The sequence below is a fragment of the Ambystoma mexicanum genome, chromosome 1p (genome assembly GCF_040938575.1).
Source record: "Ambystoma mexicanum isolate Mex_15411 chromosome 1p, UKY_AmexF1_1, whole genome shotgun sequence".
Lineage (NCBI taxonomy): Eukaryota > Metazoa > Chordata > Amphibia > Caudata > Ambystomatidae > Ambystoma > Ambystoma mexicanum.
This window is the reverse complement of record NC_090921.1, coordinates 224,909,092-225,152,884: the sequence shown is the minus strand read 5'-3', so window position 1 is coordinate 225,152,884 and position 243,793 is coordinate 224,909,092. Positions and strand designations below refer to the sequence as shown.

General features: G+C 46.2%; 1 protein-coding gene across 1 annotated transcript; it reads right to left on the bottom strand.

Annotated features, from left to right (window-relative positions):
• Nucleotides 1-1,709: 1,709 nt before the first annotated feature.
• GPC2 (glypican 2) lies at nucleotides 1,710-239,726 on the bottom strand. Its single transcript, XM_069646425.1, has 10 exons — nucleotides 239,437-239,726; nucleotides 164,527-164,685; nucleotides 163,462-163,772; nucleotides 139,811-139,891; nucleotides 74,602-74,767; nucleotides 55,762-55,892; nucleotides 47,241-47,381; nucleotides 13,767-13,903; nucleotides 11,299-11,477; nucleotides 1,710-3,369 (listed from the first exon to the last, which is right to left on the bottom strand). The coding sequence occupies exons 1-10, from the start codon at nucleotides 239,588-239,590 to the stop codon at nucleotides 3,149-3,151; spliced, it is 1,680 nt and encodes a 559-aa protein (XP_069502526.1). The 5' UTR covers nucleotides 239,591-239,726; the 3' UTR covers nucleotides 1,710-3,148.
• Between the last annotated feature and the right edge of the window lie 4,067 nt (nucleotides 239,727-243,793).

Below are 243,793 nucleotides of genomic sequence, written 5' to 3'. Positions count from 1 at the left end.
ATTGTATTCACTCTTCCCATATGCTTCTCCACTCTTTTGACTGCTAACTCTCTGTTCTCTCCTCCTTTCCCTTCTTCCTTTTTCTATCTCCTCCCCTTACTTTCTTCAATGCACTTACTCTATCAGAATTGTCCCCGGACCTAGTATGATAGCAACCTCGTCTGTAGCCTCCTCCCTCCCCTTACTGTTTTTTTCCTCCCCACCACCCCTCCAACACTATCTGAAATGTCGTCAGGCCTAATATGATAGTTGCTTGTTTTGTTCCTCCCCTACCTTTCTGCACCCCTCTCCCTCACCTCTTGTTTTTTTTCCGGCTCTACCAGAAATGTCGTCAGGCCTAGTACGGTAGTCGCCTGTCTGTTTCCATTTCCTTCCCACTCTCCCCCTCCCTTCCTTATTTATGTCTTAGCTCTTGCACTATCTGAAATGTCGTCAGGCCGAGTACGATAGTTAATTTCACATCCTTACTGTTCATGGCTTGTAAGAATGTCATTGTTTTTTCCCTTGTTCCCTCCCTTGCCTTGAAGCGCTTTGAAACACATTGTGTATAGGCGCTATATAAATAAACTATCAAATCATATATCATATCATACTAAGGTACTGTGCCAACCCGATTGAGAGAACTTACCTCTCGCAGTGAAAGTTTGTGAAACTTTCCTAACTAGCAGGCCTAATCAGCTTGTGACTCAACATATGATTCTTTTTCGTACAAACTACTTCTGAGAACATTCGCAAATACTTTACCGTTTACTACATGAACTGCTCTTTCCTATCCAAGACACTAACCCATTGACTTTGGCCTAGGCCTATTGAACTGAATTGAGTCCTCTAGTGAACTGAAACTATTTGCACTACCTAAGAAAGTATTTGTGATCTATTCTATTAACTTGTGCCTTTTTACTCCCATTCAAAGTAACTGAAATGCCATTTTGCTCCTATTTCAGAGGAGCCTAATTTCCTCAGAAACGTATTGGTTTGGTATTGAAGTATATTTGTGTATAATATTAAGTTGCCTCCTTCTAGTGGATGTTTTCTGACTGTGTAATAAATTAATAAGTGTTTTACCAAGAAACCTTGAGTATAAGTGTCTACATGAACCACTGTGATTGTAAGACCTCTATGCAACCTCTTTTACTGCTCTCATTTCCTGGCTGCTCAGTTCGCTACCACAAACTGTGTAGTACAGACTTATACCAAAGGTTGATTTTGCTTACACCTGTAGTCCTAATTGTATGTGGTGGTCCCAGAGGGTACTGCATGCAATTATGCCTAACACCATGCATTTTAGATCTGCCCATTGCTGGCACGCACAATTTTCACATAACAATACAAAGCCATTCTTGAACTTCGGTACCAGATAGCAAGATTATTCACAACATGCACATTTACAATCATTTGTGGATGCAACAAAAAAAAAGTAAAGATCCCATCCTGGAGATTACCCTTCAAATGATGTAGGATGAGAGGAAAGTGCACCCAGTTCTTTGTACAAGCACAAATCAAGTAGGCACCATACTGACCATCTTACCATAAACCTGATCTGCAAATGGCTTCATATTCTTAATTAGTCGCTCATGTTTAGAGATCAAAACTGTATTGGACTGATTCTGAATTGCTAATGTAACCTTCATTTGTAACTCAGGGAAAACTTAAAAGTGCCTTCCATTGTTAATGAAACTATGAAATAGAAAAAGGCACCAGGGAACAGGTTATAAAATCAATAAATTAAAACTTTATTGTGTATTAAAAAACACAGATGCACACTGACCCACGGCCAGCTTTCCATTATCAAATTAAAAAAGTACCTATAGAGAAAGAGACATTACATTGTGCTACTTAGAGAGAGAGATCGAGAGAGAGCGAGAGAGACAAGAGAGAGTCAGACACAGTGACAGACAGACACACAGAGAAGGGATGCAGTACCATTTAGAGCAAGGGAGAAGTAGACAGATGGAGGATGTGGTCGCAGAACAAAACAGTGAGGTGATAGACACATAGGACCTACAGCCGCTTGGAGTGCAGAAGAGAGAAATACTGACAAGGATAAAAACACATGCGGAGACACTGAGCAGGAGAAATAAAATCAGAGGGCAGCAGTGGAGTAAAGATGGCGAGGGAATCTCCTGAGAGTCTCTCCCAGGGCCAGTCCCTATTTAAATGGCAATAATAGAGTGGTCGCTGTGGCGCAATCCTCAAAGGTCCATCTTGCTTGGTTGGCTCTTGTTTACAAATGAGGATGTTGGGTGAGCACTTGATGGAGCATTTGATGGACAGTGTGGCTGTGGGCTCCTGGTCTCTCTGTCAGCAGAGACCTGGCCTTCAATTTTCCAAAAATCTCTCATGGACTCTCACTCTCTTAAACCCCCTTATCCCTCCTGGAAGACATAATATACAATAACATTAGAAACCTCCCCTCCCGCCCCTGGAATAAGATAGTAAGCCAAGCCAAGCTGGGCACTGCCCCGGCTCAGCAGATGTGAGAAACCATTTCCAGCCCCTTCCTTCCCCATCCCCTAAGGAACAGGCCTTTCATAGCAGTAAACCCCTTGTTCCCCCCTTATTGTGGACAAACCCCAATATAAACCCAGAATACTGAGAAATAATGCCTTCCACTCTTGTAAAGCAGAAAGGTCGAAGTGCACCGGGCACTTGTTAACCATGTCAAACTACCCCTCTGCCCCACTCAATTTATGAAACCCCCGCCCCCCCAACCCAGCAAATTATCTTGATCTTAAAGGGCAAACCACAACCACCTTCCACAGAGTGATGGTGGAGCACAGGGTGCAATTTGTAGGCCAACGAGGGTGCATGACATCAGGGTAACTGGCACCCAGTTCACCCTCTGATGGCCGTGGAGACTTGTAAATACAAGATATTGCTAAACCCTTGAATATCTCCAGCGTAGTGTTACACCAATACTATTAATGGCAGTCCAGGATACAAAAAAAGGGGATCATGTGTATTGTTAGTAACTGGAGAACCCTTCCGATGCAGAAGAAAGGACAATGAGACCAAGTCTATCTGGTTAGGATTCCTGCCTGAGACTGATCCTTCTGGTCGGCACAGGGTCAAATGGTTCCTGATCTGCCTGTGAGGTTTATTTGCACGCAGCTGCTCCACTGGGAAAGAAGAGAGGGCCTGCTAGGAGCTATCGCCAGCACCAGGTGAGCAAGAAGAGGCCCATAACCACAACTGTGAGGGATGCTCTGCCACTGTGGCCATTACTGCGATCATTTTGCCGACTGCCCTTGCCAGGCCGTTCTTTCCGAGTGGTGCGGCCTTCATCAGGTCGTCCTCCAGGGTTGGTCCCCACTGGCCGGTCCTCGCTGTAGCGCTCACCACCACCAGATCCACCGCTACCATCGTCATCTGAAAACAAACACATCCGTGATCAATCACTGAGCTACAATCATGGAGCTCATAACAGTACAGCCAACTACTAAAATGTTTTCTGCATTACAGAACGAGAAGCTGTAACTAGTTCTGACTAGTTAAGAAGAACTAGTTAACTACATAAATTAAAGATCTAGTCAACAAAGAAACCTAAGTTGAAGCAGTTAAGGTACTCTGGGCACTGCTGCAGTTGTACCTGTTGTGAGTGTGGCTGTTTGTGCTGTAAAAGCTTTGTGAGTAATGGAGGTTTGCCCTGCTGCATATGATGTGGGCCAGGGGGATCTTTGCTCTATTGCTGATTCTGCTGCACACAGTTTGGGTGTGTGAGAGAAACATGTGTTGCTGTGGCTTGTGCAGTGCTAGTTGCTTTTGATATAGTTGGCCATTCTATTCTTCTCTCCTCTCTTGCCTTCTCTGTTTTTCAAGACTCTGTTCTCAACTGGTTTCACTCTTATCTTTCAGGTCATACTTTCTCAGTCTCCTAGGCTCATCATCCTTCCCCTATCCTGCCGCTCTCACACGGTGTCCTCCATGGTTCTAACCGTGGTCCCCTTCTTCTCACACTCTATAGCTCTTCCCTTGGGTCTCTTATTTCCTCCTTTCGGTTTTCTTACCGTCTACATGCTGACAATTCTCAAGTCTTTCTATCTTCTCGCTATACTCACCATAATCCCTCTAAAACAGAGGTTCTCTTCCTTCCCGCTAATACTATTATTCCACTTCTGTCCCCTCTCTCAATCTCGCTTCCCCCCTCCACTCTGCACATCACTTCTACTTCACTTAACTTGGGTGTTGTCTTTGATACTTTACTTTCCTTCTCTTCTGATATTTCTGTTATATCACGTTCCTCCTGCTACCAACTGTACCACATCCGGAAAGCCTGTCGGTTCCTTACCTTTACTGCCTCTAAGCTCTTCTCTTGTTTCCTTCAACTTTTCTAATGTTCTCCTTTCCTTTTTGGTCTTCCTTCTACTCATCTTACTCCTCTTCGCTGTTCTGCTCATGTCTTAAATTTGCTATCGCACCATGAGCCCATCTCTTCTAATCTACGCTCTCTATAATAGCTTACTTTTGATTCTTGTCTACACTTTAACTCACTCTGGCCCTCATTACGACCCTGGCGGAATTCGGAAAACGATGGCGGAAATGCAATACCGCCATCGAATAGCGCTCGGTGCGACTATGACCCGTCACCGCAAAGTACGATGCCATTAGCGACACCGTAGTGAACGCCAACGCTAACTGCACCAAGCACGCGCGCGCGCGCCATGCCAAACCGTAAACACCACCATGGCGCAACGGTACGCCAATTCCGACCCCAGCGGACATGTACCTAACGCCATCAAGCATGGCGGAATGCACCATTCCGCCATGGTGAGAAGTACGGCATCGCGAATCAACCGTAAACGGCCCCACTGACTGCCCGTACACCGCTCCCTGCCCACAAAGTACAACTCCCCGTAGGTGCAACGAAGCCACAATGCAACCAGTGAAATGCACAGTCACCCATGCATGCCAACGAACAAATGGACCTCAAGAGGGGCCAATGGGAGCTGCAGGGCACAGATGGCACGAATACAGAAGCCATCCCAATGGACATGACCACAGTCCCCCACCAAGAAACGCACGCAAACTCAGGCACCTGTGACCAGCAATATTCAGAAAATCACAACATTCCACCAGTCCACCTGGCTGACCGGCATCTGTCACACAAAACCCAATCCCCCGCCCCTGAGCATGACAACATTCAAACTGTCATATTGGCAGCCCCCATCCCTGACCTCACGGGCTTCGTAGGCAAACGCGCCCAGTACAGGACCACGCAACAAAACTCCGAAGCTGGAACCCAATGCAGATCCCCTCACAATACATCGCTCCCCAAATAGGAATATGCCACATCACTTGCAAAGAAGAACGCTACACGGCCCATATCAGAATAGAATTTTAATGCACATCAATATCACCAAGCCCATACAGCCATCAGGCCATGAACTCCAAAACACATTTCACCATTGTGGGCTGCATCCGCAAGAAATGACCAGCCACTACTCGTGTGACGCCCTGTTCCCTCATGGTACACAGAGCCACATACACGTACGAAAAGGCAACATGGAAGCGCACAGAACCGCAGGGCCGTCCCAATGGGGAGGCACTAGTCCAGCTGAAAGGCCGAAATGTTGCTCCGAGCCACCAGTACTGCGTAAGGGCATGTGGCCCATTGGCGATCGTCCCATAAGATCGTAATGCTGCTCCACTGATTAACACGAAGCAGCAGGTGTCGGGACTAAAATCCATCTGCAGGAGTGGCATACAGATGGCAGTGGCAAAAGGGGAGGAGATACCTGTCAACCAAAAGAAAAGAAACAGAATAGAATGGCCATCAGAACTACATTCGAACAACTCACTTCAATGATCACACTAGATCCACAGCCATATGCATGCAAGCCCACTCCAAAGGATCATCACCACCCCAAAACCACTTGCGAATCATAACTACCTATATCGAGGTGAAAACACCATCACAAACGAGTGTACCTGTGCATGCGCCTGTGAAAACAGAATCCTTCAGATGGGATTGGTAACGTGCATGGACACAAGTGTCTGAAGGCGCGTCGAGACAGGGAGGGCTCAACAAGGCCAGATAGACGATGGTCCCACTATGGCAGCCCTGCATCACATAGCGCAGGGGGGGCGGACAGATCCCAAGAAGCCCTGTACATGGCAAACACTGTATCAAATCACCTGCCCATGCATCCATTCATCATTCCCTCATCCCGTAATGAAAACGCCTGAATATTTACTCACATAACATTAGAAATATCCATTGAGTCTGTGCGTTATGCAGCCTGCAAAATCCACAGTGCCCCAGCACGTAATTCCAGTCTAGTGAAGTAACATGTATTTGGGAACGTCCTGCCTTATCGTCCACTACGCAATTGCGCATCCCATACTATTCATATCAATCATAGCATTCTCGCCATGGCCCCTGTCCCAAGGACATTGAACAATAGAACGTTATATTTGCAGTCAGACCTGTGGGCATCTCCTCGCCGCTAGCTGAAAACCGAAAGCGCCGCCCTTCGAATTCCTCATTTGCAACATCACGTCGAAGAGGCATCTGTGGCCGTTTGAAAACACTAATTAATCCATCGAGTGCGGCAGTGTGTGAAAATGGCAACTGCCTTCACCCACGAATGGGACGCCCCGCCCGTCGTTGCAACTCGGTACAGTGATGAATGAGGGCCCACCGTTACTCGAGTACTACGTTCCACTGACCCTTCACAACTCTGTTCGCGACTGCACAGATGGTACGTGAAACAATGGGACCACAACAGAATGAACATATCAACCAATGTCACACGGCCATCGGGTACAAATACAAGATTGCAATAGCAAGATGCCATTCCACGAATTGCAGCGTTGTGCGCGGGACGTGCTCGGCCAAAGGGGAGAGCAGTTTGCACAGGTGGAATGAATCACCACAGGTGGAGGCCATTCAGCCTGGAAACACATAAATTTCACGCCCAGTCTCCTCCCACAACCACTCCGAAATGCTACCGGCAGGACTCGCGATGTTGGCCCTGGGGGACTTGATAGCACTGCAAGTACTCCAACTCCAAGAAGAAGACGAACACCAACTACAACCGGCCGCACGGAGGAGACGCAGGAGGAGGAGGAGGCCAAGGCAGGGCCAGCAAGGGCCGCCAGCACAGCCACTACCACCACGCAGGCAGCCCGCAATCCCACGCCTCCGAGCACATCCGTTCAACCTCACTGATGAACAGATCCACACCCTCTACCGTTTGGACCGGGACACCATAACCGCCATTGTGGACATGACACAGGCTGACCTTGTCAGCATGATAGATAGCCCAACCGCCATCCCACCCCTACTGAAGGTGGTGTCTGTACTCCACTTCCTGGCCACAGGCACCTACCAGCACACAGTCGGACAGTTGCATGGCATATCACAGCCACTGTTCTCACGGACACTATTGCAAGTGCTCGATGCCCTCCTGAAGCACGCAGACGACTACATCTCTCTACCACGCTCGGAGCAGGAAATTACCAACACAAAAGTGGGATTCCATGCACTTGGCGGCATACCGGGTTGCATTGGTGCCATCGACTGCACCCATGTGGAATTGGTCGTCCCACATGCCATGGAGGCCCAGTACCGCAACCGAAAACAATTTCATTCCCTGAATGTACAAATGGTGTGTGACTCCAACAGGATCATTACACATTGTTGTGGCCGATTCCCTGGATCAACCCATGATTCTATGGTCTTGAGGAACTCTACAATACCACGCTACATGGAGCGACACGCAGGGAACAGATCCTGGCTACTCGGTGAGTCTCATTACATGCATGATAATGTGGGGTATGTGATTCGGCAATGACCTGGCAGGAAGGGGGCGGGGGTGTGCGTACGTAGCAATGGCATTCCACATCATACGTTTCTCGTCCACATACAGGTGATGCCGGGTATCCACTGAAGAGATGGCTCCTCACACCAGTCCGCAACCCACGGGACCAGCATGAGGAGGACTACAACCATGCCCACTCACGTACCCGTGTAGTCATTGAACAGGCATTCGGCCTACTGAAGACCCGTTTCCGGTGCCTCAGCAGGTCTGGCGGGGCACTCCTGTACCGCCATGAGAAGGTTGCAAAGATGGTGATGGCATGTGTCATGCTCCACAACATGTGCGTACGTAGAAATGTGCCCATGCCCCCTGACGCAGAACTGCAAGCACCTGATGATGGTCATGATGAGGGTGGGGATGTGGCAGCACCTCAAGGAGTCTGCGAGGCACCGGAGGGCCGTGACATTCGTCAGCATCTCATTGATGCATGCTTCTAGCACTCACGCCTGGTGGCTGATACATGGACACGGGATGCGTGGCACTGTGTGTGTCTGGTACATGCACAATATGGACTGTACGCCTATAATGGCCTAGTACACAAAGATCAATGTCCACACATCTCATTGGTTGATCGTGCACTTTTTATGGCATATGTGATATCATGTTGTACACCCTATCGACCCGCCACCCAAGTGAGCCCAACACACCCCCTCCACCCTCCCACCTCCCCCCCGAACACCAGTGTCCAAAGATGCTCATCGTCAGTGGGCAGTCGCTATTGCAAGCCCCCTCTGCGGGTATCAGGGGCACCCCTGCCTGTGGAGCGCAGGTTCCTCCCAGATCTACGTTGGGGGCTGCCCTGGACGGAACTTGCAACGGATGATGTCTCTGCCTGCTCACGTCCATGCATGTCCCTAAGGGTTTGCAAAAGCTCAGTGAGCACACGGCGCACTGCGGCAAGTTCGGCACATACGTCTTTGGACGTCGCATGCAGTTCCCCCCTCAGGCTCTCGGTGCTTCTCTCCATTTGGACTCTCAGGCTCTCGGTGCTACTCTCCATTTGGACTCTCAGGCACTCGGTGCTACTCTCCATTTGTGCCCTTAGTGTCTCTGTACTTCTCTCCATTTCTGCCCTAAGTGTCTCAGTTGATGTTTCTATGTCTGCCTTAGTGCCCCCACATTCATCGGCATGGTCCTTGAGGAGCGTGGCCAGTTGCTGCTGTTGCACGATTAACTGGTCGAGGGACTGTTGCCTCTGCTGGGCCATGGCCATTTGCGGGGGTGTCACAGAGGGGCTGTTGTCCTCATGTTGCCTTGCCACAGGGCTTGTGGGGGATGGCCAGTCGTCGTCTTGTGGGTGCCCCTGCGTGGTATCCTCATGGTGTACGGGATGGAACAGACAGGGGGATTGGGACAGGTCATGGATGGATCTGACTTCGACATCCCCGTCTTCTGTGTCGGAGCATGCTGCCATCAATGGGGTGTCACCTATGGTGCTGCTGCCACCGGAGGCAGTGCCTTCTGTGGCATCCGTTGGGGGGACCTGTGGTGGTGGTGTTGTGGCCATGCTGGCTGCTGGGGTGCCTTTTGATGTTCCCTCCTGTGTGCTGCCACTTGATTTGTGCTGCTGCCGTGTCTTGATGCGTGCAGCTGAGGTGGAGGGTCTTTGGCCGTCGGTCTTGGCCCTCTTTGCAGGTGTGCTGGTAGGGGTGTCCTGGAGCTCGTCGTTTGGATCGGACCCTGTGGTGGAGTAAAGGAGGGCGAGGGTTATTGGTGGGTCTGTGGGAATTGGAATGGCAATGTATCACATGCATTGGGGTGGTACCTGAGGGTGATTTGGGTCGGGGCCTTGGAGGTGCTTCCATTTGTGTGTGGAGTGAGGGTGCAGTTGTTTGGCAGCCTGCAGTTAGGGTGTGCCTGCTGCACGTGTAGTGCGTGTTTTAGGGGTTTTTAATTATTTATGTATTTATTGTGGGTTTTACCGTGCGCTATCAGGCCAATGTGTGTGGACGTTCTCCTGGACATGTGTTTCTGTTGCACTATGGGGACACATGGTGCTTCGAATGGATGGACTTTGTGGATTTAGCATTGTTTCATTAGGCCCACCTACCTGAATCTTCGGATGTCTGCACTCCTTTCTCCATCCCTCCGACTCCCTCTATGCTCTCCATTCCGATGGTGGAGGCACAGATTTCTTCCCAGGGGGTCAGCTTGATTGGTGATTCCGACCCTCCCCCAGTGGCTGTGGCAATGTTGCGGTTGGCAGAGAGTATGCTGCGGACGCGTATCCGCAGGTCGTCCCACCGCTTCCTGCATTGCTGTGGGGTGCGGGGTGCGGTCCCCACCGCACTTACCCGCTGTGCCACCAGAGCCCATATGGCCTTCTTGTTTGCGAGTGCCGTCCTGGTCATTTGCGTGGAGAAGACGACGGCAGCATTCTCCTGGAGGGTCTCTGTTAGCACGGTGAGTTCCTCACGGGAGAAGTGGACCTGCCGCTTGCGGTCGCACGCTTTCTTCGCTACTTTTCCCATTTTTCTTGGTTTCGCTAGGGTGGATGACGGGTTGGGTTGTGTCTCAGGGTGGTGATTTTAGTGGTTGTGTGGTTTTAGTGGTTTTATAGGTGTACGGCGGGTTGTTTCCCGTTCCAGGCCCGTGTTTTAACTTCCGTTTCCGTATATTTCCGGTCACCGTACTTTACGGTAGGCGCACACTGCGGTGTCCGCTGTGATGGGTGGCGGTATTGCACCTAGGGCGCCGTACGGCGGCGGTGTGGGCCGTTTTGGGGTCATTTCCGCCATCGCGGACTTTGCACTTCCGCCATGCCGTGGTGCTCGTGCCCGATGGGTCGGAATGGGCCGCACTTTGCTCCTTCTTGCAATGGCGGAAACGCTATTTACGCTGTGGCGGTCCGGTCAGTCACTTTCCGCCAGCGTCGTAATGAGGGCCTCTGTATCGTCTTTAAATACCTCTATGGCCTGGCCCATTCTTATCTATCTTCTCTGAGCTTCTCCTATTCCCCAACATGTTCCTAACTGCCCCATCCCCCCGCACCTCTCATTTTCGCTCGTTTAGTTTGCTTGCTCCGGAGCATTGCAACACCCTCCCTCTTACCTTGTGCTCTACTTCTTCTCATCCCATCTTTTAAACCCGATATAACGCCTAACATCTCTCTGCTTGATCTTTTAGCGTGACTGTTAATTTTCACCCCATTGTACTGTTTATGTTTTGTGAAACGCTTAAGCGTTAAGCACTGAAGAAATAAAATAGAAATACAAAAGTACACATTGCGTGTGATCAGAATGTGCACTGCTTTTGCTGGTATGGGTACCTATTATCTGTGTGCAAATGGTGCTTGCACGATTGATGGCCGAGCTGTACATAGCGAGCAGTCTGGGAAGAGCGGTGTGTTGTGTGTAGCTCATCATTTGGCAGCATGTGTGGTATCTTGATTAATGCCCTCAGTTTGGCATCTGATGCTTAGCCAGCAGGCTTCAGTGCATCACTCACAGGGTACATGGCTGTAGCATATACTCACAAGCTCCGTCCTGGAAGTCTACGTCGTTGCCACTGAACGCACTACGTAGGCGATTAGTAGTGACACGAAGCTGCATGATCTGCTGGCGTGTGCGCAGGTCCAGCTGCTCGATGTTTACCTCCACCTCAGGGTTATTGATCTGGCTCACCAGTCCATCCCCAGTCACATCTGGCAAGTACCTGAGAGAAGAAGAGGCAAGTAGAGGGGAACACAAATTCAACGTAGGACATTGAGTAAATAACCTCTAAGCTAACAGGCCGAGCCTTTCACAGTTCAGTACAAAGGTGAAAAGTGGATGTGTGTGTGACAGCGGGACCGTGGAAGTATTGGGTAGACCCTTGAAATCAGGTGATACCCGCTCCACCATCTTGACACCCAACTCAAAATCTGGGGATTCTGCCAACAGCAGACAAACAAAACAGCCTGAAGATTATTTAAAGGGCAGGATCTACAAAAGATGAACATACAAGCGACAGTTCACACCTTCCCAAGGTAAACTGGGCAACTATGTCCTTACAACAGGGACACTGCAATGTTGGCAAATAAAGGAAACACACAGACATCTACTCTGACCCTGCAGGCATTAAGCCAAGGAGATACAATATCCAGAGCTCTTGCTTTTAACCCCATCCCCTTCGTACCCTAAAAACCTTGCAGATACATCGTTATGGGATGGCAATTGGGGCTCATGCCCAGGGCCCCCACCAAGGGCTGAGGGGTCCAAATGGCTGCTTGATTTAAATAAGGCAGTGCCCATTTTTAACATGCTCCAAACCTGCTGCCTGGACGTTATTCACAAGTATATTCTGTGCCGATCAATTACAGCTGTAAAGCTTTCTTTGTTCACTGTGGTACACAGAGGGGGGCAGATTCTCAAATCTTGTTTGGCGCATGTTATGAAATGTGCTAGCGCACCTCATCACAGTACTCTGCTGCCTTCTGTGAGAAGGTTGGCATTCTCACACACTGTTAGCACTGTTTAACTATTGCCCGATCTTTCTTTTTATGTAGACCATTTTGGTGAAGTCGTCATAGACATTAGAGAGGTGACCATATATCCAGTCCTCTGCCGAGAATATTTTCAGGTGTGCTTGATTTGGCACAAGAAATGGGTTGCAATGTTCTACAATTTCAAAGGTACTTCTGCACACCATGAATAGAAGTCAACAAGTCTGTGCTGTGGGTGTATTTAAACTTTAAAATACAAAAACCAGATGAAATCTTTTAAGCTCACATCAATTAATATTCTGGTAATAATTTACATTCTCTGTTTGCCTTTCATGTTTTTACATAACGTCAAGGTGGGTTATTGTGTGATTTGTGTACTTTCCAAGTCAGTTCTACAAAACAGGGTAATATTTTAGTTCACAAAAATGAAACATTCACCAATATAATTGCAGCTGGCTGCATAGTAACATCTGAGAAACGACGTGTCACATGCAGAACGGGCTCAAATCCTAGATTCCCCTCTTACGAGCATGTGAGATCCCGGGCAACCATTTCATTCTTTAGCTGCCTAATCTGTCAAAATTGCCATTCTCTAGACATTTCAAAATTGTCAGCCCCTAAGCGTGATTTAGTTCTGCGGGTATGTTTTTAAAATAAAGAGGCACCCATGGCATAACAAGCTGTAGTGTTGGGTCATGTATAATAATAGTGGCCTTGATACATTGCACACCACAAAGTGATTTGTTTCTTCAGTGGCTAATATACCTCTTGAAAAGAATAGTTCTCTTCTACTCCGTCTATGTTATCATACATGCATCTTTCAGGTAGCTTCTAATGTATCCCCACTATCGATTCTATTCAATGGTCAGAGTACCTCTCCCATTGCTTCCAATCTATCCCCATACGTCAGCACTTTTACATGTGGTGCGAGTGCTAATATAAGCCCTCTGTCTATGCTTAGTTATCTGTACCTTCTTTCGGCGACTACTGATCTGTGTCCTGCATCTAAGACTACACCCTCATTGTGGCTGCTATTTATAAAATGTGTCCTGTACCCTTGTCATGGACTGCTAATGTTGCCCTTGAAATATTGCTTGTGTATTATTCAGATTCCAGCAAAGCCGAAATAAGGTAAGGGGACTGGAAGCGAGTAGCCATGCATATTTTGATTGCTGTGAGGCAGCATAACAAGCTGTTATTGGACTGAGGGCAGGGGCATGACCAACGTTTCTAGATCCCTTCATTTCTTTGGTTCGGGGGGAGGGGCCCAAAGGTGCCTGTGCCCTGGGTCCCAAAATTCCTTAAAATTTCCGTGTTCCATTCATCTCAACTCACCAACATACCTAAAAGGTCCATTCTAGTCTTGATCGGCCCTACACATGATTGGCTTGTTTTGCCTATCCTTGCATCTTAGTTCTCCCAGGCAAGTAAACCACCTTCTGCTGCTGAGCTCTGTCTTGCCGCTCTACCAGAACCCACAGTTCAGAAGTGCCCTGGGCGTCTTGCGCCTTTGCCTTTACCTGCCCCGAGCCTGGCCATTCCAGCACTTGTCCTCATTGGTCACGTCAGCCGCGACCTTGTCGTCACTGCAGAGGGTGTGCGGTAGCGTGACCCAGAAACGCTTCATGAGCTTCAGCTTCTCCTTGACATCTGTGATCTGAGAGAGAGAGAGAGAGAGAGAGAGAGAGAGAGAGAGAGAGAGAGGGGTTTCAAACATGAAAATTCTGGGAGTCTGGCGAAAAGGAGGCAGACAAGTGGAGGGAGAGAAAGCTAGTAACACAACTACTTCACATATGAGGAACCTCACAGTACAAGAATGGAAGGAGTACCCAGAAAAAAAAGGAGTTAACTGGGGCATTTTTGTAAATGCTAGCGCACTTGTGCATTTGCCCTGCTGCAAGAAAAGGTTATCATTATACATTATTTGGTGCTTGATATGTGTGTGGCACCAATGTCTCTGTACAGAGAGTAGACTGTGGGGCTGGGAGGACAACATCTACGTTACTGCAGAATTCTAGGCATAGTGACCTTGCCGCTGAGGTAATGGGGCTGCATTTCTGCTACATGAATAAAAAAAACAGGAAGAATGGTGGCAATGCATTGCTTGACACTCATTTGAAAGGCAAATACAAGATGAAAGATGTTTACACAAATACACAAAAGGGCAAAAAAGGAAGCAGGTTGAACCGTCCCAAATAAACAGTTGAGTTCTTTTTATAGACTTCTGTATTTGAGGAGGAGGTTTAGGCAACTCAATAGGTTCCTTTACTTGAGCAAAGCAGCAGAATATCTGAAAGTAAAAGGTGTTCTGGCAAAGACACCAAATCTTGGGAACCAACAGCAGGGTGGTACAAGGGGCCGGGGACTGCTCCAAGCTGGTGTCTAGTCAAATGGTCGACAGTCAAAAGGTCGACACAATTTGGTCGACAGGACAAATGATCGATTTTGTTTTTTAGTTATATATTTTTTTTTAGGTTTTCGTTTAGGGAAAAAAAGTGGTTTTAAGCAAAAAAAGGGGGTTGGGGGTGTGCCCCCCAAAAAAAAAAAGTGAAAAAGAAAAAAAAAATAATTCGATCATTTGACCTGTCGACCTTTTGGTGTCGACCATTTGTCCTGTCGACCATTTAGATTCAATCATTTGTCTTACAACCCTCCAAGCTAGTGGATGCTGGACCCATAGCAAGTATATTATGGATCACCAGACTACCGCAGCAGGGCCCCTGTACTAAAACTGGGGCCCACTTACAGTAGGCATACACAAATGGCCACCATTTAAAGCGGGCCAGGTCCATACCACTTGAGGTTACCTCTAATCCTAACAGTGAAGCACCTAGAAAGCCCTTCCAATTCCCTAGCCAGAGCTAATCACACAGCGTAGGAAGGTATACATTTCCCTACATACAGGCAAGTGTGGAAATACATATCTTCATTCAGCGCCTCTGCGGAAGGAAACATTTGAAAGTATGAGTCAGACTAGCGGGTGGGGCGTATACAAAGTTGCACTTGAAACATGAACAGAATGAAAGGATATGTACATATATTATCTGCATGAGGAACAGAACAAACCAACATTGTTCTTCCTCTCTCCTTACCATTTCCAAGTGAATCAGTACAGACAGAGCTAGTTCAGATGGTGGCAGACCTTGATATAAGCTCAGGCCAACCCTTTTAGACCACCTGACCACAAGCACATGGCAAATCATAGACCAGCCCACACTTCACAGGTTCAATCCATGCCACTCACCACCACCCAAAGGGAGAAAAAAACAGACTATAAAAGACAGATTGCAAAGTCAAAGAGGGATAGGTGTTTGAGAAGGAACTGGAGAAAGGTGGAGGAAGGGTCCTTTCGACCCCCCTGTACATTCTGTATGGAATGAATCGTATGCTCATCCAATCGCGGGAGACGTCCCCACGTTCTGCCCTCTGAAGACAGAGAGCGGGAGCCATTGGAGGACACATAGAGACTTCATTTTATACTTCCCCAAACTCCATCGGTTTACTAGGCTGCACAATGATTTCCAAAAGCCATCTCTCCCACTGTCCAGTGCCTCACACAGCCAGCCCAGCTACCCCCAACACCTCCTCCTCTGTCTGCATCCCACAAGCTCTTTTCTCGCGGAAGCCCAGGCACGAATTGTTGCCAGATACAGTATTCTTTCTCTTCCTCTGAGCTCACTGCCCTGTGTGTGACCGGAGCAGAACCGCCGCCTGTGCCCATCCGTCTCCACAAACCTGTCTATGCCCTCTCGACCCCCACCTCAAGAAGTCACAGTCCCCCAACCTCTCTTGATGCAGATACACATCTGACCCTCATTTTATGAACAGGCCATCCACCCATCCCAGGTCTAATCCCCCACCGTTGTATTTCACTAGTAAACCTAACACATGTCGGCTTCTATCATGGGGCATCAAACAGAGCAAAACGTACAAGGTGGGCACCTGGGCCCAGCCATCAGAGTTTAACGGTCCTTAAGGTTCAAAGAGCAAAATCAATCAGATATCGAACAAAATGAACTCCACAGCATCCCCATGACTGTCCACGTTTTCCCATTGTTATTTGTTGCATGCCTTCAGTTCCTGTTTTGCTAAGATAGATTAGTTAGATATGTTTCATCGTGCGTGTCTGACCTTCACCCCACGGATATGAGCCCAGCTGACCCACGTGCTGCTCAACGAACACCCAAGCCTCGAGCCAGTCCGGTCCAACTGTCCCTTATGTATCCATACTGGTACTGGACATTGAGCCTATGACATTCAAGTATTATGTACCTATATCAAATTGCCAGCAGTGACGCGTTTTCACTCTTATAATGTGCTGCTCATGTAATGTTTAGCAGAGCGCTCTCAGAGCAGCAGAGTTCTCTGCGTGCATCTTATATCTGTTATAAAACTTTGTTCAACTTGCAATCTATCTCTTGGTCTCATTCCCTACTGGGGTGTGTCCATTTATTTCTAGTTTAGGATATATGTTTGGGGATGAGCCCATCACTGGCAAGTGAGATCTCTATTTAGAGGAGAGCTCGGAGGAGAGTGCTGAACATTGGAGGGAGGAGGTTACATTGGTGGAGAATTGTTATTGTCTAGAGTGAGGGGCATTGAGGATGTTGGAGGGAGAGGGCTGAGGTTCGATGGAGAAGGGTTACCATCTGGAAAGAGGGATTTATTGAGGTGATTAGGGAAAGAGTTATTTCGAGAGGAGGGGTTGAGGAGGTGAAGGAGAAAACCATTTCCATTTGGGAGCAGGATGGTATAAAGCAAAAAGAGGGAGGCAGAGTTATAAGACCTGATGAGGAGGGAAGAGAGCAGGCCTCCTTACAGCCTGAGAGACCAGCGAGTGTCTTGCCGACCAGGTCAGTCAAGGGCAGTCTTCAGAGGTGGGATAAAGTAAGAGATGGTTCAATCTCACTGTGGGATATGAAGCCTATAGCTGGGGTAGCAAGGAGGGAGTGTTATGGGGACCAGGGCCCTAGCACTGGGAAGTGGTCAACTGATAGCAACCTCCCAGAGCCCATCCCGGCAAGCCCTTTGCAGAGTGGAACAGTGAGGAGGAAGACCCATCTATGTGATGTGTTGTTCCTGGAGGCCCGCCTACCGTAGACTCCCTGGAAGTGGGTTTGGGAGGCCCAGAAACATACAGCATGCACACAGAGACCAGGGTATTCCACTGGACATAGGAGGAGGGCCAGGATGAGCCAAAACCAGGAACCTTGTAAGAGAACTTTATTTTACCCATGATCCACTATTGAAGAATCCTTCTTCTGTTTCAGTTGTGAAAATCAACTTTATCTTCCTGAGAACTACATCCGAATGTCAGCCTTTTTGTGCTTCCCACTCACACTGCTTGAGACAGTGTGAATTGAAATAAAGAGAAATTAAAGGGATAGGAAACGTAGGCCCAATAGGCCTTTGAGCACTGAAAGGGAACCACAGTGATACCATACATTAAAATCTTGGTTTATGGACAATACAACTTATACAAAGTAACCTTTACTAACCTCCAGGATTACTCAAACAAGGGTTAGATTGGGTTATTAGTTATTGTTATGAATGTGCTATGCGTCTACAAGTGACCATTAGAATGCAATTTCTATGAGTTGTTTTGTGGTCAAGTCAAATTAAGTACCTCTCACCAGGAGCTCAGTTGGGTTCTGGGGACCACAGATGCATACTCAACGTTTTATGGTCTATCTGAACAATAGGGGACTTCTAAGAGTCCCTCCTGGTACCACAGCCATGCTCGTTTCTTGCTGTCAGAAATAGATGGTATGCAACCAACCTAGGCATCATATAGTTCGAGAGAATGAGTGACTTTCAGAGTTGCAGGATTGGTAAAAAACTTCCATAGAAGTCAATGGGCCTTCCACGGTATTGGGAATAATTCAGTTAAGACTGCTTTACCCTACCGGTGCGGATTCTGCAGCAAAAAATCCCAGAGAGGACCAGAGGAAAACTCAATGAAGAGATCCAGAGGTTGGAGGATAAACCATAAGCCCCAAAGGAAGATGCAACATAACAGCATAGCAGGAAGGCCCTCAATGTAAGCCAATGGAAAATGTGACTGAAACTTGCTTCACGAGAATCTCAACCATAGACTGGAAGGGTCTCTGCGGCTGGGTATCTTCAATAATCAACCACCCCAGGACTCAGAGGAAGGTACTCACAATGGCAGTTTTGACAAAAGCAGATCCAGCACGGCGAAACCAGTAAGAAAAGGCATCTTTCCTAGGTGCAGTTTACAGGATCCGATACCCAGGGCTTTGAATGATGAGCCAATGACTATCCACACAGCCATGTAAAGGAACAAATGGGCTTCCAGCCAGAAGGAAACAACCCAGTGTTGAAGAGAAGGTAACCACTGAAGTTGACTTTTGGCAGTTCAGTGGACAAAGAGTGATGGCAGCTCAGCAGAAAAAAATCCCACGACAGGGATAATGGCTGGTGGCACCAATAAACGTGCCAAGCAGCAGAATAAGTTGGGTATTGTTGGCTCAGCACCCTTCCAGGCGACGGCAGCAATACATAGACAAGCAGAAGACACTGGCGGTAAACGATGGAAAGCAACAGTAAATGGCCCAGAAAATGGTTCCAGCATGAAAGGCTTGACGCAGTAAATGGGAGGAAGTAGCCGAAAAATTCAGTAAGTACAAACTGGCCATCTAGAAGCAAAAAAAGGCAAACTAGGATACGCCCAAACTGCTATAATCAGCTAGTATGGGTTAACAAAACAGTAAAAATTGTGGGTGCCAAGCTAAAACTCCTTCAGCAAGAGGCAAAACAAATCAGTAAGAGAGGGAAGCAGGAACTAGTCCGGGCCTTAAATACCACTAATCACTAGAGTGGGCCGGGGCAAAGGATCAGATAACCAACCATACTGTTTGGTCAGTAGGACTGCCACTCAGCGTAGATCACCCTCCCCGGAAGGAGAGCCCAGGGACCTACACTGGCCTAAACCCATTTAAACCAATATGGAGGCTCCCCTTCATGTGGGCTCAAATGGAGTCAGAACGGTCAGGACAGCAAATGTGTGCCTCCCTTGTGGTTTCCCTGAACAAAGGGAGCCTCAAAATACAAAATGGAAGGATGAAAATAAATACATTGGTAGTACAATAGTTACAAAAAAGATACATTTTTTTTATTTTTTATTTTTTATTGGTTATATTACAAACCTTTAAAAAGAAAGAAGCAAGAAGAAAGGAAAGAAGACAAAACCAAGCTATGCATTCTACATTCATCACAAATCGATACCAGTCCTCCTCCCATCATCTGGTTCCCATAACTTGTGCTAGATGCGGATCTCAGGATCTCACAACGAGCGGGACCACCGGGCTATCGTGTAAACGTTCCTTTATAGCACGAAGGAAGGAAATCAAAGCATATAACAACGCTCTGTTTGCTCCATCAAACATAGCTTTCCACCAGTCATCACGAGTGAGGCACTGAGAGTTCATTATTAGTGGGTTGAAAATGTTAATTCTCTCAGACTCAAACTCGGAGCACGTTATGATAAGGTGTTTAAGTGATTCCTTTGTGTTAGAACAGAATCGACACACAAGGTCCGAGTCCGAAGATTGGGACCAGTAGCAAAGACGTTCTTTAGTTGGCATAGCGTTCAGCCTAAACTGAAGGTAGGCGGCCCGGGCCCACTGGTCCGGGAAGCAAGCTAGATATGGAGTTACGTTTCCGTAAGCTCTTGCTTCGGCCGGTACTTCACGCATCGATTTAGATTTAGCTCTTTTGTCGCAAGTCTGGATCCAGTCATTTCGCCAAAGTTTCAGTTTTGCGGCATCTGGATTTTCGAGCAGCAATTGCATCGAAATGTCATAGAAACTGAGTACATCATAACATGTCTTATTCCATTGGAATGCAATTGTGGGTGCTTTGGCGAACTGTAGGCTGTGAAGAATCTTCATTTGAGGCAAAACGGTGTTAAGGTTTACTTTCCTGAAGATGCTTAGAAGATTCCAAGCGACCCTCGCTTGCATCGATATATAGCCAAGTTCATATCTAATGCAAACAGTGGAGGTGCCTTTGGGTAGGTGGAGAACCCTGGTCCAGAAGATGTTTTCTAGGGAATTCCACATTTCAAACCCACATCCAAAGGCATTTTCGCCAGCATAAATTAGAGAAGGTACCACCTTCTGCTGAAAGAAGGTTAACGTCGGTCTTAAGGTAAATTTCCCACATTTTTTGTTGATTATGGCTGCTTGGCACGCCAATTGACGGCATTTGTTCTTCACGGAGTCCACCCAGGGAGCGTCATTTCTGCTGGCACTTAGTTGCATTCCTAAGTATCTGGTGTTAAGAAAGCGTCCGATGGGTTCTTTGTTCACGTACCAGTTGAATTTTTGCCGGTTTAAATTGGAACCTTGCATTCTTTCAAGGACCATTATTTCGCATTTCCCTCTATTGATAACTAACCCATTATCTGTTAGGTATTTTTCCACGGCATTTAATTTGCGCTGTAAACCTATGGGGGTTGAGTCTATCAAAATGATATCATCTGCATAGACTAAATAGTCCACATGGGAGCCATGGAGTTTTGGCGGGAACGTGTGTAGGCCACTAAATACGTCCTTGATGTCGGATATGAACAAATTAAATATGGTTGCTGCAAGCGGGCAGCCTTGTTTGACACCTCGGGAGGTGTTGATGGGTACAGATAGATTGCCTTTTTGATCTAGGCGGACTCTGATGGTCGTGTTCGTATGGAGTTCATGAATAGCGGCCAGCAGACTTGCAGGGCAATTCCATTTGGTCAGTTTAGTCCAGAGTAGATCTCTGTTAATACTGTCGAACGCCTGAGACAAGTCTACCAAGGCGAGATAGATCTTGGCATTGGAGCGCAAGGCTTCCATTTTCAGTAGGTTTAGTATTAATAGGTTAATGCCGCAGCCCAAGCCTTTGACAAATCCCGTTTGTCTAGGGTCCATCTGATTGCATTTTGTTGACCACTCAGTCAGTTTTTGTTGAAGGAGAGTGGCATACACCTTGCCCAGTACGTCAAGAAGTGCAATGGGTCTGTAGTTCTTAGGATTCCAACGATCGCCTTTTTTAAAGATAGGTATGATCACTGCTGATTTCCAAGACAGAGGGGTCTTGCGGTTGTTGACGATTCTTTTGAACAGTAGCTCACAAAAGGTAGTCCATAGTTCTGGTTGGAGCTTGAGCGTAAAGTTTGTTAAGCCATCAGGACCGGGGGCTCTAGAGTTGTGTAAATTCCTAATGACTCTCAATATTTCCTCATAATCAAAGGTCAAGTCCCAAAGTGGCAGCGCTGGTGGGCTCCAATCAGCGACCTCATTATTGTTATAAAAGAGGTTGGTATAAAAAGATACCCACTCAGACTCAGAGACCAGGTTTGCCTGGAGAGCATGTTGAGGAGCAAAGTTGTCCTTTATCAGTCTCCAATAATCAGCAGCGTTAGAGCTCTTCATTTTTGATAGCATCAACTCCGCATCATTCTGTAGCATAATAGATTTATGGGACTTAAGCCAGTTCTTATAGCTTTGTTTGAAATTTTTTATAAGTCCATTTGCAGCACTAGATGTTTGTTTGTGGGTCGATCTTATCTGCCAACGTAGGAGACGTTTCCGTTGTTGCACTTCAAGATCAAATTTATGTTTTGGAAAAAAAAGACTATTGGCCATGTGATTTTTGCGTTCTTGATATTGTGTTAGGAGGTGGCTGTATTCCGTGAGTTCGGAAATCTGGAGACCTTTCAAGATATTACCTGTCTCAGTGTGGTCTAGTTTTAGGCGAATCCTACCGACTCCTGTTCGAGTTGGAAAGGCCCAGCGATCTTGAGGTCTTATGTCAGTTGCCGCAAATGACAGTACCACCATCTCGTGATCGCTGTGTTGCATTGATCGGACGGACAGTCTGGATGTTTTCGTATGAATCCCACTGGAGACAATGATATAATCCAAGGTTGAATTTAGGTCGCCTCTTCTCCACGTGGGGGCAGCAGGAATATCGCCTACCGTTTGACCATTCAATATCATCAAGTCGCGTAGTTCCATTTCCAGAGACCATTGAGTTGCCAATTGAGATTCTAAATTGTTGACAGTCTTCTTGTGACCTGGTGTGTCCTGATGGTCAAGACAATCGATATTAAGGTCTCCACAGACTATTAAGTTAATTAGGGGGCAGGCTTCAATCTGCTCGTCCAACGCCTTGGTGACTTCATCTATGAAGTTTGTAGTTCCACTGGCCGCGTGGTTCCAGTACAGATTAAAGATGCAGATGTTAGTTGTCGCATCAGCAGCCATGCTGCCCACCCCGACCGTGGTCACTTGAATAAATGGAGAAATAACAATTGAGTTTAGGATCCGAAGACCTGAATTAATCCTAACGGCTACCAGAAGGCCTGACATTGGTCTTCCTCTAGTCTGTTTGAAGGCTGGAATATAGGCAATTTCAAATCCTTCCAGAATGGGTTTTTCACGTAGCCATGTCTCCTGTAGGCAAATAAGGTCCAAGTCATCGGCCCAGGTGGTATTAAACAGATGAGTGAAGCCCCTTGTGTTCCATGATCCCAGAGTAAGGGTTTTGTTGCTGGAAGGGTGTTTGAGGACCTGGCGTTAGCGAGGCGTGATATTATTTAAAGATTCAGCGATCCACGCCCATTCCTTCTCTTGACCCCTCGGCAGCATATCAGACCCTTGCAAAACTTCAGTATGATGTGTTTGACTGGCACCTGAGATTGTAATCTTGATGTTTTTTAAGCTAGATGTCTCGTTCACGGACTTGCTGGTATTCTGTGCCGGAGGGAAGGATGTTAAGTGCGGAACTTCAGTGACCCTCTCACAAGAGCGATCAGATGGGTTATTGTGGTCTCTTCCGACCTCCAGCAAGATCGCAGCTTTATTCAGAGCTTCTTCTGGAATCCGTGTAGGGGCTAGGGAAATGTCAAAGCCCAGCGACATTAAAACTGGTCCGGCTTGGAGCAGTGTATCAGCTATCAATTTGGACTGGACATGTAGAATAACTGCATCATTTTTGCTTTCTTCAAGAAATTCTACAATTTTTAGATCACCAGATTCTATTGCTCGCAGGCTCGGTACTAGATGACAAAGCCATAACACATTATGGCGATTCATTATCAAGTCATCAGCAGAGTCGATACGTTCTAGAAGTACTTGGTGGTAAGTAGGCTCATTCTTCCAATATTTGTTCTTGAGGGATTCGTTTGTTGTTTGCTTACTCAATGATAAGTTTCTTTGCGACCCCCCAGTAGCCTTGGGTTGCAGCAGCTTAGGCAGGATACCCCTAGAATTAGAGCCAGATGAGTCATTTTTAGCAGCTACCGAGGATGACAGGTTGACACAGGGAGCAGAGGGAACTAGTGACTCAGGATCTTCCATCTTGGATTGGCCAGTGTTGCGTGGGTCACACGTTTTACGGCGTTTCTCCTCTAAAGTCATGAAGGGTTGCGACCAGGTGTCCGTGTCGTCTATGGGAGTTGTGGATTGACCAATTTTTTCACCTAGGGATACAATTCTGGAGGACTTCGAGGCTGGCGCTTGTGGATGAGTGAGATTATGTCCAGATGGATTTACTCCAGTGTCAGGCTGGTTAGTCATGTGAGGACAAGCAGCACTCAAAAGACCGGTTGAATTGCCAGGCTGCTTGTGTACATTGAGGGGGCTCGCCGGTAGAGTGTCAAACTCAGCAGCCTTCTCCACGTCCTCAGCAAAATCCTCTTCGTATACAGACATGTTTAGCAGGTCCTCAGATGTGCCACATAAATTGATTGTAGGATCTGCGATCAGGTCCAGATTGTTAGATGCAGCATTTAACGGAGGGTCTGATTCACCCTTTGTTTCTTTTGAGATTGTTTTATTAACAATTACATTCACCGTTTTTATGTTACGCAAAAATTTCCTGGAATGATTTCCTCGGTTCCTTTTTTTTGTTAGTATGTTTTTTGATTTTTTGGCTTCGTTGCCTCCACAGTTTCCAGTTTTTGGACCTGTAATGGGGCCGTTCGTGGGGTGCTTAAAGATGTCATAGACTTCAACAGCGGCGTCATTTCCGTGATTTTGTGCAATATTGGACCCCTCTTTAGTAGAATCAGGAGCAAGATTTTGATTGGAGGAGGCAGCCAATTGAAAGTCCAGAGGAGGCAAGGTCGCTGCGGCTTGAATTTCCACAATAATGGCCTGAGCATTGGTCAATTGAGGAGGAATTGGATCAATGGCAGAGGGAGCAAACTCGTCCGTTTGCGAATCTACAAAGCATGGAGCCGGCAGCGACAAATATAGATCCTGACCGGCTTCTTGCGGCGCTTTTTCATAACAGGCCAGCTTATTTAAACTTCGCTTTGATTCAATAGCAGTGGCCTCTGCTATTTGGGCACATGTGGCTAGTGGGATCCGAGCAGATGAACAGGCTACAGGTTTGTCTGGAGTCTGGGAGCACGGTAATCGTTTATCTTCAGGAATTCCAATATGGCCATGCTTATCGATTTTTTGTTGAAAAAGATGTAGAGCCTGTTTTGCCACTTCAGCCAATAATTTTCTATCCAAAAAAGCGTTTTTGTTACTGTCTATTAGTGCACCTAACGCCAATTCAGCCTGTTTGTCAGTGTGCAGAGAAGTATTTTTTAAGGTCGTCTGAGAGATCTCCAGTTCAGCGATCTTTGTATTCATGCCAGAGATTAAGGCTGTTAGGTCTTTCAAGTTGTCATTAATGTGTTCGTACATTTTCAAATATGGAGCCAAAGCAAGAGTAGTAGATGACATAATAATCGTCTGAATTTCTTGTATGGTTGGTAAGGGGCGATCGTTTCCAGAGCTGACCGTTGGGAGGCCTGTGGATCGCCTTTTATTCAACGGAAGGCGTCTGATTTTTGGAAAAGGACGCTCCATAAATGATGAGTCCGATAAAGATGAATCTGACGTAGCATCGGAATGGGAACCCATGATTGAAGAGCAATTTTGCGAAATAGGGGAGTCAGCTCTTTTTGCTGAAACAAGTTTCTTCTGTGAGCACTTGATGTTCGGAGAGAGGCTCGAGCGTCTGTGTTTTCTTTGATTCACCTTGGTCATAGATACGCTCTGCGGAGGACTTTTATCCCACAGTACAGGAGGGGGCGCCTCGACTACAGAGATCGTGGATGTCCTGACATGGGCTGTAGCACCCGGCGTAAAGTTTTTTAATGCCGAGTTGTTCAATCTGTTTTTATTCAAATGTTTGAGGTCCATTAACAGCTTATTCACAACTTCCAAGGAATTTCTTCGATTGGTAGAGTCTTTTCCATGCTGGGCCGGCAACCTCTCCCGCTCAGCGGTTGTAAAAGAGCCACGGGAGAATGATTCCGGCTCCAGATTTTGCTCTGGTTTGTCCGCTTCGTTGAATGTAAAAGCTGTGTCAGGGAGATAAACATCAGGCATTGTGTTCTGTGGCGTCATAGGTGACGGTAACAGCTTTTCATGTGCACTGTAAAATCTTGTACGCGGAGAACTGCTGCTTATTTCTTTTGGCATTAGAGCGCAAACTGCATCGCATGCACCTGGGCTCTTTGGAAGAGCCTGGTCGTCCGATGTTACGCCAGTAGACTTGCGAGGAGGCATTAGCACAGTGCCACAGACCTGTTGCGTTGTACTACTGTTATGAGGAGCAGCAAAGGATGGAAGTACAGCAGAGCCACATGTTGGGGCCGAGGTGATCATCACTTTCGGAGAAGTCTGAACTTCATATTGTTTATCACATTTATCAGATGGCTCATCATATTTACATTGACACGGGGAGTGGGATGGGGCGTCATGGAGGGTGTCCATTTGAAAAGGACTAGGCTGCACAATAGTAGTGTCAGTAATATGCTGTCTTGTCGAAGACTCGACTACTGACTCAGGACACACACTCTCACTGGGCCCTCTCGAGTGGCCAGCATAAACCGGAGAGTCTGAATTTAGTTGCAAGATAGAAGACACACATGCACTTACTGTGGTTTCCTTGTTGTAATGTCGCTCCGCTTCATTCGTCAACTGTATGCCTTCAGCAGCATCAGGCGGTGGAACAGGTATGCGAGACGGTTCCGAGGAGTCCGCCGAGAGCCATGAGCGTTCGGAGTCGTTACAGGCAGACTCACGCGCACGCTTCCTTTGAGCTCGAGTCTTTATGGCAGCACTCGTAGATTTACCTATCGCCGAGGGCATTGTAGCGTTGGTGCGCATTGTATCCTCGGCTGCAAGATGGTATGTGCGGGGAGCAGGGGAGGCCACAGGGAGAAAGAAGAGGGATTCAACCGGATTCCGTTGACTTTCGTGAGGCGGCCCCGGCGCGCCAAACAGCCGCACAACAGCCAGTAGACTTTACTCCACCGGACTTAACGCCGCAAGGGTAGACTGGCCCGATTTTGTGGGCAGGGAATGTCACGTGAGCAGTCACGTGACTTGCACTGAGCTCCGCCCCCTCCTGGGAGCGAGTGTTTGCTGTGCGCGAGTTCAAGGGAACTCCCAGCGCTAAATTCCGAGGCACAAAGTAAAGCGTTCGTTTTCCAACTGGAGATACTTCTCTATGCTGGAGAAGTCTGCGCCTTGCTGCTGGACTGGCCCGATTTTGTGGGCAGGGAATGTCACGTGAGCAGTCACGTGACTTGCACTGAGCTCCGCCCCCTCCTGGGAGCGAGTGTTTGCTGTGCGCGAGTTCAAGGGAACTCCCAGCGCTAATTTCCGAGGCACAAAGTAAAGCGTTCGTTTTCCAACTGGAGATACTTCTCTATGCTGGAGAAGTCTGCGCCTTGCTGCTGGACTGGCCCGATTTTGTGGGCAGGGAATGTCACGTGAGCAGTCACGTGACTTGCACTGAGCTCCGCCCCCTCCTGGGAGCGAGTGTTTGCTGTGCGCGAGTTCAAGGGAACTCTATGCTGGAGAAGTCTGACAAGATACATTAGGAAACTAATGTGGAAAAATGGCCTGCACAACTGGTGAAGCCAAAACTAAAGTACGGCTGCCACCAACCTACACCCTAAATCTAATGTAGGATGATATAATCACCTTAGGACAAAAATAGGGCGCCAGAAAGACACGTGGTACTGGACGCCTCAGAGGCGACCTAGCACTATATTCCTTTAGTACGGTAAAAAAGTTTCCAATGGCTGGGTAACTTCAGGAGAAACCACACTGGCCATCAAAAAGAAGTCAGTTAACCAGAACAATAAAGCAAAAAAAGTGAAAACTCATTGGGGTCTGTTAGGTAAGATTTTCATATTTATGATAAATCTTCCTCACTTGTGTCAACCCCAGAACATTTTGCTTGAACTTGGTAATTATTTTACCTTGTTCCTAGGTGAGTGGGAATCTTTTTCCCCTCTCACCTAGTATTTTACTCTTTTTATGGGTGACCTTTTTATGTCTCTTCATAGTCTGTGATTGGAGTTACAGTTTCCTCTAACTGTGGACTGATTGTAAAGTACAATGGCACACACAGCATTTTAAATGCAGTGACTTCCTTTTTAATTCTCTTATTATTTCTTGGATAAACTACTGTTCCCAAGAAGCAAAGTGGGATTCCCATCCCTTTTACATTGATTTTAGTGAGCCAGCACACCCCACCTTATGTGGAGTGCTGGGGAACACAATTCATCCCATTTCTTACTTACCTGGTAACATTTATGTTACAATTGCGAGTTTACTTGAATGGCTGGTGGCAGTGAAACTACTTGTATGACTTTAGTCATTATTACTTGCAGGCTGGCAAATCAGCCATGGTAATGCACAGGAGGGCCACATTTCTGCTAGAATGGTGGGCTTCTTCTTTTTTCTCCATTTGTTGTTTGCTTGTTGTTTCCTATGTCTTCTTCTGCCATTCCAGGTGGGAATGACCTAGGTTGAAGGTTTGTCTTCGGCCTGAATCCTTAGTATTCCCTACAGATGCTCCAGAGTGCATGAGATGGTAGGACGCGAGAGAGGAGTCCAAAACTCAGCAGTCCTTTGTCTTTGACCTTGCCTGAAAGGAACCAGTTCCCACTGGGGGGCTGGCTGTCCTGATTGGACAGCCATACTGCCCTTTTCTGTAAACTGCAGGGATAGTTTGCAGATGTTTTGCTGTAGCTCCTGATAAATACACTGACCATGAAAGCTGCTGAATCCAAAGAGGAAGATGAGGAAAAGACATCTGTAACGATTTCCAGCGACCAGCGAGCCTGCTGTACAACCAGAGCCTGAGGCAACCCCTCTTCCCAATCGACCGGGGGGAACCGAATGCGACGACTCCTTCCCAGAAGCGGGTAAGGTCCACTAGTCTCAAGAAGACCTGCACAACGAGCCATCCCTTGATGTGCTGTGACCTCCCTGGACTGCAAACCACCAATACCAGGGGACATTGAGCCTGAGTGCAGTGCATGGTCTTCTGAAGTCCGAATCCCGCTGAATCTTTGGTGGAATCCTGCTGGTCATCCAGAGACACAATTCGAATCCCTGAAGTCCCCTCACCAGAGTGCAGGGCCGAGAGAGTGAATAGAATCCAACCAGCAATATTCGTTCTTCATCTGGCTCCTGTAAAAAGGTGCGAAATCCACACAGCCATGAGAATCTGAAAAGAATTCTTTACAGGAAGCCTTCTCTGGTGACTGCTGCTGCATGTTCCCATCCAGTGTCCGTTTCCCAAACCAAGATTGTAGGGACTGGGTCCGGTGCTGCTGCCTCCCAAAGAGATCCACCCAGAACCTCTTCTTTTCTCCTAAGGTACTGTGTTTTTAATAAATGTATTGGTCATTTTTTAGGCGCTTGTACAATTAGAAAAACTGTTTCAAAGCACCCACAGGAGGGAGCCCGTTGAGAAAAGTGATCGCCCACCAGCTCTCTTTTCAGCAAACCACTTCACACGCAGGTAGGTGGTGCCATTGGAACGCAGTGGTCGAGAAGGGGAGTATTTAGTCAGGAAGCATTGAAGATAGAGTGGTCCCCGGTCCCAGAAAGCCTTGTGGGTGATACAGAGGGATTTGAATTTAATCTGTGCTGAGACCGGGGGCCAGTGAAGGCTTTGTAGGGCAGGAGAGATGCAGTCCCTGGGCTTGAGGCCAAGGATAAGTCTTTCTGCCCTATTCTGGGTTTGCTGGAGGGGTCGCAGGGTGGATGTAGGAAGATTAAGGAGGAGGCTATTGCAATAGTCTATCTTGCCTGGAGAGGACCAGAGAACATTGAGTCTCTGGAGGAAGTTAAGGAAAGGCAGAGTTCCTTTTTGAAGGAAGAGTTGCAACTGGGACTTCTTGTCAATGTTCTGAATATGGGGCATGAATAAGAAGGAGGTATCAAAAATGACTCAGAGATTCCTGGCCACAGAGAGGGGAGGGCGGGGCCCATAGAGGAAGGCCAGAGTGAGGGGAAGAAATAGGGTGCAGGGGACCCAATAGTGAGAATCTCAGTTTTGCTGCTATTCAGGCAGGGGTAATTTGCAATGCACCAAGCCCGGGTGGCAGAGAGGCAGTCAAGTTGCAAGGGCATCAGTAGGACATTTTAAGAAGAGTTGGGTGTTGTCAGCGTAGCACTGATATTTGGGGGAGAAGGAGGAAATGAAGCGTGCCAGAAGGGAAGGGTAAATTTTAAAGAGCCAGGGCGAGAGACTGGAGCCATTAGGGAACGCCACAGGTGCAGGAGGTAGTAGGGGAGAAGAAATGGCCCAGGATGGTGTTGGAGGAACGGTCAGTGAGGAAGGAGGTGAGCCAGTCCAGTGCCCGATCCGAGATACCAAGGGTATTATGGAGCCTTTTTAGGAGGATGGAATGGTTCACTGTGTCAAAAGCTGAAGAGAGATCAAGGAGGATAAGGACAGCAGGGGAGTTGGAGTCAAGGGATGCAAGCAGTTCTTCATGGGTGTTTCAGAAGAGCAGTTTCTGTGTCTCAGGATGCTCGGAATCCAGACTGGTGGTCGCGTAGACCGCCAACAAGTTCGATATGAGAGTTGAGTTAAGGAAGGACCAACTTCTTGAGCAATTTCCCCAGGAAGGGGGTGATGGAAATGGGTCAGTAGTTGGCTGTGCAGCAATGGTCTGCAAAGGATTTTTTAAGGAGGTGGCGCACAAGGGAGTGCTTGAGGGAGGATGGAAAAGAGCCAGTAGCAAAGGAGTGGTTGCAGAGATCAGCAAGAATGAGGGGCAGGAGAGGAGATGTTTACCTTGATGGTTCTGGAAGAACATGGGGCAACCTATTTGGAAGAGACCTTCATGGAGTTGACAACTCTGGTGACTTCTTCAGGGGAGACAGGATGAAGGTGGGTGGTAAGGGGGACAGAAGGGAGAGGGTTGAGTTGGAAGAGTGCGTGACAAGGCTGTTCAGTATGTCATAGGTTTTGGAAATGAAGTGAGAGGCAAGTGAATTACATAGGGCCTGGGAAGGAATAGGGGCAGAAAGTACTGCGGATGGTTTTGCAAGTTCCCTGCAGATTTTGTAGAGTTCAGCCGTGTTGTTGGAGGCAGTGGACACTTGTCCATGAATGTGGGCTCTTTTTTTGGCACGGATGGAGAGTTTATAGTGTCTCTGGCTCAGGCGGCAGGCCAGTTTGTCAGAGGGTGCACCTGAGGTATGCCACTTACTTTCTGCAACCCTGCACATATGTTTTTGGTTTGCAGGTTTGGCGTCGTACCAGGTGTTCCGCTTGGGGCAGGATTCAGGTGTATCCTCATGACTGTGGCAAGAATGTCAAAGGTGTTGGTAATGGACAGATAGAGGTTGTTCAGGGCAGAATCAGTGGTAGGGTCTGTGTTGGGTGGGCGTTGGGGAATGAAAGCGGAATAGAAGGCTGATACTCGTCTCATCGGACGAATGTTCGTGAACGAGGTTGGCAGAGCTTTATGAAGAGTTTATATGGACTCAGATGAGTAGAGAGGAGAGAGTGGTCAGATCAGGGGGCAGGGGTGGTCAAGGGAGAAAAGACAGTGAGGTTGGAATGGATTATGGCATCTAGTGTGTGTTCAGAAGAATGGGCAGGGCCAGAGGTAAGAAATGAGAGGGATACAGAGAAACAGAGGTCAGTGAAGAGGGTGATTGCTGTGCAAGGGGAATCTAGGTGAAAGTTGAAGTCACCTAATAGTAGCAGGTTGGAGGTGGTAGAGAGTAGAGAGGGACAGAAATCCGCCCACTCAGAGAGGAAGAGAGAAGAAGTGCCCGGGTGCCGGTAGATGATAGCAATGGTCAAGGTGATGGAAGGAGAGATGACCAATAGGTTGTATACTAATTGACCTTTTCACAATTGACCTCGGGAGAATTGACCTCAGAGAATTGACCTAATTTAGAAGGTCAATTAGGACATAAATGCGGGGGAAACCCATCCCTTTTACATTGATTTTAGTGAGCCAGCACACCCCACCTTATGTGGAGTGCTGGGGAACACAATTCATCCCATTTCTTACTTACCTGGTAACATTTATGTTACAATTGCGAGTTTACTTGAATGGCTGGTGGCAGTGAAACTACTTGTATGACTTTAGTCATTATTACTCGCAGGCTGGCAAATCAGCCATGGTAATGCACAGGAGGGCCACATTTCTGCTAGAATGGTGGGCTTCTTCTTTTTTCTCCATTTGTTGTTTGCTTGTTGTTTCCTATGTCTTCTTCTGCCATTCCAGGTGGGAATGACCTAGGTTGAAGGTTTGTCTTCGGCCTGAATCCTTAGTATTCCCTACAGATGCTCCAGAGTGCATGAGATGGTGGGACGCGAGAGAGGAGTCCAAAACTCAGCAGTCCTTTGTCTTTGACCTTGCCTGAAAGGAACCAGTTCCCACTGGGGGGCTGGCTGTCCTGATTGGACAGCCATACTGCCCTTTTCTGTAAACTGCAGGGATAGTTTGCAGATGTTTTGCTGTAGCTCCTGATAAATACACTGACCATGAAAGCTGCTGAATCCAAAGAGGAAGATGAGGAAAAGACATCTGTAACGATTTTCAGCGACCAGCGAGCCTGCTGTACAACCAGAGCCTGATGCAACCCCTCTTCCCAATCGACCGGGGGGAACCGAATGCGACGACTCCTTCCCAGAGGCGGGTAAGGTCCACTAGTCTCAAGAAGACCTGCACAACGAGCCATCCTTGATGTGCTGTGACCTCCCTGGACTGCAAACCACCAATACCAGGGGACATTGAGCCTGAGTGCAGTGCATGGTCTTCTGAAGTCCGAATCCCGCTGAATCTTTGGTGGAATCCTGCTGGTCATCCAGAGACACAATTCGAATCCCTGAAGTCCCCTCACCAGAGTGCAGGGCCGAGAGAGTGAATAGAATCCAACCAGCAATATTCGTTCTTCATCTGGCTCCTGTAAAAAGGTGCGAAATCCACACAGCCATGAGAATCTGAAAAGAATTCTTTACTGGAAGTCTTCTCTGGTGACTGCTGCTGCATGTTCCCATCCAGTGTCCGTTTCTCCAGACCAAGATTGTAGGGACTGGGTCCGGTGCTGCTGCCTCCCAAAGAGATCCACCCAGAACCTCTTCTTTTCTCCTAAGGTACTGTGTTTTTAATAAATGTATTGGTCATTTTTTAGGCGCTTGTACAATTAGAAAAACTGTTTCAAAGCACCCACAGGAGGGAGCCCGTTGAGAAAAGTGATCGCCCACCAGCTCTCTTTTCAGCAAACCACTTCACACGCAGGTAGGTGGTGCCATTGGAACGCAGTGGTCGAGAAGGGGAGTATTTAGTCAGGAAGCATTGAAGATAGAGTGGTCCCTGGTCCCAGAAAGCCTTGTGGGTGATACAGAGGGATTTGAATTTAATCTGTGCTGAGACCGGGGGCCAGTGAAGGCTTTGTAGGGCAGGAGAGATGCAGTCCCTGGGCTTGAGGCCAAGGATAAGTCTTTCTGCCCTATTCTGGGTTTGCTGGAGGGGTCGCAGGGTGGATGTAGGAAGATTAAGGAGGAGGCTATTGCAATAGTCTATCTTGCCTGGAGAGGACCAGAGAACATTGAGTCTCTGGAGGAAGTTAAGGAAAGGCAGAGTTCCTTTTTGAAGGAAGAGTTGCAACTGGGACTTCTTGTCAATGTTCTGAATATGGGGCATGAATAAGAAGGAGGTATCAAAAATGACTCAGAGATTCCTGGCCACAGAGAGGGGAGGGCGGGGCCCATAGAGGAAGGCCAGAGTGAGGGGAAGAAATAGGGTGCAGGGGACCCAATAGTGAGAATCTCAGTTTTGCTGCTATTCAGGCAGGGGTAATTTGCAATGCACCAAGCCCGGGTGGCAGAGAGGCAGTCAAGTTGCAAGGGCATCAGTAGGACATTTTAAGAAGAGTTGGGTGTTGTCAGCGTAGCACTGATATTTGGGGGAGAAGGAGGAAATGAAGCGTGCCAGAAGGGAAGGGTAAATTTTAAAGAGCCAGGGCGAGAGACTGGAGCCATTAGGGGACGCCACAGGTGCAGGAGGAAGTAGGGGAGAAGAAATGGCCCAGGATGGTGTTGGAGGAACGGTCAGTGAGGAAGGAGGTGAGCCAGTCCAGTGCCCGATCCGAGATACCAAGGGTATTATGGAGCCTTTTTAGGAGGATGGAATGGTTCACTGTGTCAAAAGCTGAAGAGAGATCAAGGAGGATAAGGACAGCAGGGGAGTTGGAGTCAAGGGATGCAAGCAGTTCTTCATGGGTGTTTCAGAAGAGCAGTTTCTGTGTCTCAGGATGCTCGGAATCCAGACTGGTGGTCGCGTAGACCGCCAACAAGTTCGATATGAGAGTTGAGTTAAGGAAGGACCAACTTCTTGAGCAATTTCCCCAGGAAGGGGGTGATGGAAATGGGTCAGTAGTTGGCTGTGCAGCAATGGTCTGCAAAGGATTTTTTAAGGAGGTGGCGCACAAGGGAGTGCTTGAGGGAGGATGGAAAAGAGCCAGTAGCAAAGGAGTGGTTGCAGAGATCAGCAAGAATGAGGGGCAGGAGAGGAGATGTTGACCTTGATGGTTCTGGAAGAACATGGGGCAACCTATTTGGAAGAGACCTTCATGGAGTTGACAACTCTGGTGACTTCTTCAGGGGAGACAGGATGAAGGTGGGTGGTAAGGGGGACAGAAGGGAGAGGGTTGAGTTGGAAGAGTGCGTGACAAGGCTGTTCAGTATGTCATAGGTTTTGGAAATGAAGTGAGAGGCAAGTGAATTACATAGGGCCTGGGAAGGAATAGGGGCAGAAAGTACTGTGGATGGTTTTGCAAGTTCCCTGCAGATTTTGTAGAGTTCAGCCGTGTTGTTGGAGGCAGTGGACACTTGTCCATGAATGTGGGCTCTTTTTTTGGCACGGATGGAGAGTTTATAGTGTCTCTGGCTCAGGCGGCAGGCCAGTTTGTCAGAGGGTGCACCTGAGGTATGCCACTTACTTTCTGCAACCCTGCACATATGTTTTTGGTTTGCAGGTTTGGCGTCGTACCAGGTGTTCCGCTTGGGGCAGGATTCAGGTGTATCCTCATGACTGTGGCAAGAATGTCAAAGGTGTTGGTAATGGACAGATAGAGGTTGTTCAGGGCAGAATCAGTGGTAGGGTCTGTGTTGGGTGGGCGTTGGGGAATGAAAGCGGAATAGAAGGCTGATACTCGTCTCATCGGACGAATGTTCGTGAACGAGGTTGGCAGAGCTTTATGAAGAGTTTATATGGACTCAGATGAGTAGAGAGGAGAGAGTGGTCAGATCAGGGGGCAGGGGTGGTCAAGGGAGAAAAGACAGTGAGGTTGGAATGGATTATGGCATCTAGTATGTGTTCAGAAGAATGGGCAGGGCCAGAGGTAAGAAATGAGAGGGATACAGAGAAACAGAGGTCAGTGAAGAGGGTGATTGCTGTGCAAGGGGAATCTAGGTGAAAGTTGAAGTCACTTAATAGTAGCAGGTTGGAGGTGGTAGAGAGTAGAGAGGGACAGAAATCCGCCCACTCAGAGAGGAAGAGAGAAGAAGTGCCCGGGTGCCGGTAGATGGTAGCAATGGTCAAGGTGATGGAAGGAGAGATGACCAATAGGTTGTATACTAATTGACCTTTTCACAATTGACCTCGGGAGAATTGACCTCAGAGAATTGACCTAATTTAGAAGGTCAATTAGGACATAAATGCGGGGGAAACCCATCCCTTTTACATTGATTTTAGTGAGCCAGCACACCCCACCTTATGTGGAGTGCTGGGGAACACAATTCATCCCATTTCTTACTTACCTGGTAACATTTATGTTACAATTGCGAGTTTACTTGAATGGCTGGTGGCAGTGAAACTACTTGTATGACTTTAGTCATTATTACTCGCAGGCTGGCAAATCAGCCATGGTAATGCACAGGAGGGCCACATTTCTGCTAGAATGGTGGGCTTCTTCTTTTTTCTCCATTTGTTGTTTGCTTGTTGTTTCCTATGTCTTCTTCTGCCATTCCAGGTGGGAATGACCTAGGTTGAAGGTTTGTCTTCGGCCTGAATCCTTAGTATTCCCTACAGATGCTCCAGAGTGCATGAGATGGTAGGACGCGAGAGAGGAGTCCAAAACTCAGCAGTCCTTTGTCTTTGACCTTGCCTGAAAGGAACCAGTTCCCACTGGGGGGCTGGCTGTCCTGATTGGACAGCCATACTGCCCTTTTCTGTAAACTGCAGGGATAGTTTGCAGATGTTTTGCTGTAGCTCCTGATAAATACACTGACCATGAAAGCTGCTGAATCCAAAGAGGAAGATGAGGAAAAGACATCTGTAACGATTTCCAGCCACCAGCGAGCCTGCTGTACAACCAGAGCCTGATGCAACCCCTCTTCCCAATCGACCGGGGGGAACCGAATGCGACGACTCCTTCCCAGAGGCGGGTAAGGTCCACTAGTCTCAAGAAGACCTGCACAACGAGCCATCCCTTGATGTGCTGTGACCTCCCTGGACTGCAAACCACCAATACCAGGGGACATTGAGCCTGAGTGCAGTGCATGGTCTTCTGAAGTCCGAATCCCGCTGAATCTTTGGTGGAATCCTGCTGGTCATCCAGAGACACAATTCAAATCCCTGAAGTCCCCTCACCAGAGTGCAGGGCCGAGAGAGTGAATAGAATCCAACCAGCAATATTCGTTCTTCATCTGGCTCCTGTAAAAAGGTGCGAAATCCACACAGCCATGAGAATCTGAAAAGAATTCTTTACTGGAAGCCTTCTCTGGTGACTGCTGCTGCATGTTCCCATCCAGTGTCCGTTTCTCCAGACCAAGATTGTAGGGACTGGGTCCGGTGCTGCTGCCTCCCAAAGAGATCCACCCAGAACCTCTTCTTTTCTCCTAAGGTACTGTGTTTTTAATAAATGTATTGGTCATTTTTTAGGCGCTTGTACAATTAGAAAAACTGTTTCAAAGCACCCACAGGAGGGAGCCCGTTGAGAAAAGTGATCGCCCACCAGCTCTCTTTTCAGCAAACCACTTCACACGCAGGTAGGTGGTGCCATTGGAACGCAGTGGTCGAGAAGGGGAGTATTTAGTCAGGAAGCATTGAAGATAGAGTGGTCCCCGGTCCCAGAAAGCCTTGTGGGTGATACAGAGGGATTTGAATTTAATCTGTGCTGAGACCGGGGGCCAGTGAAGGCTTTGTAGGGCAGGAGAGATGCAGTCCCTGGGCTTGAGGCCAAGGATAAGTCTTTCTGCCCTATTCTGGGTTTGCTGGAGGGGTCGCAGGGTGGATGTAGGAAGATTAAGGAGGAGGCTATTGCAATAGTCTATCTTGCCTGGAGAGGACCAGAGAACATTGAGTCTCTGGAGGAAGTTAAGGAAAGGCAGAGTTCCTTTTTGAAGGAAGAGTTGCAACTGGGACTTCTTGTCAATGTTCTGAATATGGGGCATGAATAAGAAGGAGGTATCAAAAATGACTCAGAGATTCCTGGCCACAGAGAGGGGAGGGCGGGGCCCATAGAGGAAGGCCAGAGTGAGGGGAAGAAATAGGGTGCAGGGGACCCAATAGTGAGAATCTCAGTTTTGCTGCTATTCAGGCAGGGGTAATTTGCAATGCACCAAGCCCGGGTGGCAGAGAGGCAGTCAAGTTGCAAGGGCATCAGTAGGACATTTTAAGAAGAGTTGGGTGTTGTCAGCGTAGCACTGATATTTGGGGGAGAAGGAGGAAATGAAGCGTGCCAGAAGGGAAGGGTAAATTTTAAAGAGCCAGGGCGAGAGACTGGAGCCATTAGGGGACGCCACAGGTGCAGGAGGAAGTAGGGGAGAAGAAATGGCCCAGGATGGTGTTGGAGGAACGGTCAGTGAGGAAGGAGGTGAGCCAGTCCAGTGCCCGATCCGAGATACCAAGGGTATTATGGAGCCTTTTTAGGAGGATGGAATGGTTCACTGTGTCAAAAGCTGAAGAGAGATCAAGGAGGATAAGGACAGCAGGGGAGTTGGAGTCAAGGGATGCAAGCAGTTCTTCATGGGTGTTTCAGAAGAGCAGTTTCTGTGTCTCAGGATGCTCGGAATCCAGACTGGTGGTCGCGTAGACCGCCAACAAGTTCGATATGAGAGTTGAGTTAAGGAAGGACCAAATTCTTGAGCAATTTCCCCAGGAAGGGGGTGATGGAAATGGGTCAGTAGTTGGCTGTGCAGCAATGGTCTGCAAAGGATTTTTTAAGGAGGTGGCGCACAAGGGAGTGCTTGAGGGAGGATGGAAAAGAGCCAGTAGCAAAGGAGTGGTTGCAGAGATCAGCAAGAATGAGGGGCAGGAGAGGAGATGTTGACCTTGATGGTTCTGGAAGAACATGGGGCAACCTATTTGGAAGAGACCTTCATGGAGTTGACAACTCTGGTGACTTCTTCAGGGGAGACAGGATGAAGGTGGGTGGTAAGGTGGACAGAAGGGAGAGGGTTGAGTTGGAAGAGTGCGTGACAAGGCTGTTCAGTATGTCATAGGTTTTGGAAATGAAGTGAGAGGCAAGTGAATTACATAGGGCCTGGGAAGGAATAGGGGCAGAAAGTACTGCGGATGGTTTTGCAAGTTCCCTGCAGATTTTGTAGAGTTCAGCCGTGTTGTTGGAGGCAGTGGACACTTGTCCATGAATGTGGGCTCTTTTTTTGGCACGGATGGAGAGTTTATAGTGTCTCTGGCTCAGGCGGCAGGCCAGTTTGTCAGAGGGTGCACCTGAGGTATGCCACTTACTTTCTGCAACCCTGCACATATGTTTTTGGTTTGCAGGTTTGGCGTCGTACCAGGTGTTCCGCTTGGGGCAGGATTCAGGTGTATCCTCATGACTGTGGCAAGAATGTCAAAGGTGTTGGTAATGGACAGATAGAGGTTGTTCAGGGCAGAAATCAGTGGTAGGGTCTGTGTTGGGTGGGCGTTGGGGAATGAAAGCGGAATAGAAGGCTGATACTCGTCTCATCGGACGAATGTTCGTGAACGAGGTTGGCAGAGCTTTATGAAGAGTTTATATGGACTCAGATGAGTAGAGAGGAGAGAGTGGTCAGATCAGGGGGCAGGGGTGGTCAAGGGAGAAGAGACAGTGAGGTTGGAATGGATTATGGCATCTAGTGTGTGTTCAGAAGAATGGGCAGGGCCAGAGGTAAGAAATGAGAGGGATACAGAGAAACAGAGGTCAGTGAAGAGGGTGATTGCTGTGCAAGGGGAATCTAGGTGAAAGTTGAAGTCACCTAATAGTAGCAGGTTGGAGGTGGTAGAGAGTAGAGAGGGACAGAAATCCGCCCACTCAGAGAGGAAGAGAGAAGAAGTGCCCGGGTGCCGGTAGATGGTAGCAATGGTCAAGGTGATGGAAGGAGAGATGACCAATAGGTTGTATACTAATTGACCTTTTCACAATTGACCTCGGGAGAATTGACCTCAGAGAATTGACCTAATTTAGAAGGTCAATTAGGACATAAATGCGGGGGAAACCCCTGCAACTCCCCACCGAATCCAAAAACCCCTGCAATCCCCCAGCCAATCCCCTTATATTATTTATAACCCAAAACCAACACAATACATATATAAAATAACTAAAATAATATAAAGGTCAAGTGCGCAGAAGGTCAATTAGGACCACTATAATTAGGTCCATTATGCAAAAGGTCAATTGTAAAAGGTCAATTTGCATAATACCGACCAATGTGTATACTAGGCTCTCAAAGGATGAATAAGGCTGAGTGGGTAGGATGGAAGAAGAAATCCACTCAGGGAAGATTAGGGCAACTCCTCTGTCAGCATGGTGGGGTCGAGGCTTTGAGGTGATCTTAAACCCTTCGGGTAGGAGTGAGTCGAAGGTGGTAAATGAGCTGGCATTGAACCAGGTTTCAGTAAGTGCAAGTATGTCCACGTCTGTGTCTTCAAGGAGAAGGCAGATGTCAGCAGAGTGTTTGAGTGGAGATGCTCGCTGCCTTAGGGGAAGAGTAAGGTGAGAGAGTGGCAGTGAGGTGAGAGTTCCATAGATCAGGAGATGGGACTGAAAAGAGGATGTCAGTGAAGATTTCTCTTGAGGGAGCACTGACATAGGTGTCTGCGACTGGGATGCCAGGGTTGGCAGCAAGGTCTTTTTTATGCTTTTACCGTCCAGATTTTGTGAGAGAGGGAGGAAACGTGATGGTCAAGCAGTTGCAGAAGATTGGGGAGATGGAGAGTGCCATCTCAGATCGAGAGGAAGAAGAGAGAGGACAGACCGGGGGGAGCAAGGGAGGATGTTCCAATGCACAGTTCTGAACCAGAACACAGTTGGCTGAGTGGGTGTTTTAGAGTACAGAAAATACAGTGCCGGATGAAGGTACTCCTAAAACCAATTTTTACACTAAACAGACTATACAATGCTGGGTGAAGGCACACCTAAATTCGATTTTTACACTAAACAGACTATAAAATGGTGGGTGAAGCACCCCTTAATTCGATTTTTACACTAAACAGACAATGCAATGCTTGTGGAAAGCACACCTAAATTCGATTGTTACACTAAACATAACAGAAACAATGCTGGACGACACAGAAATTGGGGTCAGTGGAAATGTAACTCACAGAGTGAGATCAAGTCTCACCGTGGTGAATGGGGGGACTGAAAGTGAATGAATGGAGATGCAGAGGGAGTGAGTCAAGTGGAGATGAAACAGCCACCAAGCAACAGTCAGTACTCACGTGCTGGCAAGAAGGGGGATGTCACAGTCCAGGCCTGCATGGATGGATTATCCAATATGATAGAGCATAGTAGGCTGTTCATGTAAGAGAGTGGGACGGAGGCACAGCTAGGGACTGACAGGAGCAGACAGGGCCTTAGATGTAGGCCTTTGCAGAGGGGGCCGGCTAAAACCTGCCGGTTCCCCATGGCCCAAGTAGAATGCTCGAAGGCAAATAGCGTGCCGGGAGGGGGTGTAGAGTTTACTCAGAGGAGCCTGCTGAGTAAAAAGACATTGCGGTGGCCATCTTTGAAATGCCTTGTGGTGCCATAAGGACAAGGACACACAGCATACAGTGCCCAATAAACCGCAGTGCAGCCTGCCCCCAGAACGCTGGGAGGCAGTGATTAGGCTTGGGTAATGCTTACCTTAGGTCTTGTGTGAATTCTGTGAGGCTGAGTGGGTGATTCGTGTGGTTGGAAGTTTGTCCTTACCATTCACCCAGGCCTAATGCTAGTACGCATATAGGGAGCCTTCTGTGAAGTCCCTAAACACTTTACGCTAACTCTGAAACTAATACTTACTTGTTACAGAAGATATCCTCTGGAACTCTGACTTTGCTATAACTGAACCCTAGCATGAACTGCCTACAGCTGGCTCCTAGAACACTATGGTCCCTTTTCTGACTCTGAGATCACTCATGCTTAAAATGGGAAGGACGACAAAAGATAAGGCTTCTGTCTTGAAAAGTATAATAAGTTTAAAAGTACTTGCTTGTAAATGAGTTAGGGCCTCATCACGAGTCTGCCGGTAACCCTTAAATGCGGCAGTAGCGCTATTACTGCCGCATTTAAGGGTCCGCCAGTTCATGGCCTTGGCAGATTTACCCCCAGCTCTAACCGGGGGGCAATCTGCAGCAAATTTGTTGATTTCCGGCGCTATTACTGCCAGCGGGAAATCCGTCAGCGGTAATAGCGCAAATTTTCCCCAATGGGTAATGAGGAATTCCCAAATTGTCCCAATGGGGAATGGGCACTAACCGTTCCGCCAAACCAGTGATCCGGCGCTAATAGCGCCGGGGGGTTTGATGGTAGGGCTAATTGCACCAGCGGTAATAGCGCGGCGTTACCGCCCAACTCGTGATGAGGCCCTTAGTTTTGTAACTGTATCTGTGGAAGAGAATAAGATACAAAGTGTTTCAAAAGTTATTCCTTACCTTTAAGTTGCTGGTTTCTACGTATACATGTTGTTTTACTTACTTTGAATAGTATGCTGCTGTTCTTAAAAGTAATAGTGCTTATATTGTTTTATTATTCATAAATGAATGAGTGTAACAGCTTACCAATAGAGATCACCTACCTTGAATAACTGTGTTCTTCTGAAAGTCTAGTATTGGGTTTTGTTTTCTCTGATCTCCTTAGTGCATTTCTAAATCAGTCTTGGAAGTTAATATGTGTCATGGAGTTGCTTCTAGCCCCTCTGAAAAGTATATAGCGCCTTACCTTGTACTGCTGATTGCCTTTCTAAAAAGTCTGCTAGAGTCCTTATTTAACTTAGAATTGTATAATACACTTCTTAAAAGTATCATTGGTCCAACTATCTATTCCTGGATTATGGATTAGTAATAGTGTAAAGGATATGCACCACTAGGTTATACTGACCTTGAATAGCTGCTGCTCTTCTAAAACTGTAATACTGGGTTATGCTTTCCCTGGACTGCTCCAGGGCTCTTCTAAAACTGAGAGACTGTATACCTAAATGTTACTGTGCTAATTGTTGGTGCAAGCCACTACTAGTTAAACAGTGGAACTGCCATTACTGTTGTTTTTTCTGTAACAATTGTGGGTGCAAGCCACTACTATTTAAGCAGTCACCTGAAAAAGTGATGCTTATGTTTTTATAATTGAGTTTATGTAATATGTTATAGTACTTACTCCCCCAAGATTTATCTTGGCCTACTTGCATTTAAATAAATAATTCACTTTTACAATACATCATATTTCAGTGTTTCTTTAGACTATATGTATACTACAATTTCTTTGCACCAAGTTACAGCCATCTCTCCCAAGAAAAGCCTAGCTGCACTGTCTACGCTACCAAATGTCCTCAGGTGGTGCAGCCTTATACTAAGAGTGTAGATTTGTACCGCCTCAGATATGGTTTTATGAAGCCCTTAATTGGACTTTCGAAAAACTGTCCCAACAGGGCCCCGAAATATAGTCCTAGAATCCCCAAAATTTTGAATTCTATCTTAACACTGGGTCTCTCCAGGATGACCAGAAGGAACTCACAGCAGCAAAACCAAAGAGGGGATGGCTGAAAGGTTTTTAATAAATCTTAATCTCTGGCATTGCTCAGGGCAACCCTCCAGACCATCGTTCTTCGCCTGCCAAGCCTTTACAGAAAGCTCTTCTTTCTCCTAATCCTGTGGGGACAAATGAATCACAAAACCTGCTCGAAGGCCCCGGCTCCCTGGAGTTCCTGACCGTGCCAGAAGTGGACTGTGTCAAACCATCCAGAGAATTGTCCTTCAAGGACTTCAGGCACGCTCATATTAAAGCTCTACATTTTATTTCCTGGTTTTTAATTGTTTTACTTAAAAAACCTAACCGGTTTCGCATAACAGGCTACTTGACTTCATGATGGACCTTCTCAGCGTTTGCATTTCCCATCTTTTATAGCTTTATAATGGGATTGTAATATTTTGTTTCGTGAGACATTTCCTGGCTCCTCTTCGCAGGTCCTCCTTACCAAGTCAAGAGACCTTGCAGCTCAAAAGACTTGCGTAGGCGCAAAGCACCTTAGCAAAGCCTGTTTGAGCCTGTTGGAGCATGTGAACAGGTGTGACCGATTACCATATAGCAAGGGTATAGAAGCCCTGGCTTTATTGATTTTTATACAATTAATGAAATGATACGGGTAGTTGCATCTCTAGAAGGTTAATCTGTCAATCAGAAACCCCTTACATAAGCTCCATGCCAAAAGCAAAGTATGTACTTGTGCCATGCTGCATCAGTATCCTGACCTGCAGTGCCTGCTCTACCAGTGGCACACAGCAGGTTCAGAGGTCAACGTTTGACAACTGCAGTAACAGCCAAATCTCGTCAGTGCAGGGGCTGCATTTAAGAAATGCACCCCTGAACCAAAATACTATCATTATCAGTTTACTATCCTGGTGGTGGATGAATCTTTAAAAATATGGATGGTGTTTCTCGTTATCACTGTCACAACCATCTGATTTCACACGTGTCAGCCCTGTGAGCCCAGCTCAGCAGTGAAAGGAATATGTGTATTTTCCTAAGGCTTATTCCAGCCACTGCTGTTTTGCCAGGACTTTCTGATCAGCCAAACTACCCCTTTAAGGGTGAGCCAAGAAAAATACCAAAGTCAAGGTACGTATCCATTTTCAGTAGCTTGTAGGTGTTCAAAAGTTTGCGAACGTTTTGTCTGTATAGAACAATGAGACAAATCCCATAGGCAAGCCACGATGATGCGTTAAAGCTAGGCAAGTACCAGTTCTAACAGGTGCGGCCAAAGAAGTAACCAACCCCATGCAAAACCAGAGAAGACCCCCCTGGAAGGGCTCCAGTTCCAGGTTTACGACCCAGTTAGAAGTTGAAGTATGGAAGCAACGCAGGATTAAGGCCCATAGAAGTCAATGGAGATTTGTATCGAATTATTGGTGGTGTTCTGTGTGGAATCATTGTGGCCCTAGGCCACCTTCACAATCTCCTGAGACTAAGCCTTGCCACTATGCAACCTACCTTGATTGGGTTTGGCTAAAATCTCAGTATCTCTCTGTTCACCATAATAGGTGGGGCCTCACAAAACCCTCCTCCAAAGCTGATTTCGGAAATCAATCTTAACAGCCTTCAAAAAGCAAATAAAGCTCTTAATGCAGAATATTATGTGGAAAATGTGTCTGGCTGAGCGATTACTGCACAAAGAACCCAAGGAATGTACTGCCAAATCTTTACTAATTTACAGGCACTCTAATGCTGCGTCTGGTAACTCGGAGCCAAGCAGAAAATTGCTCAGATACATTTGCAGCTAAGAAGCCTACAAACACAAAAGGCAGATGTATTGAGCCCTTTCATTCACTTTCATGTGACAACAGCAGATTGTGCCAACAAGTTCCCTGGAATTTTAAATGGTTCATCTTTAAGTTGTATACTTGAGATCAAAAGCTTTTGAAATGACAATTTCAGAGTGAGAATTGTCTCAGTAATAAGTAAACTATTTGTAACAAAGGCTTTTAGATTATTTAAAAAGTAACAGTTTAAAAGAAAGCCTACCTGAGGATGTTTTGTATGGAGGTAACATATTTAAAGCTTGTACCGCCCTTAGCTACCACCAAGTTATAAACCTCTGTAAGTTTAAATGCTTGAACGGAGTCCTAAGTAACTGCTTTAGTGTCCTCCCTAAATGTCCTCCATCAAAATACTGACCAGGAGTCCTGTGAAAGGGCAGTTCCAAATTTGGCAATTACTGACCGAATCAGCAGGAAAACAGCCAAAAATGAAGATGGCAATGAACCATGATGAGAAGCCATTTTGAGTATTCAGTACCCAAGAGGAAATAGCGTCATATCCTCATAAATGAGCACAAATAAACGGAGCGCAGAGAATGCCCTCTTTTCATTAGCACTCTTTGCTGAAATGCTCGGTTCACCTTATTCTCAAAGGTGACCTGAGCATTTCGAAGATGCACTCATTCGGATGGCAGAGAATTGGGCTACTCCTTTATTTGGCACATGTGACGAGAGTTTTTTTGTGGCAAAAAATATTTGATTATCTGTCCAATGATCTTTATAAATCACTGGTGCACGGTCGTTCACTGTAATGAAAGGTAAGAATGGGTTCACTGCTGTTGCACATCAAACCGGTAACAAAGATCACTTAAGGAAAAAGAGAAAAAGACACAATGGCCATCATTACGAGTTTACCAGAAATACTGTTACCAGCAGTGCCGGCTGTTAGGGAGAATTATCAGTTATATGCTTAATCCTCTGTCCCAGTGAGACCTCCAGCACGTTTTCTTTCTATTCTGAATGAGGAGAGCCTTTTTCCCATCATACATTCTTATTAGCTCTGACTTTTGGGAACTCTGCTATTTTTGAATTACCTTATTCTATGGAGTCTTGCTTTCCTCCAAATCTCTTTAAAGGCATCTGTGTTACACTATTGCAGCACACAGCCCCCTATGTGCAGTGTTGCTGGGATCCCTTTGGTTTGTCCTGTGATATCTTTAACTATAATTAATAACTACGGTTCTTAGGGATAGAGGGATACTGGCTCCAATGTGTCTGCAAGGCAGGAAGTGGGGGAGGAATTAACATTCCCCTGTCCTTTGTCTGCCAAAGAGCCTGACTGGAAACAGTTCCAAATGAGGGGCTGGCTGCCCTGATTGGACAATCTAAAATGTTCCCTGCTAAAACTATGTTTTGAGCATCTTGTACTCTTAAAAATGACAGGATCAAGTCCTGCAAGGTGGTGTTTTCATATTGAAGTCACGACCCCAAACCTTCACTCTTGCGCCATAGTATTTCTACACAGAATGTTCATGAGTTGCTAGCACCAGAAATACACAGTTTCATTGCAGCTGGCACCACAATCTTTTATTACTGTGGCTGACAAGGTCTATTTTTCTGGGCTGGAAAGTTGTCTACTCTTACACTACCACTGGTTTGCTGTCTGAAGCTAGTTTTATTCCAGCTGAATGAGAAGCATGTTTGAATTACTTGGGATTCAATAAATGCACCATAGAACCTTTGGGGCTTTCTTCTTTCATATGGTAATTGCTTCCATAAGTCAATGATTTGTGAGTCAAAACCACTGATGTGGATTTCCTTTCAGGAGTCCAACTATTCCTTTTCCTCCGGATCTGATACAGCCTTCCTCTATTTAGTAACATATAAAATGGGAGTATTTTCCATTAGTCTCCATTAGCCTACAATCCAGTCAATAAACCAATCATCTTCTTATAACCAGATATTCTGTTGTCTTCCACAAGAGGCCCCAATTATTTGATGGATCGTCTTCTGTTCAATGCTACGGACAGCAATGATGCTTCACACTGAATGACTCATAGTGGGATTCAAGGGAGTGCTATTGTAATGAAGGTATCATGTTACATATAGTTGCCCGATCAGTGTTATCTTTAGTCATTCCGTCTGAACTAGCATGGGGATACCAAGAACAGAATAAGAAAATGGCAGTACTGGGTGGTCATTACAATACTTGACCCAAGCACTAGATGGCAGTATAATGCATGCAACAGGTGAATCAATAATAGTTTTCTATTTTCTCCTTGAAAGAATTAGGTCTACAAAATGGCCAGTCATTGCACTCAGATGTGCGGTCATTGAAACTAATTTTCCAGATGGACAGCCCAATATAATGTTTGCTGCTTTAGCATGGCTTGGGCCTCCTAGAAGGGGTAACAGTATGCAGTGAATTAATCAGTATTTTCTCTAAGGTGGAGATTTGCAGGTCTGCCACTTCAACTTCTGTTTAGACCTTGGAGTGGATGCCAGATATGGAGAGTTCTTCAAATTATATAACCGAGGAATACTTCTTCAGTCAAACAACCAAAGTATAATTGGTGTTAACCCTTTGTATGATAAACACAGTTCAACGCTTTGGGATTAGCTGTCTGTTCTTCCAACAAAAAAACCTTCTAATCATTTCACACAACCTTGCAGCAGGGATACCTTAGCGTGCTGCAAAACATAATGGGAAAATAACTAGTCTAACAGCAAACATACCCAAACAATATTCAGCTCTTGCCCCCTTCCTGAACATGATTAAGTGCATCCTTTTCTATTCAGATATGCAATGTGTTTACTACATTTACAACCCTGCATTCCGTCTTTTATAACAACAAAGCTAATGTCTTAAAAACTAATATGAGTAGCCCCATCTATGCACTCTCTAACCTGGGTATCATATGTTCTCCTCCTAGCAATCAAAGCTGGTCCCACATTTGGTGCCTTAAGACCCAAAGCTCAATGTCTAGCATACCAGCCTGTCCAGGTTGGTTCCGGCTGCCGTGGTGGGCTTCTCTTCAGGTGAATAGGTCCGGAACCTGCGTTTTGTCTCATCCTTGGGAGCCCGCTTGGTTCGACCTGGCACTGGACGTGGGTTTCCACAACCCTGGAATACCTAGAAGAGGGAAGAAAACAATTGTAATCAGTGAACGTTGAATAAAACATATAAAATGATAATAATGTTGAAATAAGAACAATACAGAAAGTAAACGTCAGTTTCAGTGGTTACTTTTGTGGCAGTAGTCCACACGCTGTTCTAAAAGACTCCTCCAAAGCATAAGAGAATTGAAGCCTAAGCACACACAAAGCTCCATCCCATACAGGTGCAAGCACAATTTACAGATCCTAGCCTCCGTGACTGAGACCCACTCTGCCTATGAATGCAGATTGACGATTGAGTTGTCTGTAGGAAGGATGCCATGGATTGCTAGTAATTACAGCAGTAATTCCAATGATAAACCTGGTCTTACTGATACATCGTGCCTCCCTCTACAGAGTAGATCACAAATCACCACAAAGTCATGTTAGGGAAGATGACAGCAAATCTTTAGCCAAGCCTTTTCTTGGACACATCTGGCTAAAATGAGCACCAGAGATGGAGACTGTGAATAGTACTTATAGAAATCATGTAGTGGAGCTGAGGTTGAAGCCCTGCAGAGGTTGTCGAGAGGCATTTTTTGTTGGAATGCTACTGATGCTCCCTTTGCACTTACAGCATGCACAAAAATATATAACAGAGGAGTGAGTTTCTGAATGCTGCATGCTTACGAAATACATGCAGCTTTCTATCAGCTGAAGAAGTTTACTTCTCTGGGGACTCATTTGAGGGTCGGAAAAGCTTAGTTCTGTCAGTGTACAACTTCAGAGCCTTTTGTGACAGTATTTCCCATTGAAGGAGACTAGGAATCTGTGGCGTGGCAGGAGCAGCCACATGCTCCGTGATGTGACTGCCAAATCGGGACATGGAGGATCCCCAGAGCTAACTAGCCCAGTCCTCTCTCGGGTGCCTTATCAGTAAAGCAGCAGCTGCTAAATTTGTTTGTTTGCTTGTTTGTTTATTTATTTGATATAGCGTGCAAAACCCAGAGGTAACAGGGCACAACAGAGAACAGAGGAGTTAGTATACATAAAGACTTGGTTACAGTGTAGGAAACAGTTGAATGGTGAGCAGAGCATTACATTACTCACAGGGTCTGTTAAGTAGGCATATGAGAATGCATTACTTACCGTAAAAGCATTTCTGATGGTTGTATCTGCTTAGATTCACATGCTGTGCATAGGTCCGACATCCAGTGGTCACTGCGGAGTATTGCATTTTGTTTTTCGTAGTCGAAAAGGGACGTCGACAAGGCGTGTCTGAAACACTATCCCTATAGTGACGTGCGTTGTACCCACAATCCCTCACGCGTCGAGGTCCCTCTGTTTGTATTTTTCTGCCCTGAGGGAGCCTTCTAGACGTGAGTGAGTACAGAAAAGAGAGAGATATAAAGGAAGTCTATGTTCCTTCCATCCGAGCGGGGAGGAAGGGTGGGCGCATGTGAATCTAAGCAGATACAACCATCAGAAATGCTTTTACGGTAAGTAATGCATTCTCTTCTGATGTTTGTTAATCTGCTTAGAATCACATGCTGTGCATAGACTAGCGAGCAGGACCCGGAGTTGGCGGTGGGTTATGAGAAGGAACAGTAGAGAAAAGATGTCTTAATACTGCCTGTCCCACCTGGGAGTCAGATCTAGAGTGTGCATCTAGAGAGTAGTGTTTTGTAAAGGTGTGCACAGAACTCCAGGTAGCCGCTTTGCAGATGGACTCAAGGGGAACATTTGCAATGAATGCTATGGACGCCCCCGTGCCTCGAGTAGAATGTGCTCTTGGCCTAAAGGGCAGTTCTCACTTAGCAAGAGTATAGCAGAGAGTGATGCATTGAACAATCCATCTAGAAATAGTGGACTTTGATACTGCATCCCCTTCTCTTCCTGCTGCCACCGAGACGAAGAACTGATTAGTCTTCCTCAGTGGTCTGGTTCTTTCCATGTAGAACATGACCGCTCTGCGGACATCTAGTGTGTGCAGAGTCCTTTCCCCCAAGTTGGAAGGATTTTGAAAGAACGCTGGTAGTTCTATAGACTGGTTTACGTGGAATTTTGAGATAAATTTCGGAGCAAACCTTGGGTGAGTGCGTAGAACCACCTTATCTCTGTGAACTGTAACAAAGGGGTCTAGAACAGAAAGAGCCTGTAGTTCACTTACTCTCCTGATGGAGGTGATAGCTATTAGAAAAGCAGTCTTAAGAGTGAGGTCTTTAAGAGATGCTTTGTGCATGGGTTCAAATGGTGAGCCCATGAGTCTGGTAAGTACCACGTTAAGGTCCCATCCGTGAGCTGGGTCAGCTATCGGGGGGTGTATTCTCTTTACTCCCTCCATGAAGGCCTTTATAACAGGGATCTTCCACCACGACACTTTGAGTTGGGAAGTGGTGTATGCAGAAAGTGCTGCTAGGTGGACTTTAATGGAATTGAACACTAGACCTGAATCCAATAAATGGGTCAGGTATAGAACAATATGTGTGGGAGAGCAGTCAATCGGGTTGATGCTCTTTCCTCTGCACCAGATGACAAATCTCTTCCACTTGCTAGAATAGCAGTGGCGAGTGTTAGGTTTTCTGGCTTCCCTGAGGATGTCCATGCATCTCTGCGGGAGCTGTAGATGTCCAAATTCTATGATCTCAGGAGCCAGGCGGCTAAGTTCATGTTCTGGGGGCATGGATGCAGAGTCCTGCCCTTGTCTTGTGACAGCATGTTGTACGGGCAGGGGAGTTTCAATGGGGGAGATAGAGACATCTCCATCAAGTGAGCGAACCATGGCTGTCGGGCCCACATTGGGGCCACCAGTATCATGGTTACTTGTTCCTGGTGCATCTTGTGCACCACCTTGTTGAGAAGGGGAGTCGGGGGAAAAGCGTAAACAAATTTCCCTGACCATTGAATCGACAGACCGTTCCCCTTGGATTGGTTTTGGGGGTACCTGGAGGCGTAACTTTGGCATTGTGAGTTCTCCAGGGTTGCGAACAGGTCTATTTCTGGGAATCCCCATTGCGTGAAGACGTCGAAGACGATGTCTTCGTGCAGTCGCCATTCGTACTCTTCGGGCAGGGGGAAATCTCTGCTGAGTTTGTCTGCCAGCAGATTGAGTTCCCCTGGTACATGTTGTGACAGTAGGAACATATTCTGTTTGAGAGCCCACTTCCATATATTTTGGGCCAGTTTGGATAGTCCTGGAGAGTGGGTTCCCCCCTGCTTGTTGATGTAATACATGGCTGTGGTGCTGTCTGTAAGGACCATCACTGTCCTGCCTTGTAGGTGTTCCTGGAAGGCTTTTAGCGCCTTGAACACCGCTAGTAGCTCCAGAAGATTGATGTGTTTGGATGCTACGTTCGGAGTCCACACTCCGTGAGCAGTCTGATGGGATAGGTGCGCCCCCCATCCTGTGAGGGATGCGTCTGTGGTTAGAGTGGCTTCCGCCGCGGGTGTGGCAAAAGGTTTCCCTTTCTCCAGGTTTTCTTTTGTCCACCACCGTAGCGAGAGAACTAAGGCCTGCGAGACCACCACTAGATCGTCCCATAGTCCGCTGGCCTGACACCACTGGCTGTTGAGCCACTCTTGCATTGGGCGCATGCGCAGGCGCGCGTGAGGTACCAAATAAATACACAACGCCATCACGCAAAGCATTGCTTTGCGTACCATCACCTCTCGATCGGTCACATATTGAGGGATCTGAAACAGCATGTTTTGGACCCTCTCTTTGGAGGGGAAGACGAGGCCGTCCTTTGTTTGAATTAGAGCCCCTAGGAATTGTTTGATTTGGCTGGGGTCTAGGCTGGACTTCTTTTCGTTGATGGAGAAGCCCAACTGGAACAAAAGGTCTACAGTCTTTTGGGTATTGGAGAAGCATGTTTCGTAAGAATCCCCTGTTATGAGCCAGTCGTCGAGGTAAGGGTAAACTGGGATGGACAACCTGCGCAGGTGGGCCGCTGCCACTGCCAGCACCTTTGTGAATACCCTTGGTGCTGATGCTATGCCGAAGGGTAGCACTCTGAACTGGTAGTGTTTAAACTTGTTCGCTGGGCGCAGATCTAATACAGGGCGCATGGTTAGATCCTTTTTGGGTACAAGGAAGTACACTGAATAAATACCTTCCGTTACCTGAGATAGAGGTACGACCTCTATGGCTCCTTTTTCCAGCAGTTGTTGTACTTCTTGGAGACGGATGGCAAGATGTTCCGGTGTCATGCCACGTCCCCTCGCGGGTTTGTATGTTGGGGAACTGTTGAATTCGATGCAGTATCCGTGGGCTACGGTGGAAAGTACCCAGCGGTCTGACGTTATACCCTCCCATGCTGGAAGAAAGGATGTTATCCAACCCCCGACCGGTGTTGCATGGGAGGGGACGCGAATCTTCGCGTCACTTAGTGTTGTTGGGGGCTTGGGAGCCTCTGGGGGTGGACCCCCGGCCTCTTCCTTTGCCCCGACGCTGGCCTCTTTGGCTGTACTGCCCACTATTGGTCTGGAAATTGGTGGCAGGGTACTGTTGCTGCTGGTTTTGTTGTTGGCGTTGGCCACGAAAAAAGCGTTTGTTGCCATAGCCGCGCCTGGTAGAGGGCTTAGAGATTTGGTCAAGAGTTTTGATAGTATCGAACTCTTTTTTAGCCATCTCCAGAGCCTCATCCACCGCTTTCCCGAAGAGGTTTGAGTCTTCAACAGGTTTATTTATTAAAGACGCCTGTGTCACCGGTTTGAACCCTGAGTTGTGCAGCCATACGTGGCGTTTTAGGAGTATTCCTTGAACCAGGGAACGTCCCGCTGTTTCTGCAGCATCCAGAGAGTTTTTTATACTCTGGTTGACCTGGGTTCCTTCGCCAATAGTTGTAAGCAGGCGTGTACGTAAAGGTTCCGGCGCTTCTTCGGCGTCTTTGCGCAGTTTGGCCCACTGCGCGTCCACATAGCTAGCGAGCAAAGAATTGTTGTTCGCAATTCTTGCCGAAAAGGCAGCCGAGGATGTAACTCTTTTTGCAAGGGCATATAACCGCTTGCCCTCCTTGTCAGGTGGTGCCTCACTGGTGGAAAGTGGTACCCCTGCCCTCTTTCTTGTATTGGTTACTACCAGGGAATCCGGAATGGAATGTCCCCTGATGTACAGCGGGTCTGAGGGTGAAGGAGTGAAAAGTTTTTCAATTCTAGGATTGACCCCTCTGATTAATGCGGGTGTGGACAGCGAAGGGGTGATTCTTCTCTTCACCGAAGCGAGGAGGGGAATGGTCTGACTGACCGGGGGTTTCTCCTTAATTACTCTTTCCACAAAGTCTAATTCAGGAGAGAGCTCCCCAGTGTCCAGTTCAAAATGTGCTGCTGCTCTGCGCAACAGGGCATTAAATGTGGGCTGATCGTCAATGGGAGACGTGTTTCTAATAGGTGAATTGTCTGGAGGATTTAGGTTCAGGACATCAGTGTCGGAATATATTGAAGGGGATTGCCAGGGGTGAGAAGGTCCTTCTTCTGGATTTTCTCCGAAGCCTTCTCCTACCAAGTCTGGGCTGTCTTCCAGAACTTCCTCCTGGTTCCGTCCCTCTTCCTCATCCATAAAATCATCCTCTTCCTCACAATAATGTTCTTCCCCAGTGAGGTCATACACACTATGGAAGTCTGAGGCTGTGTCCTGTTGGGGATTGACTAGTCTCGGAATTTTGGCCCTGGGGTCCTCCTGAGGCCCTTCTCTTATTCTCTTGGGAGTGGGAGGGTTCTGGGTATTCATAAACCTCTCCATTCTTTCCATGCAGAGATGGAGCCTTTCCATGGTTTCATGGGGTACCCCTGAGCGGTCTAGCGGGGGAAAAATAGTGTCTTGTAGCTGAAAACGGCTCGACCTCTCCCACAACGTCGAGGAAAGTGTCCCGTCGCCCTCCGAAAAGCCTTCAGGTGTGTTGGGAATCCCCTCGACTGAAGGAGATAGTCCCTGCCTTTCTTCAGGCTTTTTCGGCGTGTCTTTCGACCTCTGCGTAGCGCTCGACGTGTCTTTCGGCGTACGCTTGTGGGCGTCGGCTACCACGATCCTCGCCAAGCTCTCAGCGACTCGTTTGTCAGCGGAGGGCTGTGGTTTCGACGTTATGGGTGTCGATCGCTCTACGGCGGCATGCGCTTTCTGCTGATGCGCGCCGGCCGATGATTTGGGGGCAGCGCCCTTATTTGCCGAAAGTCCAGTCGCTGGTCGCGGTTGCGGTTGCGGTTGCGAGAGGGGCTTCGAACCCGAACGGTCCGAGGAGGCCGCCGGTGGAACCTGCGTCTCCTTGGGCGCTGATGCTCTCTTCGCCTTCGACGAAGAAGAGCCATGGGTTGTGTGCTTATGTGTGGTCTTGTGTGCGTCAATGTCGCCGGGGTGTTCATCCCCATAAGCAGGGCGTGAGCCGAGCCCGTCGGGGCCGGGGACAGACGACGAAGCGCGTGTGCGCTCTCTAGGGGGGTTTTCGACTTCCGTAGCGGAGGTCGTGGTATCACGTTCCTCGTCACTGTCGGAGGTAGCAACGGTGGGTGCAGCGTCGGCCTTCGACATAGCGTAGGCCGCCCACCTCTTGACCCTACGGTCTTTTAGAGTCTTAGGCTTAAGAAGCTGACAAGCCGTGCGACCCTCCTCTTTGTGATCGAGGGGCAAGCAGCGGTTAGACCGTGAATGCTTGTCCTTCCAAGTAAACTTGCCCTTGCAAAGTGGGCAAAACCTAAAGGGTGTCCTCTCCATAGCCGAGGCAATAAATCGTGATAACCATCCCAAGGGAAAGGAAGGGGAAAAGGAAAGGCATTCTCAGAAAAGAACCAGAGATGTCCCACGACCCCCACTCTCCCTACTGTATATGGCCTGCGAGGCCAGGCCACGTGTTCGGCAACGCCGAAGGATCTCCTCCGCTCGTCCCCTCCGTCGAAGATCTTGCTCGGCGGAGACAGCTTCACAACAGCGTCGAGGGGGGGGATCGATAAGTTCTATATTAATATAGGAAAACGACCAAAGGTCGAGGAGATGAAATCTGCAATGTCTCTCGAGGAGCTCCGCGTAAAGGCGACCAGTAGCTGGGCGGAAAAAAACAATCTGAGGGACCTCGACGCGTGAGGGATTGTGGGTACAACGCACGTCACTATAGGGATAGTGTTTCAGACACGCCTTGTCGACGTCCCTTTTCGACTACGAAAAACAAAATGCAATACTCTGCAGTGACCACTGGATGTCGGACCTATGCACAGCATGTGATTCTAAGCAGATTAACAAACATCAGAAATACAAATATACATACAGTATTGTACATTTAGCAGGTCAGTTTATATACATATATACAGTGAGGTAGGCTAGGTGCAGGGGCATTGTTCAGTTATGGTAAGAACCCTCTGCTCTTCCGAGTGAAAAGATGGGAAAAGGAAATGAGTTCCTACTAGTCAGTTGAGTTCAGAGGCAAGCCTTAGCCTATCATGGAAAAAGTCCTAAAAGAAACAGCACCAGGAAAGTTTGAAAACATCTAAGGCAAGCAGTAACTGGACATCGAGTTTGGGCTCAGTTTGAAAATCCATCCTCCGCAAACAGTGTAATTCTGGTCAGAAATTGCAGCATAAAAAGCTAAGCAGAGCTGAATGGACAGGTGTGTTGTAATCTTGGACACACAACGCCGGATAATCAGTAAACTTACATGCCAGACACACAAGGAGGTAATATGTCCATTATACCACTTTCTAATAGGGAAACAGTCCATCCAACCAAAACACTCAATGAAACAAGTGCTCTTAGCGTACACCTATAAGAAGAGGAAGAAGCATATCAACTTTGAGGGTGTTAGGGTAATCTTTCAGAGGGAGCGTTCTAGTGGGGAAAGGTGGGGGTAAGAGTTAGATTAGGCCAGCTGTTAAGAAAGTCACAGAACTGAAGGAGGCTAAAAGAAGTGATCGACACTGTAGACCAGGCCAGGCTGACATTCAATGCAAGACTACAGAAAACGCTAGGAGCAAAGAACAGAACACACAGAAGTAGCCTGCTGGAGGCTCTATCCCAAATACTGGTGGTAGCAGCAAAGCCACAAGACCAAATAATGATGGTGGCAACTTCACAGAAGCTCAACTTTTGTAGTCATGAGTACAACTGCAGCCATGCAACTGATAAATGTCAACATTTGTTTTTTACTTTATTACTATTAACCTTTTGAGTGACTGCTGTCAAACCCCCCACTCGAGAGTGTGGCAACAACTACAAAAAATTAAATCTGTAGGATTTTAGGAATGACAGCCCTCTCGGAAAGTTCATCAAGAATGACAAAGTGGCACATCTTGAACTCAGGAATGCTTCCACCTATTTATGTTTACAGAACTCATTCATCTAGTGTAGGTCTGTGTCAAATCCCTTACTCAGCATGATGAGTCACCAGCCTTTTTGAGAACATCACGAGAAGGTAGTGTGTGCATCAGTAACTCACCTTGGTGGAGGTCTGCATGGTGTTTTCCTGCATGTACATGATCCCTTCTGAGATCTTCACCCCGATCGAGTCAGCAGCCAACTCGAAGTTGAATGGGCCCTCCAGCCTCTCTGCCACCTGGATTAGGGCATCTGCAGTTAAAGGAAATACATGTATTCATTAAACTCTACAGCTTGAGACTGGCAGAACAAGTCTTTACAAGTTTCTCTTCTTTATTGGTCATGAAGCCCTCTGCCTAGATAATCATGCAGGGGCAGTGTACATGAAGGTAGCAGACATTCTGTCCACAGTGGCACCCTATTATTGAGGGTCTACACCTTAGCCTGCAGGTAAATCCTCCGATCCCCATAGTAATATATATGGAGGATTAACACTTTGGGCCTCATTACGAGTTTGGCAGTATTCCGGCAGTAAATCCGCCGCAATACCGACAAACAGAATTACCGTTACCACCACTTGGTCCCATGGGATTACCACGGAATTACATGTGGTGGAAAGGCAAACATGGTCTCCATATATGGGGACTTTATGGGAGTTTTGGCAGAATTATCACATGCGGAATTAAAACAAATAGGCTTACCTACCATTGTAACCAACCCTCTTCGGACTATTTCAATAGTTACAAAATTGTGATTTTCTTCTAGGACACCACATGTATTGTACATTATTTTTTGTGTGTAACAAAAAAGCCATTTTCCATTTAAAGTAAAGGAATGTGGCTGGATAATGCAATTAATTGGTTTTATTTTCAATCAGAAAAAGTTACTTAACTGTAAGAAGAATATTGCAGCTTATATACGGAGTGATCATAGATATCTTTCTCTGAATAACCAAAACCAAAGGTGAAACAAAAGCAACGTAATTATGACCTCAATTTACCTGCATTGGCCTTACAGCTTGTGCTTTCCAAAGGTGACTCTTCTTGAGTTGCTGAGATTTCTCTTTTGAACACTGACTGTTTAAGAATATATTTCTAAGAAGAAGAGCATTATAACTCGCTCCCTAAAGGCCTCCTACTGAACCTATTGGCTTTGGCAGTGCGTGTTGCCTTACAGGTTTTAAATGTTGAACACTTTAATTCTGGGATAATAGACTGCTTGCATCCCTTTGTGAGAATCCAACTGTTCTTATAACCTATCGGTCTGTTCTGATCCAACATTTCCTTCCTTGAAAACTTAATATTGCAAAGGTGATACTATAAAAATGCTATACTGACCTCCAATTACGTCACATCTGGGTGCTGGAACATGTGCAACATATGAATTAATTACGCACCTGCTTTATTGTTCATTTTCTGAATTGAATCCAACTTGAGATTGATGTTACAGTTAATTACTGCTTTTCAAAGAATGCTTTAAATATCTTTGTGTATAAATAAATAATGTATTATCTAACTTAAAGTGTGTAAGTGTTTAATTGGATATTTGTATTTACTGATTTTATTGTACAGCTCTATAGCTAACTGTACCCTCCTTAAGATAAGCCTGGTTACTCAGTCACACTATCAACTTGTTTAGAACAGGCCTATATTAAAAGGTGGGTTACCTAATACCAAGAGATAAGTATTGTGTAGTCTGACACCAGTTGGACTGCACTAATTCTTACCTAACAATTTTATATTGGCCTTTACAGGAAAGAAAGCCTTTCGGGGAGTTCCTCTAGACGAGGAGATATGTCTATATGGAGTGACTGTTTATTATCATGGTTATCTAAATTTAGGCAGGAAAACTATTAAGGATACCTGACACATTTTTGTTCAGGCCAGAAATTCCTATGGATGAGGAGGATAAACAAGTTATTTTAAAAAAAAACTAGAATAAGCAGTGGTAAGAGAAGAAAGGGTGATGCTTCATGGGACAGAAGATGAGGGAAGTGGATGGAGAACGGTGATAGCCCACAATGAAGGATATAGATTGACAGACTTAACAGATGAAGAACTGTTTAAGGATGATTATTCAGATGATGAGTTAGTATTATTTATATGTCTCACTTATTGGACTAAAGTTGAGAACATAGAGGTACCACAGAGAATTTCGTTGGTAAAAAAGAAATCGCCATTTTTTCAGGAAGACTTGTAAAAAGTGCTAAGTATTTAGTGGCCCACAAATCCATATGACGGCCTGCTGAAAGGAGTGGGAGAAGTGAAAATTGGGCTTAAACCAGGAGCTATTTTCCACTTGTAAAACAGGATCCAATGTCCATAGAAGAGGATGAGGGGATATTCAAAACTATATCCGCCCTAATGAAACAAAGCATTCTAGTACCATCAGATTCTCCATGCAATACGGCTGTATAGCCTGTCAAAAATCCACGGGTGGTTTGTGGAGATTCCTACAGGATCTGCGCCGCCTAAACAATACTGTCAAAGCTGCTGAGTCTCCTTTGGTTCCAAACCCTGCGACTATATTGTGCAATATTCCATCAAAAGCTAGGCATTTTACTTTTGTCGATTTGAAAAATGCATTTTTCACAATATCCCTAGATGAAGACTCACGAGATTTGACTTTGTTCTCATATAGACCGATTTGCCTGAAACATACACATTTGCCCCAGGGGTACTGCCAGTCCCCTTCGATTTTTAATAGAGTACTTCAGATGGACTTGGGAAATGTTCACCTTGAAAGCGCCATAATTCAATATGTGGATGACATTTTAGTGTGCAGTGAGACAGAAGAAAAATGTAGAAAAGACTATGTCAAATTTATGACGATATTCACAGAGAAAGGATATAAAGTAGACAAAGAAAAATTACAATATTGTCAAGAAGTATTATACATAGGAAAGTTAATCTCGCATGAAGCAAGAAAAGTGACACCTGAAGAGCAGAAGCCATTATGAGAACTGTACAGCCAAATACGGTGAGACAAATGCAGCAATTTTTAGGTCTCTGCAATTTTTGCAGGCCCTGGGTCTTTGACTACAGTACATATATTCAACCAAATTTAAAGCACTTAATGAAGCACAGGTGGTTAAACCTAAACGTTTGTGGACAGAAGACATGACTAAAGGATTTAATGAATTAAAAAACGCAATTAGTACAGCTCCTGTATTATGGATTTCAAATTATAGTGAAGAATTGTACTTATTTTCCCATTCAAATGGAGAATTCATAATAGAAGTTCTTGCACAGAAAAAGACATTAGGACATTGTCACAAACCATTATCTTATTACAGTGGAATTTATGAGAAACCAGAAGGTGTCTCCCCCACTAGTCCCCGGGGATCTCTCATCCAGATGGCCAGGACACAGCTATCACTTTTGGATATAGTTGCTGGGGGTGGAACAGTGCGGGCGGATCATCTAGGTGAGGGGTTTTCGCGAAGTGGGACGCCAGATGTTGAGACACGGCATCCCCTTCCCTATAACACCTTTACCACATGCTACCACTACCAGGTAGGGCATTTAGGAATTCTACCTGTCCCCCTTTTTACAGTATACCGAGCGTGTCCCAATACAATGGTCATGCGAGGTCAGGCAATTACTGACCATCACGCACACCTGACTTCCATTAAGCTTCCCCACATGGATAAAAGGCAGAGCACGAGAGCACACTCTGAGCGAGGCAAAGCACAGGAGGACATAGCAGTTTCGTGATGGCAGCTGAACGAGAGAAGAAAGATGGCTAATCAGAAGTGGATTGCAAGGAGGGAAGGTCCCTTGACCGTGTCAACAATGAAGCGTTACTTACCAGAGACCTCGAGAATAGAGAGCGTAAAACCAGGAAACCAGGCTGAAGAATCCTGCATTGTGTGTTGGGGATACCCGGTACCCTCCGGCATCAATAATCAAGGTGGGGAGAATCACCAGCCACAGTGGTACCGTCCTTGGCTCCAAGAATAAAGCAGCGTCCGTGAAATCAACACAGCCAGTGAGTTGGGGGGACCGATACAACACTGGTCTGTGTTGAAGCGAAGGTTGCAAGCAGCAACATTGTTTGACAAGCACTAGAACGAACATTGTTAAAATGCGTGTGATAAGAGACGCTAGTAAAGTTGAACCGCTGGTGAGGGATTGAACTTTGAAAGCAAGATACAATACCTTTGACAGAGTGGTCCAACACTGCGTGGGTGCTCAATCGAAGGTCTCTGTAAGGTATCCAGCTAAGAAGTGGCAAAAGTGAAAGTGAGAAAAAGGTTATATCAAGAAGAGAATGAGTAATTGTGAATCAAAGTGGTCCTGTGACGGGTCAAGCTAAATCCTACGCACAGTCGAAAGTCTTGTCTTCGATTTTGATGATGTAGAGAAAGTTTGGAAAAATACATACATTCTGAGTCCGGTGCAGGGAGATCAATTGCAGGTTTTGTGTTAAAGTGGGTCTGAGCCCGGCGGAGGGGAACCAGGGGTGAACAGTAAATCACCTGAAAAGTTGTATATGCGAAATTCTAAGAAGAAAGGAACTTTAATGTTTGTTGTGTTGCATCAGGCCCTCTGAAATAAGAGTCTTTGAATGGCTAAGAGAGTTTGACACAGAAGGTTCTGATGTTGAGGTTTTGAACTGCATCCTTTTGCTAGTGAAGCCATAGAGTGTGGTAAACTTGATTGTGCCGCCTTGTCCCGTGCTGAAAACGTGGGGAAGGGAAGCCAACTGCTTGAATATCATGACATATCATTTCTTGAACAACTTTTCTGTTGCATAACGTTGTTTCCCACACTATTTGTATTTAGAAGTAAGCATGGCAATAGGTTTATTATTAAAGGCCCTTTTATTTTGACAGACTTGACTAGGACTGCATTATTATTTTTGATAGTCGTAGCTTGCTCCCATCTTTAGATTTAGGATAAGATAGGTGTTTTTCAAACCCAATTGAAGTTCAATAAACACCCTTGAACTGTGAAAACTTGTGTCTGTCTTACTGTTTGATACCATGCCTTCCTTACAGATTTTAGATCCAGTTATGAAGGGACACTATCCCTGCAAACAATCTTTGGCAGTTGCTGCATTTGCCATAGAAAAGGCTTCGAGTATAACTATGAGGTGTTCCGTAACTCTATTTGCAGAGCATGCATTATTTGCAATTTTGGAAAAACCCCAAAGCACATTCCCTACTCAAAGAGCCTCAGGGGTATGAGGTAATTATATCAAACCCTGCAATAACAATTGTTAGGTGTAGCAGAGTGAATCCAGTAATGTCTATAGCTGAACCAGTGAAGAGATGACGATGGGCATACTGTTACATACACTGAATGATATTGCCCATGTCAGAGAGATCGCACTAGGAAGGGGGTAAGTGGCTTTCATTGATGGTTCATCTGGAATCAATCAAAAAATGGGTATGAGACATACAGGATTAGCAGTAGTGAAGTTGTCCTGAGAGAGTACATTTGAAGTATTGATAAGAAGAAGATTACTCTCAACCAAACCAGCACAGGCTGCAGAATTAGCAGCGCTTATTGATGCACTACGAAGTTTTGAGGGTGAGGAATTTACAGTGTATTCTGACTCCACCTATGTAATATCAACCGTACACGCAGGCCTGTCACGTTGGAAAAGGAGGGCATTCCTCCATGCAGATGGCACTCCAAGGCAACATGTGGGGCTATTAGTCAAGATCATTGAAGCCTTAAGCTTTCCAGCAACCATAGCATTCAAAAAGAACAGATTTAATATCTCGTGGGAAGAAAGCCACAGACTTAGAGGCCAACGTGCTGCATATTATTCAAGCACATTTGAAAATGGAATGAAAGATACAAAGAAAGCGGCAGGGCAATGCATGTTGGTTAAAGAAGGGTTTAATATCACTTCCATTGTACAGTTAATTGAGGTACAAGGACTAGCATTGCAAGAAGAACAGGAGCTATGGAAAAAGCAGGGGTGTTTCTTATCCCGCACTGAGGCAAATTGGAGGCAGGACAGTACAGGAAAGCCAGTCATGCCTCTAGCATTGTTGAGAGTAGCATTGGAGCAGCTCCATTACCTAGCGCATGTGATTCGAGAGAGCCTAGCTGCTACAATAGCAGAAGACTGGTTTGTACCGAACCTAAGTCAACATGTGGCACAGTTCATTATATAATGTATTGTGTGCCAGAAATGTACGGCAGGACACACCCTGCTGATGGTGAAAGGAGTAATCCCTAGAACTAATGACCCCTTCCAACATCAGCATTTAGATTATGTAGATATGTTGCAAACATATAATGGTTATCGATGCATGTTAGTTGTAGTATGGATCGAAGCAGGTCGTGCACACACACAAGTATTTCCAAGATGGGGGGGTGTGTGAAGTTTTGTGTTCTGACAATGGGCTGCCCTTTGTGAATGAACTCTTTGAAAATATAGTCTCACTCTTAGGCATTAAGCATACGTTTGCTTTGGCGTATCCCCCGCAAGCCAATGGGATATGCGAGAAATTAAAAAGGCCTTCTGAAGGAGAGAATACCAAATCTTAAAATGACATTTAAAAAAGGGGTGGCTCAATTGCCTACCGCTTGCATTGTACGCATTACACAATCAAGCTGGTTCAGACCACCATTTAGCACCCCATGAGTTGGTTACTGGACACTGTATGAGAACTCCTCCCACCCCACAACAAGGGCAAATATGGATGCCCACAGTGTAGCGAGGCATTAGGGGGCGAGATGCATGTTTATTTGAAAACAATGACTCAAAGTATTGCTTTTATTTCTCAACAGAACAAAAATCCACAGGAGGGGTCAAAAGTGAACAAAGCAAACAATTTGACTATTAGTTTGGAAGACTTATTAAAACCTCCAGTACTTTACCCAGTACTTTACCCAGGGGACCAGGTGCTAGTGACAAAAATGTGTGCGTACTTGGAATACCCCTCGATTCAATGGACCTTATGATGTGTAGGAAGTATGCCCTACAGCAGACAAACTCAAGGGCCTATGGGCTTGGATCCATCTGCATGATATCAAGCCCTATAAGGATGAAGCATTGACCTCTCCTGCACCTACTCCCAGTGAAGCAAGTGTCCCCAGTGAAGCAAGAGAAGAGTGCCAATGAATGACAACACAATCTATAACCAAGAACACAGATAAAGAAGGTGAAACATTTTTAGATTAGGGTTATTTTATGAACTGACTAATTTACAGTGATCTTGGAACATTTTCCCTAGATAAGCCTCAAGAGACAATCATACAAGAGTTTGAGCTTTGAAAGAAAAAGAAGAAAACATATCTGATCTTCCTTTATGATACCCATCATAACATTGGTATATACATTCTTAGTTATTTATGTATCTTTTTTCCTACATTTCTCAAACATATAGAGCTTTGATTCAAAGAGGAGTAGACATTGATGCATTCCTGGAGAACCCTAAAAACAGAGGGATTATTTGGACAGTGATAATTGAAACACTACTGCAATTTCTGATATAGATTTGATTAAAAAAGGAGGTAATATATTTGCATATTCATACAATGGAGAGGCTTCAACATTTTAGAGATTCATTACCATCTGAAAAATCAATAGGGTTTCATGCGATATTTTTGTTATATCAGCTATTATTATGATTTGTGTTTTTCTCATTATTATGGCATTGCAAAGTGTTGCAGAAAATGGCACTAACATGGAGGCTATTAATGACACTACCGTAGAGCGTGTTAACAGCACTGCTATGAAGTGTATTAATGAAACACTTATTATTGTCCCCACTATAAGCAAGGATAGTGTGTTATACAATATAGCTATAAGAATATTTTGATTTAAAAGAAATACTGAAGAAAACCATGAAAGTATAAATACATACCTTGAAAATTCAGTTCATTTAAAGAATAACCTATGGTAACAGAACATGAAAGAGGTAGTGAAAGAACGTAAGACGAAAGTTGTTATGTTTGTTCCTTAATACCGTATGCCATGAATGCGGCCAAGACCTTTATTGCGAGAGAAATGTCTTCACCTGATGCAAAATGCTTCAGTCATCTAGCAGCATGCACAACTAGAGGAACAATTGAAGCACAAGGTGTTATCTTACGATGGCGAACAAAAGTGGCATTCCCATATGAAGATACCTATGTGAAAACAAGAAGGATGGAAAATGGATTAGGGTGGACAAGCAAGAAGCTCATGTATCCATCCCAGATAGGAGAATGAATAAAGGTTGTCCAGATAAAGAAGTTGAATTGCTCACACATCACTGAAAAACCAGGAGAGCCAGGATGTGGAGAAAGACCACAGTTAGTGATATATGGACGTGTTTTCACTAGTACTAGATGGGAAGAAGGGCTATTGGGCTGGCCTGCCCTGCAAATCCACTGAAGAGAGAATCAGAAGTGCAGATAGTGAGTGAGAAATGTCTAGAATCATGGGCCAGGTATTCAAATAGACTCACATGGGTCAACAATGAAGCAGGACCAGTTTCTATAATACCACTGAGAAATGCAACAATATGCTTCAGGAATGATGGCCTGATCCTGGATGGGAAAAAATGTAAGGATGTCGACGCATAATTGAAGTTCAAAGAATGAATGAATGCAGGAACTGCAGTGTTAATGTATCAATATTGGGCCTGTGGATCCAGAGACTACATGCGGTTGCCTAAGAATTGGGGAGGAATATGATCTATGGTAATGCTACATGTACCAGCATTGGTGATTCCTAAAGTGACCTCTATATTGATGAATTTCCAAAAATGGATGAACATTTAAGGAAGAAGAAATCACCCAAACTCTGCTGACTGAAGAGAAGCAATTATTTTTTGGCAAAACCGATGGAGTCTTATGACAAAAACCAGATGAGCATAAATTGTTCAGCAAGATGGCAATGATAATGACAGCTATATTCTTGCCAGGACATCAAGCAGCAGTAAACACCAAGTGGATGCAGATTACCAGAAGGGAGGTGCTGCAGACAATAAATGCAACAATAAAAGGATTCAATGCAATCAGAGAAGAATTCATCGCCATCAGGTTGATGACTCTCCAGAATCGGTTTGTCCTGGACTTAAACACAGCAATGGCAGGAGGCGTGAGCGCCAAGGTCGGGCTTTCTTGCTGTACGTTTATACCATCTCATGATGGAGAAAATGGAACTCTGACAGAAGTAATAACCATGCGGTCAACTTTGCACACAAAGATGGTGGAGGAAGTAGATGAAATTTAAGATGATGATTGTTTTACATCTTTGTTCTTATGGATTCCATATTGGCTGAAAAATGCTTTCAAGATGCTTTAAGCAATACTAGTGTTGGTATTGCTAGGATTTTGCCTCATATGAATCATTGTCGGACAATGTAAGAAGACAGCCAAGAAAGCTATTGGAATGAAGATAATGATTGACATCGATACTATAACTGGTGAACAAATGCCAAGTGAAGACAGTATTTGTGAGAACATAACGACAAGTACCCTTGCACCTCCAGGAACTAAGTTCTACTAGCCTAAAGATCGGAAGAAATATGTGGGACAGTGGATATTCTGTGCACCAGCAGAAGATTGTCGTCTGATGACCTGGAGTGTGGATGAACATATAATAAATGCTGGTAATCTGAGGGGGATGACAAAGATATGGATGCTGAAGAAAAGAAAAAATGATGAAATTATAGAAGACGAAGCAGGAATTGCAGAAGAGGAGGCAAATGTGTTTGGTATAGAACTTGACCAGAGGTGGGAAAGTAGAGGAGCAGGTGGACACCTTCTACCTCGTCTCCGCCCCCTTAGCACCATCCCATTGGAATGACAGATGAAGAGCCACAATTGGGAACCACTCCATGAATCCTTGCAACATTCCTGTACCACGTTGAGTATATGCGAGACAATGTGCACTCAGGAAACCATTTAGAGTGTACCCACAAGCTGACATAGTAGAGGAATGCTATCAAGAAGGATGCCCTTCGCTGAGCTGTCGAGAAACGGCCATGACCAGAATGAACGTATGTTAAAACCAAGTCTGGTGACAGCAAAGGAATGTTATAAAGGAGATATAAGAAGATATAAGAACCTAGGCTAAAACGATATGAAAATACTTAAGGATGATGAAGTAACCAAAGCACTAAGAGAAACCCAATGATGCAGTAATCATGAACAAAAAGAAGAATGAAGTGACTTACTGGTCAATGACTGTAAATACACCGTAACACAAGGTAGAAAGAACATATAGAAGTTTGATTATGAGAGGTATATATTCAACGTTTAGGACGCCGATTAGAAGAAGATGGACGACGACTTATGTCAATCAACCCAGCTACCTCAAAATACGAGTTTAGGATCATGAAGTGAAAAGACGATAAAGAGGTTGTTTTTCCCTTGCAAAATACAGTAGTACATTATCCTGGCACCAAGGATGCTATTTCTAGAGATGAAGGCAAAGTACGAAGGGAGTCCAACGAGCAGACCATATTTTTCAAGATTAGGAGGAACAAGAACATTCACAGATGCCAAGTATTGGACAATTAAAAGTGTAATAAAGGTTATATGGGCTACAGTTATTAAGTCTCTAAGGGCCAAGATGAGCAACTGTACTCAGTATAATTGAATCAAATAGTGCTAAATACACTGTAGAAATTGACACGTTTGTGGTATCTTAACACGTGGCGAGGAGCTTGCAAACAATGGCTATTCATTGGGTTTGAAACTAAGATAATGGTGTCCCTACACTCCTTTGAATGTTCGGAGACAGTGCAGAATGGCAAGGTCAATCTTCAAACAAAGGACACTGGCATGAGGCCAAACGATGAGACAGGGTAGACTAATTGGGAAACAAGGGGAGAGCTGACATATCTCAAAGCACGTAGGTTTCTTTTCTATGTACATGCTGCTAGTGAGCCAAATGACCACGGTGATATTTGGGTTGCCAAACAATCAGAAAAACCTGCCATGCTCTTTTACATACAATGTTGCAAAGTATTGTTCTGCTGCCATATTTTCTGTTGTAATCAGTATGACTATGTTAAGTTTAGTTTCTTTATTTGTACCGCACACCAAACCCTCAGGTAACTGGCCACTTAAGCTTATGCAGAGGTTGCAGAATTGTCAAACAGGAAAAATAACAGTACAGAAACAGAACAGCGATAAGTGCAGGTTGACCGTGGTTACATGGTGGTCGCGTGTGGAGAACAATGCAGCAAACACAATCAGCGATAGGTGAGGAGCTATAATTAATCCGAGTCAGAAGCTGAACCTTCATGGAGCTTCTTGAAGAGCCCGCTCTTTACTTTCGCTCTGAAGGGCCAGAATGCGGGTTCGGTCCTGAGGCTAAGAGGAAGTGCATTCCACAGTTTAGCCTCTAGTACTGGGAAGCTCGTTCCCCCTGCTCTTTTTAATAGGAATCTTGGAAAGGCTAAGCAATGGGAGTAGATGGCTCTGGTGGGTAGAAGAAGATCAGCGCGTGTCCTATAGACAAGGGACCGCCAATTAGAAACTAATAGTCATGCATTCTACCTGTAGACATGTTCCCCTAATCCAATCCCACCCCTCGATAGGTTTTTGTAATATGCCGCATAGAATGACGTCATAGATGATGCATTTAGCATTATATAAACTAAGTATAATCAGGAAGAGTTGGTATCCTGCATGAATCAATTTGATGAATGACGATTAACCCTGCTTTCCTTCATTGAGATAAAAGCAGTATTTTACCATCTTCTTTGAGTCTGTCTGGTTCTTTGGTCTGAGACATTTTATTCGTAATTCCATCTACCACAAAGACGCATCAAGGTGCTAGAGCACAAACTGCTGCCACTTTAGTGCTCTATCAGAGTCATTTTGGGTCATATTGCCCAATAGCCAATAGACATGTCTCCCTTAGCGCCACCCCTGGAGGCCATCTTCAGATTTGGCAAGCTCATGCGAACGTGGCAATATGAGCCAAGAATAGCCATACGTGGGTTAGGTAGGAGCATTGCATGTGACTCTCTGAAAGATACCAATGCTGGAGAACAGGAGTTACAGGTTAGTAACTTATTCCTTCTTTAGCATTGGATCTTTCACAGATTCACATGCTGTTTGAATAGATTATAAAGGAGAACATGCAAAACCACAAGGGCAGAGGTAAAGCTTGCCTGAAGGAAACACTAACCTCAAACACCCACATGGCTCATCCAAACGGTTGGCCAGCACTGCTTGGGTGTCCTTGGACTCCTCTGTGGAATCCTGCTGACACAGTAGAACCTTATGAATGTATGCACCAATCTCCAAGTAGAAGCCCAGCAAATATCCATCAGGGGAACACCGGAGAAAAATGCTGTCATAGCGGCAACAGCACTCATAGAGAGAGCGCTAAGCCTGCTAGGAAGAGGCCTGTAATTCAGGCGATGGCACAGTGAAATTGAGGACTTGGAAAGGATGTTGCCCATGCCAGAAGGGAAAAAAGTCACAAATAGCTGAGAAGACATGCAGAAAGTCTCCGTACCAGTAACATAACATTTCAGGGCTTGCATCACATCCAAGAAATGGAAGTGGCATTCCGCTGCAGAGGAAGGGGAACCAAAAAAGGCAGGCAACATCACAGGTTCGCTATGGTGGAAAGAAGACGGAACCTTGGGCATGAAAGTCGGTTCATGCAAAGAACCCCCTTGGATTTACGAAAACCTTAATAGGGAGGCTTGCACGAGAGAGTTTGGATTTCCCCCACACGTCTAGCAGAGGTGATGGCAACCATAAGGACAGTCTTCCAGGACAAGAATGTTAGAGAAAACATGTGCATAGGCTCAAAAGGGGGCCCATAGGTTTGGTGAGAACCATGTTCAATTCCTAAGTTAGAGCAGGCACTCAAACAGGTGGGAAGAAGTGTAACAGGCCGTTGAGGAATCCCTTAGTGAGTCTGTGAAACCACAGAGAAAGCGCCCAATGTGTTAGGACAGTTTTTCTGAAGTCCAACTAAGGGCTTAGGAAAACCATTCAACTTTGACAGTACAAGACTGGACTCTTAGTATAAGGCTGCACCACCTGAGTTCAGGGTAATGTAGACAGAGCAGGCAGGCTTATTTTAGGAGCGAGAGCAGGCTTTAGGAAGTGTTAGGTAAGAATTGATGCAGTCACACTGTGTGAGACTACACAACACTTATCTGCTTGGTACTAGGTAAGCAACCTTTTGGTATAGGTTTGTACTACAGAAGTTGGTAGTGTGACTGAGCAGCCAGGCCTATGTCAAGAGGGGTAAATGGGAGCTGTAGAGCTGGAGAAATGAAAGCCGTAAATACAAGTAGCCAAGTAAAATTTACACTCAAGGTTTTTGTTATAAATAGTTATTTAATTAACACCAATTTTTAAAAAAGCGTTCTTTAAAAAGGCAATTAATTTAACTATGTAAATATATATACTTTATCCACTAACTTCTTTTGATTCTGAAAAGTAATTTTAATCTTTGGATATGCTTCTTGCACAATTCCTACACCCTGAGGTGACTTCAATTATAAGGATAGTAATGGCATTTATATATTACACTAGTTACACTTTACAGATTCTGAGTTTTCACAAATTAAAGGTTTAAGGAAGGAAACTGTTAAACAGGTTCTCAGTAAATGTGAGGACAACTAAATCTTCCAATGAAATCTAGACAAGCCTTTGCCAGCAATAACAGTCTATTACCACCTATGAAGGACAAACAATGTTAAAGTCAATGGACTAGAAGAGCCTTCAGGGAGCCGGGACAGCCAAAGTCAATAGGAACACATTATATGGAGTTGAAGCACTTCTTAGATCAGAAACAGTCTTGCACAAAGTTAGAGGTTTGTAGAAAATCACTTGTAGGGTCACAAGCTGTTAAGCCTGTGAAAAGAAGGCTGGAATCAAGTTTAAAGGTAAGCCACTGCAATTCCCAACTGAGAAAAGCACAGCTAAAAGTCAATGAGGTAAGTACCCCAAGCCTAAACAGTACCTCCGGTCTGAAGAAGAGTGGCCAGCTGGATTCTGTCTTGCTACAGCGGTGTAGACCCCGTGTTCCTTAGCCTCATTCATGGGGACAAGAGGGAGGACGTCTGGAGGGCTCCTGCAGCGGTACTTGGGAGGTCGTCGGTGTTAGGGAGAATTCTCATTTCTGTGCTAATTCCCTTCAACTTTAGAGACCCCCAGCTCTTTTGCTGGACTTTAGGACTTTTTTAATTTTAACCCTGGAGTGAGTGAGACATTTATCCGCACTCTCTCATGTGTTTTGACCTGATTTTGATTATGTGTTTGCAGTGTTTCCGAAGTCTGGCAAACTCTATAGGCATCTACTTTTTGTACGCTGACACACAGCACCTTGAGTGCAGTGTCACATAGAAATCCTTTAGATTTCTCATAAAGTTTAAATACCTTTTCTTGTGTGAACTATTGTTCCCAAGAATAGTAAAGTGAAATTGACTTTACTTACCTTTTCTCTTTGTAGGTCCAGCACACCCCATTTTATGTGGAGTGATGTGGGGTTACCTCGTAGCCCCTTAGCCTTCATTTCATGTAACATTTTGTATGTTACCCTCACTACTTTAAATGGCTCTGGTACTGCCACCCCAGGACCAGAGGCGAGTGGTCCGACAGGATCCTCGCTTTGTATTCTATTTGGATGGTCTCTACCACCACATCTGGTGTGGCAAAAAAATAATCAAGTCTTGTATGCAGTTGTTGCGGGGCTGAGTAATGCGAATACTGCTCCCCATTAGGATGTGTCAGCCTTCAAATATCTGCCAGCCCGAAGTCGTCGAGCAGCGTCTGCAATGCCCTGGCTGCTGGGGTGGGCCTATCAATCTTATCATCAGATCTGTCTACCCTGGGGTTCAGCACACAATCAAAATCCCCTCCCCAAATAACCGCCCCACCCACACATGCACCCAGGTTGGTACACAGAGTCCTAAAATATGCCGCGGTGTTTTGATTGGGGGCATACGTATTTACAATGCACACCTCTTTATTCTCCACCAGTGCCTTCAATATAACCATCCTCCCCTCTGTATCCACCACCTCTTGTGTAAATTGGAGCGGAACGTGCGGTGCCACCCAGACCAACACTCCCCTAGCGTAGGCAGAATACAGAGAACCCACTACAACACCTCTCCACTTCTTCCCCACCAGTTCCAACTTTTCCCGAGTCAGATGCGTCTCCTGCAACAGTGCAATATCAATCTTCTGTCGTTTCAAATACATCATGACCTTGTTCCTCTTTAAGTAACAATTGAGTCCCCTGACATTCCACGTTACGATCTTAAGATCCCCCATAGCTCATAAGTATCCTCCCCCCTTCCGTGCAGCCAATCCCACCTACCCATGCGATACAGATACAGCCCTCTAGCTTTTTCTTGTAGCCTCATGTACAAACTCGAACTCCCCATAACTATGTACACCCCAAACTCCCCACTTCCCTCCCCACCCTCTACCCATCCCTTCCCCAACACCACACTCCCCAACTGCAGCCCAGCTCCATCCATGGAATTTAGGCACCCCCACATCTAGCCTTGCAAGCACCGACCAATGCCCAGAGCTCATTAGGGTGAAGTCGCCCTAATGGCCACTTAACTAAGGTTACTAAGTGGGTGAAAGAGATCCGCTCTGCAAGGCTCCCCTAAAAACAGCAATAGTCACAGGGCTCATAATATATTGTTTAACAGCCTGACCTTCTCTGCCTAAGGCCGTTCAAATTACTATAATCAAGTCCCAGAGACCTATTCCGCGCCATCTTGTAGCGCCCTCTTCGTGCACTACTTATCTCCTCCATCTCCTCTTCCCCACCGAACGTCAGGCTCCTGGGGGCATCCCATGGCGTCGAGCCATCCCATGGCGTCCTCCGGAGTCTCAAAAAACAAAGTCATGTGTTTGTGAAAAACTTTCAATTTCGCCGGGTACAGCAGCATGTATTTATGGCCCGCCTCTCTCAATCTCCGCTTTACCGTCCCAAAGTTTATACAGCTGCGCTGCACAGTCAGGGTATAGTCCGGGTAGGCCGTTATGTTTGCCGCTCCTCGTGTAATCGTTCCACCCTTGCGGAAGTGTTCTAGTATCCTCTCCCGGTCCCGGTAATTAAGGATTTTGGCAATTACTGGCCTAGGTGGGTTTCCCGGCGGCGGCTTCCTTGTAAGAGCTATATGCGCACGTTCCACCACGAATCCCTGAGATAAGGCACCTCCGGGTATCTCCTGCAACAGCATAGATTCGATGAACTCTGTGGAATCGTGGCCCACGATGTGAATGTTATTCCGTCGGGCGCGTCCTTCCGCCTTCTCCGCCCTGTTCTCCAAGTTGCCCACTCTCTGCACTAGGGCATGCAATTCAGCCTTATGGGAGGCACAATCCGCGGTGTTCGGGCTCACCTCTTTCTCGAGGGTCTCAGTGCGCTCTGCCAGAGACCTGACGTCCTGTCGAAGTAAGTTCACCTCTTCCTGCACCTCACCGACCTTAAGGTCCAATGCCGTTTTCAGCTCAGTAACGGCAAGTTCAAGTTTAGCCTCCCAGGCCACCTTCAGATCCGCAATCGCAGCCAGGACCTCTTGGTTAGTGCCCGTCACAGGCATGCCGCCTGCAGGCGACTTATCCTTGCTCGTGGAACTTTCCGGACCATGGGACGTCTTGGCGAAGTCGTCCAATGTGGGCTGCTTCGCCTTCGGTCTCACGGTTCTATTAGACATGATACTGCAGCCATACAGGCCGATTCGCGTTAGTATCTCAACATAGGGGACCTGCGTTCCGCGCAAGTTACAAATGCGCACACAGTCCGCTCCTATCGCCCCAACCACCATGCGGCCTGCTCCTTCCTTTGTTCCGGTCGTTGGTCACAACCTTGTTCTATTCCTTCTTGAATAGATTTGAGTCCACCCCACAGTTAAATAAGTTAAATAAATAAAACCCTGTTTTTAGGGTTTGGTTTTACGATCTGGACCTAATCTTGGGTTTTCAGGTTGTTGCTAGTAGCTTTCATACAGTTGTGTTTTTCCTAATTTTTTGTGTTAACAATATCTATCTAAGGGCAATACCCTGTCAACTATTAGAAACTGCCCCTTTGTTTGCTAACCGGTCGTTGATCGGCCATTTTGTTTCGTCTTCCGTCTCTGGCGCTCCTTATGTTTTTCGCACAAAACTCCACCACCATTCCTCCCACGCCTTCCAAAAGTTCACCAAGCGCAGTCAGACCGTTCGCACACCAGCATGTGTGTTTTCAGCAGTCATAGGCATGTTGTTATGCACTATTTCGCCAGGATCATTTCAGGATCTCGGGAGCTCCTCCAGATCGCGGCCTTCTACATGGCCCTCGTAGCCACGCCCCTTGTGTACATATGTATTATGTATGATACTGTTATTTAGAGTGTAGCAAGAAACTGGATACTGAACATGATGGTAATTACTGTGTGTAATATTGTCTATGGGTCTACTCTTTAACTTGCACCTGGAGGTCTATATGTATTGTGTCTGACACCAGTTATGGGGCTTACATTTTAGGTTAAAGATTGAGTGAGGCATTAACTGGACAATTACAGGTTTGTATCCGCACTATGCTCTGCTATGTGTTATGTGTAACCTGTGTACTTATTTTTCCTCTCATAAATAGCTTTGTGTGACCTTATAAAGTGGATATTTTTCAGTATAGCAGTGTGGTGTATTCCTTTCTGATATCTATCTGGATTAACTGGAGCTCCCTGTTAGCCTTCTTCCTTCTTGAATGTAAGCTTTGCTGCTGTGCTGCACTAACCTTTGGAGAAGCTGGTATTTTATTATTGGTGTCAGATGATTACACAGTCCTCACCAAGGTTTCAGCAAAAATCTCCCGAACGGTCTTTAAGAACCAATGTGACACTGACAATGTGCTTGTAGTTATAGTGACAATGTATGTATGTGTTACGTAAAGGTCGCCACCACAAAGTCTTGTGGACCCCACCAGAAGAGATCCAGGCCCAGGTCAGATGATCACAGGACTGGGAATGGCTGAAGAGTGGAACACCAACCCACTAACCCCAAAGAGGAGGACCATCAGCAGGACAGGATTCTGAGGACAGGAGGAAAGCAACCGAGGTTGATGAATGCAGATGAGAATGCCCAGGAATCACAGTTGCAGAAGTCCTTTTCTGTGTCAGATTTGTGTCTGGCTAGACACCAGTTCTGAGCTCTGATTCGGTATTCAGAGCCTTATTATGGCAGGAGACTAGGATAGGCAAAATGTTGGAGCATCTCCTTCAGTCAACCCACAGCGAAGAAGGCGCAATAGTGAGGAAGCACTGTGATAACCCTCTAAGGCAAATCACAAGCAGTGACAGGAAAATAACAGGCAATGGCAGGAAAACAACAGAAAAATCAGAGACAGTGAGGATCAATGACTCGGGACAGGCAGCTTGATGGAGAGACGCTGCAATGCTTACTCGGGCTCTCCCTCAAACGAGTAAGACATTTGGCAGAGCAGCAGCCAAGCCACTCCAGTTTCAGCCAAGCAGCAATGACTTCCCACTTCTGTCAGGTGAGTATCATGACAACAAGAAGCTTCGGAGAAGCCCAGCCAGCTGCAGGCATGGAGGCTTCAGCGAAGATCCTCAGTAGGGAGAGCACTCTGTGATAAAACAAAAAGGTTCCACTCACAGAGGCTGAAAGACTGCAAAAGGGAGCCAAAGGATGCAGGGGATGGGCATGGCCAAGCAAGAGACCCTTTGCACATGCGCATGGACTTCTTTTTCAATTTCAATGTCAAGCAAAGAAGTTAATCCTCTCTGCACTGAGATCCCCCGCAGTATGGGGAAGGAGGAGTTGGACATGGGAAAATAAGATCAACATTTCAAAAACATTCTTCAAATCATAGATGCAGAATTGTCTAAACTTGGGCGCACTTTTGGACAAATATCTTTATTTCTACAAATTATAAAATCAAGCGCTAAAGGTTTTTTCAATGCTAGTTAAATCCATTGATCGCCAGCAGGTGGTTGTGAAGCTTCTAGGCTCGAGCACTCATCCTATATCATGGCCTCTTAGCATCAATGTCGCAGAGCACTCACCAATAAAGTTGTTCCATTCGATGTCCAGGTCAGCCAGGTTGGCTAGGCAGCCCTTCATGACATTCAGGCAGAAACCATTGCAGGGCTTGAGGCTGGGCATCCCCCGGCACAGGGGGCAATAAGTCATCCTCATGACTGCAAGCAAGCACTCAGCCGTGGGGTTAATCTGTAGATGGAACGAGCAGGAACAATCAGGACAATGAGTGTGCAGCATGATGCATCATCATGATCAATTACTCAAGAGAATGGAGGATAGAGTATTGCACCCACTACCATCAAGGAACACACTCCAGGACACAGAGAAAAGTGGAAGATGTGAAAGGACATTCCCTGCTCCGTCCCACACCCCAAGCCCGACAATAACACAGATACAGCAACAAAATAAAATCAAGATGACACACAAAATAGAGGCATGCATGCTAGTTCCATAGAATGGTACTATTTTTGGACACCTCTATTCTTTTTTCTTTTTCACTTTTTTTCATACTCAAATATGTACACCATATATATTTCTTTACTTCACTAAATTATTAATTTTCCGCTTTGGTTTTTTAGTTAAACAGGAGGGGGTGTTGCACGGCAAGAGACGGGGAAAATGTGAATTGAAGGAGACCCCTAGCCTAACCCAGTTAACTGGGAAAACCCGGATAAACAAAGTGGACTAGAAGAAGAAACACAGCCAATTTAGAGACTGCACTTAGAGACTGGTCTCCAGTATTAAGTGCGGCTTTAAAGATTTGTTAAATTTAATCATAACAACAGCGAAGAAAAGTTGAGTCTGTTGTCACAGATGGCTTTAATAATTCCACAAACACTGTTAAACACAGTGGGCCTCATTCTGGGTTTGGAGCTAACCATGGAGTAATTAGCTCCATGGTTGCCTCCGAAACCGTCCCAAATCCGGCATGGTGAATGGAGTAATTACCGGTCCATTCCAGGGTTGGAGGGACCGGTAATTCCCCATTCACCTTTTGCCCTTCCCCATTCCCATTTCTGCCCCATAGGGCTCAATGGGAATGGGGAAGGAGGTAATTACGACACCGTAAATTACGGTACCGTAATTACCTCCGAAGTACCTTTGCAGGTCCCTACTTAACTCCTGCTAAAAGCAGGAGGTAAGGAAGGACCCGCAAAGGGACCTCGGAATACGGAGGTAAGGGATTACCAGCATCGGCACCCTTACCGGTGCCAGTAATTCCTTACCTCCAACCTCGGAATGACCCCCAGTTTAAGTGTTTTTATTGAATTTTTCAAATGTATTTATTTATATTTATTTGTAACTTGCATGAACACGAGCCCGTGGGTATAGTAGTGCAAACATGACATACTCAACAAAAAACAGAAATCAGAGATACAGCATCAGATCCGGAATTAGGCCAGGTGTCAGTATAACAAAGTTGTTTTTAAGCAGTGTTTAAATTTAAGGAGGGACTGACACAGTCTCAGGTCTGGGGGAAGTGAATTCAAGCTCTTGGGGGCAGCATAGCTGAAAGAGCCCCGAGCCATGATATCCAGTTTAGCCCTAGGGACTTGCAAGAGGCCGACATTATTGGACCGCAGCGTCCTACGTGCCGGCAACCATGAGAGACGGATGGAAAGATATCCTGGGCTAGCGCCATAGCAGCACTTATGTGTGATGCAGAGGAGGTTGAAAGAAATTCTGCTAGCCATAGACAGCCAGTGCAATGCTCCCCTCGCTTCTGAAATGTGAGCCTGCTGACGTAGGCCTTCCACAACTCGAACAGTGTTGTTTTGAATAATCTGCAGGCGTATGATGTCTCCCTTATTTACGCCTGGTAGCAGACTAGAGGCATAATCCAGTTTGGCTCGAACAATTGCCTTGGCTATGGTAGCACAGTTTTTTCACAACCGGAACAGCCACAACTGCGCAAGTAGTTTTAAATCGTAGGAAGCAGACGAGACCAGGCTTTCATACTTAGTTCCTGGTCAATCAACATGCCCAATGTCTTTACTTTAGGGAGTGTGGTGATAAGACAGCCGGCAAACTCACGGTAGTCAGGACTCAGTTTCCTTGGCCGTGCCACTGTTCCCACTGTCAAATACCTGATCACTGGGTCTTTGTACTTGCAATATTTTGACAGAGGTGCCGGGTTGACGTGTTTCTAGGTTTGGTTCTCATAGGTGATGCAGTGGGAGAGACAGGTCACCTTCCAATCTCAGGAGATGATAATCAGAGGTGGTTGGGTACCCTCTTGCCACACCATGGGCTCGCCTTCCGATATTTCCGTAGCGTGAAGACAGTGCAAGCAATGTACCAGAAGGTAATCGTGGCACTGACAGGTATCCAAAGGAGCCAAGTAAGGACACCAGATGGCTGAGGGTCAGGGCCAAACCAGAGAGATAATATAGGGTGAGGAAGAAAGGAGGAGGTGAGCAAGGCAAGAGAAGAACCAAGGGTAAGGCCGCCAGTAGGTAAGAGGCAAGGAGCGGGCACAGGAGACCAGAGGTAAGGCACAAGGCAGGCACAAGGAACGGGGCGCAAATAATGACCAGGAAACAAGAAAAGAGTAGGTCCTGGATGGAACATTGAGACGCGCAGAGGGAAGGGCGCGACTGGCTTTTATTGCCCGATCGTGTTATGGTTGCCAAGGTGCCCGGGATGCTTCATGCGTGCATGGCATTCTACGCGCTGTATGCTGTGTCCTGCGTCTGCCCGTCCTTCAGCGCTGAGAGAAATCCATCCATTTCAGAAGGACCGCCTCTGTGACCGACAGCCGAAACCGCAGCTGTTTGTATATATGTATATTTGTTTATTATGTATTATGCATATATTATGTATTTATTATGTATGTGTGTATATGGGATACATTACTCACCGGAATCGTATTTCTGATGCTTGTATCTACTTAGATTCACATGCCTTGCATAGGGCGACATCTAGAGGAAGTTGCAGATTATTGCACTTGGCGTTTTCGAATTTCAAAAAAGGGGAAAGGGAGTGACTGTAATACTATCCCCAGTCTGATGTACCCTGTACCCAAGATCCCTCATGTGTCGAGGTCCCTCAGATTATTAGTTTCTGACAAGAGGGAGTGTAAGTAGTTTTTGAAGCCGACCAGCATGATGACTTGAGCCCCAGGGTAAAGCATAGTGCTAGATTTGCCTAGGTGAGGCACAACCACAATGGGAAGAGGAGGTAATGAAAGAACAAGGAAATCACACATATAAAAAGCCAACAGAAACGAGACAGAGTGAAAGGTGTTTGGGTGAGTTCAGGAGGTGTGGTGCTGGAATGGAGCCTATTAGGCAAGATTGTGTGCAATACCCTTTGGGAGACTGCAGCAACCTTGTCCTCCTGGCAATAGGTAACCCAACCTTTGGTATAAGTCTGTACTACACAGGTTGGTAGTGTGGCTGAGCAGCCAGGCTTACCTCAAGAGGGTCAATGTGAGCAGTCAGGTTTTTACACAGAGCCGTACAGTGACAAGTAGTCATATACATTCTTACACTCAAGGTTTCTTGATTAAACAATTATTAATTTATTTAACAGTCAGTTATACAAGCCTTCCTCAGAAGGGAGCAAAACATGTCAAATATACTTCAAAACACACTCTTAGATTCTCTAATCAGATGATACCCTTTGGGGATGGCACACAGACACTTCCTACCCCCTCAGGTGACTTAAATAGTTAGGACACTGTGGACATTGATTTATAACTGGTACATTTAGAGCAATACTGAGTTTGGTGCAAAGGTAAGATAGGGGAATAAAACAAAGGTTAACATATAATTCATAAACTGGTAAATACTTTTTTAACCCTCCAATGCAAAGTAAATTAACCTTTTCCTGGGGGAAACGTAAAGACACAAAGTCAGAGGTAAGAAGCGTCTCTCAGGGAGCCAGGACAGACAATGTTAGTTGAGCGAAGTCTATGGGAGCTGAAGATCTTCTTTGCAGGTAAGTAAAAGTCTTGCACAATTTTTTACCAAAAAGTTTGTAGAAATAAAATCACATGAAGGGCCACAAGCTGGGAGGCTTGTGAGGGGCAATGCAGCAAGCAACTCTGCAAGGTTAACCAAGACAAGTCTCAACTGAGAACAAGTAAGGCTACACCACAAGAGGTAAGTCCTCTTAAACTTTACAGTACCTTTGGTTAGAAGAAATGGTTCCAGCTGGCTTCTGTTACTGTGTAACTCTGCAGATCCTGTTGTCCCTGGGCCTCAGTCATGGGGACAAGAGGGAGGACGTCTGCGGACTCCTGCACTACAACTTGAAGGTCAGCGGCAGCAATGGGCGAACTTCGATTCAGCAGCACTTCGCGGTTTCAGCTCCTTGCGTCTATAGCAAATAGCACCACCGCGGTCTTATGGATACCACTCTGGACTTTCCTCGAATCTGGGGTCCAGCACTCTGTTGAGGTGGCTCAAGCTTGGTCAGTCCTGCTTCAAGGGAATCCGGGGGAACTTCCTGAAACACGGGTACAACTTACAAGCGATGCACTCGGTTTGGTGTTCCACTCCCTGGCACTTCAGTCCCTGCAGCAGCAATGGAAGTACAGCCAGCTACGAAAGGATGTCCAAACAAGTCCACTTTGGGGTTGATTGGTCCCACCAACCCAAGGGGAGAAGTCGTCCTTGCAGGGCTTTTCTAGACGAAACGAATTTGGAGCTTCAGCACAGCAGCAGGGCTTAACCGGGCAAACTAATGGTCCAGGAGTTGCAGCAGGCGTCTCTTCCAAGTTCTTCTTCGGATTCCTTCATCCAGTGGTCGACTCTGCCTTCCAAGCCAAAAAGCCTCACCTTTTATGCAGGTTTCTCCCATTAATTCCAGCCTAGCTGTCAATCAAACAGCAGGGTGGCTGTCCTCCAAGGACAGCTAGCTGGCCAATCACCTATGGGTGCATACCTGTAACCATGGGGATTAAGCACAGGGAGTTTTGGGCACCTCCCTCACTTCCTGTCCCTGCCAGACACACTGGAGCCAGATGCGGGCTTCACCAGTGAATCCCGCCAAAGACAAACAAAGGGACCAAACCTGGACTGGCGCGCACAGTAAATCTCAAGAAGGACCTTTCCAACAAGAAATGGCTAAAAAAGAAGACCTGGGCCATTTTGAAAAAATGGGCTGCCATGGGTGTCTTACTACAGCTGTAATTAGCCCGTGTGTCCTGTGAATACACCATTGTGTGGATATTCAGGATCCTCACTTCCACTGTAGCTGTTGCGTGAGTATAGTGCTTACCTCCTTTGATTCAGTCCCTAAAAAACAATTTGAGTGCCCCCAGGCCCTAGATCCCCCTGCCGCGCTCTCCGCTCCCTCCGCGCAGCCGCTTCCTGGTTCCCCTTCCTCCCGCCTCCCGCACCGCCCCCACCCGCCCTGATTGGCCCATGTGTCTGTGTCCTGTGAATACACCGTTGTGTAGATATTCAGGATCCCCACTTCCACTGTAGCTGTTGCGTGAGTATAGTGCTTACCTGCTTTGATTCAGTCCCTAAAAAACAATTTGAGTGCCCCCAGGCCCCAGATCGCCCTGCAGCGCTCCCAGCTCCCTCCCCGCACCCGCTTCCTGGTTCCCATTCCTCCCGCCTCCCTTTGTTTCAGTCCCTAAAAACCAATTTGAGTGCCCCCAGGCCCTAGATCCCCTTGCCGCAGTCCCCGCTCCCTCCCTCCCCGCACCCGCTTCCTGGTTCCCCTTCCTTCCGCCTCCCTTTGATTCAGTCCCTAAAAACCAATTTGAGTGCCCCCAGGCCCTAGGTCCCCTTGCCGCAGTCCCCGCTCCCTCCCTGCACCCGCTTCCTGGTTCCCCTTCCTTCCGCCTCCCTTCGATTCAGTCCGTAAAAACCAATTTGAGTGCCCCCAGGCCCTAGGTCCCCTTGCAGCGCTCCCTGCTCCCTCACCGCACCCGCTTCCTGGTTTCCCTTCCTCCCGCCTCCCTTTCATTCAGTCCCTAAAAACCAATTTGAGTGCCCACAGGCCCTAAATCCCCTTGCCGCACTCCCTGCTCCCTCCCCGCACCCGCTTCCTGGTTCCCCTTCCTCCCGCCTCCTGCACCGCCCCCACCCGCCATGATTGGCCCGTGTGTCCGTGTCCTGTGAATACACCGTCGTGTAGATATTCAGGATCTCCACTTCCACTGCAGTTGTTGCGTGAGTATAGTGCTTACCTCCTTTGATTCAGTCCCTAAAAACCAATTTGAGTGCCCCCAAGCCCTGGATCCCCTTGCTGCGCTCCCTCCGCGCACCCGCTTCCTAGTTCCCCTTCCTCCCGCACCGCCCCCACCCGCCCTGATTGGCCTGTGTGTCCGTGTCCTGTGAATACACTGTCGTGTAGATATTCAGGATCCTCACTTCCACTGCAGCTGTTGCGTGAGTATAGTGCTTACCTCCTTTGATTCAGTCCCTAAAAAACAATTTGAGTGCCCCCAGGCCCTAGATCCCCTTGCCACGCTCCCCGCTCCCTCCGCGCACCCGCTTCCTGGTTCCCCTTCCTCCCGCACCGCCCCCACCCGGCCTGATTGGCCCGTGTGTCCGTGTCCTGTGAATACACCGTTGTGTAGATATTCAGGATCCCCACTTCCACTGTAGCTGTTGCGTGAGTATAGTGCTTACCTCCTTTGATGCAGTCCCTAAAAACCAATTTGAGTGCCCCCAGGCCCCAGATCCCCTTGCAGCGCTCCCCGCTCCCTTCCCTCACCCGCTTCCTGGTTCCCCTTCCTCCGCCTCCCTTTGATTCAGTCCCTAAAGACCAATTTGAGTGCCCCCAGGCCCCAGATCCCCTTGCAGCGCTCCCCGCTCCCTCCCCGCACCCGCTTCCTGGTTCCCCTTCCTCCCGCCTCCCTTTGATTCAGTCCCTAAAAACCCATTTGAGTGCCCCCAGGCCCTGGATCCCCTTGCCGCGGTCCCCGCTCCCTCCCTGGACCCGCTTCCTGGTTCCCCTTCCTTCCGCCTCCCTTTGATTCAGTCCCTAAAAACCAATTTGAGTGCCCCCAGGCCCTAGATCCCCTTGCCGCGCTCCCTCCCCGCACCCACTTCCTGGTTCCCCTTCCTCCCGCCTCCTTTTGATTCAGTCCCTAAAAACCAATTTGAGTGCCCACAGCCCCTAAATCCCCTTGCCGCGCTCCCCGCTCCCTCCCTGCACCCGCTTCTTGGTTCCCCTTCCTCCCGCCTCCCTTTGATTCAGTCCCTAAAAACCAATTTGAGTGCCCCCAGGCCCTAGATCCCCTTGCTGCGGTCACTGCTCCCGCCTCGCACCCGCTTCCTGGTTCCCCTTCCTTCTGCCCCCCTTTGATTCAGTCCCTAAAAACCAATTTGAGTGCCCCCAGGCCCTAGATCCCCTTGCAGCGCTCCCTGTTCCCTCCATGCACCCGCTTCCTGGTTTCCCTTCCTCCCGCCTCCCTTTGATTTAGTCCCTAAAAACCAATTTGAGTGCCCACAGGCCCTAAATCCCCTTGCCGCGCTCCCTGCTCCCTCCCCGCACCCGCTTCCTGGTTCCCCTTCCTCCCGCCTCCCGCACCGCCCCCACCTGCCCTGATTGGCCCGTGTGTCCGTGTCCTGTGAATACACCGTCATGTAGATATTCAGGATCTCCACTTCCACTGCAGCTGTAGCGTGAGTATAGTGCTTACCTCCTTTGATCCTTTGATTCAGGAGAAGCAAGAAGCCAACAATAAGTAAGTGTGGCAAGGGCGGGGACAGAAGCAATTATTTCACGCCATACTACCCTACCAGTCAACCGTAGAAGCCAAACTATTGTAAAAATCTTCATACTGTGGTGGCATTGCACTTAAAAAGCCCGCCTAATAGCATTGCTGTGATAGTGTTGCATCGAGAAAGTGTGCCTAAACAGCATATCTGTGGTATAGCTGCATCTAGAAAGGGGGAATTTACCGTTGATTTTAGAAGTGTGCCTAATAACGTGCCTTGTTTGAATTGAGAAGCGTCCCTAAGATCCTTGCTGTGCAAAATTGATTTTAATTGCCTAATATCCTCTCTGTGTGCAAAGTTGAACTTAGAAGTGTGCCTAATATCCTCTCTGTACAAAGTTGAATTTAGAAGTGTGCCTAATATCCTCTCTGTGCAAAGTTGAATTTTGAAGTGTGCCTAATATCCTCTCTGTGCAAAGTTGAATTTAGAAGTGTGCCTAATAGCGTGCCCTGGTTGACTTTAGAAGTGTGCCCAATAGCGTGCCCTGGTTGAATGTAGAAGTGTGCCTAATATCCTCTCTGTGCAAAGCTGAATTTAGAAGTGTGCCTAATATCCTCCTGTGCAAAGTTGAATTTAGAAGTGTGCCTAATAGCGTGCCCTGGTTGAATTTAGAAGTGTTCCTAATATCCTCTCTGCGCAAAGTTGACCTTAGAAGTATGACTAATATCCTCTCTGTGCAAAATTTAATTTAGAAGTGTGCCTAATAGCGTGCCTTGGTTGAATTGAGAAGTGTGCCTATTAGCGGGCCTTGATTGAATTTAGAAGCGTCCCTAAGATCCTTACTGTGCAAAATTTAACTTAATTGCCTAATATCATCCCTGTGCAAAGTTGAATTTGGTTGCCTAAGATCCTCTCTGTGCAAAGTTGAATTTATAAGTCTGCCTAATAGCATGCCCTGGTTGAATTGAGAAGTGTGCCTAATATCCGCTCTATGCAAAGTTGATTTTAGAAGTGCGTCTATTAGCGTTACTTGATTGAATTTAGAAGTGTGCCTAATAGCGTGCCCTGGTTGAAATTAGAAGTGTGCCTAATATCATCGCTGTGCAAAGCTGAATTTAGAAGTGTGCCTAATATCCTCTCTGTGCAAAGTTGAATTTAGAAGTGTACCTAATCGCGTGCCTTGCCTGAATTTAGTAATGTGCCTAATAACGTGCTTTGCTTGAATTTAGAAGTGTGCCTAATATCCTATCTGTGCAAAGTTGAATTTAAAAGTGTTCTAATAACGTGCCCTGGTTGACTTTAGAAGTGTGCCTATTAGCGCGCCTTGGTTGAATTTAGAAGTGTGCCTAATAACGTGCCTTGCTTGAATTTAGAAGTGTGCCTAATATCCTATCTGAGCAAAAATTGAATTTAGAAGTGTGCCTAATAACGTGCCCTGGTTGACTTTAAAAGGGTGCCTATTAGCATGCCTTGATGGAATTTAGGAGTGTCCCTAAGATCCTTACTGTGCAAAATTGAATTTAACTGCCTAATATCATCCCTGTACAAAGTTGAATTTGGTTGCCTAATATCCTCTCTGTGCAAAGTTGAATTTGGTTGCCTAATATCCTCTCTGGGCAAAGTTGAGTTTAGAAGTGTGCCTAATAACGTGCCCTGGTTGACTTTAGAAGTGTGCCTATCAGCGTACCTTGGTTGAATTTGGAAGCGTCCCTAAGATCCTCTCTGTGCAAAGTTGAATTTAGAAGTGTGCCTAATATCCTCTCTATGCAAAGTTGAATTTAGAAGTGCACCTTTTACCGTGCCTTGGTTGAATTTAGAAGTGTGCCTAATAGCGTGCCCTGGTTGAATTTAGAAGTGTGTCTAATATCCTCTCTGTGCAAAGTTGAATTTAGAAGTGTGCCAAATATCCTCTCTGCGCAAAGTTGAATTTAGAAGTGTGCCTAATATCCTCTCTATGCAAAGTTGAATTTAGAAGTATGCCTAATATCCTCTCTATGCAAAGTTGAATTTAGAAGTGCACCTATTAGCGTGCCCTGGTTGAATTTATAGTGTGCCTAAATGTCCTCTCTGTGCAAAGTTGAATTTACAAGTATGCCTAATATCTTCCTGTGCAAAGTTGAATTTAGAAGTGTGCCTAACAGCATGCCCTGGTTGAATTTAGAAGTGTGCCTAATAGCGTGCCCTGGTTGAATTTAGAAGTGTGCCTAATAGTGTGCCCTGGTTGACTTTAGAAGTGCGCCTAATAGCGTGCCCTGGTTGAATTTAGAAGTGCGCCTAATAGCGTGCCCATGTTGAATTTAGAAGTGTGCCTAATAGCGTGCCCTGGTTGAATTTAGAAGTGTGCCTAATATCCTCCTGTGCAAAGTTGAATTTAGAAGTGTGCCTAATAGCGTGCCCTGGTTGAATTTAGAAGTGTGCCTAATATCCTCTCTGCGCAAAGTTGACCTTAGAGGTATGCCTAATATCCTCTCTGTGCAAAATTGAATTTAGAAGTGTGCCTAATAGCGTGCCTTTGTTGAATTGAGAAGTGTGCCTATTAGCGGGCCTCGATTGAATTTAGAAACGTCCCTAAGATCCTTACTGTGCAAAATTGAACTTAATTGCCTAATATCATCCCTGTGCAAAGTTGAATTTGGTTGCCTAATATCCTCTCTGTGCAAAGTTGAATTTATAAGTGTGCCTAATAGCATGCCCTGGTTGAATTTAGAAGTGTGCCTAATAGTGTGCCCTGGTTGACTTTAGAAGTGCGCCTAAAAGCGTGCCCTGGTTGAATTTAGAAGTGCGCCTAATAGCGGGCCCTTGTTGAATTTAGAAGTGTGCCTAATAGCGTGCGCTGGTTGAATGTAGAAGTGCGCTTAATATCCTCTCTGTGCAAAGTTGAATTTAGAAGTGTGCCTAATATCCTCCTGTGCAAAGGTGAATTTAGAAGTGTGCCTAATAGCGTGCCCTGGTTGAATTTAGAAGTGTGCCTAATATCCTCTGTGCGCAAAGTTGACCTTAGAAGTATGCCTAATATCCTCTCTGTGCAAAATTGAATTTAGAAGTGTGCCTAATAGCGTGCCTTGGTTGAATTGAGAAGTGTGCCTATTAGCGGGCCTTGATTGAATTTAGAAGCGTCCCTAAGATCCTTACTGTGCAAAATTGAACTTAATTGCCTAATATCATGCCTGTGCAAACTTGAATTTGGTTGCCTAATATCCTCTCTGTGCAAAGTTGAATTTATAAGTGTGCCTAATATCGTGCCCTGGTTGAATTTAGAAGTGTGCCTAATATCCTCTCTATGCAAAGTTGATTTTAGAAGTGCGCCTATTAGCGTGCCTTGATTGAATTTAGAAGTGTGCCTAATAGCGTGCCCTGGTTGAAATTAGAAGTGTGCCTAATATCATCGCTGTGCAAAGCTGAATTTAGAAGTGTGCCTAATAACGTGCCTTGCCTGAATTTAGTAATGTGCCTAATAACATGCATTGCTTGAATTTAGAAGTGTGCCTAATATCTTATCCGTGCAAAGTCGAATTTAGAAGTGTGCCTAATAACGTGCCCTGGTTGACTTTAGAAGTGTGCCTATCAGCGCGCCTTGGTTGAATTTAGAAGTGTGACTAATAACGTGCCTTGCTTGAATTTAGAAGTGTGCTTAATATCCTATCTGAGCAAAAATTGAATTTAGAAGTGTGCCTAATAACGTGTCCTGGTTGACTTTAGAAGTGTGCCTATTAGCATGCCTTGATTGAATTTAGAAGCATCCCTAAGATCCTCGCTGTGCAAAATTGAATTTAACTGCCTAATATCATCCCTGTACAAAGTTGAATTTGGTTACCTAATATCCTCTCTGTGTAAAGTTGAATTTGGTTGCCTAATATCCTCTCTGGGCAAAGTTGAGTTTAGAAGTGTGCCTAATAACGTGCCCTGGTTGACTTTAGAAGTGTGCCTATCAGCGTGCCTTGATTGAATTTAGAAGCGTCCCTAAGATCCTCTTTGTGCAAAGTTGAATTTAGAAGTGTGCCTAATATCCTCTCTATGCAAAGTGAATTTAGAAGTGCACCTTTTAGAGTGCCTGGGTTGAATTTAGAAGTGTGCCTAATAGAGTGCCCTGGTTGAATTTAGAAGTGTGTCTAATATCCTCTCTGTGCAAAGTTGAATTTAGAAGTGTGCCTAATATCCTCTCTGTGCAAAGTTGAATTTAGAGGTGTGCCTAATATCCTCTCTGTGCAAAGTTGAATTTAGAAGTATGCCTAATATCCTCTCTATGCAAAGTTGAATTTAGAAGTGCACCTATTAGCGTGCCCTGGTTGAATTTAGAAGTGTGCTTAAATGTCCTCTCGGTGCAAAGTTGAATTTACAAGTATGCCTAATATCCTCCTGTGCAAAGTTGAATTTAGAAGTGTTCCTAATATCCTCTCTGCGCAAAGTTGACCTTAGAAGTATGACTAATATCCTCTCTGTGCAAAATTTAATTTAGAAGTGTGCCTAATAGCGTGCCTTGGTTGAATTGAGAAGTGTGCCTATTAGCGGGCCTTGATTGAATTTAGAAGCGTCCCTAAGATCCTTACTGTGCAAAATTTAACTTAATTGCCTAATATCATCCCTGTGCAAAGTTGAATTTGGTTGCCTAAGATCCTCTCTGTGCAAAGTTGAATTTATAAGTCTGCCTAATAGCATGCCCTGGTTGAATTGAGAAGTGTGCCTAATATCCGCTCTATGCAAAGTTGATTTTAGAAGTGCGTCTATTAGCGTTACTTGATTGAATTTAGAAGTGTGCCTAATAGCGTGCCCTGGTTGAAATTAGAAGTGTGCCTAATATCATCGCTGTGCAAAGCTGAATTTAGAAGTGTGCCTAATATCCTCTCTGTGCAAAGTTGAATTTAGAAGTGTACCTAATCGCGTGCCTTGCCTGAATTTAGTAATGTGCCTAATAACGTGCTTTGCTTGAATTTAGAAGTGTGCCTAATATCCTATCTGTGCAAAGTTGAATTTAAAAGTGTTCTAATAACGTGCCCTGGTTGACTTTAGAAGTGTGCCTATTAGCGCGCCTTGGTTGAATTTAGAAGTGTGCCTAATAACGTGCCTTGCTTGAATTTAGAAGTGTGCCTAATATCCTATCTGAGCAAAAATTGAATTTAGAAGTGTGCCTAATAACGTGCCCTGGTTGACTTTAAAAGGGTGCCTATTAGCATGCCTTGATGGAATTTAGGAGTGTCCCTAAGATCCTTACTGTGCAAAATTGAATTTAACTGCCTAATATCATCCCTGTACAAAGTTGAATTTGGTTGCCTAATATCCTCTCTGTGCAAAGTTGAATTTGGTTGCCTAATATCCTCTCTGGGCAAAGTTGAGTTTAGAAGTGTGCCTAATAACGTGCCCTGGTTGACTTTAGAAGTGTGCCTATCAGCGTACCTTGGTTGAATTTGGAAGCGTCCCTAAGATCCTCTCTGTGCAAAGTTGAATTTAGAAGTGTGCCTAATATCCTCTCTATGCAAAGTTGAATTTAGAAGTGCACCTTTTACCGTGCCTTGGTTGAATTTAGAAGTGTGCCTAATAGCGTGCCCTGGTTGAATTTAGAAGTGTGTCTAATATCCTCTCTGTGCAAAGTTGAATTTAGAAGTGTGCCAAATATCCTCTCTGCGCAAAGTTGAATTTAGAAGTGTGCCTAATATCCTCTCTATGCAAAGTTGAATTTAGAAGTATGCCTAATATCCTCTCTATGCAAAGTTGAATTTAGAAGTGCACCTATTAGCGTGCCCTGGTTGAATTTATAGTGTGCCTAAATGTCCTCTCTGTGCAAAGTTGAATTTACAAGTATGCCTAATATCTTCCTGTGCAAAGTTGAATTTAGAAGTGTGCCTAACAGCATGCCCTGGTTGAATTTAGAAGTGTGCCTAATAGCGTGCCCTGGTTGAATTTAGAAGTGTGCCTAATAGTGTGCCCTGGTTGACTTTAGAAGTGCGCCTAATAGCGTGCCCTGGTTGAATTTAGAAGTGCGCCTAATAGCGTGCCCATGTTGAATTTAGAAGTGTGCCTAATAGCGTGCCCTGGTTGAATTTAGAAGTGTGCCTAATATCCTCCTGTGCAAAGTTGAATTTAGAAGTGTGCCTAATAGCGTGCCCTGGTTGAATTTAGAAGTGTGCCTAATATCCTCTCTGCGCAAAGTTGACCTTAGAGGTATGCCTAATATCCTCTCTGTGCAAAATTGAATTTAGAAGTGTGCCTAATAGCGTGCCTTTGTTGAATTGAGAAGTGTGCCTATTAGCGGGCCTCGATTGAATTTAGAAACGTCCCTAAGATCCTTACTGTGCAAAATTGAACTTAATTGCCTAATATCATCCCTGTGCAAAGTTGAATTTGGTTGCCTAATATCCTCTCTGTGCAAAGTTGAATTTATAAGTGTGCCTAATAGCATGCCCTGGTTGAATTTAGAAGTGTGCCTAATAGTGTGCCCTGGTTGACTTTAGAAGTGCGCCTAAAAGCGTGCCCTGGTTGAATTTAGAAGTGCGCCTAATAGCGGGCCCTTGTTGAATTTAGAAGTGTGCCTAATAGCGTGCGCTGGTTGAATGTAGAAGTGCGCTTAATATCCTCTCTGTGCAAAGTTGAATTTAGAAGTGTGCCTAATATCCTCCTGTGCAAAGGTGAATTTAGAAGTGTGCCTAATAGCGTGCCCTGGTTGAATTTAGAAGTGTGCCTAATATCCTCTGTGCGCAAAGTTGACCTTAGAAGTATGCCTAATATCCTCTCTGTGCAAAATTGAATTTAGAAGTGTGCCTAATAGCGTGCCTTGGTTGAATTGAGAAGTGTGCCTATTAGCGGGCCTTGATTGAATTTAGAAGCGTCCCTAAGATCCTTACTGTGCAAAATTGAACTTAATTGCCTAATATCATGCCTGTGCAAACTTGAATTTGGTTGCCTAATATCCTCTCTGTGCAAAGTTGAATTTATAAGTGTGCCTAATATCGTGCCCTGGTTGAATTTAGAAGTGTGCCTAATATCCTCTCTATGCAAAGTTGATTTTAGAAGTGCGCCTATTAGCGTGCCTTGATTGAATTTAGAAGTGTGCCTAATAGCGTGCCCTGGTTGAAATTAGAAGTGTGCCTAATATCATCGCTGTGCAAAGCTGAATTTAGAAGTGTGCCTAATAACGTGCCTTGCCTGAATTTAGTAATGTGCCTAATAACATGCATTGCTTGAATTTAGAAGTGTGCCTAATATCTTATCCGTGCAAAGTCGAATTTAGAAGTGTGCCTAATAACGTGCCCTGGTTGACTTTAGAAGTGTGCCTATCAGCGCGCCTTGGTTGAATTTAGAAGTGTGACTAATAACGTGCCTTGCTTGAATTTAGAAGTGTGCCTAATATCCTATCTGAGCAAAAATTGAATTTAGAAGTGTGCCTAATAACGTGTCCTGGTTGACTTTAGAAGTGTGCCTATTAGCATGCCTTGATTGAATTTAGAAGCATCCCTAAGATCCTCGCTGTGCAAAATTGAATTTAACTGCCTAATATCATCCCTGTACAAAGTTGAATTTGGTTACCTAATATCCTCTCTGTGTAAAGTTGAATTTGGTTGCCTAATATCCTCTCTGGGCAAAGTTGAGTTTAGAAGTGTGCCTAATAACGTGCCCTGGTTGACTTTAGAAGTGTGCCTATCAGCGTGCCTTGATTGAATTTAGAAGCGTCCCTAAGATCCTCTTTGTGCAAAGTTGAATTTAGAAGTGTGCCTAATATCCTCTCTATGCAAAGTGAATTTAGAAGTGCACCTTTTAGAGTGCCTGGGTTGAATTTAGAAGTGTGCCTAATAGCGTGCCCTGGTTGAATTTAGAAGTGTGTCTAATATCCTCTCTGTGCAAAGTTGAATTTAGAAGTGTGCCTAATATCCTCTCTGTGCAAAGTTGAATTTAGAGGTGTGCCTAATATCCTCTCTGTGCAAAGTTGAATTTAGAAGTATGCCTAATATCCTCTCTATGCAAAGTTGAATTTAGAAGTGCACCTATTAGCGTGCCCTGGTTGAATTTAGAAGTGTGCTTAAATTTCCTCTCGGTGCAAAGTTGAATTTACAAGTATGCCTAATATCCTCCTGTGCAAAGTTGAATTTAGAAGTGTGCCTAACAGCATGCCCTGGTTGAAATTAGAAGTGTGCCTAATAGTGTGCCCTGGTTGAATTTAGAAGTGCACCTAATAGCGTGCCCTGGTTGAATTTAGAAGTGCGCCTAAAAGCGTGCCCTGGTTGAATTTAGAAGTGCGCCTAATAGCGTGCCCTTGTTGAAATTAGAAGTGTGCCTAATAGTGTGCGCTGGTTGAATGTAGAAGTGCGCTTAATATCCTCTCTGTGCAAAGTTGAATTTAGAAGTGTGCCTAATATCCTCCTGTGCAAAGGTGAATTTAGAAGTGTGCCTAATAGCGTGCCCTGGTTGAATTTAGAAGTGTGCCTAATATCCTCTGTGCGCAAAGTTGACCTTAGAAGTATGCCTAATATCCTCTCTGTGCAAAATTGAATTTAGAAGTGTGCCTAATAGCGTGCCTTGGTTGAATTGAGAAGTGTGCCTATTAGCGGGCCTTGATTGAATTTAGAAGCGTCCCTAAGATCCTTACTGTGCAAAATTGAACTTAATTGCCTAATATCATGCCTGTGCAAACTTGAATTTGGTTGCCTAATATCCTCTCTGTGCAAAGTTGAATTTATAAGTGTGCCTAATAGCGTGCCCTGGTTGAATTTAGAAGTGTGCCTAATATCCTCTCTATGCAAAGTTGATTTTAGAAGTGCGCCTATTAGCGTGCCTTGATTGAATTTAGAAGTGTGCCTAATAGCGTGCCCTGGTTGAAATTAGAAGTGTGCCTAATATCATCGCTGTGCAAAGCTGAATTTAGAAGTGTGCCTTATAACGTGCCTGGCCTGAATTTAGTAATGTGCCTAATAACGTTCATTGCTTGAATTTAGAAGTGTGCCTAATATCTTATCCGTGCAAAGTCGAATTTAGAAGTGTGCCTAATAACGTGCCCTGGTTGACTTTAGAAGTGTGCCTATCAGCGCGCCTTGGTTGAATTTAGAAGTGTGACTAATAACGTGCCTTGCTTGAATTTAGAAGTGTGCCTAATATCCTATCTGAGCAAAAATTGAATTTAGAAGTGTGCCTAATAACGTGTCCTGGTTGACTTTAGAAGTGTGCCTATTAGCATGCCTTGATTGAATTTAGAAGCATCCCTAAGATCCTCGCTGTGCAAAATTGAATTTAACTGCCTAATATCATCCCTGTACAAAGTTGAATTTGGTTACCTAATATCCTCTCTGTGTAAAGTTGAATTTGGTTGCCTAATATCCTCTCTGGGCAAAGTTGAGTTTAGAAGTGTGCCTAATAACGTGCCCTGGTTGACTTTAGAAGTGTGCCTATCAGCGTGCCTTGATTGAATTTAGAAGCGTCCCTAAGATCCTCTTTGTGCAAAGTTGAATTTAGAAGTGTGCCTAATATCCTCTCTATGCAAAGTGAATTTAGAAGTGCACCTTTTAGAGTGCCTGGGTTGAATTTAGAAGTGTGCCTAATAGCGTGCCCTGGTTGAATTTAGAAGTGTGTCTAATATCCTCTCTGTGCAAAGTTGAATTTAGAAGTTTGCCTAATATCCTCTCTGTGCAAAGTTGAATTTAGAGGTGTGCCTAATATCCTCTCTGTGCAAAATTGAATTTAGAAGTATGCCTAATATCCTCTCAATGCAAAGTTGAATTTAGAAGTGCACCTATTAGCGTGCCCTGGTTGAATTTAGAAGTGTGCTTAAATTTCCTCTCGGTGCAAAGTTGAATTTACAAGTATGCCTAATATCCTCCTGTGCAAAGATGAATTTAGAAGTGTGCCTAACAGCATGCCCTGGTTGAAATTAGAAGTGTGCCTAATATCCTCCTGTGCAAAGTTGAATTTAGAAGTGTGCCTAATAGCGTGCCCTGGTTGAATTTAGAAGTGTGCCTAATATCCTCTCTGCGCAAAGTTGACCTTAGAAGTATGCCTCATATCCTCTCTGTGCAAAGTTGAATTTAGGAGTGTGCCTAATAGCGTGCCTTGGTTGAATTGAGAAGTGTGCCTATTAGCGGGCCTTGATTGAATTTAGAAGCGTCCCTAAGATCCTTACTGTGCAAAATTGAACTTAATTGCCTAATATCATCCCTGTGCAAAGTTGAATTTGGTTGCCTAATATCCTCTCTGTGCAAAGTTGAATTTATAAGTGTGCCTAATAGCGTGCCCTGGTTGACTTTAGAAGTGCGCCTAATAGCGTGCCCTGGTTGAATTTAGAAGTGCGCCTAATAGCGTGCCCTGGTAGAATTTAGAAGTGTGCCTAATAGCGTGCCCTGGTTGAATGTAGAAGTGTGCCTAATATCCTCTCTGTGCAAAATTGAATTTAGAAGTGTGCCTAATATCCTCCTGTGCAAAGTTGAATTTAGAAGTGTGCCTAATAGCGTGCCCTGGTTGAATTTAGAAGTGTGCCTTATATCCTCTCTACGCAAAGTTGACCTTAGAAGTATGCCTAATATCCTCTCTGTGCAAAGTTGAATTTATAAGTGTGCCTAATAGCGTGCCCTGGTTGAATTTAGAATTGTGCCTAATATTCTCTCTATGCAAAGTTGATTTTAGAAGTGCACCTATTAGCATGCCTTGATTGAATTTAGAAGTGTGCCTAATAGCGTGCCCTGGTTGAAATTAGAAGTGTGCCTAATATCATCGCTGTGCAAAGCTGAATTTACAAGTGTGCCTAATATCCTCTCTGTGCAAAGTTGAATTTAGAAGTGTACCTAATCGCGTGCCTTGCCTGAATTTAGTAATGTGCCTAATAACATGCCTTGCTTGAATTTAGAAGTGTGCCTAATATCCTATCCGTGCAAAGTTGAATTTAGAAGTGTCCCTAATAACGTGCCCTGGTTGACTTTAGAAGTGTGCCTATTAGCGCGCCTTGGTTGAATTTAGAAGTGTGCCTAATAATGTGCCTTGCTTGAATTTACAAGTGTGCCTAAGATCCTATCTGAGCAAAAATTGAATTTAGAAGTGTGCCTAATAACGTGCCCTGGTTGTCTTAAGAAGTGTGCCTATTAGCGTGCCTTGATTGAATTTAGAAGCGTCCCTAAGATCCTCGCTGTGCAAAATTGAATTTAACTGCCTAATATCATCCCTGTACAAAGTTGAATTTGGTTGCCTAATATCCTCTCTGGGCAAAGTTGAGGTTAGAAGTGTGCCTAATAACGTGCCCTGGTTGACTTTAGAAGTGTGCCTATCAGCGTGCCTTGATTGAATTTAGAAGCGTCCCTAAGAAACTCGCTGTGCTAAATTGAATTTAACTGCCTAATATCATCCCTGTACAAAGTTGAATTTGGTTTCCAAATATCCTCTCTGTGCAAAGTTGAATTTGGTTGCCTAATATCCTCTCTTGGCAAAGTTGAGTTTAGAAGTGTGCCTAATATCCTCTCTGCGCAAAGTTGAGTTTAGAAGTGGGCCTAATAGCGTGCCCTGGTTGATTATAGAAGTGTGCCTAATAATGTGCCTTGCTTGAATTTAGAAGTGTGCCTGATATCCTCTCTGTGCAAAGTTGAATTTGGTTGCCTAATATCCTCTCTGGGCAAAGTTGACTTTAGAAGTGTGCCTAATATCCTCTCTGCGCAAAGTTGAGTTTAGAGGTGTGCCTAATAGCATGCCTGGTTGACTTTAGAAGTGTTCCTATTAGCGTGCCCTGTTTGATTTTAGAAGTGTGCCTAATAACGTGCCTTGCTTGAATTTAGAAGTGTGCCTAATATCCTCTCTGTGCAAAGTTGGATTTACAAGTATGCCTAATAGCGTGCCTTGCTTGAATTTAAAAGTGTGCCTAATAGCGCGCCCTGGTTGAATTTAAAAGTGTGCCTAATATCTTCTCTGCGCAAAGTTGAATTTAGAAGTGTGCCTAATAGCGTGCCTTGGTTGAATTGAAAAGTGTGCCTACTAGCGTGCCTTGATTGAATTTAGAAGCGTCCCTAAAATCCTTACTGTGCAAAATTGAACTTAATTGTCTAATATCATCCCTGTGCAAAGTTGAATTTGGTTGCCTAATACCCTCTCTGTGCAAAGATGAATTTATAAGTGTGCCTAATAGCGTGCCCTGGTTGAATTTAGAAGTGTGCCTAATATCCTCTCTATGCAAAGTTGATTTTAGAAGAGCGCCTATTAGCGTGCCTTGATTGAATTTAGAAGTGTGCCTAATAGCGTGCCCTGGTTGAAATTAGAAGTGTGCCTAATATCATCACTGTGTAAAGCTGAATTTAGAAGTGTGCCTAATATCCACTCTGTGCAAAGTTGAATTTAGAAGTGTGCCTAATAGCGTGCCTTGCCTGAATTTAGTAATGTGCCAAATAACGTGCCTTGCTTGAATTTAGAAGTGTGCCTAATATCCTATCTGTGCAAAGTTGAATTTAGAAGTGTGCCTAATAACGTGCCCTGGTTGACTTTAGAAGTGTGCCTATTAGCGCGCCTTGGTTGAATTTAGAAGTGTGCCTAATAATGTGCATTGCTTGAATTTAGAAGTGTGCCTAATATCCTATCTGTGCAAAAGTTGAATTTAGAAGTGTGCCTAATAACGTGCCCTGGTTGACTTTAGAAGTGTGCCTATAAGCGTGCCTTGATTGAATTTAGAAGCGTCTCTAAGATCCTTGCTGTGCAAAATTGAATTTAACTGCCTAATACCATCCCTGTACAAAGTTGAATTTGGTTGCCTAATATCCTCTCTGTGCAAAGTTGAATTTGGTTGCCTAATATCCTCTCTGGGCAAAGTTGACTTTAGAAGCGTGCCTAATATCCTCTCTGCGCAAAGTTGAGTTTAGAAGTGTGCCTAATAGCGTGCCCTGGTTGACTTTAGAAGTGTGCCTATTAGCGTGCCCTGGTTGATTTTAGAAGTGTGCCTAATAACGTGCCTTGCTTGAATTTAGAAGTGTAGTGGAGGACCTGAATTAAAGATAGGGAATCAACAACTGAATGAAGTGGAGGGCACCCCCCTCCCACTTCAACCTAAGCAGAGAAATGTGTATGGACTAATGGATATTGTAATTATGTGTAAATAGTATTCATAATGTTAGTATATACTAGTATTTGAAAAAAGCAGCGTATTTATAAGGTCGAAAATGTCATTACCATGATGTAATAAGGTGGCGAGGCACAGAATGGACAATAAGATTTTCTGTACACGGACAGAAAATCGTTCTGGCTAAATGCCTTTAATGAAAATGCATGTAACCAAAAATGTGGCTAAAATGAGAAGAAACTGAGTAGTGCGCAAAGTGTGTAAAATGAGGTGATTTTAAAGTTGAGACATTCGAGGACACCATGCTTTCAGAAACTTGATGAATGGGCAGAACCTAGACTTTTAATTAGGCCTTGTCTGAAACCTTATCTGAAGAGTCCAGCTGCATCAACTATAAATTGAACGGAACACCGGAGGAAAAGTCAGACATGCATGCTAGAGCATATTTCATTCTGAAGGGTTAGTTCATTAAAATAATTGCCCAATGAGCTAATGTTTAACAATGAAGTTGCTTAAGACTGTGCGGGAAAGGTGGGGGCAGATTGCTCCCTCACATTTTGCTATAAAAAGTGAGCTCTGTGTGATGCTAGGGGTGGTTGAGGCTGGGAGCTCGACTACGGCACTAAGGCTGCTCTGTGCCAGCAGTGGCATGAAATAAACATCTATGAACTTAACAGTCTCTTTGCCAAATCTTTGAGTTGTCCTTATTGAACTGCGTTGGAGTATGTGAATCCTGCATCCCAACCTCTTCGAGTTGCAGCTATCTTGTCTTAAGGTATTCGAGGGCGAGCTCTGATTCTATGGACCCGTCAGAGGTCACTCGGTCTTCGTTTACATTTGGTAGCGAGGAGGATGGTTCTTGACCATCAACTATTAATTAAAATAAGACACTTAATGGCCGTTGTCACAAAGTAACTCTAGGTCTTCGGCAAAATCACGAGTCCGTCGCCATTTCGGGCTGAGTAGACTGTGAAGCTCCCCGTAGACAATGGAAGTGTAATTGAGACTGCAGTCGGGACCCGAAGGGGCTCGTGCTTTTAAACATCTCCATTCCCATTCCTATGGGCAGCTGACAGACGAAAACCTGAAGAAGGCAGTGATCGCGAGGGTCGGGAGACCAAAAAGGTGAGTGAAAAATGCCCTAGCCGATAGAGACAGGGACATGGGGAAAAAGAATAATGGTAGTTAAGTTTTGGGAACAAACCAAAACCGTAACAGCATTTACAAATCAATAACAAGAGTAAAATATTAATGAGAGGCAGACATGTATGCAGGCGGCCAGCGTTGTGTTTGACTTTGTTACATGTCACAGTATGTATATGTCTAATTTTGTATGCTATGGCTGTTCATGGTATAACTGTCTGTGTGCAGTGTAAAAACTAGTATAGAAAATGATATTTTAAGCTAAATTTAAAAGAAATTGGCATCAAGCCAAGGTTTTGAAATTGCGACGAAATTGCATTAAAATAGGTGATCAGATATTATGGTTTAAGGCACACAAATTCATGGTGATTTCACCCCAAAAAGAGTTAAACAGCCTGTGAAAAGTGCAAAAAGCTGGTGCACTTTAAGCAAACACATTTTTTTTCAAACCAGCAGATATGGAGTTAAATGTGTGATGTCCTCGTAGCAGGCAAGATAACTGATAAATCGTGCTAGGAACGATGGATTTTCGCATTAAAATGGCGAAGTTATATTGATTTATAGAAGTACTGTTCTCATGCGTTAAGCGCACGCTGAGAAGAAAGGAATGCACCATGTAGTAATGGTTTAACTTTGAAGTATAGGGGAGGTCCGGTTAGAACAAGGAACTGTGAGCCTGCGAAGTGTGTCTTAAAGTAGACTGTCTGTATGAGGTTACAAGTAGTGATCAAAGGTAGTGGATTTTTTATGGTTTAACATCAGAGCAACTGGCTGGAAAAACGCACAGTTGAAAGCTAACATGTCGGGATCATGAGAGAAATGAATCATGCGAAAGGAATGTGCCAATAGCAGCACTTGAGATAAGCACTGCGAACGCTCTATGCGCGCCTTGCAAGGTTCTTTGAATCACACACACAGTATTATAAAAAGACAGGCTGTGCTTCTTGTGGAAACAAGGTGAAATGCAAATCGCAGAATGCGAAGAATCATCTTGAAGCATTGTTGCAGATTATGGAATAAAAGGTCCACATTTAAAGATAGGAGAAATGTATTAGTTTACTGATAACTTGTGCGCTTCTCTCATGTCTTATGAGAGGCATCGGTATGGGAATATTCAGTAGCACCTAGAGGCCTTATTCTCTGTGATACATACTTATGCTGCCTTGTAACATTCAAGATAAGCATGCTTACGCCCTTTTAAATCCCCTACCCTCTCCATTACTGCGCTATTCAGAATGAGAAACAAGTAGCATTTGAAGGCCAACATTAGAAATTTACGAAGAGGTTACTTCTCTTGTAGTATAGAAACAAGATACCTTTTAGCATCCGGAAAAGTGTGCAGCCTGCAGCATTAATGTAGGACTGTATGTGAAAAAACATGCAGCTCGAATAGGCAGATTAGAAGCTGCCAGGAAGGTGTCTTTATCCAGACAGACTGAGAGTAGGAGTGGGACATGGTTTTCGAATTGTGTTGCTATTAGAGATCGAGGTGACAAGTGCCTGTAGTGTGCAATGTCAATGCTCACTATCATAATGGAAACAACCCCACAGCCAGTGAAACTATGAGTGGTGCCTCGATGAAAACCATACCCTAAGAAGGAAATCACCCTGAAGGGCTGACGATTTTGAAAGGTTTAGAGACTGGCAATTAAGAAATGTTAGGCAATAAAAGATTAAATGAGATGCCCAGGATCACACAGTGTTTAAGGGGTGAAGCTGGGATTTGTGCCAATATTGCAATTCCTGCAGTTGAGCACCTTCTCTTCCAGCTCTTAACATGAACTAAAACAATCTAATGTTATAAAACTGACTTGCAAAAGTACGCAAACGGCATTTCCAAACCTGACATTTATAAAACCAAAATATTACAGAAAGGGGTTACACAAAGTGGGAATGATTTTTAGCGTCAGTTTCTCCATTATCAAGGGGAGTTCCAGCATGCAAGTAGGTAAAACTCCACAGAAGACAGCACAGTAATGCAAGGGATCCTATATGATTTGACCAGGATCACTGTGCCGTCTGCTGGCGTAGCCAGGATACAAGCATGAACACTTTGGCTGCACAGTTTCGAATTTGCATACTTGTTTGCCGCTTGGACAGATATTCTATGCACATTCTTTAAGGGATTGCTTAGGTTTTAAGAATGCCCAGCTGAGCAAACTAATTTCAACCCCTATCTGGTGCAGGAACAGTGCTGTTAATCTCGCTGCTTGTGCTGCAAACCCAAGTAAATGTGCAGGTATGTTTGTGAACTTCAGATTTAAAGACGGTTCAGCCAGTCTTACTGGGATGTGCCCTTCTGATCTTTCACATGAACACATATCCCTGCAATAAGTGCTTAACACACTGAGACAACTTCTGAACCTCTGTGGATGAATATGGATTTCAACTTTGGCTATTGCACATGATCAGCAACATTCCCACAGAGCGGAAGTAATGCAGGAGCTGCCCCCCCCCTCTGGAGAGGGTCGGGGGCATCACTAGCCACAAGGTAGGCCCCTGGGCCCTTTTACTCGAAAATATTGAAAATTGTCTCCTGCAACGGAAACTGCCGCAATTCGCTTCTTTCCACTACTGAATTGCCCCCAAGTGCCTTAGTTGCGCATTTTCACCACTTTAACGTCTGCACAAACCATCCGAGTGCTATCCTCCATTGTGTGCCATGAGGTCTAGTCACTCCAAGATGGCCGTCCAGAAAAGGGTAATGGCTGGCTGAGCCTAACCTTCACCAAGTGCATCCCCTGCAACCTGATTGGCTTGTACTTGCTTCATTTCAGCCTATCAGACGTCGACAGGCGAACGCCGGCAACACCCACAAAGGCTCACCCAACAAGGCTCGGCTCCTGTCTTGAGCCTGTCCTGAGCTGTTCGGGCCGAGGGCCATGCCCTGCTGCCCACTTCGCCGACAATATTAAGGTACTTTCTTTCTGTCAGTGGCTGGCAAAGACCCAAACATTTGCTCCCGGCTAATTAATGCCACTGACTTGTATTGAGGCATACATGTGAGCATTCCATGCCCCACAACTTGCCTCAGCACCGCGATGCTCCGTGTCTCACCTTCTTGTTGATCCACCACTCTCACCAATCCTGCTGCTCGATCCATCCACTAATGGCTCGCACGGCGGAGCGATTATATCGTGGCTGCTATTATCACTTTGTATGTAAGGTGAGTCCCTTGTACACACGGCACTCCGACCACAGCTACCCCATCTTCCCATCGGAATCCTCATGCCGCACCTTTGTACACTTTCCTTGCTCGTCCTAAACTATTCCTTGCACTACGTCTCCACACGCCTCCTTTGCATATATTGTACCTTTCTCTATTGCTTAACTGTATGTTCATTGTAATTACCATAGGTCAACCTATCTAAGTTGTGCATGTTGTTGATTGTGTCTCATTTTCAGTGTCCATTATCAGTGTCCACTGTAGTCTATCACTGTTACACCACGCACCCTTCCTTTGCCCCTCTACATCCAGGTGCTGTGCCACCAGATCCTAATTACATGGCCCCTATCTTGGCTATTTGTGTCACCTTGCTTTCTAAATTATGTTATCTGAAACTCAGGTTCTAGCTATGTCGTCATTGAGTTCAATTATGCACTAGAACCTCAGTGTTTCCCCACGCACTCTCAGTCCAACTGTTACATCTCATTTACAGATGCTACCTTCAGTGCACTGAGTCTAACTGCCCTTAAGAATTGTTGATTTTTGCCTAAATGTATTATCCTGATACAAGCTGGTACCCCCATGGCATTGAGCCCAAATGACTTGTAGAATTGCTGATTTTAGCTTAATTGAACTATTTCGAATTTAGATGTTACCCCAGTGCACTGAGCCCTATTGCCTTGTTGTATTGCTGATTTTAGCCTAATTGCATTATTTCGAATTTAGATATTACCACCAGTGCATTGAGCCCAATTGCCTTGTAGAATTGCTGATTTTAACCTAATTGCATTATTTCGAATTTAGATATTACCACCTGTGCATTGAGCCCAATCGCTTTGTAGAATTGCTGAATTTAGCCTAATTGCATTATTTCGAAATTTAGATGCTACCGCCACTGCCTTGTATCTAACAGTGTTTTAGTACCCAGACATTGCTACCTTAACTGCAATCCCTCCCCTTGGCACCACACCTTACGCCTCACGCGAACTATCAGGCCACGACATACGGGCGATGCCTTCTGCCAGCCTCTACCTCACCCACATAGTAATTTTAGGATCCTTATCCTTTACTGCAGGCACTCACCCTGCCAGCATCTTTAAGACACACCACATTTACATCCACGATTTCCAACTCACCCTTCCCTCCACCATGCTCCACTGCTCAGACCTTCCCTCGAATCCTTACCTCAACGACCCAGCTCTGTGGCTTAAGCACTTTGACACCAAACCTACACCAAGTCTTCCATTTACATTACAACATAGGAATTTCAGACTTAGATCTAGACTGCCCGACCACCCTGCACTCAGCACAGCCACACAGCCCTTCCACAGCCCAACCCCACCTCGTCCACCTCACCTACCTCAGCGCTCAAGGGAGCCCTTATCAATGCAAGATCCCTTACGGCTCATGCCCATGACATCGCAGCCCTCATCACTGTCCAAAACCTCGACTTCCTAGCCATTACCGAAACCTGACTACATGATGCCTCTGGCCCACTTCTCGCCTTATCCATATCTAAGGGTTATGCTATTATTAGAAACGACCGACAATCCAATTTGTCTAAAGGAGGAGGAGTCACTTTCATACATAGTGACAAGATCACTATGAGAGTTGCTGTCAATACACACTTCAGCTCTGCAAAATCATTATCAGTGAAACTATCCCTCTCTCCCACTAACACAGCAACACTCCACCTTATATACAGACCTCCAGGTCCACTGGGTTCATTTACTGATGATGTTGCATCCACCTTGTCGGCTAACACCAAGCCTAATTCCCAGATATTGTAATTAGGTGACCTCAACCTTGGCCTCTCCGATCCCAAGGACCACATGGCCACTGAAGTTGCCACCACCCTCTCCAACCTAGGCTTCCAGCAGCGCATTCGTGATCCTACACACAAGGGTAGAACGCTTGACTGGTTAGCTGACCTTAATTGTAATACCAATGTCACCTCCAACACTGCTTGCGCCTGGTCTGACCATCATGTCATCACCTTCCTCCTGCCAGCCACCAACCCTCAGCCCACACCTACCATAGCCGCCGCTATACCCACCAGAAATAAAAAGGACATTACCAGGGAGAAACTGCTTCCTCTCATCCTCCCTTGTCTGAACACCTTTGCCTCGCAGCACAAGGACAAGGACCGCACCGTCTTAGTAGACGCCTTCAACAGCTTGATGATCAAAGCCATCGAGAGCATAGCCACGCTAAAAACTCGCAAAGCCAAACAACAGTCCCACCTGAACTCTTGGTTCACCCCCGCAGCTTCTTAATGCCTTGCGCAAAGAAAAGCGCAAGGCCGAAGCACTTTGGAAAAGTCATCCCAGCTCAGCTAATAAAGCCTCCCTCCTGATCACCTCACTTAACTATAAGGAAGCCATCCTTCAAGCCAAAAAAGAGACGTATAATTCACGCATATCCCAAGCAGATTCTAACACAAGAGAATTATTTAAAATTCTCAAAGAATAAGAATCCCCCTCACTTGCCCCTAAAGTGTGCACCAAAGACAGCACATGGTGCAACAATATACAACATGCACTTCTCAACAAAATAACCACTCTGCAATCCAAAATCAACGCCAAACAAAACTCCCTCCACACTCCCCTATTTAGCAATACCTCGCCACCTAAAATAACTACCCCAGACTCTCATGTGCTGTTCAGCTTCACACCGATCACCGCCCTTGAGGTTGAAAAAATCATCTGCAACTTAAAACCCTCCAATTGCCAAGGGGACGCCTGTCCAGCACTGATCATTAAGGAATCGGCCCATGACCTCGCTCCTTTCATTACTACTTTTATCAAGCATGGTACAGAGACAGCCCTCCTAGATCTCAAAACCCAAATTGAGGACATTAAAGACAAAGGTAAGCTAGCCCTGCTACTACTACTAGACTTATCTGTTGCCTTCGACTTGGTCAACCACCAACTCCTTTGTCACCATCTGAAAACTGCAGCCCACTTCTCTGACAATGCCACTAACTGGATTAAATCATTCCTGGATAACAGACATATGAGGGTATTCTCCCCAACCTCCTTGCCGACCCTGCGCCAGTCCCTTGCGGGGTCCCCCAAGGATCGTGCGTATCCCCCACCCTCTACAATGTTTTCACTAAACCCCTGTTTGATGTGCTTGACTATCTGGGTGTCACCTACACTAACTATGCCGATGACACCCAGATACTCATCCCCATCACGGGCGATTACACGGTAGACTCGAAATCCTTAAATGACATATACCATGTCATTCAAACCTGGATGGCACAACATGAGCTCTGTCTTAATGACGATAAGACAGAGCTCCTCATCCTAGGTACACAGCAAAGACTTAACAAGCTGAACCCCATGTTCAGCTCCTTTAATATTGACGGAAACTCCATAAAAGTCTCCAAAGATACCAAAACACTCGGAATCTACCTCGACTCCACTCTCTCCCTCCACAGACAAACGAATGCAGTTGCTGCCGCCGCTGCTTACACCTGCAAGCTGATTATAGCAGGTCGCCCTTTTCTCTCCACACATAACTGCACAATCCTTGCTAGGACTTTGGTCATGTCCAAACTGGACTACTGTAATGCACTGTACCAAGGCACCAATCAATGCAACCTAGACAAACTCCAGATCATATAAAATAACGCCATCAGAGCAGCCCTCAATATCCCTAGATCAGCCCACATCTCGAAACTAGGAAGAACCTTCACTGGCTGTCAATCCCCCGAAGAATCTCACTAAAATCGCTTGCCCTGACGTACAAATGCATGAATAACCAGGCCCCCATCTATCTCTCCTCACGGTTCACGCAGAATACCCCATCTCGATCTCTAAGGTCTACCCTTAGCCAGAGCCTATTGATCCCCAGTTACAAGCTCCAAACAGCCGGCGGGTCCAGCTTCCCAGTTCTGGCAGCCAAATTGTGGAACTCTGTCCCTCTTACTATCAGAAACCTGCCTTCCCTGAACTTATTCAAACACAAAGCCAAACTCTGGCTAGTCACCTTAGACGACCAAGCTTCACTCTGAAAACTTGATACCTATGTATCTCTGTCTATACTTCTATGTGTTCTGACTACTTTGTTCAATTCAAATGTTACATGAAATGTCATACTGTTATGTAACCACTGCCTCTAAGATATGCCTCCGGCAGTCTCCGGGCCTGGTTTGCGCTATACAAATAAATAAAATACAAATACAAATACTACAAAGGTCGTGTTACCCAAACTATGTATTCCACAATGAAAAAGAAAGGCATTGCATGTTTTAATTGATCAAGGCAGAATGTACTTGTCAAAACCGACAGGCAATGGGTATGGAGCCTCAGCAGCATGCAATCACATTTTCCTGGCATGTGCTATTCAAGCCTGATGTAAACTGGAATCTTACTTCAGACCAGCCAGCATCGTGGGGGGCCCTGGGCAGCCACCCCATGTGCCCTCCAATAAAAATGTCTCTGGGGTCTACTGTCGTCTGGCAAGGAATGAGCGATTCCTAGTAGCATGGAGCACACAGAAGCCCGTAGGCATTGTGGTGCTGTTACAAGGAAGGGGCTTGCAGATTACAATAAAAAGGCATACACTAGGGGCTGCGTGACGAAGCATTGCCTGTAGTTATAAGACAAATAGATATATATTGTAATTACTATGAATGAGCTGCACGTTAAGCTCACACTGGATAGAGTATATTAAGTAAAACACGGCATAGTGGTTAATTTAGCAAAAGGGGGATGAGTACAGACACCGCTGGGGGAACTGATAGAGGTAGGCAACCAAAGTAGGGTTGAGAGTTTTGCAGGAAATGAGGAGGGATGGCTCCGCTCTAAGTTCACTAGAGAAAGCATTCCATGGTTCGGGGACAAGACGGCAGAGCTTAGCCCTGTGGCATTAGCTCCTTTGGTTAATGGGGACAGCAGCTGGTGAAAAGGAGTCCATGAGCATGAGCACTAGGGGGTAACTCAGGATTTAAGAAGTGCTTGCCTCTCGTATTGCATGCCGAAAAAGCTTCTCATCTAGGTAGGCACTGCGTCGACGAGTGTGTATGTGTTTATATATTGTTAAGTGCTGTATGGAAACAGAATGCCAGCAGTAGTGGTAAATTGTAACACTGAGTTTGCAGGGTGAGCGCGCCTAATTGACTTGTTAAATTGGGATTTTATTGCTTGCATGGAGAGGGGGAATTCAAGGCTGTGTATGACCATCCTGTGCACCCAATAGGGGAACCAGTGATGACAATGAAAGAGGTCTTGGCTCCATTTCTATTTCTTTATATCGTGGGGTGGCAAGCAGCCTGGTGCAAGTAGGCAACCTGACCCTGGCTGAGCATCACAGAAGGTATTGGCTGAGTCAGTGCGCCAGCAGTCCCAGTGACGCATACATGTAGGACTACCAGCAATTTAGGCAAATGGAATATGGCAGTCACAGCATGAATGCTGCTCCCTATAGCATGTGTGGCTCTGAAAGAGCTAGAGAATGAGTGTTATAGTCTCATCTAGCTGCCTCCCCGCTCTCAACCTCTTTCTGGGCTGGCAGAGATCCTTCAAAGGGCAGAATCTGTGTCTGTGCATAGCTGTGAATGCCACCAGTCTCATACATGTCACTCAATGGTGTGCTGTTTGGACACTTGGCTTTCATACCCTTTGTTTGCAGACTGTTACGCTCACCTGAACCCCACAGGGGTGTCGATCGGACCCGGACAGCTGCGGTCTCCGTCAACATGATGCGTAGTGCAGAGATGACTGTCTGGACTGGCTCGCCTAGTCTTGTCTGCTGGACCCAAAGAAGTATTTTCCTGAAAGTGGAGACAGGGATTAGCCACCTCTGGGTTTTAGTGATGGCCTCCCAACTGTTCTCGCTCTCCCCCACTAATCACCTCCGATATCCCCTTAGTAACCTCACCTTATGTTTGTAAAAGATGAGCTCTCCATCCTGCGTGTCTTGCAGGGGCGCGTAGATACCAGTTACTTCACTAGTTTGAAGGCGTTGGGAGAGTTCCGGTAAGCATTGACTCTGAAGTCCCAGGCGGGATTGGTAAGTATCAAGTTCAAAGAGTTCAATGTGCCCGATATTCACTCTTGTCCCCTTCCTTCAACTGAGTTTGTGAGAAGAAGGTCTCGTAGCTTCTGCTGGAGTTCAGGTAAGAGTCTGTGTTACCCAACGCTGTCCGGTAACTATTACATGTGTTAACGTGTTGTTTTTCTCCCTGTTTACAGATGCGGCATATGAAGATATGGAGAATAATACCGCCGGTGGTAAAGCAGGTAAGTCTATGGTGGTAAGAGGTATTTGTTGATTCTCTTGGCTCACCTTGTTATTCTTGTGCCCCTAGGTGCCGGAGTATGGCGAAGAAATGATGGAGACAGTGCCGGATCGAAAGATGCTGTGAGAACTGGTGAGTATGGCGCCGTGCTGGAGCTGGCGAAGCGACGCGTGCTGGACTGATGTACTTCCAGGTCGGGAAATGAAATGGATCCGGAATCAGGTGAGGAATTTCAAATAGGTTTGTTTTCTAACCTTGTCCTTTTCTTCCTCTTTATTCTAGGAGCTCCGGATTCGAGGCGGGCCTGGCAGAAGACTGGTTGCTGTCTGCAGGCACGGTGAGAGTCACGCTGCTGGATGCAGACTAACATGAAGCATGTGCTGCTGTTCGGGCGTGGTTTAAATAGCCTCCAAAGTAATCCCAGGAAAGAAGTTCCCCAGGACCACACCCGAGTAAAAAATAGTCCCTGTAGTGAAATAGTGCCATCCAGGCCTCACGTTGGCTTGGATTTATTTGCAGCATGGTCTGCATGAGGTAAGTAATGTCTATTAGCCTGGCGCCTATGGCGCCAGGACTGATTTTTATTATGAGCCTGGTGCCTACGGCGCCAGGACTGAACCCACACAGCCCCTAGCTGGGGCTGCTGGGGTTTTTGTAAATGTCTGGATGCCTGCTCCCGGGGCTGATGGGCTTGATCCGGATGCCCGGGGGTAGGCATCATGACAGAACTCCCCCCAAGGCCCCTTCTAAAGTTGTTCTTCCCCTTAGACCTGATTTGTCTGGGAGGTTCCGATGGAATTTCTTCACCAACCGAGGTGCATGAACGTGGTCACTAGACTCCCATGACCTTTTCTGTGGTCCGTAACCTTTCCAGTCGATTAAATAGAAAAGTCTTCATTTAACCAACTTAGAGTCCAGGATATTCTCTACCTCGAATTCAGTTCTCCATCTATTAGGATGGGGTCAGGTGGTTTGGCAAGTCTTGTCCCGGGTTGAACTGGTTTCAGAAATGAAACATGAAAGACAGGATGGATCCGCATATTAGAGGGTAATTCCAACTTGATGGCCACCGGGTTGATAATGGCCTTAATAGTGTAAGGTCCCAAATACCTAGGATTATAAGTCTGAGTTGCTTTTAGAGGTATGTGTTTTGTAGCCAGCCAAACTTGATCCCCAATCTGATATCGTAGAGCATCGCTTCTATGTTGATCAGCATTTTTCTTATATTTCTCTTTCGCTTGTTTCAAATGTTCTGTTGCCTCCTTAAAGGCTTGTGTAATAGTAGAGTGTAAATGGCTAACTGCAGGCATTTCTAAGTGCTGAGGCGAATCGAGTTCTGAGGTTCGAGGGTGATGTCCGTATATGGTATAGAAGGGGCTTTGTCCGGTTCCAGAATGTACTGAGTTATTGTATGCATATTCAGAAATCCATAAAATATCCATCCAATTGCTTTCGGTCTGGTGCAGCATGCAACGTAGGTACTGTTCAAGGGTCTGGTTGGTCCTCTCCATCTGACCATCGGTCTGGGGATGGTGACTGGTTGATAACCTCACGTCGATTTGCGTCAATTGACAACATTTCTTCCAAAATTGTGAAATGAATTGACTGCCTCGGTCAGAGACCAATACGGAAGGAAATCTGTGTATTCGAACAATGTTTTCGAGGAACTCCTTGGCCAAAATTGAAGCGGAAGGTAATCCTTTTAAAGGAATAAAGTGGGCCATTTTGGAAAAAAGATCCACAATAACTAGGATGGTGTTAAATCCATTAGATGGAGGTAGATCTGTAATAAAGTCTAAAGACAAGGTGTGCCATGGTGTAGGTGGAATATCCAAAGGTTGTAAAAGGCCAGCGGGTTTTTTCTTCTGGCTTTTGTTTTGGGCGCAAATGGCACAAGACATCACAAATGACTTTACGTCTTTTCGCCAAGTGGGCCACCAGAACTGTCTCTTAATTTTCGCTTCAGATTTTGCGATACCTGGGTGCCCTTCCATCAGGGTGTCATGGTAATTGGACATGACTAGTTCTTGTATTTCCTTGTGTGGTAGAAATAGTCGTCCTTGATAGTAAGGTAGGTCATTGACGACAGAGTAGTCCGGGCCTTTCTTTACACAGTCCTGCAGGGTTGCTGGATCGAAGAGTTGTTGGATTTTTGAATGACTATCTTCTAGTGTCTGTAGAGTAGTTATGCCAAGAATTCTTTACTCGGGAATTATTGGCACCAGTTCCGGGTTTGCATATGCTTCTCCCATCCCTATTCGGGATAAGGCATCTGCTTTGCCATTTTTGCGGCCTGGTCGATAAGTGATCACGAAATCGAATTCGGCAAAGAACAATGCCCATCGAAGTTGTCGCGATGATTTGGCTTTGGCTGTTTTTAAATACTGCAGGTTCCAGTGATCAGTGATTACGGTAATGGTATGCCTGGCACCAAGACGGTGTTGCAGCCAAGCCTTAAAGGCGGATTTGATAGCTAATAGCTCTTTATCGGTAATCGCATAGTTTAACTCAGGTGCTGAGAACTTTCTGGACCAAAACGCTACTGGGTGAAGTTGACCGGTTTCAGGATCCTTCTGGGACAGGGCAGCTCCCATGGCTAAACCGGATGCATCAGTTTCTACTATGTATGGAGGTTCAGGGCGTGGATGCTTTAAGACAGGTGCTGATGTGAATTTCGCTTTCAGCTCTTGGAAGGCCTTTTCAGCCTCTTCGGTCTACAAGAAGCGTTTGTTTTTTCGCAAATGTGCTGTGATGGGGTGTACAACATTGGAGAAGTCCGGAATGAATCTGCGGTACAAATTAGCAAATCCGAGCATCCTTTGTACCCCTTAGACTGAACTGGGGGATGGCCACTTGAGAATTGCGTCCACCTTCCGAGAGTCCATTCGGACCCCCTTTGGAGTCAGGATAAATCCAAGAAATTTAACTTCCGTAGCATGAAAAACACATTTTTCCAATTTTGCATATAACTTGTGCTGGCGTAGTTTCTCAAGGACTGCACGCACGTGCTTAACATGGTCTGATTCTGAGGAGGAGTACACTAGAATATCATCTATGTATACGACGACACAGACGTCAATGAGTTCAAGAAGGACATCGTTCATAAAATACTGGAAGGCTGCTGGTGCATTGCACAACCCGAAGGGCATCACCTGATATTCGAATAATCCGTACTTGGTGCGAAAGGCAGTCTTCCATTCGTCGCCTTTCTTGACACGTACCAGATGATATGCCCCTCGGAGATCTAACTCAGTGTAGATACACGCATCCTTTACTTTGTCTAGTAATTCGGGGATCAGAGGCAATGGGTATCCGTTTTTTACCGTAATCCGATTTAATGCGCGGTAACCTATGTACGTTCTAAGGTCACCTTCCTTTTTTGGCACGAAGAATAAAGCTGAGGATGCAGGAGACTTGGAAGGACGAATAAAGCCATTAACAAGGTATTGGTCCAAGTATTGCTGTAGGTGAAGATTTTCAGGTTCCGTGAGGGCGTAGATTCTACTGCATGGGGGTTGTGCACCGGGTAGGAGGTCGATTTGACAATCGTATGATCTGTGAGGAGGTAATGTATTGGCCTGTTCTTTTTGAAAAACATCCTGAAATTCTTGGTATTCCTGAGGTAACTGCACGATTGGGTTAACGACTGTAGCCAGGCCTTTGTTCAAAGTTTTCTCCGGGTAACAGGTGTGTGCACAATCCGGGAAGGTTATTCTCTTCTCTCGCCATTTTATACAAGGATTATGTGTTTCCAACCATGGCATCCCCAGTATTATCTGGAACTGTGGGGCTTTGATTAGATCAAACACAATAGTCTCTCGATGCCCATCTTGACTCAACAGTGTCATCTCTGTAGTGGAATGAGTTACAGGCCCCGAGGCAATCTCAGTTCCATCAACTGTGGTGATGACATCCGAAGTGGTCTTTTTGCAAAGAGGTAGATTCATCCTTGAAACCAATTCGTGGTCCATATAGTTTCCTACGGCCCCGCTATCTATGTATGCCCTTACTGCGTGCATACGTGATGGCTGCCTGGGATCAAGTAGGACCATTGGGATGATCAGATGCGAGGTCTGAGTGTCCTTCTTTAAGCTCGGCAAGCGGACCTCTACGCTTGTCGGGCGTGGTCGTTTCCCGAATCAGGCTCTATGTGGCTTTTATCAGCAACTCCTACCACCTTCTTGGGTGGTTTTGTAGGGCAATCCCGTAGACAATGTTCTCAGGTTCTACAGTACAGACACAACTGCATCTGTCGTCTTCTTTCTCTTTCCTTTTGAGTTAAGGGTCCTTTGACCCCCCCGATCTGCATAGGTTCAGATGCATCTGTTCCTTTGGGGGCAACGTTGGGTTTAACCAATACCCGATTCTCGAACTTAGCTCGATCAGTCTTTCGGTTCTGAAGTCGGTGGTCTAGCTGGACCACTAAGTCTATATATTATGTGCAATCCGGAGGTGGGTTCACAACTTGAGCCAAGACGTCTTTGAGTTCTCCCCGAAGTCCACGATGAAACAATGTAATTCGTTTTTCCTCCGGCCACCCGGTTTCCACCACCAACCTATTGAAGGTTGCAATATAGGTTAGCAGATCCTGGTTACCCTGTCGTAAGGATAAAAGTTTGTTGTCCAGGGCTTGACCCTGTGAGTGTCTGGCGAATAGTTTTTCCATGCTCCTTTGAAAACCCTGAAAATCCCGGAGAAGAGGATCATCCTGGTTGACTAACGGAATGGACCAATCCGCTGCGCTGCCACTAAGATATGACAATACAAAGGCTACTTTGGCTTGGTTATTTGGAAAGACTCCCGGTCTGCATAAAAAGTGCTAGCGGCATTGGTTCATAAACACGGCAAACCTTTTGGGGTCCCCAGCAAAGCGTTCGGGTGGAGCTAACGGAATATTTCATGGTAAAACCACTTGCACAGGATTGCTTGATGAAACAGGGGTTGGGTTTCCCCCATATCCAGGTAGGGGCGTTTGCCCAGCTTGGTTTTGCAGTAGTTGCCTAGCCAGATCATCAGTGCGCTCCTTTGAGACAATCAGTTCTCTCCTGAGGGCATTAGTCTCTTGGCGAGCGGCATGTACTTCCTCCCTAAGTTCCCCCAATAATTGGGCCAGTTGGTCGGTTTCCGAGGTTTCCATAACACCCGGGTGGGTATTTTTAGAAAAGCTTCGTGTTCTGTTACGCTCACCTGGACCCCACAGGGGTGTCGATCGGACCCGGACAGTTGCGGTCTCCGTCAACGTGATGCGTAGTGCAGAGATGACTGTCTGGACTGGCCCGCCTAGTCTTGTCTGTTGGACCCTAAGAAGTATTTTCCTGCAAGTGGAGACAGGGATTAGCCACCTGTGGGTTTTAGTGATGGCCTCCCGACTGTTCTCGCTCTCCCCTACTAATCACCTCCGATATCCCCTTAGTAACCTCACCTTATGTTTGTAAAAGATGAGCTCTCCATCCTGCGTGTCTTGCAGGGGTGCGTAGATACCAGTTACTTCACTGGTTTGAAGGCGTTGGGAGAGTTCCGGTAAGCATTGACTCTGAAGTCCCAGGCGGGATTGGTAAGTATCAAGTTCAAAGAGTTCAATGTGCCCGATGTTCACTCTTGTCCCCTTCCGTCCTTAAGTTGCAACTGAGTTCGTGAGAAGAAGGTCTCGTAGCTGCTGCTGGCGTTCAGGTAAGAGTCTGTGTTACCCAACGCTGTCCGGTAACTATTACATGTGTTAACGTGTTGTTTTTCTCCCTGTTTACAGATGCGGCATATGAAGATATGGAGAATAATACCGCCGGTGGTAAAGCAGGTAAGTCTATGGTGGTAAGAGGTATTTGTTGATTCTCTTGGCTCACCTTGTTATTCTTGTGCCCCTAGGTGCCGGAGCACGGCGAAGAAATGATGGAGACAGTGCCGGATCGAAAGATGCTGTGAGAACTGGTGAGTATGGCGCCGTGCTGGAGCTGGCAAAGCGACGCGTGCAGGACTGATGTACTTCCAGGTCGGGAGATGAAATGGATCCGGAATCAGGTGAGGAATTTGAAATAGGTTCGTTTTCTAACCTTGTCTTTTTCTTCCTCTTTATTCTAGGAGCTCCGGATTCAAGGCGGGCGTGGCAGAAGACTGGATGCTGGCTGCAGGCATGGTGAGAGTCACGCTGCTGGATGCAGACTAACACGAAGCATGTGCTGCTGTTCGGGCGTGGTTTAAATAGCCTCCAAAGTAGCCCCAGGAAAGAAGTTCCCCAGGACCACAACCGAGTAAAAAATAGTCCCTGTAGTAAAATAGTCCCTTCCAGGCCTCACGTTGGCTTGGATTTATTTGCAGCATGGTCTCCATGAGGTAAGTAATGTCTATGAGCCTGACGCCTATGGTGCCAGGACAGATTTTTATTATGAGCCTGGTGCCTACGGCGCCAGGACTGAACCCAGACAGCCCCTAGCTGGGGCTGCTGGGGTTTTTGTAAATGTCTGGATGCCTGCTCCCGGGGCTGTTGGGCTTGTCTGGATGCCCGGGGGTAGGCATCATGACACAGACACCTTGGCACAGATATTGCTTTGTATTTCTGATATGTGGACATTTAGTTAAGTCTATTGTGTATGTGAGTAGTATGGCAGAGGCACAGTGTTCCCATTTTTGTGAACTGCCTTTGATGGTGTTGATAAGTGCTTCATTTTAGAAAAATGTATTCGTATGCATTATTTGTTAATGCTTTCACATTAGTCCAGTCCAGATGTCCTTGAGCTGTAAAAAACCATTGCCGACATTTCAGTGGATTCCAGGCTGTTTCTGACTCATAATTAGGCCAGGATTTGTGATGTCATATTTCTGTGGGCTTGGACAGTAAATTGCACATCTTGGAAGCCATTTTTTCCAAAATGCCTAGCAGAGAGAGAAGCCACCGGCACACTGGTTGGTGTGAGGTGGCCTAGCTCGCTCCCAAATTCCCACCAAGATACATACGCCCCACCAACTTCCAAAGTCACCAGCCGCCACTGGGCTGAAATGACCCTAGTAGCAGCATCAGTTAAATAAACTAGCGCTGTGTAAGACTTACATTTGTGATTTTAAAAAATTAGCCTTTCCTCCATGGGTAGCCAGTGCGGAGCTCATCTGACAAAAAATCACGTGTATTCTTTCAATGAATACTGAGAGTTGCGCACAGCAGCACTCCGCACTTTTAGAGCTTGTGAAGATTTTGTAAGATGCCTGCAAGAATGGCAGTGTAGTAATACAATTTAACACTGATAATGATACGAGAAATGAATGAGCATGTGTTGTAAGTGTGGCGGGGAAAGGAAAGGGCCGGAGGCATTAGCATATGTGGTAGTGAAAGGGAAGTAATGACACAGGGACGTCGATCCACCTAAATAATAGAGGTAGCAGAAGTGACATTTCATGACCCTTGACCTCGGATGATATCACTGTAGGAAAAGTTTTAAACATTTTCCTTATTTTAGGGTAGCAAAGGAGACCGTGGGGCAACAAGGGATACCTCAGGGGGTGCAGCCACGACCCCTGGCGACCCCCAAATGACATCCCTGCAATGACACTCAAACGATAAGTGCAACAATACGGAGTGTAGCATGTAACCTGGCATTACATGAGCAAGGGTTACTTTACAGCTACAGAAGTAGTGTTAGAATTAAAAGAGGTAGTGATAAACTTCATGAGATGAGAAGCAAGCAATTTAACATGGGGTTTTAAATCAACGTGCGGGCAGGAGCAGGCACTGCCCTGTAGCTGAATGGTCCATTGCCATTCATGTGTTCTATCTATTGACTTAGAATACCACCTGAAACTGAAGGAGGTTACTAGGTCATTTGCGACCTGCTTTTGGGGAATTTTGGGGCTAGTGCACATGTAGTGAAGGGGGTTTTTGGGGTGCTCCTAAAGGCTTTTTCTAGGAGCTCCACCGTGAGGGGTAGGACAGTTTGCATGGAGTCATACCAGGGGTGGTATTTTATCATTTTTAGGCCTCGACGGCCAGAGTGGAGAACATTTTTATTAAATAAGTAAACCCCTTTTGTGATTTGAGAAAAGCAGTTGTGATTCAGGTGTTATAGGATTTAGATGAATGAAGAAAGGTTTGAATGACAATATGTGAAAGCATGATGATAGCGTTTAGATTGCCAAGGAAAGTATGTTTTATGTAGAACATGCCCCATTTCGCGATAAGCACGATTTTGAGGCATGAAAGCGGCAGAAGGTCAATGAGAATGTTTGGGTGAAAACTAAAAGATTTCATTATCGTGGCAGCATGGTAAAGAACAGCTAGCTGTATGACCTGGTGAAGAAATAATGAAAAAGTAAAGGAAGGGTTTTAGAAATTCAGGCGCAGGCCCCGAATTATGAACGTCTGCAGACACGAGGTAGAAACAGATGACCTCCAGGAAAATAAAGGCAGCCATAAAATAGGGAAATATGGCAAATAAATAAAGAGCAAGCAGAATGAAATAAGAATCATGCAGGACAGTAGTGGTACAAGTAAGGTTTCTGGGGGGGGCACCCGAGAGAAAAACGAGCCCACATAATAGTGGACGATAGGCTACGGTGACGATTAAAGACAGCATCAAAGGGGTTCGTTTACACCCCATGTCGGGGTATTGATTAGAAGGCAGGTATACGTGTGTCCAGCTGGTGTTTGTCTAGTCTGTCAAGTGTCTGTTATACATGTCCTATATAAATAATTTGGCGGGAAGAGACTGGATTGGAGCTTGCGGTATTTGGTGCTCGCTCTTAGTAATGGGAGTGTTGGACTCACATAAGGAAATCGTTAGAAACAGAGTTAAGCCCGGAAAACATTGCTCCAATTGGAGGAGTGGGTTAAAGGTACCGCCCACAAGATGTTTATGCCGCGGCCACAAATTGAGTCTTCATCTAAAGCCATCTTACAACGCATGGCAACTTACTTGCATGCCACATATACAAGAAAAAAGTTAGAAAACGCTATGTTGTTCTCAAATTGTGAAAAATATAAGAACAAGGAAAGGAGGAAGAGCCTCCAGAAGCTTGGTTGCAAAAAATATGCACTGAGGAGGGTGAGACACCTGCAGCGTTGCCTGCCCCGCCTGAAACATGAACCGAGGGAAGGCAGCCTGAGGGACTTTACCCATTAAAGAAAGCTAAAAGCAGCCACAGGGTATAGCAACCCCGCATATGAGTCGTAGTAACAAAAGTCAAGGGAAGGATAAGGACAAGAATCTCACATCCCTAGCCCCAAGGGACAAGGGAAACGCGATGATGCGTTAATAAAGGAGGGGATCAGGCACAGACAAGTGCATCTCTCGATAAGAGGAGAGAGGGAAATAAGAGGAAAGGAAGTGAAGACAGAACTGATGAGATAGCATTTACAAAGGACAAATGGATGGGAGGACAAATCTCATTGAAACTCGATGGGAAAGAAAGTGATGATGGGAGACCTAAAAAGAAGTTAGATGAGGCACAGAGGAAAGAAGAAGGAGGAGTTAAGGGACAGAAGGATAAGAAGGAAAGTTAGGCTAAGGCGAGTACAGCTTTATCGCGAAGAGAAAGAAAAGTAGCTCGATCGCAAACCAGAGAGCAGCCTATGAACAAGACAGACAGAAACAGTAGAGGTTAGAAGAAAAGCAAAGGGTACGTGAAAGAAGGGATGAGGAAGTTCAAAGGAAAGATGAACGTAGAAATAAGGAGAAAAGGAGGAAGATAGGGTCAGAGAAGAGGCGAGGAAGCACAAAAGGTTTGGTCACAGGAATAAATAAGCAAATAAATAAATTAGGAAATACTGAAAATGAGTGGTTATCTTGAATAAAAAATGAATAAAGGGAAAATTGAGAAATAGGAACAATTGGGCAAATGAATAAAAGGATAAGGGATATACTCAAAAGCATAAAGAGGAAAAAAAACAAAAAGTGGAAAAACAAATGGCACTTATGAGGTTTCCTGGCCAACAGAAAAAAGGAGCGTTGGACAAACACACAATCGATCAACACTAAAGGTAAGAGGATCCAGGTGAGTAACAGGAAAAAGGGAGAAAGAGACACAATGGGCCTCATTACACAGATGGCGGTAAGGGATTACCGGTACCGGTAAGGGTTTTACCAGCCGTTAAGGACGGGACCCGCAAAGGGACCTTGGAGGTAATTACGGTACCGCAATTTGCAGTACCGTAATTACCACCTTCCCCATTCCCATTCAGCCCTATGGGGGCTCAAATGGGAATGAGGAAGGGCCAATGGTGAATGGGGAATTACCGCCCCACCAACCTTGGAATGGGGCGGTAATTCCGCCATCCACCATGGCGGAATCAGTAAATTACCGGCGGCAACCATGGCACTAATAGCACCATGGATACCGCCTTCATTGTAATGAGGCCCAATGTCTTCAAAAGTTAGCTGTTTTTCCCAAGACAGTTACAACAGGCGTGGAAAGAGTAGAAAATAGATAACAACATGGCCATTTCAGACGACCATAGAAAACAGAAGTAAAATTGAAGGTGAGTAATCATTTTCATGTTCATAATATCAAACGGATTGTTATGATAGAAGTATGCAAGCATTAGAATAGGCAAACATTAATGGGAACAATAAAGGTGGAGGCACGTAGTAAGAATTGGTGCCATAGTCCTGTAAGACAGGGGTAGGCTAGATCAAGTTAGACAGGGACGGTGTGCAGCCAGCGAGACCCTCTGATTTATCTCCCTAGGATGAACACAAAGCACAAGCATAGACCATGGTCCAACTAACGACAAGAAAAGAATAGGAAGAAGGTCTGCTAAGCTGAAGAAGTATGTGCAGCTAACCAGCAAGAATTTACTGCTAATCTGAGGAAGTATGTGCAACTAACCAGCAAGTATTTACTGCTAACCTGGAAGAATGCAGCTAAGCTGATCAAAGAACCAAGCCGAAACTAAGTATCCCAATGGGGTGGTTGGAAAATAGCTGTTTATGTGCACCAACGAATAGGGGAGAATGAACCAGAGAGTATTTTTGTTAGCAGAAAAGCAGGAAAAGGGATTAAAGTCGGGAAGAAAACCTGACCCCTTGCCAATGCCCAAATTACTTTTGCCTTTATTTTGACTTTCTACAGACAACGGGGATCCCCAAGGACGTTCCTGTCATCTACTGCGGATGTGCCTAGAAGACCAGGAAAGAAGAAGACGTCTTTCTTTAATTTGTTTTGTCTCCTTAGCGTTGCATGTGGCACCCAGAAGGGGAAAATGTGTCCCATGACGGACGAGGTGTATTTTGTGTTATTGAAAACAAAAATCATTTTCTAAGCCAGCTGACACAGAGCTAGGGGTTATTTTAGTTATGGTGTGAAAATGACCCACAAAAGGGAAATGTTTAAAAGAAAATGTTTTGTAGCTTGTCTAGGAGGCAGGGGTGTCAAATAAGAGGGAATGTCTTGCAATTCCTAGGGAATAAGGTATAAGAGCAAATGCAAAAAGAGGTTTTAAGGCAATGGGTTGGTAGGAAATGTGTTAAATAGTAGAGACCTGTTATTTTACAAAAGAAACTCATTCCGTTTTATATTACAGGCATACGTCAAGGGACCTGTATGCCTTGGGAAATGAACGTTGAACCGCGTGAGGAAAGAGGGAGGTCATAGAGAAACCCAGTGGAAGCCTGACGCTGAATTGTGTCTGCAAAAAGACTCCCCCAACCCTGCATCCTCATGCTGAACCGTCCCCTCATTGAACAATGAACCCTTTTGAAAGAGAGACACTCTGGGAAAAAACTGAACTTCTTGTGAAAAGGAAAAAACAATGGACTTCTGATTTAAGCATCAAAAGAACCTGGGAGAACGACTGTGAAAACAGCACAATGGAAAGGAAAAGGCGACGGGACACAGACGGTCCACTAACGCCAACTAATGACGACAAAAAAGGAAGATACAGAAAAGAAAAGAGTGTGGAAAAGAGGGAAGGACAAAGTGCAAATGATATGCATGGGCAGGAGAAGGTGATCAAGAAGAGACTGTACTTTGTTGGGGTAGGAGTTGCAGACAAGGTACAACATACGAAGAAACAATGGGCTAATGGGTTACCTCAAAGCTTGACCAAACCTCTCGAGTCTCACAATGGCTGTGAATCATCCAAGGCATACAGTTAGATTAAAGGCACATGATTACAAGAAGTGGGGCTTACATGGAAGGCGATGACACACACATGTTCGTTTTAAGAATAACAATACATTAGTATGTGCCTGAATATAAGGTCGTCTTAAGATGTGTTTAGATAAGTATTAAGGAGAATGGACATCGAATATGGTTCAAAGTTGTTGTTTTTCAAACAAAGAACTTTTAATACGGGGGTATGTAGTGGAGGACCCGAATTAAAGATAGGGAAACAAAAACAGAATGAAGAGGAGGGCACCCCCCCCCACTTAAACCTAAGCAGAGAAATGTGTATGGACTAATTGATGTAATTATGTGTAAATAGTATTCATAATGTTAGTATATACTAGTATTCGAAAAAGCATCATATTTATAAGGTTGAAAATGTCATTACCATGATGTAATAAGGTGGCAAGGCACAGAATGGACAATAAGATTTTCTGTACACAGACAGAAAATCGTTCTGGCTAAATGCCTTTAATGAAAATGCATGTAACCAAAAATGTGGCTAAAATGAGAAGAAACTGAGTAGTGCTCAAAGTGTGTAAGATGAGGTCATTTTAAAGTTGAGACATTCGAGGACACCATGCTTTAAGAAACTTGACAAATGGGCAGAACCTAGACTTTTAATTAGGTCTTGTCTGAAACCTTATCTGAAGAGTCCAGCTGCATCAACTATAAATTGAACGGAACACCGCAGGAAAAGTCAGACATGCATGCTAGAGCGTATTTCATTCTGAAGTGTTAGTTGAATTAAAAATAATTGCCCAATGAGTTAAAGGGATGGTCTAGTAAAAATGTTTATTTAAAAAATAGATAGGCCACATAAAAAAAAATATACTAGCATCCTCCGTTTTAAAACTTCCTATGTAAAATTTTGAGCTATTCAAGCTCAAAATTCGAAAAAGCAAGCACAGGGGCGCAGCCATTTTGTGAAATGGAGGCCCTCCTGTGCTGGGTTTTGCTTTTGCGGCACTAATGAAGGAAAAGCCAGCCAGCTGTAGTAAACTAAGTCTACCGCTGGGTGGCTTTCCCTTCATTAGTGCCGGACTCGGAGGACGCGGACCGGAGACTAGAGCAGGAAAGCTGCTGCTGAATCTCGGTAAGTGCTATTTATTTTTTTTACAAAAAATAAGCACTAGTTGCGGTTTTTTTTCTAAGTTTTCCGGGCTGCACCGGAGACCCAAAGTGATAGCCACAGCAGGCAGAAACACACGCGGTTATGTTTACATGCCGCGTAGTGTTTCTACCTGCAGCTGATTTCCCATTTGGGGCTCTCGGGCTCCCTGTGGGGAGCCCGAGAGCCCCAAATGGCAAATGCTAAATGCTGCGTTGTCTGCCTAAATCTGCTTTCCCATTTGGGGCTCTCGGGCTCCCCGTGGGGAGCCCGAGAGCCCCAAATGGAAAAGCAGATTCAGGCAGACACAACGCGGTTGTTTTCCGCAATGCCGCGTTGTGTCTGCCTGAATCTGCTTTTCCATTTGGGGCTCTCGGGCTCCCCGTGGGGAGCCCGAGAGCCCCAAATGGTAAAGCAGATTCAGGCAGACACAACGCGGTTGTGTTGGAAAACGCTGCGGTTTTAAAACCGCAGCGTTTTCCAACACAATAACGTTGTATTTATGTTTGCGGTCGCTTCAAAAGCAACCGCAAACATAAATACAACGTTTTTAAAGCTGCAGTTTTATTTCTAAGTTTTCCGGGCTCCTCCAGCCCGGAAAACTTAGAAAAAAAAAACGCAGCGAGTGCTTATTTTTTGTAAAAAAAATAAATAGCACTTACCGAGATTCAGCTGCAGCTTTCCTGCTCTGGTCTCCGGTCCGCGTCCTCCGAGTCCCGGCACTAATGAAGGGAAAGCCACCCAGCGGTAGACTTTGTTTACTACAGCTGGCTGGCTTTTCCTTCATTAGTGCCGCAAAAGCAAAAGCCAGCACAGGAGGGCCTCCATTTCACAAAATGGCTGCGCCCCTGTGCTTGCTTTTTCGAATTTTGAGCTTGAATAGCTCAAAATTTTACATAGGAAGTTTTAAAACGGAGGATGCTAGTATTTTTTTTTTATGTGGCCTATCTATTTTTTAAATAAAAATTTTTACTAGACCATCCCTTTAATGTTTTATGATGAACTTGCTTAAGACTGTGCAGGAAAGGTGGGGGCATATTGATCTTTCACATTTTGCTATAAAACGTGAGCTCTGTGTGATGCTGGGGGTGGTTGATGCTGGGAGCTCGACCACGGCACTAAGGCTGCTCTGTGGCAGCAGTGGCATGAAATAAACCTCTATGAACTTAATCTTTGAGTTGTCCTTATTGAACTATGTTGGAGTATGTGAAACCTGCACCCCAACCTCCTCGAGGTGCAGCTATCTTGTCTTAAGGTATTCGAGGGCGAGCTCTGATTCTATTGGTCCGTCAGAGGTCACTTGGTCCTCGTTTACAGAAGTGTGCCTAATATCCTCTCTGTGCAAGGTTGAATTTACAAGTGTGCCTAATAGCGTGCCTTGCTTGAATTTAGAAGTGTGCCTAATAGTGTGCCCTGGTTGAATTTAGAAGTGTGCCTAATATCTTCTCTGCGCAAAGTTGAATTTAGAAGTGTGCCTAATAGCGTTCCCTGGTTGAATTTAGAAGTGTGCCTAATATCCTCTCTGTGCAATGTTGACTTTAGAAGTGTGCCTAATAGCGTGCCGTGGTTGAATTTAGATGTGTTCCTATTAGTGTGCCTTGGTTGAATTTAGAAGTGTGCCGAATAGCGTGCCCTCGTTGACTTTAGAAGTGTGCCTATTAGCATGCCTGGTTGAATTTAGAAGTGTGCCTAATATCCTCTCTGTGCAAAATTGATTTTGGTTGCCTAATATCCTCTCTGTGCAAAAGTTGAATTTAGAAGTGTATCTAATAACATCACTCTGGCATAACGGAATTTAGACAGTGCCCCTAATAACAGCACTGTGCCAAAGTCTTGAAAGGCTGCCCTGTAGCTTATCTGTGTCATAACTGCATTTAGAAAGTCTGCCCTATAGCATATCTGTGGCATAATTGCAATCAGAAAATCTGCCCTGTAGCATATCTGTGTCATAATTGCAATTGAAAGTTGCATTTAGAAAGTATACCCTATAGCATATCTGGGTCATAACTGCATTTTGAAAGTCCTCCTAAATTGCACTTAAAAGTCCACCTAAAAGCATATCTGTGGTGCTGTTACATTCGAACTGTGCCTAATAGCATACCTGAATCCCAGCTTGCTAGAAGAAACTCTACCTAACAGCGTAACTTATTTTTTTTAAATGTATTTATTTATATATCGCCGACTGCCCGCAGGCTTCGGGGCGCTTACATGGAGACAAGGACAGACACAAAAAATGTAGAGTGATGAGACAGGACAAGTCACATGAGATTAGTCGTTAACTGGTCCGAAGGTCAAGATGGTGGGTTACTTGAAAAGCTCAGTTTTGAGCTTTTTGCAAAAGACCAAAAGGTTGGGCTCCAACCTAAAACATTTCGGCAATTTGTTCCAGTTAGCTGCCGCTCGGTTAGGGAAAGCTCTGCCCATACTGAGTTCCTTTTTGTGTTTCAGGGGAGTTGGCTTCTGATCTTAGTGCCCTGGGGGGGTTGTAAAGAGTGAGTTTGGACTTCAGGTAGTGTCACGGCTCGCTCCCTTCGCTCCCGTTCCCGCCACTTGGGAGCATAGTTTGGGGTTTATTCCCTACTGGACATTTCCTCCGAACCTTACTCTACAGTACTGTGATGAATTAGGAGCACTAAAACCCTATTTTCCAAGTTACTTCCCTTCCGGATCCATTCCAGGTTTTTGGCAGCCAGCATGCTACTTTAATCTAATGACTATGCTTTCCGGAATGACTATGCTTCCCAGAATGCCTGGCTCACTGCTTCACCTCCTCCCTTGCAGGACAAGGTTGGGTGGAGGATAGGCAACACCTGTGGCTGCAGGTGCAGCAGGCGGCACACCTGAGAGGTGTGCTTGTTAAGCAGCTTTAAAAGCCTCAGTTTGCTTCAGTCCAGCGCTGGTCATTGTTGCAGCGTTCCTGTCGTGACTGGTCCCTTGTTCCTGGTTCCTAGTTTTTGTGCCCAGTTTCTAGTTAGTGTTTCTTGTTCCTTGTCCTGGAATTCGTATTTGTATGCTTAATTGATTTCTGCCTTCTGGAAATCCCTTTCTCCCTTTCTCTGTCTGCAGGCAGCCTTTCTCTGAGCTTTCCTTTTGCTGCAGCCCAATTGCCTGTGTTCACTGTTTCCTAGAAATTGTCCTTTGCTACTGAAAGACTTGATGCATTAATCTTTCCTTTACAGGTTTAGTTTCCTGCCTTTTCACCTTGGATGGGTGGGAAGGTTTCCCCTTTGATATCGTTTTCACTGCTCCGGATCCTTACCTTCTATTGGGATCCATGCCATGTTTTCCTTTACACTTTTGCATTTATTTCCTATTTTATTATTAGGTGTGGGAAGCTGTTGTAACTAGCTCCTGTGTGATTATCTTTTGTTTTCCACACTGTACTATTCCTTCTTGCCTCTTGACTTGGGTTTAGGTATTTAGTTATCCTCACTCTTTGCCTTTACTGCCTTCTGGGTTCTTGTTTGATTTACAGGGTTGTGGGTTTAGTACTGACTTTTGAGTGGTCCTTTCGGTCCTCGTGAGTACGGACATCCAAGTGGTCTTTCCGGTCTTCGTGAGTACTGGCATTCATGTGGTCATTCCGGTCCTCGTGAGTACTGTTTCCAAATTCTTTATTCAGTACCGTCTAGAGTGTCAGCTCACAGATTCTGTCCCTGCTTGCCCTCTATGTGGGCTTAGCGCTGTCAGTATCTGTAATAGCATAGTGGGTAAGGAGTTTGCCGACTTTCCTTTCAGTCATAAGGAGGTTCTAAGTGCTTACCCTACATTCCTTTTCATATAGTGGTATACACGAGTCTTGGGTATTGAATGCACGTTGTTAGATTCAAGGTTGTTTACTGTGTATTTTGTGCACATTTCCCCTGCCATATCCATCGCCTTCTTCCTTTCCTGACAGAATGACCAGCCGTTGTTCCCGTTTGAACATGGCCAGATTACGAAGGAAAGGCAGCAAGGCCTCTAACAAGTTTATACAGAAAGCTTCCATTACAATTACCCGTGAAAATCGAATCTCTGCTCCTGACTTAAATGAACTCCTTGACACGAATGGGTATTTACGTGCAAAGTATTTTTCCCACTGGGTGGCCCATCCTACATTGCCTGATCCTAGCTCTGTCTTTAATTCTGATCCAGAGTCTATGTCCGCACAAGCCTTAGCAGTGGAAAACAACACACTGCTAGAATTTATACACACAAGTACCTCTGTTATTGAACCCCATGACTCCGGTTGTGCTTTACCTCAGACTGAACAGTTTCATGATTCAAGCATGAAGAATGGAGGGGTTCCTTGCATATCTTCTGTTTTCTGCCCTCAGTCTACAGCTTACTCCTCTGCACAGGTTCTTACTGTGGTCTCTAATGCCAAGGGGTCTGATGCCAATAGTCTGCTTAAAGGAAACACAGACCACGTCGGTAAGAGAGAGTATAGATCACAAGACCTGCAAGCAGTAGATGACAATATACAATCAGTGCACTTCCAGATGGCTAGGGCAGGATCCAGCCCTGATGCCACCATGCCTTCCCCTGTGCCTACTGATAGGGATGTACAGTTAAGGCGGGACATGCTAAAAGCAGAATTTGAGGAGTTAAAACAAGAATACATTTCCTTAAAAGAGGAGAATAAGATGTTACAGTCTTTTCTGAATACACCTCCAACTTTATCCGTTGATGAAGTGAATACTGTTCAGTCCCTGAGTGCGGAGACTTTTGTAAATCATGATACTTGTCAATATGTAAGATCTATTGGGAGTGAAAGTCTTTTTTCAAGCACAGCGCTTATTCAGGGCACAGGTTCTGACAACTGTCCTACCGTTTGTCAGGAATTGCTGTTAGCTGAAGATTCACAAGCCACTCCTTTACCTGAGATTTCCTGTGTAGCAGTTTGTCATAACTCTGAGCTTGAACACATACATGCTTCTGATTTCCAAACACAATCCACAATGGTGGCATACACAGAATCAGTCACAACTGTAGGCTTAGGTTCTGCCCTTGATCTAGCTGCTGAGACTGAAGTAGACATTCAAGCTGATGTGGAAAACGATGCTACCTCTGTGTTCGCTCTTCCTTCTGCCAATTTCGGTCACTACGAGCAGTCAAAGACAGTGCAGAATTCATGTTTTGATGGACTCATTCCACAGATTACTGAACCAAAAACCCGGCAGGCGATCCCTGAACTGTTGATTGTTAATCAGCCACTTTCAGAAGCTAAAACAGAGGAATGGTCAATTGACGAAATCCTGATTAACAGAGACTTTACTATGGTGATTCCTCTGGTTGATTTTGACTTCTACAAAGGGAGAGACTCTGTGTCATCCACTAAGGAGAGGGACGGCAGGGGTACAGCTCAGACTTTGGTTACTGGTGCCAAGGGGTCAACTGCCTTAAAGGGGCTTTCCATTCCTGAACCACAAGTGTGTCTGTCGACTTCTGGGACTTCAGACTGTCCTCCTACGACCATTGACTCTTCAATAATCCTGTCCACAGCTCTGCAGTCATCGTTGGCACACGTATCTTCGATCAATAAAAAATTGCTATGTCTGCCAGTCACCCAAGAGCCTTCACCATGTACGCAGTCAGAGCCAAAGACCTTGACAAGTTTGTCTTCAGCTAACAAGATGGCTCCAGCTTGCATGCCCTCAGCCTCAGAATTTCCTCTGGCATGTCTGTCTTCGGCTACAGTGACTCATCCAGCAGATTATCCTTCAGCCATGGAGCCTCCGCTAGTACATTCTAAGTGCATGACTTCGGCCCCAGAGCCTACTGCTAGTTTGGCTTCAGTTCATGAGAGACCTGTATCCTGCTCAGCCTCGCTGCCAATATCGGAGGTGTACCTGTCTACACTGTCAGATCCTGCTGCATATTCTTCTGCTCCAGAGATTCCTCCTGAATCCCAACCATTTACTGATGAACGTCCATCTTGCCCTTCTTATGCTTCAGGGGGATCACCAGAATGTCTGCCTTGTACACAAAACAATTCTCCCAACTACTTGACTGTAGCATCAGCGCCTCCCGAATATGCAACATCTGAGCCTGAGACTTCTGCCAGCTCTCTCTTCAGAAACATCAAGCCGGGTCACGACTCGGGAGGGCCTTACATGCGAGGCCGCTGGACTTGCCTGGAGTATTACGAGAGAGAAACGGATGCCATCCGCCATGGCCCAGTCACCGAACGAGTAGCCGACCAGGATAGCGGGCTGGACGGTCCGCGTTTGGAGTCCGGTTTGGATCAACCGCTTGACAACCCTTTTGTTGCCGGATCCCACATGAGCCTGAGGGAAGGGACGGGCACGGCCCTCCAGCTGCAGCGCCAGTTGGGTGCTAGTAGCCAAAGGAGGGGAATGTCTGCTGCAGTTCAAGATGTGCCTGTTTTTGCTCCCGCTGCTAGTATGCCTGATGTTCCGAGTACTGCGTCTAACACTCCTATCAGTATGCCAAACGTTCCTGCGGTTGTATCCCACGTGCAACAAGGTGGCTACTTGACTGGCTACATGACTGTCAACGGGAGTGCCAGCCTCGTACAACCCATTGGATCTCCAGACCTCCAAGGCATGGAACATATGCAGGCGAATCTTTGTCACTTTCAACCACAAACTTTTACCCAGATGGATGACAGAGTATCCGAACCTCTACCTCAGCCGCCACCTTCCTCTTCCGAACATAAACATTTCCTGAAACCTGCTGTTTCCTCACCTCCTGTGTGTCCACTCTCGGCAGCGAGGCTAACAGAACTTCTACCGTTGTCTAAGGCATGTTGCACCAGCCTGCCTCTCTCCTCAAAGATGTATGCATATCCTCTTCCAGTGACTAAGCTTCCTGGACCTTCCAACTCTGCTTCGGGTCCTGCAAGTCCTTCATGCCTTTCTTCGACCCATGAGTCTCTTCCTCACCGAATTCCTGCCTATGACTCTTATAGACTGCGGCCTGATTCTATGCATTCCAGTCCTTCTACTTTTGCCCGCGGGTCATCGTTTTCCTCAGTGCTACCTCCAAAGACAAAGCGCTCCTGTCGTGGAAGGAAGATGTTTTGTGCGGGTAGCGGTCACCTGGAGTCGGCCGTGGGAGGGGGTATACTGTCACGGCTCGCTCCCTTCGCTCCCGTTCCCGCCACTTGGGAGCATAGTTTGGGGTTTATTCCCTACTGGACATTTCCTCCGAACCTTACTCTACAGTACTGTGATGAATTAGGAGCACTAAAACCCTATTTTCCAAGTTACTTCCCTTCCGGATCCATTCCAGGTTTTTGGCAGCCAGCATGCTACTTTAATCTAATGACTATGCTTTCCGGAATGACTATGCTTCCCAGAATGCCTGGCTCACTGCTTCACCTCCTCCCTTGCAGGACAAGGTTGGGTGGAGGATAGGCAACACCTGTGGCTGCAGGTGCAGCAGGCGGCACACCTGAGAGGTGTGCTTGTTAAGCAGCTTTAAAAGCCTCAGTTTGCTTCAGTCCAGCGCTGGTCATTGTTGCAGCGTTCCTGTCGTGACTGGTCCCTTGTTCCTGGTTCCTAGTTTTTGTGCCCAGTTTCTAGTTAGTGTTTCTTGTTCCTTGTCCTGGAATTCGTATTTGTATGCTTAATTGATTTCTGCCTTCTGGAAATCCCTTTCTCCCTTTCTCTGTCTGCAGGCAGCCTTTCTCTGAGCTTTCCTTTTGCTGCAGCCCAATTGCCTGTGTTCACTGTTTCCTAGAAATTGTCCTTTGCTACTGAAAGACTTGATGCATTAATCTTTCCTTTACAGGTTTAGTTTCCTGCCTTTTCACCTTGGATGGGTGGGAAGGTTTCCCTTTTGATATCGTTTTCACTGCTCCGGATCCTTACCTTCTATTGGGATCCATGCCATGTTTTCCTTTACACTTTTGCATTTATTTCCTATTTTATTATTAGGTGTGGGAAGCTGTTGTAACTAGCTCCTGTGTGATTATCTTTTGTTTTCCACACTGTACTATTCCTTCTTGCCTCTTGACTTGGGTTTAGGTATTTAGTTATCCTCACTCTTTGCCTTTACTGCCTTCTGGGTTCTTGTTTGATTTACAGGGTTGTGGGTTTAGTACTGACTTTTGAGTGGTCCTTTCGGTCCTCGTGAGTACGGACATCCAAGTGGTCTTTCCGGTCTTTGTGAGTACTGGCATTCATGTGGTCATTCCGGTCCTCGTGAGTACTGTTTCCAAATTCTTTATTCAGTACCGTCTAGAGTGTCAGCTCACAGATTCTGTCCCTGCTTGCCCTCTACGTGGGCTTAGCGCTGTCAGTATCTGTAATAGCATAGTGGGTAAGGAGTTTGCCGACTTTCCTTTCAGTCATAAGGAGGTTCTAAGTGCTTACCCTACATTCCTTTTCATATAGTGGTATACACGAGTCTTGGGTATTGAATGCACGTTGTTAGATTCAAGGTTGTTTACTGTGTATTTTGTGCACATTTCCCCTGCCATATCCATCGCCTTCTTCCTTTCCTGACAGGTAGGCTGGTGCCTTGCCATATAGGCACTTGTGAGTTAGGCACATAGGCCCTCATTATGATACTGGCGCTAAACCATGGCGCTATTAGCACCATGGTTGGTGCCGGTATCGTAACGAGTCCGCCAATGTTCAATGGGGAATTACCACCCCATTCCAAGGTTGGCGGGGCGGTAATTCCCCATTGAACATTGGCCCTTCCCCATTCCCATTTTTGCCCCATAGGGCTCAATGGGACTGGGGAAGGCGCTTAGTACGGTACCGCAAATTGTGGTACCGTACTTAGCAACCAAGGTCCCTTTGCGGGTCCCTACTTTAACGGCTGGTCTAGACCAGCCGTTCAGGTCGGGTCCCGCAAAGGGACCTCGTAGTAAGGCGCTAATGGGTTAACGACACTGCAGCCTTTTACGGCGCCGTTAACCCATTAGCGCCAGGGTCGTAATGAGGCCCATAGACTTAAATTGTATGCAATCCTCCATTCTCAGCCAGTGGAGATCCCATCTAGCTTCAATGATGTGTTTGCTTCTTGCTTTTTTTTTTTTAACCATTCTGATCGCATTATATTGGACCAGCTGGAATTTCTGCATGCTTTGCTTACTTGCTCCTGCCAAGAGTGCGTTTCCATAGTCCAGACGCGACAGAATGGTGGCTCTGGCTATTGTGGCACAGTTCTTCTCACTCAGCAGGGGCCTAATTGCTTTGAGGAGTCTGATGTAATAGTTACAGTTTTGCTAACATACATGGCTTTGGCATCTGCATTAAGGGAGGCTTCCAACGTCATGCCAAGCGTTTTAACCTTACCTGCCACTGTAATACGGGTTTCTTTAATTTGGAAAGCCTGATAGTCAGTGGCGAGTTTGGCACGAGCCTGGGTGGAGCCAAAGACCATTAATTCGGTCTTATTGCCGTTCAGGCACATCCAGTTGTTGTCCATCCATTTTTCGATATTTTAGTAGAGTGTGTTTAATGTCATACTGTCCTTAGTGTAATTCCCGCTTAATTCCAGGACCAGCTGAGTATCGTCAGCGTAGTTGGTAAAAAACACCTGGAGCTGTTGTAGTAACTCACATAGGAAATGGATGTACAATTTGAAGAGCAGTGGGGACAGATTAGCTCCCTGTGGTACCCCACAGAAGATGTTAAATTCAGAGGAGAATGTGTCTCCCCAATGTACTCGAGATATTCTGATTTCAAGGAAGGACGATAGCCATCTTATTGCTTCCTTGGAGCAGTTGGCGACCTTCTTAAGTGCTTGTTGTAGGAGCTGATGGTCTAGCAGGTCGAAATCGGCACTCAGATCCAAAAGTATAAGTATGCCGGCTTTTCCTGCATTCTGGTCTGTAAGTCCAGCATAACTGTCTCGATGCTGTGAGCGGCTCTAAAGCGAGATTGTTGTGGGTGTAAGATCTCATGGCTTTCTACATATTCCTGAAAATGCGGTGTTGCTATCTTGTCCAGTATTTTAAGGGTAAAATTACAGTTCGTAATAGGTCTTAAATTGTTAGGATCGTGTGGGTCTAAGTTAGTTTGTTTTACTGGAGGTGTGATGGTGACCTTTTTTATGTTATTAGGCACTACTTGATCCCGGAAAGAAGTGTTTACAATTTTAGTGAAGAGTGGAGCAAAGATTTCAGGATGTTCGAGAATGATCTTTGGAGGGAGGTTGTTTTCGGCGCAGGAGGATGGCTTCATAGACGCCAAGGTTTTCAACATAGCTTCAAGTGACATAGGTTGAAATTGAAAACTTCTCCTTTCCCTTTGTGGTTGTCTGTTCTACGGGGAGACTAAGTTGAGGTTTGTTAGCTTGTGCTAGTGCAATGCGTTCTCTAGCTTTGGAGATTTTGTTAGCGAATGCTACCTGTGTGTTTTCACATTCCGATTGTGATGGTATAAATGCAGGGGCCAGCGGCTGGGGCTTATCTATGGATTTTAGAATGTCAAAGAGTTTGCTAGCTGAATTAGAGGATGCTTCGATTTGACTGTTGAAGTAGTTCTTTTTGGCCTCATTTATCTTGATTTTATAGGATTTTTCTAGTGATTTCCAGCTTGTTTTATGGTCATTTGTTTGGTTCTTAAGCCATTCAACTTCATGGGGTTGGAGGTTGTGTCGAGCCATATGTTGAAATCTCCTAGAAGGGTGAGGATGGAATGGCTTAGTTGGAGCGTGGCAATAGCGTCACGGTGGTTATTTGAGAATTGTCTATCATAGCCAGAGGGTCTGTAGATTATTAGGAAGCTCCATGTAAGTAAGTGGGCTGTAGTTGCAACCAGTTAGTTAATAACCCATCTATATCACAGTTACTAACCATGAGTGCACCCAATCCACCTAAGTCTGTCGGAAACGACCCTCGTGCACCGCCACCCCCGCTCCTGCCGGCCCTGCCTCCCGTCCCTCCTCCCCAAATCCCCTACCCATCCCCTTTCCAAACACCAAGCCAGAGGGGCACGATGGCGAGCCAACCACCCTAAGACCACTGCTCCTCCAAACCCCTCCACCGATCAGCCTACTATGATCATACCTGCTCCCCTCACTAGCCTCCCAGGCACTCCCTGCCCAGCAATCATGCACCCCCGCTTTTCCCATCAACCCCCACCATCATCCCCCCAACCACACTCCTTCCCCTCCCTGAAAACTGCACGCCTAGCGCTAGCAAGAACAGAAGCCTCATCCCTCTCCCCCTTTCACCCCCTTACTCTCTTGCACACACCAATCTCAACAAAGACACTTAAGAGGAAACGTACCTGGTCCCCCTCAATCTCTCAGCACTCATCGCCTCCCCTGTCTCGACCCACCACCTCAATCCCCCCAATCACCACTCTCCCCCCACGCCTCACCCTGCCTGAAACCCCTCTCCCTCGATTTCTCACCGTCCACAACTGAAACTCCTAACCCCCCACTTCATACCTTCACATCCCCGTGCCAAACCCAATCATCCCAACACACGCGTCCATCCACTCCCACCCGAAACCCACCAACTTTTCTGCTCGCCCACTCTTCCCATCGACCATCAGCCAACCCACTCCTCTCGCTCTCCAGTTTCCACCTTCTCGCCCCCCGCCCCCCACTACTGCAGCTCCGTCATCAACCTCATCTACCAAAGTGAATTGCATCCTATTTAATGCCTGTTCCGTAGCGAAAAACAGACACAGCATTTTTGACCTCCTTGCCTCTGACAAACGAGACCTGGTCTTCATCACCGAAACCTGGCTCTCTGACGACTTCGCCCCTATTGCCAATGAAGCCCCTTCCCCGACTACTCCCTCATCCCACTGAACAGTCCTTCTAGAGGAGGAGGAATAGCATTTGCCTTCAAGTCTCACTTCCACGCCTCAATCATCGACAACCAACCATCCATTCCGTCCTGCAAATCACTCCTCGTTAAACTATCCCTTCCCCCTTCGTTCTCCCACAGCTTCCTAATAATCTACAGACCCTCTGGCTACGATAGACAATTCTCAAACAACCTCTGCAACGCTATTGCCACCCTCCAACTAAGTCATCCCATCCTCACCCTTCTAGGAGATTTCATCATATGGCTCGACATTCCCACCAACCCTATGACACACTTTCTAGTTGACGGCCTAGGTGCGATTAACCTCCAACCCCACATAAGCGGCCGACTCACTATAAAGGACACACTCTTGATGCCATCTTCAGCTCCCACAACCAGATACGTCTAAACTGCCCCACCCCTATCATCTGGTCGGATCACTTCATTGTTTTTTTCGCCATTCGCTCACCGAACCCGCTTCCCGTACCCGAACCTGAACCTCCGAATCTACGCAAATGCTGGAAGAAACTAATAATCCTTCCTGACCTTGTCGAAGCACTCCTCCAGTATTCTCCGACTACCTGCCTACTCAATAATCAACTAACCCCCGACGCCTTTGACTCATGGCTCAACACCTCACTAATGTGGCTCACACCCTCTTGCAAACCATCAGCCCGCCGTGGTCTCTTCACTACATGGTTCATACCTGAATTGAAGACCAGTAAACAACTATATAAATACCTACAACGCAAATGGCGGTAAGACAAAACTCCCCTGAGCAGATCCACCTTGGCCCGGCACCTTCATCAGTACAAGGCCGAAATCTGGAAAGCAAAAAAAGCCCATTACAACTCCCAAATCCTAAATTGTAAAAACCCCAGCAAAGAACTTCACAAAATCATCACTGAATTCACCAAACCATCATGCACCACCACCGTCCCGACCCCCTCACAATCGCTGTGTGACTCACTCTCTCTCCACTTTTACACCACAGCTCTCGAAAGAACAAACGCTCTATCCAACAAACCAGCTCTCTTACACCCACCAGGCAACCCACCCACCTGCGACCACTACCCAACCAACGTTCGACACCTTTAGTCCAATATCAGCCGACCAATTTCTCAAACTTCTCTCGGCCCGCAAACCATCCGGCTCTCCTCTAGACCCTTGCCCGGCCACAACCCTCAAAGAAATTTTCGCTTCTACCTGCGCAGGAGAACAGGCAAGAACCATCATAAATGACTCCCTTTCCTCGGGATTTTTTCCAGACGCATTCAAAACGGTTCATGTCAAACCCCTAATAAAAAAAAACGTCCCTCGACCCCCTCGAGCCCAAAAACTACCGCCCCAACCCTAACACCAGGTTCCTTGGCAAACTCATCGACCGAACTGCCTACTCCCAACTAAATGCCTTTGTCGAAGCGAATAATCTCCTAGACCCCGCTCAATCAGGTTTCAGAGCCCGACACGGAACTGAAACCACCCTAACCTCGATCTGGGATGACCTTAAAAACACGGCAGACTCGGCGGGATGTGCGGCATTAATCCTCCTTGACCTATCCGCCGCCTTTGACACAATCAATCACTCAATCCTCCTTGACCGCCTCCACTCCCTAGGAATTTGTGGAACCGCTCTCAAATGGATAGCATCCTTCCTCAAAAATAGGAACCAAATAACCCTACTCTCTACCTATTCCTCCCAAGCCCGACAAGTTGACACGGGAGTTCCACAAGGAGCATGCCTATCAGCCCTCCTGTTCAATCTCTACATGACCACCCTCCCACAAATAATTTGTTCCCACAACATCTTGTGCTACAACTACGCTGATGACACTCAACTAATTCTGAAACTCCTGAACTCAAAACCCAACTGCCGACCTGACCTTGCTTCCTGCCTCCTCGACATAGAGCTCTGGATGACCACAAACCACCTCTTGCTAAACCCCTCCAAAACCGAAATCATGGTATGTGGCAACACCAAACTTCTTCCACACCCACTACCCTGGCCATCTGCCATGGGCAACTCACCGACCCCCTCTAATTCAGTAAAAAAACCTTGGATGCACCCTTGACTCTGACCTAACACTCTCGCGCCAAGTCCACAACATCTCAAAATCCTGCCACTACCACCTTAAAACTCTTAGGCACATTTTTCCATACCTCTCCTTTCCCAACAGACTCTCCGCAGTCCAATCAATTGTTATATCAAGACTGGACTACGCTAACCCCCTCTACCTCGGAGTCCATGCATACCAACTGACTAAACTACAAAGAGCACAAAATGCCACAGCTAAACTGCTACTAGCGCTTGGCCCGAGAGACCACATCTCCCCAGCCCTCAAACCTCTGCACTGGCTCCCGGTCGCCCAAAGGGTGACTTTCAAAACCTTATGCATTTCTCACCGAGCACTGCATAAAACCAGACCTCAATATCTTCAATACAAACTAAAACCCTCTCACACTGCATGTACTCTAAGATCAAGCTCAGCTGGCCTCCTAGTCATAGCAAAAACAAACTCAGTCAGGTTAGGCGGATCATCATTCTCAGCCTTGGCCCCCACACTGTGGAACGCACTCTCACCCCACATCTGACTCACTGAAGACCTCATGTCTTTCCACAAACTACTGAAAACTTGGCTCTTCCCCTAAACCCGACCCAAACTCAATCTAACTCAAACTGGATAACAGCATCTCAAAGACTTTGCCAAATGCTAGATCATAAATAGGGATTCCGATTTTTGGTGCTTACTGAATTTTACTGGTTTCTCTTGATAAACCCTGGTATTTTAATTAATTTCATCCCTGCATGAGATTCGATACAGTGCTGCTCTGCATTGGTTTGCTTCAAAGACCAATGCATTGCAGGTGAGCTATCCTCCAAGCCCTTGTTAATGGGCTCTGTTGCTGCCTATGTGAATTCAGGACCCAGTGATATTTTTTATCGGCCACTAGACGGCAATATTTAGCTTTCTTTGCTGGCAGGTTAAAAGAAAGCTAAATATATGTAAACATGCGTGATGCCCAGAATATACCGTGCTGAGCAGTTTAAACTATGCTGGGAGTCGACAATGTCAGAATCCCTATATATACATCACCGCCAAGGAAGGCCACATGTTTAATTGACCTCATTAAGCAGCAACCAGTCCCTTTGTGTAATTGTATAACATATCTCATTTCCAAAGATATAATGTACATTGCTTGTTTTCTTTTGTAGTGTTTCTTTACCACTGTTTTCATGTAACAATGAAAACTATTGCTATTTTTCATTGTGTGATTATTATTTTCCAGAATCATCAGAAGCATTTGACCTAAATCCCTAAAGTGTAACAGTTCTAAATTATTGGAACATGTTAACTTGCTTCCTAGACAATCGCTGTGGAAAATATTGTCTTTTTCCCCGGAATCAGACGGATAGTAAGCTTGTCTTAGTAAAGAAAATCACAGCATTTTTACATGAAGCAGATGCTACTGGCAGTAGTAAAATATAGCCCTCCTTGTTTTATTGCTTTGTAAATAAAGCTGTCTACGTGGGAATGCGGCAGAAACTAATTACTTCAAGGTTTCAGCTAATCCAGTTCGTGGGCGCATTGCATGCAAAAACGGGGTTTCCAGATTGTTAGTGCTGAGGTGGAATAGTTGGGATGGTCGGTCGTATCACTAACACCTCACTCAAATCACTGAGAAGAGTATGGTGCTGGGACCCTTCCATTCAGAGAGTGATGCAATGTGTGCTTTTCATGGATGAGACAAGGGTCCTCCAGTGCACAGTGGAAATGAAGCACACAGTGGAAAATATAACCTCGCTGACATGCGGATACCAAACACTGATCAATACATTACCTTTATAGCTCGCTCTGTAACAAAAGAAAGATCAATTGAACCGTGGGAGGAGGCTCAGCTGCTTTACTATGCACAGTAATACTTGCCATGGACCAAAAACCTTACTAGCCACATTTTAAATGGGGAAGCGTATTAAGTGGAAGAGAGAAACCGAGGCGTAATGCTTTTCCACCTCCAGGGGTGGACTGCGAACCAAAAGAGGCCCTGGAGATAATGTTCAAAGTGGCCCTAAATTACACATTTTCAGTGAACCCAACCCTTTTCCCGTTTGAAAATATGGAAATATCACACAAAAGAGGCCCAGGTGCAGAGGCCTACTGGGAAATCTCCAGAGTTCCCTCTAAGCCAGTCCACTGCTGTCCACCTCATTTGACACGTCGCCACATTTTGATGCAGTGTTGACATGCAAGAGGGGCACAGATCTCTGCAACGCTAACTCATTGGTGCGCTTTGTTGTACACCTATATGAGGTTTTAATGCAGGCATACAACACATGGCTTCCTATGGAACCCACCTCGGTTTTGCAGCTGGTCAAAACCAGGTGCAAGCCATAGTAATACATTAGCAAATGACCCCTGCACAGGATATTTGTGGCCACAGCATTTACTTTTTCCCGAGACTGTTTGGGAAAATGAAAGAGCAAAAGTGAGATTCCCTCATTTTTATCCTTCCTTCTCCACTCCAGCTTGTGAATGTGTAAAATTGCATGCAGGGTATCGCAGAGCACACAAATCGCAACGCTGTTGGTCCTTTGCATTCAATTTGCATTTCAAGCAGAAAGCTGGTGTATGTGTTTTAGCCAAGATTGACATTTTCAGTGAACAGCTGTGAGTGGCAATTATACCTTCAACACCTTCTTTGGTGAGGTCAGCCCTGAAGCACATAGCCAGGGCCATCTTTGTCGATCATGATAGTCATCAAATAATGTTATTCAACATATTTGTCATTAGGTACGCAGCATAAAAAAGTTGTAATTAATTACATGCAATAATATTTACACAGTGTGAAACTGGACACTGTAAATGCTTTTTAGATCAAAGTGCAATTGTGCGATGGAACAGTAAGTTCACATTTTACACTTGGATCTATACATTATGCACACAATGAAAGAATATTTGTGTGTTTACACTGAAAAAAACGTATCTGCAATTTTTCGAAGTGGGCACGCGAGAAAACACTGAAAAACACTGATTCTGAAATTTTTTGAAAACACTGGAAAAACACCCCCGGAAGTAAAAAAAAATAAACCCCTGAAACAGGAAACCCTAATCATAAATAGCAATGCAGCATCATGATCAGAGCAAGAAATCGTAAACTAATAACCTCTATTGATTAGCTAAAAAGTACAAACAAAATAGAATGAGTAAAAACGATTAAACCTGCGAAGTAGATAAAAAGAACAAGTTGTATGAGGACAGTAAAGTGGCTGAAATTAATGGAATAGACAAATAAATGTAATGGACAAGAGGATCAATGTGGATGTGAGGAAAAAAGTGGATAACAACATTTCAACTAACCCAAACTACTAGATCCTAAATAACAATAAAACAAATAACAATACAACATCAAGATCCAAGCGAGAAATCGAAAACTAATAACCTCTAATGTAAACTAAAAAGGACAAACAGAATAGAATGAGTAAACTAGATCAAAGCAGTGAAGCGGATAAAAAGAATAAATTGTACGAAAGCAGTAAAGCGGTTCAAATTAATGAAATGAATGAAATGATTGCAATGGACGAAAGGAACAAATGGACGAAAAGAATAAAGTGAAGAGGATGGAAAGATGAATACAGGAGACGGATGAGTGCACAAACAGATGGCATTGATTGTATGAGTGCATGGTATAAATGGAAGGTACAGAATAGACGATTCAGGTGTGGTGCATGGGACAGATGGAGAGCACGGAACGGATTGAGTGCGTGCGACAAGTGACATGGGCTGAACCAATAATGTAGGATTAATGAACGAAGTGAGTGGAGCGGATGATGTGGGTGGAGCGGATGAGTGCATTGAATGGATGAGTGCGTTGAACGGATGAGTGCGTTGAGCGGATGAGTGTGTAGAGCGGATGAGTGTGTAGAGCGTATGAGTGTGTAGTGCGGATGAGTGCGTAGAGCAGATGAGTGCGTAGGGCGGATGAGTGCGTAGAGCGTATGAGTGCGTAGAGCGGGTGAGTGCATAGAGCGGTTGAGTGCATAGAGCTGATGAGTGCGCAGAGCTGGTGAGTGCGTACAGCGGATGAGTGCGCAGAGCGGATGAGTGCGCAGAGCAGATGAGAGCGCAGAGCAGATAAGAGCTTCGTGCTGATGTAGGTTGTGCTGCGGATGTAGGGTGTTAGTGGATAATAGAGTGGAGCGGAGTTGGGGTGTTGAGCGGATGTAGTGTGTGATGGTATTGAGCAGATTTAGGGTGTTGAGCAGATTTAGGGTGTTGAGCAGATGTAGGACGCAGTGGTGTTGAGCCAATGTAGGGTGTTGAGCGGATATAGGGTATGTGCGGGTGAGGAGCCGGTGTAGAGTGCGGAGCAGGTGTACAGTGCAGAGCGGGTGTAGAGTGCGGAGCGGGTGTAGAGTGCGGAGCGGGTGTCAAGTGCGGAGCAAACGGGTGACGTATGTGGATGGAACGGGTGAAGTGGTTGGAAGGAACGGGTGAAGTGGTTGGAAGAAACGGGTGAAGTGGCTGGAAGAAACGGGTGTAGTAAGGGGAAGAAACAGGTGAAGTTGGGTGGCAGGAACGGAGGGTGGATCTGGAAGAACGGATGATGTATATGGACGAGATGGGTAATGTATGAGGAAGGAACGGATGAAGTTTGTGGACAAAATGGGTCAAATGTATTGAAGAGAACGATTGAAGTATGGGGTTGGAACGGGTGAAGCATAGAGTGGAACGAATGAACTGGGTGGAACGGAGGAACTGGGTGGAGTGAATGAACTGGGTAGATTGGATGAGCTGGGTGGAATGGATGAACTGGGTGGAATGGATGAATTGGGTGGAACGGATGAACTGGGTGGAACGGATGAACTGGGTGGAACGGATAAATTGGGTGGAACGGATGAATTGGGTGGAACGGACGAACTGGGTAGAACAGATGAACTGGGTGGAGCGGATGAACTGGGTGGAACCAATGAACAGGGTCGAACCGATGAACATGATGGAACGCGTGAACAGGGGGGAACGGGTGAAATATGTGGAAGGGACGGGTGATATATGTGGAAGGAACGGGTGAAGTATGTGGATGGAACGGGCGAAGTATGGGGATGTAACAGATGAACAAGTGTCGAATGGATGAAGTGGGTGGAACAGGTGAAATGGTAGAACAGATGGAATAAGTGGATGAATGGGTGTTGTGGTTGGAACCGGTGAAGTGGGTGGAACCGGTGAAGTGGGTGGAACGGGTGAAGTGGATTGAACGTGTGAAATGGGTGGAACCAATTAAGTGGATCGAATGTGTGAAGATGACGTATGTGGATGGATGACGCATGGAGAAAGGATAACGTGGGTAGAACGAATGAAAGGAGTAGTGCATAAAATGGTTGGAGTGCATAAAATGGTTGGAGTGCATAAAATGGCTTGGAATACATGGAACGGATTGGAGTGCATGGAATGGATTGGAGTGCATGGAGTGGATTGGAGTGCATGGAACGGATTGGAGTGCATGGAACGAATTGGATTGCATAGAATGGCATGATTTACATGGAATGGTTTGGAGTGCATTGAACGTTTGAAATAGCATTGAAACAAACAGTTTTGAGTGCTTGAAACGGTCGTAATGCGCAGAACAGTCTGAGTACATGGAACTATTGGAGTGGGCTCTATCGCAAGCACCTAAGGTAAACCACCGTATCACATCTCCACGCTTACTCTCTTCTTTACATCACCACTCAACTAGAACACAGCGATACTATGACACCATTCGGTATGACTGTTCTCATACCATCATTTTGCCTCACACTCCCCATCACCCTAACTAAACACTGCTGGTTACACACCCTTCAGTCTAGGCGTTCTCCTCAGGCCTAACACAGCCAGAATCGGTCTGGATAACATCCTGCCAGAACGAACACATACTCTTGATCTCTGAACCGCCACACCTATCACTAAGAAGCAGCTATCACACGAATGCCACACCAGCTGCACACATATCCGGTGCTCACACGCACCTTTTGACTCCCTCTACTTCTCTCTACTGACTTGAACTTCGGTTCCCGAGGGAGTTCTACCTACCAGCGCCTTGAGACCATACCAATGGTACATAAGGCGCTATATAAATGCAAAGTAACATAACTTAACAATTGCAGCCTGCGGTAAAAAGTGACAATGGTAGTAAAAAGTAAACAACTGCCATTAATTGTAGAAAGGGTAACATAAAAATGTTACATGAGAAACTAGACAAAGGGGATACTAAGTAACCACTCCAGCACCCTGTGGTAAGATAGTGTGTGCTGGGTCTGGAAATTACAAAATGTAAGTAAAGTCAATTTCACTTCACAGCTCTTGGAAACAGTATTTTCACCAAGAGAAGGTATCTAAACCTTTGGGAAATCTAAGAGACTTCCTTGTGCCACTGCACTGAGGGTGCTGTGTCACACCATGTAAAGATGATGCCTATGGATTTTGTCAGACTCCAAAGTCAAAAGAAACACAGAGTACAAATCACAAAAATATACATGAGAGAGTGGGAAAAAGGTCTCACTCTCTCCAGGTTAGAAATTGAAAGTCCTAAAGGCCAGCAAAAAGAGCTGGGGGTCTCTAAGGTAGAGGGAATTAGCATATCTCTGAGAATTCTCCATAACAGAGCCACAAACAAAAGACCTAGAAATCCGATTAGTTAGAAAGAAGGGTAGTGGATTCTTAAATAATCCCCATCAGAGGGGGTAGATACAAAGAGGAACCTCAAACTCTTGCAGACCTATACAATTGTTCTGACAAGATGTGGTGTATTCAAGAAACAGCCTCGGCCAGAGATGGGGGTGCATGCTACAGTTCTGTTCAGATGTGGTGGATCCATGATACAGCCCCCAGAATTAATGGTAGAGCCATGTAATATTCCACAGCAGAGTCAGTGCAACCCTGCCACACGTTCCTGCAGATGTATGTGATCCAACGTCCTCCCAGAGAGGAGGTTGTGAAGAGATGGTGCGGCCATCAAGAAAGTTGGAGGGAAGTCCAAAGGACAAATGGAGCACCAAGGTAAACAGAAGGGGCATTGGGGAGAAAAACATACAATTTACAATTCTTTAGCCTGACCGAGCCGTAAACCCTAAAACTGTTTCTTACCTTGGCAGCCTTGGCAACAATGTCACGTCCTGTTGCAAGTCCTTGCATGAAGGCCCGTGCTGCGATGAAGGCTCGAGTGACCTGGGAGTAAAGAAAACAAAATCATTAGTCGGTTAACTGCTATTCACCAATTACACATTGTTATCAAGTTAGAGAATATTGATCATGTTTTACTTATCATCATGAGGTGTTAATACGAACATTTATATTATTCAATATTGTACAAAGTTATAAATTTACAAAAATGGTGTAAGCCCCTCTACTGAGAATAAACACGGCCAAATAACATTTTCTCTTGGAAGGAAGCCACACAAGAGGGTCCACAACCTTGTTTTATCTCACTGTACCTTTCCCAGAGGAGACATATTAATTTCCAAATCAGTCAGGTCGGCTCTGTACAGTATAGCAACAAAATGCCAGGCAATTCTCCTCTGAAAAAGTGTACCACCAGAAACCCCAGAAATGTGTTTCTCCATCTCACAATTTACTATTACATTGTTAAATGTCATACTTAATGAATATTATTGTCATTGCTTTGATATTTATTGAGCGCAGACCTAGCTTCAAGAACAACAGAGCGCTGCTGCGCCACTGGTGCACTCATCCACAGACTCGCCAGGCAGCTATCCGCCCCCCCACTGCCATCAAATTGACCCTTAATGAGCTCCCGCCCCGAGGGAGAATCTCTACTCTATAGAAACGCCTCCAAACGGATTTCTTTACCTCCAAGACTCGGTATATGGCCCTATGGGAAGCAGGCCTGGGCCGTCCTATTGAAGACCAACAGTGGGTTGACATCTGGTCCCGGGCTCACACCTCCTCATCCTGCATCACAAACAGAGAATGTGCCTACAAGATCCTCCTCCGTTGGTACTACCCTCCCTTAAGACTTCATCACATGAACCCCACACTCGACCCACAATGCTGGAGACAATGCGGCCAAATAGGCTCCTTCTACCACATGTGGTGGTCCTGCCACAAGGCTCAAGCCTTTTGGAAACAATGCTTAGCGACGATAGCAGACATCACTCAGGTGCGACTGCCCTTGGACCCTGAACCTATTCTCCTTGGAGCGCCGATCCCTGGGATCTACCCAAGGTCTGGACCTAAGGCCAAACTATTATCCCAATGCTTACTGGCGGGCAGGAACGTTATAGCCCACACCTGGAAAACGACGGAAGGCCCGCTCATGCCTTTCTGGTGGATGAAAGTCTGGGACATCTTGATTGCTGAGAAGGTGACGGCTGCCGGGGCAGGCCTTCTACATCGGTTTCACAATATCCGGTTTTGGACTTTGACCAAAGCTTCCCGGCCCTGACATTCAAGCCCCAACTGGCCAGGAGAACTGTTCAAGATGGAGATCCCCAGCGGGGGCGGGAGGATGGAACTTAAGACCTGAGGGAGGGGTGGGAAGAGCGTCAAATGGTATTGCTTTATGCTTCATGTCGCAAATGATTAAGCTCTGTATTGTCATAACCTGCCTGTTTAAAATAAACATGTTTTAAAAAAAAAGAACAACAGAGCGCTTTACAGTCAAAGGGGAAAGAACATGGTGAGGGGAGCAGAGAAACAAGGGAATGGGGAGCTAACAACAGGGGATAGGGAGGTTGGGCAATTTGTCATCAAGCACTCTACAAGCAACCAGGGAAGGAAACAGTTAGGATCAGATCTTCCACTCTCACATAAAACATTATTTCGTTACTTCACATTTTTGATATTTTATTTTCATCTCTTATTAACATATTTATTTACTTATATTATAAAATATTGCTCCACATGTTACTATTATTCATTTTCTCACAATACTTCTTAAAAGTAAGTTGAATATGGAAGCTACAAATATAAAATGCACCTATCCATAGCGCGTTTTTCAAAATAATGTGTTAATCCGTACAGCTACTGGTAAAACCATTCAAATACATTTTCAACTAACACTGTCCCGCACCCTACTTTATTCATTACTTATTTGGAACAAACCCCGCCTAAGCAAAACTTTATGCAGCTGCTCAACCCAGCATCTCAGCCCAACTCCACGTGCACATCAGTGTAATGTATAGTGATAGGCGCAGGGCATGAAGGCCATTGCATCAATGCCCACCAGCAATTCACATTAATATACACCAAAGGCACAATCATCCTTCCAGATCTTAGACAGCGTAAACTATAGCATTCCACAGAAAATATATATAAATGGCAGTAACTACCCCATTAAAAATACATGCCGTGGCGGGTCAGACGAAGGGCATGGGGTCTCATTATGAGTGTGGCAGTCTGGAAATAAGAGTGCTGGGAAGCTTACCGGCACCCTTCTTTCTGAACCGCCACACTCAGAGTCTGCTTGCCGGGGCAGCTGCGCACGACAGGTCTGACCCTGGCGGGCACAGCGGCCCCGGGAGGCAGACTCATCACGGAAGCACTAGCACTGTTAGTGACGGTGCTGGTGCTTGCGTGAACCCATTCCCATGGAGTCATATTGGACTTCATGGGAATGGGGACTAACATTTTCCAGCACCTAGCTTCCCGGTCCACTGGGACTTGTAATGTCCCGGTGGCAACAGGAAGCTAGGAGCCAGAAACAGTCTTATGAGGTCGGCGTCAACCAAGTGTGTATTTATTAAAGGAAAAAATAATGCCTATCTCTCCTTATTTTATGGGGTATTCCCTAACTAACAAACCAGCTGATGCGCTTGTCAGTCAGCAGTCGCCATTGTTGCCAGTGAACCTCCATTGATTACTACGAGGTTTCACCATTCCAAGATGGCCGCCCGCCGAAGTCTCTGAGAACCAGCACCTTTGTTCCTGTGCTGAGCTCCATGCGGCCACTGATTGGCTGCTGCCCTGCTTGTAAGGGCCAATAGAAATCGGGACGCGAGAGCCTGCACTCCCACGAAGGCAGGACACAAAGGCTTCCTGTCCACAGCCTTCCTCGCCGTTCCCCAGGTCCTCATGCCCAATTCGCCTTGACATGTCTGTCTACACTTCACCCACGAAGCACAGAGCCAACACAGTCACAACCTGCAAATCGAGCTTCAGACAGTAAGACTCCCTGTCGCTAATGTCTTTTCCAAGTGCAAACCTGTTACTTTAGCATTATATTCATTTGCGCGACGCGAGTACATATTCAATTATGATGCGACACTCTCCTATCAGGCTACAAGGCACACATCTCTGTCCATTAGGAACACGTCGCTTGATGTACTAGCGTGTATATTTTCCCCTGCGTCTTAGCCTTGTCCCCTTCCTCACGGTATTGGATACGTCCTCTCCACTACTTTGGCGCGTGTATTCAGCCTTTAAGTCATCATTTCAAGTATGGTACTTGGTCTGTCATTGTTAGCACTCCTGTTCTAATTGGCCTGTTACCGCTCTCCACGGCCGCCGACTTTGTTACGCATTCGTTCTTTGACCTGCCTGCGGAACGCCAATTGAGTGTATGCCCCATCGCACAGAACTTTACGTGATCCCTCACACTGCCATTTACTGTTGATTCTGGTCCACTGCACTACTCTCCGGCGGATCGCACACTGGATGATCGTCCCGCACACTTGTTGTGATACACAAAAGTGACAATTTGCCAATCAGGCCTTTAGATGACAGCATTAGCCGCTGAAAGCCGATAGTTTATTCAAAGTATGTGCTAAATGCTGACAATCTATTGTAGCACCTCCATTACGCAGTAGTGAGCTACAAGGAATATGCAGGCCTAGTAGTTTAGTTTAGTTTATTTGTTTATATAGCGTTAAAGCCCACGGGCATCAGAACGCTTACATATAGACAGGACAACAAAGAATGAAGACGGGACTAGGCGGAAGAGACCTGGATTAATTCAACGTGGTACAGTGTGTTTCCAGGATTTACTTAAAAAGTATGACATGAAGCATAGTAGGGGTGGTAGGTCACATTATGCATTGTAGGTAGACAGGCAGGGCGAAGGCCCCAGTTCTGTAGCTAATAGAGACATTATTGGAGTGTTTGGAGCATTATGGCACCTATATAGCGCTTAGATAGCCAATCTTAAGCGCTATGGACACTAAGCTATGAGTGCATGCCTTTTAGAGCTTGCTCACATGGGGTTAATTCATCTCGGCTTCTCTTAGAATATTCTGCCTTTCTAACTGTAGCCCTACATGGCTTTGTAAACAAATCCTGTTTCCCTGAGAAGGCCTGGTACGGCCTTGCCCACACGCTGATAAGGACATTCCAGTGCTTTCGCAGAGAGGGCTCCAAGGGAGGGGTAGGAGCGAGCAGGGAGCATCTCAGAGAGAGTTGGGTTTTTCCATGAGCAAGCCTATATTTTGCACAGGGAAAGTTCTGGAACTGTGTGTCATGGACTGACAGCACGAGATTACAAAAATGCATGCCCACATGGATTAGGTGGGAGATCGGTCCGTGGACTTGGTTCGAGCAAGATCGAGTGTCCGGAACCTGATGCTCTGTCGGCACCCTGCAGCGCTGTCATCTGAGCGGGGCTGGCAACAGCTAGTTTATGAGGGCCAGGGTCTCCCAGTGCTGATTGAAGGGGCGTAAGACTGTGTTTCTCTATGTTTCTCTAAGTTCTATGTTTCTCTATATTTTGTATTTCTCTAAGTTTTGTGTTTTGTAATGTTCTCTAACTTGAATCCCAAGGTGCTGCTAAATTTTACTGTTTATGTTTTTTTCTAATAAATGGTAAACATTTTGAAGGTGTCATTTGTCACTAGCATGAGTTCACTGCTCGGCACAATAGAACCTGTATTTTGGGCTGATTTGGGTAATTTTTGCTCTCAAGGGCTGGTCCCGAGGAAGATTTTCCCCTTTTCAAGACAACACTACAACGTTGGTCACCAGCCTGGCTTTTACCTGTGAACACCTTGACTGTAGCGTATGCCCATGTGCTTGCAGATCATACATAGCGTGATTAGCCTGTCGCCTAGACCTGCTTTGATGCCTACTGCACTGCCTTGTTGAATTCTTATCTGCCTGCTGAACATATTCCCACTGTCCTGAACTGCTATGTGCCCAATGCACTGCCTTATTGAATTCTTATTTACCTGCTGAACGTATTCCCACTGTCCTGAACTGCTATGTGCCCAATGCACTGCCTTACTGAATTCTTATTTGCCTGCTGAACATATTCCTACTGCCCTGAACTGCTATGTGCCCATTACATTGCCTTTTTGAAACTGACACGGCACTGCACGCTTTATTTGCCGGGTGCACGTTCACTGAGTAACTGATAACCCTCTTGCCCTCTCCCCTGCTATTATGCATCCCCAGAGTGCAGCATGTATTCTCTGTCAATTTGCCTTTTGCATCTTGTTCACTATTATTACATACAGACTCAGCATTACCCAGCCGCAACACCCCCATAGCAGCACCACTACAGAACTACACACAAGTCCTTTTGTCACCCTTCTGTGCCTCCCAACACATATTGTACACGTACCCTACTATGCACATACAACACCCTAGGGGTACCATTGTCAACTTACACCAACAACTCCCTCTTCCCCCAACCATGGATGGCCCTCTGACAAACCCTTACCTCAACGACCCAGCTCTTTGGCTACATGACTTCGCCAGGAAACCTACACCCAACCAACCTTGTTCTGTCTCATTGAGAAATTCTAGACTAGGGTCCAGACTTCCCTACACCTTTTACCACCGCTCTAGCAGGGTCCAACCTGCCAAACTATCTGACATCAAGCATACAGCAGTTACCTATCAACATACGCCTATCCCCTCCATGTACACCCCTTACTCGAACACACCTTCGCTAGTACCCACCCCTGATGCATGCACCTCACTGGTTAATACACAACCCTCAACATGCATTAAGGCAGCATTGATCAATTCTAGGTCTCTCACGGCCCATGCCCTTGACATGGCGGATCTTAGCACTACTCATGACCTCGACCTCATAGCTGTTACTGAAACTTGGCTCCATGCGGCCTCAGGACCACTTCTATCCCTTGCACTCCCTGAAGGATACACAAACATCAGAAATGACTGTCACACTGCTCAAACCTAAGGCGGAGGTATAGCTATTATCCACAAAATCGCGCTAAATCTCCAGCTTTTCCACTCCTTGCCAATTCAAATCAGCAGAATCCCTCACAGCGAAGCTCGCCATCTCTATTAACCAGACCATCCCCATCCACATCATATAGAGATCCCCTGGCCCTATATCTACCTTTACTGAGGATCTCGCCCACACCCTGTCTGAAAACACCAAGACTACCTCACAAATCATCGTACTAGGTGATTTCAATTTAGGCCTCTCTGACCCTAACGATGCATCGGCCCATGATGTCAACAGCTTACTACCCAATCTAGGCTTCACACAACGTGTCACCGCACCTACTCACTCTAAGGGCAGAATCCTAGATCGGATAGCTAACCTTATCTGTGATTCTAAGGTCAACTCCAATTTACCATGTGCCTGGACGGACCATCACCTTATCACATTTAGCATCCCCACTAAAATCATTCACCCCATCCCTAACATAGCACCTGCCACGTCCACTAGGAACAAGCGTAACATAGCGAGAGACGCTGCCATTCAGTATACCGCTACAGTGCTGCAGTAAATAAGAAACAATACCACACCTAAAAATATAGAGAGGTCAATTAAAATCAGTAAGATAGCAGAAACAGGAAATACTTCAAAACAGGAGGATAGAGCTGGCCATGTGAAAAAAGTATGAGAAGCAAAATTATGGGATACCAGTTGGCACAACAGTACAAAACCAAACCTTGGAAGGATAGGTGAACCAACCTTTCAATTATTATTCCTGGGACTTTCATCCAACTCTTATACCTTACATCTTTTAACCTGTTCATTTTCCTGTTTCCAATGCTTTGTCTAAGATATTTGCTGCCCTCCTTGGGACAGTGTTTGGGCAGCAGGTTCAAAAACATTCAAAACAGAGCATGCTTCTGTGCAAGTTCAGCTACCATTCTGTCACTAAGTTCACAAATCTACAACTCTCCTTAGCTAGATCCAACCACCTGTCGTCGAGAAGCTGAAGGGATGGACAGCGGCGCTAAGATCCAGATATCACTTCTACTTTTCATCAGTCAGAGATCACATAATGCCACTAGAAAGACAAATTGCAGCCCACTCCTCAGCATTAAACCAGCCTGAACTGGGTCCACTAAATTAGAATTCCCTAGGCCTGTAGCTTGGCCAACATCATCACACAGTCTAGGAGCTTAGCCGGCTATGCGAGGTTAGACATTGGGATGGTAATTCCATAGGCCACTAGGATCCAGAGGGCATTTCTTCAGGAGGGGTGTCAATAGTGCGTCTTGCAGCAGACAGTAAACACCACAGTCATATGATCTTTAAACTGCCTTTTCATTTCAGTGCGTGTGTGTTAGGACAATGGATCTTCAAATATGGACCCGGCAAACGTACTATAAAATGACAGGGCTTTGTCGTAGCATCCGTCATCACCGGTCTGACGTCCAGCCTCACCTTCGTTATCACACATAATTCATACAATTGCCCATCATTTTGTACTGCTATTACCATCATCATTATTAGTGATTATGCATTTAAATGTATTCTTCGCTAACAAGCTTTATAAGCTCTGATTAATATCCAGAACCTAGAAGGGCCACATCTACATAGAAATGGTTTGTGGTTCATAAGAGGGATTTCAAAGTGCTCCCTTTCTGAGGTGAGCAGAGCGCAAGTTCTAAATGGCTACTCTATGACTATTGATAGCTGGCCGGGAATGGCTGAGCACTGTAGCGAACGAGTGGCAGACTCACAGAATGATCACTTCCCCAGGACTTCAGTTTCAAAGATGGATTGTTTATTCATTAGCTGCAGAGCTCCGAAGATTGAGCAGGAATAGAGTGCCTGCAAGAGATCCATATATAGATCGGTCATATAGTGTTTAGAGTCCGGAAGATGTATCGCTGGTTTCATCTCTTGTGACGCGGGACACCTGGGATCATGAAAGATGCCAAGACCAAGCTGTGTAGGCTTACAATGTTTATCCTGGAGCCATGTACAAGTAGGGGGCACCTAAAATGTAACTGGGATCCTAACACGATTTCGCCGCTTGGACTAGCTTTGGCTCACATTACATCACCACAATTCATCTTCAACTTCATTCATGCATATTCCTGACTTTACACGCCATTTGGGGAAGTGCTGGAACTTTCCTGTTGGATTACACAAAGTACATGCCGATAGAGCATATTTTGATCGTTTAGAAAACCGGGATATTGCCAAAGGAAGAGCTTGAGACCTACAATCCTCAGAAGCCCCGTGTGCCTGTTTGCTTTCACTTCTGTTCAAACAGAGAATAGGCAGATTACTTTCAGGTGTGGTGCTCCGGGGCGCAGCTAATGAGGCTTCAGTCCAGGATGTCTCAATACTTAACCAGGTGCCTGCAGGTGCCCTTAATTCTTGCATTGAACATATTTCCAGACCCTGTTCTTTTGCACCGTGATTTCCTACTGAACTACAGCCCTGTGGCACCTGCCTTGTAGCCTCTACTTCTTTGCCCCAGGTCCCTTGTTCTGTCTGCAGTCCCCTGCTGACAGTCCCACTATACCCTGCCTGCAGTCCAGTACTTCTCTCCTTGCAAGCCTCGACCCTTATTTATTTTGCTTAAACTGCATACATCTGTGAAGGTTTGGGTCATTATTCTTATCCTCACCTACCTATGCCCATCTAAGTCCTTTTTCCAGGCTTTAGCTGCTGCACCTTTCTGTTGTTCAGTCTCTGTTCTGTCTGCTGTTTATTTGCTTTTTTATAACGCACCTAATACCGTACCTGAGTTCGGTTTCTAAGCGCAGATCCTGGATTCGAACCTCTGTTGCTCTGCACGGTCTTGCTTCCAAGACCAGCGCCTTGCTCCTGTGCTATCTTCCATTCGCTGTTAACAGTGAGGTGGTTCTTGTTTCAGGAGGCAGTCCCTGTTATGGTCCTGGTGGACCTGTGCAGGGTACTGTTTTGTGAGCATTGTTTCCGGATCTATGCACATTCCTCGCATTTTATTTGCCAAATGACAATTTAGCCACATTTCTTTTGCCAATTTTACCACCTTTTTAACCACAAAATGAGGGAGGAGACATGAGACCCTCCACTCACCTCTCGCCCCCCTTCCATATACCTTACCCAAACTTACCATCTATATATCTGTGGTTTTTTCAAAGAAATGCCAAAAAATGAGGCGACTATGCCAGTAGGCAAAAGTGGGCAATACCTCGTTGGTGTCTTCAGATCCAGCTACAGATATCCACCCCGGCTGCTCTTTTCTATGACCCTTCAGCGTGAGGCACTGCAGTGGTAACTTAAACCGAATGCTAGGGGTTCCCCTGACATTGTGGGAAACAAACTTGTTTGTCTTAGTTTTATTCCCTACCCTTTTCAGTTCACTGCCTTTGTTGCTTACCTATCCTCCTGTGTGTGCAGGACTCTCTTCCTTACTGTTACATGAATACAATTCTCTCTGCAGCTTTGGACTAATCATCTCAATCTCGCCCCAGAGGCCAATTTCAAGTCCCTGAAGTTCTCAGTCGGTTTCTTCGCCTCCCCTCCTCTGACATAGTGGGTTTATGTGGTTCCGAAACCGTGTTCTGGTCTAGATGCAGGTTTACCAGATTCCCGTACTCCACTGTCTCAGGCCATAAGCCATTTGTGATGAGGCGTGCTTTAGGGTTCCCCATGAAGTGCGCCAGGCCTTGCATGTGTGGGGAACAGGGCCGTTACAAGGGGAGTCCAGGGGGGGTCAGACTGCCCCCGGCCTCGCGCTTGCAGGGGGCCTCGCGGCTCCCTCTCCTAAGCAGAAGGCAGCACAGTCCACCCGTGTCCTTTTATTCACACGGGGGACTGTGCTGCCCCTGCAATGATTTTGCTGTTTTTTGCGAAGCCGTTTGGCTCTGCAACAAACAGCAAAATAATGGGAGACAGCAGGGCTCAAAAGTGAGCTGACAACGCTGACATGCTGCATGATAAGAGAGGTCTCCTCTCCTGTCAGTCAGTGTGTTCACGTTGCTCAGCATGACCATGCTGATGCTTTTGAAGGGTGCATGGAGGTAAGGTAAGTGTTTATTTAAAATTAAATGTATATATATATATATATATATATATATATATATATATATATATATATATATATATATATATATATATATGCATATTTAAATTAGTATGCATATGTGTATGAATGCATGCGTGCATGTTGGTGTTTATGTTTGTGTCAATGCTGTGTTTGGTTTTATGTATGCATGCATGTATGGAGTTGTGTAACTGGTGGATGTATGCATGGGTGAAAGTGTTTTATGTGAGTGTGTGTTCAGCCACACCCCTAAATGTAGCCACCCTGGGGGCCACTTCATTAAGGGCTGGGTTCATGGCATCAGAGGTGCACCTAGGCTAAAATGTCAGGGGGGGGCTAACACTTCAAATGTTGGGAGAGGCACTAACTTCAGAGGCTGTGAGGGGGGCAAACTTACTTGTGTGGAGGCATCTAACATATTTCCACATTGGAATTAGACTATCCTGGTGAAGCTTTAATGTTACAAGCAGCTAACTCTCGCTTTCATTTCTGAAACGTCACGCTTAAGGACTGCTGTGAGAATGAGATGTCTCATGTCACCACTTCCCTTGTAATCACTCCCCTGGCATGCAAGTGCTAACCCCACATCACGATTTCAATTACCTAAAAATGTATGCATATGAATGCAGCAGCTAACAGTGAAATGTTTTTTGTTAGTAATTGCAGGACCTTTGTTAACAGCTCAGCCCAGGCACCGTTTAACGTTTGTGTCCTGTTCCATCTGGCCACGGCTCTGTTGGTCAACCTTGCAGGGGCTGGATGACAGTTTTGAAAGTGGATAGTGAGTGGGGCCAATAAACCCATTGCGCTGTTGGTCTCCCCACTGAGGGATGGCATCTGGCCCTTTCAGCTCTTACAGTTGAAATGGCCCCCCAAGTAGTTGCCCCCATATTGGCAGTCTTATGACACAGAAACCTACTGATAATCTGCAGCTTTTAACCACCTTGCTGCATTATTTTGAGTTCATTATTGATTTAAGCACTCCACAGGTGCCTTGGACTATTTTTCCAATCAGTGAGCCCGGGGTACCCCAAACATCAAAAAGAAATGGGCCGCCACCAGCCCTGACAAATCTTCGGCCAGCCCTGCTCCCTTTTCCCCTCCCAATTCCCTGAGCCCAGCTAGGAAGCCAAATAGCTATTGCACCTTCCCTTGGGCCACTAGTCGTACCTTTTACCCCAATTCAGAGGCTGTTTGCTTTCATAATTCTATGCTAATCTCTGGAGAGGTGGGCTATCTAAAAACTGAGACCAGAAGTTAAGACTTTGGTTTTATGAAAGTGAGTCTGTTGATATTGCATGGATAGGCTTTTGTGCTCTGCATGTTTGAAACTGATGCCGCTCCTTAACGATCTGCTCAATAGTTTTGCGCCACTGCACAGCATTCTTTACCAATTAGCCAAAACAATTGCTTTAGTGAACAGAGGTGGAAATAGACTTTTTTTCAGAGACATCCCTCCTACCGCAGTGAAAGAGGGTCCAGCGGCGGGAGGATTAGGAGGGTGTAGGGCAGGTATTTTAGTCACCCCATGAACATTTGCCTCTTTCCCTCAGAGGATTTATCATCAGCAAAGTTCAAAACCTGCACTCCTTTTAAACCTAAAAAATGCACATCAATATTTCCAGTACAGTGGCAACATTGACAAGTGATTTCACAGGGCTCCCGCTCAGACCCTCAAGTAGTCTTGTGGGGAAGTGTCTCACTTTGCAACCTAGCAACCATGGTTCAAATCCCTGCCCAACACAGTTTAAAGCACAAACACGCCACAGCATTCTAAAATAAACATGTAGTGCACATAGGTTTCCCAGATTGTGGGGCTGTATCTGAGATCTGGTGAGTAATTCTTTGCCAGATCCTGGATCTGGGAAGATCCGTCGCAATGGGAGGATTGAGTACAGATAGGAAGAAGTGGCATATGAGGAGGGACACAAAGCTTGTAGATGTTGGTTAGTTATTTGCCCACAGATTGACTTCTCATGGCCATGCTAATCCCTATGGCAATTCTCACCCAGTTCCTGCCCTCCCCACCCAAAACACCTCCTCATTGGAACTCTGAACTAGCTTTAAACAAGCCTGGCCATCAAACTTTGCCCTCAATGTGCCTGCAAGTGTTTTCTCAAAGGAGTCTTCTGAGATTTAATGACTTAATTGCAGTTGTAAACACGGAACTGGTGTAATAAAAATGTCTTGGTCAGGTCTTCCTTCAGCCACTCGATTTAAAAGCACCCTGCGTGACTTTAGCTGAAGTCCTTTTAAAAACAAGCATTGGCCAAGCCAACAGTTTTGGCTTGTGTATAAGTATTAGGTATTTGCCAGGCACTGCTTTTAGCTGCTCAGGTACTCAAACCATGTTTCACCTGGCACCATCAACGGCCAGCTAATACCAATACAGAAGTGCCTTTCCCATGCCTACACGAAGGCCCAAACTGTTAGCATTGCCAATGATCTTTTTGCTTTACCCTTAATGCGCAGGACTGTGCATCAAGGTTAAAGCAAACATACTAATTGGCTAAATTGGCCCACATTGAATTTAGGCCAATCTAGCGGGTAATAACACTTATGGTACACAGTCAGCCTGGATATGCTTTCTGTGGCATGGCATTTTTACTGGCGGGGAGTCCGCACATCATAATAATGGCATATATTGATGCAGCCTGCATGGATATACATGAGAACAACAAGCATGAATATATTTTTATACTAGAATATGTTGTGTGGAAAGGTGACATGAAATGTATTGGAAAATGTTTTTTTGCACGGTTTGTGATTTGCAACTATTGGGATTTTCCATGTGCTTCCATACAAAACCAATTGCAAACTGTATGGATTTCTACCTAATTTTGCAAAGAAAGTGCTGGAAAATGCATAATTTTAACCCAATGTTTCAAACATGTTCTTGGGAGTGAGAACCCCCCCAAGCAACTCTTGTTTGGTTTGGTCTCCCTTACTGTGCTCTGTTTATCCTGCATAATTGGCACAAACATTTAAGCATCAAGTTCAGAAATGTACCAGCCTCCACTGTACATCATTTTTCACTGTGTATGATGTGTGCTTTAATGCGCACATAGGGGCAGGGTGCTCCTTAATTATATGATATGGCATTTATAACGCGCCTGCACACAAGTGTTTCTAGGCGCGACAAGGCAAGGAGAGGGAAATAAAAAAAAGAGGACAAATCACCGATCTTACTAGGCATTGTGTCATTCAGATCGTGCAAGAGCAGGGAAGGGGGAGGGGAGAAGTGCAGAGGGTGGGGTAGGATGAAGAAGTGCAGGAACAAAGGAGAAACAAGACTGCAGCCTACGGGTGGCAAGTGCGGGTACTCATAAGTGCAGCCAACGGGTGGAGAATAAGTACAAGAGAGGGGACTGTAGGGTTACAGATACAGACCACAAGTGCAGGGGAGCCAAGAGTCAGTGCGGGATGGTTCTGCTCAAGTTTCAGAGAGGCAGGGAGGCTGTTCCAGAGGGAGACCCCAGCCGAAGAAAGAGATATGCCCCCAAATCGTTCCTTGGAAAAGTGACTGAGCCTCAGAGAGTTGGAGGTGGTGGAGTGGAGAGCTTATGCCATCCTATATATATTTATGCATATGATACAAATGTTATTCTGGCATAAACCTTTCTTCATTAGAGAAATCTAACTTTGCTGTAGTTGATTTGCAGTTGTAGTAATAAACCATATTTGGGATCCTGCACACAAACTCAAGGATATTTCTCGAGTCTCCTGTTTGCGTAGGTGCCGCGGCTGGCCCAGTGCAAAATATTGTAAGGGGGCCTCACCAAATGTTTTGCCCCGGGCCTCACCACATCTTGTGACAGCCCTGGGGGGAAAGGGTCACTACAGTCTGTCTTCAGAGAGTTTTAGTGCGCAGACCGGGATAGTCAGATCAGGGAAAATGTGACCATGGCTCTGGAGCCATGCACAGTGGGACTCCAGTTTGGAGTCCATTTCAAGGAGGTGGGTTTGCCAAGATGTCATATGACTACCCTGCCAAGTGCTAGCCGCTAAATGGAGAAGACTAGTAGATTCACCCGCGTTCCATCATCCGGTAGCTCTCGTGGTTCCCGAGTCACTGTGCCGGTGGTCCAAAGAATCAAGTGAGGGACCTTGGTCTTCGGGGTTCAGGGTGTGTAGATTGCTTGCCTTTTCATGAGTATAGGTTTAGAAGGGAACCTATGAGATTGACAAAGCACTATCAAACTTTTTTCTCGGACGCGCTACATAAAGGTTTTACTCGCAGTGTTGCTACTAGGTTGAACCAATAGCAGGGGTCCATGCTGTATGTCAGCGCCATTACTCAGGGAAAGCCAGATCTAAATAGTTGAGAAAAAAAACAAATGGGAGATTTGTTTGAAAATCGGCTGTATGAAAATTACGTACAGCTGAAAATGTCGAATAAATCCCCCATTCGGTGCCATTATAGTGAACAAGGGGAGCAGGGGCTGCGGGGGTGTCCCTCAATACTGGTTAAACAAAGTTTGGAGAAAAAAAGAGGACCTTGCGGCGCCGGTTCCCTTGGACGTTAGTGAAGGGAACCAGTGTTGCAGAAGGATGCCGGAGGTGGCAGTACACAAGGAGGTCAGTAAGGGGTTGGAGGGTTGCGGGTTTCCAGAATTGTTCGGGGGACTGAAAACCGAAAGTCATTTTTCGTTCAAATGAATTTCGGTTTTTCCTCCCTCGAACACGTCTTATTCGATATACTCATGGACAACCAATTCTGGTAGATTTTCAGCCCAGAGTGTGAGTACAGAACATTATAGATTAAACCAGTTGAAACACTGTACAAGGTTCAACCGTGTTCAAAATGTAGCTGGTCTGCCTTTTCATCAGTGTGGAAAATGAACTTTAACAAGTTAAAGCAAATGCGAGCTTCAGCCTTCCTTGAAGGACCAGGAACGCAGAGCCTTATTCGGTGGGCCCACAGAGCAAGGATGGCTGCAAGAACACTTTCGCTCTTTCTGTCTCCCCCGCCAGGTTCTGTCGCAAGACGAAAAAGCTGAGTTTTTACTCTGTCACTGGTTACCAAAAAGGAGGGAAAATAAAGGACCTCCAAGAGGATAGGAAGCTCGACTTTGAATTAACCATGTTTTCTTTTTACAGACTGAGATGTACTCATGCTTATGCACAGTTTGCCTCTCATTGATAACGGTCTACACTAGCTTGGCTACAGGATGCTAAGCAAGATGTAGCAGACCGTCTCCCAGGGTATCAGTGGTTAGGCAGCTTCAGGACATGTGCCATAGAGGGTTTGCATTGAATGATGCTCTACATCCACAAAGCATAGCAAATCCTTACTGCATGCCTAAAGCAAACACCGGCAAACCCTTTGCAGTACCATTATAGATGGAAACTATTAAATGGAGCCAGGCTGGCCAGACAGAGCGACTAAGCTTAATGGGGACTTCACCTCTAACACACTGATGGCGGAGTTAGTACAGAGATTAAAGAGTTGTGTTACCTATTAGCATGGAGTTGGTATGGAGGCATCACAATGGAGTATGGCATTTCTATAGGAATCTGAGGTCGGAAGGAACCTAAAAAGGTTGCATGTTGTTCCCATTATCAGTAAACGGAAGCTTCTGTTACCTATTCCTGTTTGACTCATATGGTTTTGCTCGCCACGGATGAGGCCTTTTTTCCATCCAGTGGCGGTGCTTGGAGGACCAGTGTGGTAAATTGGTCCCTAGAACTGTGTCTGCCGCTGTAGGCACCTCTAGTGGTGCTTCCTAAGAGACTGAACTGTTCTGCTGTCGCTTCTGCCAAGAGTCGTATGGTGAAAAGCCTTCAGAGACTGATCATGCATATACACAATGCACACTGGAGCCGTCTGTCTTGCAGGCAGTGCTCCAGATAAGATTTTGAGGTGGGAGTATTTTAATCTCTATTTTTAAACTTTGAGACTAAATGTGATTTTAAGAGAGTAAAAATGACTTTTCTCCTTCGCAAGAGAGTAAAATGTATGTGACATCCAGCCGACGTGTGAAAAAAATGTAAGGAAATCATTACTATGCGGCAGCTTTCTGCATTGTGACAGAATACACCTTTCATTATTTCTGGCCATTTGATCTCTCCTGTATATATTTAAATGTTGAAATCACAAAAACCTAGCCAATTATATAGTAAAGCAAGCATGAATTGTATTGTGTGTTTTGAGATTCAATAGCAGAATTGTCTTTTGATGTTTAATGAAAGTGCTAATTTCCTGGAGCTATTACTAGCTAATGGGATGCCAATGTTATGATACAACAGTGCAGAGAGGCAAGGACTCCATGCTAAATTCTATATGTAATCTAGTGGTCAAATGGTTATTTATATAGCTCTTTTGGCAAAGCGCTGTACCTAGAACATATTTATCACAATTATCAGCAAACCAAAGTCAGTACTCCTTTATCAACCTCGAAAGGATGAAAGGCTGAGTTGGACTTGCCGATATTCGAACCTGCAAACGACAGATCACGCAAAGATTGCAGCAACGAGTGCTCAACCTACTCAGCTATCTTTTTGGCTAACATCCTTCAGAGGTTGGTTAACTGAGTATCGACTGAGGTATAATGATCACAGTACCTAGATGCATGACGAACCATTCATGAAGCGTTACATCAAGTTAAATACCTATCTGGATTATCACAGGGACAGGTTTTTCTGAGTTTCTATTTCAATTACTAATGTAAATTTCATTTGTTTGTTTTTGAACAGCCCTTCTTGAGAGACAGGTTTTGAGTGTTTTATTTGTAGTCTTGAAGATTTGAGAGTCTAGAACACCTGTGATCAGTGTAATGACAATTACTCACCCTTGAGCAAAGACTCTGCTACCACTGACCAATTATAGTAATGTACCCCACTGACTGCAAGGTTGAATGAGTGTAAACTAGACTGTGCGTAGTCATCATTTTACACACAGTTTTTTTTAAAACATGTTTATTTTAAACAGGCAGGTTATGACAATACAGAGCTTAATCATTTGCGACATGAAGCATAAAGCAATACCATTTGACGCTCTTCCCACCCCTCCTTCAGGTCTTAAGTTCCATCCTCCCCGCCCCCGCTGGGGATCTCCATCTTGAACAGTTCTCCTGGCCAGTTGGGGCTTGAATGTCAGGGCCGGGAAGCTTTGGTCAAAGTCCAAAACCGGACCCCATATATTGTGAAAGCGATGTAGAAGGCCTGCCCTGGCAGCCGTCACCTTCTCAGCGATCACGATGTCCCAGACTTTCACCCACCAGAAAGGCATCAGCGGACCTTCCGTCGTTTTCCAGGTGAGGGCTATCACGTTCCTGCCCTCCAGTAAGCATTGGTATAATAGTTTGGCCTTAGGTCCAGACCTTGGGTAGATCCCGGGGATCGGCGCTCCAAGGAGAAAAGGTTCGGGGTCCAAGGGCAGTCGCACCTGAGTGATGTCTGCAATCGTCGCTAAGCATAGTTTCCAAAAGGCTTGAGCCTTGGGGCAGGACCACCACATGTGGAAGAAGGAGCCTATTTGGCCGCATTGTCTCCAGCATTGTGGGTCGAGTGTGGGGTTCATGTGATGAAGTCTTAGGGGAGGGTAGTACCAACGGAGGAGGATCTTATAGGCGCATTCTCTGTTCGTGATGCAGGATGAGGAGGTGTGAGCCCGGGACCAGATGTCAACCCACTGTTGGTCTTCAATAGGACGGCCCAGGTCCGCTTCCCATTGGGCCATATACCGAGTCTTGGAAGTTAAGAAATCCGTTTGGAGGCGTTTGTATAGAGTAGAGGTTCTCCCTCGGGGTGGGAGCTCATTAAGGGTCAATTCGATGGCTGTGGGGGGGCGGATAGCTGCCTGGCGAGTCTGTAGATGGGTGCACCAGTGGCGCAGCTGGATATTTGTGAATCTATCCTGTTCCTGGATCCTAAAGAGTTCTTTACATCGCTCAAAGGCGCAGGGTTGGCCCCCTTCAAAGAGTTGTCCCAGTGTCTCCAGGTCTCCTGCAATCCAGGACTTAAAATTCCAGGTAGACAGACCAGGTGAAAAGGTCGGGTTCATAAACACCGGGGAGAGGGGGCTGAGCCCCGTCGGGATCCTCTTTTGTTTCAGCGCCTTGTCCCATACCGAGATGGTATGTTTGGTGGTCACCAGAAGATTCTGCCTCTGTCGCCGTTCCGGAGGATGCATGTGTGGGAGAAAGCGTAGTGAGAGGGGTAGTTGCGCCTGTTCGAGGTCCACCCATCTAGGGCGGTTAGTAAGGATTTGCCACGATTGAATACAGGACAGCTGAGCCGCCATTTGGTATTTCTGTAGGTCTGGGACCCCGAGGCCACTGAGTTTCACGTTGCCCAGCATCGTGGATTTAGGGATTCTGGCTTTTTTCCCCCTCCAAATAAACTGCAGCATTTTCTTCTGTAGGTGTTGAAGGGCTGGCGCCGGAACCGGCACCGGGAGCAAGCGTACAGGAATCTCGGTAGTAAGTTCATTTTACGGGCTGTAAATCGGCCCATCAGCGATATCTCTTGTGCCGCCCAACGCTTTAAGTCTGCCTCCAGGTCTGTAAATAGTGGGGGGAAATTAGCCCGATAGACCTCGCTTGGGTTAGCCGGGATCTGGACTCCTAAGTAGCTGATTCCCCTGGTCGTCCATTGTATTGGGCACAGAGGGATTATGGCTTCTTGGTCTTCCCGGGACAGACCCACTCCCATGGCAGCTGTTTTCCGGAAATTGATGGCAAAGCCCGTGACCCTTCCATAGCTCGCTATCTCAGCCAGGGCTTGAGGGAGGGAGGAACGAGGCTCTGTGATAGTCAGAAGGACATCATCTGCATAGAGGGCCAGTTTGTGGTGTTCCGTGCCTGATTGGAAGCCTTTGATTGCAGGATTCAACCTGATCCGTTGGGCAAACGGCTCCATGATTAGTGCGAAGAGGAGCAGCGACAGTGGACATCCTTGTCTGGTTCCGCAGGTTAGGCTGATAGGGGAGGAAAGGGTGCCATTAACTCTGAGAAGGGTTTTGGGAGCTTTGTAGTTTTCCAGCGTCATAGCGCAGAATTCCGGGCCATATCCAAAGGCCTCAAGGGTGAGCCTCATAAATGTCCAATCCACTTTGTTGAGTGCCTTGGTTGCGTCCAGGGCCAGAAGCACCAGCTCCCGGGAGTCTCAGGAGGCAAGTTCCGCCAGATCTAAAGGCCCTCCGGATGTTGTCGACCGTGGAGCGGTGTCTGAGGAAGCCACTCTGATCAGCACTGATTATCTCCGGCAAGAACTGAGACAGTCGTGTTGCTAGAATTTTAGAGTATATATTAGCATCTATGTTGAGCAGGGCGATGGGTCTATATGACGCAGGGTTCTTCGGATCGCTTCCAGGTTTAGGCAGTAACACCGTAATTGACTCCTGCATGGACAGGGTTATAGTGCCCGTGGTCCTGAATGAGTTAAACAACTGTACCAGAGGCGCTAATAATTGGGGTTTGAAAATCTTGTAAAACCTAGTTGAATATCCATCCGGGCCTGGTGCCCGGGATTTAAGGACTTTTATTGCCTCGTCCACTTCCTCGTCAGTAATCGGTGCCTCCAGAGAGTCACGGACTGTTCTTTTTAGTCGGGGAAGCGCTGCATTCTGTAGGTATTCCCTCTGTTCCTTCATGTCCCGTACCGGAGCGGTCATCACCTGGGTCAGGTGGGCCGTTGCGAGCTGTAGTTTGTCCTGGTCAGTGTATTGGACTTTGCCTTGTTGGTCCCGCAGGCCCACAATCGTGTTATTCCTCTTCACCTGGCAAGTTTGGCCACCAGTAGCTTGTTCGCTTTGTTGTTCTTAGCATAGTAAAACTGTTTAGCTTTTGCCATTTGGTGGGCAGTGTGCTCGGCGTAGTGGGCCTCGATCTTTTTTGGTGCTATCCGGATGGCTCGCTGAGTTTTAGGGGTCCAGCCCTTCTCCTTATGGGTCCTTTCTGCTTTGTTAAGTTCTTCCTCAAGACCCTGGCGAATTTGTCGTTTATGCCTGTGATAGGCCGCTCCTTGCGCAATCAGTTCTCCCTGCACTACTGCCTTCATTGCGTCCCAATTGTTGGCGGAGGAGGTGTCTTTGCTGGGGTTTTCCTTAAAAAAGTTGGTGATCGTGGTTGCGATCGCGTCTCTGAGTGGCATCTCGTTAAGAATCGGATCATATAGTGTCCATCTGCACTGTTGGGGGTTAGACGGTTCCTGCACTCGGATTTCTAGGGTCACCGGGGCGTGATCAGACAAGATTCTGGAGCTGATTGTCACATTGTTGGTGAATGTGAAGATTTTCGGGGATACTAGGAGAAGGTCTATCCTGGAGAAGGTTCTGTGGACATAAGAATAAAAGGAAATGTCTCTTTCGGATGGGTGGAGTACCCTGCATGCGTCCACCACCCCCAAAGTTCTGAATAGTTGCAGGAGAGCCAGGGCTATAGTGAGGTCCCCGGCACTGGGCGGGTGCGACTTGTCTTTCGTGTGGACCGGGACCCATTGAAGTCACCACCAATCACTATCTGGCCCTCCAGAAAAGGAGAGCGAGTCGTACTCAGGGACTAACAGAACAGCGCCTGGCCTGAGTTGGGTGCGTATACAGAGATTATGGAGTAGAGTTGTCCCAGCAGCAGGCATTTCACCGCCATGTACCGCCCCTCCGGGCAGCTTATGGAGTCTACAATTTGAGGGTTCAGTCCCCTCCCAAATAGGATAGCTGTGCCACCGTTCTTGGAGTTCCCAGATGCGAAGAGTTGCTTCGGAAGTTTCGGGAGTTTAGGCGGCCGTGGTCCGCCGGCAGCAGATGGGTTTCCTGTAGCATAGCTACTGCTGCATCGTCAGTCTGAAGTTTCTGTAGAATGGACTTGCGTTTGGTGGGTGAATTCAGTTCCTTGGCATTCAGGGAGACAAACCTCAAAGTCCGATGTTCCGGGACTAGTTCCGGGGCCGTTAACAAGTCTTGGGGAAGAGGGGGAGATGTGGAGGAATCAGCCATCATGTCGTATAGTGTGTGGCCATTCATTAACCTGCCTATGGGGTATTTGCTCGGGCCGCCAACGGGAGGACCGAGTTTTAACTGGGGGTGGCGGACCTTTTGTAGGTCTAGAGCCTCCCCTGGCCAATGGGGCCATAGAACAGTATGTAGCCAACATGGCTAATCTTACAGGTAGTCTCGGTGGATCGTTCCAAGGACTCATAGGTGGATTGTGCCTTGGAACTGGGCATGGGCCGTGGAATAATGCCTGCTGCTTTGGGGATGGAGCTCATCTGTGTTCCTGTGGGTGCTGATCGGCTTCATGGTGCCGGGCTGACAAGCCGGGACAGAAAGCTGTGACTCCATCATGGGACCACACCCGCTACTTCCTCTTCCGGAATCAAGGAACCCTCGAACAGGAATTTTGAGTGGGGTTAGGGGAGGCCACAAAGTCCGAGTCAGCCGTTGCCTCGGTGGGCGGGGAGGCGAAGGCCTGGAAGCATCTGGGCGCAAGATGTTTTCAGCATCTTCCAGGTGGCTAATTTTCCTTAGTGATCCCTTGTAGGAAAATTGCAAGGCAGTGGGAAAGAGCCATCTGTAGCGGATTTTTTGGGCTTGAAGAAGAGTGGTTAACGGGCGGAGGGCTCGCCTCCTTTGGAGAGTAAGAGGGGAAAGATCCTGAAAGATCTGGAGGGAGGTCGCTTGGAATGTGATTTCATCTTTGGAGCAGCTTATCGCCGAGATGGCTACTTTCGTGGTAAAGAAGTGCACCCTGGTGATGACGTCAGGTGGGCCATCTGACTCCACTCCGCGACGGGGGTTCAGCCTGTGGGTGCGATCTAGGAGAAGCTGTGAGTCTTCAAGGTCAGGGAGGAGAGACTGAAAGAGGCCCACGTATTCAGCCAACCCCTTGTCTGGGATCGAAGTAGGAACCCCCCGAATACGGAGGTTGTTGCGCCGGGCCATATTTTCCAGGTCCTCCTGCTTGTATTCTAGGATGTCGTACTTGTCTTGCAGAAGTCTAATTGAGGGTTGGACCTCAGTTAGGGCAGAGGCATGATCTTGGATGTGGTCCTCAATAACTCCCACTCTCTGTTCTACCTCCGAGACCCTTTTATCCGAGCCTCAACTGCCTCTCAGTTGCCTAAAGGATCTCCCTGAAAGCTCTGGCCCTCACTTACAAATGCATTAACCACCAGGCTCCCTCATACCTAGCCTCGCGCTTCACTCAATATACACCAGCACGAGCACTCAGATCTACACAAAACCAAGGCCTTGCGATCCATAGATTCAAGCTCCACTCTGCTGGAAGCGCTAGCTTCCCTGTCCTGGCAGCCAAGCTCTGGAACACTGCACCACTCCTGATCAGAACGCTACCTTCATTCAACCAATTCAAACACAAAGCCAAGCTCTGGTTAGCTACATCCTACTAATAACTGCTCCTCTGTATTGGACGGGCCATCCGGGACCCTGCTTTGTTCTGATGATCGATGCCTGATTTGTAACGTCTATTGTTTACTTTGTTGCAATCTGCTAGGACTTTTGTGATGACATGCCCCACATGTAATGTACTGCTCCTTTACTTGTAATGTAATGTAATGTTCTACTAAGATATGCGCCCGGTTGCCCTTGGGCCTGGCCTCCGCTATACAAATAGATAAAACAAATGCAGGTTTAAGTAATGTGTACCAGTAGGGGTGATAGTGACAGAGAGGATGCAGGAGAGGTGGAAGAAAAAGATGCAGGGCAGAGAGTGACAACATGTGCTAGAGGCGGGAGCGAGGAGACGAGGGGGCTGTGGGGCAAGAAGAGGGCCAGGGTGAGCATGGAGGGGAGACAAAGAGAGCAAACTAGGGGGTAGAAACACATGGATGGGGGACGGTAACAACAGAGGAGTAGGTTAATAGACAGGAAGAAAATCGGCAGGCACAGTAGGAATGAGAGCAGCAACAAGAATGTGCACAAAAGAAACAATACTTCAGAATCAAATAACTATTTGGAGGCCGAAGGGGAGAATCCACGCCAGGACCAACAGTACACAGAGTACCGGGGGCGGGCCATGAAAGCAGGTACAGGCCCAGGAATAAACAAAAGTCATGAAGAGTCAGGGTTATGTACCAGAAGAAAGTAATAAAGGCAACACAGGGAACAATGCCACAAGGCAGGGCAGGGTACAAGAAGGGCCAGCCATCTAGCTCTCAATCCACAGATGACTTTAAGATTACAGACCCCTTACTGACTGACCAACACGTATGGGTTACATAACAGGTTTTGAGTACTGCTGCAGACAGAAATAGTCCCACATAAAACCTGTGATTTACTGCCTTTTAAAGGAGTCCCATGTATGTGATCACCAGCACTTCCATCCAGCCAGTGCCATCTCTCTGACACGAGTGTGCAGCCAGGTCTACAGGATGGCCTCGTCAAATTTGTATAATCTCGAACATTGACAAAATGTGAATGACCTGGTAGGATTTATCAAGGTTTGCAAACATACAATGATACAATAGTTGGTTTACACTATCCGGCACCCTTACGCCCAATCTCACTGATTCTTGTTTCGTGAATTCAATCACAGAGTGGAACTCTAGTAAGGGTTTTGATGATACAATCTGATCCAGGGACTTGCATGCAATGCTAATGAATGACCAGCCTCTCTTCCCTGCCGAACTCACCTGGACCTTCAACTTGCGTGGCACGTCCCCAAATGGACGCAGCTGCTCCGAATGTTTGCTCACACACTCTAGGTACTCCTCGGTGAACAGATACTGGGAGTTGACCAGCTGGAACATGCGCTCCAGGAGGCGGGTCCAGAATTCACTCAGCGTGTCCTCCAAGTGGACCTTCCCCCCAAGGTAGTACTGGTGCAGCTCTTTGAACAGCTCATCGAAGACTTGGGCGTTCTGTGTGTACAGGCGCCCATAGGTCTGAGTGAACATCTGGCTCATTGACTTCTCCGAGATATAGATCAGCTCCCGGAAGAACTCTGCAGCGATATGGAGAAACGATGAAGGTGTTAGAGGACAATAGGACAAGAAGACAGGGAGTGAGAGTACATACATTATGCCTAGCAAGGGAAGTGGGGGAAGGGAACCATTAGAAAAAAGCGGAGAGAGGCTGCTCATTAGGTAAGTGAGAGTAATGAAATATCAGAAAGCAGAGAGGGAAAAAGAAAAGTGGGGATTTACACTGGGAGATACAAGGTATTGAGGGAACAGGAGGCAGGGGTACAGAGGAAGAACTGTATAGAAGAGAGAAGCCAATGGCGAAAGGAAGTTGGGCAAAAGAACATTAATACGGATGGAAAGACGGGCCATTAAAAGGAAACGGAAGCATTTAATGTAGGGATAGAGGAAAAATAGGCAGGGAAAGAATTTAGCCAGGTAGGGAAGGAAGATCAGAAAGAAGCAGTGGAGTCCATCCATCAAGTAACCAAGATTTAAAGATTAAAGCAATAGACATTAGAACTAATACTCTAGTTACACAAATCCTGTAGGCCTTGCCTTAAATAGAAAAGCTATCAATACTGGTTTTTCAGATCTTACAAAGTCACATGACGTCCAAGACAGATGAGCTGTTGCTTGGTGTACACAAACAGGAAAATCCAGGTCAGAGACAGCAGGGATATCCCTTGTGAGCAGGTCCCATACAGCCTCGCGCTCACCCCAGCCCCATCATGCAATCTAGGAATATTCCCTGCTCGCTCTTCGTGACAAGAACGGAAGTAGCTGCCTCCTCACCATCGAACTTCCGGTGCCGTGCAGTGAAGCCACTGAGAAGGAAGCTGCTGCTGTCCTCCACCAGAGCCTTGAAGTCCATCTCACTCTGCCAGTTGAGCCGCTCCTCTGTCTCGCTGGCGCAGCAGGTGTAGTCCTGGGGACAGATGCGCAGGTGCTCGCCTGAGAGAGAAGAGAGAGAGACAAGGGGACGGATGGTGAGCACAATGGTTCTGTCCAAACTGTTCCAGGTCAAACATGCATGATTTGATGATAGAAGGACATCCAGGGAAAGTAGCACAATATAAAAACATGCGTGAACAAAGAATATGCATCTTGCGTCAATAGAATGACTTAGGCAGTGACTCTGTGACTTACTTTGTCACCAATACAACCGTCATAGCCATAAACAGGATGGGCTCTGCAAGGTGATGTTCCCGTGTTAGCCACATTTATTAGCAAATTCTTGCAGCTTGTGATGCCATGGTTACGAAGTGCACAAAACAATGCAGGGGCCCATCAGGCTCAAGAGAGAGGTAGCTGGGATGCTTCATGGAGGCTGCACGTTCTCGAGCAAGTGCGGGTCGTGTAAGCACTGGTCACTGATTTATTTGGATGATGATCAATTAACCTTGTGAATGCTATCAACACCTGCTTATCCTAACACATGCAAATCATTCATGAGGTCTACATGGCACATCCATCCTGATTCATCTTGGCAGACTGTCTGCAACAGGGTTGTCCAACTCCAAGCCTCGGGGGCCAGAATCCTGATGGGTTTTCAGGATATCCCTCATTAATATTTATGGGGATAAATGTGCATACATTTAGTATCATTGTATGCAAATTTATTTCATAAATATTAAAGGGGGGTATCTTGAAAATCCGACATGTTCCTGGCCCTCATGGCCTGGAGTTGGACAACCCTGGTCTACAACTACTGTGCAGGTAGATCCAGGTGGCCAGGCAACAATCACACTGCACGCTGAGGTTGTGTCTCAAAGGCTTTTATTTCTAAATCCTGGGACCAATTGAAATGGGTAGCTCCATAAATTGGTAGCTCCATATATTGCAAAATAAAGCTTCTGTTCCCAACCAATGGCAAGTATACAAGCACATTGACAGACATAGGCCCATTTCATCCTGGAAAGGGACCTTAGACAGGGATGTACAGTACCACTGTGTTCTTGACAGGTGCAATGAATGAATGGGTTTGTTGAACTCAGGGCAAAAAGCAACCTCTACCATCACTATGTGCTTTTGTACATCAAAGACGTGTTTTCAATGCTTCTAACTTCAGGATTCGGGAAGGTTTCACGTTCCAATGCACCAAGTCCAGTGTGATGAATCTTCTCCCCAGCGGGGAGCCAACTCTTCTGAAGCTAGGGAGGGGAGCCCACTAAGCAAGAGCCTCCCTAGGGGTCTGGACAAGTAGGGCCAACTTGGAGGGACTCCCCTCTTGGGGACAAGGACTCACATTCCGATAAGGAACTCCCAGTCAAGAGACCATTATCTGCCTACATGGGGATTGGAAAACTGTTGTTACTTCTGTTTTGAGTACTTTTGTTCTGAATCTACCAAGTAGTGACATTTCCTCAATCTCTTTGGTTTCAGGTAATAATAGATCCTGTCTGAACTGCCTAGTCAAAGAGGAAAGACATATCCCTTTTGTTTCGGATGACGTACAAAAACCCAAGCGAAAATTTGAATCAAAGAGAGAGAACCTTACGCAGGGAAGGACCTCCGATGTGGGCATGTGCCCGAGAGGCGGAGAGCCGATCCAGCAGCAGCCTGAGAGCAGAAAATTGCCCCAAGAGAATGATGGAAGCCTGGTGTAGCGAGTAGTGGAACAACCGCTGCAGGCACAGACTCACAAGAACCGTCCTGCTTGTTGGCGTGACTAAGAGGAAGCCATGGTGGGCCTGTGGCCTGCTAAACAATGCTGAGACGAGTCAAACCTGGAGGAACGAAACCTCTCATCTGACGACGTGTGCAGAGCTTACCAAAGCGAACCGATGCCGAGAGCGAGTTGACGGTAGAGTCAAGGAAGCAGAGAACGAGAGAAGGCAAACCCGCTATATCCCGCTGCCAAGCCCTGTGCACCAGCCCAACCTAAGAGAAGGAATCAGGGTCGTTTAGGAAAGAGGGAGGCAACTGGGACTGAATGAACTGCATGAACCAGGTTATAAAACTGATTGTGGGAGCTTGAGAAACCCAAAATTTGCCTTGCATCCCAAGAGAGTTGCCAAGAGAGTTGTTCAATATAATGGTTGACGAGCACTGGCAGCGCTCTATGAGAGACATTGAGAAACCAATTGAATTAAGTGTGATCACCGGTTACGGGTTGCCTGAGAAACCCGAAGTATAAGCCTTTGGAGAGGCGACAAGAGTTGTTGTGTCAATCGACTTAAAAGGGTCCCTAACGCCCTATCACAGACAATTTGAAACTTAAAGAGTCCAGAGGAGTTAAAGCGTCGAGGAGAAGATTAAAAAATCACCAAAAGGGGTGTAAGAATGATATAGGAAGGTTCCGTAGCATCACAGCAAACAAATCCGTAAACTCATATCAAGAGCTACAGAGACTTATAAGAGACAATCAAGGAAACTTGAGAAACCGTTATTGAGTTTTAACCACTTTTCAGAACTCTCTGAACCTTTTTTTATTTTAATGGAATAACCCGAGAAGAAGCCCATGAGGTCCGGCTAAAGGGAAGTTACCAGAAGCTGCACATTCTGGTGCTATTTAGTTATTATGTATAGTGGTAGGGATAGTCAGAAGTAGGTTTTGAACAGAGGACATTTTCTTTGGACTTTTGACAACGGACGATGGTAGGTAGGAAACAACCCCGTAGCGATAGGGAGAGTTAGGCCTTTCTTTCATTATTATTTCATTAAAAGTCTTAGAAATGTCCTCAGTCTGTCAGACTACTTCTTCTGGTCCACCACACTAGCAATATGGTCAAAAGCGAACTATCCTGAGCTGGTTTGCAGAATTCACAATGTTAAGTACATGTTTCATCGTTTCAGGGTGGTTGGGTGTTAAGGCTTTACCCATGAAAGAGGACATTCATGTTTTAAGTTTTCAATATTTTTTATAAAAAAGCATTGCGGTCTAGGGAAAAGGGCAAAAACAACATACAGCAGCCCTTAAGAGGCCATCACAATGAAACAACAGCAACAAACATGGTCTTAAACATTCATCCACCAATCCCTTTTAAAGACTATCATGCCCACACTAACGGCCTGAAGGCCACCCAGCGGGCCTAACTAAGGGGTCCTATAAAGGGCAGGATGAGAAAAGAAAACAGGAGGGCCACACTAATAAAGAATATCTCAGCGTAAAGCAATGACGTGCTGTCTCCCTGTGGTGTACGCCCCAGGAAAACACCCACTACAAATTCTAGTCCGGTTCCCAAGCATCCTCTCCTAGAATGGATATCAATCGTGAACAGCCGCCATCTTAGGTCTCCCCAAGTTGCAAGCTCTCCAGAAGCGGCTGGGGTGTTGTCTCTTAAGTAAAGGTTTACTTATGCACTCTACTTGACTGGAAAGCCAGGCGTTGCAGGGATTCCGTTATCATTCAGGCTTTTTTTAATGTAAAAAAGGGCTTCTACTGGCCAGGCTTTATGGGACGGATAGGCGTGAGCATGAGAATCCGGGATGCCCTCGTGGACCCTCCTGTTTAGCCATCCAACGTAGAACCCCACCTTGTGTCTCTGGAAACCACAAAACAGACATCTTCAACCCATTACATCCCTGTCAATGTGCTGAACAACTCATCAGAATTCCACAAAGTACGTCCAAGCCCGCACACGAAGAGTACACCTCAGAACAAAACCGGGAAACCCCAGAACCAGCCATTGTTCCCCTCTTCAGGTGTCCTACAGCACATCTGGTATAGAACCTACTTGTGAAACGATTTCCAGGGTACATTTTTCAGGACCCAACACGTAAAACACTGCCAGGCCAGCCAGAGTCACCCCGCGTCTACGCCCATACCTGCATAGAGACCACAGAAATAGCGCCTCGTCAAGCCCAGTCATCCGCCAGCTGCTGGTTTCAGGGCCTTGTGCTGACATGTTGGTCTCGAGTTCCGCCACCACTCCTCTACCATAGCCCAGGCAGGCCACACTCTCAATAGACTTGCTACTTCCTGGAGCCGATGTACCTACTCCAAAGACCTGGTCTACATGACGGGAGTCAGACTGGGGTTCACCGCAGCAGGCCTTCGTACCATCATTGCTTCATGGCGTAACCATGGTTATGGCCGGTCCCCATATCCATGTTGATGGTCCCAAGTGACACTGCGTATCTGCAGTCACTAAGAGAAGCGTTCCAGATATTCGCCATCGGGGTTCAAATGCTAGTGAACCCCAAAGGGCAGGGCAAGCCAGATGAAGAAGAGAAGTCTGGCGTAGTAGCTCTCCCAAAGTACAGCCATCTTGGACCCCGTCAGTTCAGCCCCCTTCACAAAATCCCATTTAGTACATAAAAAGTACATTAAGAAATAGTAAAAAAAGTACATTGGGAACACCAAGTAAATGCATCCGATCAAGAATGGGCGTGGGCGTAATATATCTGCGTGGCAGAGGAGAAACAAATAAATGTCGGGGTGCTTCATGATCAGGGGGCGCAGCTAGAGCCGTGGGGAATGGTAAATACCAACAACCCAAGCCCATCAGCTATCTGATACTAATGCCCATAAAGGCAAAGGAAAGCTAGCAAGAAAACTGTGGGGATCAGGAGTTTTGCTAGGCAAAAGCACACCCTCATTTTTAGGTCATGCGAGAAAGAGCGTTCGCTCTCTGCCAGTCTATCAACAAGTCCATGCCTGCAGGGGATGCAGCTGCTCTGTCAAGCATGACAAGCGAATCACCCTGAAAGCGGCGTTCCAGCAGCAGCCATTTTGAATAGCCTTTGGAGCCGAATAAGGAAGAGCTATATGAAACATGCTTTTAAAAGATAGGTCTAGGTGGCCAGGCAAGAGTCTCATTGCAAGCTGAGTTTGCGTCTGCATGGCTTTTATTTTTAGGTTGGGACAAATGGCAATGAGTAGCTCCATATACTGCACACCCAACCAATGGCAAGTGTTGGAGCAAATGGCCAGACAGTAATCCAGGTTACACTGGAAATGGAAATGACTTAGGGATGTACAACAACAGAATGCGTTCTAGCTTGAAGCTAGAGCAGCTCCAGCTCCACAGCGGTCACCCCAGCAAGTCTTACCCAAGAAAGAAAGCCTTCTGCAGCTTTCCAGAGAGTGAGTGAACATATTGCACGTGGCATGATCGCTGGTGGAGTTTCATGAACATGTTTCATTAGGAGATATAATGTATATACAGATTTGAAGTAGTAGGGTGCCAAGAATGGGAAGGGACACAGGAACGAGAATACCGTACTTGGCAATCCACTGGCGAGATGGCATAGGGGGCTCAAGACTTGCCCCAGGCAGCATGAAAGCACTTTGCATAACACAGGATCCTTGCTACTTCATCTGCACATTTGGTAGTGATTCCTACTGTTATTATCATGTTTAGTTTGGGCTATTGGGCGTGGCTTGCAACACCTATACGCTAAAGCTATTGCATTACAGTACAGAGAGGGAGGAATGGCATATGAAGGGGGGGGACACAAAGCCTGTAGGTGTTGTTTGGTTATTTGCCCCCCCCTTGACTGCCCGTGGTTATGCTAATCCCAAAGGCCATTTCCACCCAGTTCCTGCCCTTCCACTCCCAAAATACCTCCTCATGGGAACTCTTTGAGCTCGCTTTAATCAAGCCTTACCATCAAACTTTGCACTGGAAGTGCCTGCCAGTGTTTTTTTCAAAGCAGTCTCCTGAGAGTTAATGACTTAATTGGACTTGTAAACCCGCTGCTGGTGTAATCAAAATGTCTTAACCAGGTCTGCCTTCAACCACTCGATTTATGACCACTATGCGTGTCGTTCACTGAAGTCATCTTACAAACAAGCATTGGCAAAGCCAACAGTTTTGGCTTGTGTATAAGTATTAGGCATTTGCCAGGCCCTTCTATTAGATGTCCAGGTGCTCGTACCATTTTGCACCTGCTACCATCAATGGCCAGTTAATAACTCGACAGCTGTACTTCATTAGTGCCTTTGCCATGCCTACACAAAAGCCCAAGCTGTTGGCACGGCCAATGCTTGTTATAGTTAGCCCAATTATTCAATCCTTTTAAGCAGTGGCGCGGTTCTGCAGTACCTTCAGTGGAACCGCTGAAAAGTGACATTTTGCTTTAAATGCACCATCAAAAACAGGCCCCAAGTTAACAGGTTTCACTTGGAGACCACCCATTCTTTTCAATTGGTGGTCTGAAATACAGTCAGTCAAGACTTTCGAAACTAGCTCTGCAGTAACGTGTGTGTCTTGGAAGAAGCACTACACTAAGCAGCATGGGTTCAATACCCGGTCCTGTGATTGGTGGCCTAAGGCATGAAGCGCCATGCACACGAAATGCCCAATGTCAGGTTTCCAATGTCTCAAAATAACTGCACTTAAAGAAAGCCCCATGACCCTTCATGCGAGATTACATACGGTCATAACTCAATGTCAACTGCCCTTCCATTCTCAACTTCTCGGAGGCTCCTGCCACTGTTAACCGCAGGACCTTCCTTCACCGCTAAGGAAGTATATTGCCACTTCCGGTTCCGCTCTGTGCTTGATCTCACACTTTCTATCATCCAACACTGCTGTCATTGAAGGCTCCACCCTGCGCCTTTTCAATGTTTACCTGCGATCTCTAGCTGACCTCCTCGCCCAGTGTATGCCCATCTTTCATACCCTACCCAGCCTCCAGTCATGAGGAATCTGCCTACGGTCGCACCTGGCATTGCTTCCTCCTGCCTGAACGCTCTAAAGACGGAAATCATCTATTTCGGCAGCTGCATTCCCTCTACTCTCCCTATTGCAGGTCCCCTTCTCTTTCGCCCCCAACTCATGTTGCTTTATCCAAATACCTTGGAGTCCTCTTTAGCATTTGCTTCCCGTATTCATAAACTCACAAAGAAGTCTTACTTCCAGCAGCAGGTCTCCACATGTCTCAAAATATTCAGGCCACCTTCTAGGGAGACATCATGTATGTTGGGGGGTTGGTTCGGGTAATACAAAAAATGTAGAGAGGGTACGGGTACGTTGTGAGGGGGTCTCCCCGGCATAGATTTACAGTAAAATGTCTGACCAAAAAAAATCAAAATAATAATCTATGAATTCTCCCTCGAGGAAATCACATAGAAGCCTTCTGCATAACTACTCCCACGCCTTGATTATTGCAACAGTCCCTTCTTTGGGCTCCCCAATAACCTAATGCAGCAATTTAAAGTGATCAAAATAAAGTACTGACTGAGACTCATCCTGGACCTCAAAAGTCGGGACCACCTCACGCCTGCTCTTCCTTCACTGCCCTGGCTCCCTACGAGAGCTTTCAGATATAAACAGGTTAAACAACCCAGGTTTTTCTGTAATAGGCCACGCAGACCATTTTTGTCTACTGTCTGGGTGACAATACAACGCTATATATATACATATATAAAGAAGATAAAAAAACAAACACTAAAAACAACAAATGTTGGTGGTTCTCATCAATTAGATCATACACCAGATCAGTTTCATGGTTATAAATACAATGTTATTATAAAATTCATATATTAAAACAGGTATTGCACAAAATGTAACACCACATAAAACCCACTACAAACATCAACATATGTAATACAATTCCACAGAAAAAACAAATTGATTCACCGTAATAATCCAACCTACACAGGCCTTAGTACAAATCTTTAATGGTACAAACTGTGTGGTTATATAAACAGCCCAACATGTTTCTATCTCCAATACGTCAGTACTGGAACATTCTTCAGGAGCTAAACAGCAGTATGCTCTGAAATAATTGGAGGGTGGGTGAAATGGTTTCCACACCATAGCAAGCACACCAATACACTTATCTAAACTGATCATTGTGCACAGTATAATCCTTAATGCACAAATGCAATCATGCTCCTCTTAAGTAGGACTGATGTCATTTAGGTAAGGACATCAAAAACATTACCCACGCCAAAAACACTAGTGAAACGGGTAACAGTGAGAGTAGTATCTGGTTATCACGGACTCCAACTGATCATTTCATTTTGCGTTTCAGATAGGTGCCTCACTTGTAACTTTTGGAGTACCCGCTATTCACCCTATGAGAGCTAGCTTCAGCTTCAAAACCCTCTGCCTTATTCACAGAGCCCACTGGAACAAGGTTCTCCAGAATCTCAAAGAAACATCTAAACAAGCATTGGCAAAGCCAACAAATTGGGCTAATGCATGAGGTTGCTGCCTTTACTGCTGGTACAGGGAATGGAAATGTGGCTTAGAATACCTCTCCCGCATTATAGAGTAGGTTATGCCCCCCCCCCCCAGTCAAAGTGAGTTGAGTTTACACTCCCTCTGCATTCAGAGCTCATTTGAATGAGTGATATCTGCCTTTCCATGTGACATCCAATGTTTATTTGGCATGCACTAATCTCATTATATGCATTTCTTAAAATAATATCACTTAATCATGCTGGGTTCCACCCACTCAGTCTTTAATCATTGTTATTGCTAATCAAATTAACTACTCCATTTATCAATCACAAAAGGATGAATGATGAGTCAGTGCTGCAGGTTCAAATGTGTGACTGCAGGTTTCACGAGGAACTCCGAGGCAAGCACTTAACTCCCCAGTGTATTACTGGCATAGTGCTATTTTGCACATCCCCGGAAAATGATGCCCACTCGAAATTGGAAGAGTATTTACCATGCTGTAGGAGGTGAATGTGTCCATATTCTTACTGGTACTTTCCGGGGTTACTGACTGTGTCAGTGTCGCCAGTGGATGTGCGTGCAGAGTGGTCAGTGTAAAATGATGCTGGCTCAGTGTGAAGTGTTGTCTGCAGCCAGGGCCGGCCTTAGGGGCAGCAGCGCCCTGGCGAATTGACGCCCCCCCCCACCCTGCGCGCCCTTGGTCGACAGGGGGAGAGGTAGGGCGGGAGGAGAAGGAGAACCACATTTGTTTTGTCCCTCCCTGCTCCGGCGCCTCGCAGGGGTTTAGTCACTGGAATACGAGACTTATGCATGCTAATGCATCAGCGCCCTATTCCAATGAAAACCTCCTCACTCCCGCGTCGGAGCGGGGAGGTAATCATCATAGGGTGCTGATATTGTTATTAAATGCGCCCCACCGCTGCGGGTGCATTTAATAACAAAAGAGCGCCTGCCGCACCTTTTCTCACTACGCCAGATCGGGGGAGCCCTTAAAAGACTCCCCCGACCTGGCGTGGGGTTAATGGCACCCTTTGGGTGCATGGCGCCATGGGCAGTGGCCCGGCCCACCCTCCGCTAAGACCGGATCTGCCTGCAGCATAGGTGCTGTCACTGGGCAGTGCAGTGCCAGTGTGTGCTGTTCCACGGCATGCCACTGGCAAGTTGAGAGGCACTCTCTGTACACCCTGCACTGTGTTAAGCAACCACTGTTGTGTGCTCCTCATGCAGCTCACACAGAGCAGTAAAGGGCCACAGTTGTAATGCTACACAAGTCTTTATACAATGGTTAGAGTTCCATTATAGCAATACCTGACAGAGAGGGAGAGCACAAACCCAATCTGATTCAGACTTTCACCTATAGACAGGTGGCGGCTGTGCCACTCCCACACCTAACAAAACAAGCATTGGTAATGCCAACAGTTTGGGCTTTTGTGTAGGCATGGGAAACACACCTGCAAGGCTCTGCCGTAGTGGTGTTAACTGGCCAGTGATAGTAGCAAGTGCTAAATGGTTCTAGGTTAAAGGTTTGAAAACAAAAGGCTCGAATGCCTTTTTTTCGACACCAAAAGGACCGAAAAAAAGGGCCCAATTTTATTTGTTTTTTTTATTTTTATGGGGGGGTTCCCCCCAACCCCCTGTTTTCTCGTTTAAAAAAACTTTTTTTCACAAACCAAACAAAAAAATATAAAAATAAATAAATAAAAAAACATTAGACCCTTTTATTTTCGATCCTTTTGGTTTCGATCAAAAGGGCATTCGACCCTTTTGATTCGAAATTTGACCGGACACCGTGCTAAATGGTGCGAGTACATGGGCCTGGAAAATGCCTAATACTTATACACAAGCCAACAGTGTTTCTAACAGGACTTCAGTGAAGGACACGCAGGGTGCTTATAAATCGAGTGGCTAAAGTCAGACCTTCTTATTAAGACATTATTACACCCTTTAGTGGGTTTACAGCTCTAATTAAGTCACAACTCTCAGAAGACTGCTTCGGAAAAAAAACCTGGCAGGCACTTGAGTGCAAATGATGGTAAGGCTTGATTAAAGCGAGCTCACAGAGTTCCCATGAGGAGGTGTTTTGGGCAGGGAGGGGCAGGAACGGTGTGGGAATGGCCATAGGGATTAGCATGATCATGGCAGTCATTGGGTGGACAAATATCACCAAACAACACCTATTAGCTTTGTGTCCCTCCTCATTTGCCATTTCTATCTATCTGTACTCTAATGCAATAGTTTCGGCTCATAGGTGGTTCCAAAGTGCCATCTAACAGTCCAAAATAAAAGATGAATGTACCCTACATACAACTTGCCCTAAGCCTTTAGCAATAGCAATAAAGGAGACGCCTGTATCCGCACAATATATGAGAAATAGAGGGATGGGATGAGAAGATGCATTCACGAGTCTCTGCAGCAGGTGCACTATGCGCCTGGGCTGTCTAAACCGAGAGTACTTAATGCTCAGTGGTGAAGAGCAAAGTGACATGTGACGAAGAAGAAAGAGACAGAACGAAAGAGCCAGTGGCTACCGCGGGTGGAGAGAAAGATGGGAGGGTGGAAGGATAAAGCATAGGAGAGAGAGCTTTAGGTTGCTTTTCTGTGAGCCTCCCATAGGTGTGGGTTTTGCTCGGCTCGTCGCATGTAAAGGTAGAATCCAGAGCACACACGTGGGCATTTTATCTGGTCTGCTACTGCCCAATGTCCTGCTTGGAAACATGAGTGGACGCCTGACACTGCAGAGTGGAGGATATAGGGGCCGGCCTGCAGGGGAACGAGAAGGATTGGATTCATGGATGCTAAATGTGTATAGTGCATGTTAGAAGAACACGGGGGAACCCTTACTAGGATACGCAAAGTGGCCATGATATTGGGGGGAAAGAGTTTTATTAGAGAAAGGCGGGATAAACTAGGAGTGGGGGTAGGGCGTTCTGGCAGAGTGCAAGGGGTCTGGAAAAGAGATGCAAATACAAAATATAATGCATCTGTTATCCAAAGACGATCAATAACTATTGCGGATATAAAAGGCAAGAGATGGGCGAGTTGCACCCATCCCCCAGGCGGGCTTCTAGTTGCCCGTGATAGGCGGACAGAGTTGCAGTTATACTGTCTGCTCACAATGGGCTTTATACGGCCCTCTTGCCCCACCCGCTCAGCAATGCAATATAAACCATCTCGTAGGCGTGCAATGAGCACACGCAGGAGCTGTTCGGGCTTGCACTGCGCATGTGTAACCCCTCCCCTGCCTCCCCTCGCACATAATCGGGGCCACAGAGCAAGTAACAGCAGGTCCGATTGATTTATGGATGGGAGTGACGGGTTGGATTCTGCGCTGCAGGAGTACAAGGGTGAGGAGAGGCTAAAACGCTCACGCCGCCCTCACACGCCTACAAACCAGGAGCCAACACAATTATAAAGGTAACACAGGCACAGTGAAAAGATACACCTCCTTTTGTGGTAGCATGGGCGAACAGACGGATATGCTCTTAAGAAGGTGTGAATGTGATCCAGTAGGGACCCAAACAACACAGTAGCACAGTCCAAAATAAAGAGAATGTCCAATCATGGTTCTATACAAATATCTATACTTTAATCAAACCACACAGAGAAGATGCAACAGATGTCTTTGGGTGAAGAAATGGTTCAAAAGTGGTCTAATCAGTATCTAGGGCCCAAATGGACCAGGGGACAGTTATTGGTCAATAATACCTTGCTTCAGTTCTTAAGCGGTGCAGCAGTGTCAAACCTTAGCTTCAAGCAATGGTGCGAGCAGATCAAGCTCAGTTCCGGTACCGTGGATCGCGTGAGTCCCAGCGGTAAGCTGACGTCAAGTGGGTTCTAGAACGGTACGTCCGTGTGAGTCCAAGCGGCAAGTGGGTTCTAGAATGGTACGTCTGTGTGGCACGAAAGTGGCTTTTGGCAGTGAAGATCAGGTGCTTGCCAGGATCTCTTCGGGGTTGTGCCGGTCGAGTCGGGCCTGTAAACACTGGGATGAGTCTTTGAGTGAAGTTCGAGACCACGGGCAGCAGTTGTCGAACTGGTGATTCTGTTGCTCTGATGTGAGATTCGGCAAAGTGGCTGTTTGAGCTCGGGCCACGTCATTGTGTAACCTCTGGTAAGAATCGGCAAGTGACTCTCCAGCAGTTCAAGTCGAGTCCCGGCAGTTGATTGTAGCCTACCAGGTGACGGCTCAGCGATCGCACGATGTGTGCCATGAGTGACAACTGGCAGGATCCCCCCCGCCCCAGTTTCGATGGCCTTCGGCTTTGGCGGAAGTCCAACCGGTTTTGAGGAAGCGGAACAGGGATACCTTTCAGATCTGGTCCTCCAGATGCTCTGAGACCCATTTCAGGAGCTCAAGGACAGGGTGAGTCCTTTCAGGTTCTGCTCTCCCAGCCCTAGGAGATTCTGCTGCAGAATGGCAGGTTGTGGTCCACAGCAAGCGTCACCCCCAATGCGCCTGGGAGTGGGTAAGGGCAGAGCGTTCCTCTGCCTTGGACTGTTCCTTCTTCACCTCAGTGGTTGAGGGCTTTGGAAAGTACAACTCTCCCAAAAGAAGTCCAATGAATCCTTCTCAGGTTTTGTTACAGAGTGAATCAAAGAAGTGGTGGGAGACCTCTTCTTTTACTGGTAGATGTCTACAAGTGATTGGACTAAAGATAGCCTGTCTTAGTGGTTCAATCCCTTATCTTGAAAGAAGTGGACTTTGCTCTTCTGACATCACACCTGAAGTGCTTTGCTCCAGAGGAAGTGGTGGGGACAAGAAGCAGAGAGAAAGACAGAGAAAAACAAGATCGTGGAATTCTTCTGTCACTGTCCAGAGCCCTTCTGACTACTCTAGCCTCACCCCTTCTTTCTCACTGGGATCAAAGGTCTGCTGTGTAGCTACTCTATTTGAATGGGTGTGCTTCTTTCATGCCTGGGCCCAGGACAGCTGACTGGGGGCCGGCTGTCTCTAGCAAAGAGCATTACCTACCATCAGAAAGAGAGCAAAGAAGAGACATGGACATTCAGGTTCCTGTCCTGTCATTTGGCAGGCTCAGCCTGTCTGGCCAGAATACACATCACCTTCCATAGCTGGATGTGGCTCACAGGAGCTAACACATGTGTTATATCAAATTGAATGTGGCTGCAATGATTATAAGTAGTGCCATGCACCATGCCTTAACTCAGCTTTATTTTAGAGTTTAACCTGCCACCATCATGGGCTACTCATGATCATCATAGCTTTGGTACAGGGGCCATATCTTAAATGAAACCCCAGCGCTGCAGCGGCCTGGCTGTCACTGCAGCTGTCAAATGGGCAACTGTGAACCAGCTCTGTGCCACTAGTAGAGCAGGCACTGGAAATCAGGATACTGATGCAGCAGGACCAGGATAGACCCTATGCTTATGGCATGGAGTTTATGAAAGGGTAATCTAGTTTAGTTTAGTTTATTTATTTGTAGAGTGCACTTAACCCTAAGGTATCTAGGCGCTTTATGCTTGAGTAAATAGTTACAGAATTATATTACAAACAATAGCAGATACAGAGTTACATAGTAGTTGACTTGGGTTACATAACTCACATAGCTTTCCGCAAAGCTGTCAAAACAATGCTCTTTTCCTGATCACCTCCCTCACCACAAATCTGTACTGCATAAATGTATGAATGTATAATATGTAAATATATATCTAACCTGTACTCTGCCCATGTAACTAAGTGGCCCACAAGTAACAGCGCCTCAATGCCCTAAGGCTGTTTGTGCGCTATACAAATGTAAAAATAAATAAAAATAAATAACAAGTCTGGAAAAAGTTGCAAGATAGTCATTGTGCGATTAGTGCAGGGTGGACTGGCGAGGTTAGTTTTGCTGCGCGGAGAGCCAGGTTTCTACACTGTTTCTGAAAGGCCAGAAGGATGGTTCTGCTCTGAGAGTGTTAGGCAGGGTGTTCCACAAGATGGCCGCTAGAACAGGGGAGCTGGATCCTCCTGCTTTTTGTAATTTGGAAATTGGAAACTTAAGGCAGTGTAAGTAGTTGGATCTGGTGGGTCTGGAGGAGTGGCTCATGGTAAATTTATCTGAAAGGTATTTTGGGGCTGTGTTGGACAGCCATTTATGGGTGATCACTAGTGTTCGCAGAGAAAATCTGTCTCGCACTGCTAGCCAGTGTGTGTCATGCCTGATTGTTGAGAAATGGCTAGAACCAGTGGATATTTTAGGCTGATTTGAATGCGACTTTCTGCAGCACTTGGAAGTTTGTTTAGGTTACATTCATTGGTGCCCATATGTAGAGTGTTGCAGTAATCAATCATGGACAAGATCAAAGCTCTAACAAGCGTGATACAGCTGTTGGTGGAAAGGTACGGTTTGCAAGCATTGACCAACTTGGTAGCGTACCCTGTTGATGAGGTGGTTGCGTTAATTTGCCTAGAGAAAGAGAGAGGACTCCACGTAAATACCTGGTGTTTTCACCTTGCTAGAGACCTTGATGCAGTTCCCATCGATGTTAAATTATTTGTAGAGCGTGCCTAACTTGTTTTGTCGTGATTAAGAGCCTATCAGAGATTATCAAGATTACCCTTTCAGAGATGGGAATACCCGCAGCATTTTTATATTTAATATAAATCAGAAAAGCCAGGGCTTTTAAACCCTTGCTAGATGGCAATATGTCACAACGGTGCATTACTGTAATGGAAAGCTTTCGGTGCAACATTTAGAACAAACCTGAGCATGGTCAAAAGTATGTGCACTGTACCGCTCATTGCTTGGCCCATCCCGATAGTGGCAGGCAAGAAACAGAAAAGAAACTAAGCATTGGCACACTTATTTAAGATATTCTGAGTATTGCATTTGCAACAGCAATAATGCAATAAGCCATCAGCAGACGGTTTAGAAATAACACTAGCAGGTCAACGTTTGATGTTACTGCTTGACAGAGATAGCACAAAGAGATCCCATTAGTGATCCCAAGATGGTGTGTTTTATTCTGGGAGGGGCAGGTAGGTGGTGAGAATGACAATAGGGATTATCTTTGCCACTAGACGGTCATTGGGTGGCTAAATAAGCAGACACCCACAATCTGTGTGTCCCTCCTCACATCCCATCTCCCTCCTAGCTGCACTCCAGTGCAGTAGTTTTGGTGACATATTGTCACCCCTGATCTTAACAGAATTAAGTTGATGGACGCTCGAAAGGACCATCATTGATAAAACCGAGTCTGTCTTCAGGAAAAGATTGGGCACCAACCTTAATGTCCTCTTACTTCCCTACAGCAGAATGAAGTAAATAGGCCGTAGCATCCCCTTTTGCAGCCTTCATCGACTTGACTTCTGCATTTGACCGGGTGAATAGAGAACGTTTGTGGAGAAAATGTGTGAATTGGAAGTTCCCGCTCCATCTGAATCATATTCTGAGAGCTCTGCACTCTGACTGTAGCAAACAAGTGCGTCTAAGCTCAGACTTTAGACTGTCCTGTCCAATTACCACCCATAGAGGGCAGTGCCAGGGCTGTGTTTTGGCCTCCGAACTATTTCATAAATATGCAGCTGACCTCGCTCCAGCCCTGACCCTTTCCAATGCTTTTCTCTCTCGTTTAGCAGACATTCGCATGCAGTGCCTTGCCTACATGGATGATTTAGTCATCATAGATCAAACCCTGATTGGTTTACGGCGTTGTGTTAGCTCTCAGGAATCCTATATGAAACAGAATGATTTAGACATAAATACCAACAAGAGCAAGGTTATGACTATGCAATCCCACAGGAAGAGCAATGCTCTTTTGAATGGTCCCCCAATGGTGTCATTCTTGAAAAGGTAAACCAATGGAAGTATCTGGGTTACACGATTAATGGGATCATTAATTCAAAGGACAGCAGGGGAAGGTTTAGTCTTTACACTGCCTCTTTAGCGGCGCAGATGAAAAAAATGAATAGGAAATGTGGTTGCTTTTAACTTATCCCTGCTTTAACATTCTATAAACAACAAGTTATTCCAAAAATCACACATGGTGCAGTGAGGAAGTGCATCCGGCAAAGTTTAAAACTGATTGGCTAAAAGTAGAACCACTTTTTTGCAAAAGAGTACTACATTTACTCAACGCTGATCCAATCGCTTTCCTTAGATACGAGCTTGGTCTACTTTTCAGTCAGGCTACCATTGGATACGAGAAACCGTCTCTACTAAGGATCATTCTAGATCCTCCTTTGAACTCCTGTTTATTGATCTCCATAATCATGCATTCCAAGGCGTGTGTAGCTCTTAGCACATGGATACAGGGGTGCCTAACTGTACTGTAGTCCCTAAGTCTTACTATGTTGGATATTACTGAAAATCCAAATAAGGGCAAGAAAAAGTTACAGACTTGGGACTGGATTCAAATGAGGAATTTGGATGATAAATATGAACTATTTTCTTACATTGTTGCCAACAAAAAGACTTTTAAAATTCTGCCTAAATATTTATGCATATTTCCTAACATTAAATAGATGCTCGCTTTTCTGCGACTAAGGCTCAACTTGTATCAGGCCATGGAGAAAACTGGTTGTCATCGGAAAGGTCCCTAGAGATCATCGGTTATACAGATTTTGTTTCTCAGATGTTGAAACTTTAGAGCACTTGTTTATAGACTGCACTGCTTTGCACTTAATTCGTATTCATTTCTTTAAAGCGTTTTGTCCCCAACCAAGCATCCCTCGAATAAAGGTTCTAAATTACTAATAATTGCAAGTTTCAGGGAAGAAAGAAGCTGGGTGGCAGAGGCTGTGTGGAGTAGCATCTTTGCTGTGGAGCAGTTTCCCGGTCACCATAAGAGGAGAGAAGAACCACATCCACTTCAGCAAAAAAGACTGAATTCCTGTTCATCAAATCTTATGGATTTCAGTGCTGAGCTTCCCATACCAGTCAGTCAATCCAGCTTACTTTGAAGTTAGTCTTTCGCATAGTAATACAAATATATATAACAAATTAAAATCATCAATGATACAACCAATCAGATTAAAACAGTTAAGTATGTGATACTGTGGGGTGTAAATTGAGCCCCCGAGTGACAGAGACTGAGAGGCCATGCAAGGCCCTATTGTGAGAATGAAGCTGGCTGATGTTGAGACCCATTGGAATATGCAAGCAAGTTCAAAACATTGTTTTCAAACATAATAAAGACCTAGTGAAGGATCGGAAATGGGCCTCATTCGACTTTTCCAAAATGGACAGGCGCTCAAGTGATGGAAAATGTGCCTGAGAACTTAAAACTGCTGGATGTGCCCAATGCACGGCAAAAGACCGGAGCGGCTGAAAATGTTGTTTTCATAAAATATGAAAAGCTACCATTTCATTTAAGGAGACAGATAGCAGCATGTCTCATTGACTTCAATGTAGTAAAAGACTGTGATCCAGAAATCTAAAGGGAAGCCAAGCACTTTGCATTTGTCACAAATAAACCAATTACTGTTCAACATTCAAAAATACATAATTTAAAAGGAGAGGCCTACTTGTTGTAGAAGTGAACGCTATTTGCCTATGTCAACTGTGGCCGATGTGTGAATAATACTGAATGTGAGACTCATACCTTTTTAATTATTGTATTAAAGAAAGATTTCACTCCTGGAGAGTAGGCCCAGATACAATACAAAATGTTACATGTTAAACACACCTTTTCGATTTAAAATGCTTTTTTGTTAGAATTATGTATCTAGCTTATTTTGCCCATTGAACTGAAAGTCCGTGCCTCTGAAACTTTGACCTCAAGTCCGTTGGCTGAGGCCCACCAGGAAAACAGGTCTGTTTCTGTTAAATGCTAAGAAATACAGCATTTGAGATCAAATCCATGAAGGGGTTAGATAAGGTAAATCAATGCCTGGCCTCTCTCCCCATAAACTGTGCATTAGCCTCAAACAGAGAGCTTTGAAGACACTTAATGGCAGGGGTGGAATAACATAGAGCCAGGCAGATATCTGTGTCATGTGACTTGGGAGAAATTGAACCTCGTCGGGGTTGAGCTAGATGTAGAACCTAGGGGCCCATATTATGCATTGCCATTTGATTAACATTGGACTCCTTTTCCTTAATAAACATAGAATTGTGCATCCCTGTGAGCTCATCCAGGACACCTCTTAAAGATCACAAAAATGACCGTCAGTTCTATGTAAATATTAACCATATGTGAGGGATAGAATTTGAGTTAGGAAGAAAACCATGATCCTCACCTTCTCATAATTCAGAAGAACTCGAAAGTTGGTGAAATGATACAATGCTAAATTAATGTTTGGATTGTGAAATGTCACATTTATAACTATTTCAGCTCAGGAACAAACCATGAAAAATAATAGCCTCTCCCAGGAAGAACGTGCCGAAATAAAATGAGTATTCCGAGATTTGGCATAAAATGTAGAATTCAAAAATATATATGTTTATGCAGTTATTTGAAAGGAGAAGATGGTTGCCATGATGTGACGCTCAGAGAAAATCAAGCATGTAGAAAAAAAGTGTAATTTGAAATGATACATTTTTCTCCTTCCCCATTATCCATAATACAGACCTCTAAATTCCATGCCCTATCAGCTGGCAGTGGGCGGAATTAGTGGTAGCGGGAGAAATAGAGATGTCCAATCCATAGCGTGGGAATATTCATAATATGTAAGTGTCATCAGCACTATATAATATCAGTTTTCACTCTAAAGGAAGAGAAGGGCAAAACGAGAAGAGCAGACTGACAACAACAGAGAGCTGACAAAAAGGAAGGCTGACACCCAGTTGAGCAGATAGACAGGGGAACCGGGGACACTTGCTGGGGACTTTTGCCTGGCAGCCCTATCTGAGAGAGACATGTAGCAGGAGGGACCTTGCTGTGACTAGAGACCAGAGGTGTGAGCTGTGAGCTGCCTGCCTATTCCTGATTGGCTGGCTTCTGAGCTAAGAACAGAGATCTTCCATGTAAATAGATATATCCCTAAGCTATCAATTGTGTGGGGAGCTACCTGCCTTAATCCCTTTCCATTAGTAGGTGGGGGAGGAAGGGGGCAACACTGTTTAGTCCCTGGCAATATTTGACTAAAAATATCAGTTAATTAGCTCCCTTAGAGAAAAACACCATATCCGTTTTGACCAGAAGTATGAGGGGGAGCTGTCTGTTGTAACCCATTCCTTTTCATTAGTGGGTGCGCTTCCATTAGTGGGAAGGGGGTAAAAGCGTTATACCCTTAGTTTACTCAACTAAAAATGTAATTTAATTAATTCCCATAAGGTCAACTACCACGGGGTGATGTTTTTGTCAAAATTCAAAATTGACAAAGATTATCCCAGTGCACAGTAAATGACTCTAGTCTTTAATGTATTTGGGTAGCCCTGCTGTTCATTTGAATGTGCTAGTGTCCCCAAAATGAAAATCCCAACACCCGAATTGTCTGTGAAAACAAATTGTCCCAAACAAATTTTCCCATTCATTCCAAATTCCTCAAACCCTGCATTTCATTTGAATGTGTGTTCCCCAAACGATTTTCCCATTGTATTAATTTCCCAGACCTTGCATTCCAAATAAAAAAGCCCCAACAAAATTCCTATTATGTTCCCCCTCACTGTACCTTGCCTTCAAACCAAAGGGGTCATATATAACTGATGCCCGGGGCTGAAGGTTGCTGGGAGAGAAGAGCATTGTGATAACCCAAGCCATCACTGTGTGTTTTTAAAAGGTCCCATCTGTTAATGTGCAAAGACATCCTATGTGTTTGTTAATTTCAAATCTTAAAATTCAACCTGTGTTTGTTGTGCTAACTGAAAGTCTATTGAGAAATACCTGCCAGTCAATTGAGGCATGTAATTTGCATTTCTGCTTATTGTGTTGTGCCACAGAGTTGGTGGCTGGTGTTCTTGTCATTTGTTTGTTATTCATTATAGAAATGTAAATAAGTATACACTATTATTTCTATACACCTGTCTGGTTTCTAGCTTATTGGTGATAGAGAGGGTATCTGCTGAATGGTGTTATACAGGATGGAGGCCTAACCAAATTTGAATCTGCTAAGCGCTTTGTTGTGCGACACCTTCATTGGGGGTGGAGGAATCCCCAAAGTGTGGAAATTCAATTTGCCAAGGCATTAACGAGTTTCACGGCAGCTTGCCACTTGTTCACAACCATTATATATATATATTATGGCAGTTACTAGTAAAGAAGCTAAGCTATTTTCTGGCTAAAGTTGTCATAAAAAAGGGGGAATTTCAATAGGGAATTGCAATATTACTGTTTTAGGCTCCTGGACAAATACTGAGGCAGGAGATGGGCTTGGGGGTGGAGAGAAATGTGAAGGACCAATCAAAGGTGCTCAATATTGAAATCTTGATGGTGTCATCACTGGTATAAAAAGTGGATGCGCGATGAGAGAAGGGGGGAGCTGCGAAAAACAGATAGAGCTGCTAAAAATGACCAACAGGGAGAGCTGCCAAACATTATCATCAGCAAGAGCTGCAAAAAGATTACCAAGCAAAACCGCTGCTCAATATTACCAAAAGAGATTTGCTGAAGTTTCATCTGGGTGGAAATATTGCTGAGAAGACTAGAAAAGCAGAGGCTGTGATTCTTCAGTGGAGCCAGAGAGAAGTGCTGTGGGATCCAAATGACTGAAGTGCTGGCTAGAATCCTATTTTAGCCCTAGAAGCAAAGCTGCTCGGTCACTGAGTGCCAAGCCCAGAGATTTCTAAAAGTAAGTAGATGTAATTGGGTAATCCTATTTGTCATGCTGACCCAGACTTCTTTAAGGAAGAGGGGTGTCCTTGTCCCTAAACTAAAAAGATCCCTAAACTTACAGCTTCCCCAACATAGGTCTTTAAGTGGAGGGGGGGGAGGGTCTGAAAATCCCAAAATCCTAAACCATACCCATTTTACTGTCCAATTTCCCCAGCACAGGTCTTTAAGTGAAGAGTAGTCTGAAAATCCAAAATTCCTAAACATCCCCATTTTCTTCCAACTTCCACAAAACAGGCCTTTAAGTGAGGGGGGTCTGAAAAAAACAAATCTCTAAACTGTCCCTACTCCATAGACCTGGCTTTTGAAAAGGGCATCCACAGAAAAAAAGCTTTTTTTAAAAAAAAAAGGAGAAATTATCACTTTTTTTGTCACATTTTGTAGGGATTTTTGTATATTTTAAGTTAATAAAAGGTGAGGGTGGAGTAACATAAACATAACATAACAGGCGTATATTTTTTTTTCAAACCGTTGTTTATTAGTTCGATCAATAAACTTTTACAACTTTTATACATACATTAATCATTTCTTATTTTGAATACAATTTAAAAATGTATCTGAATGCAGTTTTTCTTTCTGCGTAGCTATACCATTAGGTGCTATGTACAATTTAACATAAATTATATAAGACAATTCATAATTCAGTCAATCATGCCCTGTTCGCCATAGGGCCGTTGTTTTGACATCTTCCTATGTGCATTTTTTCAAGGGTAAAAGTAGTGTAATACACTGTTAATGCGGTTTAAGTTTAGCACTTTTTTTTTTTTTTTAAAGGTATCTGCTGGCTAACATAGTTATAGCCGCGCCTCTTATTGCGCACATGACAGAAGGAAACATCACTTGCTAATCCCAGTCATCTATAATTATATCATCAGGCCAACAGCGTTTGCTAACCAAAAAAATAGTATGCAATGAGTGTTAGTTTCACCGGCAGTTACTTAGCAACTTGCATCTTATTGAACATAACAGGTGTATTTGTAAAGCGCACATTCACCCCCAAAAGGGCATCTTGGCGCTAATAACAGGTGTTTATTGTTACCCAACTTAATGGTACTCATTTAATCGACTGCTGAAGGAAGAAGGGCTGAGTGAACCTGCCGGGATTCAAACCTGTGACCACGAGGTCAAACACAGGTCCCTGTAGTGGTTGCATTAGTCCACTGAGCCACAGACCCAGCTAAGTAAGTGTATTAGTTAAGGTAGGGGGTGAGGGGCCAGAGTGCCCCCCGCAATATTAAAACAAAAAGTGCAAAAAGCAAAAAAAGTAATTTTTGTTTTTCGAGCAAAAGTAATCTGTCATTTGTCCATTCGATTTTTATCGTTTTTTTCACAGGACATCCTTTGCAAAGAAGGGTGCTCGGGGGAGAAGTGCTTTGCAAAAGTGAGACCTCATGTTTCCAACATTGTAAAGCAAACAGCTAGCCTTTTTTAAGCACGCTGGAAAATAGAAATTGCACAGCACTGCATATGTGAATTGATTTTGTTCATTGACCAGTGCTGATTATTCCTTGAATTAAAATCTGTATAAAGTAAAGTATTGTGATTTGTGTTTTCCCAACAAACTTGTGTGATTTATTTATGTAAAAAGAAGTTTACTTCTGAGCCACAGAGAAGGTGGCATGTGTAATTTTAGTGTGATCCCTATTACCTGTGATTCAAATAGATATAAATATATTTTCTGTACACCTGCCTGATTCTTGGCTCATTGGTGGCGCAGGGGGAGGGATTCACAGGGCATGGTTTAGATCTGAAATAGGGCTGAACAAAGAATCCATTAAACAGTTTGTTGTGTGACCCATTGAGTGGGGAGGGAAGGAACTCCCTGTGTTGAGGGTGGCCTCTCAATAAACCGTTACAGAACAGATATCTTAGAATGTTTTGCAGTTCCTTAATCCTGAATTGTCCAGGTCAGTATCATAGGTCTTATATTATTGGTTCCAGTCTTGTTCCAGTCTTGGTTCCAGTCTTGTTAGAAGTGCAGTACTTAGTTGGGAGTGTTTTTATAAAAATAAATCCTTGGGTATTTCATGAAAATATTTTCTCTTAGTAAGTCCAATGGGATAGTGATCTATCCACGCTAAGTTCAGCGTTCAGTGTCCCGCGTGTGACTTGCCGTTTGCTGAGGCATTAGAAACACTGCAAGCAATAATTTTACTGACTGCCAAGAAGATGCTTAAACTCATTGTTATTGCAAAAACGTGAGTATGTTTACAACAATGGAAAATGTACACTGCAAAACCTTACTGTGCAGTGAAGGTGTGAAAAAGCCTGTCTACCTTTTAATCTAATATCTCTACAACAGCATTACATTTTTGTACGTGGGGTTCCACTCATTAGACACTACACGTTTAAACATTAAGACATATCACACATTATTAAGTGCAAAACATTTGCTTGAATGTTAATTCTCAGCCAGGAGAAGTGCCTCTTGGTGTTTCAGCATATCGCTGCATATGTCTGTTTCATCTCCAATTCATGGCCCTTTGGATAAAGTCCCATGCAAGACTGAATTTGTGGCATCAGCGATGTCATTTGGGGATTACCAGGGGTCGCAGCCACGACCCCTGAGGCCTCCTTTGCTACCCCTGCTGTCACCCTTGCTACCCCTGTAATAAATATATAAATATATATCTGCTATTCTTTTATTTAATTTTTTATGGAATTTCCTGTGCACCGGAGTAGCGCCTCCGCTACTCCAGTACCCAGGAGCTTCCATGGGAGCTCAGCCACACCAGGTCTGGGGGTGGCCCAGCCCAGTCCTCACCCATCAGGCCGTGGCTTGCAGTGCGAGAAGGAAGCCCTCAGTAGGGGTTGGCACTGACCGTGGCACATGTCACATGCCACGTTTAGCTCCAACTCCTTCTCCTCCAGATTACTCACGGCTCATATACAGGATCCAGGAAGCTCTGCCAGCTTCCTGGTTCCTGTTTGTGAGCAGCACGGAGGAGTCGAGGATGGCCCGGAGTGATGTACCAAGCTGGAAAAATAGTTTAAACGTTTTTGTGTGATCTGTATTTTGCATGTGTGAAGGTAGTGTCAGATGTATGTAAGTGCTATGGGTCAGTGAGTGGTGGGTGAATGAGAGGAAATGTGATAGTGTGTGTGTGTTTTTGAATTTTCGGGGTTGGTGGGTGTGTGACTGTGTGGAGAATGCAATCAGAGTGGATGTAAGAGAAGATGGGTGAATGAGTATTGATGTGCTAGTGTGTGTTTGAGTGATCTGGTTATGTGGGTGTGTGCTGACTTTGCATGTTTTACTGGTAACTTCGGGCAAAGCCAAGTTCATGTTTTGACATTTTGGTACAGCCATTTTACCCATTGCTTATTATGGCATGGCATTTATTACTTGGCATCTTTGATAAAACAAACAGGATAGGTAGTATTACCTCGCAAGACTGACGTTTTGGTGCAGCGGTCTGTTTATTTCTTACTGTAAGGATGATAAGTGGTTTTATGGGTCTAGACTGGCTTACAATGCAACCAGTTTGGGCATGTTTTCTTATTGTGACATGTCACTTTTAACATCTAAACCAACAGGAAAATGTTTTTATACTGGCATATACTGCAGAGACTGGCATGACAATGCATTGGGAAATGTGCTTTTGTACTTTTGATGACGTGCATCTATTGTACTTCCAGTTACCCTACAAAACCGATGGCAAACTGTCTGGCCTTTTACCCAAATGTTCACAGAAAGTGTGCTGTGTATTGCACCATTTTAACCCATTATTCAAAACATGTTCTCACGGGAGAGTGAAGAATCCCCTAAAACCCCCAAACCGAATTGTGTTTGCTTGGGCCCCCTCGCTATGCTCTGTCGCAATCACACACTTGTGGCAAATACTTACACCCTCCAATAAAACAACTCATCACCCAGCACTGGTGGATGGTATATTTGGGGAGAGGCACCACCCCCTTCTTTCTACGCTAGGTGAAACATTTCAGCTTTCATTAAAAAGCATATTTACTTCTTTCACTTGGAGTACTGCATGACCCTGCAGTGGCATAATCTTCATGGACATTGCACACACATGGTGGTCGTCCAGGCCGGCACGCAGTGTGGTGTGCCATGTGCTTTGTTAAGGAGCCCGGGGGAGAGGGAGGGTGGGCCGGGGAGGGTGGGCCCCCAAATGTTGTGCTATGCCACGGATTGGGCTCTGCTCCCCTTGAAGGCATTCAAGTGTGATGTGAATGGTTGAGGGGGGGCGCAAACTCGACCAGGACCGTACTCTGGTGCAACACTGTTTAAGAAAATAAATGGTGGACATGGTATTTCAGAAGTGAGAGAGCCATGGATTGAGCCACCCCTCCCCACTCAAACTCCTTCTTGGAAAGGGCTTTGGGGAAGCTTCATTCACAGGATAGTCCTGTGGGGCGGGGGGTCATTGAATAACACATCTCTCACATAGAGCTCTGAAAATCGCAGAAACACTGAACCCCACTCTTGAGGGAAGTGCAACCCCCCCTCCCCACACCTCATCCTGTTAAAAAAGATTGAAGAGAAGTCATGTATCAAGGCCTAGGTCATTAAGGTGTTATGTTTGTCTCTGGGTTGTGGGGGAAAAATGGGGTTGCTTGTCACATAACTTAAAGATAAATGCACACAGAGACAGATGGCCTCAGCATACACCCACACAATAGGTCGTTTCTATTGCAGTGGTTGCTGACTCAGGAACATTTATAACCAGGTACTTTTGTTGATACTAAATTCCGGTCAATTATTTAGTTTTCAGGACTTGCTTGTGCAGTATTTTGCCCCTGGGTAAACGGACAGCGAACGCCTCACCAGGTCAGTGCTTTTTTGGCTTGTTCAACACAGCGCCACAGATAACGAGTTCTTCTGTGTCCATTGATCTATAGATGTTTCATACACTAGCTGTAGACTGCGTTACAGATTTCGGTTAACCGGTTACAAGTACTGCATTATGTATGTTTTACAAATCGGCCCTCATCAAATATAGAACATGACATTCCCAAAAGTGTGATTGTAGACAAATTACGCCTCCCTCTGTGCCTCAATTCCTATATCTGGCTGAAATGAGAGCGCCAGAAAATACAGGTGTGAGAGTGAGACGCATCTGAAAGTCATGCACCATCACTTCCTGTGATGTCGCTTCGGGGTGGGGTAAAATGACACCACTTCCTATGATGTCATCAGAGGTCAAGGGTCATGTGATCTCACGTCCGCTACCTCAGGCATTTTGGTGAAATGACATCCCTGCGTGGCATACCTTTTTCCTGCAGCCAATGGAGTTTAAAGTGGGAGAATCCCTTGCCTTTTTTCACATAAACGTGTACAGCTCTGTGTGCAGGCGGCAGGACAGACTACTCCGAACATGGGCGTTATATATTGGTAATATTATCTACGCTCTGCGCAGTCTGATTGGCTGAGGGCCCTCATCAGGGCACTCAACCTATCGGCTGCCGAGAACTGACCGAAACGACTGTAAAAATAACCTGTGAACAAACACAATTCGCAATGCCTGGATAAAGGAATTTCCTTTTAAATTATGAATCCGAGTCAAAGCACTGTAGCATCAACGAGTGTGGGAGGTACTGAATAGTACAGTGTTCGACGTGACGTGATTCAATCGGGATGCAGCCAATATTCCAGTACAGGCCGTGCCTGTGGAGCAGCTTTTCTCATCAATAAATCCCCTCACACAGGGAGCTCAACAGAGTTCTTTTTTTAAAACCCTTAAAATAGGAGCAGGGGAGAAATGTGGGTGACGGCTTTCACGCCCCGTGAACGTGCAGGTGTGAGGACATAACCACGCACCCACGCATAGGTGACAGCTTCTCGCTCCCTCACACGCACGTATTCAATCGATACCGCCTTGTTCCCGCCCCCACCCAGGCATTCTAGGGACACGCTTGCAGATACAGACTTAAACTGGGGAGGCAGACCGAGCTAATAATGCCGGCATCCCCACGACAAAAGGGCCGTAGTAAGTAACCGCATAGGGCACACCAGAGAGAGGGGGCCCTCGACCCCGCCTGCAAATTAAACCAACGCTTCAGTTCAGGGGCCTCCCTGCAACTTCTCCCTGCGACGTGGAACACACCACTACCTCCACACGCGAGAGGTGCTGCAGAGGGTGGTGCATTGGGAGAGCTGCGCGTGCCGCGCCCCCACCACCACTGCATAAAATGCAGAGGTGCTTAATGTCAAACTCTGGCGCGGGATATGATCAGTTTGCATTGACATAACTGCGTCATTCCCTGACTGCTGGATTAGTTTCGCATGCTGGAGGGCGGGATTAAGGTGCATTGGCAGAGCGTTGCATGGATGTGGGGCAGGACTGGTTGAATAAACCTCGGTCATGCCCTACCACGTCCTCGTGTTCTCCTTGAGTGAAGAGGCAGCCGACCTATCGATCAGCACCAAACAGGAGGGGGGCTGGCCAGAAGTCACTGCACGTCGGTGCGTCTGCGTCCTTCTAAATCTGCAATTATTTTGCAACCCTACCCCCATTTCTGTCATAGAACTCTGTGCTGGTGGAGGGGGACAGCTGCTGCAGGCCATTTCCAGAGATGGGTCCAGCTGCCCACGGTCCCCCGAGTTTTAGGGACTGACTGAAGGACAAAGACAACCCCAGCAGGGTTTGACGGATGACACATTCTCAGCTGCCACGCGCAGGCACCGAACCCAATTAAAACCCCACGAGGAATCCCCAGCAGGCGCGCAGACAGACGTCCCCTTGCAGGCAGTCTCCCAGCAACACACCTAATGCACAGGCACTGCCACAAAAACAGACGTACATCCCATATACACGCACAACAGAGCGCAGGTATACACACACAGACAAAAATACTCATGCATCCATTTGAGTATTTTTTGTCTGTGTGTATACCTGACTGATTTGCATATGGCTGGACCCCTTTTGCAATGGCGCAGACGGGCTAAAAAACGGTGGTGTGGAAGGTTGCCCAGTGCATTGCCAGTGGTACAGATTCATTCAAAACCTTCCATGCATCACTTTTGTGGTCACAGTTTGTCTAACTATGTGAGAGAGGGTATGCCCAGACGTAGGTCCCTTGCTCGCTGCGCCATAGGGAACCAAGCTGCACCTCACTGAGGAGGCCCAACAAGGCCGGAACATGTCTGGGGTTGCTTGTGTTTCCGTGCAGAGGGGATCTGGCCTAGCAGTTCAGGCTAGGCGGCTACCATTGGTTGCAGTACCTGACTGATTTGCATATGGCTGGACCCCTTTTGCAATGGTGCAGGCGGGCTAAAAAACGGTGGTGTGGAAGGTTGCACCACGCATTGCCAGTGGTACAGATTCATTCAAAACCTTCCACCCATCACTTTTGTGGTCACAATTTGTCTCACTATGTGAGAGAGGGTATGCCCAGACGTGGTCCCTTGCTCGCTGCACCATAGGGAACCAAGCTGCACCTCACTGAGGAGGCCCAACTAGGCCGAAACATGACTGGGGTTGCTTGTGTTTCCGTGCAGAGGGGATCTGGCCTAGCAGTTCAGGCTAGGCGGCTACCATTGGTGGCAGTACCTGACTGATTTGCATATGGCTGGACCCCTTTTGAAATGGCGCAGACGGGCTAAAAAACAGTGGTGTGGAAGGTTGCCCAGAGCATTGCCAGTGATACAGATTCATTCAAAACCTTCCGCCCATCACTTTTGTGGTCACCTTTTAAGATGGGCAATGACTGTGACCTAATAAAAGGAGCAACTACAGGCACGTGCAACAGAACAGCTGCAGACTCCAACAATGGAAGCCCTGCTGTCTCCGTCTCTCATTCTGGACCTGCAGGCCTACCCCGTAATCACGGTCCTGCAGGTCCTTGCTGGCCTGGGCTCCCCCAGACCAGCCTGGTGCACTGGGTCCAGCCCAGGCACCCAGCATCCAGGATGCTGCCGGCATCCATGGTGCCCCGTGACCTCACAACTAATCAAGGTCCCGCCCTGCAACCACCTGTAAGGCTGGTTGACCCCGGGCAAAACAACATGGTGCTGGGCCCCCCAGCACTGTGAGGCCGGCCGCAAGACCGCCGCCGTCCCCACAATAATGGCGATGAGAAAGACGGACCCCACACTGCAATCCATTGCCTGCAGGGGAAAGGGAGGACGCGGCATCCACTGCTGTGTAAATGGAGGCAGAGAGGTCATGCCCAGTGCCCGGCCATCGGATCCTCCGTGGCCCTCTGCGAAGAGGGTGCTTGTGCGGCCAGGGTGAGGGACAGCCTGTGTCCCCTGCGGCACCCACAGCCCCTGTGGCATTAGCCGCCCAGAAAAGAAAGGAGAACCTGAGCGGCCGCGTATGGGGGAGGAGAGAGGAAATGCGGCATCCGGCGCCAGAATGAAGAAAGAGCTTGTAATGTGCTCAAACATGGACCTCCTCACGCTCTGCTGTCGGACTCAACTCGCTACGCGCCAAAAGAGGGCCGACACAGAGCTGGGGTGCAACACGTCTTTATTCTTACGCCTCCAGGCTCGAACTGCCTCTCGGGCGGTAACCCCGCCCCTTAACATGCGCGGGTCGCAGCCCGTGAATAACCATGAACACAAACAGAGGACTTCTGTCCAAAAGGGAAAAGGAGTGAGGACATCACACCCTCCCCTCACTAAACCTTAAGTCCAGCTCAGTTCATTTCCTCAATGAGACGATGGGGTTTCTTTCTCGTTCTCGTTGGTCGACACTCGATTCGGGTCGACTGGTCTGTCCTGATCTCGGGAAGTACTTCTCCTTCTGAGTCTTCTCTGTCTCCTTCATATGGAGCGTCCCATTGAGTGAGTTCATCACTCAGATGTGCGTCCTCGAGCATTGGGGCCCTCAACACCCGTCTAAAGTGAGATGAGTTTCTCGTTATGGACTTGCGGTCTCCTTCCGCGGTGATGAGTGAACCTTTCTTGTGGACGATGAGGAGAGGGTTCTCGTTGAATGGTGCTATGTTTTTCCGGTGTTGGGGCTGGCGGACTACCACCATGTCTCCTGGTGCCAGATTATTTGTTTTGGCTCGTCGTGTGGTATCCGTAGCTCTTTTCATGTTCTCCTTCATGCATTTGTCCTTTTCCCTCATTTCTGCGTCTCTTTCATATTGATCTTCCTCAACGGCCACATGGGGTATGCGTGTTCTTATCGTTCACCTGAACATCACTTCTGAGGGTGTTTTCCCGGTGGTGCTGTGTGGCGTATTTCTGTAGTCTCGCATGAGTTGGTATAATAGCTTCTCAACAGGTTCTCCCGTAATGCGAGCAATTTGTGTGGTGCGTTTGATGTTGCTCATGAATTGCTCGACTGTTCCATTGGCCTGTGGCCATAGGGGTGTCACCTTCCTGTGCCTGAAACCCATGTATTCGGCGAATCTTTGGATGTCCTGTCCGGTGAAAGGAGGTCCATTGTCAGACTTCACTACTTTAGGTACTCCGTAGATTGCGAACATTCGATCCAGGGCTGGTATGGTGTGATATGCTGATGTCGACGGGACTATCTGTAGATCTGGGTATCTTGAATATTCATCGAGGGCCACCAGAATGTATTCTCCTCCCTCCATGGGCCCGAAATGATCCACTGCTATCTCTTCCCATGTCCCCTCGGGTAGTACGGTCATGTTTAGGGGTTCTGGGAAGGTGTGTGGCTTTACAAGTGCACAGGTGGGGCAGTCTTGTAATAGTTCCTCTACTGCGGTGTCTAGTTGCGGGAACCATAGCTTCTGCCTCAGCATCCTTTTGGTGGATACGATCCCTCAGTGTCCTTCATGGGCGAGTTCGAGTACTTTCTGGCGCAGGCTGCGTGGTATCACAAGCTTTGTTCCCTTGAGCAGCATACCTTCATCTGATTTTGCAAGTTCTTCTTTCACAGCTAAGAAGCATGTGATGTCTTGCTTGATATCTTCGTTCATAGTCTCTCGAATTTGTTTTGCGTGCTTCCATCGCCCTGTTTCTAGGCATCGGAGGATAGTTTGTATCCCTTGGTCCGTGTTTGACTCACGAGTTATGTGATCCATGTCCAGTCCTTGTGGTGTGTTGCTGTGAATGACATAGCGTATGTACTGGTCAGCTATGGATGGTTCTGGTCCACACTCGTCTTTTGGATGTCTCGAGAGGAAATCGGCGGGGTTCTGCTCCTTTCCGGGTCTGTGAGTGATGGAGAACTGATAATCTTGTAGTCGGAGTGCCCATCGAGCTATTCGTGGTGGCATTTTTGCCTGAGGGTTGCCATAGATGAAGACAAGGGCTTGATGGTCCGTTACGACTACAAAAGGTTTCCCATATAGGAACAAATGAAAATGTTCGCAGGCCCAGACTACAGCCAGACCCTCCTTCTCCGCCTGGGAGTAGGCTTGCTCGGTTTTGGAGAGGCTTCGACTGGCATAGGATACTATGTGTTTTCTGCTTTCTTCTCGGTCATCAAGTTGTGTCAAAATGGCGCCAAGGCCGACTGGACTGGCGTCGACAATGAGTTCTGTTGTTCTTTTGGGGTCGAAATATGCCATGTTCCGGGCGTCGGAGATGCGGTCTTTGATTGCTTGAAATGCTTCTTGGCACTGTGGTGTCCATGTGAAGTCGGTGTTGAGCTTGGTGAGCCCTCGGAGGGGTTCGCCGATGGAGGCGAAGTCTCTTATGTATCTGGTGCAGTAACTTGCAAGACCCAAGAATGACCTGAGGTCTGATGTGGTGGCGAGCGGCTTGGCTTCTCGGAGTGCGCTGACCTTCTCCGGGTCGGGTGTCATCCCCTTCTCAGAGAATATATGACCGAAGAAGCGGAGTGTTTTCTTGCGAAATTCACACTTATCTTTGTTTAGTGTGAGCCTTGCCTCTTCCAAAGCCATGCACACTCTCATTAACGTATCGTCATGTTGCTCTTGATTTTGCCCGAAAACCAGGATGTCGTTGCTGTAGTTCAAGCAGTTGGGTATATGTTTGATGACGTTATGAATTTCTGATTGAAATATTTCAGCCGCGGACGACACACCAAAACTTAGCCGCTTGTAGCGGAAGAGTCCTAGATGGGTGGCGAAAGTGGTTACATATCGGGAGCTTTTGCAGAGTTCCAACTGGTGGTACCCTTTGTTGAGGTCCAGTTTTGAGAACACGGTTGCCCCATTCAACAGAAGTACCATGTTGGTTATTCTAGGGGCTTGGTGGCGTTCCCTTAGTATGGCCTCATTAGGCCTTCTCATGTCTACACATATTCGGATGTCTTGGGAGTCTTTTTTGGGCACGGGTACAATTGGAGAGACCCATGGGGTGGGTCCTTCCGCAGGCTCAATGATGTCTGCCTCCAGCAGCTTTGTCAGTTCACTTTCAACTTGTTTTTGAATATTGATGGGTATTCCTCGGTAGTGTTGGGCTATGGGTGGGACATTGGTGTCGATGTGGAGTTCTATCTGCCTGTCCTTCAATTTTCCGAGGCCTTTGAACAGATGATGGGAAAACTTGGTCTATGCTTGCTGTGGGGTCTAGATATTTGTGTACCATGAGGCGATACAATATGTGGATTAGTCCCATTTCTATTGCTGCTTGGTAGCTCAGTATGCATCCGCTCTCAGTGGCTGCCTCCAGAACGTGCATGGGGATCTTCTTTTCATGTTCCTTATATCGACACGATGCCATGAAGAACCCTTTGCATGCCAGCAGGGTCTTTGATCCATATGGAAAAATGAGTGTTCGAGCTGGTTGCAGGCGGGGGGCATTTGTTATGCTTTCATAGACCTTTTCACTGATCACGTTCACGGTTGCCCCGGTGTCAATTAGAAATTCTGCTGCCGTCTGATTCACTTGTATTCTGAGTATTGGGCTATCTTCTTTTGCTGTGCTGTTTCCTAGGGCGTATAGGTATCCCTTCTTTCTTGGCGTTTCCTGGTGTCTTTCCAGTTGGTGTGCTTTTTCATCGGATGATGCGCTTGACATGCTGTCAGACTGTGACTGTTCGATGAGGCACCTTATGTACCTTCGTGGTCTTCTTCTTGCCTTGGGAAGTGGGGTCTTGTTCTCCCTCCATTCTCTCCTGTCGTGCCTTCTTTCTGTTGGTTCGTCGTGGGGTTTGTGGCGCCCTTGTTCATGGGGCTGGCGTGCTCCTCGATGGTGGTGGGGTGTTACTTGACTTTGTTCCGTTCTGGCATGGACTTGTAGTTCCTTCCTGCTCCTCTCATTTTGCTGCGGAAAATCAGACACACGGCTTTGTAGTGGTTTTCTCCACCACACGCGGAGCAGTTCTGGCCCATTGCGGGGCACGTTCCTTCGTGGGGGTATTCGTGTCCGCATCGGTAGCAGAAAGGATCACTGTTTCTTGTTGTCCCCTCCAGTTTGTTGAGGCTCTCGTGCTTTCCATGGGTGATATTTATGTCATCCAGGCCTTCAACTTGTGCGGCGAGGGCCGCTTCAGATCGCGCCAAGCGTAGGATTTCGTCTAGGTTGCGCGGCTGCTGCAGCAGTCGTTTGCGGAAGTCGGCGCTTTCACACCCCACTATGATTTATGACCTGAGGGCCTCCTCATTGGAGTAATTATTGAAATCACAATGTTTCATCTTCGCTCGTAGTCTCATGATGAATGCGTCTATGGTTTCACCTTTGTGCTGTTTGGTGGTGTGGAATACGTGCCGTTCATAGTCCACATTTGTGTGCGGTGTGAAGTATTCCGTGAGCGTTGTTTTTAACTTGCCGTACGTGTCTATGTTGCTCTCAGGTATTTCTTCAAGAATGTCTCGCACATTTGATCCTACGGCGTGATTTAGAAGGTTGAGCTTTTGTTCGTCTTCTAAAGTACCTGCCGCTTTGAGACACACTTCGAAGTCCCTCAGCCACCTCTTCCACCTTGAACCAAGGGTGCCGGTGTCAGTGAGGTCGAAATTCGCTGGCAGCTGGGTTAAAAGGCTGTCCGTCATTTTCCTGTGGCCGGTGCAGACTGGCGTCACTGGAATGGTCAGTGAGTCTTCCTCTGAATTGCTCATGAGAAGCTATTCATAAGTGTTATTGTGGCTGACCTGGATGGTGGTTCCCTTTGCCTAGTGCGGTGGTGCCTTGGTGCCAGCAGGGGGCGCTGCAATGGGTTGCAAGTCTCTGGTGTGCTTCTCCTGCTCGACGCTCTGCAACTACGAGCGCTAGGTGGTAGGGGAAAAGGAGGAGCCCTGCGGTGTGGCTTGTTCAAGCTTGTGGCGGAGAGGAGAGGGGCTATGTTCTTACCCCTTTGATGGATTTTGTTGGGGCGGGAGGTTCACGCCTCCACCGCTCGTCTGCGCGTGCTCGTCTGCGCGTGTTGCCGTTGGCGGGAGGCCAGTGCTCCTCTACTGCCCGGGATATGCAAAACAGGGAGTCTCCGCTCCACCCGCTGATGTCTGAAACGTGTGTGGGCTGGGTCTCCCAGACGTTGCCGTCGGCGTTCTCCGCCGCCCAGATGACACGCTCTTGCGGGGAGCTGTCACAGCTGCTCCCCGCTGATCTGCTGCGGCGCTCGTGCCGGTGGGCGGATGATGGGGAGCCTTCGCGCTCCACCCACCTTGGCAGGCCTCCAGGCACCCGAAATCCGAGGCTCCCAGTGGTGTCAGGTGGCACACCACGAGCAGCGGACCGGAGAGCGCAGGCACGGCGGGACTTCGTGTCCGCCTCGTCGCCAGTGTAATGTGCTCAAACATGGACCTCCTCACGTTCGCCCCGAATGAAAGCAGAAGCTCGCCGGGGAAGAGGGGGAGGAAAAGCGGCATCCGTCGACAAGGAGAGTAAAGGTGCTGTGCGGCCTCCCGTGCTCCACTATGTAACATGCCGCTATGCGGGAGTCCAACTGCCACCAGAGGGTGGGATGTCTCACCCAGCATCCGAGGAGGTGAGTGCCTGCCCCCCCTGCAAGCGACACCGTCAGCGGTTGTCTTACCGTGCTGAAGCCCCCTCTGCCCCCCCCGGAGAGATTCCTGGGCCAACCAGCGGTGTGGGAGAAAGGGAAAATCCCAGGCCGTTAGGCTGTGATTCAAATATTTTCTGTGCTGTGCCGGCAGCCCCTGTGTGATCCTAGGGCTGGCGGTAAAAATGTGTGCTCTAGATCAGAGCGCTGGAAGGAAAAAAAGATGCAATACTCCAGAGCACTGAAAATAGTGTGTATGTCCCCACTGCACTGAAATATCCCGGGCTGCCCTGCAGTGAAAGCAGTTAAGTGCTCCACGTCAGAGCATGCATTGCAAAATGAAAATGGTCACCAATAGAACCCGGGACCAGCAGGCGGTGGTGGGAATTGCAGCATGTCGTGCCGGCACAATGAAACAAGAAGGGGATGGCCCCTTGTACTACCGGGCCGCCGGTGGTGAAGAAGAAAGCAGAGGCTCCCAGACCAGCCTGATGCCCTGGGTCCAGCCGAGGCGCACTCCATCCAGGATGCTGCTGGCATCCATGGTGCCCCTGGCACCAAGGCCCGTGTCCTCACGGCCTGCCAGGGTCCCGCCCTGCAACCACCTGTAAGTCCGGGTGACCCCCGGCAAACCAACATGGTGCTGGACTACCCCAACCTGTTAGGCTGGCTGCATGACCGCCGTGGCCCCACACTAGGAACAATCCTCCCGCCCTCAATCTTCCCCATCACTGGTGGGATCCCACTGTAAACAATTTCCATTTCCAGCTCTGCCTAAACGCCCGGGAGTTACATCCTAGTTTCCAAACAAGACCCACAATGCACTTCTAATAGTTACTTAAATAGTATGAGGTTATCAAGTCAGTACTTAGTTTGCATCATGATAGGTTTTGGCAGGTCAGGCTAGACCTCCACACAGACAAAGAAACATTCTGTTTATGCCAGAAGCCCACTGGTCAGTACACATGATAGAAGAGCTGAAAGTGGTCCATACTGCTTATAAACCAACTGGCTGAAGACACACATTGTGTTTCAATGCAATAGTTTTGGCTTACACCGAACAGTCGAAGTTTGTAAAGAATGGATGGATGTATTTGAATAATTCATAACCAGTGGCATTTTTCTGGTCAGCCTTCTATACCTTTGTTTGGCAATTAGCCTTGGCCCTGCCACTAATGCAAGGAGCCATGCCCTAACTGCTACACCACAAGGCCTAAAAATGTCTGCAGTGGCTTGTGTTCATTTTCAGAGGGGACACAGCCAAGCAGCTGCGAGTGAACTGCACCTTTTGGTGGCAAAACTAAAGCTCCTTGGCCAATGGCTTGTCTCCCTCTGTAACGGGCCAAACATACTAAAGTATTATGGTATGAGAGGCTACACAGAGCAATGATAGGAGTAATTATTGACTTGAAGCCTTGCATCTGTCACTTTTCGATCTTGCGACACTTCCCTCCAGAATGAAAATGTTCTGGCTACCAACCGGATTTCCTCGCTTACACTCAAGTCATTAAACCAGCAGAATATATACTTTGAATGCATATGTGTAAGGTTGCTCAGTCGGTTGATGCACCTGCTGCAGATATTTGCGTGCAAGCAGCAGTTCACTAGTTTGTACCTTGAATGGGTCGGAAAACAGTTTACTTGTGAGACTGATGAAATGAGTGAGATGGCTCCTGCCCTCCTATCTTAAGGCGTGAGCAGCAAACAGAGCTGCTAAATACCCTAATCCCTGGGGGAACATTTATACATCACTGTTACCAGCACCTGCTTGCTGTCATTTATTGTTTGATACAGTTAACCATCTTCTTAAGCATGATGTGAATAACATGATATGAATCACAGTTCTAGTCCCACCAAAATAACCATATACTAAATAACATAAATCAACTTGTGATTGAAGGTTTGAGAAAAGATCTTTACAGGAGCCCAAACTAGATGGCTAATCCCGACGGCAAAACTACTAAACATCACCATGGAAAAGATTAGCCATCTCTCTGATATCTCTGACATCTAACGAGAAAAGCCACCAAATGTTGATAAATTTTGGATGGTGTAAACACTAATATTGTTTTAAACATTTATTGGTGTGCAACTTTCAACATTTCAATATTTCTTCTTCTTTGGTCAGGTATACGCAACCATGAGAACTCCTTTTGTAAAAATCTAATATAGATTATATACAAAAAAATTAAAAAAAAAAAAAAAAGAAAAGATCTTTACTCTTGTAACTGAGAGGCTGGACATAAAAGTGAGATAAACAGTGCAGTTCGTGCTAGATCTTGCAGGGTCTTGCTAGATCCTTGTAGACTGCTTGAGCAACAGGGATCCACTTCACTTAGAGGTGTAGCTGGCCCTCGATCTCCCTGGTCATTTGTGCTTTCATGGCTGTGTGGCATACATACATGACTGCCCAGGCTAAGCAAACAGACTCTAACCAGTGCAGGCCCTCAGAATGCTAAATCGCTCTGAGGTTGCGCTGCTGCATGCAAGCCTGTCCGCCACACCGCCCCGCACCTGTGGTGCCAGGCAGAGGCTCTGGATGGTCCTGCCCTCTCCTGTTCGCGAGGGTCTTGCAGCCAGCCATGCATTAGCACAGGTGCTCAGTCATTTAATCATAGCAGGGCAGTTTCTGGGCAAAAAAGTGCTCGGGATGAACAACTAAAATGCGACCCATCCCAACACGTGTGCAGCTCAGATCCGCACACAAAGTCTGCCCCACAACCATCTCCCAGCCTCCTGAATATGTTTTCGTCCACTTTTCCTCCTCTTTCTATCTCATCTGTCAATCAGCACTCAAATCCCAAGTCACCTCTTTTTTTCTTTGGGGCCTCCCCATGCACTCATTGGTGTACATCTGTCCCTCAATCCCACATTCCGGGTCTACTGCCCACTCTTCCTGGCCCTCTTCTGTTGCACTTTATTGCATTCTGCAGGGTCTCCATTCTTTTCCGTTTGGTGGTCATGAAACTGCCCTACTTTTCTTTGGTCTTGCCCTTCTCTCCTTTTACTCTCTTCCTCCTGCGACACCTGTTTCTCTCTCCATTTCATGACCTTCTCTCCTCTAACCCCACCCTGTCTTTCGCCCCCTCTCTCTCACTAGCCTCCTCCTGCCTCCTCCGCCCATCCTACTCACTTTTGATCGGTATCTGCTATTTCCATCGCAATAGTTTACAACAAAATGAATTCCATTGAACGTTTTGCAACGAAATGTTTACAATCGAATGTATGTTTGTGTGGGTTTAAGGGTTAATTTAGTTTGGGGTGGGTTTGTAATGGTAAAAAACATTACATTACAAAAAATGCATGTGATGGTCAAAATTTCGATGGAAAACTTTCGATGCATTTTCTTTTCGTTACAAACTTTTCGATGAAAAGACCATAAACCCCTTTGAACTCCATTTAGTTTTATTTGACGTTTGTTGCCTTTATCTGGAGTTTTAGTGCCTCCTCAGCCCCCCCCCCATCCCTGGCATGTCTCTCGCTAGGGTACTGAGGGCCACACCTTGACATCCCGGTCCCCGTTCAAGGCAAGGTACATTTAGACTGGCAAACAGGTGCTGATTTTTGATGAACCGAGACTATGGTGCCTGCATGTGGGAGGGCGCCCTTGGAGGGCGGTAGGGGGGATGTAGGGGGAGAGTGCGGGGATATTGAAGCAGGCAGACCAAAGCAGGCTCCCGTAGTCTGCCCTGCCTGAGTAGGCTACTGTTACGGAAAATCACCAGTCGTGGGACTGATTCACACCTGAATTTGCAACTCCACTTCACACTCCGCACCACGGGCAAGTGCCCGCTTCGCATGTCCCTCAAAAAGCCTCTGCCCATAATGACTTGCTGACAGGATCAGACGTGCAACCAGTGCTGGAAATGGAAAGCATGTATTGGGGGAACTGTCACCTCTTTGGAGGGGCGGGGCTGTAAGAAGGAGGGGGCGGGGCCAATGGCCGTGGCCCCAGGCCAGGCAATACAGTATCTCTTCTCTTTATAGAACCCAATCCTAGCGATTTACATGAAAGCAAAGAGCATTAAGGGATCATAATGTCCACAATTTTAAATGTTAAACATGTCTTATAGTGATTCAGCAAGAAGCCCTTTTAAGTGAATAGTGGACTCTTCTGTTTTGATTGGTCACAATATTCACCCTAATAAAGAGATGTCTGTAAATTGCAGGACAAACTAAGCAAGAATGTGGCAGTTTCTACCTGCAGTCCTGATTCTTCTGAAAGCTCAGTTACTCACGTGTGCAATGTAACGAGCTAACTGCTTTCAGAAGACTAGGCAGTGCTCCGTGCCCAGTCTTCTGAAAGCTCTCTGCTGGCTGAGGCAGCAGGACCTGGGCGAGTTATGTGCACTGCTGCTCCGTCTTCCTCCGGCCAATTCTCTGCACTGCTCGTAATCTATGCGCCCATAACCCCATGGGGCACTGAAGGACACACAAGATTGGCCCATGGAGCGGTTTTCAACCCTGTTTCGGGTCTTGGGGCAATAGAGGAACCGGGTGGTTCAGAGGGCACTTGTATGAGTACTAGCAGCTGAACTAGTTGACTTGTTGGTGCCTACTGTGGAAGGTGGGGGGAAGTGTGAGAGGGTGGGAAAGCATGGGATAAGGCAAAAAAGGAAGGTAAGGAGAAAAAGGCAGTAGAGAAGGAAAGGGAATTTTGAAGGTGGGAGAATCTGGGAAACGTTCATCATTAAAAATGCAGGGTGTTGCTGAAAACCCTATGGTGTGAGGGCTGTAAAGGGGAAGTCTAAGAGGAGGGGTCATCATAGCAGGTGTCTAGAGCTATTTTGGCATGCAGTTTACTGACCATGAAGGGAAGGGATTTTGGGGGGCGAGAGGGAGAAGTTGAAAGGCCGGGCAGAACAGCGCAGAGAAGGGCTCTCAGGCAACAGAGGAAAATGTATGACTGTAGTAGGAGTAGGAGCGGGACACAGAAGTGACAGGGGGATTAGGTAGTGCCAAGGTGCAACCAGCCGCAGTGGTGCTCAGATCTGTGGAGGAAGGGCGCAAAGCTGTCCGACTTCCATCAAAGAGCAAAGATCACCCAGTGAAGGTGGGGGCGAGGTTGCCCGTCCTGTTAGCGAAGAGTGGTGCAGAAGATAGTGAGGTGCACTACAGCACCACTTGGCCTGTGTTCCAGAAGGAAGACTCGACAGGAGACAGTTCGGTTGCCAGCAGGAAGGACACAGAGAGCGAATGTGGCTTGCTATGGCTGAAGAACCGAGGTAGTGAAGCTGGGAGGTAGGGGTAACTAACGAGTGGGAAGGCAGGTAGCCACTTGTCAGGGTGTAAGAGCAGAGAAGTAGAAACTGATGGTAATTGGAGTAGTAGGAACAGGGAGGTAGGTAGGAGAAATCACTGAGCACACGGGACGAGGATGAAAATGGTCACCACCAAGGGAGTTAACAAGTACATGGAGTGGGTGTAGAAATGCCAAGAGAATGAAAGACAGGTTGGGGTAGGGAGAATTTGAGGAGTAATGAATTCATGGGCGGATGTAGGGAGAAAAGGAAGGCGCAGTTAGGAAGAAGAGAAAGATGCAGCAAGTGGCAGGAGCTGCTGGTACACCGGTACCAGTCTGCACAGTGTGGATTGCAATCTGAAAGGGATCGGTTTAAAGTTTATAGTGCCCTCCAAACGTCCCAATTTGTGTGCAATGTTCTGTTGATCTCACATCACACACATAGCACCAAAAAAATGTGGACGGGGGAAGTTTATTAATATATTTAAACAGGTCCTTAGGGACTTGGATCTAAAGAAGAGGAGTGTCAAGCTCTTAGGGTAGGGCTGCAAAATAATAGACACACCTGGAAATCAGCGTTTCATATACATCCCAGTGTTCAATGGGGACAAAGTATAGTGCTTGTGACATAGTCCCCTGCCTAAACCTGGGGGCCAAGGCGCCTGTGTTCCACCCCAAGTAAGTCCATGTTGGGGCCAGAGGGACTCAACGGGAGAACCCAAGACCCTGTCACTGAGTACCCAACCTAAAGCATGGGTCCGTAACAGAAGTCCACACACCCATATCAACCCATTGTCATTTATGGTAAGGAGGGCAGCCATGAGACACAAGTGGGTGTTCATGGGAGCACCCACACACTCTGCCCTGAAGACCACCTTGGAAGGGGAGTCGGCCACAGTACTTCTAGTGAGCTAGCCTTACCTCTAGCCAAGACACCCAGATCATTTGAGAAAACCTAAGGTACAAGATTTGCACATTCTGCTCTTTATCAGAGTGGAGGCAAAGACCATGTTGCGTCACTAGACTTTCGACTCCAGCCGTGGAGCCCCTACTCAAGAAAAACTGTGAGTTTAAAATTAATTGTTCATGCTGGGAGTTTCTCTTGGACTTTTGGGGGGGGGGACTTTCTTTTGGTAGGCTTGCGTTCCCCTCTCTGAGGGATTTCCTGAACTCTGGACCTCGTCACATTGAATATTATGTTTCGATATCCCTTCCACTCATCCTGATCAATGGCAGTTAGCTTCGGCATCATGATTTAGCAGATGCACCACGCCCCCGAAGTACGCTATGAATTTAATGAAAGCACTTTGATTGTACATCCACCAAAACGTATCTTGCGTCTCCGCTCAACGCACTGCATGACATGCTTTTAGAGTGTGTAGTTGTTATCAGTAGGGTACACACAAATTCCCAGGAAAAGTGTGGCTATGATAAGAGCAGGAATCGTGCTTGGCAGAGGGCCGTTCCATGGCATGGTGCAAACTCAACATGGGCTTGTGGTTCCAATGGATGGCTTCTTCAAAGCTTGTATTGGAGTATAGGGCAAGCACTCTCTGGTTGCTATAAACACCCTCTCAGGACCGGCCCAACCATGATGAGGTGGTATTTACACAGACGGTTTGGAGGGGGACGGGAAAATACATTCAGATGATTTCTACACACTGGCTATGCAATTTTAGGTTGGCAATTTTGAAACTCAAGCTTTTGGGAATTCGTTTTTTTAGCATAAATCCCATTTGCAGTATGAGCCGTCAGACAGACATCAGGATCAGAGCAAGTGCTGCACTACTTGGATGACTTTCTGTCAGTGTGGAAGGCATGGATTTGGGGTTATTGCCAGCATGGACTGAAGAAAGTTTTGAAGATGGCAAAATACTTTGAGGTGCCATGCATTGGTTAGAGAAGGCACATAGCAATGTTGCTCCAGAATTTTGCCCAGTGTCAGTCCTGGGATGAAGAGTCTCTGGTCAGCTCGGCACAGAAAGTCTTCGGAGACCTGAAATCGAAGGGGCGCCTGCTTCCGGGTCCGGCAATACAGGCACTGTCAGGAGCTTCAGGGAGATGAGGCCCTCGTGCAGGAACTGTGATCAAGTTGATCCCCTCCGGATCAGAGGAAATGGGCACTCCAGTAAGTTTCTTCTGGTCTTCTGAAGAGGCACAGCTTTGCCAGCAGATATGGTGAAGAGCCAAAGGATGCTGGTACAAAGCTCCAGTCCTTTCACGAGCAGCAGGACTTCCAGAAATGTGGGTACAGAGTTACAGCAGAAGACACGGTTAGTGGGTAAGAGGGATCTGCTGGAATCCCCCTCGGGAGGTAGTGAGTGAACACAGCACCCAATCGCACACTAAGAATCATTCCAAAAGAGGGGTGGTTAGCCAATGGCAGAGCATCGCTCCAAACACACCCATGTATTCTAGAAGGCTCTCAAAGACAAAGTGAATCCATACTATCCCACAAGCAACTCCATATGGCAGTAAAAACTGGTTTCAGGTGGACTACGGGCCCCAGTCGTAGCATACAGGCATCCAGTGGCCAACAATGGCCACCTCCTCTCACATATACAAAAAGGGCCTAGGCAAAGTCATGTGGCCCCTGCAGGTCTTCAAGGCAAACCAAGACAAAAGACAACCTCTGTTCTGTGAAATGAGGGTGCGGGTCAAAAAGGACCCAGCCAGGTCAAATGGATTCTGTTCTGTGGACCCATATTACACAGGTGAAAAATCCACCACCAGCATAGCCACAGGAGTATAAGATAAAGTGTACATTCTCTGAGGTTCTTCTGGGTTACCTCTGCCTTAGGAGTACTAAGGATTCTTAAGGCAGACCACATACAAACAGAGCAACACTCTTAGGCTTTGAATTAAGCGTGGCTAAAACAAAAAGGGAGTACAAAACTAAGCAATCCAGCAAAAAGAGGCAGGGTCCATCCAAATTAAGCAAAACAACTTCAAGCATTGAATTCTGCCCGTAACAATTGGATGCCAAAAGAAGTCCTCGGCCTGGCCACCTTTGGTGTCAAAATGGTGGTGTTGCAGACAAGGTGGGGTTGGTACAGTGTCATCAAGAGATAGTAGCTTGGCACTTGCAAAACGAGGGGAAGGAATGGGGGATTGAAGAGATGTTCAAAGATGTGTTATCATAGCAGCTTTTCAGGGTCATTTCAGAAATAAAAGGGGGTGTAGGGATAATGATCTACAGAGAGAGGACATTCGTCATGACAGAGTGTTTATGAATTTAGGTTAGAAAAATCACAAACGGATGCATGGGCAGAATAATAGTGTTGGCCCAGTGTGAGCAATGAGTGATTACTTTGGAAGTAAACTCTACAAAGTGGAATAGCTTGTTTAGGCACAAGTGCAGAAGGGGCTTTAAGAACAGGCAGGGGTTAACAATTCTCTAAAAATGTATTTTGCAGAAAGAAGCAGAACTCAAGGATTTAGGCTTTCAGATAGGGGAGGCAAAAGAGGCAGGGCAGCTTGGGGTGCCAGAAAAAATGCAAGCGAGGGTAGGGCAGGTGGACATCTCAAGGGTATCGTTCATACATCAGGGCAAGAAATGTCAATGTTTTGGGCTGTTGCCTTGCTCAGAAGTAAAAGGCAGTGAGTTGTGTGGTGTGGATCGTGGGTCATTAATGTGAAATGAGCATGTGTTATGGCCAACATGGGATTTGGAGACCTATGTTGAACGTGCTTGCAGAGTTGAGGGGTGAGAAGGGGCCAATTACTGGCCATGGTCTATGAATTAGAAAGGTCAAATGATAGATTGAATGTACAGGTAATATAAGTATGGGAGAACAACCTAGTCCAGTCTAAGCAACAGGTTTGAATTTCATAAATCTGTTAATGCCCATTAAAAAGAACTAAAGAGGATATTTACTGTTAACCACATGACTTGGACATAGATTGTTGACGAGGAGAGTGTGGCAGATGCCAGATGCCATTAAAAGGGCTCCGAAGGAAATGAACAGATACGTAATGGCACTGTGGGCTCTCAACGCAACCTCCTCCTCCTCCTTGACAGGCGTCTCCTGTCTCTCAGCAACTGTGTATGAACCTCTCCTGTCCCCCCTGTCCCACCATCTCTCTATCTCTCTCTCTCTCTCTCTCTCTCTCTTTCTCATCCCCTTGGCACCTCTGCCATCTCCTATACCCGTCCTCCGAAGACCTTCAAAGGTGGCAACATGTTTCATCTAGCTACCCTGAAATCTCGCTCTGCTGTCAAACACTCCTCTGAATGCTGCCACCTCCTTGAGGACCTTGACCTAGATGTCCTCCCTCTTATCATTCCCACTCAGACCTATTCCTCTTTCAAATGCCTTCTCTACTGGCTTAGTGTCTCCCATGGCCTCTCTCGGAATCTGGCAACCATCTGCAGGCCCCCGGGCACGTCTCCCATTTCCTCTCTGAATGGGCTGACCTCTCCTCTTCTCTCCTGACCTCCTCCTCCAAGTTTCTCTTCCTCAGAGACTTCAATATTCACTTCGACTCCCGTGATGCAGCCTCTCGGTCTTTCTGCAACCTCTAACTCCCTTTCCCTTTCTATGTTTCCCTCTGTACCGACTCACTCTGCCTGACATACCTTGGATGCCCTCATCTCCTCTGACCTCCCCATTTCCAACCCTCTTGTTACTCCTCTCTCCTGGTCTGATCATGCTCTCCTATCCTCTCATCTGGACCCCTCTGGTTCCCCGGCCAACCCTCCGCCCACGCTGCCAGCCCCTTCATTCAACCGATGAAACAAGTGTCTGCAGCTGCTTTTGCTACCACCTTCATTCTCCCTCCACCTCTCCCTCTGACACAGCCCTCACAAACCTTCAACTTTCAATTTCCAACACCCTGGACATCCCTGCTCCTACCATGAGAATCTGCATGAACCCTGCCTCCAAGTGCAACTCCTAGTATAATTCCGATATGGCCGCTCTGAAACGCAAGCGCAGAGTGGCTACGCAGAAAGTGGCAGGTTTCGGGCACATGCTCTGACAAACTGGCCTGCCGCCTCCCCCAAAGGCAATACAGACTCGCCATCTGCTCTAAGAAGAAGGCCTACATCCAAGCCCACATCTCTGCGGCCTCCAACATCACAGCTGAACTTTTCAAAATCTGCAAGGAACTCGCCAACTATGGCCCTCTGCACTTCTCTTGCCTCTCACTTCATTTTCAAAACCCAGGACATCCTCTCCTCACTCACCTCCACTCCTCATCCTTCTCCCTCCCCTTCTTTCAGGCCTCCATTGGCGCCCCCTCTCCCTTCCCCTTCTACTCCCCTCTTTTTCTCCCATTGCACCTGATGTGGTTTCTAGACAAGTCCTCTCTATGAAAGTTTCATCCAAACAGGTGCTGCCCTGCTCCTCCAGAACTATCATGGACAACATTGTCACCCTTGCTCCAGCCATGGCCGATTTCAGCAATCACTCCTTTGTCACTGGATCCTTCCCCTCACTTCTCAAGCACCTCCTTGTGCACCCCGTCCTACAATGAAAACACTACCCCGTTCATGCGAAAACTCTCAGAGAAACTGGTCATCTCCCAGCTTGTCTGCCACACTGAATCTGTTGGTTGTCTCCATGACCAGCAGTCTGGTTTAAGAGCTGCCAGTGGCACGGAAACTGCTCTTCTTAAGACCCATGAAGACTTGCTTACAAACCTTGATTCCAGCTCAACTTCTGTTCTCATCCTTCTTGACCTTTCCTCTGCCAGCCTGATAAAATGGCTCTGTGACACCCTTAGCATCACAGGCTCTGGCCTGGTTGGCCTCCTTCCTCTCTGGCCGACTTTCCCAAGTTCAATTGGGCCCTTTTCTCGCCACCATCTCACTTTCCACCGGTGGAGTCCCTCAGGAATCTATCCTCTTGCCCTGGCACTTCAATTTCTACCTGGCCCCCCTCACCCACCTGATCTCCACTTTCTCTCCTAATTTTCAGTGCTATGCTGATGATACGCAGCTCTCATTCAAGCCGCCGACCTCTAAACCCTATCTTCCTCTCTCATTCCTGATTACCTGCCTGCTATTCAGGCATGGTGCACTACTAATGATCTCTGCCTTAACGCCAGTAAGACAGAGATCCTTCTCATCGTGACCCCTGCTCCCTCCTTCTCTCCCACACTCTGGCCACCCTCCTTGGGCCCCCTCCCCTTAGCCTCCTGTGAGGCTAAAAACCTTGACATCATCTTCAACTCCTCTCTCTCCTTTTCTCCTCACATCACGGATCCTATCAAGAAGGGCCGCTTCAGCTGCACCTGCTCAGAGGCATTCTCCCTTTCCTCACCTTCCCACAGAAACTCAATGTCTCTAGAGCTCTGATCCGCTCCAGACTGTACTACTGCAACAGCCTCTCCCCCAATCTGCCTAACTCCTCCCTTCACACTGCACTAAAAGGCTGAATCATGATACACCAACACTAAAGCCGCCTATGACAGACAATGGGGTGAGTGTAGCTAAACCAGATCTTTCCCTGGTAGGCTCACTCGTTACACTAATAATGCCTCAAAACCTTGAGAAAACGTATGATATGGACATTAATCCCATATGGGTGCCTGCTCATGGGAGAAGCTTTACTCCTGATGGCACGTGTCCTGGTCCTGCAGGAGAGACAATTGAAACTCTCAGCAGCCAAGGACCAGGGCTAGCTCCACAATCTTTAAGGGCTGCACCCTCCATGACCCCACTCACTAGGTAGATCCACTTAATCAATGGCGCTCACATGACTTCACCAGACTATCAAAACTAACCATCGAAAGTGTTTTCCCCAGCACCCATCCATTGCATGGACCCTACTCAAGGTGCTGACACTTGCTGAGGGGACCCCACTAGATAAACTCACCGGTAGCTAATCTCCTTTGGTAATAGATGTCTGCGGCTTTCCTCAACAGAATAATGATGACTTTTGGTAGACCAATGACAGCGCTTCCCTCCTTGGGGTCGTTGACAGCCTAATGAGTAGATTTCGCAGTTTCACAATCGCCAGCTACTAGGCCGCCATAAAAATTCATTTGACACCTGTTAGGTAAGAATGTGTGAAGTCCAACTGGTGTGGCACTTTACAAGACGTATCTGCTTGGTATTAGTGACCCAACTCTTAACATAGGCCTGTACTACACTAGTCGGTAGAGTGGCTGAGCAGTCTGGCTTATCTTAGAAGGAGTACTGTGAGCTGTAGAGCAGTACAATGAAATCAGTAGAGACAAGTAGACAAGTAAACACTTACACACTTCAAACGTTATAATGAAAATTATGTATTTATATATACACAAAGCAAATGTATCACACTAGGTTATGCAGCAACTAATAGTAACATCAAACAGAATTTCAGAATCAAGTTATTCAAGTATCAATAATGCAGACGAGAAACATTCTTTTTGTACTAAAACATTTCCAGCACACAGAGTGAAATCAATCAAGGTCAGTAGTAGCACTTAAGGTTCACCATAGATTGTTGAGGTTGGAGGGAAAAAGCATTAAGAGTAGAATATAACATTGTAGCACTGTAACAATAGTCTTTTCTCCCAGAGGGATGTGGGCAGTCTTTTATCCAAGCAATAATAGTGTAAAACAATCAAAACCTGTAATGGAACACGCACTGCCAAAGCCAATAGGGTTCAGAAGGGATGCCTTTAGGGCGACTGGACAGCCAAAGTCAATAAGACAGTTCTAGTTCTGAGAGAAAGTTAGTTGAACAGTCAGTAGTTCACTGAAGAAAAATCCAGCAGCTCAAGTGAGTCTACCTGTGGTGCACAAGCTGTTAGGCCTGCACAAGTGAAATGCAGTAATTCAAGAGGATAGAAAGGAGCTCTACCGCAAGCTAGGAAGCACTAAATGTGGCTAAAGGTGGTTAAACCCAAAGCCCCACAGTACCTTAGAATTGAAGCATATGTTCCAGCTGACTTCCTTCCTGATGCAGCGATGCAGACCATTGTTGCTGACGATGAAAGTATGGACGTCTGGCGGGCTTCTGCAGCAGCACTCTCGACAGGGACTCGGGAGCAATGTATTCCACTCGTTTCAGCGGCTCTTTGTGGTTTTGGTGCCTTTTTCTCAGCACCAAAAAGAAACTAATCGCTCTGGTTGGAGTTTCCTTGGTCCCTCGGACCTGGACTCTGGTGAGGAGACTCGGGCGGAGAGTTCCTGCTTCTGGAGGTCCTTGAACATGCCCACAAAGTTTAGGACAGATTGATTCTAGGGAAGACGCTGCACTCATCAGTGGTCCAGGTACACCGAGTATTGGGAAATGGCAGCCCAGGAAAGTTGCAGCAGCACAGGGGTTGGCCCAGACCGAAGCAGGTCTTGAGGCTAATTGGTCCCCCCAGCCTAAGGGAAGACGTCGTCCTTGGTGGAGCTTCCCTGTCAATGGGAAAACAGGGTGAGCACAGCTGCAAGGATTCCCCCGGTGCTTTCACAGTCCTGGAAGGTGCTGCTGGCGCCTCTCTGCGTCTTCTTCTTCGGATTTGATGTTCCAGTGATCGACTCTGCCTGTAGTCCCGAAACGCTCACCTTATATGCAAAATACCATTCATAAAACGGGCCATTTTGATAAAAGGGTCACCCTTGGGTACTGTAGTGCAGTTGACAAATCAGCCTAAACATACAATTCACAAAGGTAGTAAAAAAGAAACCACTGCCACCAGCCATTCAAGTAGTTAGTGTAACAAAACGTTACATGAGAAGTGGGATAAGGAGTTACTATGTAACCCCCAGCACTCCATATAAGGTGGTGTGTGCTGGACCCACAAAGGAAAAAAGGTAAGTAAGACAAAAGTTGTCCTACTATTCTTGGGAACTGTAGTTAATACAAGAAAATGTATTTAAACATTTAGAGGAGTTCAAGAGACTGCGCAGTTGCACTGCATAAAGGGTGCCGTGTGTCACTATATAAAAGACAGATGCCCATGGAGTTTACCAGACTCCATTAAAACATAAATAACACTAAATCTTAGTCAGAGATAAAAGGCATGGGTGAGTGGCAAAAAGGCCCACTCACTCAGCAGGTTGAAATCAAAGAGATCCCGGATTCCAGCAAAGGGCTGGGGGTCTCTAAGGTTAAGGGGAATTAGCACAGAAACTGAAATTTCTCCCTAACACCACCTCAATTCTATACATACACACAGCACATCAGTTCAAATGTGCCAAGAGTCAAATAGCAGCAGCCAACGGCTAGTGGCGAGTTCAATTCTGGCACCCAGAGTTCAACCAAGCCTTGCTTTGCCCTGAGTGAACAGAGATTGGCCCAAAGATAAACTAGTGTATCCAGATCCCATCCCAGACTAGCTCCAAATGCATGTCTCAGGGCCAATAGACAGCCTCCTCCACCAGGGTCGGACTGGGGCATAACATTGTCTCGAGCACCAATGAAAAAGTGGCCCACAGTTGCAAATGGGAATGAATTCCTTTTGTGATGCTGTCTAATAGCCAAAGGGGAGTTTTTTGATAAAATGTGATGCCAATTGTACATTTTAAAGATTATTTATTCAGCTACACTGGTCAAAACTATTAGCTGCATAGTGAAGTAACTCATCAAACTGTCCCACACCGGTCAAAAAAGTACACAATTCTGATCCAAAAAACGGGCCCACACAAGCATTTTGCATTTTTGGTTCAGCCATGGGCTATTACCCTATAAGCCAGCCCGAGCCTGTTATCCACCAGTGAAGAGTGTCTTTCAAGAGGAATGAAGCATATTAGTGAACTGGCTAAGTATGTTCATTAGTCGGATTATTGACATGGTCCAGAACCCTTCGGTCTCTTACAACCTGCTTCATGCTCCACTCCAACCTCTAAGCATGTGGCCAGGTCTGGGAATCGAACCCACACTGTTCAGTGTAGTCTTGTTTCCATTATAGGCAGTTATGCTACAGGGAGAACAGCTGAGGCAGTGGCGTACCAAGCAGGGATGGGGGGCAGGGCCTGGTGGAGCATCCTGTCCCCCAGCGGCTCTTTTAGAGAATGACGGTGACATTTGGCTGTCGGACACCTCTCCCGTTCGGCACCCACATAGGAAAGGTGTCCCGCTGGCAGGACAATGAGCGTTCCAAGCACAGTGTTCCTGCTCAGCACCCTCATTGTCTTGGCACAGAGCATTCCAATGGGAGCCATTCGACATTGGTGGGAGGGTGGGGGGCACCTTACGAAATGTGAATAGGGGTGATAAGAAGTGAGAAGGGTGCATAAAACTGCATGCTTATGAAATAACAACTATGGCTTTAAAATCCAATGGGGATTTGTTAGGCTCACATTAATCTGCATGATGCCATTGTGACTTTGCATGCAGGATGGGGAGAATAAAACTAAAGCTGTGCTCCCATTGCTCAACATATTTCGATGACCATGTATATATAGTGCATAGCTAGTTTATTATGAAAGGCTAGCTTATTATGTAATGTGGTTTGCTTCCAAGGCATTGCAATGAATAAATATCTATATCAAGTAAACCTGGGAAGATGTGCTTTGTTGCTTAAATTGTCCACTCCCGGTTTCACCATTTAACCGAAGTGTGGGATCTTGGGCTGATCATTTAATCACACTGTCTTATCTGCAGCTCTGTAAGTGATTCACTTCATAGCTTATGTTAATATATCATGCTGTTATATAAAAAAAGCCTAATGACTATTGAGCTACTCCATATATAACAATAGTGCAATTTAGGTATTTAGCACCACAGTTATTTGCCACTTGGCTTGCTTATTATGGCAACTTATTCTAAAGTCACTTCCATGGTGCCTCCAAGTATCACAGACAGGTGATGCTCCTTGCAATGTCTTTTTCTGTGCAGTCACTTCTGTTGGTGCCATCGATATGCACATTTGGAGGTTTCCATTTATGTTGCCCCACTGAGCCCTAATAGATGTGTTTCCTGCATCTATAATGGTCCTGAGGTTTTTTTCTTTTCTTTTGTGTATGTGTTAAAATGCCATCTGCCACTAATGTTATGAAAAATATTGAAGGGTATGAGGGGAGGTGGGGGGGGGGGGCGAATGAGACCTTATAGAATTGCAAGCACTGCATTTGAGGGGAAGAGATGTAGCAGGACTTTTTCGTGGCTCGCCACCCTCTACCCCCCAACTCTTGCAAAGCTGGATACTCCGCTGAGCTGTGGACTGCGGATGAATAGTAGTAGGGAGCTGAACCCCATAAAATAACCCCAAAACAATCTCTGTGCCATTCTACTAAAAGACCACACACTGGCACCCACAAACAGTCGCAGAGTGCCTCAGATAACCTCAGCACACTCTTTAATGCTACCCAGTGAGCTCCAGAACACTAGGGGGGAACAAATGCAAAACCATGGGAGACCAATGAGGCAATAATAAAACTAAGGACACAAAGGCAATAACTGCATCCCCTTAGCATTGATATGATAATGATATGATAAGGCATTTGTAACGCGCCTATACACAAGTGTTTCATTAAAGTTTTATATTCATGTTGATTCCCTGCACCCAGTCACCATCAGTGAAACTACTCTCACCTTATAGATATCAAGGCTCCCAGTACCCTTGATCGACAGCCCTAACCTGCGGGATGCTGGGGCAGACTGATAATTTTATCCGCCGAGCCAACACCCCCCACGGAGCAGCACACCTTCCGACATTCAACCACACAAAAACACACACACGGGAAAATTGAAAAATGTTCAATATAAATCCTCCTGTGTTCCCAGCCCCAACACGTAATATTTGTGGTCATGTGACCTCCTGCGACTCGCCCTCGCAGCCTACCTGATGAGCGGTCCTTTTCGATCTGACACAACTCTCCGCATAGACCAGCCAACACAAGGAACGGCTCTGCGACATTGGATTGTTGCTCGGGATCCGGTGACCCTGTAAAGTCACTAAAACGGTGGTAGCCTAGGCTTCTTTGCCAAGTGTTTGAAGCAAAGGATAGACACACATAGCGTGCACTTACTGCTATCACCCTTTTAGGGCCTGCTCAAATCACTGCCCCCACCTCCGAAGGTAAACCCCCAACACATCACACCACACATAGCATCAGCCCACACAAGCCCTCACGGAGACTACCCACCCCCATTCAACTCACCAAGATGCTCAGCTCATCAAAATACCACTCACCACCCACAAATCACATCCCAAAAACGAAATTGCATAAGCATTAAAGGCATGGTCTAGTAAAATTTTTTATTGTCCCTACGGGTCGGCCATGTTTTTTTAAGCCTAAGTGGCTCGATTTTAGAAAACTTTCCTATGGACCTTACCCGAGTTTTCGTCCATTAAACGCACGCGAAAACAAGCACCAGGGAGCCGCCATTTTCTGATAATCCTATCTTTTCCCCCATCGCCCTGGCTGACCTGCTTTTGCGGGACTAAATCATATCCCCCGCCCCTGAGCCTGTCATCAGCAGACGCTTACCGCCCATTTCACAACGCCAAAGCACGTCTCGTGTCAACATTCGCTGCGCTTCAGCTAATGACGTGTCGCCATGGAAATGGCAGGACGCCTCTTTCCTCAATAAGTATAAACAGACCGTTTCACAACACACAGCAGCAGATTTTCGATTCCATTCCTCTCTCTCTGTTACTTTGAGTATTCTGTGACTCGTTTCAGTGCTCAGGTCAGCTACCTTCGCCGCTTGTAGCCCGTGTGAACAGATACCAGTACCACCGCTATAAATTATTTTAGTTTGTTTAACACACAATGGCTACAATAATGCCCTACATGTACGAGCCCGAGCATACCGGGGAGGAACTACTGGAAAGGGAAGCATGCGAAAACGATGGGGATTCGGACGGCAGTTGGCAGGACGAATCAACAGATGAAGAGCCTGGGCCTAGTCGAATGGACGGCGTCTCCACCTGGTGCACATGCAATCGGTGCGAGCTAATGCCAACTGAGGACGAGAACTGCTGCTGCCGAGAAAACTCGGGATGCCTGGCCTACATTTCGGAAGGCGAGCCACGACCGCAATGCATCACCGAGCTGCCAGACTTCAGGGCAGCCTGCCTCACACGGGCCGTGTTGAGAATAATGATGGTGCTTATGCACGAACTTCGTGCAACTGTTCGTCCTCGTAATCCGAGTAAGTATACTCTGCTTGTCATGCCACTCCTATTTCATGTTCTTCTACTATATCCAAAATTACATCTACATATCATTGTAACGCATGCAAGTCGCTCAATAGTGTGCATTGTCTAGATAGCATTTGTCCATGCAGAATGCCATTAGTTACAAGAATTGTCATTGACAACAAACGTTTATTAAACGTATCTTGGTCATTTAAAAACAGTTTGTTTCATTCCTTTTCACAGGTGGTATAGGCTGGTGGCCTATCGTTCCTTTACACGGTGGCTCCACAGGAGGCTTGGACACCGCATTCGAAGAGTGATACCCGCCTGTGCCGTTCGTGCCACTTGAGAAACGTTCCCGAGTGACAGCGGTCAGTACAGGGGATTTTCTCTCGCTGTGCTGCAACCTGACCTGTATAATCTTTAAAGTCTTGCATTTTTGTGTCATGAAAATAAGATACAAAATAAAACACCACATATATTTTAACAATGGTTGTTTCGATTTTTTAAATGAATCAAGTGTGTCTCCATTCAAGGATGGACGTCAGACATCTGTGCTCCGAATGGGTGAAGGTCTGGTCACTGTGAAGCAGGGTGGTCACTATCTATCTAAGCTAACATAACATATTCTTGATAATGCATGCACTAAATAACACTTGTTTAAAGTCTTTCAGTAGGTTATGTCTCTATAAAAGTCACCCATATATCTATACTAACAATTACCATTGGATTATACAGGCCTTAGGGTCTTCACCACTATAATACACCGGTTGAAGTGTGGGTCTGTGCTCACAAGAATCTCCGGTATGTGGCATGTGTTATTGATAAGTAACAATATACTATCATTGATATAAAGGCGATATACTATATATTGATATAAAGGCGGTTCGCGCCAGTGGTTGCGCGCTGGCATGGGGGGCTGTAAGGGGGCGAAAGGCCAAGGTGCCAAACTACAACTTCAAAAGGTATCCCACGCCAAGGGGCCATCGGTCACATGGCCTCCTCAGACCCCGTGTCTCCAGCCAGGCCTCCCCTTCAAGCAGGCCGCCCCCCTGCAATCCACATAAGTGTGTCTCCATTCAGCAGTCTTCCTGTGCCTTATCTGCATGCCCCAGGCCCATCCATCCCACCCCCCTCTATCAAAGGCGGTTTGCACCCGGGGATGAGCGCTGGCATGGGGGGCTGTGACGGGCGCAAACGGCCAAGGTGCCAAACAGCATGTACACTTCAAAAGGTATCCCACGCCAAGGGGCCATCGGCCACATGGCCTCCTCAGACCCCGTGTCTCCAGCCAGGCCTCCCCTTCAAGCAGGCCGCCCCCCTGCAATCCGCATAAGTGTGTCTCCATTCAGCAGTCTTCCTGTGCCTTATCTGCACGCCCCAGGCCCATCCATCCCACCCCCCCTATCAAAGGCGGTTCGCACCCGGGGATGAGCGCTGGCATGGGGGTCTGTGACGGGCGCAAACGGCCAAGGTGCCAAACAGCATGTACACTTCAAAAGGTATCCCACGCCAAGGGGCCATCGGTCACATGGCCTCCTCAGACCCCGTGTCTCCAGCCAGGCCTCCCCTTCAAGCAGGCCGCCCCCCTGCAATCCACATAAGTGTGTCTCCATTCAGCAGTCTTCCTGTGCCTTATCTGCACGCCCCAGGCCCATCCATCCCAACCCCCTCTATCAAAGGCGGTTCGCACCCGGGGATGAGCGCTGGCATGGGGGGCTGTGACGGGCGCAAACGGCCAAGGTGCCAAACAGCATGTACACTTCAAAAGGTATCCCATGCCAAGGGGCCATCGGTCACATGGCCTCCTCAGACCCCGTGTCTCCAGCCAGGCCTCCCCTTCAAGCAGGCCGCCCCCCTGCAATCCACATAAGTGTGTCTCCATTCAGCAGTCTTCCTGTGCCTTATATGCACGCCCCAGGCCCACCCATCCCACCCACCCTCTATCAAAGGCGGTTCGCGCCAGTGGATGCGCGGTGGCATGGGTGGCTGTCAGGGGCGCGAAAGGCCAAGGTGCCAAACTACATGTACACTTCAAAAGGTATCCCACGCCAAGGGGCCATCGGTCACATGGCCTCCTCAGACCCTGTGTCTCCAGCCAGGCCTCCCCTTCAAGCAGGCCGCCCCCCTAAGACCACGACATACATACGTCATTCATTCACAAACACACCCCTGTTTCTAATACTTTATAAACCACTTGATATGTCTCATGAGAACATCTTTGTGCTTTGCAAGTCAACTCCTGAACGTGTTACCTGGCAACCACTGAGATCTACGCTAATCTGCTCGTCGTCGTGCTATCCGTGAACTTCTGTGACCGCTTAGAGCAAACCCATCAGTGTGCTACCTGTGGCCACCCACCTATTCTCCTGCAACATACTGCTCTGCTTGCTGAATCCAACTGTTGGTTGGTCAAGGTAAGGCCATGTATCCTAGTCATATTTCGCAGATTTTTAAATTTCTATCTATTTGCGAGTAGAGTACACAATAGTGCTATGTTCATTGGTCTCATTGCTATTGACTTGAGTTTCCACTGCTATGCTATCAATAGATCTATTTATTTTCATCTGTATCTATTGTCATCGAATTGCATCCTTCGAGAGTCCAGTCTATAATGTAAGCATGTTTCCTTCTCGTGCAAGACAGAACATCCAAGCAACTTATGCAAATACTAAGCCGCACATAATGAACTGGTATAGTTCCTGCGACCAAAACAAACCTTGCATTGATCATTGTATGATTCATTTACTTTTGTATCAAATCTGTATAATAATGTCGATATTTACTTTTCAGATTTATCAACAATGCCTGCCTGTTCGATTAGCGGTTGCCCTTTGAAGACCCAATGCGAAATCTGAAGGCACTACAATGCATGTATTCCCGAAAACTGTTGATCGAATAAGAGAATGGGTCAGACATTCCGGATATCCACTGGATGAGCTGGAAAGTAGAATCCAACAAGTCTTACAGGACAAGACGGGTGATCGATACCGTATCTGCAGCCGGCACTTTTCCTTGGACATGTACACAACATTTTGGGTAACAAAGAAGAATAAACGGCGAATGACACGGAAATTGCTCGAAAACGCTATTCCCACTCTATTCGTCCACATTCCACCACCTGTGAGTCAAGTGTCCGGATTTGCTTTAGGCCTTGCGGTAGTGTGTAGGTAGCCGAACGGATTAATTGATATTGTAGGTGTTCTATCCCTTGTAATAATTTCGATATTGATATGAGTGTATAGTTTTTTTGAATAATGACATTTATCAATATATTCTTTTTCGATTTCATAACCCACAAACGCAATGTATATATATGGGAACAGGGAACTGTGCTGTATTGAGCATTTTTCAAGTATTCTGTCGCCTTACATGGCTATTTTTAATATTGGCATTTCATTATCAATCATTAATTTACCTTTACAACTTCTTGACTATCCCTTGAATCTGAAGCAAGAACATTCTACATCCTTGACGTGGTCGCAGTTATCAACCACTTCTAGCGCGTATCAGGTAATCTTACTAGGCTAATCCGCTACAGACTTGTTTTATGCATGTCAAGAAATAGTTTTATTTTATCGTGTAATTATTTTACCGAATGTTTGGTTAGTGCTTTCCAATTGATATACACCTTAGTTATCGTCCACTGGTGTTTGTTTTCAGTTATAATTAGTGTTATCCATACTAATGCAAGTACTTTCTTTCAGGGAGATGCTGAAGCGTCCGCCACATCTACAACATTCCTAGATGTTCTTCACCAGCAGGAGGTATGGATACTGACAGCTCCATCGAGTGTCATCATCAGAGCTGGAATTCTTGTCGTTTGATTGTTCTACACAATGTTTCATTCGTGGTTAGCCGTTGATATGTACCTGTGCTGTCGACCCCAGGTGTGTGTTATGTTTTCACTATTGTAATCCTCACTAATGCAAGTACTATGTTTTAGGCAGTTGATGGAGCGTCAACCCCTGCACTTGATGCAGAGCCTGACATTCAAGTAATTCCAGGGGAAGTGGAAGCGGATCCATGCGTATACGAATCAACGCAACAGCTTTCGGAAGTGCGCACTACATTTGCAACATCCATAGATATTCTTCAGCAGCACGAGGTATGGATAATGACAGCTCCATCATGCGTGATCATATAACGCAATTCCATTTGCTATACTTTCTTCCCTATTAACGCAAGTGCTGTGTTTCAGGGAGACGACGAAGCTTCCACTACAATCACAACATCCAATTTAGATGATGCAGATGTAAATAAATCGGAGAAATAAGTCGATGAAATGTGATCATATTTAGATTTTCCTTGATTCTTTTGGACAATGCATCATTTTTCGGTTATCTCTTCATATGTACCTGTGCGTTCGACCCCAAGTGTGTGTTATGTTTCCAATATTGAAAACCATACTAATCCAAGTACTGTGTTTCAGGGAGACGACGGAGCTTCCACCACAATCACAACATCTTATTTAGATGATGCAGATGTAAAGGAATCGGAGAAATAAGTCGATGAAATGTGATCATATTTAGATTTTCCTTGATTCTTTTGGACAATGCATCATTTGTGGTTATCTCTTTATATGTACCTGTGCCGTCGACCCCAAGTGTGTGTTGTGTTTCCAATATTGAAAAGCATACTAATGCAAGTACTGTGTTTCAGGGAGATGCGGATGCCTCCTCTCCAATACAACCATTCATGGCAGTCCATGCAGAGCCAGAGGTATGGATACTGACAGTTCCATCGAAATAGATCATCACTGGTCGAATACTTGTCGTTTGATTGTTGCACACAATGTTTAAATCGTGTTTGGCTATTGAGATGTACCTGTGTGTTCGTCCTCAGGTGTGTTTTATGCTAACAATATTTTGATACATAGTAATGAAAGTACTATGTTTCAGGGAGACGATGGAGCCTCATTCCGTGCTGTCTATGCGGATACAGAAAATATAGTCGTTGCAGCGCAAGATGAAGAGAGGACATGCGGAAACGAATCGGAGCTACAGCGTGCAGATGTTGAAGGTCGAGTCAAAAAAGTTGCAAAGAAAAAAAACAAAAAAAGGTTAGTTACAAACAGTTCATAACTTTAAAAAAATGTTTGTGCAGGGGACTATTTTATGTTTTTTTCCAGTCAATTCTACTACACTCCATCTTGTGTTTAAACTGAACATCCCTTTTCCAATCTCTCCTCCAGTTACCCGTGGGTGTCAGAACTATACATACACAGGAACTATTAATTGAGGCGAGGCGTGTTCAGGCTCGAGATGCTCATGTCCAATGGCCAGAACATGAATTAACTGTGTTTGGAGACTACAGCAAAGTTGCATTGGACCACAGCTACAGTGCGACCGCACCACCACAAGAAGATGTTATTGAATGTATTGAAGATAGCTCTGAAGTAGTTGCAGATCAATTCACACAATCTACACCCGCCAAAAATTTGCCACCAAAAAACCTGTCGACATTGTTGTGTTCTCCCATCAATGTTGAAGTAATAGATGTCGAAATGACAGAGAATGAACCAGCCGCAGCATCCATAGACGCATCAGAACTTGATATCAGCGATATTACTTTCCAATGTGTTGAAATCTCCACAACGTCACAGGCCGAAACAACGTTGACGCAGGATGACAGTCTAATGAAAGAGAGCAAATACATTGTATTCGACAGTTGTTTGATGGAAATTATAAGTATGCTGAAATGTGTGCATTCCATTAGAGGGAAAGTATGTGGGAAGCCATTGATTAATGTGACTCGTCAAATAAAAGGCAGTAATGTCAAAATAAATGCCACCTGTAGATTAAATCATAGGTTCTCATGGTCTGCAGAACCGATGATGGGAAAACTGCCAGCAGGCAATCTACTGTGTGCAGCTGCATCACTTTTTAGTGGCTCCAGTTTTAGAAAGTTAGAGGCTTTCTTTCAGTTTGTGGGACTACATTTCATTTCTAAAGCGCTGTACTACATATACCAACGTGATTATCTGTTTCCGGCCATTAGTGATGCTTGGAAAATTGAACAATTGTCTCTAGCAAGTACATTCGAAGGCAAACGATTCAGGCTAGCCGGCGATGGACAGTGCGACAGCCCTAGATTTTCTGCCAAGTACTGCACCTACCACTTTCAGGACATGGATAGTAAGAAAATTGTGAGTTCGGTGGTCGTGCAGGTAACACAATGTACATCGTCAGTGGCCATGGAGAAACTAGGATTTATAAAATCAGTGGAATATCTACAATCAAGGGGAATGCACATCGACCTCAAAGCCACGGATAGACACGTTTCAATTGCCAAGACAATGAGAGAGCAGTTCCCACATATTAAACATCAATTTGACGTATGGCATCTTGCTAAATCAATCAATAAGAAAATCTCGGCTGCAGGGAAAAAAAAAGGTTTTGAAAGTATTTTGCAGTGGTCACATTCTATCACCAACCATCTTTGGTGGAGCTCAAAAACTTGTGAAGGGTCAGTGGAAATACTACTTGAAAAATGGCGGTCACTGATGCACCACTGGACAGCAAATCAACATTTCCACCAATGTGAACATGGCCCTTTGTCCCCAGAGGAGGCACGGAAGAAGAAGTGGTTGATTCCATCTTCACCGACACACAAAGCCATTGAGAAGATTGTTTTCGACAAAACTCTATCAAGAGATTTGAGAGGACTGACAGAATTCTGTCACACAGGAGATTTGGAGGTGTTCCACAATATGTGCCTAACGTACAGGCCAAAGCGCTTGCATTTTAGCTTTCGGGGCATGGAACATCGCACTCTACTAGCGGTCTTGGCCCATAACAGCAATGTCGGACGTGAACAATCTAGGACTAGGGGTAAAGTAAGGATGCCTCGCTACACTAAGGTGTTTTCAAAACGAAGTAAGCAATGGGTGATCAAACCAGTCTATGATGAAATGCAGTTCGACTTTGTGAAAGGCCTTATTGTTGCTGTGTTAGAGAAGCACAGATATGGAATTTTGGATGTTTCTGTGCAGAGCAGTGATCCATTGCCACCGAACATTGCGACTGTGCCATGCCCACCCGAAGCACAGATGATTATGAAGTACAAATCCCGGTTTAAATAATTGCAATACGATTTGTTTTTTTGTAAATAAATGTTATTGTACAGTGTACCTGTAAACCTAACCCCTACCTTCACCATCATGGGTGGCGAACAAGCTGCGTGTCATCTTTGAATTCTCTCTATTCACCTCATATATGTGTATGTATATATTTTTCTCATGTCTCATCTCATGCAAATGTAAATGCTGCGCACTGTTAACGGAGGGGAGGCTTGCGTATTCCAAATAATAAAACAAACAAACAAACAATAAACCTCACTTTTAACTCAACTCCTGTGGTACTTTATACTTTCCCTGACCTTCCGCCAAAAATTAAATGTCTCAATTTGGGCTGCAAAGCTCGCAGACAACGGGGACAAAATTGGGGCACTTAGAACGCGCCAGCCAAGCGGGCCGTGGCATTTGGGAGAGAAGCCAGTTCGCATTTGCACATTGAGGCGCACTACATAGACGGATTCTAAACTTCAAGTTCTCACAGATGCCTATACTACGTGATGTTGCAAATAAAGAATGCGAAGGACAGCGGCTTTGATTTTCAGCTCGCGCCCAGATGATGCCCACAAGTCGCACTGGAAGTATAAGGGTCTATTGTTTTTTGACCTTGAGACAGGGACCATGCCGAAAGAACTACATTTGAAGGGGGTGTGCAATAACGTAAGAGACGATAAGGCAGAAAATTCAGAAACTAGACCGAGTTTCATTTTAGTTCAGTATACGAAAAATCATTGTCAAGAGCACGGTCCGTTTTACAGACTGCATTACGAAGAGACACAATGGAAATTTCAAATATAATGTAAGTAAATCTTTACACGCTTTTATACCGGAATGAAGATTTAATGAATGGATGCATGAATAAATGAATGAATGAAGAGCTAGGAAAAGCAAGTAAAACGTGTTCGTAGTGGGCACATGGGCATCCAGGTCCACTGGTCTCACCGATCTCGGTCCTTGGCCCAGCCACTTTTCCCTGCACTGCCTACCTACACTACGGTACTGTCTCTGTATCCTTCAGCCCCTTCTCCCGGCATTTACCTTGCATTTGCCACCAGCTGGCCCTATTATTTAATTTGTATTCAACTAACTATGTACAGCCCTTCCCCATGCGCGATCAGAAAGACACCTGGCCTAGTAGGATCGTTGTCTGTCTGCCCTTGTTCCCCACCTGCCTCATTGCGCCTAGAAACACTTGAGTATAGGCACGTTACAAATGCCATATCATATATCATATCATTCCTCACGCATGTAGACTAATTATCGTTTATCATTGTGTATTGGCCTCGATTTATTTCGTTACTTTTCGCATTGATTTTAGAGCCGAACATACTCCATTGAACTATCCTTGCAAGCAAATAGTTTCTGATCGGTTGTAATAAATAAAATAAGTAATATTAATGAAGATCGGCTGGCGAGACTAATTATATTTTTTTTGTTTTCATAACAGGTATTTGCTCCCCTTCTGCTACTGCCATCGGTTTGAGACACCAGCAGATGGCTTTTACAGTAGACACCTGCAGCTTCGTTTGAACAACTGGAGCACACTGACAATTTTATGGGACGATCGCCAAGGGCCCACATGCCCTTACGCTGTACTGGTGGCTAGAAGCAACATATCAACCTTTACGGTGGACTAGTGCCTCGTTGATGGAACAGCCTTGCGGTTCACCATGCTTCCAAAGTGCTTCTTTTAACGAAAAGCAACACCCTGTGTACCATGGCGGATACAGATAAAAGAAAATAAATGGCTTTCGGAGTTCATATGGCAAATGCTGAATATTCTCTAAACATTTAATGTAAAATAAACGTACTTTACCAAATGTACCGTGTTGCTGTTTGATTTTAAAGTACAGTTTCATATTCCGAATTGTGGCGCGCTGTGTTGTGAGATGGTCTGTGTTGGTTTCCGGGTTCTGTGTGGAGTCGCGTAGAAGACGACTGGGCGCGTTTGCCTACGCAGCACAGTAACGTCACAGAGAGAGGTGGGGAATATGAATGTTTTGATAATGTCAGGCTCAGGGGCGGGGGATTTGATTTAGTGCCGCAAAAGCAGGTCAGCCAGGGTGATGGGGGAAAAGATAGGATTATCAGAAAATGGCGGCTCCCTGGTGCTTGTTTTCGCGTGCGTTTAATGGACGAAAACTCGGGTAAGGTCCATAGGAAAAGTTTTCTAAAATCGAGCCACTTAGGCTTAAAAAAACATGGCCGACCCGTAGGGACAATGCACATTTTTACTAGACCATGCCTTTAATGCACATACATTGTCTCAGACATTATAATCTCCCACAAAATCAACCCTTTCACCACAACAGCATACTGCACACCACCAGTACTTTCTCATCTCTTGTATTTGTCAATTTCTATGCTTTACATATCTGCATTGTCCACCTCCAGGTCGCATGCCCCTCACCATCATCTAGTAACTGCATCTACTACTCCAGCTGGGAACTATTAAGCTCCTGCTTGTAGCCAAAAAGAGCCTGGTGAGCTAGACACCAGAAGCTACAAGGCGCTACTTTTGACTGTCCAGGCCAACTGATTTCAAACAAACACATGCATTTTGGACAATAAACATGAGGACACATCTATATAGCATTTAAAGCATAAGGGATCATAAATAATGGGCAAAATGATAGGTTTGCATTTTATGTGGAAGTTAGATTTTCAGAACGCTATGTACTGGCTCCTCGTTCCCCAGTGGCAGCTCCTAGTCACTTGTTAATGGTGGAGACCCAGGAGCTGCTTTTAGCTCAAAATCAAAATCCCCAGTGAATTCTGGATGGAAGTCCACCACCGCGGGAAAAACTCCCCAATGCTCACGCATCTAGATCACTTCTGGCGGAGCTCTACTAGAATTCAATTGCAGCACTCAGGTAAAACGTGGACCCCATCACTTCCTTTTCGCTAACCATGCAGACCAGTAGGACTCCCTATGGGTAAGTAGTTCTTCCAAAATTCTGTGTACCCTGTGTACTGTCTCAGGCTTCTTTCTCTCACACAGTCTCAAATCTGCAATGATGTGTCCTTTTGGCATCGCTCTGCATCTGACAACATTTGTTGCATAATAGAGAGACACACCAGTATTCATATGTGGTGCAGCAAAATTTGTGAATAAGTGTAAAGAGGCCATGTATGATACAAGACGATATATGAAATGCAGAGTGAATGATTATTGCGAAAGTACGCCTATATTGCATAGATCATTGATCAGGACTGCAGAATTTAGGAGGGGAAATTCTGAGGTGTCTGAAGGGGAGTCAATATTTATATGAGGGCAGAACAGAGAGATACATAGGTAGTACTAGAAGAATATCACCAAAACAAAGTAACAATCCTCCTACTCCCACATGCGACACATGCAAATGCCATGACCAGACTCAAAACCTCGAATTGCACAAATTAAAACTAGAAGATTACTCTGCTACAACCAGAGGATCTGGAAGAATAGTCTTTCATGCATCAGATGAGCCTTATCACTCCTACAAGTTCCCTAAAGAACTGAAGACCCACCTTTCCGAGGGCCACCTTATCCAACACAGGTAAGGCAGCCCCCTCTGTCTACCATTCATCCTTCATTATGCCCGCCCATCCACACCCATGTACACAAGATAGAATCCCTGCTCATCAGCTAATCAGCTACTGCCGATAGCTAGAAGCCGTTAGTACAAAATCTATTTCTTTTCTGCGACGTTTGTGCTCACCAACTCCCCAAACAAATACACAAATGCACATTTGAGGGTTTAACTCTTTAAGTTGAATTAAGTTTATCCTCTGTGACCAACCAACTTCAAAAGGGATAACTATCTCTCGGGAAAGGAACCAAAAGACAAGTTGTTCAGTCAACGTAAGACATTCTCATTTATCCAGCTGAGACCTATAGTATTTTTTTTTATTTGGGCCGGCATGTTGGCTATAGCAAGGTGGTCCCTCCCAATCTTTCTTATTGCATGGTGCTAAAGTCCCAGCCAAAAAAGTGGACAGTGACTCATTACCAATGGAAAATGAGGCACAGTAAGTTGACATATCAAAGTGAAATATGCAGAGGTCTTCAATTGGAAAGAAAGTGCAAAGGGCAAATGAACATATGCCTTTCAGAATATGAATGATTAACACTGGAAAAATTAAAGTCAAGAATCTGTATTGAAATATTCCCTGCAGAACAAAATCTCAGTAAGAGACATTTCATATATGCTTAGCTCATGCTCTCAGTCACCGAATACACATTAAAACATATATTCAAATAAAGGCAGCACACTGCCATTTTTTACTCCAGAACTCAAAACTATCAATGGTGACAGGGACTGCCCTCAGAAAAATAAACTGTGGGGACGCCTTCCACCAGCATGTACCCCCGAATTGTGCCTTGTACGATGCAGCGGGAAAGGGTCCCAGCTGTAGTGGGAGAAAATGTGGGACGTACCATCCCCAATGGTTCTGAAGCTTAAAAAGAGCCGTGAAGAAGACCCTCCAACTTTGAATTGGTGGTACAACTTCAACTTTACATTAATATGCGTAAGACTTTATTAATACTGTGGGGGGGCTCACAACAGCACAGTGGTCAATGTTCCAATAATGAGATGGTGAAAAGGAATGTGACTCCCACTCAGATGTGTGTCACTTGAGAGCAGTAATTCCTCGTCTATCCAAGCAATGCCTTCCTCGGTCTTGCTCCAAATTTCTCCCAGACCCAGGTTGGTAATGGGTGTAGCCATTGCAGATCTCTCTGGTGCCGCGAGTCCTTAAGCGGAAAGACCCCGGGCAACCCTTTCAGTAAAACTGAACGTTGAAGAAGAAGGGCATGAGAGGTTCAACCTAAGATATCTAATTGCACGGGTAAACTTTAAAGAGTCTTCTCGACTTCTCAAACCTACAATGAGAAACACCATGCTGTCCTTGCCACAGAAGATTTGCTGCTTGAAACAAACCATATGGATTTAGAGTTTGAGGTAAGGCCAAGTGTCTTGTGCTACTATAAGACCAAGGCAGTGGCCATTTCAAAATATAGATCCAAGACGCCAGAAAGAGCATCAGCATACTAAATTCTAAGCGATGCAAAAATGAAAGAACCAGCAATCTCCTGCTAGGTACCCAGACTCTGGAATAACACGAAAACGCACATCAGATTGCCACCCTCTCTCCTGCCCTTCAGGATGGAACTATAGACCCTGAACAGTAGGTCGCCTGTCGACGCCCTGGCAGTTTTTACTCCTCTCATCCTGCTAGAGACAGCCCAAACTGGCAGGGCAGATTTTCCTGCTAAAAATTCAGATTTCTCAGGAGTACAGATTTTCTAAATGATCTGCAGACTGGGTTTTTAGAAATCATGTGCAGAATTTGAAATGCTTGGACAGTGCTCACAGATTTCTCCTCTGGAGCTATAGAATTTCCGACTCTGCAGAAGTATGAAAAATAGTGCTGAAGATTTTCACAAAGTTTTCTGCAGATTTAGACTGCTTCTATCCCCAGTTTTCCCAGACCTCTTCCTATGTATTCTCTGCCTTTTCTGCGCAGCACTCGGTTGCCTACTAGCTAGGTCTGTGCTACATGAAAGCCACTATACATACATTTGATCTATCACAAATTACACTACTTTACAGAAATTAAGCAAGAGTATATTCTAAGTATGTCGACCAAATATGTCTCTTCGCAATTGCTGTGCCCAAACTGGGCAGCATAGAACGGCACCGCCTGCCTGCTTCCTATTGTGGTTTAAACAGTATAAGGGTGCAGAAGTAAGCCTGGGGCCTAGCGAGGATTGTCTAACAAATGGGTCCTGCAGTTAAGCTAGTTGGGCCTACCAGAGTGACATGAACATAGGTAAATGCTGACATAGCTTTGCTGAGTGGGCATTTACAGATTTTTGGTGAGCCTTGCCCGCTCCGGCCCACCCTGTCTACACCTCTACTACTTGTGACACAGAGGGGCCATGGTAATGGGCCATGGTATTGTCTATAAACTTTTATTCAAAGGTGCACAAGGAACAGAAACCCCTAACTCTAAGAGGGGTTTCCCTGCCTCAACGGAAATAACTAGTGACAGAATGTCCAAAAGTAAAAGTTCAACTGTCCAGTGTCAAAATCCTAACTCGTCGTTTACACACTAACTAAGCAATAAGGAAGAGTCTTCTTGATCCAGAGGGGTGTCTCCCTTGCCCTAGACCAAAGGAAGTTCTTGTCAGATTCTCTCCATCTAACTCCAGCCACTCCTTGGCTGTTGGAGAAATGTCTATCTTTCCCACTGCCTTCCTTAGGCTTCAAAGTGCTTACTTTGGAGTCCCAGGCCCTGGTTGGTAGCTTTGGCTTAGCCTCGCCAGCTACTGTGCTGAAAGCCTTGTCTGGATGCCCTCTCCAAACTGGGTGAGTCTCTGACCCTTGGGCGTAGACCTGGTTCCCAGGGTCGGACTGGGACAAGAAATAGGCCCAGTCACCCAAATAAAAGTGGCCCACTGCTCGCCTCAAAAAAGGGACCCACCCCTCGGCTCACGACCCTTATCCTCTGATGACATCACCGGAAGTGATGTCATTTGACACCACCCCAAAGTGACATCCTGGGAAGTGGTAAAACACAACCTTTTACCCCTTGACAAAACATGAAGTGTCATCAAATAGCATTGTTCCTAAGTACACTAAATTACTGTGAATCCAAGCAGACCTCCAAGGCCAAATGATAATATGTTATTGTACAGCACTTACGCTTAAGCTCTTTTTTATTGAACAAATATGCATACAATATCACCCAACCTGTGTTGGTACTCATTTATTAACCTAAGAAGGATGAAAGGCTTTTTGAAAGAAAAAGAAAAATTGAAAAACAAAATATTTTTTTCCATTTTTTTTTTTTAAACCGGCCCAGGCATGGCCTGAAACCGGCCCCCACTCCCCAGGGACTGGGCCGAAAGGCCGAGGCTCCAATCCGACCCTGCTGGTTCCCCTTCCCCAAGTGATGCACTGTAAAAGCGTGTTCAGGATGCTCTCTCTAGGCTGAAAGGGTTCCCGACTCTTGGTTACAGACATGGTTCTCTTCACCAAGTCATGCATGGTACAAAGCGTGGCCTGGATGCTCTCTCGAAGCTGCGGACCCTTGGGTGCCGACCTGGCTCCCTTTCACCAAGTGATGCACTGTGAAAACGTTGCCTGGACGCCCTCTCCCAAGCTTTAGACCTGTTCACTCTCCTACCAAGCCTTTGTACAGTTCCATGTACGATTTGGGTGCGAGTCCCAAAGTCGGCTGTTCAGCTGTCTTCTCACTTTCTGTAAACTTGTTTCACTCTCCTGCCAAGCCTTAGCACACGTCTGTGTACTATTTGGGTACGAGCCTCAGACTCGCCTTTACGGCTTCTGCAATGACCTCCTTGAGATTTCCGAGCCCCTGTGCCTTCCTGCATACCTTATTGCGTGGTACACATGAGTGCTGGCTCCCTTCATGCAGCTGGGCTCACTCGCAGTACTCCGGGAGCTTCCTGGATCTTCTCTCCCCCTGCAGCAGCTCTGCAGGTCTCATCTGTCAGGGACGCGTGCTATTGTGTGCTCACGAGCCCCTGGTCTCTGGGATTCCTGGTGTCTCGTTCTGCTTCTGGGCCACGCGGTCCTCCCTCCCTGGACCTTCCTCAGATTCTCTTCTCCTTTGCACAGCGCCCCGGTCAGTGCCCATCAGGTTCTCCTTGGCTCTTGCGGTTCCTCCTGGGAGGGCTTGACACCCTGTCAAGTCCTTCGCCGGTTTGTATCTTGCTTCTGCCAATCACTGACAATGAACCACTAGACTGCTGAAAGTGGTTCCAACGCGTATTCGGCATTGCTCCCCATTCCCTCCTCGTCTCAGTCTCAAGTGAGTATTGAGATGGTAACTCACTAGTGCTCCTCCTCGTCTCAGTATTTTCTACTGGAGTGTCTTAGCAAAATAAATGAGATGTGACTGTAAGTATTAAGAGAAGTGAGGGGAGGAAGGAAAGGTGGAGTGACTCTGCAAAAGGGATATCAGGACCATGTGTTGGGTGGGAATACCATGTTCTCCTGATGTGGTTATCACTGGTCCCAAATGGGATCTTCCCTCCCATGAGATCCACCTGCTAAGGTCCAACCCCAGTGCGACTATCAGGCAGCAGTTTCACCACCCTGACCTCATAGGATGGGGCTGCCCCTTCGGAAGCAGTGACGACATCATGGGATTTGTCACAACAGCCATTTAAAATTAATACATTCTCACAGCGCCGGGCCCTTTAACTCAACGTCTAATAAAGAACACGTTCTGCTCCTTCCTTGTGGAGGTAGAAGACCTGTGTGACATCGGGTTCTCAGGGACTGCTAGGGCACTGTGTCTCAAGGGAGCTAGGAGTACACAGGTTCATTCACGACCATCCCTATGTGAACACTGCACGCCCAATTGGGTCCCCCTAGCAGTGCGTTGCGCACTCAAGGGAATGCAGCCGTACAGAGGAGTCAAGCAAGGGATCCGCTTCCGACATGTAGTATTGCCACCACATGCAGTGCGACTGCTAACGGGACCCAGCTATGCACCCAAGGACTACAGTCATACAGACACTTCAGACATGTAGTAAAAACACTACATGGCTTGACATTCTAGCTGCACGGCGCAGTTCGGACCCCTAGCATCACTGCGGAACTGCTAGCGAGAAAGTGTGGCGCACTCAACGGATGCAGATCGTGCGTGGGGACGCACAATTAATGTAATGTACGGAAATTAACTAAGTGATTTATATTTCAGGTGTCACAGGTAAATGGCCCCGGCTAAGGTAACACTGCTTCTAGAAATGTGTGTTTAAAGCCAAGCGCGGGACGGGCGCCTGTTGTCCCATGATCGGCTCAGCAATGACTTACAAGCTAAGCGAATGCATTGAGTTCAAGATCCGCTTGTCTGTGTAGCAAACCCAGGTTAGAATTATGGTCGAAATAATGTTCTCTGGTCTCGTTACAGGACTGGGCAGAGCATGTCTTTTTGACCGGCAGCATTCAGTAATCCAAATGGATTTGCAAAATAGGAAGTGCCTTCCTTTTCTAGCGAGCACACAGGAACAAACTATTATCCCCAAACCCTGTTTTAGTACCTATAGCCATTATGCATGGTTCTATTTTCAGGTTAACCACTGCCACACAAATGAGTGACCGTAGCTCTACACCATAAAGTGGCATGCATTGAATACAACGAAAATAAATAATGAATAGCTTTTACAACGAACAATAAATAATGAAATAAATGTTGAATTTCTGATTGAAAGTATATATAGGGGTTGGGGTAAGGGATTAAAACGGGGTGGGGGGTAATAAAGCAAGGGAAACTGGGGACTTAGGGGATCCCCAAAATAAAAAAAGGAAAACTGAAAAAGTTTTTGTTATTTATTTATTCGTTATAAACACATGGAACGCTTTCAGTAAGTGTGTTTTATGGGGGTGGGGTAAGGGATTAAAAATGGAGGGGGGTCATAAAGAAAGGGAAATTAGAGGATTAGGGGCGGGACCCCACAAAATAAAAAAGAGAAAGAAATTGAAATTGTTTCATTATTTATCCTTCACTGAAAACGTTTTCGTTATTTATATATTCATAATAAACACGTGGAACCCTTTCAGTAAGTGTGTTTTACAATTCGTGGCTGAGCATGGCAGAGAACCGGCATGTACCCGACATGAATCTTAGAAAACAGATGTTTCTCCTCTTTTCAGATCGTTCTTTTTCAAAACCAACGCCCAGGGCCATCACGGGCAGCAGCTTCCCCTGAATCCATGTCTGATGTCTATTAAAGAAGCATAGCATCTCAGAAGGTTCGTGCACCCCCATGGGCATTTTTTAGGGAGACGGAATGTACGTACCCATGTGAAGAAGGGAGAGGTTGACTCCCGAAACGCGCAGTGACAGCAGGAACAATAACTACCACACACCTTGGTCACTTACCAAGTGCAATTCCTGCAAGGCGTCATACTGTCGCACTCAGTTCATGAGTGTCACAACAGTGGTTTCAAAGGTATGCACTCATCTTGAAGAGTTTCTTCAACGTTTTGTTTACAAATATTGTAATGTGATGAAAAACGAATTTGGCTGCAAATTGCGGTTTACATACATTGTCTTTATGAACCTTAATTTTTGCTTTATGTATATGTGTGAAATAAATACATGAAACATACTTTTGAGGAAAGAACCCATGAATTCAGTTAGGGATTCATCCCCAGGACTGCCCAGTGATTTCATCGAGTCTGTTCGAAGAACAAACAGACATCACTCAAGCGATGCAACCATACAGGGGAGTCATGTAGCAATGCCACCACATGGCTAGACATTCCAGCGGTGCTGCACAGCTGTGTCTCCCTATCAGCACTGCGTGACTGCTAGCGGGTCCAGCTGTGCACCCAAGGGATGGAGCCAAACATAGGAGTCAAGTGATCCACTAGAGACATGTAACAATGCCACCACATGACTAGACATCCCAGAGGTGCTGCACAGCTGGATCATCCTAGCAGTGCAATGCAACTACTAGCAGGACCCAGCTGTGCACCCAAGGGATGCAGCCATACAGGGGAGTCAAGTGATACACTTCAGACATGTAGCAATGCCACCACATGGCTAAACATTCCAGCGGTGCTGCACAGCTGGGTCCTACCAGCAGCAGAATGCGACTACTAGCAGGACCCAGCTGTGCACCCAAGGGATGCAGCCAAACATAGGAGTCAAGTGATCCACTCCAGACATGTAGCAATGCCACCACATGGCTAGACATTCTAGCGGTGCTGCACAGCTGGGTCCTACCAGCAGCGAAATGCGACTACGAGCAGGACCCAGCTGTGCACCCAAGGGATACAGCCAAACATAGGAGTCAAGTGATCCACTAGAGACATGTAGCAATGCCACCACATGACTAGACATCCCAGAGGTGCTGCACAGCTGGATCATCCTAGCAGATAAATGCGACTACTAGCAGGACCCAGCTGTGCACCCAAGGGATGCCGCCATACAGGGGAGTCAAGTGATACACTTCAGACATGTAGCAATGCCACCACATGACTCGACATTCCAGAGGTGCTGCACAGCTGGATCACCCTAGCAGCGCAATGCGACTACTAGCAGGACCCAGCTGTGCAACCAAGGGATGCAGCCAAACATAGGAGTCAAGTGATCCACTAGAGACATGTAGCAATGCCACCACATGACTAGACATCCCAGAGGTGCTGCACAGCTGGATCATCCTAGCAGATAAATGCGACTACTAGCAGGACCCAGCTGTGCACCCAAGGGATGCCGCCATACAGGGGAGTCAAGTGATACACTTCAGACATGTAGCAATGCCACCACATGACTAGACATTCCAGAGGTGCTGCACAGCTGGATCACCCTAGCAGCGCAATGCGACTACTAGCAGGACCCAGATGTGCACCCAAGGGATGCAGCCAAACATAGGAGTCAAGTGATCCACTCCAGACATGTAGCAATGCCACCACATGACTAGACATTCCAGCGGTGCTGCACAGCTGGATCACCCTAGAAGTGCAATGCGACTACTAGCAGGGCCCAGCTGTGCACCCAAGGAATGCAGCCATACAGGGGAGTCAAGTGATACACTTCAGACATGTAGCAATGCCACCACATGATTAGACATTCCAGAGTGCTGCACAGCTGGATCACCCTAGCAGCGCAATGCGACTACTAGCAGGACCCAGCTGTGCACCCAAGGGATGCAGCCAAACATAGGAGTCAAGTGATCCACTTCAGACATGTAGCAATGCCACCACATGACTAGACATTCCAGCGGTGCTGCACAGCTGTGTCCTCCTAGCAGCATCGGGAAACTGCTAGTAGAGCCAGATGTGGCACCCAAGGGATGCAGCAAAACATAGGAGTCAAGGGACCCACTTCGGACATGTAGTAATGCAACCACATGACTATCCGTTCTAGCTGCGCTGCACAGGTGTGTCTTTCTAGCAGCACCGGGCGACTGCTAGCAGGAAACTTTTGTGGCACTCAAGCAGCCAAACAGATACAGAGGAGTCAAGAGATCCACTTCAGACATGTCCCACTGGGCGTGTCGCTTTCTCTGTTACTCTTTAACATCTACATGACTCCACTGATGAACCGCCTCAAAAAACATGGCCTCACCTGCTACAACTACGCAACGGCACATCGAATCATCTATAAAATCAGAAACAATGAAGAGCAAACCCCAACTCTAACCAACTGCCTCAATGAACTAAACCAATGGATGAGCACCAACAGCCTCAAACTCAACCCGGATAAAACCAAAATCATGATTACACCGAACAACCTGACAAACAACCAGCACATTCCATGGCCCGCCGAACTATGCAACTCACCCAAATTGTCCAAGGTGGTCAAAAACCTTGAGATCCTAATAGACAACGATCTAACACTAGAACCACAGATCAACACAGTAGTTAAGAAATGCTTCTTCCACCTGCACACCATAAAGAAAATACTTCCCTTATTTTCCTTCACACACAGAACGCTCGCAATCATCTCCCTCTTCATGTCAAAAATAGACTATACCAACAGCATCGGAATGCCAGAATCCCTGATTAGGAAGCTACAACGAATCCAGAACACAGCTGCAAGAAAACTCCTTAAACTCCAAAGAAGAGAATGTATCACACAAGCACTGAGAACATTGCATTGGCTTCCAGTTAATAAACAAATCTTCTTCTAAACGCTCTGCATAACACACAGCGCGAGCCACAGCCAAGGAGTGGAATGCATACAGTAGAAAATCACTATGTACAAACCAACATGAACACCGAGATCCACCAACGACATCCGTCTCGAACACAAACAATTCTCAAAACCGAAATTTGGGGGATCAGCATTTTCCAGCATAGCGGTGAAACTCTGGAACTCACTCCCAAAGGAAACAGCAGAGGATCACCTCAAGTTCAGGACATTTTTTAAAAAACATGGCTCTTTAGCACGCAGACCTAAGGAAAACTTTGGAGCGACAAATAATCCACCCACCACAAGGCAAGAGAACTCCACGAGACTGGACCACTGAAATGTCAACCGTAAACACTCCAGGAACAAAACTAAGCGGAAGGGCCAATCCTTTGCAACAAAGCCAAGCAACCCCAACCAACCCTATTAATACATCTCTAGACATATTAGCTACGCAGCACAGCTGTGACCTCCTAGCACCACTGCGTGACTGCTAGCGGAGCCAGCTGTGGCCCTCAAGCTATGCAGCCCTACAGGTCAGTCAAGGGATCCATTTCAGACATGCAGTAATGCCACAATATGAGAAGAGTTTCCAGCTGCGCTGCACAGCTGGGTCCCCCTAGCAGCACCACACAACTACTATCAGAACCCATCTGTGTATTCAAGGGATGCAGCCAAGCATAGGAGTCAAGGGATCCACTTCAGATATTCAGTAATGCCACCACATGGCTAGTCAATCTAACTGAGCTGCACAGCTGCGTCCCCCTATAGCAGCACCGCATGACTACTAGCGAAGCCAGATGTGAACCTCAGGGATGCAGCCATGCAGGGGAGTCAAGATATCCACGTCATACATGTAGTTATGACACCACATGACTATACATTCTAGCTGCGCTGCACATCTGCGTCCCCACATGGCTAGACATTCTGAGCTGCACAGCTGGGTCCGCCTATAGCAGCACTGCGCGACTACTAGCGAAGCCAGATGTGCACCCAAGGGATGCAGCCATACAGGGGAGCCAAGGGATCCACTTCAGACATGTAGTTATAATACCACATGACTATACATTCTAGCTGTACTGCACAGCTATGTCCCCCTATCAGCACTGCATGACTGCTAGCGAGTCCAGCTGTGCACCCAAGGGATGGAGCCAAACATAGGAGTCAAGGGATCCACTTCAGACATGCAGTAATGCCACCACATGGCTAGACATCCTAACTGAGCTGCACAGCTGCGTCCTCCTATTGAAACACCGCACGACTTCTAGCGGAGCCAGAGGTGCACCCAAGGGATGCAGTCATCCAGGGGGGCCAAGGGACCCACGTCAGACATGCAGTAACGCCACCACATGGCTAGACATCCTAACTGAGCTGCACAGCTGGGTCCCCCTACAGCAGCCCCGCGCACCTACTAGCGTAGCCAGCTGTGCACCCAAGGGATGCAGCCATACAGAGGATACATGCAGTAATGCCACCACATGGCTAGACATTCTAATTGAGCTGCACAGCTCGGTCAACCTACAGCAGCACCGCGCAGCACCGCGCAACTACTAGCGGAGCCAGCTGTGCACCCATACAGGGGAGTCAAGGGACCCACGTCAGACATGCAGTAATACCACCACATGGCTAGATATTCTAACTGAGCTGCACAGCTGGGCCCCCCTACAGCAGCACCGCGTGACTGCTAGCGGCGCCAGATGTGCACCCAGGGAATGGAGCCATACAGGGGAGTCAAGAGATCCACTTTAGACATGCAGTAATAATACCACATGACTATACATTCTAGCTGTGCTGCACAGCGGGGTCCCATACGTGCGCTCTGTGGCCCGTACAGCGCAACTGCGGGAGCCAGCGGTGACACCAGGAGGTTTAGCTACACCGCACATCTGGCTGCGCCCACGCAACCCATCTGTGCAGTCGTACAGCGGGGACACTACTCATGTATATGCCCTTCCTGCGATAACACAAAGGGCTAGCGCTCCTTGGCGACTTGCAGTTGCATGCACCCTAATGCTCCCTCATGCACCCTTTATCCTCATGGACAGTCCACAGCGAAAGCACCCCTCTGTGACCCTGCAAGCCCCCCTTGCCATCCTGCAATAACCCGCGGACACACAGAGCAATTCTTACCGGAGATGAGGCTGGGCGGCACCATACTCTGGCTGAAGCCCTTGCCCACCAGCACCTGGCGGCTGTCGGCGCAGCTCCGGGCCCGGGCCTCCCCAGAACAAAGGCAGAGCACAGCGGCAAGGAGGAGTCTGCAGCCCGGCCCGGCGGAGCCCATCCTGCCCGAGTGTGGAAGAGAGGCCCAGGTGGGACAGCACGGAGCGGGCAAAGGAGGCCCGCCCGTGGGGGAAGAGAGCCAAGAGGGAGCGGAGAAGCCCGGGGATCCTGGCGGCCACTAGAGCCGGCGATCACACAGCAAGGGAAGCCGAGACAAAGGGGCGGAGGAAGCCCGCGGGGTCCAAACGCCGACCAAGTACCTACAGCACCACCCAATAGAGGAACAGCGGAAGAAAAGCAGGACCCGCACAGGCAGAGGGTGGAGGGATCCCGCAGGGTCCCAGAGCCCACCCGCTACCAAGCCGCCGCCCATAGATTTACATGGGCCCAGACAATGGGCTAGACGGCGTCCTGCAGCCAGCACTACCTGCAGCCAGCGTGGGGCCGGGCATGGCCCCCGCAGACAGCAGCGCAGCGGGAGATCGCGGGCTACCAGTGCACACCGCTGCCAACGGGCAGGAGAGAGGAGGCACTGGAAGTCAAGTATAGAAGACACACAGGGCTATATAACCGTCCGGCCATAATAAGTACAGTAGCCAATAGGACAACGGGGGTCGTGACCAGAGCAATAGACACAATATCTGCGCAACATGTACATGCATGCCAACACGACGCCTTACATTCTGTGGGTATTTTTTTTCTTTGCATTCTGGAACTTGTCGTTTCCGAACACTCTGGAGCTGGAGGGCACTAGTATACAGAAACTCTAGAGATGATCCATGACGGAGTTTACAGACAGAATGTTCCTTGTATTTGACAGAATAACAACAACCAATGAAACTCAATGAGGTAGATTGTAGAGGCAGGGGCGGAACCAACCCTTAAAATGGAGGTGCTGAATGGGAGTTTTGAAAGCTGGTCATGAGTTGGGCCATTAACGCATTGGGCTGTTGTCCCCCCAACCCCCTATGCCCTCTTCCCTTCACATCTAGTACAGATGACCTTGGTCCTTTAGATGCATCTTGCACCCCAATTCTAAAAGTATGCTAATCAGTGGAGGTGTGGGGGGCCTCTGCAAGCTGATGCCATGCCGCTTTAATATTCCTCCCTATTGCACATTTAATGAGGAACCCTGGGGAATAATTCGTTGCTGGAGACCTCCCTCCCAGAGTCCGGTGGCATTTCCCACCCACACCACATTGAGCTGGACAAGATGGTTAATACTACAGTCTTATGGGGGAACGGTGGGTCACTCAACACTGCTTCCCCTCCACAGCTCTCCTTACTGTACTTTTAGTAGCAGTAGCTCCTCTGTGAGCCCATTTCACAGCCCTGTTTCTTTTTTTCTTCCTCCATGTCCTTCATTATTACTGATTTTCTCGTCGCCAATGTTGTAAAGCCTTATGCTAGACATTCAGGATTCATCACTGAAGTACAGACCAGCTGTAGTCTAGGTTTGGTTCCAGGTAGGCTTTATTCACATATGTACAATCTGTACAATACTCCAGTTACTCTTCATGTATTTACAGCACGCGTAGACATGGACAGGAACATGGGAAGGTATAACATTAACTTATAAAGGAGCTGACCCACCGGCCACCCATTCAACCCCAGCTCAGGCCCCCAACTGACACTCACAAAACATTCACACACAGATCCACCCAACATTCTCCTGAGCTGCATTCATGCACCAACATTCTTACAGCAAGCACCCAGGCCAGTGGCAAGACAAGACTACATTACAACAATGGCCTTGGTCCTTTAGATGCAACTTTCACCCCAATTCTAAAAGTATGCTAATCTGTGGAGGTGTGGGGGGGCCTCTGCAAGCTGAGGTAAGCAGTTAAGCCTCTGCTTCATCATAGTGGGTATGAGTAGGCATCTGTCCTCTTTCTCTTTACTTTGTTGTTGCTACTGTCATGTTCATGTTCATTATGTCGCTGTGTTCAGGATAATCCACATCGCTATGTGGAAGGCTGGGTTAGGGTGGGGGTGGGGCAGAAGGGAAGGATGTGACGGGGAATGCGGGTGGAAGGGGTTGGGAGGCAGTTAATAAAGGATATTGAGTTGAGACCGGCAGTGACCGTGTGGGCCTCCTTATTTATAAAGTGTGCATTGTGCTACGGCGCCGCCTCTGCACAGAAGTGAGAGGTCGTTCACCCCCTCAACATTGGCAACAAGGGAGACACGGACACAGCGCGTTCCTGCCAGAGTTGGCATTTCGTTCCGGTAAGGAGCGGGAGGCGTGATCCGCCTCAGTCGCTCTCCCCGGGCCGCCAAGGTGATTGTACGTGGGGGAGCGGCAGTGAATTCTCTCCATAACGTGACCGTAGTGATAAGCAGTTCATGCAGCGAACTCCCAGTCAGGGCTGTGGTGGAGAATTCAAAAGCACATTTTGGTGCGTGAGGCCCCCTGGTGACCACACCGCTCCTGAAGGAAAGGGATACGTCCCAGAGCAAGCACGAGGGAAGGAACCTCATCTCTCCAGGTGGTGCTAGCCCAGGCACACACTTGCCATAGGCAAAGATCAAGGCTCAAAGTATAAGGCTAGAAACACATAGGGCCTCATTATAAGCTTGCCGGTCCGTTGTTTACCGGATCAGCAAACTACGAGGTCTGCAAGCGGGTGCCTTTCCGCCTGCCAGGTCTCACCTGGCGGGCGGAACGGCACCCACTCGCAGACCTTGACGGATGCACCTGCATCCGTCCTCCCCATTCCCATTGAGTCCAATGAAACACTTGTGTATAGGCGCGTTATAAATGCCATATCATATCATAAGACTCATTGAAGAAATGGGATAATACTAGACTAAGTATTTAAAAAGGGGGAAGGTTGTCATGTTCACGTTCATTATGTCATTATGTTCAACCTAATCCACAACATTATGTGGAAGGCGGGATTAGGGTGGGGGAGGGAGGGACGGGAAGGATGTGACAGGGAATGCAGGCGGAAGGGGTTGGGAGGCAGTTAATAAAGGATATTGAGTTGAGACCGGCAGTGACCGTGTGGCCCTCCTTATTTATAAAGTGTGTCTTGTGCTGAGAAGTTTGACAGGCTCTTGCCTCCCAGCCCTTTGTCACGGAGACCATGCTGGGCATCAAAGTAGAGGGCTGCCTTTTTCCTAAAAGTGGGAGGATTCCAGGCCTCCAAAGCCAGGGGCTGGCACCGCCCATGTGTAGAGGCATTGGAGGGGAGAATATTTGAGAGGATACTTGAAAGTACAAGAGCGACGCGACCGTCGCATGTTCTCCATCGCTCCTCTCCCCTTCACTCTTGTGCAGAATGGCATTACTGAAGGGAGGCATGAGTGCTCCATTGCCCCCAACCTGATTGATGCTCTGCCACACTCTTCAGCTATTTAATAGATACTCCTCCAACCAATCGGCAATCAGGTTTTTGCAGTTGTTTAAAAAGAAATCTTTCATTTTCTTCTGTGATATGGTTCCTGGAATATGAGGTCAGAGAACACACATGGGAGTTGGTGATTTGGCTCAACATGCACTTGGGCTTTAATTTGGCCCATATTTTTAGGATTTATTTTTGATGAAATTGGTGAAACCTCTGTGTCTACCAAGGGATGAGCTATAATCTTCTGCGATACTCCATTTGGTGTCGATGTAGAGCTGAGTATCTGGTTCCTACTACCAAGGTTCTTTTCCATAGACAGCTTTGTTCCAATACTTTGTTTGAAACGCTCTTTACTTTGTTCCAAAAGAGGATAATCAATCTTCTTCCCATTGGAGATCCAACGACCATGTCTCAGATGTGAGACCCTGTACTCCCATTTTCTCCACCACCCAACCCTCCCCAAACACTAGGGAGGCTGGCATAGCTGGTGCTGGAACCAAATGCTCCAATATTACTTTAATGGGGCTTTTTGGCTGGTCGGGCATCCTTTCCGTGTGTTATTGTTTGTGTGTAACTAACCACCCTTACTCCACGGTGCCACTGCTTACCACTATGCAAATTGGACATACACCCACGACTGGAGCCAGTAAAGCAGGTTTTTTAGAACATTTTAGGTATGTCTCTCTGCTTCACTCTCATTCTGAATGGCGTTACTGAGGGGGGGCATGAGTGGGCAATTGACCCCCACCTAATTGATGCTCTGACCCATTCTTGCGAAGGACACTTTTCAGCTGTCTAAAAGAGGTTCCTCCAACCAATCGGCAATCAGGTGTTTGAAGTCTCTTTGTTTGCTCAGCCTGTCCATTCTTCTGGCCTCAAACAGGCACTATGGGAATGGATGGACCATGAATAAC

Coding starts and splice junctions, on each gene's coding strand:
- GPC2 (XM_069646425.1), bottom strand. CDS start 239,590: ATGGGCTCCGCCGGGCCGGGCTGCAGACTCCTCCTTGCCGCTGTGCTC. Junction 164,686..239,436: donor GCCGCCCAGCCTCATCTCCG/GTAAGAATTGCT, acceptor CTTCTCTCTCAG/GCGAGCACCTGCGCATCTGT. Junction 13,904..47,240: donor GAACCAACCTGGACAGGCTG/GTATGCTAGACA, acceptor TCTCTCTCTCAG/ATCACAGATGTCAAGGAGAA.